The 288,358-nt window shown below is 34.6% G+C and overlaps 1 pseudogene; it reads right to left on the bottom strand.

Moving 5' to 3' along the window:
- Positions 1 to 97,923: 97,923 nt before the first annotated feature.
- Positions 97,924 to 230,521, bottom strand: LOC137760612 (ubiquitin-like modifier-activating enzyme 5 pseudogene; annotated as a pseudogene).
- Between the last annotated feature and the right edge of the window lie 57,837 nt (positions 230,522 to 288,358).

Here is a 288,358-nt window from a genome sequence, read left to right as displayed (position 1 = left end):
GAGAGATATACCATGTTCTTGATTGGAAGAATCAACATTGTGAAAATGACTATACTACTCAAAGCAATCTACAGATTCAATGCAATCCCTATCAAACTACCAATGGCATTTTTCATAGAACTAGAACAAAAAATTGCACAATTTGTATGGAAACACAAAAGACTTCGCATAGCCAAATCAATCTTGAGAAAGAAAAGCAGAGCTGGAGGAATCAGACTCCTGGACTTCAGACTATACTACAAAGCTACAGTAATCAATAAAGTATGGTACTGGCACAAAAACAGAAATATAGATCAATGGAACAGGATAGAAAGCTCAGAGATAAACCCATGCACATACGGTCACCTTATCTTTGATAAGGAGGCAAGAATACGCAATGGAGAAAAGACAGCCTCTTCAATACGTGGTGCTGGGAATACTGGACAGCTACACATAAAAAAATGAAATTAGAACACTCCCTAACACCATACACAGAAATAAACCCAAAATGGAGTAGAGACCTAAATGTAAGACTGGACACTATAAAACTCTTAGAGGAAAACATAGGTATAACACTCTATGACATAAATCACAGCAAGATCCTTCTTGACCCACCTCCTGGAGAAATGGAAATAAAAACAAAAATAAACAAATGGAACCTAATGAAACTTAAAAGCTTTTGCACAGCAAAGGAAATCATAAACAAGACCAAAAGACAACCCTCAGACTGGGAGAAAATATTTGCAAACAAAGCAACTGACAAAGGATTAATCTCCAAAATTATAAGCAGCTCATGCAGTTCAATATCAAAAAAACAACCCAATCCAAATATGGGCAGAAGACCTAAATAGACATTTCTCCAAAGAAGATATACAGATTGCCAACAAACACATGAAAGGATGCTCAACATCACTAATCATTAGAGAAATGCAAATCAAAACTACAATGAGGTATCACCTCACACCAGTCAGAATCATCATCAAAATCTCTACAAACAATAAATGCTGGAGAGGGTGTGGAGAAAAGGGAACCCTTCTGCACTGTTGGTGGGAATGTAAATTGATACAGCCAGTATGGAGAACTGTATGGAGGTTCTTCAAAAAACTAAAAATATAACTGTCATACAACCCAGCAATCCCACTTCTGGGCATATACCCTGAGAAAACCATAATTCAAAGAGTCATGTACCAAAATGTTCATTGCAGCTCTATTTATAATAGCCAGGACATGGAAGCAACCTAAGTGTCCATCGACAGATGAATGGATAAAGAAGACGTGGCACATATATACAATGGAATATTACTCAGCCATAAAAAGGAGCGAAATTGAATTATTTGTAGTGAGGTGGATGGACATAGAGACTGCCATCCATACAGAGTGAAGTTAGTCAGAAAGAGAAAAACAAAAACCATATGCTAATACATATATATGAAATCTAAAAAAAAAAAAAAAAAGGTTCTGAAGAACCTAGGGGCGGGGCAGGAATAAATATGCAGACATAGATAGGACTTGAGGACACGGGGAGGGGGGAAGGGTAAGCTGGGATGAATTGAGAGATTAGCATGGACATATATACACTACCAAATGTAAAATAGATAGCTAGTGGGAAACAGCCGCATAGCACAGGGAGATGAGCTCGGTGCTTTGTGTCCACCTAGAGGGGTGGGATAGGGAGGGTGGGAGGGAGATGCAAGAGGGAGGAGATATGGTGATGTATGCATATGTATAGTTGATGCACTTTGTTATACAGCAGAAACTAACACACTATTGTAAAGCAATTATACTCCATAAAGATGTTAAAAAATTTTTTTTTTTAAATCTTAGAGGAAAACATAGGCAGAACACTCTTTGACATAAATCACAGCAAGATCCTTTTTGATCCACCTCCTAGAGTAATGAAAATAATAACAGAATAAACAAATGGGACCTAATTAAACTTGAAAGCTTTTCCACAGCAAAAGAAACCATAATAAGATGAAAGGCGACCCTCAGAATGGAGAAAATATTTGCAAATGAAGCAACTGGCAAGTGATTAATTTCTAAAATATACAAAGAGCCCATGCAGCTCAATATCAGAAAAGCAAACAAACCGATCAAAAATAGGTGTAAAATCTAAATAGATATTTCTCCAAAGACATACAGATGACCAACAGTCACATGAAAAGATGCTCAACATCCCTAATTATTAGAGAAATGCAATTCAAAACTACAATGAAGTATCACTTCACACCAGTCAGAATGGCCATCATCAAAAAATCTACAAACAATAAATGCTGAAGAGGGTGTGGAGAAAAGGGAACCCTTCTACACTGTTGCTGGGAATGTCAATTGGTGCAGCCATTGTGGAAAAAGTATGGAGGTTTCTCAAAAAACTAAAAATGGAGCTCCTCCTTCACTAATTTCTGTGCCTTCATGGGAAATTATTTATTATCAGTTGATGGAGGAAGAAAATATCTCAGATCTGGTTTGCAGATGGATATGCTGGCACCAGAAAGAAGTAGTCTAAAATTACATTACAACTTATTCAGGGGTGGCCCTGAAAGACAGTGGTAAATAGGATTTGTTCCAGTGAGCACTACTTCAGACAGTGTATCTAGTATATCTGATTGTCTATTTTGCCTGGAAGAAGTGATAGCCAGAGGAACAGATTTTCATGGTTCATGGGCAGTGTCAATTTGATGACTGATTAGGGACTTGAGATAAACAAGATTTGGTGATATGGAAATATTTTTAAAAAGTCATGTAGATTGACTTCTCTAAAAGGGCATTGCTTGTGAGTATAATTTTCCCCTGTTAGTACTCACCAAAAAGTCTATTGAAAATGAGTTTTTCTATAATCAGGTAAACAAAATGACCCATTTTTTGGATGTCTATCACCTTCCTTCCTTATCTGCCTACAAAGTGGTCATGGTGAAAAATTCAAGTTTTTTGAATGCATGGGCTCAATAACAGGGTTCCCCATACCTCAGGTTGACCTCACTACTCATATATAAGTATCAAAGCTGCTAAAATCAAAGGTCTTTGCAGAGCCCCTGATGTGGTCCTTCCATAAAGACATCAGTCAGGCTCTTAGTGAAAAATTATGGAGGAGAGAGGGAATACAGATTTGATTTCCCTCTCTGTAACGCTTCTGCAGTACTGCTATTCATGGTTTTAGGAAGCCATTTACAATCCTGATATCACAAACTACATTGCTGTAACCAAAGAATACATTTCTTAAAAAACAAACAAACAACAGCAAAAACCAAAACCAAAAAAAACCCCAGTGCTCATGGATCATGAACTTCACTCATCCTATCAAATTTACCATCATCAGAGTCAGCTAGCCTGATATAATTGTGGAATCGTTTATTAAAGATTCAGCTATGGGGACTTCCCTGGTGGTGCAGTTGTTAAGAATCTGCCTGCTGATGCAGGGGACACGGGTTTGAGCCCTGGTCTGGGAAGATCCCACATGCCGTGGAGCACCTAAGACCGTGCGCCACAGCTACTGTGCCTGCGCTCTAGAGCCCGCGGCAATCACAACTACTGAGCCCGCGCGCCTAGAGCCCATGCTCCGCAACAAGAGAAGCCACCGCAATGAGAAGCCCGCGAACCGCAATGAAGAGTAGACCCTGCTTGCCGCAACCAGAGAAAAGCCCGCGCGCAGCAACGAAGACGCGATGCAGCCAAAAAATAAATAAATAAATTTATTTAAAAAAAAAAGTTTCAGCTATGGAGCCTGCTGAAAAACATATCCAGTGAAGCTGGGGTACTGTCCTACACAATATAGTATATGCTCTGAAACAATAACAATTATAGTGTTATTTCTCCTAGAGCACAACACACAGGCCTGAATCCTAAAGAATTGAGTGCAGGTGATCCCTCTTACTATATTATTTAACTATTAGCTTGCAAAACCTTTGTTTTCTCTTCCCACAATCTTGGGCTCTTTTTGCCTAGGTTTCTTATATCCTAATGGAGAAAGACTTTCAAAATGGGATACAACGTTGGTCTTCTTGATTTTAGTTGAGATTGCCAACAGGCTCCTCGTGCCCTTGAACTAACAGAACAGCGTGATTGACTCCCAATACCAAGTGGAAATAAGGTTTCTGGTATTCAGTGGAGGCAGGAAAAACTATGAATGGAACCTAAATGCTTTACTGGGCACTCCTTGGTATTTCTATGATAAGTGGTAGATGCCGATAGAAAAATAGTAATTCAATAAATGCAAAATCATAAAGGACTCAAACCCTTCAAAAATGATTTGTCACACCACCAGAGAATCCTAACCAGCTGAGAAATTAGCTGTGAGTGATGGAAGATAATGTAGGTAAAAAAGAAAGGAAGTGATAAATATCAACTACAGCCTTTTGACCACTCACAAAATATGAGCTGCATTATCAGTGTATATTTCTGTTATGCATATGTCAAACAAACATTTTATCTATTTGTTTGTATGTATGCTTAAATATCTCCCTTCCTTTCCCATTTAGAATGAGGATTTTTAATGATGTTTAATTTCACTTTCATAGGTCACCAGAAAATCACTAGAAGCCACATACATAACTGATAAGGAAAATGCATATTGCTTGGAATTCCTGGAATTGAGAAGACTACTATAATTGTTGGGATTTTGTGTCTACCCTTTCTTCAGTGACAGTGAGAGTGCCTCCAATTTTAATAGGTATTACCTTATACTAATCAAAATCATGAAGTTGTATGGTTGAAGAATTAAAATTGATGTGAAGTAGAAAAAGAAGAAACATGTATTTGGTATGGATATATATTTTAAAAAGCAAGATAACAATAAATTCAAAAATCCTGAAAGTACTTTGCTCTAGAGGGTATAAGAGAGGAAAATATCAGTTTATTCAATAATCCTGGTGATGTTTTAATTCTTCTCTTGGATTTTGGAATTATTAGGATTCATTGTATTACCATGCTTTATAATTTTGATATATAATATATATATTCTATTATATGCATCAAAAATTCACTCCTTGGCTATAACCTCTTATCCTTCCTAGCATTTTTTAACTTATTCTTATATGTCCTTGAAATCATAAGAATCATCATTTTCTAGGTCCTTTACTCTCTCTTCATTTGGCTTCCTTCTATCTTCAACTTCTTTATCCAATATATTACATTATTCTTAATTTTACCATATTTTTACCAATATTGTCCATTTTTCTGATTTTAATTTTGCACCAACTGAAGTGATCATTACATGTTGACTCCTCCAAAAAAGAATATAACTCCTCTTCCTGTCTTCCCAATCACAACAAAACATCACCAACAATGTACCCAGTTGCCCACATCATTCTTTTTAATCTTTCAATTTTCCCCATCTTCACATTCATAACACTGGTTTAGCTCTCCAACATATCCTGTCTAGATAACTTAGACATTTTTCTAATTCAACGTGCACTTCAAAGTAAAATTTCATGCTTCAAGGTTAATTCAAAATGATCTTTCAAAAGTGTGCTTGTAAATTTTCTTACATTCTTTAATGGCACCTTATTGTTTTAAGATAAAATAATTATAATGGAATACTATGTAATAATTTTAAATGTCTAAAAAACTATGAAATGATATTGGAAAATACTCAGGCTATATTTGCAATCAAATGCATGTCACAAAGAGCTTATATAGCTTGATTTGAGTTTTGTAAAAATTAATGTTTATGCATATACACATATAAATCAATCTATATCTATCCAGGACTGTTTTTCTTTCTTTCAACATATCTATTACCTCTCTACCCACACATATAAAAGAAAACACTGTGGAGAACAACATCCAAATTTTAAGAGTGTCTCTCCCTGAATTAAGGAGTTATGAGCTAATTTTCTCTCTTGTTTACACGTTCCTAAATTTTCCAAATTATCCACGAGTCATGTCAGTGCTTTCCATTTTTTTACAATACGTTTCTATTGACATAATAAGAAAAATCAGTTTAAGAGATAAATAATATATGATTTCCCCTTATAACCTCCTAGTTGATCATGAATTTTCCTACTTTTCTTCAAAAACAACAGAAAAACAGAGAAATCCTGTTTTTAATCCCTGCTCCTTTGTACGAAGTAAATGTCAGCTAACTTCACTTTGCCAGATGTGAGGCATTTATCCATGAATGTTTGCTCATTTGACAATATTAGCTCTGGCTTAAGTCAAATGTTACTTACAGGGGAAGGGGAAAACATTGATATTTAAAGCATCCTCACCTATATATGCCACACACACACACGCACACACACACACTTTTCTCTGTGTCTGTTCAGATCGTATCCAGTACTTGCTTTCCTGCTTATGCTCCAAATAGGATTTTGAGGGTCTTCCTTACAAATTATTCTATATATATCCTACCACCTAATTAGTGGTGATGGCCACCACAGTATGGTAGTACGACCAAACACCAGATTTCGAGAATAGGGTACAATGATCACTACTGAAGAGATTAGGGCACTAGATTTGAAAGTTTTCCCTCTCACATCTCTGTACTGCTCCCAACCTGTCCCATCCAGCAAATTCTAAAAAGTGTCCCATGGACAAATGGAGCTGTCAGAACTCTTTTGATTGGTATACTTTGAAAATGACGTGGCTCCACTGTTTCCACGTGTTTTAGCCACCCTTATGCTAAATCCTCTCTTTCAGCACATAGTCAGTCCAAGTACATACTATGTGACAGACACTATTACTGGTCCTGGACAAATCATGCTCAGTAGGCAAGAACCCAAGCCCTCAAGGAGCTCTCTCATTCAACTTTTCCTAAAATAACACCACTGGCATATCTAGAGCAGTAGCTTTATATTAATGCCTGTGAATTCGTTATTAAGTCTTGCACTGCATGTGGTTCATGAAGAAAATTTATTTCTCCCTTCTTCCTTGAAGATTTTTAAAGAAAATTTAAGATAGCCAGTCCAAGTTGTTTTTCATGAGAAGAAAGAAAATCTACATTCATGCTGTACCAACTCTTTTCCAAGCTTTAGCATAAATTTCCAAAATAATACTTTAAGATGCATAGTATAAATCATATTTTCACTTGAGAAAGATGTGTGCTTATATAGCTCAAGAATTCCTATCACCATAAGGAAAATTTGGGTATCCATCATCTTAATTTATGCTCCTACATACAGCTTTAAGATACTAGAAAGACTGAGGTTGAAATTAAAACTGAAACAGCGGCTTTGCACAGGCAATAGCAGTCCGTTCACTGGTTGAAAGGGCAATCAAATATGCACTTTTAGGCCATACATACCTGAGTTTGAATATTTTCTTTGTCAGTCACTAGTGCTATAACCTCTGATAAGTTACTATATTTTAATTAAACTGGGATAATAATAATCACCTTACAGGATTTTGAGAAGTATTAAATGAGATCATATATATAAAGTTACTACCATGTAAAGAGGAAAGAACTCAATAAATGGTAGTTTCTCTCTTTGTTTCTATAAATAGTGTTGATGTTTAAAAGGAGTTAAGATCACTTTATGGGCTCAAATCGTACCCCACCACTGTGATAATTTGGTGTCCTAATTTACAAACCCGTTTGCTCTTAGAGATGAAAGGATTGGATGAGTGAAAGGATTGGATGAGTTTTGATATATAAAGAAGAGTGGTGGGGGAGTGTAGTTAATAGCACTTATTATTATTTTATTTAATGAACAAAAGGAGCCCTCTCCACCAGAGGTAACTGTATAACTTCTATGTCTGTGAATTTGGTAAGATATTTGTAAGGAAATGATACATTTTCCAATCCCTTTGCTAAAGTAGATTAAGAAATCAAACATTTGAACATGATCATCTCCCTTTATTCAATCTCAATGCTTATTCTTACTTGGGGAACTAACTCATGGAAGAACAAAACCATCCTGTAATTACACACTAGAAATTAATTTTTCTGGGACAAAAGCAATAGCATAACCAAAATCAGCCAAATCAGCCGTTACTTCTTTTAGTCATCAGCAGAGTATGTCCTCCCCATCCTGGAGTTTTCATAGTTGTGTCCAAGACATTTCAATTTACTTTGCTTCAGTTCATTACTAGCTCAGTTATTTCTCACTCTTCTCTATGTCTCTTCTCCCCACCGTTTTTACTCATAGGGAGAGTTTCTCAAGAATTTCTTGAGCCTTGTTTCTTACCGAAGAGCTATATTTTACTCTGCCCACATCTGAAAAGTTACTTTCTAGCCTCCAATAAGTTATAACCTCTGATAGCCTTCTTTAATAAATCCTTGAACTAAATAAGTTTTTCAGATATCTTATTTTTTAATTGATAAATCCTTAAGAAAATATCTTGATGTTATTATTATTTTAGATACCAATGGTAAAATATTTCTGTAAAATTATTTCCTTTGTAGTCTTACTTTGAAAATAAGAATTTCAAAACAATGTGGAAAGGTAATAAATGTATATGTGTGTTATGTGTATGTTATGTATGTGTATGTGTGTGAATATAATAATATAATATAATGTTATAATATTATATATTATATAATATAATATTGGATCAATAATCCTTAAAAACATTCTTCTTCTTTTCTCTGTCCTTTAAAGTCTGCTTTACTAGTTAAATATATTTTCTAGGTAACAACACACATTTACAGGAATGGATAGGGATGATGGAATTTGCAATGTCTTAAATGTGGATGTTAGTTGTGAACGATATATGCATGCATGTGTGCACACCTACACATACACATTTTTATTGTGCATTCCTTACTTCAACCTAATATTCATCCATGTCAAACTCTTGGCTGTAATAAGGTGAGAGGGATGAGGTTGGTGATTGAAGTCTGGGTGATAGAAGCACAGCGCTCTGAGGATTTCAGGAAGGCTTTTTACTCAATTCTCCTCCTTTAGGAGTTTACATTTTCTGTTTCACCTCTGGGATTCAGTTTAGTGACAAGCACACATTGAAAGTCTGTAGAAATGCCATGGGAACTGCTTAAGAGCATTCAGATGAGGAGATGGCATTTGAGTCCCCAGCATCAGGCCTGCCTCTTTCGTATTAGAAATCTTAATCAGGTGAACTTAGAGGGTAGTTGGAAAAGAGGCCATCTACATATCTGTTTTCACCAGTAAAAGATGCATCCTATTTTTGAATCTAATCTAAAGGTTAGACACCTGAATAATTTTCATTTGCTTGGCATGCCTAAGGTAGTAAAATGGCTGGGTCTTTGAAACAATATGTAGAACTTTTATTTTTCTACAATTGTTCTACTGCATGGACCCATTTCATAAATTATATATTTTTGCTACAGTTATCTACTATATGATTCTGGCCATTTTACTCAACATTAAGTGACCAGCATGTTTCAAATTATATTACAGTATTTTTTGGCATTTTATGAAAGAAAAATTAAGCAGTTGACTATAACCGGTAATCAACAGCCAAGCTGCTTTATAATTAATACTCGGTGCTTGAAATGGGTACAGATTTCATTGTAACTTATATGTAATTTAATTGAAATGTTGCAGTAATCCTTCCACCATTAAATATTTCTAGAATTCCAAATCTACCTGAGATGCATAATCTTACAAGCAATGCAGATATTTTCTCTTTCATTCAGTGGTAAATAATTCATTCAGTAGTGTGAAATTAACAAAGATACGAGAAATGAATATAAAAGCAAATGACTGAATTGGAAAAGTAATAAAAATGTAATCACTGAACCTGTGAAGTAAGGTACTTTGCAATGTTAGCACTTTGAATAGTTGTTAAAATATAAAATAATTCCATTTTGCAAGATATTTTAAAATTCACATAAAACAATTGATTTAAATTTGAAATATTTGCAGTACAAAGAACCTCACCTATAGACAAGATGTTTAAAGTTAAATATAATAGAAATATAAATCTTCTGTAAGTCTTATTAAAGGAGAAATATCTGCAGTATCTGAGTTAGATTTCTTTCAACCAAAAAGTCCCATTCAGAAATGCTAGCATTCTGACATGATGACAAATTACTCGAACAAATGCTAAATAGTTAAATGGACAGGTGATGGATGGCCTCATAAGTCTTGCAGGGCAACCTGTGTAAGATACTAATTGGTTCTGTGGAACTGGTTTTAGTCAATAAATTCAGTTGAGAGATTTTTTGTGTGTTAGACATCCTTAAAGAATGCAGTGCTGTAGGTGACAAAACACTTGCAACATATTAGGCCACCAACAACTTTATTACACCCAGTGTGCATGATACCTCTTTTCTTAAATCTAGCCTACATTCAAATGATAAGTATTTATTATTAATGCCCAATAGTGAGATTCTTTATGGGTTCTCAATTTTACCATTTGACCTTTGAGACTACCTATTTTTCGCGCTCCAAAAGATTCCTCAATTTTTTTCTTCTTCCAGAAAGCAACCCAAATTAGGTTTTTCAAATAAAATTTAAGTGGTAAAGTTTTTTTTTTTAATTTTTCTATGGGATCAGAATACAAAGAATATTTGTTCCTTTCAATATATGTAAAATATTAGCAGATCTAATATTTTTTAGGACAAATTGATTCTCTTTTCCTTTTCTTTTTAAAAATCATAAAATTGTGTAATATTTATCAAATTTATTTTCAAATTTCCAGAATCTTGTCTAGTGGAAGGAAGGAAGAAAGAGAGAAGGAAGGAAGGAAGAAAGAGAGCAGGAAGGAAGGAAGGAAGGAAAGAAGGGAGAGAGAAAAGGATTAATTTCCAATTGACTGTGTCCTTAGGATCTCACTAAGAAACTAACACTATACATTTTGGATTGAGAGAGAAATACTAACAAACCAATCTGTTCATTCTTTGCAACTGCTCCAGACCTTTTTGTATGATAACAGAGAAGGTCAATTACCGATTCCAGTAGTCCACTGGATAATGAAAGTCTTTTTGAACACCAAACTGTGTTTCCATTTTCAAAATATCCCAGACAGTCTCCAATCCCTCCTTCAAGACTGAGCTAGGACTATGAGTTGGAATATTTCCTCTGTCCACAAATACCCCATCCCTAAACAAAGAAGAAATGACATGCTATGTAGACAATAAGCAAACAGGCTCGCAACTGGATTGCCTCAGTTTAGACTTAACTCTAAGATTTACTACTGTGTGACCTTGAGCAAGTTACTGTATCTCTTTGTGCCTCAGTTTCCTCATCTGTAAAACTGGAGTAATATTAGTACTGGATTTATAAGTTCATAACTGCTTTATATGTAAATCACTCACACCAGCATCCAGAACACAGTAAGCACACAAAAATTTCAGCTATTATTATTACTATTACCATTATGTGCATTTTTTTCACAAACTTAGCTTTATAAACTTTCTGTGAAAAGAAGTTTTTAACGTGGAGATTTAGGCTTATTATTATAATCATTATAAAGTAAAAAGTAAAGTAAACAGGGAACAGAATATGTATTAACATATACATAATTTTAATTGCATATCTATGAAAACTCGTCTTTCTGTTTTAAGGATACTTCTTTTAGCATGCCCAAGTATTTTCTCTCCATGCATAAGATACAGTTAAATCTATGCTAGCTAAGAAAAATGAAAGTTTATCTAATTAGCTTAGAAATTTCTGATAGCATGTTGAATTAACCTGGTAACATATTCTCCTGACCTGAAAACCTGATTGCTACTTTTATGTTGTGAATTTTATTAGGAAGTCACAGCTTTTTCTGCTTTTTCTGAACAGCCTAAATCTAACCATAGCCATAATGTAAATAGAAGAAAATTTGCTCATTGAAATAGCCAACCTGAAATAAACAAACAAAACAAATAAAAAAGTATTGCACAAGTTAAAAATAAGTTTAGCTCTCTATAACAACATCAATATCAATAAGAATCAATCCTGACTTACACTGCATTAAACAAATAGGAGTCAATATTTCTCATATATGAAGGAATAACAAAGTATATAGCTTGTGACATTAGTTCAAGAGCTAAAATTTGTAACCATGCATGGTGTCATTTAACTAGACTTATTGTGGTGATTATTTTACAATATATACAAATACTGAATCACTATGTTGTACATCTGAAACTAAAATAATGTTATATGTCAATAAAAAATCTGAAAAAAAAAAAAGAGTTCAAAAATATTGGTCTTAGAATCCCTGTGTTTCTCTTTTCCTTTCTGTCATGATGGCATGAAGGTTGAAGCAACTCTAGGCTTCATGTGTGGGTTTCAAAGAGGAAGACAGACATGAATGGCACAAGCTGCATTTGTTTCTATTTTAGGAAATGGAAAATCCTTCTTAAAAGTGTTCAGTACCTTCTGCTTATATTTCATTGATCAGATCTGTGTCACATGGCCATGCTTCTCTGCAACAGAGCTGGGAAAAATGAGCATGCAACCTTCCAGTCTAGAAATTGGAAGTGGCAAGAAAGAGTAGTTGGTCTATATCTGGTTAGCCAACAAACAGTATCATCACAAAAATATTGTTCACTTAAAAAAGAAAAACTATTGATAATATTTGAAAAAGTTTTTCCCCTCTTGTCAAATTGAGGTTTTTAAAAAATTATTGGGACTTCTCTGGCAGTCCAGTGATTAAGACTTCACCTTCCAATGCAGGGGGTGTGGGTTTGATCCCTGGTCGGGGAGCTAAGATCCCATATGCCTCGTGGCCAAAAAACCAAAACAAAAAACAGAAGCAATATTGTAACAAATTCAATAAAGACTTTAAAAAATGGTCCACATGAGAAAAAAAATCTTAAAAAAAAAGAAAAATTATTGCCATCTTTGGTCTCTAGTGTATATCAAAGTTATATTGTACTTTGGTATATTAAAAACATTTTTAAAAGTTTAGATGAAAGTGAGGGTAGTTTCTTAAGCTAAGAATTAAATGACCTAGTAGAGAATATCAGAAAAATCATTATTCCTATACCAAAGTTAATCAATAAGTCCACTAAATTATATGTAATAGATTGAATCGAGAAATTGCATATCTGACTTACCAGAATGAATGCACTGACAAATTGAATTGTCGTCCTTTGATGTATAAAATTGTGAATTAATCTTTTCATTATTCACAAATTTCTCAAGTCTTATGTTTCTGTTATTCTTAGAAAAATTTCACAACCCTTTCCACCAGAATATATACAACTATGTAAAATTATAGAATTGTATTTAGGGAAGCAAAAGTGCAAAAAAGTAGAATATCAGAAAGAAGGCTAACCATTCAAATTAGAAACATTTTCTCAGTAAATGAAATTAAAATGCATATGAATGCAAAAAACTAGTCTGAATCATCAGTTTCTGACACATCTCATAATAAAATAATTTTAATTTAATTACTTACAGTATCAACTGTATTGATGTTAATGGCAAATTTGATCTATTGTTCCTGAAACCAGCATTGCATATTTTGAGCACTCATTTCATTTTGAGAACTCATTTCATTTTTTATATTTATTTATTCACCAAGAAAATAAACATGTTGTATTTACACCAATTAAAAATCATTCTAGGGGTAGTTATAGCTCATTCAGTAGCTAAAAAGGAAGTTATAATTTGATTTTTGTAAACTGACTATATTCTAATACTCTTCTCTAACTTGGCTCTATTCCCCTCCATATAAAAACAATCAAATAAACTTAAGCCATCTAATAATAAACATAAGGTTATAATAATAAAATTACATGCTATTTTCTAAATATATTCTTATTAAATAATTATTATGGAAAATAGTTTATGTGTTACTGGTAAAAAATCTAATAATTTTTGGTTGACATTGAAACATCATGTGATATTTAGCTATCAAGCCAATAAAATTTGAGAGGTGAAATATACTTTTGAAGAAAGTATCATCTTTGTGTTGCTTTTAAGAAAACTAAAGTCATTACAGTTATTTATTACAATCAGAAATATAAGGGAAAAATGCCTATAAGAAGATCTTGTTAATTTTGTCTAACACTGAATTTTAACTCTATATGCAATTAACAGATAGTGGCTTACAATGTTTTTCATGAAAATTAACAAATTCATGTGAACATCATAATGATTAATTATTATAAAGAAAATTATTTTAAACTTAAGAACACACTGTGCTTCACTGAGGACATCTAAGAAACAAAGAAACATAGATAATATGACAGGATACAAAAAAGGAGGGCAGCAAAATTTAAAAACTGGTAAAAATTAAGCACAAAGGAACTTCACTCCAGTAGGAGCTGGAGATTATATTCTTCAAATATTAAACAAACATCTCCAACTGTGTCTTACAAACTTTATATAATAATATAATTCAGATTCTTGTCTCTGTATTATACCACTGTCAAAATCAATTATTTTCAAACACCTTTGTTGAAATATGCTGTAACTGACATATACAAAATTTCATGTATTTAAAGTGTACATTTTGATGTTTTATGTATGTATACATCCATGAAACCAGCGCCAAAATCAAGGTGGTAACATGTCAACACCCTCCTTGTAATTCTTCTCTCTTGTCCAAACTCTCCTTTTCCAGGCAACCCTTCATCTTCTTTGTCACTATAGATTAGTTTGCATTTTCTAGAGTTTTATATAAATAGAATCATAAATATATACTCATTTTTCTCCCTGATTTATTGCACTCAGTGTAATTATTATGAGATTTATCTTGTGTATATCAGTCGTTCATTCTGGTTTATTGCAAGAAGTACTCCACTGTATGGGTATACAGTGAATTATCATTATTCATGGTAGTTATGTTCTACACAGTCCCAGCAAAGACTGGATTAGCAAATAGTCCATTGCCCTTAGGATAAAATGTAGGGTTAGGTTTCTACCAGCCTCTGATCACATTTTCATCAACCAATCAATACATAATCATGTTTTATGTGTATTCTGTTTAAGGGCACCTTATTTAACATATATTTTGATTCATTAGCATTGAATTTACAGCCAATAGCGCTACAACTCATGCCTAAAAGTAGCTTGTCTGACACACCAATTTTCGCTATGAAGCACAGCAATGAACAGCACTTCAGCACTGACTGGGGGTCATTTGAAACAGTGAAATCACCAACAGAAAGCACAGAAATGCAAAAACACCCAAACAACAAAAAAACAAACAAAGAAAAAACCCCATGGTACTAAATACACAGCGAAAAGATTTGTTTATAGCGCGAGAACTGAAACAAGAGCTTGTTCGTCCTGAGTTGGGAAAGTAGGTGCGTTGAGCGAGTCAAATTTTTCACTGCTCTGTGCTCGCATGTTTCCTCCAGTGCCCATGAAATTGCCAGAAGTACTGATTTGGGGGACACAAGTAAATTTTAGCTGGTAGTAGAGTTCACAAATGCTGAATTTGCAAGTATGGAATCAAAAGTAATGAAGATCGACTCTACCACAATTTGTTTATCCATTCACCCGTTGATAGATGTTTGTGTTGTTTTACAGATTTTTGCTATTACAAATAATGCTACTGTGAATATTCATGTACAGTTGTTGGTATGAACATATGCTGTCTTTCCTCATAGGTGTATGTCCAAGAGTGGAATAGCCAAATCATATAGCACGTGAAGGTTTAACTTTTAAGAAACTGTCAAACTGTTTTCCAAAGTTGTATCATTTTACATTCTCACCAGCAGGGTATAAGAGTTTCAGTTGCTTCAGATCATTGCCATTTGTACAATCAGCGTTTTTCATTTTATCCATCCCTGTAGGTGTGAGGTTGTATATCACTGAAGTTTTAACTTGCATTTTCATAACAATTAATGATGCTGAGCATGTGTTCATGTGCTTTTTGCTATCTTTAATCTTCTTTGTTGAAGTGTCTTTTCAAATTCTCTGCCCATTTTAAATTTTTAAAATTGTTTTCTTACTCAGTTTTGAGAGTTTGCTTATGTATTATGGATACAAAAATATGCTTAGTAAGTATTTCCTCTCAGTCTCTGGCTTGCCTTTTTAATTACTCTATAAAAGCATCATTTTGTATTATCAGAAAATCATTTCATCAATATATCCTATAATGAATTTTTTGGTGCTGTATCTTAGGAATCTTAACATAAGCCAAGGTTACAAAATGTACTCCTATGTTTTAGTTTAGAATTTTTTTTTTTTTTTAGTTATTTCTGAGATATACATTTAAAAGTAATAACTAGAATTATGACTTATAACATTATAACAGAACATATAAGATTTTTAGAAATTTCATGTAATGTCTGAAACATTTATATTAACATATTTCCATACAAATAACCCAAAGAAAGTTTACTATTACTTGTTTTTTTTTTGTTTTTTTTTTATACTGCAGGTTTTTATTAGTCATCAATTTTATACACATCAGTGTATACATGTCAATCCCAATCACCCAATTCAGCACATCACCATCCCCTCCCCTCCCACCGCTTTCCCCTCTTGGTGTCCATATGTTTGTTCTCTACATCTGTGTCTCAACTTCTGCCCTGCAAACCGGTTCATCTGTACCATTTTTCTAGGTTCCACATACATGCGTTAATATACGATATTTGTTTTTCTCCTTCTGACTTACTTAACTCTGTATGACAGTCTCTAGATCTATCCACGTCTCAACAAATGACTCAATTTCCTTCCTTTTTATGGCTGAGTAATATTCCATTGTATATATGTACCACTTCTTTATCCATTCGTCTGTCGATGGGCATTTAGGTTGCTTCCATGACTTGGCTATTGTAAATAGTGCTGCAATGAACATTGGGGTGCATGTGTCTTTTTGAATTATGGTTTTCTCTGGGTATATGCCCAGTACTGGGATTGCTGGATCATATGGTAATTCTATTTTTAGTTTTATAAGGAACCTCCATACTGTTCTCCATACTGGCTGTATCAATTTACATTCCCACCAACAGTGCAAGAGGGTTCCCTTTTCTCTCACCCTATCCAGCATTTGCTGTTTGTAGATTTTCTGATGATGCCCATTCTAACTGGTGTGAGGTGATACCTCATTGTAGTTTTGATTTGCATTTCTCTAATAATTAGTGATGTTGAGCAGCTTTTCATGTGCTTCTTGGCCATCTCTATGTCTTCTTTGGAGAAATGTCTATTGAGGTCTTCTGCCCATTTTTGGATTGGGGTGTTTGTTTCTTTAGTATTGAGCTGCATTAGCTGTTTATATATTTTGGAGATTAATCCTTTGTCCGTTGATTCATTTGCAAATATTTTCTCCCATTCTAAGTGTTGTCTTTTCGTCTTGTTTATGGTTTCCTTTGCAGTGCAAAAGCTTTGAACTTTTATTAGGTCCCATTTGTTTTTGTTTTTATTTCCATTACTCTAGGAGGTGGATCAAAAATGATCTTGCTGTGATTTACGTCAAAGAGTGTTCTTCTTATGTTTTCCTCTAAGAGTTTTATAGTGTCCGGTCTTACATTTAGGTCTCAAATCCATTTTGAGCTTATTTTTGTGTATGGTGTTAGGGAGTGTTCTAATTTCATTCTTTTACATGTAGCTGTCCAGTTTTCCCAGCACCACTTATTGAAGAGACTGTCTTTTCTACATTGTATATCCTTGCCTCCTCTATCATAGTTTAGTTGACCATAGGTGCGTGGGTTTATCTCTGGGTTTTCTATCTTGTTCCATTAATCTATGTTTCTGTTTTTGTGCCAGTACCATATTGTCTTGATTACTGTAGCTTTGTAGTATAGTCTGAAGTCAGGGAGTCTGATTCCTCCAGCTCCGTTTTTTTCCCTCAAGACTGCTTTGGCTCTTTGGGGTCGTTTGTGTCTCCATACAAATTTTAAGATGATTTGTTCTAGTTCCGGAAAAAATGCCATTGGTAATTTAATAGGGGTTGCATTGAATCTGTAGATTGCTTTGGGTAGTATAGTCATTTTCACAATATTGATTCTTCCAATCCAAGAACATGGTATATCTCTCCATCTGTGTGTATCATCCTTAACCAGGGTCTTATAGTTTTCTGCATACAGGTCTTTTGTCTCCCTAGGTAGGTTTATTCCTAGGTATTTTATTCTTTTTGTTGCAAAGGTAAATGGGAGTGTTTCTATTTCAGATTTTTCATCATTAGTGTATAGGAATGCAAGAGATTTCTGTGCATTAATTTTGTATCCTGCAACTTTACCGAAGTCATTGATTAGCTCTAGTAGTTTTCTGGTGGCATTTTTAGGATTCTCTATGTAGAGTATCATGTCATCTGAAAACAGTGACAGGTTTACTTCTTCTTTTCCAATTTGTATTCCTTTTATTTCTTTTTCTTTTCTGACTGCCATGGCTAGGACTTCCAAAACTATGTTGAATAATAGTGGTGAGAGTGGACATCCTTGTCTCGTTCCTGATCTTAGAGGAAATGCTTTCAGTTTTTCACCATTGAGAATGATGTTTGCTGTGGGTTTGTCATATATGGCCTTTATTATGTTGAGGTAGGTTCCCTCTATGCCCACTTTCAGGAGAGTTTTTATCATAAATGGGTGTTGAATTTTGTCAAAAGTTTTTCTGCATCTATTGAGATGATCATATGGTTTTTCTTCTTCCATTTGTTAATATGGTGTATCACATTGATTGATTTGCGTATATTAAAGAATCCTTGCATCCCTTGGATAAATCTCACTTGATCGTGGTATATGATCCTTTTAATGTGTTGTTGGATTCTGTTTGCTAGTATTTTGTTGAGGATTTTTGCATCTATATCATCAGTGACACTGGTCTGTAATTTTCTTTCTTTTTTTTTTTTTTTTGTATCTTTGTCTGGTTTTGGTATCAGGGTGATGGTGGCCTCACAGAATGACTTTGGGAGTGTTCCTTCCTCTGCAATTTTTGGAAGAGCTTGAGAAGCATGGGTGTTAGCTCTTCTTTAAATATTTGATAGAATTCACCAGTGAAGCCATCTGATCCTGGACTTTTGTTTGTTGGAAGATTTTTAATCTCAGTTTCAAATTCATTACTTGTGATTGGTCTGTTCATATTTTCTCTTTCTTCCTGGTTCAGTCTTGGAAGGTTATACATTTCTAAATATTTGTCCATTTCTTCCAGGCTGTCCATTTAATTGGCATAGAGTTGCTTGTAGTAGTCTCTTAGGATGCTTTGTATTTCTGTGGTGTCTATTGTAAGTTCTCCTTTTTCATTTCTAATTTTATTGATTTGAGTCCTCTCCCTCTTTTTCTTGATGAGTCTGGCTAATGGTTTATCAGTTTTGTTTATCTTCTCAAAGAACCAGCTTTTAGGTTTATTGATCTTTGATATTGTTTTCTTTGTTTGTATTTCATTTATTTCTGCTCTGATCTTTATGATTTCTTTCCTTCTGCTAACTTTGGATTTTGTTTATTCTTCTTTCTCTAGTTCCTTTAGGTGTAAGGTTTGATTGTTTACTTGAGATTTTTCTTGTTTCTTGAGGTAGGCTTGTATAGATATAAACTTCCCTCTTAGAACTGCTTTTGCTGCATCCCATAGGTTTTGGATCGTCGTGTTTTCATTGTCATTTGTCTCTAGGTATTTTTTGATTTCCTCTTTAATTTCTTCAGTGATCTCTTGGTTATTTAGTAACGTGTTGTTTAGCCTCCATGTGTTTGTGGGTTTTTTTTACATTTTTTACCCTGTAATTCATTTCTAATCTCATAGCGTTGTGGTCAGAAAAGATGCTTGATATGATTTCAATTTTCTTAAATTTACTGAGGCTTGATTTGTGACCCAAGATGTGATCTATCCTGGAGAATGTTCCGTGCGCACTTGAGAAGAACGTGTAATCTGCTGGTTTTGGATGGAATGTCCTATAAATATCAATTAAGCCTATTTGGTCTATTGTGCCATTTAAAGCTTCTGTTTCCTTACTTATTTTCATTTTGGATATCTGTGCATTGGTGTAAGTGAGGTGTTAAAGTCCCCCACTATTATTTTGTTACTACCGATTTCCTCTTTTATAGCTGTTAGAAGTTGCCTTATGTATTGAGGTGCTCCTATGTTGGGTGCATATATATTTATAATTGTTATAACTTCTTCTTGGATTGATCCCTTGATCGTTATGTAATGTCCTTCCTTGTCTCTTGTAACATTCTTTAGCATGGAATATCTTTTTCAATCCCCTCACTTTCAGTCTGTATGTGTCCCTAGGTCTGAAGTGGGTCTCTTGTAGACAGCATATATATGGGTCTTGTTTTTGTATCCATTCAGCAAGCCTGTGTCTTTTGGTTGGAGCATTTAATCCATTCACGTTTAAGGTAATTATCGATATGCATGTTCCTATTACCATTTTCTTAATTGTTTTGGGTTTGTTTTTGTAGGTCCTTTTCTTCTCTTGTGTTTCCCACTTAGAGAAGTTCCTTTAGCATTTGTTGTAGAGCTGGTTTGGTGGTGCTGAATTCTCTTAGCTTTTGCTTGTCTGTAAAGCTTTTGATTTCTCCATCAAATCTGAAAGAGATCCTTGCTGGGTAGAGTAATCTTGGTTGTAGTTTCTTCCCTTTCATCACTTTAAGTATATCATGCCACTCCCTTCTGGCTTGTAGAGTTTTTGCTGAGAAATCAGCTGTTAACCTTATGCAAGTTCCCTTGTATGTGATTTGTCGTTTTTCCCTTGTTGCTTTCAATAATTTTTCTTTGTCTTTAATTTTTGCCACTTTGATTACTATGTGTCTCGGCGTGTTTCTCCTTGGGTTTACCCCAAATGGGACTCGCTGCGCTTCCTGGACTTGGGTGGCTATTTCCTTTCCCATGTTAGGGAAATTTTCGACTATAATCTCTTCAAGTATTTTCTTGGGTCCTTTCTCTCTCTCTTCTCCTTCTGGGACCCCTAAAATGCAAATGTTGTTGCGTTTAATGTTGTCCCAGAGGTCTCTTAGGCTGTCTTCATTTTTTTCATTCTTTTTTCTTTAGTCTGTTCCGCAGCAGTGAATTCCACCATTCTGTCTTCCAGGTCACTTATCCGTTCTTCTGCCTCAGTTATTCTGCTATTGATTCCTTCTAGTGTAGTTTTCATTTTAGTTATTGTATTGTTCATCTCTGTTTGTTTGTTTTTTAATTCTTCAAGGTCTTTGTTAAACATTTCTTGCATCTTCTCGATCTTTGCTTCCATTCATTTTCTGAGGTCTTGGAGCATCTTCACTATCATTATTCTGAATTCTTTTTCTGGAAGGTTGCCTATCTCCACTTCATTTAGTTGTTTTTCTGGGGTTTTGTCTTGTTCCTTCATCTGGTATATAGTCCTCTGCCTTTTCATCTTGTCTGTCTTTCTGTGAATGTGGTTTTTGTTCCACAGGCTGCAGGATTGTAGTTATTCTTGCTTCTGCTCTGTGCCCTCTGGTGGATGAGGCTATCTAAGAGGCTTGATGGGAGGAACTGGTGGTGAGTAGACCTGACCGTTGCTCTGTTGGGCAGAGCTCAGTAAAACTTTAATCCACTTGACTGTTGATGAGTGAGGTTGGGTTCCCTCCCTGTTGGTTGTTTGGCCTGAGGCAACCCAACATTGGAGGCTACCTGGGCTCTTTGGTGGGGCTAATGACAGACTCTGGGAGGGTACACGCCAAGGAGCACTTCCCAGAACTTCCGCTGCCAGTGTCCTTGTCCCCATGGTGAAACAGAGCCACCCCCCGCCTCTGCAGGAGACCCTCCAACACTAGCAGGTAGGTCTGGTTCTGTCTCCCCCAGTGTCACTGCTCCTTCCCCTGGGTCCCGATGCACACACTACTTTGTGTGTGCCCTCCAAGAATGGAGTCTCCGTTTGCCCCAGTCCTGTTGAAGTCCTGCAATCAATTCCCACTAGGCTTCAAAGTCTGATTCTCTAGGAATTCCTCCTCCTGTTGCGAAACCCCCAGGTTGGGAAGCCTGACGTGGGGCTCAGAACCTTCACTCCAGTGGGTTGACTTCTGTGGTATAAGTGTTCTCCAGTCTGTGAGTCACCCACCCACGAGTTATGGGATTTGATTTTACTGTGATTGCGCCCCTCCTACCATCTCATTGTGGCTTCTCCTTTGTCTTTGGATATGGGGTATCTTTTTTGGTGAGTTCCAGGGTCTTCCTGTCAATGATTGTCCAGCAGCTAGTTGTGATTCTGGTGTTGTCGCAAGAGGGAGTGAGAGCACATCCTTCTACTCCGCCATCTTGGTTCCTCTTCTAGAATTTTTATAGTATTAGGCTTAACATTTACATTTGTGATCAATTTAGGATAAATTGCAAGATACAGATTGAACTCTCCCCGTTTTTTTGTACAGATTTCCAATTGTTCCAGTACCATTTGTTGAGAATAGTTACCTTTTCCTACTGAATTGCCTTTACAGCATTTTCAGAAATAAATTGTTCATATATACAGGCATACCTTGTTTTATTGTGCTTTATTGCTCTTTGCAGATACTGCTTTTTTTTTTTTTTTTTTTTTTTTTTTACAAATTGAAGAATTGTGGGAGTCCTATGTCAAGCAAGTCTATTGGCACTATTTTTCCAGCAGTATTTTCTCACTTCATGTCTCTATGTTACATTTTGGTAATTCTCACAATATTTCAAACTTTTTCATTATTATTATATTTGTTAGAGTGATCTATAATCAGTGATCTTTGATGTTACTATTGTAATTATTTGGGGTGAAACAAACCACTTCCATATAAGATGGCAAACTTAATCAACAAATGTGTGTGTTAAGACTGACCAGCTGTTCCCCTGTCTCTCTTCCTCTCCTCTGGTCTCCCAATTTCCCGAGACCCAACAGTATTGAGACTAGGCCTATTAATAACCCTACAATGGCCTCTAAGTGTTCAAGTAAAAGGAAGGGTGACATCTATCACTTTAAGTCAAAAGCTAGAAATTATTAAGCTTAGTGAGGAAGGCTTGTTGAAAGCCAAGATGGGCTGAAACCTAGGTCTCTTTTACCAAATGGTTAGCCAAGTTGTGAGTGAAAAGGAAAAGTTCTTAAAGGAAATTAAAAGTGCTACTCCAGTGAACACACAAATGATAAGAAGTGGAACAGCTTTACTGCTGATACAGAGAAAGTTTTAGTTGTCTGAATAGAACATCAAATCAGATATGACATTCCCTTAAGCCAAAGCCTAATCCAGAGCAAGGCCTTAACTCTCTTTAATTTGATGAAGGCTGAGGGAGGTAAGGAAGCTGCAGGAGAAAAGTTTGAAGCTAGCAGAGGTTGGTTCATGAGGTTTAAGGAAAGACACCATCTCCAAAACATAAAAGTGCAAGGTGAAGCAGTAAGTGATGATGTAGAAGCTACAGCAAGTTATCCAGAAGATCTAGGTAAGATCATTAATGAAGGTGGCTACACTACACAACAGGTTTTCAATGCAGATGAAACAGCCTTCTTGGGAAGAAGATGCCATCTAGGACTTTCTTAGCTGGAGAGGAGAACTCAATCCCTAGCTTCAAAGCTTCAAAAGACAGGCTGACTCTCTTGTTAGGGGCTAATGCAGCTGGTGACTTTAAGTTGAAGTCAATCCTCATTTACCATTCTGAAAATCCTAGGGCCCTTAAGAATGATGTTAAATTGACTCTTCCTGTGCTCTATAAATGGAATCACAAAGCCTGGATGACAATACATCTATTTACAATATCGTTTACTGAATATTTTAAGCCCACCCACTGTTGAGACCTACTGTTCAAAAAAAAAGTTTCCTTTCAAAATACTACTGCTCATTGACAATGCACCTGGTCACCCAAGAGCTCTGATGGAGATGTACATACAAGGAGATTAATGTTGCTTTCATGCCTGGTAACACAACATCCATTCTACAACCCACGGATCAAGGAGTAATTTTGACTTTCAAGTCTTATTATTTAAGAAATACATTTTGTAAGGCTATAGGTATAGCTGATAGCAATTCCTCTGATGGATCTAGGCAGGGCATATTGAAAATCTTCTGGGAAGGATTCGCTATTCTAGATGTCATTAAGAACATTTATGATTCATGGGAAGACGTCAAAAGATCAACATTAACAGGAGTTTGGAAGAATTTGATTCCAACCCTCACAGATGACTTTGAGGGGTCAAGACTAAAGTGGAAGAAATAAGTGCAGATGTAGTAGAAATAGCAAGAGAACTGGAATCAGAAGTAGAACTTGAAGATGTGACTGAACTGCTGCAATCTCATGATAAAACTTAAATGGATGAGGAGTTGCTTCTCATGGATGAGCAAAGAAAGTGGTTTCTTGAGATGGAAGCTACCCCTGATGAAGATGCTGTGAAGATTGTTGAAATGACAACAAAGGATTTATAATATTACATAAACTTAGTTGATAAAGCAGCAGCAGGTTTGAGAGGATTGTCTCCAATTTTGAATGACAGCCTTGCATGTTACAGAGAAATCATTCATGAAAGGAAGACTCGAATGATGTGGCAAACTTCATTGTTGTCTTATTTTAAGAAATTGCTAAGGTCACCTCAACCTTTGGCAACCACCACACTGATCAGTCACATCAGTAACTGCACGTGTAACTTGCATCAACATCGAGGCAAGACCCTCCACCAGCATAAAGATTATGACTCACTAAAGGCTCAAATGATGATTAGCATTTTTTTTTACCAATAATGTATTTTTAAATTAAGTATATTGATTTTTAGATATAATAGTATTGCACACTTAATAGACTAGTGTAGCATAAACATAACTTTTATATGCACTGGGAAACCAAAAAAAATTGTGTGACTCACTTTATTGCAGTATTCACTTTATTGAAGTGGTCCAGAACCAAACCCACAATATCTCTGAGGTATGCCTGTATACGGATCTATTTCTAGATTCTCTATTCTGTTATTTTATCTATTTGACTACATTTAAGCCAAAAACCACATCTTTTTTATTATTGTTGCTTTATTCTAGCTCTCCAATTATTTTTAAAGTTATTTCAGCTATTCAAGATCCTTAGCATTTTCCTATGAATTTTAAGACAAAAGTGTAGATTTCTATAAAAAAATTCTGCTGTGATTTTTATTAGGATTGTGTTGAATCTATAGATAAATTTTGGGAAAATTTTTTATCATAATACTAGTGCTCTGAACCAGGAACACGGTAAAATCTCACTATTTACTTGAGTCTTCTTTAAATCGTGTCAGCAATGTTTCTAGTTTTAAATGTGTAAGCCTCACATATGTTTTGTTAGATTTATCCCAAAGTAATCATATTTTTATCCTATGGAAAATATTACTTTTAAATTAAATTTCTGACTGCTCATTGCTACAATAAAGATGTCCTACCTTGCAACTTTGCTGAACTCACTTACACTAGTAGCTTTTCTTGAACATAGATAATGATGCCTTAAACAAAATTTTACTATTTCTTTTTACATTTTCATGTCACTTATTTTATGCCTTATTTCACTGGTTAGAAACTTCAGTACAATGTTGAATAGGTCTGCTGAGAACAGACATCCTCATCTCATTGGTAATTTTAGGGGGAAAGCATTTCAATTTTTAACATCAAGCAGGATGTTGGTTTGATGTTATTGGTAGGTGCCCATTATCAGACAGAAGTTCTCTTTTATGCTTAGCTTATCAGGAGTTTCTAATTTATTTTTTAGTTTAAATAGGAATGGATGTTGGATAAGTCCCACTTGGTCATAAAGTTTTATTCTATTTATATATTTTTGGATTGAACTAGCTAGAATTTTCTTTAGAAGCTTTGCATCTATGTTTATGATAGTTATTGTTTATAGTTTTCTTTACTTGTAGTACTTTGTATACTTTGATATCAGAGTGATGATGTCCCATAGGATAGATTGTGAAGTACACTGGCTCTTGAATTTTCTGGAAAAGTTTGTTTCAATTTGGTGTTATTTTCTTTTAATTGTTTGGTAAAATTAATCAGTAAACCATGTGGGCCTTAAATCTTCTCTGTGGGAAGATTTTCAGCTCAATTATTTAATGGATACTGGGCTATTCAGTTTATCTACTTCTTACTGAGTGAGCTTTGGTAGTTAGTATCTTTCAAGCAATTTGCCCATTTTAACTGAATTAATGAATATACTGTTATAAAATTGTTCATAATATTCCCTTATGATCCTTTTAATACCTGTAGAACCTAGTGCGATGACACCACTGTTATTCCTGATTTGGATAATTTTTGTCTTTTGGGGGGATCAGTCTAGGCTAAATTTTTATCAATTTTATCAACTGCGGAGAAACAGCTTCTGTTTCTATGTATTTTCACTATTGTTTTTCTCTTTTCTGTTCATTTGATTTTTGTTCTGTCTGATATGTATCATTTTTTTATCATTTTTATTTATCATTTTTTTTTCTAGTTTTTAAAGGTGGAAGCTAAGGCCATTAATTTGTGACCTTGCTTGCTTTCTAAGACAGGCAATTAGCGCTATAAATTTTTCTCTGAGTGATGTTATGTGTTCATTGTCATTCAGTACAAAATACTTTCCAATTTCCTGTTGATTTCTTCTTTGACTTATAGGTTATTTAGAATTGTGTTTTTGAGTTTCCAAATACCTTTTGGGAATCTCCAGAGATTTATTTATCATTGATATCTAATATAGAGAACATACTTTGTATAGGTTGAATCATTTATAATTTATTGAAACTCAATTTATGGTGCAAATTTTGGTCTCTTCTATACTGTAGCTTTTGATTTGAATATGTATTCTCCCATTGTCGGGCAGGGTGATCTGTGAATGTCAACTAGGTCAAGCTGGCTGATGACATTGTTCAGGTATTCTATCTCTTTAATGATTACCTTTGCATTTTTCTATTAATTATTGAAAAAGAACTATTAAAAGCTCCGGGTATATTTGAAGATTTATTTCTCCTTTTATTTAATCAGTTTTTTCCCCATGTATTCTGAAGCTATTAGATACAACACCAAAAAGCAGGATCCATAAAAGAAAAAAAAATTGATAAATTATACTTCACCAAATTTATGAACTTTTGTCTCCAAAACTGTCTTTTAAGAGAATGAAAAAAATAAGCCACAGACTGGAAGAGAATAATTTCAAATCACATATTTGATAAGGGACTTACATCCAGATTATATAAAGAACTCTCAAAACACATTAATATGAAAACAAATGACCCACTAAAGAGATGGGCAGAAAATCTGAACAGACATTTCATCTAAGAAGACATAGAGATGACAAACAATTACATGAAGAGATTTGAGAATCTCTTATAATTATTCATTGGGAAATGCAAAATAAAACGTAATGAGATACCATTACACACCTATTATAATGGAGATAATTTTAAGAAATTTACCAAACCAAGTGTTGGCAAGTATGTGGAGCAACTGGAGTTCTCAAGCACTGCTAGTGGGGATGTAAAATGCAATTCGAGAACACAGTTTGACAGTTTCTAAAGGAGTTAATCATAAAATCACCAAATGACTCAGCTATTCTCCTGCTAGCCATTTAACCCAAAAGGAATGAAAGCACATATCCATACAGAGACTTATATATGAGTACTTGTTCATAGCATATTTAGTTAGACTAGCCAAAAACTCAAAACAATCCAAATGTCCATCAACAGCTGAATATATAAACAAATATGGCATATCCATTTAATGGAATATTACCAAGCAACAAAATAATAAACTATTAAGAAACAGTATGAATAAATTTCAAAATAATTATGCTGAATGAAAGGAGACATAAGGAGCATACTTTTTTATGACTGTTTATTTAAATTCTAGAAAACAAACTAATCTCTAGTGAGAGAAAACAGATAAGAGTTGCCTGGGATGGAGAGGAGGCGCTTGAGAGAGGGATTACCAAGGAACATGAGAAAACTTTTAGGGGAAATGGATAGGTTCACTATCTTGATTGTGATAACAGCTTCAAGGATGTATATACATATTCAAACATATCAAATTTGTATACTTTAAAATTATGAGTTTATTGTAAGTCAATTATACCATAATAAAACTGTTAAAAGCAAAATTAAACCAAAAAGAATACAGGGCTTAAATTTTCCACTTCCATAAATACTAGCAACCCAAAGAATAAGCTTTTAAGCTTTTAAATATATGTAAATACATAGTGAGACTACCATAGATGCATTATAGACCTGAAGAGTCAGATGCGGTAAACTCAACTTCCAATTTGGTGAAGTCATTACAAATATTATGCACTTTCATTATCAGTCATTCAATTACTGTTTCAGTTTTATTTTGCCAAGTAGTTTAATATTAGAGATATATTTTTCTTAATTATTTGTGCTTCCTCATTTTATGTAGTGATAACATTTTCCCAGTTGTCTGCTATATACATCTATATTTTATTTGACCAGTATTTTACATACTGTATGTGGAGAATGATAGGGGCAATAACATTTTGGCCCCCTCTCTCCACATATTTGCTCCTCAGTGTTTCATCCGTTTCCTCTTCCCCTGCTCTCTCCATACACACACAAACAAAATAAGGGCAGAGAGATTTCTAAACAGATTTGTCAGGACCCAGGATATGACTGTAGTATTTTGATTTACTATTTTGTGTGGCTACGGATTCTTAATGATCAAAGCCCATACTTTGATATGCAGTATATTCATGGCTTCACTGAGTAGACAGTAAACCCTACAGTGACAGGAGTGCAATTACTCATCTTTGTAACTCTTTTGCTTAGTACAGAACCTGGCACATAGTAGGCATTGTTAAATATTCATCAAATTAATGAGTGAAAAGAATTTTAGCATTCAGTATTGGAGAGAATATAACAGAACTGATATTTCCACATTGCTGCTGCCATACACTAGTAGAAGAGCAGTCATAGGGTAAGCATTATGTCAAGGTAAATAAACAATGGTAAGGTGTTCATACTCACCCGCCTTATAAGTGCTGTTTGAGTATTGTGGCAGAAACAAACTCTTTACTGTTTATCTAGCACCTCCACTGAGTACACATAGGAAATTGTACGGACATTGTTACTGATCTGTGCACTGGTTCTACAAGGTAGGTTTTATTTCTAGCTTAGCCTTGAAGAAAATGGATCTTGGAGAGGTAAGAGAGGGCCAAATATGGATATTTTGAGCATGTGCTCTTTCCAGTTATTTTGTATTTAAATTAAAATATAAAATGATAAAGCTAATATCATGTACATGTACTAAGTGACCAGATAATGTGGAGCCTGAGACATTTTTCAGTGCCACATGCTTTGGACAGATTAATTTTTTTAATATAATTACATCCTGGTTGCTGCCCAGTATTTGTGGGAGCAAAACATTGCCCTCTCTGAAATTTTCTTTCTTTACTGGTCCACTCTTTGACATCAGGTGTTTGTTCTCACTTCTTGGAAATTAAATTCCATACCTCAAAGGAAAGTACCGCAGGTACTGTCTCATTCGATCTGAAAAACATCCCCTTGCAGGTACAATACATCCTAAGTATTGTAAGGTGGTTTGAGCGAGTACTCCTAACTCCTTGGCTGATGCATCTTGCCCAAAATCTATTAATCCTAGCTGCTTCACTTCTTGTAGCTCCTCAACTTTGACAACTGCAGGCCAATATCCAGAGCATTTTCTCTTGGGAATTGACTGGTATGATAATATGTTTGAATATTAAAGAACTAATTAATCTTAAATAAATGAACATCATATTCTTCTGAAGTAATCACACTAGACTCAAAGGTAAGAATATCGCCTCTTACTTTAAAAGCATGTATAGAATATACAGTGTTATAAAAATACATTTTCAACTGACCAGTTTTATGCATGTTAAAGACGTATAGGAATGAAATTTTAGATGGTGAATTACATTAATATGACTCAGAATTGCAAATAATAAATGTCAATAAGAGCAATCTATTTTCATTAAAAGTATCTTGAATTTAAAATCTACTAAAATAGAATTATTATTCAGTTAAATATCCATATAATTTGATTTGAAGTCAAAGTACAAGCACACTGTTGACTAATGTGTATGCGTTTTATACAAATAGGAGCTTTATCCTGCAGTTTAGCAGCTAAAGACATACAGTAAATTGAATGGATTTGCAGTTGAGCTTTCAGATATGCTTCTCTTGTTACAATGCTGTCATCAAATGGGGGACATATCACAGGAGTTAAGAGCTAAGCTGTTAAAGAAGATGAGCTGGATTTGTAGCCAAATGAGAGTCCACATTAATGCTATGTACTTTCTTGTGTTTAATAAGACTTTATGGCTCCAAAATATCGGTCCCGGGTCTCTTAGGAACTGATCTATAATGAATATTTTACTTTATTAATACTAAGAATTGTGGCCATACACCAAACCAAACAAACAACTGTTATGTGATTTCCAATACAATGCTCTATATTTATGTGCCATACAAGCCAAAGGTAGACTTATCTACAGTATTGCACTATAAAACTTAACTACTGAATCAAATATAGCTAAGAGACAGAAACTGTTTAACTGAGTAAAATAATCTTATAGAAGCATTTGCTTTAGTTTTTGTTATTTTTACAAACTCTTGTTTGTATTCTGAACATTATTTTAAAACTCACACATCCTAACACATACCACAATCTATTCATGCCCAATCTTGGCAACTAATGAATGTTCCTATTACAGTGAGATATAATGTGTCATTTCCAATTAGCTTTTATAAAATGGGAAGACAAAGTTCCAACAATGCTACTGTTCGTTAAGTCATATCATAAGGTCTTTTTTTCTTTAGAAATTCATAACAGTTTGGCTCTGATACTCCCTTATTTAATAACTGAGGTCAACTAATATAAAACTAAACCCAAATAAGTTAAGGGATCCTGAAAATTGTGATTTTAATATAAAAATGTAACAAAGTTAGGCAACATTCAATGGCTAGCCTGTATCCACCTGGAGCAATGTTTGTGGGTTTTTCTTGAGACTGAGTTTACATTAACCGAACTCTCCAAGTAATGTTAAGCTTTCCTGGGGATTAAAATGAAAATACCTAGAATTTACCATTCTTTTTCCTTCCCACAAATTCCTGTGCCTTGTCAGCTATAATTGCTGTTAATTAAGAAAAATCATGGTATGCTTACATTCATGTCAGTAATTTTCAAAGGAACTTTAAGTTAACAAAAAAAGAATATAAGTAGCTAAAAAAATGATGGTTTTTAAAATGATGAACGTGGAAAAATTAAAAATCTAATACTGCTACTACATTCACAGTAATTTACTTTTTTCTCTTTTTTTTCTGATCACAAATTCTTAAAGAAAAGATAAATTTTGTGTTTCTTTTTCATTTTGCTTATTTTTAGCATTCTACTTTTTATTAAAATCCATCTACAAAATTATAGTTTATATAAAAAAAATTCTCTAAAAGGTAACCAATGGCAAGTTTAATATTTTTAAAGGTTATTAAATTACTTGTACATTACTTTTCTACTATAGAGTGGAAAAGTCATGCCAAAATCCAGTAAATGGTTCATACATTCTTATCTTTGTTTCCTAGCTAACATGTTTAGGGTGTTATAAAAGGAATTACATGAAGTGGAGGAAGTAATAAGAGAATAAATGGTGATGATATGCTTTGGAAGAAAAAGGCAATCTAGAGATAATTCTTTTTGTGCTGATCATATCTAATTCCTGTTCTTAATTCCCCATCAAATTTACTAATCTCTGCCTACATCATGCTACATCAGAAATCTAAAAGAAATAAAATGTTTGTGTCATGGTCATTTTTCTTTAACATTTCACTCTTTATAACTGGGGTGTCTCTTGAGAATGCCAAGCTGAGTTTACTCAGGAACATTTCTTAAGAGATATTACTGACATCAATACAGATTGCAAACACTGTGATGCTAGTCTAAATATCTCAAAGTCAAGATGAGTAGATAAAGTGTACTTCCCCTCTAGACCATGTGATCTTTGAGGACAACTGTATCTCAATCCCCTTGAGCCCTCTAGCTTCTATCAGAGTACCCAGAATGTGCCAGGGGCTAAGGTTTGTTGACTTCAAACTGTGGCTTGAGAAATGAAGTAGTAGAGCAAAGATTGAATGATGAGTAGATCACAGTGTAAAAGCTTAAGGTAGGGCTAATAAAACCAAGAAGGTGGAATGATATGAAGGAACTGGCATTGCAACAAGGTATGAATGCATAAAATTCTTAACTTGGAATTCAGGCAGTAGCATCCCTGCTACTAGGCAATGACGGGATGTTTCAGTTAAGAGCTTCTGATTCTGCTTTTGTCTATGCTGTAATTACTAATAAGAATATGACTTCTCTATATTTTCCTCATCATACAGCCCCAGCGAAATGTCATAGGCATTATAGTTGATCTCATAACCCAGCATATTTTCCTCTCCCTTCCCCCTGCATCTATCTCTCTTAAAGAAGCTACCAGCTTTTTTCCCTCCCCTAGCACCTTTTCCAGATCGGGGTCTGCAGTAGAGTATATGTGTGAGCCCCAGGAAGAAAAGGGGTTAGAGGTCCTGTGAAATGATTTGGATTTCTCCATGACTTGGTTTAAGCAGGACCCAATGTTATCAGGGAAGCAAATGTGATTCTGGCAATAGCAACACTGGAAGATAGACAGATAAAAAGCAGGACAGGCAGCTGCTGAGAGTGGCCAGCAAAAGCAGAGAAAGACCAAGGGGTGGGGGAAGGGAGAAAGAAAAATAAAGAGAAGGAAAATCTGGGAGAGAAACTGAGTAAGAGATGCAGAGAGAGACATATCTGGGGATACTTACAGAGTAATGACTCTCAACTCTGACATTTTTTTAGAGTGAAGAAGCCTGGGAAGACTTTTAAAATTTGCTTTATAGAGATATACTTTACATATAAAAAGTCATCAGTGTTAAGTGTATAATTCTTTTATATTTAACAATATATAGAATCATGTGACCACCACCACTGTCCAGATACAGTAAACCTAAAAGTTTCCCTCTTGCTCCTTTGCACTCAGTCGCCTCCCCTTCATGCCTGGTCCCTATCTTTCTCTGGCTGTTAGAAATCCTTTATTATAAAATATCTTCAGCATCCCAAAATATATAAAGAAAATATAAAAACTTGCCCCTAAAATCATTGGCTGGCTTCATCAGTCTTAGTATTTTGTGATATTTGCTTTCTTTTAAAAAATGAGTAAGTCAGAAAGAGAAAAACAAATACTGTTTGCTAACACACATATATGGAATCTAAAAAAAAATAAAAATGGTCTGAAGAACCTAGGGGCAGGAGAGGAATAAAGATGCAGACTTAGAGAGTGGACTTGAGGATACGGGGAGGGGGAAAGGCAAGCTGGGACGAAGTGAGAGAGTGTCATGGACATATATACACTACCAAATGTAAAATGAATAGCTAGTGGGAAGCAGCCACATAGCACAGGGAGATCAGCTCGGTGCTTTGTGACCACCTAGAGGGGTGGGATAGGGAGGGTGGGAGGTAGACGCAAGAGGGAGGAGATACGGGGATATATGTATATGTATAGCTGATTCACTTTGTTATAAAGCAGAAACTAACACACCATTGTAAAGCAATTATACTCCAATAAAGATGTTAAAAAAAAAAAAAACTGAAATATTACAGATAGAGCTAAACTCCATGTTCACCCCTTGCAAATTCCTCTCTCTCCTTCCTCATTTAGCATTTATCTTTCCTGTGCATGTTTTTATTAATTTACTACATACCTGCGTGTGCACAAGTTATATATGAGGATTTTCCATTTTTAAAGGTGAGTACAGATGACATACAGAACATATTCTATTTTTTTGGCTGAATATATTGTTTTGATATGTATTAATGATACCTCTTACTACAGGTCATTCACTTTATCCACTTTAGATTATTCCCTTTACTCCCCTTTATTTATCTATTCTATATAACGATAATTTAGATTGTTTCTAAGATTCTGCAATTGTAATCTATGAAATAATAAATATTCTTGTATGTATATTCTTGTACACAAATAGAAGTGTTTCTCTAAGATGTGCATCTGGGAATAAATTGCTGATCCATAGAATATATCTCTTAAATTGAAAAATTGCTCTTCAAAGATACTGAGGATATTTATACCTACTCAAAAGTATGTAAGATTACCTGCAGTTCCTTATACTTACAATCTTTATCTTAAAATTTGTTAGTGTTTTGACATTCTAATTGGTATTTAAAAGAACCCACTATACTATATATAAATCATTAGTGTTTCTCCTCTTCGAATGGCCTTAACATATTTTGCTCTTGGACATATTATCTTTTTCTTTTTGTCTTATAGCAGTTTTAAAATATATTCTAGATATTTTGTGTTACTCATATCAGTTGCAACTATTTTCTTTCAGTCTTTGGCATAGCTTTTCACTTTGATTTTTTTTAATTGTAAAAATGTTGAGTTTTAATACATTCACATATAACATTATTTTTCTTTAAATAAAAAGAAACATTTAACTAAATGTTATTTTAGTGTATTGTTTAAAAATCTGTTATTAATGAGCAGTCATGAATATATTATTTTATATTTTCTTTTAAGAATTTTTTATTTTAGTTTGCACATTTGGGTCTTCAACTGTAGTGCACCTAAATAAGTGTACAGGAAAATACAGTAACTTATTTTTATTTTTTTTCCACTCAAATAATTGTCCAAGCACTACTGACTGAATATTGATAGTACACTCTCTCCTCAGTGAATTGTAATGCTGCCTCTGTCATATACTTGGATTTTTTAAAAAAATGTATTTTATTGAAGTATAGTTTACAATGTTGTGTTAATTTCTGCTGTACAGCAAGTGATTCAGCTTTACATATATATATATATACACACACACACATATATATATATATATATACACACACACACACACATACATACATACATACACATTCTTTTTCATAGTCTTTTCCATGATGGTTTATCACAGGATATTGATATAGATTATTATACATATATTAATATATATAAAATATTAACATTAATATACATTGATGTGCTATACATTAGGATCCTGTTGTTTATCCATTCTATATACAATAGTTTGCAAACTTTCTATATGCAGAGATAGGATTTGTGGTTATTGCTTCTCTTTCATTGGTCTGTCAAGATGACACTGTCTTAATTACTATAGGATCAGGATAAGTCCTGATATTTGGTAGAGTAAGTCTACATCTCATCCTTGAGAATTTTTAAAGATATTCTAAGTCTTTTGCTTTTATATATGCATATATGTAAGATTTATTATGAGAAAATTTTTTTTAATGTTGCTAGTTTATATGATATCTATAGTTACAATTTCTAATGCTTTGATGCTGTAGATAAAAGTTATAGAACAAACTTTCTTACTGATTGTTGATTTTATATCAAGAAACCTTGCTAATCTGTTCTATAGGTTCTAATAATTTGCGGTTCTATGGGACTGTCTATATGGGCAATCATTTAATCATTTAAGAAAATAATGACATTTTCTTTTCTCCCTTTCCACACTTTGCATACCCTCTTTCTTTTTTTTTCCCCCTTATTGCGCCATTTAGAACCTGCAGGACAATATTAAATAGAAGTGGTGTTGCTAGCCATCCTGTCTCATTTTTTTATTTTTCATAGGAAATGTTTCTCATACTACTTCTTTGAAAATTAATTTGCTGAGATATGGTCAATCAATTTTAAATTTTACCCAGAGAAATTCCCATCTATTACTATTGTTAGTTTGCTAAGAGGATATTTTAAACCTCTAAGTTATTGTTTAGTTTTGTTGATGTCTCTTCCATTTAAAAGGATGATTATACATTTATTTTTCCTTTTTTTAAATTGGTAAATGTGTGATGCAGCTTGATTACAATTATAAACATACATAATACATGTGTATGTCTCTCAATTTATATATACACAAACATGAATATATATGTTTGTGTACACACATATTTCTGCATTTGGTTTTATAACACTTTGTTTATAATTTTTCCATCCATATTTACAGGTGATATTGGCCATTTGCTTTCCTTTCTTCTTGTATCTATGCATACTTTTGGAATCAAAGTTTTACTATCCATATAAAAGTGAGTTGGGGGACTTTTATTCTCTGAACAAGTTTGTATAAGTCAGGGATTATATGTTTAATTAATAGTGGTGATATTTTACCTGTAATATAGATAAGGGATGAAATAAATATATGGATCCTACAGCATAAATCTAGAAACTCATCAGCCTTCACCTTCTAACCAAGGAGATCTGCTCTTAATGTTACCAGCAGACCAGAGGGATTATCCTGTCAGTTTCCTGGTGAAGCTCCTTTAGCCATTTTCATGGTGAGATTTTACACACTTCTAGCCTCTTCTGACTGCTTTGGAGTTAATTTCTGCACCCAGGTTCAAGTAACTGGTAATAACCCAAAACATTTCTGAGTGCTTACTCAAAGATTACAGATAAGCCAATTTCAGTGGGCTCACTTATTTCATGTACCAGGCATTTATTAAGTACTTTACAAATATTATCTTATTTAAATATTAAAAGGTATTGTGAGGACAAATAAAGAAACTGAGGCACAGAGAGGTGAAGTAAATTTCTGAGATTACATAGCTAATAAGTGACAGAGACAGGATTCAAGCCAGGGCATTATGTATCCTGAACCCCTGCTCTTCCCCAAAGATGATGTCACCACCCACCTCAGTTTTCCAGGTATGGTGTCCCCCAAGCAGACCCTTGCTTTAGTACTTCCCAAAGTCTAATTTTTGATATCTAATAAATGTCAGATGAGATGCCTTTATGTTTTCCAAATACTAAGAATTCTTAATAAAAGAAAGTTAATAATAAATATATTTATGAAAAGCAGGACACTGTAGTTTATGTTTATAGGTGTTTGGATTTCATTTTGAGTTTGGTTAAACTCGAAATGAAAACGTTGCTTTGTGGAAAACTAGTGCACTTAGCTGAATGCACAAAAAAACCTGTATTTAGAACTTTCTGAGATGAGAGAGACTTGTTCACACAAGGAAGTATACTGATGAAATTAAGAAATCAGGTACTTTATATAGAACACATTGCACATGTTTGTTCTTTTGTGAATTCTTATTACTTTAAATGACAAATAGAGTTTTGAGGCCTCCAGAGTTAGTTATTATTAGTTTCATGTCTAAATAAACATTGGGAAGAAGAACCCATGTAGTATACTCCTAATTTAGTGTGGCTTAGTTCAGTGGCATTACCCTTAGAGTCAACTCACTTAAAATCAAATGGTTTAAAGAAGCATTCTGTATAGCAAATCCTTTTGGTGCCCCAGCCAGATCCTCTTAGCATTCCCATCCAGAACAGGCCTTAGTGTCTCCTGTTAACCTCTGGGACTTCAGGATTGAAGACTTTTTCTCAGTTTATACACAGACTAGCCTGGAAATGCTGAGGGGTTAAGACCATGGGAAGTAGTCCACAATGAATGTAAGCTGGAGCTCAAATACCCCCAGTTTCCTGGAACCTTTAGATGGAGGTTGGAGCAACACTGAAGCATTTTCTACTCTGTCTGCCAAAGTTCCCCAAGAAGACTACCCACAGTTTTCCATAGCACTATCCTGTTCAATACCATCCCTTTATTTTTCAGTGGGTAAGGGAGTGTGGTATAACATCTTTATCTTTCCAACTCCCCATTTTGCATTTCTTGGAATCATTTCCCAAAATAAACTATGTCCTCTCATTGCTAGTATATACTCCCATAATTATTACTCTGTAGCTTCTTAAAATACCCCCAAGCTCCAAGGCTGACTACATAAATTCTCAGTATAAACTGAAAATGCAGAGCCACTTGTTCAAAGAGCAAAAAAAAAAAAAAAAAAAAAAAGTGCCCTTAAGTTACTAAAATGCAAACCTTTTCCTTTATTTCTTCTCTCACCTGTCAGGTGTTTTTTATCTGCAATTTAATGTTGCAGAATGTGGACCCTTGTTGGTTCCAGAGAGCCTCACTCTGCAACTCTATGTTTAGCTCACAGCCACTAGCTGCTGAATTCCTCTTCTTACCAGCCACCAATATTCTATACCCCAGCTGGGGTAGAGAGGTCAATCTCCCTTTCTCATGAGCTGGCTGCCCCAACACATAGTAGATGGACAATTCCCACAGAATTGCAACCTCTGCACCAAGACCCACTGGGTGCCTGGATCTGGGGTTGGCTAGAGGCTCACTCCCACCAAGTTACCCACCAAATACACTGTGGTATTGCAAGCCCCAGACAGGGATGGAAACAGCCATATGCAGCTCTGAAATGTTATAGGGCAAGTGCACCCAACCTTGGCTTTCCTCAAACCCATGCCCAGTCCCCTACCAGGGGTGGAAGGCAGCAGCAATGGCTGGATGGGTGCAGGGAGGGGAAGGCCAGACAGGGCCTGGGACACCAGGGGGCAGGAGGTGGCAGCTGTCACTGGGGGGTTAGTGGGCAGGAAGAGGCCAGAAGGGGCCCTGATGGACCCTAGGGGTTGATGGAGTGGGAGGCAAAGAACCTTTTCTGGGAAGGCGGGAGGTGGTAGGAAGTTAGACTGCATTTGAGTTGAGGCTCCAAGTTATTGGCACACGTTCTACTATCCCACTGGACTTCACTCACAAAACACAAATTCAAAAATTAAATTGTTGTGAATTTAAAGATAGTGGCTGAAGATTATTAAATGCCAAGTGCAGACCCTTCTGAGCAGGAGGCCCTGTGCTCACAGCACTGGTCCCACATCCATGAAGCCAGCCCTGCTGAGCACAAATCCTAGACCTCACTCTCCCAGCAAATGATATTCTTATCTTTCTCAATCCTATCACACTGTTCACATCTATCACCTTGCAAATCCCTTATGTTGATGCTTTTGCATTTCCCACTTCCCAGTGGCCTTTAAAGAAAAGACAGACATACTATCTAGTTTAAATTACTTACTTCCAAATCACAGTTATATCACTTTCCCTCTTCTCAAGTGCACAGAACTTCCTTATAACACTGTGTTCCCATTCTACTTCTACTTATCAACCAATTTAAAAAGGATATTCTCCCACTGCCTCAATGGATGTTGGCATATAATTTATAATTACTTTCTCAATACACCTCCTGACATTATCTTCAGTGCCTTTAGTATGTCCAATAACATCACTATAATGCTAAATTTCTTTGTTAATTTCATTTCTGGTGAATACCTTCTTCAGTCCACAGCCAGGTTCCTGAGGCCAACCATTAGAACGATGCTCTCACAATCATTCCTATTCTTTTTAAGATCCTGAGTGGTCACTACCACGTGGGGCACTGCAGACATGGTGGTGGTTCTCTGGGTACTGACTCATCATCCAGGTAGAGCCATCACTGGTTCCACATACAAGATCAGGACAGCAGGGTTATTTCTGAGAGAAGTCAATGGGGCTGAAAAATCTAGGGGGGATTTTAGAAGATGGAATTTCATCTGGATCTTCAAGATAATTCCTCTACTGAGAAGATCAAATTCTAGAGGAATTCATAACTTCATAATTCACAATTTATAACCTTCATTTTTACTACTAAAAAAGGTTACAGACAAACAGGAAATTGTGCTCACTGGACTTATGACAAGTTAAGGCCATCTAACCTCATCTATATTTTCATTAATACTTGGCAATACTTCTGCTCATCTATAAGAGATTCTTTGTGGCACTCCCAGGTTTTTCCAGCTTTTCCCACTATCACTTCAAACCTCTTATCTCTCAGTTTGCCTGGCTAACTGTTTTTGGAATCACTTCAACCAACGGCACCACAGAAACTCCCATAACATTCATTTGCTAGTCATGTCAGCCACCATTCTGGATTGACTGCTTTTTCCACGTCTTCCACTCACTCACTGGAGTGAACCTTTATTCTAAGGGTCAGTAATGTTTATTAAATATACAAGTTTCCTTAATCCAATTATCTCCGTCCTGATTACCAAAAACAAAAAATTGCTTCCAACTTTACTAAGAAAAAGAGCAGGTGACTGAAGGTGCCCTAGCTTGGTCCTGCAATTTCACATCTTTCTATTTCTTTGGCTGCCTCCTCTTCCTCTTTAAGGTTAACTATTCTACAGTGTCCTATTATTTGTGACAGCAAGTAACCCCTGGCCTAGCCCTGTAGGAAAGATTAAATTAAAGATGGCTACCATAGATTATAAACTAAACTATATGCTATTAAGCAGAGAACTGAAGTTCATTCCACCTATTGGAAGAAATATATTTAAAATAATTCTATATTATTAAAAAATATCGAATGATATACCTTTAGTGTACAGATTCTGAGTACATTATTGTGGGCATCTCTTAAGGCACAGTATCTACATCATATTGATTGATTTTTCTTTTATTCTAGTTTTACTTATCAGAAATTCTTTATTATGCCTAGGTATATTCATGACTATAGTTACTGAAATATTATAACTAATAGGATGCTCTTTGTAGGATTCTCTTTATACTTTAAGTGGGATATTATCTAAAATTTTTTTCCTGCTTGCTTTTATTCATATGGCCTACTGTTGGGCAACATAGATAGACAAGGTAAATATAATTATTTTGATTATCAAAAGTGTAGTGCAAATGTATGTTAAATTTTTTTCTCTTTTATCTTCTACATTCCTGAAGTGAAATGCTAGAGGTGATAAAATAAAGTGACAGAGAAAGAAACTTGGTAATAATAGGAACTCAGGAGACAGCAAAGTTCACAGTTTTCCACCTTCAGGTTGTAGCACTTTTAGCTTCAGCTGTTAATTGTTCTTACAGCTTAATTCCTTAGTGTCAGCAAAAAAAAAAAAAAAAAAAAAAGTGATATATTTCCATGGAAAATAATTATCATTATGTTTATAGAGCAAGAAGGATTTTCATTTCAAAAAGGTTTTATCAATTTTTATTAATGAAAATAAATGCCAATACCCCTTTTGCCAACCTAGTAGTCTGAGGAATATTTGGAAGCAACTTAAATATTTTTCCCTAAGAGGTACTAGAGAAATGTAAGTAATGTGCATGTTTCTCTCCCCAAATTATTTCCATGCAAACTGAAAATAAAAATAATTTTTCTAGCATAAAGAACTTTTTCAGTCTTGGAAATGAAGTACAGAAAGCTTAAAAATTTCTTTGAATAGGAAATAAATTTCTTCAAAAAACAGCTTTGTTTGTCAATTATTATATCACCGTTTCATTCTCATCAAAAGAACCAACCATTTTCTAGTTCCATCTCCTTCCTTCACATCTGACTTTCTTCCATCTTCAAAAGAGAGCAATTAGGACCACTGGAGCCCTGCTCTCCTTTCTCTCTACCAGAGAGGTAGAAACAAATTTGGAGTCTTTACAGTCACAGCTTCACAAATGCCAAAGTCAAGGCTCTTCCAGATGGCTGACTGAAGTGGTTTAAGAAGGACTAGGAAGAAAAATTAAGGGCAGTACTGCAAATTATATAATGGAAGTCTAGAATTTTAGCATACATATTTTCATATTTAGCATCTCCTGAAAGGAAATTTTTATAACAGAACTGCTTTATATTTAGATCTGTATTATGTTTGGTTGCCTTGTTTGGTTCCAATCCTCTGAGGGTACTCTATAAATAATAGCGAAACAAAAGCCTCAGCAACTTTTGCAGAAGTAAATGTACTTTGTATACAAAGATGTGGCTGTAATTCGCCCATTCTTACTAGAACTTTCACTGTGCCTATTTTTAATGTATCCTTGCCTTGTGACTCTTACAATAAAAAGTAGAAGGAAGCAGAGATACGCATAACTTCTGTAAACATAAAATCCATGATGCTTGCTCGTTTACCTTTCAATGTTTGCCACACAGTAGGTGTTCAATAAACATTTGTTGAATGAACAGGACCATTGCGCCCTGACCAAGTTAAGACTATGGTCTTCTTATCACAGTATTTTAGGTAACTAGGTTTAAAAACAAACATCCCATATTCCCTATTTGGTTCTTCTTCTTCTTATTATTATTATACTATTATTGATATTCTTATCTGTCCCAAAGTAATATAATACATGTCTCACTTTCAGTGTTATATATCCTTCCAGAGCCATTAATTTACTGACTTATCTCACAAATAATTATTAAGAATCTGCTAAATAAAATGCTTGGGGAACATAGCCCAGCCCTCAAAGAGCTTACAGTCTAGAGGAGAAGATGTGAATTAAACCATCACCTAATTTATTTTAGCCATAATAAATTTTATGAAGGAATAGTTCAGGTACTATGATGCCATTACATGGGAGAAAAATACTTTGGTCTTATTATACTCTTATTGAATACATGCTGCCTTAGTGGGGAACATTTATCTTTTTTTTTTTTTTTTTTTGATTTCTTATATACTGGGGTCCAAATTTCCATTTTAAGTGCTGCTTATGTCTGTTTTTATAAGATTTTGTAAATGGAATGTTTTAAAAACACTTCAGTGATGGTATCCATGCTGAAATAAGGCACATAAAGCACACTTGCTTAATTTTTATATAGTTTAATATTTATCTTTAATGTCTATTTTTCAAAGTTCTAACAAATATAAATAATATAGGCCCTTAGTGTGATAGTGATTTATAATAAGAAATATGTATTTGATCTCCTTCCTCTAGCACAAAGCTTCTAAAACCCTTGGGATTTCCTAAGTGGTGAAAGAGAAAAAAAATATTTTGTTATGTTAATGAGGTGACTCTTGGAATGCCACCAGTAATTAAAATCATCAGTTACGTGTCTTATTTGAAAACTAAAACCTACTCTGATCATAGCAAAATGCTCAGGTTTCTCTATAACACCTGAGTTAGGCTACTTGCAGATAACAAAATCTGGTCTTTCTCTAATTACCAACAAACTATAAAATGGTTCCTCGTGGAAGGGCACGTTCTTGACTTACATGCAACCTGGTGCCTGGCATAGTTTCCCCAAATCTTTCTCTCTATTTGTTACCAAGGTTGTAGCCCCAGAATCGTAACCCTGCCAAGTGGAAACTGTGTTTGCTTCAGTTGCAGAACCAAATCTCAAAAGGAGGAAACTAAAGACAAAACCAAAATCCAGCTGTAACTTGTTTAAGTCACCGTCTTGACCTCTAGTGAACCTGAGGCTCATTAATACAGTGTAATATATTAGCGTGATAAATGACGCACCTACCGGCAGACATGACAGGAAACACCAGACCATAGAAGGAAGAAAAAGAGGTGGCACCCCGGTTCCAGGGAGAAACCCACCTTTTTCCAGAAAACCAATACATATGCCTCCCCCTCATTAATGTTACTTTTAAAAATCTTGCCTTGGTCACTCCCCCCATGAGAAGCAGATTTGCAAACCAAGTCTGTGCTTCTCCACTCTCTGGCCTTTGAAGAAAACTTGTGCTGTTTCAGTCTCATCATCGATTTTGTTATTGGCTGTGCAAACTTGAACGGTAAAAGAACTTCCTGAACCGAGTTAGAGGGGCTTCAGTTCAGCTAGGGCCCCAGGAGGGGGGCCTCAAATCTAATTTGGTAATATACTCATGTGTGAAAAAGTGAGTTTTGGAAAAGCCTTATCCTTGTTGTCTACTAATATCGAATTGCTGCACAATGTCACAACACTTACTATAAACAAAGTTGTATTATTTTCACAGCCTCTCATGTAGCTTTTAAGATATTTGGAAGTGTATGCCTTTAGATGATGGTCAAGTACTTCTTTCACAAAGAACAGCTTTTTCAGAATAGCTAAGGAGCAAAAGTTCCTGCAGAATGTCAATTGACATAGTATCTCTCATCCAGGAGTTTGTCTTTCTCTAAACAATTTTCAGGTCATCGTTCAAGAGCTTAATAACTGGACTTCAGCCTTTTTTCACATTGTTAGAAAACTGCTTCCCCTCGTTTTCAGTTCTACAAATAGCTTACATCATACTCTGCAAGGGCAGTTTAAATGTTTCACACATCTTCATAATAAGACAGCAGTTTCTGATTATTAAAAATTTATACATTTACCATGACTTTTGAAAATTTCATAAACATGCAAAAAATATATAGGTTTTGAAGAAGTCCATCTCCACTCCTTATACTTTTCTCCCCAGAGGAAACCATAGTTAAAATTTGGTGTATATCACTTCAGGATTCCAGTCTTCTATGTGAGCCTATGCCTCTGGACTGTGAACTTCTGAGTGTTTCTCAGTTTGTTTGTTTCTCCCTCCTTTGGTGGGACAGGATGCCTGGAATGGGCTGCAGTTGGGTAGTTCCCTTCTCCCAGGTCAGTTAGGCTGATAATACCCCAGCAGGTTAGGCTCTGGTTAAATGGCTTCCCCTGAGGGCAGACCTTGTTAGGAAAACTGAGCCACCTGGAGTATTTTAAAATGTTTCCTTTCCCCCATCCCCTGCCAGAATCCCAAGGGAGTTTTCTCTCCTATTTACTGTGGGAATCTGGTCAAGCTCTTGGAGGTAAATCTCACAAATGTTCACCTCACACCCAACGTCCCATGACCAGGTCCCCCTGGAGTTTTCAACTCTCAGAGTTATTCACACCGTAGAACCAAAACTAACATGGAGTCACTTATGCTGGGGACAAAATGGATTTGGCCAAGGCAGGTGCATTAAGGAAAATGAAACTTAACCTTACCTAACATAAGTTGTAGGAATTTACATCCCTTTTCAGGAATTAGCAGAGGATGACAGCCAATCCCCAAACACCAAGTCTGTTCATGCCTCTTTTGGACTTCCTTGTTCCCATGACTCTGCTACCCTGATCCAAATAAGGAAAAAGACCACTAGGCAGCCAATGACCTGAAAAATCACTCAAGTAACTCCCATATTTACCCTGGAAAAAAACCAACCCCTTAGTCTGTGGGCAGATCTGAAATTGTTATTCCCGGAGCCTTGAGTTTCTCAGCTTGCAGGTTGAAAGTCATGTTTCTGCTTTGTCTTACTCAGTGTGCAGAGCTTGGTTTTTGACAGCACTGAGCTTCCAGCGTAGGGGAGATGAGACTACCTCTACTCATCTTAGGTTTTCAGCAAGGACTCTTCAACAAAAAGATTAACAAGAGATAAACAGTTTATTAATGCATGTAGCACACATCACATGGGAGAAATCTAAATGAAAAGTAACTCAAAATGATGGCTTCAAATTCCAGCTTATCTAGCATCTTCAACAAAGAATGATAAATTTGTAAAGAAATGGGAGGACAAAGGAAAGCAGTTTCAGGTTTCCAACGGGTGGCAAACTGTGGGAAGGTAAATATATGGGAGGGAACTAATGGTTCTAGAGTATGAATGGAGTAGATTTGTCTGGGTTGACAAGACTCTGTCTCCAGGAAAAGGAGAATTTCTATGCTGCCTTTAGGTAGATAAGGGAGCACTCCTTCTGGGTTTGCTGCTTCTTACTTTCCTTCAGCTCAAAATAATTTCTATGTCAGAGGCGTATTTTGGGATGATGTCTTCAGGTTTCCTTCATCAGCAATTCATCAATTACAGTTCAGGGCTCCCTCCCCCAGCACTGGTTTCTGTGGTGATTTCTGCTCTGGGAAGACACAACTTCCTATATTCACCTGTTTATCTCTCCAACCGTGGGGGCAGTGATTTGCCCAGTCCTGCCCTCTCTTATGGATCCTAAAAGTTGTTGATTTTTCAGTCTGTTCAGCCTTTTACTTATTGTTAGGCTGAACTAAAATAACTTTCTAGGCTCAAGATGGAGCTGCTCCTGCCCAGGGTGTTAGCCAACCAAAACTTAGATACTCTTGTGTCCCTATAAATGCTGCACTTAACCAGAAATGCAGTACAGTAGTCCCCCCTTATCCACAGGGGATACATTCCAAGACCTCCAGTGGATGTCTAAAACTGGGGAGAGTACCAAACCTTACATATACTATGTTTTTTCCTATACATACACAGCTATGATAAAGCTATAAATTTATTTATTAATAATTTAAATTTATTTATTCTTACTCTGCTTAATTTTAGTTTATATATTAGGCACAGTAAGAGAATAACCAAATTGCCAACATCACTACTCTTGTACTTTGGGGCCATTATTAAGTAACATAAGGGTGACTTGACCACAAGCACTGAGATACTAAGACAATCAATCTGATAACCAAGTCAGCTACTAAGTGATTAACAGGCGGGTAACATATACAGCATCGATATGCTGGACAAAGGAATGATTCACATCCCAGGAGGGCTGGAACAGGATGGCTGAGCAGGATGGCCTGAGATTTCATCACACTACTCAGAATGGCATGCAATTTAAAACTTATGAATTATTTCTGGAATTTTCCACTCAATATTTTTGGACCACAGTTGACAGCAGGAAACTAAAACTGTGAAAAGAGAAACTTCAGATAAGGGGGGGACTACTGTATATCCAGTATGCCAGTTCCCCAAAGCCAAGCCAACTCTGGACCTTCTCACCCCAAACAAGGTGGACTATGTGGTCCCAGCAAATCAGATATTTTCTATTTGTCTCGTTCTTGTTCTTTATTTTGTATCCTATAAAACAGGGGTCCCCAACCCCTGGAGAACTGGGCTGCGCAGGAGGAGGTGAGCGGCAGGCAAGTGAGTGAAGCTTCATCTGCCGCGCCCCATCGTTCCCCATCGCTCGCATTACCACCTGAACCATCCCCACCCCACTCCCCACCCCCCGCCCACGGAAAAATTGTCTTCCACGAAACCAGTCCTTGGTGCCAAAAAAGTTGGGGACCCCTGCTGTAATAGCTTCTTGCTCTCTGCCCCATTTTGCAGGAGACTGTCTACTTCATGAAGTGTTAAATAAAGTTTGTGTGTATCACTCAAATTGCCTTTAATCATTTTTAACAGATGAAGTGGGAACTTCCAAGCTCCTTACATGTGTAACCCAACCAATATAAATCCCAGTCTTGTCTATGTGTTCATTAAAATGTATAGGTATAGCTATAGCCACAAGAATACAATATCAATATCAATGTCAATATCAATGACTCTATCGTTTTACTTCACAATATCATCTCCCCACATTATTAAGCATGGGTTGACACCATTCTTTCAGCCATATAATATTCTACAGTGTTGACTTCCATAATGTATTATGTTATTAATGGGTATTTGTGATGTGAGATCATCCCTTTATATTCCTGAGATATCTGACTAGGCTTTAATGATAACAACAGAATTGAAATGTTCTCTGCCATTTGGGGTGCTGGGTAGAAAGGCCTTTGCCTGATGTGCTATGAGAATTGTTCAGTAGAACACATCTTAATGGTTTCACCATAAAGGGCCTTTGCTATAAATAAATTTTGTAGTAAACAGTCTATTTCAGCGTTTAGCAACCAGGCCTTTGTAAGAGATATCTGTCTGTATTATACAACATGAGTGGTAAGAATTTTTATTTACCCCTCTACCCCAAAAATATCACTTTGCCTTACTTCTTTAGAAGAAACCATTTAATTGAAATAGTTTCACAGACTACTAATATGCTATCTGGAATAATTTACATGTGAAATTAACCTCAACTCAGAAGGTTAGAATACACGATCTTAACAGAGAACAAGGAAATAAATAATTGGAGAGAAAGTGACAGATGATTTTTGATGAAGGAAATTGACAAATATTAATACCTTGTTTCAAATAATACCTTGTTTATTTCAGGATAGCTAATTTTGGATGTATTTGTTTTGCTGTATTTTTTCCTATAGTACTTATTATGACTTTCTGATATTAAACTTTTTAAAAAGCACTACTTGACTTTACCTGTATCCGTGTGTAAATAGAAATATCAAATCAAGCATTTTGTTCAGGTTTCATAAATTTTATTGTTGAATTTCAATGCAATCAATTAGACTATGTAATAAATTGAAGCTATTCTGATATAGCATATTGATCTTACTTCAATGTAATATGTGATTTTCAGGACATAATATACCTTAGTCTCATATCACATTATTGTATATTAAATTTTACTATTTAATTGACATTTAATGCCATGGAGCAGAGGTTGGCAAAATCTTTCCTTAAAGGGCTAGATGGTAAAAAAAAATAGTTCTGAAATGGGCCATACTACCTACTGCAGTGAATCAACCCTGCCATTGTAGCATGAAAGCAATGATAGACAATATATAAATTAACAGGCATAGCTGTGTCCCAATAAAGTTTATGCATAAAAACAGATGGTGGGTTGGATTTGGCCTGAAGGGTAAATTTGCTGATCCCTCTAATAGTTGAAAGTGAGACCTGGGGTAACTAAATGGGTATGGGTGGGTGGAACGGTACTCTCATCCAAAAATCAAAGTAGTAGGTACATTTCTGAGCTTAAATATTTTTACATAGGTCTTTCTTTCCTTATTTGAAATTAAATGGACAGTTCTAAAATTGATTTCAGATGATAGCATTGGGCCTCAATAGGAATTATGTCTGTGTGTTAATACTTCATGTTGGCCTGTAATAGAATTGGTAAAAAAAAAATCTTATTATGAACAAAATAGAATAAAGAATAAAAATAATGTAGCAACAAAGAGGTTAAATAATCATTGATTGGTCTCGATTATCGTACTGGTCCTTAAGAGAGGTTAATATTATATGCTGGCCTTCAACCAGTTCTGGGTTCTACACTCCAAGGATGAAACATGGACATCTTATTTCCAATCTTTGATAGATTGCACCACACTCTGGGAGAATATTATATTGCTCTATCTCATTAACATCAGGCTGGGACATGAGACTTGCTTTTAGCTCATGATATGAGAATGAAAGTGCCATATGCCTCTTCTGAGCATAACATTTATCAGTTGATTTTGCCATTGGCTTTTTCCCTCTGTATGAGAATCTTATGTCTCAGGTAGGATCTGCTTCTCTGGCCTAGATCCCAGAATGAAGAAGACATCTGGAGCAAAGTCACAGTTGACCTAGAGCCAGCATGTAATGAGAGCAAGAAATAAACCTTAGTTGTTGTAACTCATTAACATTTGTGGGATGTTTGCTACCATAGCATAACCTACTGAAAGCTGATACAAAAATTGCTTACAGAAGTTGTTTGCTATTCTAATAAAGATAATAAAACTTGTGAGATTGACCTTAGAGCCCAGCAGTAAGAAACAAAAAAATCATTATCAAAGGCTGGAAAAATGGTGACCTATATCATACATTTGGGAAGCATTTGATAAAACCATTCTTCAAACTACTTGTAAGAAAGATAACATATTGCATAAGTCAATGGCTTCAGGTAAATTTTTGTGAAACAGAATGGTACTAATGTGTGTTGGTAACTACTGATTGTACTTGACAAGATACAATGAAAAAAGACCCAGGAAAAGAATTAGCTGGTTTACAACTGGAGAATAGAGAGAATCCATAAATTCTTGGACTTACAGGGTGAGAGAGGCAACTCTTTCTCATAAATAAGTAGTAAAAGATAAAGTTGAGAATTGTTTTAAATGGAAAAAAACAGTTAAAATAGCTTTGAGGTAGTTCTTTGCCTGTGATAATGTCTCTGAATATTTTAAGGTACTGCCTAGTAGACCACTTAAGGTTGACCAAATGGCTCAAGGGAAAAAGAGCAGCAAAGGAGGGGTTCTTCTACTTGTGTTTGATAAACTCATGTATAGGTAAGATGTCTATAGAGAGAAGCATGTCTGAAAAATAATTATGGATGTGGTTTTGCGCAGACTGTTGACTGGAAGCAAAGAGATTAAAACAAAGTTTTGAGAGAGTTGTATTTCAGAAGAGCTATCCACCTGGATCAAGCAGAATTTGATTGCTTGGGGCTTAAAATACATTCTGGGTCTCTAACGTTCTCTGAGCGGAAGCAGAATAAGAAAATAGCTCTGTGCCCAAGGCTGGCATATTCTCTAATACTTTTTTCATACGCAGAGAAGAATGATAATGGAAAAGTAAAGACTATTCTAAGAATAAATGAAGGACCATGCAGAGCAATAAAATGAGGAGCTATCCCAAGGAATGGATCAGCGATCCCAAGACAGAATTCCTTAACACTGGTAAAGGAACATTTCCCACCTTTGGTTCCTTGCAACATTTGCCCATGTAAGTTTTTGGAATCGTTATGGACCAGAGTATATACTATTGTGAGATCCTGGACTTTCAGTCTCTGTCATGATTGGATGGAACTTTGGGGAGAAATGAGTGTATTTTAGCTGAGGAAGGGAGAAAAACATCTGTTTGTGATTAAGAGGATGAATTGCTTGCGACCACGAGCATATAGTTTTGTCCAGTTACTTGCTGTTCCCCCTACAAAGGATTATCTTCTTCCAACCTATTTTCATTGATCTTTGCAATAGCTTTGCTTTGGCCCAGGAAATGTGAGTAGAAGAGACAAATGCCACTTCTGAGCAGGAGGTTTCACAGCTATCACATGGACCCAACGATGCCCTTTTCCGTCTGCCATGAGACTGGCATGATGCTCCTTTGGCCTTTATTCAAGAATTTTTTAAAAAGCCCCATGTTGCAGTCACAGCTGAGTAAGAGCGAGCAACATGCTCTAAGCAACACCTCATTGGGCATTTCTCTTCTACTATGCCTAACATTGTGAAAGATAGAAAAGAAATTTATAAAATCAAACAAACTCTACCAATACTATTTTATTGGAAATTTGAGTTGGTTTGTATTTTCTGCAGGCCTAATACAAATGGTATGACTGTCTTATCCAAGTCATACAAAATGGAATCCTTATATTAAAGGATGTAATAAGAGCTGTTTACTAAGGAATCATTGAATCCTGCCCCATTCAAAAAGTCTTAAGTAAAACATAAATTTTTCGAAAGGCATTTCCTTTCTTAAATTCATTATTTTTGCATGTTGGTTGGTGATTATTAAGAAAATAAAAGTATGTTTGTTTGTTCTTTCCCTTTTCCATTGAGATCCAGACTGCATAAGAAGACAATCACTTTTTTTCTTTATCTAATTGCTTACAGTTGCTCTATGAATCTGAATGATTGAATAATTAAATCTAATTAGAGTTCTGAAGGAAGGTAATGCTGACTAGTTAATTTGTGTGTTCTTTCTATTTAAAGCTTTGCCAGGGTTTCTCTTTAAATACCCACATAAAATGACTCCAAAGCTATATAAACCCTGTTGTTGGTTTTTTATAATAATTGAAGAAACATGTTTTTAGAGAGCATGCAGGAATAAAAATCCCGATGAACTTAATCTGGACAAATACATAAATAGAATTGCTTGCAAAATGTGCCTTTTCTATACAGTTTTAGATTGGAAGTTACATCACAGCTCTTAGGTATTTATAAACTAACAAAAATGATCCCTTTTAATATAAATATGACCTTTTAAGAAGCTGAGATAGAGGCTGTAGGATTAGGTGCTCCCAAAGTCTGCAACAGATCCACAATTAGAAATCTGTTAGACTGTGTTACATTTGTTTATAGCCTAACAAGAGCAGTCAACTTTATTTATGGATTTGTCTCCATCTTCTGTGTTCAAGTATCTACTTTTCATTCTTTTCCTGTTATCATTAGCTCTTTTTCTGAAAGCTAATATTTTCTCAATATAGCATATTTTTAGTAGTTAGGTTTAAAATCTGATAAACTAGAAGTTGAAACAACACTGGGATTCTATCATAGAGGTATTTTTTTAGGGTTTATGCCAAGGAATTCTTATAAACAGATTCTTCTAGAGCTTCTGGTTGCTGAAACTAGTACTATCTCAAATATTTTTTGTGAATTCAAACTTCTTTCAGGGTGAAAAGTAGCTACTGAGGACACATTTGTCTACTTTTATTGTAAATTCTTTATTTACCTACATATCATATGTCATTTGTGTCATTTTATCATTTCTTTCTTGAAAAATTATGTTATGATTATTCTTATTACAAAGTGGCTAGGGTAACCTATGTTTCTTTTTCCTAGTTCACTGCCAGATGATAGGCTAAAAGGATAATTTAAAAAATATTTTTCTGGTGATGAATTCAATTTATTTTGGGAGATCATCAATAATTTAGACTTAAATGTAAACTTCAGGAAACTGTTTCAGATATTTCTTGTAGAGCAGTAAGTAGGTTATAAAACAAATACAAATAAAAAGAAATACTTATTGAAACCACGTACCAAGTAGTCTTATGGTAAAAGTTGCTCAAGTGTTTATGTTTTAGATTACATCATAAAATGATTATCCTGAAACCTTCCAGGTTATCAACAATAAAAAGAGGGCAAATAAGATAAGGACTGAAGGGCAGCATAATTTCTGCCTTACCAAGAAATAGGTTCAGCATATTCAAGGTAAAACATATGGTGGCAAAATTATTTTTTTTCCAGCAATCACAGTGTCTTAAAATTATGACCTTATTTTTAGTGAATGTGTCAAGGTTGGTAAATCTGGGAGCATAAATGTATGTTACAAGATTGGAAAATACTTATCCCCATCTTCCAAAAATATCCACGAAGTTTTCTTTTCAAATTAAGGCAAATCAGGGGAAGGAAAAACAAAACAAAAACAAAGTTTAAAGAGTTATGGTGTTATCGCCTTTAACAGAAAGAAGGCTGCCCTGCATATGTATTCACACAGCTGAGAAACACAACTCATTAAGAGAGTTTATTCCATTTTCAAAGATTCACGCCTCTGAGGGGTTATTCAAAATAACTGTGAAAAACTTATTTTAGCAGTTATGAAAAGAAAATAATGACATCACGCTAAGTTTGCTGCTTCTAAATTTGATATTAAACTGTATTTAAAGTAATTATCATGTTTAAAATAATGCCTGACCTACTGTATATTTTGTTTTCAGTTAAAAAGAGTTGCCATTGAATCTTTAATCAAAATATTAAAAATGCATTTCCAATAATGAAATGTTTGTTCAATATTTGAGTTCTATAATTTCACTTAAATTAAGATATAATTGTAAAGTCATTTATAAAGTGCCATTTATTTTCATATACATAGATGATAGGTAGATAGAAGATAGATACAATTCTTGCATTTTTATACAGATTGTAAGCATATACAAATCAATAGGAACGTTTTCTCCCTGTGTCACCTGATATACTTACCCTATTTACATTTCAGTTATTAAAACTTAAAGAAACTGCCAGTTTACCTCTAACTAACCTATACAAATAGGTTCTGAGATTACAGAAATGAGACCCCCCCAGGCCTCAGGAAGATTTTTCTTTAAGTATGCACACTTATTTTAGAGAAAATAAATCAGTGAAGTACTAAAAACTAACAACATAAAAACTTACAACATTGTGCTTCTTATCTGCATAGAAGCCAAAAGATAAAATCAAACTCAGTTGTTAATGACAGTCTTTGGGGTGGTTGATCAGAATGTGCTGCCTTCCTTGCATAGACACAGTAAAGCATTGCAAAGTAAAGCCCACAGCCGAGTAACTGAATAGAACATATGGTTCAGGAGCTCAATATATACTGAAGCTTTAACTTTAGTACATTGATTTTTAAGCTTCCTCTTCTAAACTTTGGTATAATCGAGGATTCAAATACAGAGTTACTTCTAATTTAGTTCTTTCTGGAGAAGGAATAAAAATTGCTACTCTCACTTAAATTTTTACCAGGTTGTTCAGATCCATTTTTTCTATCCCTCATGCTAAACATTATCCCTTGAGGAGGGGGAAAAGGTCTGTAAAGTATGCAGCATATCTATCCTTGTGTTTCTTGTAATAAAATGATGAGAATAATAACTAGAATGTGGAATCAGAGACCATGACTACTGCCTCTTTATCCTTTACTAGTATAATTGAAGGGTAGAATAAATTGAAGGCTGTAAGTTTTTACTGTGTTTATACAAACCTTGGGACTCAAGCCAACAGTCTAGCATTCAGTGAAATATTAGTACTTAGGGATATGACTAGCTGCTTCAAAAATAAAATAAAATATCTTCAATGTTCAAATAAGTTTAGCAAATGCTGCATATTGATTTCCTTTCCTGGAAAATCACAATGATATTATTAATATTTTAAAGGCTTTGAGAGGTCCTCATGCAAAGAAGTATGAGAGTCACCCAAATCAGCATAACCACAACAACCTTGTAAAAGGAGTACTTGTTAAAAGCTTAAGAAACTGGGATTCTCTATAGCACAATTTGGTTGATGCTACGACAGAACAATACAAACTAGGAACGAAAACTTCTGTCTAGAGACTTTTGGAAAGGATCAATATTAGGCATTGACAGGACCGTAGCCATGTCTTCAGCATCATTTACTTTATGTTCCTGACCTTCTAACACACAGATAAATAGTGAAACCTCTCCCCAAACTACATTCCCAACCTGGCCACCCATCTTATAAATTTATTCTTTGGTCACAGTAGGGGTGGGGGTGACATGGGGAGAGGAGGAATAGACTCTAGGTAATGGAGTCTATCAATAAAACTCATTATTAAGTAAATAATAAACTTTGAAGGCCTCCTTTCCCTTCTCTCTTTCCCTCCCATCCCCCATATGTCTACAATATCTATAAAAAATTATACTATTTGCCAAAATCTATTACAGTGGGATTCAAAAGAAATTTCTCTTTGTGTGGGAGATTATATTCCAGTAAAGGAAACATTAATGAAATAACCACAGAATATGAAACGTAACTGGTGAGCTGGATTGATATTTATAAAGGTAGACATGAGGGCCAGGAGTGGGGAGCAGTAGGGGGTAGAGGGTAGTGATTGAATATCAGTGGTGTTGTTTTTTTTTCCCTGAAGAATGACTTTTAAACTGAGATCAGAAGGAATGTTGCTTTTATTATCTTAGTAACCACTTGAGAATGAAAGACAAAAGTATAGATTAAACTTGCTGAAACTGCTTTTCTTTTATATACCTGAATGAGTTATTTTTAATCAGGTAATCAATAATTTATTAGTGGATCTACTATGAACTCAATACCAGGGGAGATACTGAAAGTGAATAAGACTTGGACTCTATTTCAAAGAGTTTTGCAAATTAATGAAGGTGCTAAAATAGATATACATAAAATGTATGTTAGTGTTTACAGACATGTTTGGGAATGCATGTGAAAGAATTCTTAAATCCTTTGAATTAATACATTACCTCCATATTGGTTTATAATTTCATATGTTCTCCTATTAACTTTAGACATTGAAATTGAATAATGGAATTGTTGAGAAAACACACACACACACACACACACACACACACACACACACACACACGAGCTTCAGAAATCCTTAAGATGCTTTAGTAAATCTTGTAAGAAGCCTGCTTGTTGCTTGCAGTTGTTCAGGTGCCCAACAAATGCTTCCTGATGCAGGATAATGAGCTCATGATACCTTTACAAGGGGTTTAGGGACATAGTTAAATAGTTTTCAAGGCGTGCCCTTAATGAGTATGTGAATACTATCACTCTCAGTCTTTGCAATTCTGATGGAGGGTTCTTCTTTAAAATGTCAGATGTATTAAAATATACTTTCAGCTGTAAATATAGAATTGTATTGTTAATTCACCGTTTCTGAGCTTTCTTCCTGTCATCATAGTCAATGTTGATTTACTTAACTATAAATTGAATGATGTTCAGTTTTAGCTCTTTCTGAAGACATGTATTTTATTTTGTTTTGTTTTTACAAGCTACATTGTTTTTTAGCCTAGTACTGTCAGTTTAGCTATTAATTTTTCAGACAGGAAATTTTCTAGAAGTACGCCTACTCTTACTCATTTGAACAAGTCCTAAACTGTTAGATTGTAAATTGATAGATTGTAAAATAAATTTTGTTTGTTTTAGTTTTAAATAAAGGACTTCACCCAATCGGTTAATGAATATCTTCTTTATAAAGGTGGCTAAATAAATGAAATGATGACTAGTATGTTTAAAAATTATACATGAATTTCTGCAAAAAATTATTTGATGTGTGTGAGCACATTGTAATTCAAAGATATCACTGCTTCCATGAAGCCGATTCTTGACAAGACATCTATTTTTCCAGTTCTTTTTTTTTTTTTTTTTTCCAGTTCTTTTGTCTCTATCTTACTCTAGAAAAACTTACCAAAAGAGCAGAAGTAAGGCAAGTCAAGAAAACTAAAAAACAACATAGAAAATATTGGGACACAATAGACCATCAAGTCATTGATAGATCTGGTGAAATTCAGCTGCAAGAAACTGAAGCCATTCTATCCATCTTAATGAAGAGGTTAAAACACAGGAAATTAGTTTCTTAAAAAATCAATTGAAGGACAGCAAGAGGCATTGTAGGCTGACTTTCCAGAAATTACTCCACAGCTCCACAAGACCCAGTTGGAGAACTGATACTTCTGCCACTGCAGGAAGTGGGGCTTCAGGGGGCTTCTGGTAGAAGCTTTGACTCAAAGAGCTTCCTACTCTCTTCAAATGGAAGCCATCCCACCTCTGCCACATCTTCCTCAATCTTTCACAAAGCTAATGACTGGGTCACAGTTGAAGAAAATTCAGTATTTCAGTGTTTGTGCACATCATAAACTAAAGCTAAAGCCTTGTATTCCTCGTTTCTGCCTTCCAAACCTCATGTGAGTGCATCAAATTGGAGGAATCTAATTTACAGAGAGAACACAACTGCTAGGGAGTCTGAGGAATGTAGTTTACAGGCTCTGACATATAGGAGGGCACAAAGGAGATTATCGCAACTCAACATATCCACTACAAACTCATCTTTTTTCTTGCTCTTTTATAACTGTACATTCCATTCAGAATATTTTAATCCTTTTATCACTGTCTGTGTAAATTAAACTGTTCTGAGCTGGAAATTTGAAGCCCATCATATATGTTAGAAAATCAGCCTGCTTCTAATTAATTAACTGGGTCTTCTTACAATTTTGAAAGACATAGCGTTTAGAAACTGTCTTTGTTTGTTGGGGGCTAGAAATTAGCAGTCAGCTAATAGTGTTATTATCCTTAGGAAAATCTGCAAGTCACTTGAGTCCTTTCTCAGGTTACATAATGGCGATATTTCAAGTTATCTCATATTCAATTCACTTGGTTCATAATATTTCTATTGGAGTCACAGTTTATGCACTGGAAACATTTTCATTTATCAAGGTCCTATTCTCTTGATAATTCCCACCTCTTTTTGTTCTCTCTAAAGCCATGCCAAATAACAAGAGAACAATACAGGACAAATGCAGAAAACAAACATTTATTCAACTAGTATATCACAGTGCTTTCAGACATATAGATGTGTATAATAGTTCACCCTCCTACCACAAAGTTGGAATTTAATGGAAAGTTTTAAACGTCATGATACTGTAATATAAAATATAAAACTGCATGTAAAAATTACAGTTTTTTCCTACACTTTACTTTCTCCACCACACACTCTGTGATGTGTACCTCTTTTGCCTCATTTTTGTTTTAAGATCTTATTCCCGATCTTTAAAATGTTGTAATCTAATATGGCAGTCAGAACAAGTAAATACAGCCATAAACAATAATATAAAATTGCTTAAATTCAGTTCCAAAGCAGTGCTGCAGACAATAAAGATGTTTGCAGATATGTCTTAGAAATTCTCCCTTACTAATATTCAGACACCAAGTGCTGTTGATCTCTCTTTTAAAACATTGTTACGTCTGTATTTTTCTCTTTATGCTTCAATACCAGAGGCTTGATCTAAATGACTCTTTAAGCTCCACTTTTCCCAGCTTTCGATTTCTGTGTATATGTACGTATCTGTTTCTGTTTTTGTCTGCTCATCTTGTCTCTGACTATACCTCTCTCTTTCTGATTCACATTGCAAGTCCTTGTCAAAAATAATCTTGATCAAATATTACTTTCTGACATCTCCATGCTTAATACTTTTTAGTAGTTTGCTCTTCTCCATTGGATCAAGTCATGGACTTATAAAAGGTATATATTAAAATTATTTATCCTGTACTCTCATTTTGCACATGAAGGAATAAGCCTCAGAGAGTGATTTTTCTATCCACTTTGATGTAAAGATTTTGTGCCCTCTATATATCCATGCATTCAGCATTCATTACATATTAATGCAGTGCCCAGATTGATTCAGCCAAGAACCATATATTTTCATCTTGATTTACCCAATGCCTAGTAGTATACCTGACTCCTGCGATGTGTACAAAAAATATTGATTGGACGGATAAATGGATGTACGGTTGGATGAGTGACTGAATGATTGTGAAATATTCTGGGAATCCGAAAATTGCAACAGTCTTCCATTATAATCCAGCATTAGTGACTTTTCCCAATTTCAAAACAGAAGACACTTAGGGATGGAAACTTGCTTGGAAAGGTTAGATTACTGACTTCAAAGCTGCATTTGTAAAGCAAGCTTACCTTTACATATTTCAGGTTGGTTTAAAGACTTTAATGGAATTTAGAAGGTAATGTCCTCCAAGCCAAACTTTAGTGCCACCACTGCCCGCGACGATCCTTGTGTTGCCCTGCAAAGAGACATTCTAGCATATATTACTTGTATTCAATCATAAGTACATATTTATTGAGTGGGTATATTAGTGGATAGAAGATTCCCAACCTTGTGGAGCTTACATTATAATACAGACAATAAACAATAAACATAATAAAGTAAGTATTATTATACAATACACTATGTTGGAAGCTAATACATGCTAGAAGAAGAAAAACAAAAAGCATAGTAAAGTAAGGTTGATTGGGTGTTCTGGGCAAGTGAGGGGGACAGATCATAGAATTAAACTGCATGGTGGGAACCAGCCTCATTGAGAGGTTGAGACATGAGAAGAGGCTTGAAGGAAGAAGATAATGTTTCAGGCAGAGGGGAGGGTTGAGCAAAACTTGAGGCAGGAGTTTGCATAGTGTTTGTGAAAAAAGAAGGATGTCATTGTGGTTGCAGCCAGGGAATACAGTAATTAAGATGATATCTGAGACACAAAGTAGACTCTTGTGTTGAGCCTCGAAGAAAGTTTTAAGGACTTCAGCTCTTACTTTGAATAAAATAAAGTTAGTTCAGGGTTTTTAACAGAGCTCATTTCTGTTCCGTGCTATTTATTATGCTGCTCATTCATTCACATACTCACTCATCTTCCATACACGTGTCATGGATTGAAAGACTGAGAAACAGGGAGACTTAGGGTAATCAATAAGTCTGAATAAAAGAAAAATGTAATAAAGGAATTAAAGTGTTAGAAGGATAAGAATGGGGTTAAAGTGAGTTATTGGAATTTATGATTTCTGAAGTGAAAGGGTTCCAGTGACAATAAGAAATCTTTTTTTCTGTTGCTTCAAAGTTGAAATTACACTGGAGTGCTAACTCTTGCATTGTCCTAATTTAAAGTGAGACTGATCTCATCTCTTCCGTTTTCTTATACTTAAGTAGTTTGTGCATTTAATTTAATTGAATTCAACTAAATACATTCACTGAAGCTGTGTGATATAATGGTTAAGAGCTTCAGTTTCCCAAGTAGGTCTGCTTGGTTTTAAATATTGATTTTATGATTTATTGGTGATGTAATTTTGCTGGGTTACTCAACTACTCTGTGCCTCTGTTTCCTAATCAGCAAAATGTGGATAATTACAGTATGTATCTCATAGGTTTTTGTGAAAATAAAATGAGTAAATACTTGTGAAGTGCTTAAAATGGTGTATTTCATTACTGATATAATGACATCGATGATAGAGATGACCATAATACTCCCCCAATATGTATGGCAAGGGATTCAGAGACTCCTTAAGAAACAGTCCCTATCTTCATGACATTTTAACCTGTTACCTCATTAAAGGTTGTCTTACATATGATCTGATCTTCTATATGTATATTCTGTTTTCTTAATCAGATTACAAGCTCCAACAGGATAGATATGTAATAACTAAAATAAATATTTCTATATTTATTTATAAATATTTATATTATCACTTATATATGTTTATTTCTATTTTATATTTATACTCTGGAAAACTATATTAGGTATACATTGGATTTCTATTAATTCGATCACTTTATTTCTTTGAAGGTTATTGTCATCTATTCATGAGCTGAATCATATTTTCACTTCTGAATATCATTGTATCATCCTGAGAGTAATGCTCTGGATATCAGAAATAGAAACCAAACTGTAGTTTCAAACTTAAGTGTTTGGTTTCTTGGAAACATTGTAATTTTTCTTCCTTATAAACATCTTGCTCTGTCAGGGTCCTTGCCCTTGGAATTAATCATCAGATCTTCTCAAGTAGACATTTTATTGCTCATTGTTTTTAAATACTAAATGGTGAATTTTCTGGGGATTTCTAGAAGCAGTGTTTCTTCATTTTAGCTCTTTGCTCTACAATTACCTAATTTCTTCACAAGCATCTGCCCAGTAGTTTCAACAACCTCCTATTTTTTCAAGGTCTATATTCTTTAGGGATATAACTACACAGCTATATATAGACATGATATGTATCTTGATATTTCTATGTTGATGAATACAATCTCCTTCTACTTACTCTCTATTGACTCTTCAGACTTAGAAAAGTGTGATTTATCCATTGTGGGTCACAGGCAACAACATAATAACCATCAAAATTTTGTCACAATTTGGGCCCTATGGGTAGCAATACGTAATAACTCTTCTGGTCCAATTAGAATATGGAAGTATCACAAACACAGATTGGTAAAAGAAATAATATTGTGCCTAACACAGTACCGTAGTAGTTTGGCAATTGACATTGACGGCTGTGCCAAATGGCAGACTGGCAATGTTAAGAGCCTCTTCACAATCTTAAAGGTCTTAGTTATTTGCCATCTGAGTCATTTCTAGATTTTAGCAGTGAGACACAAGATTTAAATGTCTCTACCTATTCATCAACAGATCAACAACAACCATGTGTTAAAATAGTAAATTTCTTGAAAGAAATTTAGGCTCAATTTAAACAATATTCTTTGGATGCCTCTGAGTAATAGAAACAAATACAGAAAGATAAATATAATGATGCATGTGCCATTTTAAAAACTCACTTAAAATAGTGTCTGGTGTTGTGACTCACATTTTATGAAAAAGATTCTACTATGCTGTTTGGATAGAAGAGAACATTAAGCATTATCTTGCCAAATGTCCCAAGCACCTAGAAGAATGCCTTGAGCAAAGTAGGTGCTCCATGAACATTTGTGAAAAACTGTATGAATTCTAACATTTAATATGTACTTCTTCCCTGCTTCATATGATCAATTTACGTATGATTCATGTTTTTGTCCTGCAAATATTTTGAACCCAGAGCTGATTTACTGCTTATAGTCTACAACAAATTTTTCTTATTTCACAAAATTATTTTATAATTATGCTCTTGTATGCATTTGTTACTGTATTTAACAAATATTTATTGAGCATCTACTATGGGTCAGGTACTGTATATATTTTTAGAAGCCTTTGCCCTCCAGCAGCTTATGATCTAGTGATGCATATAGGCAATAACAACACAGGCTAAAAGTGTTAAGATAGGCTCATTAACTGGTGCAATGACAGTATATGGGAGGGCCAGTTAGTAAAATTTGGGAGGGGAAGCTGGAAAGACTTCTTGAAGGAAATAACAAAAGAGCTAAAATGGGAAAGACTAGGAGGGGTAAAACAGTTATAAGGAGGGATTGAGATGATGGTGCTGATACCAGCTCCTGAGATCCTATTGTGTACATTGCCTCCCAACTCCGGGATCAGTAACATGGAGTTAGTAGCTTGAAAAAAAGCATGGTGGAAAACAGCTTTTTGTTTGTTGTGAGATAAGCAGAAACCCTACCATAAAATACCCAGTAAACCACAACACACGTTATGTACACTACAGAAAATATATTTGAAATATTTTGGGAAAAATTCATAATTTTATGTGCATGAAAAATGTTAACTTGTTCAATAGAAAGTGAATTTCCTGTAACTTTCATGTACATACCATTGCATTTTTCCCCTAGGGGGAAAAGGCAGTGTTGTATCTCTTATCTCTCGTGATAGGTAGCTGCCCTTGGAACTGTGGCTCTATTATTTCTTATGAGAGTTTCACTATTGGCATTTTTTTAACTTTCTGAATATAAAAATCATTGTTATAATTGTCTTTTTGTCTTCATATCCGTGAAGAAGGATGATATCCTTCTGTTACCTGCTCCCAGGAATAATTCAGTGTTTTTACATAAACTCCAATTTTATTTCCCTGTTATTCCTACTTTCCCATACAGATGGTAAACAGTGATGAGATTACTTAATTTTCTCATTGGCATGACAAAGCCTGGAAGCAGAAATTCCTGCATAGAGATAGCTTTGCCTGGAAGAATGTTTTTTCTATAATTTATTATAGTCATTCTCAGGTAATCTGAAGCTGTTTACTACATGAATGAAATATCACAGACAAATGCAGATTGTTATTTTGGGATAATTTCCTTTTATTCTGATTTGACTGGGAGGAGTTCCAGTCCAGAGCCTATACCATTCATGGGACCAACTACCTTTTGAATTCTAATTCAGACACCCCAGTGACTAACCTAAAGCTGACTATTTATTCTATTAATAAAAGAGAACAATATCCTAGTGCTCATAAGAATCTGTTTCCCTGAACTTACCTTTTCCTTACAGATTTCCTGCCCTTTATTCCAACAGTTTGGAAGTAAATTCCTGTCCCTCATTTGTATTTGTTTTGGGAGTTTTTTTTTTTTTTTTTTTGGTCCTTTACTTGTGTTTGTTATTGGAATTTTCCATCATTCTTAACTAATTTATACTTATTTATTTGTATTAATTTGTATTCTTGTTTTTAGAATTTGTTTATAAGTTTCAGTATTTCTTAATTTTAATATTTTTATGACATTTTACATGTTTTTTCAAATTTTTTTTTCTTTTTAGTTTTGTAGAGATTGCATGGCCCCAATTGCAATTCTCCATTTCTCCTATACTGACAAAATTTTCAGCTAGGCATAAACAACAAAGAAGAAGGCTACATTCCAAGCCCCTTTTGTACTTAAGTTTAGACATGTGTCTAAACTTTGGCCAGGAGAATGTAACTTGGATATTATGTGCGTTTACAGGGACTTTCCTGAGACACGCTGCATGCCCATTGCCCATTCTTCTTCATTATATTTGCATCCTATTGTTGAAATACAGATGACTCCTGAGACATTAAGATTTTAAGGAATGGAGGAGTGATGGATTTCATGGAGCAGACCTACTATACAAGCCATAGACTGCATACTTCCAGAATAAGCTTTTAATATGCTTAATCCACTGTTAATTTTTTTCTCTGATATTCAAACCTAGACACAGTTTTAATAATACATGCAGTTAAACGTATTTTTCCTTTATGAGTTTGTTCCTTTGTACTCACCTTAAGAAACACCCTCCACCTTAGTAGCAACAGAACTTTAAAAATACTAAATTATTGCATAGTTAGAGGACAAAGATTCAGCAAATGAAAAAAAGAAAACATGGTAAGAGAAAAGACCATCCATTGTTACAGAAGGGATGAGAGAAAAATGTTGCAAGAAGTGAATAGTTGGTAGTAAAAAATGCTTCAGAACAAATGAATCTGAGAAATACACATTGAATGTGGAATTATGAGGTATTTTGTAATCTTCAAGTGTGCACAATTTTAGGCTGTGTTCTAGCTGTTGCATGTTAGCATTGATACCCTGTTCTAGTCAGTGCATACAGTGTATAATGAATTTTTGCATTTTTATTCACTTTACATTTATAGTACATATAAATTTATTGGCAGATTTTTTTATACCTATAGCTTTCACAGAAATTGCTATATCCCTTTTCCCCATTGTCATGGTTTTCTGTGAGTGGTGTATCTTTTTGATGTTAGGTTTAGCCATGTGGCTTGCCTTGGCTAATGGAATAGGGTTGAAACCTCAAGAGGTATCATGTGTTTCTACTCACATCTATTGCACTCTGCCCTCAGAAATGAAAAGAGCATGACTTGAGCTGTGAACCCAGTGTACAACCTGGAGCAGAGCCACACCAGCCAAGCCACAAATACTAGAAAGAATTGAATGACTCGTTGTCGTAAGGTTCTGAGATTTAGAGGTTGTTTCTTACACACCACTATCACAGCAGTAAAGTAGTATATGTTTGGTAAATACTTATCTAAGTATTGGTGATACAAATAAATTGACATGTGCACAATAAAAATCCTTTTAAAGGAAAGACTATGAGAATGATTATATTATTGCATTGTTATTTTTACTTTCTTAACTTCTGAAGAAATTAGGTAATTGTGTGTATTAGTTTACTAGTGCTGTTATGACACATCCCTGCAAACTTACAAGGCAAATTCCTTGCCTTGTAAACTCCTTCCTCCACCTTCAAAGCCAGAAATGGCAGGTCTAGCTGTTTACACATGGCATCTCTCTGACTTACTCTTCTGCCTCTTCTCCTTCCATTTTTAAGGACCCTTGTGATTACATGGGGCCACCCAGATAATCCAGGATATTCTCATTTTAAGGTCAGTTGGTTAACAATCTTAACTTTATCTGCAACCTTAATTCTTTTTTGCCATATGTAGTGGGGTGAATGGTGGTCCCCAAACTGTCCAGTTGGAACCTGTGAATGTCACTTTATTTGGAAAAAGGGTCTTTGCAGATATAATTAAGGATCTTGAGATGAGATCATTCTGGATTAGAATAGGGCCTAAATCCATGACAAGTATCCTTACAGAGAAGAAAAGAGGAGAAAACACAGAGGAAAAGCCCATGTGAAGAGAGAGACAGAGATTGGAGCTATGTAGGTTCAAGTCAAGGAGCATATGGAGCCATCGGAAACAAAGAGGCAACGAAGGATTCTCCCTTAGAAACTTCGGAGGGAGTATTGTCCTACCAACACCTTGATTTTAAACTTCTGGCCTTCAGAACTATGGGATACGAAATTTCTATTGCTTTAAGTACCAAGTTTTTAGTAATTTGTCTTGTGACAACCCTAGGAAACTAATGCATTATACAAAGTAGCATATTCACAGATTCTAGGAATTAGGATGTGGCATTTCTGAGAGCCATTATTTGCCTACCATGGCACATAACTATACTAAGTATCTGTAACTATACAAAATAATGTTATCATGCAACATTCTTTTATTTTTTGAGGGTCAGTATATATCACAAGTGACTGCTAACAAATCCAGATTGGTTGCTTCAACCCATAAAGAACAACAGTAAAGTAATACCACCTTACTTTATTAACATTAATGATAAATTATATTTGTAATAATATTCAGATACTATCTATTTCATTATTTATTGCTTTGTAACAAACTTCTCCATGGCTTGGCTTAAAACAGTAATTATTTTACTTCCTTATCATTCTGTGGGTCAGGAATTTGGGCAGTGCTTGGTTGGGATAATTCCATTGGCTTCATTCAACTGGTGGCTTGCCTGGGCCGGAAGAGCCAAGAAGACCTTACTCATATTTTTCTCACCTCTCTCTCTCTCTCTGTGTGTGTGTGTGTATATATGTATATATATATATATATACATATATATATATATGTATGTATGTATGTATTTGGCCAACTTTGATTTCTCATAGTACAGTGGTCTCAAAACTGTCAAACTTCACCCATGGTTTCAGGAATGATGAAGGTTCAATGCCCCAGCATCACATTCTCACATTCTCTAGGTCAGTGCCAGTCACAGGGTCAGCCCAATGTGAAGGAAAGGAAGAACTGACACAACACTTTATATGAAGAACAGTTAAGGAATCATGACCTTACTCAATCCACCACACACAGGACCTGCTTTACAGGCATATAAGCTGTTTGGTTGCAGAGGGCTCCGCAGAAGGGGACTGCACTTGGTTTAATGAATCACTATTTACATTTCTAATAATTTTTGGACAATGGGCCTCATATTTTCATTTTGCACAGGGCACCACAGATTATGTAGCCATTTCTGACCACACACATTAACCAGAGAGGTTAAAAAAAAAAGGTGTCAATCTTATTCTTCCAATGATAAAACAGATTCATAAATGTTAAGTAATTTGTGAATTTCCATATACTGTATAGCAAGTGGTAGAATAAGATTTCTTATTCCAGATCCAGTATTCTTTCTAATACTCTATTTTACTTTGATCTTTGGTTATAAAATTGATCTTTCAAGTATAAAATAACATTTTCAAAATTTTATGATGTGTCTGCAACTTGTCAAGCTAGGAACTTTAAAATCTTTTATGTATAATTAATAGCATTATTCTTTATCACCATTATGTTAGAAGGAGAAAAACTCTCTCTTTAGAAGCCATAGCAGTCCGCATTGGCTCACTTTGGTCACATGCCCATCCCTGAGATCCAACTCTGAGTAACACATTCCGATTGACCAGGTTTGAGTCTCCTGCCCAATCCCTAAACTGGAAGTCATACAAAGTACCACTCAAATCTTACGAACTAATATGGAGGACAGCTAGTTCCCTAAAACCTTGGTTGACAGGCAGATACAATATTTCTACTAAGTAGTTAAGAAGGAATGTTAAACCATATTTATCATACTATAAAACCCATGTTCTTTTTAAAACCACAATGTATATTTCTGGGGCTAACTCTATGCTAGTACTACCATCTCATGGTTCAATACATTCTCAGTGATACTACATGGAATGATTTGCCTGTGTTAGAAAAACTCCTTACACATAGTCATTGCTTAAATGTGATATTTCATAGGACATTTATAGAAGCAAGTATTGTTAGTAAATGGGCCATCCTAATACCTTATGAGTTTATATGCGATTTGAGGCTAGTCATTTGTAGACTGCATAGTTTATGATATTTTTATGTGGACAGAGTCTGTGATCATGGCCAAAAGAAAAATGTTATTGCAGAGTGACTGTGAAAAAATTAACTGTCATCCTTACCCCTTTTCTTTATACCAGTTTCTATACCAGCTAATTTTTGTATTAATTCATTGCAATTGTGGTATTCTAAACCGCATATGGAAACTAGCAGTCTTCTTTTCATCATGAAATATTTTGGCTCAAAGCAGTCCTGTGGGTTTTCCTTTCTTTGTTGTATCTTATTTCTTGTAATTTTTTGTGAAATATATAACCTTATATAGTCATTTCCTGGGTAGAAATAGAAAGATACATACTGTGGACATTTTAAATGAAGTATTACTTTTTAGATACAATCCACTTATACTGAGAACAAGTAAAGCAACAAAAATAAAATATGTTGATAAAACCTAGAACAATTTTTTTTAATTGAATTTAAAGCATAACCAGAAAACACATTTTTAGACATATCATAGCTAGAACTAGTCCTGACTTGGTGCTGATGAACTTCTGAGTAGTTACATTTTTTATTCTTTTTATATCAGAAAGACAAGTCTTTGCCATCCTTTCCAAATAGTTCAACAACAGAGTAGAATAACTATCTTGTAGTTTAAATAAATTTTTATACTCCTTTACCTTCTTATAATGGAGTTTACTACTTGTGAATTTAGTATATATATTCTCCTATCTCCGTTTTCGTTTTCATTTGGATGAAGAAATGCACTAAGCTTAACAAAAAAACAAACAAATGAGGGAAAATTCTCCAAGTCATACTTTCACACAGGTTGGACAATGAGATAGAACTGAAATTTCTGGGAAAGTCTTTATAAGGGATTTTCTCATCTGGAAATGGCACCCACGCGTGATTCCTGCAATGTGTACCTAATGGTGAGTGTTCCAGTAGCCATATTGTGTCCCTGAAGTTGGAAACTATGGTAATCAGAGAGAGAGAAAAAAACCAAACCAAACCAAACCAAACAAAAACTTCAAGCCCTTAAAGTGTTTTCAGAACCATCAAACCAGTCCTGGAGTAGCTACCTCTGGAACTCTTTCACATGAGATTATAAACTCTTATTATAAACTGAAAGCTTCACCAATTTACGGCTTTGTTTGAAATGAAATCCCCAGGCTATAAATTTGTTCTCTTTGTATATCTGAGATTCTGGGGTTTTTTTTAAACTTATTTCTTCCTCTTTTGAATATTCAAATCATCTCTCCACACTAACATCAACATAATTAATTACTGTGCTTCAGTTCTATTCAGATTTGCATATTTTTCTTAGAATATAGCTCATGTAAATGGATTGGGGAATATAAATTATTTATCCAAATGGATTCAAACAACACTAGTTAATTGATGTTTTTAGTAATATAGTTTTAGGAGCATACAGATGCTTTAAACATACTTGTGGGTTGATACAGCACTTTAAAAAAAATCCATGTATTTAGGATTCATATATAAAATCTAAGTTATAGTTGTTATTTATAAAGAAAAATGTGATGGACTTAAATCTACATATACGGGTGAAACAATAATGATCAGCCCCTAACAGTTGTGCTCCCTGAAGCATACAGAGTCCCAATTGTGCTTTACCCACAGCTCTTCAAGAGATTTTTGATCCTTAGATAAAGAATTTGTTAATACTATAAAGTTTTAAACTTAAGATCTGTAAAGATTTTTCTTTTTCTGAGTCTGATATGTGATAGTTTTACTTAAGCAAGAAAATTCCTGCAATATCTAGACCAACGACTCACCCCAGGCATTTTTGGGATACTAACATTACAGTGAAAAAATATAAGAGATGTCCGAAAAAATATAGTTAAGGATATAATGCAATGAAAGAAAGAAATGACCTAAAGATTAGGTATTTTATGAATTCACATTGAGAGAGATTTAATTATTTTCCTGTCCTTAAAACTGCTATTATTGCCCCTTCATAATGTTGCCTAACTCAAGGTGTAAATTTAATTTCATGTTTGTCATAAAAGATGTTCTTGATATCTCTTAATAGCAATGAATTTGATTTTTCTTTTCTGTCTATTGCATGTTGGTTTTGCCTTTTTTTCTGGAATCTATCTCATTTTAACTTACATCATTGTTATCTGTGATTTTTCTTTTCTTCCCTATTGGATTTTAAGTTATTAGAACCCATCTATATTTTATTCTTCCTTGTAAACCCCACCATCCAGTTTCTTTCAATTGCAGGTGCTCAATTAATATGCTTGAGCACATCCATGAATGACTAAAAGAAATCTCATACTATAATTGCATCTAGAGAGGAAAGTACTATCACAGCATGTGAGGCTGAGAGAGATTATCAAGTTCACATACCCAAGTACTTAGAGAGTGTTCGTTGCTCAGGTGCTTCCTTAAGACATCTAATAGCTACAATTGTTCTTTGCAGCAGTACCTCCATTGCCTGAGGGATGTGAATAAAGGACAAATATTCCTTTCGCTTGATCATTCTTGGCCTATGATCTTTCATAGGCCTATGAAATTATTTTTTTAAATGAATATTCCTGGGAATATTCACCCCCCATTTCTGATTCAATTACAGATATACCCCACTTTTTGAAAGTCTGCTCTATGCCATTTCACTTTTACAAAAGACTTGTTTTAGTCTTCTTTTAAGTACTTGTTTTCACTAACCCAAAGAAATCTGAAAAGGATTTTCCCTCTTACAAAAAAAGGTGAAAAATGAAAATGGCATTCAGAGATTATTTTGTAGCTGGCGCGAACCCCAAGCAGCAAGAGTGGCACCACCAAGCTCCTTCCCTGGGAACTACACCCAGCAACTCAGCGTTAAGCCTTCATAGCTTAATGAAATAACTGTGAGCATCTGTGCTTTATCTTGATGTGTCCTGAGGTAATTGGTTCTTCTTTTTACAATATTTCCACTTACCATCGATGTCATATTTACACTCTATTTTCCGACGGTGGGGAAAATCTATACTATGGAGAGAAGCCCTGGGATCTGAATTGTTAAAAACAATTTAGGCAGTATTGAGGTAGATGGCTCAGACACTATCTTTTGGGACACATTGTTCTAATTATTTTCTTCCCCATATGGTTGGTTGTTAGCTTCTAAATATATCCCAAATTTCCTTTACATCTGTTAGAGCAAAAAGGAAAAGAAAAAAAGAAAGGATGTATCCTGGCAAAACTACAATTGTAGTGGTGGTAGAATTATTTGACAAGAACTCAAACAGAAATTATAATTTCTTACTATCAACCCAGCTACAAATGAATTCTACCTGTGAGTAAGGTAGCACATCTTATTACTAACATTTTCATAGTTCACAACTTTTTTATGAAGAATGCATGATAGACTTAATTCTGGATATATAGTTGAAACAATAATGGCCAACCACAGGCATTCATATGACTCCAACTCAAAATGCCCAATAATTTCAACATTAGCATAATTTTCTTTACTGAGAATTAGAAAACGCAAACTTGTTTTAGAATGACATTTCTTCATTTTGTGAAATCTAAATCCTCTATAGGAATATTGCAAAGAATAGAATTCCCATTTTTTTGCTTCCTGTTAATAGTTTTATTCATTATAATTTCAATATTTAAAATTAGAAAGTGTTAAAGCAAAAATCAAGTATCTGCTTGGTGGAAATCTTTTCTTTTTTCATTCCAACATGATGCATTTTATTTATTTATTTTTTATATTATATGATTTATATACCTTTTTTTTTCATTTTTTGGGGGGAATCTCTATTTCATTTTAAAGTTCTGATTGCACAGGGTTGCATTTTGCTTTAAAATATTATTTCTCTTTTCTGACATTTAATTATCTTCAGTAAAATTAAAATTTAATTAGTATCTTTTGTTGGCTGTACTAAAATATTAAATTTATTTTTCTATGTGTATCTAATACAGTGTGATTTATCAGAAATTTAGATCACTTTTCTTGTGGAAATATGGTCTATTTAAAAATTTATTCTTATTTAACACTGATATAACATTTGTGGTATAATCTTAGAAATACATTTCATGATAATTTTTATGTCATATATTCATTTAAAAAATGGTTCTGGTAAAGTTGTATTATGGGATAAATTGATTGCTAAGCTGTTAATCCAGTGACTACATCATTTAAGTAGCTATTGTTCTTCCAGCTAATAAATTTTTGTTCAATAAATATTGTTTTTAATCCCTAAATTATTTTCTATATGGGTTTTCCCACTGGTAACTTTCAGTTTTCTCATAATGTTCTGGAGGGGGAAAACTGTAAGAAAGTATGTATGACAGAATTAGTTTTATTTCCAATGAAAATTTGAATTTGTGGTTAATCATCATGGTACCTAAAATTTATTGGCTGCCTAATATATCAGGCTCTAGGCTAAGTGTTTTACATATACTATTTTCTTTAACATTTCAAAAATCTCGTAAACAAGGTAAAATTACTGGTACACTGTAACAAGGTATTCATGAGTAACAAGGTACTCATGTTACTGCTGAAGATAATGGCGTTGATTCAAGTAATATGCCTCGAGACATAGAACTAGGAAGTAGGAGTTAGGATTTAAACCCAGCCAGTCTAAGTCCATGGACTTCACTATATCTGTAATGATAATGGGTATTTGTATAAAATTCATTTTTTATGAAAGGAGGACATTTCCTGTTCTTAATTTTGTATTTTGGAGATATACTGTTATATTTTGGAGGTTATGTCACTTTTTCTAATCAAGAAAAAGAAATACAAGCATTCTGAGAAGAGTAGTTTATGTGGAAAAAATTGCAAGAGTTTCAGGCTTTTGAAATATTGACTCACAGAAAAAAAAAATGTGAAAGCTATTTGTAGAGAAAAACAAAAACTCCAAAATAGTTTGCAATGTAGTTAACAGCTCTTCTGAGAAGAAAAACAGCATGTTTCTCATAGAATTATCATATCTGCAAATGTTACATATCTTCAGATGTCACCATTTCAAAGTCAAGGATGAAATTATCTTTTCAGGAAATCTATAATTTACAGTAAAAAAAAAAAGTTTTATTTTAATTTGAGGATGAGAATCAGACAAGGTGAATAAAGGGTCTTTTTTTTTTTTTATTGTTTCTTTTTAATTCACAGTGCAAGTGCTTCTTTTCTCCCCTCATTTGTGGGATCTTATCTGCATGTCTATTTATAATGGAAATAGGACAAGAGTTGTCAATTTTGCTTCCCTGCTAGTGATCTTGGACAGATAACATCATCAAACACAATATCAAAAGACAACCAAATAGAATGCCATTTAGTTTACTGTATAATATGGTCACAGGTAAACTCAATTGAAAAAATACTCTTAATAATTGCTGCTGGGGTCAATGTATAAGAGATAATTTAAAGCTCATGGATCCAAAATAATTTATGAAGTTCATGCATCCAAGGTAATGTCAAGGAGTGGAAAAATGGTCTGCAAAATATAGGCAAGAACATTTATTAGGCCATATGGATAGAGACAGGAGCTTTTAGTATGGCAAATGAGGATTTAGAAGCTCTGATTTCTGTGGGGTTGGCATCATTCTTTGCATTAGTCACTTGGAATTTGTGATCCTTGATCCTTTGAGCTGTAGTAGTGAAACAGAGAGCCTCTCATTTAAGAAGGATGGCAATAGGCAGATGAGACTAGCTCTGATTTGTGTCTTGGGTGAAACCCCTATTTCTTCTACTTTTTTTAGGGGTGACTAACCTCAGTGTCTGACACCAGGCTGACATTACTTCAAGACTGTGGACCCATCAAATTTTACAATCTTGTAAGTTGGCTTTAGAGAACAATGCTACAGTTGCCAGACTAAAGCTTCCTTCCCAATGCTACCTAAAATCATGTGAGTGGAGAGAAGAGCATTTTTCACTAATGCATATGCCCTTTCCAAATTCCAAATCATGAGAAAAATCAGTTGCACAATTGGGGAAATGTAAAAAAGTTTTTGGGCTGAAAATAAGAAAACACTGATAGGTGGAGTCAAAGGTCAAGGTTGTCATTTTTGGGAACAGGAACAGGAGCTAGTTGAAAAGAAGCTATCAGGATCAATCTGTCACTCTTTCTTGTAGCTGATGCTATGCAATATGTACGTGTTTGTGACTGCATTTTCTGGTAATGATAAGTCATACTTGTAAATAAAATTAATATTAATAGGGAAGATTAATAGGCATGTATGCTTTACATAAATCCTATGAACGTTGTTCCAAGATATAGAAAAGTTTTGAAAGAAAAGTTACTCATTAAATTCACAGTTTTGACATTTGATTCTGTGCCATGCTATAATCCTTGCTAGGAGATTTAATTGCTATTCGAATACCCAATAACACTCATTGGTATTTTCCAGTGTTTGAATTATTCATTATGGGTTACATTTCTTTGTAAAAACCATAGAAGAATTGATAATTCTTCTATATTAAACAATTTTCAGATATATCTAATAATTAATAAAAAGTATGAAGAACGTTGGTTTTGTTTACAGTTTCCTTTGCTGTGCAAAAGCTTTTAAGTTTAATTAGGTCCTATTTGTTTATTTTTGCTGTTTTTTCCATTACTCTAGGCGACAGATCCAAAAAAAATATTGCTGCAATTTATGTCAAAGAGTATTCTGCCTTATGTTTTCCTCTGAGAGTTTTATAGTATATGGTCTTACATTTAGGTCTCTAATCCATTTTGAGTTTATTTTTGTATGTGATGTTAGAGAATGTTCTAATTTCATTCTTTTACATATAGCCATCCAGTTTTCCCAGCACGACTTATTGAAGAGACTGTCTTTTCTCCATTGTATATTCTTGCCTCATTTGTTGTAGATTAATTGGCCACAAGTGCATGGGTTTATTTCTGGGCTTTCTATCCTGTTCCATTGACCTACATGCCTGTTTTTGTGCCAGTACCATACTGTTTTGATTACTGTAGCTTTGTAGTATAGTCTGAAGTCAGGGAGGCTGATTCCTTCAGCTCTGTTCCTCTTCTCCAAGATTGTTTTGGCTATTTGGGGTCTTTTGTGTTTCCATACAAATTTAAAATTTTTTTCTTTCAGTTCTGTAAAAAATGCTGTTGGTAATTTGATAGGTATTGCACTGAATCTGTAGATTGTCTTGGGCAGTATGGTCATTGTAACAATATGGATTCTTCCAATCCAAGAACACAATATATCTTTCCATCTGTTTACGCCATCTTCAATTTCTTTCATCAGCATCTTACAGTTTTCAGAGTACAGGTTTTTGCCGCATTAGGTTGGTTTACCCTTAGGTATTCTTTTCTTTTTGAGGTGATGGTAAATGGGATTGTTTCCTTAATTCCTCTTTCTGATATTTTATTGTTAGTGTATAGAAATGCAACAGATTTCTGTATATTAATATTGTGTCCTATACTTTACTGAATTCATTGATGAGCTCTAGTAGTTTTCTGACGGTATCTTTAGGATTTTCTATGTATAGCGTCATGTCATCTACAAACAGTGACAACCATAAACAAAATGAAAAGACAACCTACAGAACGGGAGAAAATATTTGCAACTTATACGACCAACAAGGGATTAATTTCCAAAATATACAAACAGCTTATACAGCCTCAATATATTTTTTAAAAATAAATAAATCAAAAAATGGGTAGAAAACCTAAATAGATATTTCTCCAAAGAAGACATACAGATGACCAACAGTCACATGAAAAGATGCTCAACATCGCTAATAGTTAGAGAAATGCAAATCAAAACTACAATGAGGTATCACCTTACACCAGTCAGAATGGCCATCATTAAAAAGTACAAATAATAAATGCTAGAGAGGGTGTGGAGAAAAGGGAACCCTCCTACACTGTCAGTGGGAATGTAAATTGGCTCTGCCACTATGGAGAATAGTATGGAGGTTTCTTAAAAAACTAAAAATAGAGTTACTGTATGATCCAGCAATCCCACTCCTGGGTGTATATCCTGTAAAGATGAAAACTCTAATTTGAAAAGATACATGCACCCCAATGTACATTGCAGCACTGTTCACAATAGACAAGACATGGAAGCAACCTAAATGTCCACTGACAGATGAATTGATATTGATAAAGAAGATGTGATATGTGTGTGTGTGTGTATATATATATATATATATATACATATAAAGGAATGAAATGATGTCAGCTGTAAAAAGGAATGAAATAATGCCATTTGCAGCCACATGGATGGACCTAGAGATTATCATACTAAGTACAGTAAGTCAGACAGAGAAAGACAAATATCATATGATATCACTTATATGTGGAACCTAAAAAAATGATACAAATGAACTTATTTACAAAACAGAAATAGACCCATAGACATAGAAAACAAACTTATGGTTACCAAAGGGGAAAGAGAGAGAGAGATAAATTGGAGTTTGGGATTAACAGATATACCCTACTATATATATAACAGATAGACAACAACGAACTACTGTATAGCACAGGGAACTATATTCAATATCTTATAATAATCTATAATGGAAAATAATCTGAAAATGAATACACGTCATATATATATATATATATATATATAAAATAACTGAATCACTTTGCTGTACACCTGAAACATTATAAATCAACTGTACTTCAATTACAAAGAAGTACGAAGAATGATGGGAATATTTTTAAGAAAGATAGGGACTTCTCTGGTGGCACAGTGGTTAAGAATCCGCCTGCCAATGCAGGGGACATGGGTTCGAGCCCTGGTCTGGGAAGATCCCACATGATGCAGCACAACTAACCTGTGTGCCACAACTACTGAACCTACTCTATAGAGCCCACGAGCCACAACTACTCAGCCCACGTGCCACAACTACTGAAACCTGTGTACCTAGAGCCCATGCTCCACAATGAAGAGAAGCCACTGCAATGAGAAGCCCATGCACCGCAACGAAGAGTAGCTCCCACTCGCCGCAACTACAGAAAGCCTGCATGCAACAACGAAGACCAACGCAGCCACAAAAAATAAATTAATTAATTTAAAAAAATATATAAAGGAAATCCCTCAGTTTATTGCCAGATATGTTTTAAATCACTGCAATAGAAAGTATCATTGACTAATGCACTTCATAGGCATCCTGAACATACTGATAACATACGAAGGACAAAACTCTGATAATCTTTTGAGCCAATGCCTACTGCTGCTTAGAAATAACACACAATTTTGCGGTATATCAAAGGACAGTATTTAGAAAAAAAATAAGATACTTTCTATAGTTAACAAATTATCTATCAACTCCACCTCAAAGATAAGTGAGTTCTTGAGAACTCTAAGTAATTCTGATTTCTTGTTTCTAAATCTCAAACACTGATATCTTTTGGAACTTTAGAAACGCTGGCTAAGATCAAGGAGGTTCTGCCCAAGTTAGGTGCATGAAAATCTCTGACTTCTGAATGGAAACAATGCTGACCCAATAGCTTTGGTTCCCTGATGTTATTTTTCCAATTCAGTGAAACGGCTACTTATTGGTTATTTTAAAAATCTCTTCTTCTGTTCTAATATTTGCATTTAAGTTTATATATTTTCCTATAAACTTGTATTTTATAATTCAAACATTTCACTGTTATTCAGTTCAAAATAACAATGCCTAATACCCACTGTGATTTCTTTTTTAATCTATGTATTTCTTAATTGTAAATTACATAAGGAATTTTATAGTTATCTCTTTGTTACTGTTTCCAATTTATTTCCGTTGTGGTTAGAAAGTATACTTTGTATAATCTTAATCCTTTGAAATTATTTGAGGCTTGATTAATGGCCTAAGATATACTTAGTTTTTGAAAATGTTCCAAGTATACTTGTAAAGAATATGCATTCTGACTTCTGGGAAGCAGTTTTCCTATATTTCTCAATTAGACCATTTTTGTTAATCAAGCTTCTCTAAACTTATAAATCCTTAGTGATTTTTGTAATTATTTTTCATAATCATTCATAAGTGTGCTAAATCTCACACCATGAATATAGATTTGTCTGTTTTCTCTTTTATTTGGATCTGTTTTGTTTAATCTATTTTGAGGCTGTTATTGATTGAATATAAATTTATAAAAGTAAAATCTTCCTAATGACTGGATCCTTGTATTACTATGAAGTGTTCTTCTTTATTAGAATACTTTTTGCTTTAAAACCTACTTTTCTAACATAACTACAGTAGTTTTATTTTGATCAGTTATTTAGTGGTGATATGTTTTTTTAATTTTTTTAACTTCTTATTTTTCTATATTCTTATATTTTAAGTGTTTCTAAGTGTCATATAGTTGATTTTTCATGTATTTATATTTAATGTAACTACAGACATTTTGGTTTCAATATACCCTCTAAGCATTTGCTTTGTTTTTTTGGTCGTGCTGCTCAGATTGTAGGATTTTAGTTCCCTGACCAGGGATGGATGGAACCTGGGCCATTGGCAGTGAGAGTGTGGAGTCCTAACCACTGGACCGCCAGGGAATTCCCTAAGCATTTGTTTTCTATGTCTTTGTTCTATTCTATTTTTTTCTCTCATTTCCTTCATATTTCTAGATTGACTGACCATACTTAACCATTTCTTCTCACCCTTCCATTTATATTGTTAATAATACACTCTTTTAATATGCTTTTTTTGTAGTTCTTTTAAAAATAACAACTTTCAACCTTACTTATCAAATATAATGTAAATTAATACTTTCCCCTCTTCCTTGGTAACACAAGGACTAGTTTAACAGTTTAGAACAGTTTAACTCCATTTACATACCTTTTGATTTACCTGTTTTAAGGCTTGCATTTGAATTCTCTGTATGTATTTAATTTTTAGATGTTTACTACTGCTTATAACTAGTTTAGATTTAGTTCTATATTTACTCTTTTTCTGTTTCTGAATATCTTTACTTCCTTTTGAAATTATCATTGTTCCTGAAGAACATCCAGTTTTTAATCTGAAAATTAATCTTATTTGATCTCCACTTTTGTAGAATCTTATTGATTTCTAGGTTGAATATTTTCAATTTTTTCAGCATTTTAAGATATAATTTCATTGTCTTTTGCCTTTTTTCTTTTCTCTTTTTGTTAGAAGCCAGATATCACTCTACTTCTGCTCCTTTTGAGTAGTCTATAATTTTTCTCTGGCAGGTTTTGCAGTTTTCACCTTGACTTTGACTTTAACAGTTTTACAATGATACGCATGTTTGGTTTCTTTTGTATTTATCCTGCTCTAGGTTCATAGGCTTAATATCTTCCAAGGGTTTTGAAAAGCAATCAGTCATTATTGACTCACTTATTGCTTTTGGCCCACGATTTTTCTCTTCCTTCTAGGATTCTAATTACATGTATGTTAGGCTTTCTCAAGGTACCCCTTATATCTCTTTACCTCTCTTTTGTTTTTTCCTTTGTTTGGTCTCTCTCAGCTTCATTCTCAGGATTTTCTTTTGGTCTTCTAATATATATTCTGATGCAACAATTATCTTTTCAGCTGTGTCTAATCCCCTGTTAAAATTATGCACTGACTTCCAGGACACCATCATATCCTGATTATTTTTCTACTTTACTAGATGATTCTCTCCATTCTCCTTTGATGGTTTATTCTCCTTTACCAAATCTTTAGGTGTTGGATTTTCTTTATTCTTGATCTTAGCCTCTCTCTTACTCTTTTAAAATTAATTATAAAAGTCATAAAGTCAAATATTATCTACCTTTTAACTCATTTATATCTTCCACTCCATTTTCTCTTCTGAGTTGAATGTCTATGTATGAAAATGTCTAAATTCTTCAGGCATCTTGTCCCATAAATTTTCTTCTTTTACTTCTGTTTATTCATGATTTCCATTTTTGCCAACTCCTTCCCTTCATGCCCTTCATGAGTTAAAATACTTATATCTTAATAAAAATATATCAGTGAAATTTACACAATTAGTTCAAACAGTGGAAGAAAGACAGTGCTTTCCAACAGAAATGTAATATAAACTATATATATAATTTACATTTTTCTAATAGCTATACTTAAAAAGTTAAAAAATGGGTAAAATTAATTTTATTAATATATTTTATTTAACACAATATATCTAAAGTATTATCACTTTGACAGTATAAACATTTTTATTGTGAGAGGGTTGGGGGAGGGTGAACTGGATGAAGGTAGTCAACAAACTTCCAGTTATAAGATAAAGAAGTACTAGGGATGTAATGTACCCATGATAAATACAATTAACACTGCTCTATGTTAGATATGGAAAGTTGTTAAGAGAGTAAAACCTAAGAGTTCTCATCATGAGGAAAAAAAATTTTTTTCTTTATCTTTTATTTTGTATCTATATGAAATGATAGATGTTCACTAAACTTGTGGTAATCAGTTCATAATGTATATAAGTCAAATTATTATGCTGTACACCTTAAACTTACACAGTTCTGTATATCAATTATATCCCAATAAAACTTAAAGAAAAATATTATTGAGATATTTTACATATATTTTTATTTCTAATTCTTATAATCCAGTGTGTATTTTATAATTACAGCATATCTCAATTAAGATTCTGAATTTTTATTGAAAATACATGACATGTATGCAAGTTTCATAAAATTTGCAGTTAGAAGAGTAGATTCATTCCCACCAACAGTGTAGGAGGGTGGGAATGTAAACTGGTAGAGCCACTATGGAGAACAGTATGGAGGTTCCTTAAAAAACTAAAAATAGAGCTACTCTATGATCCAGAAATCCCAATCCTGGGCATATATCCTGAGAAAAACATGGTTCAAAAGGATACATGCACACCAATGTTCATTTCAGTGCTGTTTACCATAGCCAAGACATGGAAACAATCTAAATGTCCATTGACAGGTGAATGGATAAAGAAGATATGGTACATATATACAATGGAATATTACTCAGCCATTAAAAAGAATGAAATAATGCCATTTGCAGCAACATGGATGGACCTGGAGATTATCATACTAAGTGAAGTAAGTCAGACAGAGACAGACAAATATTATACGATACTGCTTATATGCAGAATCTTAAAAAAAGATACAAAACAGAAACAGACTCACAGACTTAGAGAACGAACTTATGGTTACCAGGGGGGAAGGGCTGGGGGGAGAGATAGACTGGGAGTTTGAGATTGACATGTACACACTACTGTATTTAAAATAGATAACCAACAAGACCCTACTGTATAGCATAGGGAACTCTGTTCAGTATTCTGTAATAACCTAAATGGGAAAAGAATTTGAAAAAGAATAGATACATGTATATGTATAACAGAATCACTTTGCTGTACACCTGAAACTAACACAACATTGTTAATCAACTATATAAAATTTTAAAGAACAAAGTGATTATTGATTAAAAAAAAGTAGATAGCCAAGTTTTTCCAAATGTTTTACTGCAATGTTTTCTAAAAACCAAATCAAGTACCAAAAAAATAGTTTTCCTTAATATCTGCATCCTATATAAAAAACTAGTTCTTTTTTTAGTAGAATTGATTTGGATTTAAATTAAAAGCATACATATTTAAAAACTACCTATGTCCAAGTTGAACAACTACTCTAATTCTTTTGTTACCCTCGTATTATTTTCATAAAATTCAAAACGGTGTTGCCTAAACTGAAAGCCATCCTAACTTTATCAATAGCAAAAAAAACTTAGAATTTTCCTTTTTGCTCTTTTACAAAAGAAAAATCTTTTGCATATTGATTCATGTTAGAAGAAATACATGGAATCATTATTATTGACTGTATTACGTATGGTTTCAATTTCAACAGTGTGTCTTCTATTACACAGCTCAAACTTTCCAGCTAGATCACAATAAGCACCATTCATTGGTGCTTCAAAATGTCAGTGAAAAAATATGAATCACATTGTCATTTTTTGTCTCTGATTATTGAATAACTAGCAAGCATTTTTGTTTTATGAAAACTCTTGAATTTGAATTAACAATATACTAAATCTTTGTAAGACTCTTCACAACTCAACCAATGAACACTGACAACAGACAGGATATCAGTAAATAGATTGTCTATCATTTCTTTCAGTGACTCCAAAAACGTGATTTTTCATGGTATTTGCATATATATACTGAAAAATTTTAACAACTATATCCTGACACCTTTTATATTTTTTATTTCAGAAAACTGAGTACAAATATTTTCAATATGGATCATACAATGCAATAAAGCAAGGTAAACATTAGTCTCTTCTTTTAAAATTCCAATAAATCTGGAACACAATCTTTAATCTAGCAGTAATTTTTCTTTGACAGATGTAAATGTGAATATGAGAAAAAAACATACTCAAATATTAATTGGTCAATGTCTCTTATATTGTAATCTAAACCTAAAATATGCAAACTTTAAAATTTTGAATCAATTCATCATTGATATTTTTAGAAAGATCTTGTATTATGTGAGCAATTGTTTGTCAACTTAATTGAAAGTCTTTCACTTTTTGTAAAATAGCTATATCTTTTTCTTTCACTCATAATTTTTAAACAAAATTTCCATAATTGAAATAATAATTTATTTTTGTCATCTACTCATATAATCATAATACTTTATTATTTTGAATGAGTTTTGAAGGTCGACAATTTAAATGAAAATTAAATTACTGGATCTGCACACAGCAAAGTTGTTGCTAGAGGTATCTGGTGTAACTGTTAAAAGGAAGTCTTATAATTTGGATTATTTCTCTTAGCCTATGCTTTACCATATTTTAAATGTCTATTACCTAAGATTATTTAATTTAGCCCATGATCTGCCCTTCAGCTTAGGAAACAATAATTAGTGTCTTTCTGAAAGAGACTCATATTAAGTGTCCCCAAAAGACTGATATATTAAACCATAAATTTTATGCATTTATGTTTTAGTCTTAGATAAATTTGTCACATGGGTGAAAATACTGATTTCAGTCAGTGTGGAAATATAACTAATAAACAGAGTGAGGATATTATCAGATAAGGTAAATTAGATAAGGCAACCTTATAAATAATTTCTCAGTGGAATGATCTAATCAAATCGAAAAAACTCAAAAGGCCTAAAAAAAGGATATACACAGGAAATTTAACATTTCTCTGCAAGTGCTGAGTCCACAGAATAAATGTGTGAGATCTGAGAAGTATTTGAAAGTATCAGTTGACCCGACTCATTGTCTTGACTTTCACATATTCCTCCTTTACCTATGAAATAGTTTCAGACTGAGAGACCTTTTAATAGTCATCAGGATTTTGGTTTCTGATAGGTGAATGAGGACAAATGATCAGAAATTGTCTCTCAGAACTTCCATAAAAAATTGAAACAAAACAAATGTAAGTACAATAGAATTGGTTCTAAAGTGTCTTGATTTCTCTTTTATTTTCTTTTTAAATACCTAATGAGCATTATTTATGGCAGAGGCATAAGTCTAATGAAAATTAGTCTTCAGGAGGAATTCAAGCATGCCAGATTATCATTCATTGAATTTATAACCTTTTAATAAGAGCTAGTTCTCAAAAGCCAGGGTTGTTTTTACACATTTTTCTTTTCCATTATACCGAGTACATTTAATAAGTGACTATCATATTTTGAAAAACAGTATCTTTTTAAAATAAAAAATAACATTGTAATCTTTTATTAAGAAAAAATATTAGATTCATCATCTCTTGGGTTATTAAGAAATATTAAAATATTTCCATATTCTTCTATTTTTATGAAAAAATATTACATTAGCAAAGTTTAACACCTTGGCTTCTTGGCCTATCAATTTTGAGATTGTTTCCTATACCGTTAGTGTTTTGTTTCCAAGTTATTTTACTGCAGCAGGCAGGACATCTAACTGAAAACACTGCTTCACTGAAACAGCCCGGACTTTAATTCTGTAACAGTCCTGTTACATTACCATCTTTTAGGAAGCCTGTCACTAAGCCATGGCAGTAGGAAAGAGGAGCAGGAAAGGAACATTAATGAAGGCAGTTGCATTCTGGTGATTTCCCAAGAGAAGACAAACACCAATATACTGAAGGACTTTGGCTGCCAGCAGGTAAAATCAGGACACTGCCTTTATTTCCAGCATATTAGGGATGTTTCAATTCTGCCTTCCTCAGCTCGATGGAGAACCTGCTGACAGACTCTGACCTTTCATCAGCAGAAGCAGGGAACCTGAAGGTTATTTTAGGACTACCTAGCAACAAATTCATAAGCCTTACAATTTCTAAGAATTAAGTCTGTGGCCTCCTCATTTAGGGAATGTGGTAATCTGTTTCTGTTATAACTTTAGAAAAAATAATATATGTTACAGTATTTGTTAGTTTTTTTCCCTTTTGTCTATTAAATGGAGATGATTACTCCTACTTCAGAAGTAAGGTTTTCCTATCTTTCTGGTGTTCACTGGCCCATTTTACAGTAGGTAAGAAATATATACATATCATCTATAATCTCAAGATGCAAACTGGATTTTCTTATTTGTGCCACTGGCTACTGAGGCTTATCACACTCCAGCCAGCTTCTTGTCCTATTGTTCACCTGCGAGTGTCCTTCCCTCCATTCAGTGAAGTTGTTCACATCCATCCCATGCTTTTCACACCTTCCGTGACTTCACCCATGCTGCTCCTCTGCCTGCAACATTCTCATCCATCTTTGCCCCTCTGCAAACCACACTTCCACTTGTCCAGGAATCCTTCTTTAAATGCTATAATTAACTGAATTGTCTTTTTGTTTGCAATGCATAGCAAAATGCAGTAGGCACTTATTAATTATTTAAATAAACGTACTAATAGTGATTTGTTATTTAATGTTTCCTAAAGAAGAGAATAATTTTTATAACTTTTCACCTTAAAGTGGGCCTCATTTCATAATTTTAATGCTTAAGTTTTTTCTACGCTAAAAGTTTATTAGAGAAAAGACCTACATATTTTTATTTCCATATAAATAATACGCCCTCTAAGTTTTAGAGAGATTTACCTCCACTCCTTAACTCTTCAATTATATAAAAATATTTAAACAAGGGTAATGTTATATACTATTTATTTATTCATGGATTTTACCACTTTTTCACTGTCTCTCACTGCCTTATGTCCTCTGTTCTGTCTTTTCAAGACCACAACCTGAAACCCCTTGCATCTTTTATCCAATTACCACTATTGGCAAAAGCCCATGAGTTAAATCCAACTCTGCTAACCCATCCAATTGGCCTATAAATCCATCACTTGAGCTATTTGATCAATAATTTTACTTTCTTTTTCTCTATTTCTCTATCACCTCCTGTAATCTTTACTCCTCTCTTTTTTACCCCTCTTGCTGAATGATTTCCCCTGAGCATGGAAATATGCTATCCCTTCTATCAATGTAAGTATTTTTCCATTCTATATCCCCTCCTGCTGTTAATTAATTTCTTTTCTCTCCCTTAGAGCAAGAACCCCTCAGAAGTTGTCTGTGCTCACAAATTCAATTCCTTTTCTTCATACTACCTAGAACCTTCTCTGGTCAATGTTTTCCCCACACCACTGAACTGCTCTAGTCAAGGTCACCTGTGACCTCCATTTTGGCGATTACAGAGGCTAATTCTCAGTACTCAGCTCAGTGTTTATTATAATTAACAATCAGCGGAATTTAACTCAGTTGATTATTACCTCCTCATTAAAAAAATCTTTTCATTTGACTTTTATAACACCACATCTCTAGTTTCCAAGAGGGATGTATTTGCCTAGGTGCAGTGAGAAAGATTATGCATAGTCCACAGAGAAGTTAAAAATAATAACACAACTTACTAAAATGTTCTGTTTTTACTGTTACAATTCACGAGCAATACTCCTTACTGAAAAAAAAAAGCATTTTGTTATGCTTATGTTTAAGAATTACTATAGTTCCTGTAGAATTTTAATAATTTATACTTAATCTTCAAGTTAGCACCTTTTCTGCCTTTGACTCACACGGACTAAGTTACAAGCCTTCCTTCTCAGAATGAGCTTGTGATGATTCAGAATTGTTTGAGCTCTTTTCCAGTGTGGTGTGTAATCTCCAACCCATGTGGATCCTGCCTTTAAACAATATATTCAAATAGGAGTGATGCACCAGTGACTGTAAAGGTGAGGAAAAAGGCCATGAATTACTTCAATTCTATTATTCTATATTACACTGGGATTTTTAATTTGTGTATAGAACTTAAAACAATGAAATAGCTAGGAAACTTCAATGTGTAATGTTTTTGTTTGCTCTATGTGAGCTTTAGGTCATAAGGGAAATAGTCTACTGAATTTGAATAATATCTTTAAAATTGGAATTAACTGGAATTTAGTCTGATTTTAATTGTTTTAAAAATAAAAATGAATTAAGAAAACTTCAGTATTATTATAAATTACTGTGATAGACCAATATGTCTTCCCTTTTTTCAAAAAATGTTATTAAAAATAATGAATTCATTTCATTAGTTGTAGTATAAAATTATTTTTCTGTTCTACTTCTTATTGAAACTGACTACTCAAACAACAAAAATTTATTATCTCTAGAATTTCAAAATCAAATGTCAGCAGGGTTGGCTCCTTCACAGGGCTGTGAGGGAAAGATCTGTTCCAGGCCTCTCTCGTTGGCTTATAGATGGCTGACCTCTCCCTGGAAGACATGTCATGTCATCTGCATACAAAGACAGTTTTATGTCTTCCTTCCTGATTTGCATATGCCCTTTATGTCATTTTCTTGCCTTACTGCATTACCAAAACTCTCAGTATGATGTTGAAAAGGAATGGTGAGAGGGGACGTCCTTGCCTTGTACCTGATCTTAGTGGGAAAGTTTCAGGTTTTTCATCAAGTTTAATGTTAACTGTAGGTATCTTGTAGATGGTCTTTACGAAGTTAAGAAAGTTCTCCTCTATTCCTAGTTTCCTGGGTTTTTATCATGAATGGGTGCTGGATTTTATCAAATGCTTCATATACACTTATTGATACGATCATGAGATTTTTCCCCTTTGAGCCTATTGATGTAATGGATTACATTAATTGACTTCTTGTTTTTAACATTTTTATTGGAGTGTAATTGCTTTACAATGGTGTGTTAGTTTCTGCTTTATAACAAAGTGAATCAGTTATACATATACATATACCCCCATATCTCCTCCCTCTTGTGTCTCCCTCCTCCCACTCTCCCTATCCCACCCTTGTGGTCACAAAGCACCGAGCTGATCTCCCGGTGCTATGTGACTGCTTCCCACTAGCTATCTATTTTACATTTGATAGTGTATATATGTCCATATATACACTACCACTCTCACTTTGTCCAAGCTTACCCGTCCCCATCCCCATGTCCTCAAGTCCATTCTATAGTAGGTCTGCATCTTTATTCCTGTCTTGCCCCTAGGTTCTTCATAACTTTTTTTTTTTTTAGATTCCATATATATGTATTAGCATACAGTATTTGTTTTTCTCTTTCTGACTTACTTCACTCTGTATGACAGACTCTAGGTCCATCCATCTCACTACAAATAACTCAATTTCATTTCTTTTTATGGCTGAGTAATATTCCATTGTATATACGTGCCACATCTTCTTTATCCATTCATCTGTTGATGGACACTTAGGTTGCTTCCATGTCCTGGTTATTGTAAATAGAGCTGCAATGAACATTTCGGTACATGACTCTTTTTGAATTATGGCTTTCTCAGGGTATATGACCAGTAGTGGGATTACTGGGTCATAAGGTAGTTCTATTTTCAGTTTTTTAAGGAAGTTCCATACTGTTCTCCATAGTGGCTGTATCAATTTACATTCCCACCAACAGTATATAAGGTTTCCCTTTTCTCCACACCCTCTCCAGCATTTATTGTTTGTAGATTTTTTGATGATGGCCATTCTGACCGGTGTGAGATGATATCACATTGTAGTTTTGATTTGCATTTCTCTAATGATTAATGATATTGAGCGTTCTTTCATGTGTTTGTGGGCAATCTGTATATCTTCTTTGGAGAAATGTCTATTTAGGTCTTCTGCCCATTTTTGGATTGGGTTGTTCGTTTTTTTGTTATTGAGCTGCATGAGCTGCTTGTAAATCTTGGAGATTAATCCTTTGTCAGTTGCTTCATTTGCAAATATTTTCTCCCATTCTGAGGGTTGTCTTTTGGTCTTGTTTATGGTTTCCTTTGCTGTGCAAAAGCTTTTAAGTTTCATTAGGTCACATTTGTTTATTTTTGTTTTTATTACCATTTCTCTAGGACATGGGTCAAAAAGGATCTTGCTGTGATTTATGTCATAGAGTATTCTGCCTATGTTTTCCTCTAAGAGTTTGATAGTGTCTGGCCTTACACTTAGGTCTTTAATCCATTTTGAGTTTACCTTTGTGTAGGGTGTTAGGGAGTGTTCTAATTTCATTCTTTTACATGTAGCTGTCCAGTTTTCCCAGCACCACTTATTGAAGAGGCTGTCTTTTCTCCATTTTATACTCTTGCCTTCTTTGCCAAAGATAAGGTGACCATAGGTGCATGGATTTATCTCTGGGCTTTCTATCCTGTTCCATTGATCTGTATTTCTGTTTTTGTGCCAGTACCATACTGTCTTGATTACTGTAGCTTTGTAGTATAGTCTGAAGTCTGGGAGCCTGATTCCTCCAGCTCCGTTTTTCTTTCTCAAGATTGCTTTGGCTATTCGGGGTCTTTTATGTTTCCATATAAACTGTGAAATTTTTTGTTCTGGTTCTGTGAAAAATGCCACTGGTAGTTTGATAGGGATTTCATTAAATCTGTAGATTGCTTTGGGTAGTATAGTCATTTTCACAATGTTGATTCTTCCAATCCAAGAACATGGTATATCTTTCCATCTATTTGTATCATCTTTAATTTCTTTCATCAGTGTCTTATAATTTTCTGCATACAGGTCTTTTGTCTCCTTAGGTAGGTTTATTCCTAGGTATTTTATTCTTTCTGTTTGCAATGGTAAATGGGAGAGTTCTCTTAATTTCACTTTCAGATTTTTCATCATTAGTGTATAGGAATGCAAGAGATTTCTGTGCATTAATTTTGAATCCTGCTACTTTGCCAAATTCATTGATTAGCTCTTGTAGTTTTCTGGTAGCATCTTTAGGATTCTCTATGTATAGTATCATGTCATCTGCAAACAGTGACAGCTTTATTTCTTCTTTTCTGATTTGGATTCCTTTTATTTCCTTCTCTTCTCTGATTGCTGTGGCTAAAACTTCCAAAAGTATGTTGAATAATAGTGGCGTGAATGGGCAACCTTGTCTTGTTCCTGATCTTACTGGAAATGGTTTCAGTTTTTCACCATTGAGGATGATGTTGGCTGTGGGTTTGTCATTTATGGCCTTTATTATGTTGAGGAAAGTTCCCTCTACGCCTACTTTCTGGAGAGTTTTTATCATAAATGGGTGTAGAATTTTGTCAAAATCTTTTTCTGCATGTATGGAGATAATCATATGGTTTTTATTCTTCAGTTTCTTAATATGGTATATCACATTGATTGATTTGCGTATACTGAAGAATCCTTGCATTCCTGGGATAAACCCACTTGATCATGGTGTATGATCCTTTAAATGTGCTGTTGGATCCTGTTTGCTAGTATTTTGTTGAGGATTTTTGCATCTATGTTCATCAGTGATATTGGTCTGTAGTTTTGTTTTTTTGTGACACCTTTGTCTAGTTTTGGTATCAGGGTGATGGTGGCCTCGTAGAATGAGTTTGGGAGTGTTCCTCCCTCTGCTATATTTTGGAAGAGTTTGAGAAGGATAGGTGTTAGCTCTTCTCTAAATGTTTGATAGAATTCACCTGTGAAGCCATCTGGTCCTGGGCTTTTGTTTGTTGGAAGGTTTTTAATCACAGTTTCAATTTCAGTGCTTGTGATTGGTCTGTTCATATTTTCTATTTCTTCCTGGTTCAGTCTCGGCAGTTTGTGCATTTCTAAGAATTTGTCCATTTCTTCCAGGTTGTCCATTTTATTGGCATATAGTTGCTTGTAGTAATCTCTCATGATCCTTTGTATTTCTCCAGTGTCAGTTGTTACTTCTCCTGTTTCATTTCTAATTCTATTGATTTGAGTCTTCTCCCTTTTTTTTGATGAGTCTGACTAATGGTTTATCAATTTTGTTTATCTTCTCAAAGAACCAGCTTTTAGTTTTATAAATCTTTGCTATCATTTCCTTCATTTCTTTTTCATTTATTTCTGATCTGACCTTTATGATTTCTTTCCTTCTGCTAACTTTGGGGTTTTTTTATTCCTCTTTGTCTAATTGCTTTAGGTGTAAGGTTAGGTTGTTTACTTGAGATGTTTCTTGTTTCTTAAGGTAGGATTGTATTGCTATAAACTTCCCTCTTTGAACTGCTTTTGCTGCATCCCATAGGTGTTGGGTCGTCGTATTTTGTCATTTGTTTCTAGGTATTTTTTTATTTCTCTTTGATTTCTTCAGTGATCTTTTGGTTATTAAATAGTGTATTGTTTAGCCTCTATGTGTTTGTACTTTTTACAGATATTTTCCTGTAATTGATATCTAGCTCATAGCGTTGTGGTCAGAAAAGATACTTGATACTGTTTCAATTTTCTTAAATTTACCAAGGCTTGATTTGTGACCCAAGATATGATCTATCCTGGAGAATGTTCCATGAGCACTTGAGAAGAAAGTATATTCTGTTGTTTTTGGATGGAATGTCCTATAAATATCAATTAAGTCCATCCTGTGTATCATTTAAAGCTGTGTTTCCTTATTTATTTTCATGTTGGATGATCTGTCCAATGGTGAAAGTGGGGTGTTAAAGTCTCCTACTATTATTGTGTTACTGTCGATTTCTCATTTTATGGCTGTTAGTATTTGCCTTATGTATTGAGGTGCTCCTATGTTGGGTGCATAAAGAGTTACAATTGTTATATCTTCTTCTTGGATTGCTCCCTTGATCATTATGTAGTGTCCTTCTCTGTCTCTTGTAATAGTCTTTGTTTTAAAGTCTATTTTGTCTGATATGAGAATTGCTACTCCAGCATTCTTTTGATTTCCATTTGCATGGAATATCTTTTTCCATCCCCTCACTTTCAGTCTGTATGTGTCTCTATGTCTGAAGTGGGTCTCTTGTAGACACATATATACAGGTCTTGTTTTTGTATCCATTCAGCCAGTCTATGTCTTTTGGTTGGAGCACTTAATCCATTTACATTTAAGGTAATTATCAATATGTATGTTCCTATTACCATTTTCTTAATTGTTTTGGTTTATTATTGTAGGTCTTTTCCTTCTCTTGTGTTTCCTGCCTAGAGAAGTTCCTTTAGCATTTGTTGTAAAGCTGGTTTGGTGGTGCTGAATTCTCTTAGCTTTTGTTGTCTGTAAAGCTTTTAATTTCTCCATCAAATCTGAATGAGATCCTTGCTGGGTAGAGTAATCTTGGTTGTAGGTTTTTCCCTTTCATCACTTTAAATATGTCCTGCCACTCCCTTCTGCCTTGCAGAGTTTCTGCTGAAAGGTCAGCTGTTAACCTTATGGGGAGTCCCTTGTATGTAACTTGTTGTTTTTCCTTGCTGCTTTTAATATTTTTCCTTTGTATCTAATTTTTGATAGTTTGATTAATACGTGTCTTGGTGTGTTTCTCCTTGGTTTTATCCTGTATGGGATTCTCTGTGCTTCCTGGACTTAACTATTTCCTTTCCCATATTAGGGAAGTTTTCAACTATAATCTCTTCAAATATTTTCTCACTCTTTCTTTTTCTCTTCTTCTTCTGGGACCCCTATAATTCGAATGTCGGTACGTTTAATGTTGTCCCAGAGGTCTCTGAGACTGTCCTCAACTTTTTTCATTCTTTTTTCTTTATTCTGCTCTGCAGTAGTTATTTCCACCATTTTATCTTCCAGGTCACTTATCCGTTCTTCTGCCTCTGTTATTCTGCTTGATCCCTTCTAGAGAATGTTTAATTTCATTTATTGTGTTGTTCTTCACTGTTTGTTTGCTCTTTAGTTCTTCTAGGTCCTTGTCCTTGTTTAGTTCTTCTAGGTCCTTCTTGTATTTTCTCCATTCTATTTCCAAGATTTTGGATCATCTTTACTATCATTATTCTGAATTCTTTTTCAGATAGACTGCCTATTTCCTCTTCATTTTTTAGGTCTGGTGGATTTTTGCCTTGCTCCTTCATCTGCTGTGTGTTTCTCTGTCTTCTCATTTTACTTAACTTACTGTGTTTGGGGTCTCCTTTTCGCAGGCTGCAGGTTCGTGGTTTCCGTTGTTTGTGGTTTCTGTCCCCAGTGGCTAAGGTTGGTTCAGTGGGTTGTGTAGGCTTCCTGGTGGAGAGGACTAGTGCCTGTGTTCTGGTGGATGAGGCTGGATCTTGTCTTTCTGGTGGGCAGGTCCACGTCTGCTGGTGTGTTTTGGGGTGTCTGTGACCTTATTATGATTTTAGGTAGCCTCTCTGCTAATGGGTGGGGTTGTGTTCCTGTCTTGCTAGTTGCTTGGCATAGGGTGTCCAGCACTGTAGCTTGCTGGTCGTTGAGTGGAGCTGGGTCTAGTGTTGAGATGGAGATCTCTGGGAGAGCTTTCACCATTTGATATTATGTGGCGCTGGGAGGTCTCTTGGGGACGAATGTCCTGAACTTGGCTGTCCCACCTCAGAGGCACAGCCCTGATGTCTGGCTGGGGCACCAAGAGCCTGTCATCCACACGGCAGCTATGAGGGTCTCCAAAGAATCCACAAGCGCACTTGAACACCAATGGGGATAGTGAGACAACTGAATGAGGAGATACAATGCTGAGCTTGAGACCACCCAGAGGCATAGGCAGAACACTGGGTACCTCTAGGCAGCCATGTGCAGAGCCTTATACCTAACATGTCAGACTATAGTTCACAGTGCAGAACTACCACATTGACACCCCAACTCCATGGACCCTGTGCTGAAGAGCTGCTTGGGGCACCTCAATTCAAGATGGCTGCACCAGGCACCTCCCATTAATTGACTTTTGAATGTTGAACCAACCTTACATACCTGAGATAAGTCCCACTGGGTCATGGTGCATAATTCTTGTCATAATTTTTTGGATTCCATTTATTAATTTCTTAATAAAAAAAGAAAAGATTTTTCTTTCTTTGAGGATTTTTACATTTATGTTTATGAAGGATACTAGTCTGCAGTTTTCTTGTAGTATCTTTGTCTGGTTTGGTTTTAGCATACTGGTAGCCTTATAGAATGAGTTAGAAAGTATTATCTCTGCTTTTATCCTCTGACAGAGATTGTAGAGAATTGATATAACTTCTTTTTTAAATGTTTGGTTAGAATTCAACAGTGAACTTATTTGGCTTTTTATTTTTCTTTTGGAAAGTATTAATTATTAATTTATTAAAATACATATAGGCCTATTCAAATTCTCTAATTCTGGGGTGAGTTTTGGTAGTGTGTGTCTTTCAAGGAACTGGTCCATTTCATTTAGGTTATCAAATTTTGGGGCATGTAGTTGTTCATAGTATTCCTGATTATCTTTTTAATTTCCATGGGATCTGTAATGATGTCCTCTCTTTAATTTCTCATATTAGTAATTTGTGTTCCCTCTCTTTTTTTCTTAGTTAGCCTGCCTAGTGTGTTATTGATTTTATTGAACTTTCCAAAGAATTAGCTTTTGATTTTGTTGATTTTCTCTACTGATTTCCTGTTTTCAAATTTCATTGATTTCTGCTCTAATTCTTATGTATTTATTTATTGCTTACATTGGGTTTAATTTGCTCCTCTTTTTCTAATTTCCTATGGTGGAGACTTAGATTCTTGATTTTAAATCTTCTTTTCTAGCCCAGGTCAGTTAGGCTTTGCTACGGCAGGTTAGGCTCTGATTAAGTAGTTACCTCTGAGGGCAGACCTTGTTAAGAAGGACAAGATGCTCTGGATTATTTCAAAATCGTTCCTTTCCCTCTCTCTGCTGGAAGCCCAAGGAGATTTTCCTTTGATATTTACCATGGGAACCTTGTCAAGCTCCTAGAGATAAATTTTAAAATATTTTATGGGTTCCTCTATGACTCCTGGGACTAATAAGTGATTACACCAAGGTTACAGAATACAAGGTTAGTGTACAAAAGTCAATTGTTTTCCTATATACCAACATTGAACAGGTGGAATTTGAAATTTAAAACACAATATCATTTATATTAGTATCCTCCAAAATGAAATAATTAGGTATAAATCTAACAAACTATGTGCAAGAGCTATGTGAGGAAAACTACAAAATTCTGATGTACAAAATCAAATAAAAAATAATAAAGAGCTATTCCATGTTCATTAATAGGAAGACTCAATATTGTCAAGATGTCAGTTCTTAACTTGATCTACAGTTTCTATGCAATCCCAATCAAAATTCCAACAAGTTATTTTATGGATATGGACAAACCTATGCTAAAGTTTACGTGGAGAGACAAAAGACCCAAGAATAGCCAACATGATATTGAGGAAAAGAACAAAGTTGGGGGACTGATATTGCTTGTCTTAAAGAATTACTATAAAGCTACAATAATCAAGACAGTGTGGTAACACTGAGAAAAGACAAACAGATCAATGGAACAATATAGATAACCCAGAAATAGACTCCCATAAATACAGTCAATTTGATATTTGGCAAAGGACCAAAAGCAATGCAATGGAGCAAAGACAGTCTCTTCAACAAATGATGCTGGAACAATGGTACATCTACTTGCAAAAACATGACTCTAGAAACAGAACTAACACCCTTCACAAAAATTAACTCAAAATGGATCTTAGACATAAAGGTAAAATGCAAAACCATGAAACTTCTAGAAAACAACATATGTGAAAAATCTACATGACCATGGGTATGGTGATAGCTTCTTAGATATAAAACCAAAGGCACAGTCCATGAAAGAAATTGATACGCTGGGCTTCATTAAAGTTAAAAACTTCTGCTATGTCAAAGACCATGTCAAGAGAAGTTGAAGATGAGCCACAAGCTGAGAAAATATTTGCAAAATACACTTCTGATCAAGGACTACTATAGAAAATATACAAAGAACTAAAAAACTCATAATATTGAAACAAACGACTCCATTTAAAAATGGGCCAAAGACCTTTAACAGACACCTCATCAAAAAAGATGTACAGATGGCTATTAAGCATATGAAGAGATGGTCCATCACACCCCTTGGTATTTAGCCAACGGATTTGCAAACTTAGGTCTACACAAAAATCTGAACACAGATATGTATAGCAGCTTTACTCATAATTGCCAAACCTTGGAAGCAACCAAGATGTCCTTTAGTAAGTGAATGGATAAATAAACTGTGGCATATCCAGACAATGGGATATTATTCAGTGCTAACAAGAAATGAGTTATCAAGTCACAAAAAGACATGGAGGAACCTTAAATAAATACTATTAAGTGAAAGAAGCTAATCTGTGAAGGCTACATATGTTGATTCCAGCTATATAACATTCTGGAAAAGGCAAACTACAGAGGCAATAAAAAGGTCATTGGTTACCAGGAGTGGGGGGGCATGGGGGGAAGATGAAGAGGCACAGCACAGATTTTAGGTCAGTGAAAACACTCTGTATGATATTAATGATGGATATATGACATTATATATTTTTCCAAACCCATATAACATACAAAATCAACCCTAACCAACCCCATGGTCAGGTAAACTGTGTACTATGGGTGATATGTCAATGTAGGTTCATCAATTGTAACAACTCTACCATTCTGGTGAGTGATACTGATACTTGGGGAGGCTATGCATGTGTGGGGGTTAAGGAAAATCTCTGTACCATCTTCTCATTTTTGTTGTAAACCAAAAACTCTCTGAAAAATTAAAGTCTTAAAATAAAATTATACACTCTGGTTGTCAAATATGCCAGGTATGCTATTACACAGTAATCTGATTTTACACTTAACTTACTGCTTACACCTCGATCTCATGTTTTTAAATACCTCTATGAACTGTCTTGCAAATGTAAATCTCTAGCCCCAACTTCGCCCCTGAACACTAATTTCATAATTCCAAATGCCTTCTGCTATATCACTTGAATGTCTTATAGATGACACAAAACTAACAGGTCCAAAATGGTACTCCCAATCTTCCCCTATCAGACTTGATTTTCCCTCAGTTTGATCCACATAGTAAATGGCAACTGTATTCTGCCAGTTACTCAGGTCACTTTCTGGAGTCATATTTGGCTCTTCCTTTTTCTATTATACACCATATCTAGACTATTAGAAAATCCCATTATCTCTACCTTCAAATACACCCAGAATTGGACCATTAAATTACTGTTAAGACCATGATGACCATGATCATCTTCTGCTTGAATATTTCATTAGATTCATATAACTTGCTTCCTTTCTTACACTCTTATCTTTTTGGCCTAGTCTCTACAAAGCTGCCAGAGTAATATTGTAAAATATTAGATATACATGAATTTTCTTTCTCAAAACATTCTAATGGTTTCCAATTTTCCTTAGAGTAAAAGCCATTGTCCTTAACTTAAAATGGCCTATAGGTTCCTGGGATGTCTCGTCCTTATTGCTTTCCTGTCACTTCTTAATTACTCTCCCTGTCACTTACTCTGTTTCGTATCTGTCTATCTTTGCTTATCCTGAACATCAGGTTTGCCTTCTCCTTAGGAATTTTGCCCCTGGTATTTAATATCTTATAAAACGTTTTCTCCAGATATCCAAAGTTTCCTCCCTCTCCCATATTTTTAATTAGATTTCCATGACCAATCCGTTTAAAACAGTTATATTTCCTTCCAACCTTGTTGCTACCATGGTACCCTATTTTATTATTTTACTGTATTTTATATAGTACTGATTTACTATGTAGTTATATATTTATTTACCTGTTCTATCTCCACAGCAGCCTTGCTAACCTCCAGTGAATGGAAACTTCAGGAATACTTTGGTTGTCTGTTTTTCATTTTTAAAAAATTCCTTTATCTGCAAGGATTTATCTGGTACATTGTAAGTGCTCAATAAATATCACTGAATTGAGACTTCCCTGGCAGTCAGTGGTTAAGACTCCACACTTCACTGCAGGAGGCGTGGGTTCCCTGGTCAGGGAACTAAGATCCCCATGCCGTGCAGTGTGGCCAAAAGTTTAAAAAAAAAAAAAAAAAAGTTAAAAAAAATCACTGAATTAATTGAAAAAAACTTTGAATTTAGAAACAAATATCAAAATTGTAAATAGATCTCAGTATGTCACACACAAAAAATGACAGGGGTTCTCATTAAGGTAATACCAGCTGCTATAACAGATATACCTGAACTGTCAGTAGCTAAACTTTGCTTAAGTAATATTTGATAAATATGTTAGAAGTCAGTAATTCTTCTCCAAACGATGATTTAAGGATTCTGACTCCTTCTACAGTGTGAATCAACCATTTTCACATGCAGTTTCCAAGATTATCTGGGGAATTGCACTCATTCTGGGAACATTCTGGGTACATTTTAAAGGGCTAAACCTTGAATTGGTTTACAATGCTTTCATCCACATTCCATGGGCTAGCATTCAGTCTGATGGCCACAGTAGAATAGGAAATGGCCAGTTAGAAGAGGAAATGGGTTTGATAAAGAAGTAATGATGGCCAGTTAGAAGAGGAAATGGGTTTGATAAAGAAGTAATATTCTCTGACACAGCAAGTAATTAAAAGGACAAAATAAACATAAAGTATCTGCTTAAATATGAATGTCTAATAATACCCATTATATTTCAACAAATTATGAGGTCATAATTATATAACTGTCTTAGGGGATTTTTTTTCTAATTATCAGTGTTTAAAATATATAATTTTGGCCATTTTGCTTATTCCATGAAAAATTCAAGGAGAACATGTTCAGTAGGAGTCTTGCCCAACCAAATATTTGAATTGTTACATTTGGTGTTGCTTTATGTTTACCTGGCGGGTGGATTCTTGAAACTAATGTGGTATTATGTTCTTACAGATGTTCTTGCCAATCTGAGCATCTGGTTTTGTAAACTCCGCTTCCAACAAAAATTTCTCAGGCTGAGATTTACTATCAAGTGCACAACTGGCGTTCAGAGAACTTCTAATGGAAACGTATATTAAAGTTAAAGAATGAAGCACAATTAAAAGGTTCACTGATTCAACCTGAGGGAAAATGATGTTCTTTGAGTTTTTTAAGTATTATAGTGATTATTTAAATTTAAACACTCTATGTCTGCATTCCACAAATTCTGTTCCATAGAGCAGTAGTTATGTGACATGACAAATGCGGAAAAAGTTCTATACCATTAACAAATATTTTTAGAAATATTTTATTCAATAGTTTCACTCTAGGAACATCAAAATAAGGGTTGATACAGTGAAGTCACTGAGATATTCTTAAATTCTGTCTAGTTGTTTGTAAAAGTATGTTTCTCACTTTGTTTTGACCATGAAATTATTTTCTCACCTCAGTATCTATTGTATTAGTTTCCTAGGGTTGCCGTAGCAAAGTACCATAACTGGATGTCTTAGAGCAATAGAAATTTATTATCTTACAGTTCTGTAGACTACAAATCTGAAATCAAGGTATTGGCAGGGACATGCTTCCTCTGAAACCTATAGAAAAAAGATATTTTCTAGCCTCTTCCAGCTTTTATTAGCCCCAGACATTCCTTAGTTTGTGGCAGCATAATTCTAATCTCTGTCTCCATCTTCACATGTTCAAAATACCCCTTTTGGTCATACTGGATTATGGCCTAGCATAATGCCCTCCTTTCAGCTTGATTACTTTGATAAAGTAATAAAGTTTGGAAACACGGTCACATTCTGAGGTACTGCGGGTTAGGACTTCAGCATATATTTGGGGGGTGGGGTGCATAATCTAACCCATAACATCTATCTACGTATTTTCTAAGGAATGCAATCTGGAATATATTATGCTACATAATTGCATCTCAACTATTGCAATGGGAATGTGTTGTATGACTTTTAAAAAAATTCTGAAGTTATAAAAACATCAGAGCCAAATACAAACAGATCAAGTTAATAATTGTTCCATAACCACAATTTATCTGATCTATCTCCATTTATGTCTACTCAATTACTAATATCATTACTAAAAGTTACTCAAAATTTATTACCTGCTAATACTTGATTAGCAATATCTATGTAAAATATTATAGCAAACCATATCCCTTTGTATACCATATAAGTTTACAATATAAGGTTCACACTCAATTGTTAACACTTGAGAATGTACATACATTTTAATCTTCATCTTGAGTCAAAGCCTCTCATACACTAGAATGTTGACATGTACATTGTGTCACTTATACATTGCCTGGTTGTCCTTTAATACTTTAGTTCATAATATCTTTTCCCATATACCTTTCAATCTATAGCAACATATGCAAATTGAAACCCCACTCACTATTCAATCCTTACAGAAATGTTACTTCTCTCTTCAGCCTTTCTGAAGGGAGGCTTCTAACTAATAAGTAATCATTCCTCCTTCCTGCCCCATCCCCCCCCACCTTTCCCCTACACACATACCTCTTGGCAACCACGGATCTTTTAATTGTCTATTTCTCTATTCTTTCACCAGTACCACATTGTCTTGATTATTGTAATTTTATAGTAAGTCTTGAAGACAGGTAGTATGAGTCCTCCAACTTTGTTCATTTCCTTCAATATTGTGCTGGCTATTCTGAGTCTTTTGCCTCTCCATATAAACTTTAGAGTCAGTTTGTCCATATCTATAAAATAACTTGCTGGGATTTTACTGGGATTTCACTGAATCTATAAATCAAGTTAGGAAGTACTGACATCTTGATAATATTGAGTCTTCCTATCCATGAACATGGACTATCTCTCCATTTATTTAGTTCTTTCTTTATTTCACTCATCAGAGTTTTGTAGTCTCAGGCACAGAATTTTCTTACTACTGTAATTCCTTCAGATAAGTCAGGAACTGGACTTGAAGAATTTTTTGTTCTTTTTCTGAAATCTCAGATGTCAGCTCAATACTTCCTCACTATCTTCATGTGTTATCTCTTCCAATCAACCCCTTGTTTGGGCCATGCCATTATCTTTTTCTTATATTTTTCCCGCTACTTCCTATAATTTTTGTCATCTCACTTAGGGTTTGGCTTCATGAACATGATAGGGGAAAAAATCCTGTGCTGAACTGTATCCAAGGTAGAAATTTATAGCGCCAAAATTTAACAGAAACATTAACACATTTTGTTCCAAGATTCCAGAAACCACTCCCAGATTGGTAGGAAGACTGGTTGCAAAATTTCTCTTTGTTTCAGAGTCTTTAAATCAATATTTGCAACAACTGCAAATGGTGAAGGCAAAACAAGAATATTCTCCAGGAATTATAAGCTGCATATGTTCTGAAAGTGCATTTTCACTGAACTCTATACATCTTTGTTCAAGTTCATTAAAAGCCCTATTTCTTGTTATTTGAACTTTAAAATTATCCTCAAAGCTAAGAATTAGTTCAATAGGTTTTCCCTCTTCTAACTAACTCACCATTACTTACTCTACCCATGACAAACTGAAAATTTTTCAATGTGATGATATTATTGTTGTAAATTTCATAAAGAAAATCAGAATTAATAATTTTCAATCTTTGTTCTGCTTATTTTCATTATATAGCTTTAAGATAATTAGTTAATAATCTTTTTCCTGTCCCTTGTACTAGAGTTCTGGCATCTGATTCCTAACCTTTTCACCTTCTCTATCTTAAACAATTCTACTAACCTAATGAGTATCATTAGTTCCACCAGAACTAAAGTTACGCCTTCCCCCTCACCCACTGTTGCCCTATTTTATTCCTTCGTTGTGAACAATGTTTTAATTTGGGTTCCCCAGAAGCAGAGCCTGAGAGGAGGATTGGTGTGAAAGAGATTAATTTGAAGTGTTCCCAGGGGTAACTGGCAGGAGAGTGGGGAACTGGGACTGAGAAAGGAGGAAGTCCAAGTAAGGGCACCCTACTAATCCATGTTTATGAATATTACTTTTGGCTCAATGATACAGGAGAAATTTGGAGATGGTATATGTTACAGTTCAGACTTTTCTTTATTAGTATACAAGAAACCTGAAATATTTGTATCTCTTCATCTTTCAGTCATTAGTTAAATGCTAGTTCTGGGGAGACATTAATTCCCAGACATTTTCAACTCTTCCTGCATGCAGGCAAATGGGTATGTGAAGCCCAACAACAAAGAGCAGCAAGTACTGCTCTTGGGAGTGAAAACACACTGGGATTCAGGCAAAGACTTCTTTAAGCTACCTCTCTTAGGATTCCATGCTATAACACTCCATTTACCTGTTTGAACACTCATATTATATCATGGTGTATCTCTCTAGCAAAGTCTGCTTACACAAACCACCACCTGTGGCATGCTGCTATACCTTCTATATAAAATGCTCTGTCTTTAGATTTGAATTATCTAGTGTAGTGTGTATTAAAAATCCACTGATGGCAGATCTAATCTAGTCCCCATACTAAACAATTAGCTTTCAAAGTCCAATCACATGGCCAGACATTTGTGCCCAGAATAGTATGTAACATCAAAATATAATAATAATAATAATGTATTAATTTAATAATAATATAGTACTCTATGTTCATGGAGAGCACTAAATACCTGGCTTTCCTAAGGCGGAAAATACTCTAAAATCTAATCTTCTGATTTCTACTTTAGATATGTTTATTTAAAACAAACTTTAATCCTTACTTTTAGGACAAATTTAAATTATATATATTTACATATAAACATATGTAACCCTACATATATTCTTATATTAATACATATATACATATTCTTATAGTATGTTCCCATTTTATGTTATTATTCTGATATTAACACATGTATACATACATTAATTCAAATAGTCATATATATGTGTATATATATATGTATTTCACCTATATATATTCTTCAAGTTAATCACTTAATTAACACCGACCTGAAAAGTGGTAACATTGTGGATCTAACTTGGTACAGATGGAAGACATTTTCACATATTGAGGTATGGGGAAGTCGTTCTGACTTATACATGATTTAACTTAAATTTTAGGCTAACCAAAACAGCTTCTTCGTGGCCTATTAAACATTCATTATACATCGGCTTTAACCATTAAAGAAAACAAAGCATTTATAAATCAGAATGTAGTACTGTGGTTCAGGCATTCAAAATGGAGCTGGGTGGCCATTGTGGATGTGGCTTCAGATACGTTCCTGTATTACTGAGAATTTGAATTTTCTGAACTGTATCAGACTCAAGGACATCACCAGCTGTTCTTAAAACAATATCTACTAATAGCTGCAGGATCCTTACTTCTTGCCAGCTCCAAACCTAACTATTGAAAAACAGTTTATGTAATGTTGTGGTTTTTGCCTTTATAAGCCTCCTTCATTTTGTATTCCAGTGTAAAATGTTTCTTGAATCTGTGTCTCCCAGGCTATAGTCCTCAGTTTGGCTCAGAAAAACTCTTTTCTATTCCTATTACAGATTGATTCATTATTTCCATTGACAGTACTAACTACAAGACACAAATATATGTTAATGTGAAAATAATGTATTTTTATTTTAAAGTTAATGTGTGATGGCGTGATGTCAAAAAAGAAAATTCTTGCTTTAAAACACCATACTGATTATTGGAGATGTAAAAATAAACTAAATTTTTAAAATAGATAATTTCTTCTGCCTTTTTTTTTTTTTTGAATGTCTGTAATTATTTTGTGAATAAGTGTTGTGAGGTACACAATTTTTTGAAAAATCTAATATGAGGCATTTTTTCCTTAAAAACTAGATTTCCTATATAAACAGTACTAAATTAAATTTTGTATAAAAGATGCAACCTTGTGATTTATAATAATAAATATATATTTGGTCTTCATCTCTGTTTCTGGCACAGAGATTCTAAAACACTTATAATTTCCTAAGTGATGACAGCAAAACGTGTCTTTTGTTATTTAATGAGGTTACTTTTGGAAAGCACCTAAGGCTGTTGGCTGGTTGGCTGAAGAGTCAACACGTGATTAGAGGATTGGAACTTTTAGTCTTCAGTCCCACCCTTCTGAGCTCTGGGGACAAGAGTAGAGCTGGAGGTTGGATCAATTACCCATAGCCAATGATTTAATCAATCATTATATAATGAAACCTCCATAAAAACCCAAAAGGATGGGGTCTGAGAGCTTCCAGGTTGGTGAACGAGTGGAGATTTAGGGAGAGTGGCACTCAGAGAGAGCATGGAAGCTCCATGTCCTTTCCCCATACCTTGCCCTGTGCATCTCTTCCATCTGGCTATTCTTGAGTTATGTCCTCTTATAATAAACTAGTGATCTAGTTAGTAAAATGTTTCTCTGAGTTCTGGGAGCCATTCTAGCAAATTAATAGAACCCGAGGAGAGGATTTATAGGAACCTCTGATTTATAGCTAGTTGGGCAGAAACACAGGTAACAGCTGAAATGCTGGGGGTGGGGGGTCAGTCTTGTAAGACTGAATGCTTAACCTGTGGAATCTGATGCTATCTCCAAGTAAATAGTGTCACAACTGAGTTAAATTATAAGACACCCAGCTGGTGTCAGAGCACTGTTTGTTGTATGTGTGGGGACTCCACCCGAACATGTTGAAATCAGGTCCAGGAATCCAAAAATAAAGGGTAAAACAATACTTTCTATACATTTGTAAGACAATTTAATGATAAAACAAACTTGAAAACAAGCAGAAATGGAATGCACACTAATTAAGGAATTGTATTATATTCTGCCTGCTTTCTACCCATCCAGAAAGAAAAAAGAACAAAATTTGCTGTTAACTCTTCAGTTCTAATCATTGTTTTATACACCAGTGTATAGATAGAATATCCTAGAGTATTTCCTCAAATTTTGTAAAACAAAATATTTTAAAACTCTTCAAAAATGAATGGGACTTTAATTTCTTATGAATCAAATAGCTTTACTACTGTACACAGAATTTTTAGGTGCCAGTTGATATGTGAGTCACTCTACATGTATTCTTCAATTTAAAAGACAATTACCTGAAAATGTGGTAACACTGTGGATTTATTTCAGTACTAATTGCAATAATTGAACCAACTATCCCTGCCCCCCAAGGCAGACCAAGCATCCATTCATACTCCAATCATTTGTATACAAAGGTGGAATTAGGTAGTTCATTATTTTGATGGCCATACACCTCATTCTGCCCTGCACAGTTCTCATTTTGCTTGTTAATATCATCTTTTTTTAATCTCAACTGTGGTCCCTTCTGAATGCTAAATCATACAGAAATTGTGGATTTCCCAAAAGCTGGTATGTGTACTTCAGGAAATAATTTTAATTTTTAGTATGAAGGATATAGTAGCTAAAAGAAATTGGAAAGAAATCAATAAATAAATGTGCCAAAGGAAAGATGTTTCTAGAGAAAAATATGCTGAAGATATAGAAAATAATTGATGGGCCAAAATCAACAAACAGCTAAAAACAAATAGAATTCAGGAAAAAAAATTGAAAACAATAAAATTTCTGAGATGGGTAGAAAGAAGTAAAAATAGGTATTTAATAGATAATCATGGGGTCACAAGTCATTAAGTTGAAGATTCTCCTACATGATGATTTCGCTGTTCTATATGCTGTAGGAGATATCAGTTTTATAAAGTAATTAATCTAAAGGTACAGTAAGATACTTAAAAGAAATTAAGTTTTTTATAGCAAACTTGGATAACAGGAAATGGAGTTAAGACAAATAAAAAGAAGGATATTGAGGATCCATTTAAAATTTAATACCATGTATATTTGTAGTTGCAACAATGTGCACAGTTTTGTGATTTCTTGCAGTCATACTTACCAACTGTGTACATATGGGGAAGCTAAATGTTTAGATTGACTCAGGATTGCAGACACAAAAGGACAGAGGGTGGAAGACCTTGAGAAAGCTCACAAGAGAGTAATTAACAAATTATACCATCAATTCATCGTTAGATAAGAAAGACTGTGAAAACAGGAGGGAGAGTACTTATAAACCAGAAGAAAATGGAAGCATAATAAGAGGTGGTTAGGATGAGAGCAGAGAGTGGTTGAAGTTGAAACAAGGGAGGTGGTAGAAAAGGCAAGACAGGAAATTGCTGTCACAGAAGAGGAATTAAGGCTGTGACATCAAGCAATCCCTATATAAGACAATGTCCAGTTGCGGCCTTTGCACTTGTTCTAATAATTGGCAGTTGAAATGTGTAGCCTTTAATAACCCTTATAATTCTGATATTATTTTAGAATTGTATTCTCTGCAGGGGATAAAGCAGTATTTGAGCGACGAAGTTATCTGAAAAATGTTGTTTGTAGACCTGGGAAAACTTACACTGTTTCCAGGCTGACACTTTCTTGTAGACTTCTTTTCTTAAGCTATAAAAGAAAACACCTGTGTTTGTATTGTTCCCTATGATATGAGGGTTGGCCCAGGTACCGTCCAACCCAAGAGTTCCTACGTTTTTTGGTTCGGTTGGAGTCTTCTGTGGTTGAAGTGATGATGTCTAATTGGGCAATTATTTTTTTCTGAAAAGGGGCCACACATCTAAACTAAGAACTAAAACCACCCCGAGGACAAGGCCAGGACAGCCAGACTTTCATCATCACATTAAGTCATTTTCCATCTGCTAGCTTGCTCGTTTACTCTCTCTCTCTGTCTTGCTCTCTGTCCCTCTCCCCCACACCACTTTTATATCCATACATTACCATCTATCCAAGGTCCTACTCATTTCTAAAGATTTCCCAATTTCTCCTTCCTCTTATTGCATTTTTCTTTGATTTTTTTGTGTTATTTTCCACCATTCATTTTGCTTCTTAACTCTGTATTTTCTATAGAGATATTGCTTCTTTTTCTCAGTGTGCTTTATTATTCCTGGAGATAAAGGACTCCTACTTACGGTGTAGCACCTATCAGAGAATATTATTAATAAATACTTTTAGAATTGAATTGACTTATCAAGAGGATTCTTCAGTAAGTTGGGGCATGGGAGATGTACAAGGAAGCAAGGCTGCATCTTTAGAGACTACCTTGGTCACCATCCCTTCATCATCTCCTGTGTTATTCTAGCAGTTTTATAAATTATTTATCTGCATTGATGTTCTGTGAAGACAATAGGGAGGAATTCATTATGCTTTCAAGGCAGCACATAGTACTAAATGTGGTTACAAGTCACCAATTTTTCCATTATTCTTGGGAGCCCTCAATTGCGCACACTATTAGTATTGTTTCTTTTCAGGCAATAGAAAAATGAGTCTTCATAAATGCTAAGCATATCATTCCATAAATGTGCAAATTGTATATGCTGCTTAATGTAGTGTTGCTGATGTGGCCCAATTGGATTTATGACATGCATATCCTTTACTCACTAACGAGGCCGGAGGAATCCATGAGCATGTGTTTCTAATGCCTTTTACTGCCCTTACTGTATTAATAGGGTCATGGCCTTGATGAGGTTTCTTTCTTCAAAACAAAAACCTGGTTTTCCAACATATAAAGGTTAAAAGGAGACATTTTTACATATTTTTACACAAATTTTTACTGAATTTAAAACTTCTGTTTTTTTTATTGGAAAGTTAATAGTAATTTGAAAAAAGAATTGAAATCTGTCAATATGCATTCATGACCAGCTAGTTTATAATTAGTGATAATTCCTATACATCTGAATCTCTTATGCATGTTCACCAAATAACAACTTAATTGTAAAATCCACCAGGAATGCTGTTAATATTAAACAGCCAAGATAACAGTGTTTCAAGAAAGATGTTTTTACTCACATCATAATTATCACCAATTTCACTAAATGTATGGTAATATGCATTTCTAATGACATTCTTATTTTCCTAAGAAATTAAGGGCAAGAGAATATAAAGTCATAGTAAATATTTTTAAACATAATTCCTAAAATCTAAATTCTGTATGAAACTTATGCCAACACTAGATTATCCATGCACCTGATACTCCATAAGCATGTGCTGCCTTGCTGACTGACCACAAGAACTTGGGATAAATCTTAAGAATGTCTGGAAGCAGCTGGCCATAAAACATAGATTAATTATTGAAATGTCTAAAGGATAAACTCATTTTCCAATAAAATGGAGAGGGTTCATATAAAAAGTAAAATAAGTGATAATTTAAAGTCATTTCTTTGCGTTCCAAGAACTATGGAAATTCAATGAAAAAACTGGAGAGGTATTTCAGGTGAAAAAATGAGAATGCTCCTGTGATTTGTAAAAAAGGAATTTCTTCTTTAGAAAACACTCCTTTTTACTTGGGAGAAAAGAGACTTGTCTGCTTTTAGTTATAAAATATGCCCTCTGCCATTCCTTTGAAAAGGCATTGAGTGTCCCCGCTTTTCAACCTCATCCACAGGAACTACTAGAAAGTATTACTGTGATGGAAATAACTGTTTTTTTTCCTCAGAAATAAACTCACTGAATGCATGCCTTGTTTATTACTGAGGGGTGAGCTTCTTTATGGATATAAATTTACTTCATGAGTAGGAAAAAGAGACGTTTTGATGCTCACATAATAATATAGCACAACATTCACAGTACCTAGTGAAATGACTTGAATGATAGAGCTATATGCAATTTTGTTAATTCACAGCAAGCTTAGGCCTAAATCATAATTGATAATAACCATGATGTGGCACTGCAAATATTTATGGATGTTTCCACATTTGTATCAATTTTAAACAAATGTAAGTGTGTAATGAATTATTTCTACTCTGCATTGATCGCTATGGAGAAAATTTAGAAGTTAGATGTTTGATATTAAGGGGAAATTTTGAATGAAACTAAATATCTAAGAGTAAGCTATTCCTTGGGATGTACCAGTTGTCATTTTAACCAAATGTTTGAGTTGATCAACTTGTTTTCAACCAAAATTGCTCCAGCCTAACAATATTCAGACCACTATGACTAGAGTCTTATAAATAACACTGCTTATCTCAATCGTGGTAGAAATAGTGGGTCTTATTCAGTGAGAAGAGAACAGATGAGAAGTCTGCAATTCACCCATAAGCAAGTAACAGGAAGGGTACCTGGTGAGAGTGTGTGAAGTAGTGAAAGTACAAGTGAAAACCAGTAGGCTTGTGATGGATCATGTTTTGCCACTACTACTGATGTGGCCTTAGAAAAATCACACTTTTCTTCTTTGGGTTTCAGTTTTCTCATCTTTTATATCTGTGGATCTCTGACCTTCTTTTGACTTTTATATTGTATAGAAATCAAAATGTGGAATTCATTGACTAGAACATATATGTCTATACTTAATTTCATAACTCTAGACTAGGAAATGTTAATACATAAATCAAAATATTGGCCCTAATGATAGACTTTAGGCCAAGGAAAGAATACAGAAACTACTCTTCTGTATTGTACCTTAATTTCACTTTTAACTGATTTAAACATGTATGACAATTTATGGCTTCTTGGGTAATCTCTCTTCTTCACCTTCTAAATTTTCAGTTGTAGACATGACAAATGTTAAAAGGAGGTATTTTCAAACAGATTTTACTGAAAAAACTTTAATTTTTTAATGTTTAATAGTCAGCCACTCTTACCTATGGTTTACCCACCAGCAAAGATCTAGGAGAAGTCCAGCTACTGAACTGTAGCCATAGTGTTTTCAATAAAGTATATGAGCCAAAAAGCGTAACTGAGATATTATAGGTTGATAAGCAAAAAATAACTCATGGGAAAATAAGTTTTAACTTTTATAGTCCTAAAAGGTCATTGGCAATTTATTTTTGAGTCTCATTCTAGTTAACAGAAGAGCCATGATAGATAAAAATATTTTCAGTTGTAATCTAATTGCCTTGATTCTTTCCCATAACATCTATAACTGTTTTAAGGAATAAAAATTAGCTTAGATAATACTACAGTATATTATTTTATAAAGAATTGACCGTACAAAGATTTCATATGTAATTGAAGATATACTGACACATGTTTAGAGGCAATGACGTATTAAGAAGTATACTTTAGGTCCCATATTTAGTTGTTTTTTCCATCTAAATATATTTATGTTTTCCAGGTCAGTCATAGGAATGTGGTTGAACCTTATAAACATATCTTAATAACTAATATTTAAGGACCTAATAAATATCAGACCCTGAAAATAAGCCCATAACTAGGATAGCCAGAATCATATGTACATGGAGAAATGAGGGTTATTCTTTCACAGTGGTGATCCTATTCAGTACATTTTTGGTTTCTGAGATAAGTATCTCTTTGTTAAATATCCTCCAACCAGATTTTTTCCCCAAAGACTCACTTTCAATACACACAAAACAATAATGTTTTATACCAGTTAATCAGTCCAAGGATATTTTCTGATCTATGGTCATTTCTCTGGGAATTTAGAATTGTGACTAAGGAATTTAATTTTCAATATGTGTTTGCCTTTTAAAGAGAGAAGACGTTGGGCTTCCCTGGTGGCGCAGTGGTTGAGAGTCTGCCTGCCAATGCGGGGGACACGGGTTCGAGCCCTGGTCTGGGAAGATCCCACATGCCGTGGAGCGACTGGGCCCGTGAGCCACAATTGCTGAGCCTGCGCGTCTGGAGCCTGTGCTCCCCAACAAGAGAGGCCGCGATAGTGAGAGGCCCGCGCACCGCGATGAAGAGTGGACTCCACTTGCCACAACTGGAGGAAGCCCTCGCACAGAAACGAAGACCCAACACAACCATAAATTAATTAATTAATTAATTAAAAAAAAAAAAAAAAGAGAGAAGACGTAAGACTGTACTGTCATCATGTGCATTTAGAAACAGAAAAGCCAGTGCACAGAGTCAGAGAAGAATGAAGCAGATGCTGAAAGAGGAGCAGAAATGAAAGATGGCAACAGTTGTCCCTCCTCTGGTTTCATGTATTCTCCCTGCATTCCCATAATAAACTTGAATATCTTTTGCTTAAGCTAGTTTCAATTGGTTTCTCTAACTTGTGAACAATTTTCCTTAATAAATGGAGTTTCTAACTAAAATTAATAATGGTGATTTAGAACTTTATGTCATTGGAATAGAGTTACTTAGAGGATCCAAGCACCAAAGGAAACTGTGTAGTCCAATCTCCTTTATCCCATAGGCCAATCAACTAAGGCAGGTCTTAAAAGAGGTCTAATTGGTTAATCCTATGGAGAACAAAAGCAATAATCAGTTCCACTTATGGTCCCCAAAGAAGAACATTCTTTTGGCCTAGGTATCCTTCCTCAATGGGTATTGTAGGGATGCCTCCTTTTGGACAAAGGTTTGGATAGATATGGTCCATAATTTTAATTTCTTTTTTAGAGAGAAAGCAAAAAGAGTTGATTTATTCTCAAAATATCATTCAAATAAGTAAGATATGCACTACAACCTGCCAAACCAGTTACTGAAAGACCATTTACTATTGTGATTTCTCCCTAATCCTTTTTCCTGAAAATTTTCAGTAGTCCAATGTCACAAAAGTTATACCAGAAGCAATAGTTTATTCATGCACTTATTTATTCTAAAACTAAAAATCTATGCTGTTTAATTTGTTCAATGAGACAATAATTGAGTATACTAAATACTCAATATTAATGCCAGTAGTCAGAGTGTTGTGACATTGATTCACTTGTTTATTTTCAATACACTTTCAGTTCATAAACAGACATCGCTTTCTTTCCTTATGTCTAAAAGTAGAGTTTTGAGAAATTCTCAATTGGATAGCCACTAACAAAACAGAAATACAATACAATTAGCTTCTGTACTGTATGGATTAAACAAAGTAGTTAAAAGAAATCTGTTAATCCAACCTAAAGCTGGAAGAAAAAATAAGCAAAGAAAGAAAACAACTCACAGTATGATATTACTAATAATTACATATATGTGTATACGTGTGCATGCAAATGTGTGTATAAAATCACTACAATAAATGTGAATGTAATAAATCATTAATAACATTATAAAAGCTAATTTTATGTTAAGTACTTTACATAAACTAGTCACTATTCTAAAGGCTTTACATATATTAAATTTTTTACTTCTCCAAGCAAACTCATCATATAAGTACTATAATTATTCTTATTTCACAAAAAGGAAGCCACAGTCTAGATAATTTAATTAAATTTGTCCAAGGTCACAAAACTGAATCCAGAGAACATTTTGTTGATTACCATTCTATTCTGTCTCACAAAAATATAGACAATCATAGGTTAGATAAAAACAATATCCATTGATGGTCACTTAGGTTATTTCTATATCTTGGCTATTGTGAATAATGTTACAATAAACATGGGAGTGTGGTATATTTATACAATGGAATACTATTTGGCCATGAGAAAAAAGGAAATTCTTCCATTTGCAACAACATAGATGGATCTTGAGGACATTATGATATGTGAGATAAATCAGACAGAGAAAGACAAATACTATATGATATCTCTTATATGTGACATCTAAAAAAACCTGACATTGTAAAAGCAGAGAGTAAAATGATGGTTACCAGGAGTTGGGGCATGGGGCTTATGGGAGAGATGTTGTTTAAGGGTACATACTTGCAACCAGTAGATAAATAAGTCCTAGACACTTAATAAACAGTACAGTGATTATAGACAACCAACCTATATTATCAACATTAAACTTTCTAAGAGATTAGGTTTTAATTGTTCTCAAGACAAGAAAAACTGACAATTATATGAAGCAACACAACTGTTAGCTAATGCCACTATGGTAATCATACCGCAATATAAATGTATCAAATCAATGTTGTACGTCTTAAACTTACAGTGTTGTATGCCAAATATAACTCAATTAAAACAAACAAGCGGCAAGGTGCTCTTTAAAAGATACGCACAAAACAAAATTACCTATACTATATCAAAATAAGAGATGGAAGAAAATACGCCTAGTAAATACTAATAGAAATCTGCTTCAGCAGATTTAACAGACTCTAGTAGCTTTCAGTACCAAATGGATCAAAACTCAAATTTAATCCTCGGCATGGCTTAAACTCTTCCTCTAACACCATTTTATTCCACATTTCCCATTGCTTACTAGCCAGGTAGCCTTTCCATTACTGAAATTTTCCTTTAAGCCTACCTTCCCCAGACCTGGAAGAACCTATGGTTACTTCCTGGAACACTATTTGCCAGTAACCAACATGACTTAATCTATCACGCACTCTCAGGACTCTATTCCAAAGCATCGCCTCAAAGCGGCTTGCCATCAAACGCTATCTCTTTACCTAGCTTTATTTTTCCTTATATCAGATGTCACTACCCAATATTACAGAGTAATCAGTTTTAATATTCATTGTTCACCCCAGCAAAAGGTAAATTGATGTAAGTTAATCCTCCTTTTTCAAAATAATATTTGCACAAATATAGAAATAAAAAGTGTTTATAACAGCAAAAAGAACAATACACACTATGATGCTGGTAAAGTTACTACCAGAGATATTTTTAAATAATGCTAATAATTAAAAGGAGAAATTGGCAAATCCACAATCATAGCAGGAGATTTTCACGCATCTGTCTCAGAGACTGATAAAGAAGTTGAAAGTGAGTAAAGTAATAGAACAGTGGTATAAAAAAAAAATCACATAAAATGATTTGTTAGATAAAGCCTTACAATTTTAGTGAGGCAATATGAGTTGAACATAAAAACTTAAAATTTTGATTTTATGTCTGTGTATGAATTCATTGACACGTAGACAGATTGATCCTATTCCTGAAAAATAAATGATGCATATTCTCTTCATGCATGTGTAATAGGTCACAAAGAATTTTCCAACAAAAAAATCCTAAAATGAGTCTTTTTATGCAAATTTCATTCTCAGAGTATAATTTAATAAAGTTATTAACTAACAATAAAATAATATCCCAATCTCTGTCTCAATACACTTAGAAGTTAAGAACACATATTTCATATGCCCTGTAATTCACAAATCTGTACCTCACTATTTTTGTGGTAGGTGTCCTGCACTGATGTTTAATCAAATTTCTACTTTTATTTCTGCCACATGTGGTATGTAGCTTCTTGTACAGTGGAATTGCTTTTAACCAACATTGGTTGTTGTTCCATTTAAATGCTTTTCATACTAATTATGGTATTTATGTTCTGGACACAGTCACAATCACAGATTAAAAGCCCAATGTATGAATAAACGACACAATAATAAAAGATCTAATTTTTTTTGGAGGAAAAAAATTGCAGCATATCATCTTGAAGTAATACAGTTCTTGTGAAATCTCTTAAGTGTGTTTATTTTCACATCCCTCAGGAAACTGCAGAATAGAAAGAAGTGCATAAGGAATAAAAATGACACCTATATTTAATAGGAACCTCTCTACTAGTGCTGCCCTCTTAACACAAGAAGATGGATGTGGCACTGAGGTCTAACTTTATTATTTTCTAATCAATATTTTCAGTTAGTAAAGCGGAATTGAGGAATAAAAAAATAACCCTTAGGTCGCAACTATTTCTCATCTGAGAGTCTCTCTTGCCCTGTTAATTGGACATCAAAATAATATACTCTTTTTTCCTTCTAACTCTCTTATAAAGGCTTAATACCATGTATTATGATCTTTAGATCAATAATTTAAAAATAATCTAAGCAACATAATATTGAATTGAATATTATTCTAAAATCAATACCTGATGTAGTTGAATACTGTAAAACAAGTAGTTTTCTTTTGGGGTGGAGCTTAGCAACAATTGTTTTAGCTTTCAGGAGAGAAGAAAACTAACTAGGGGTGATTCGTGATTGTTTAACCAGTTACTGAAGTCTTTGCGGAAGGTGTTTCCCTACTGTTCTTAAGTCAATGAAAGTTTAGGACTCCCACGGAAACACACACACACACACAGAATTTTCAGACTTTTTCATTCTGTGATGCAATCCAGACCTATCATGGATCCTAGATTAGGGCCCTTGTTAGATGTGGTCTCATGTCAATAACATGTGCCTCTTTTGTCTTAATAATTGCCTCAAAAATAATAAACATTCATTGCTAGTTTTACCACTAATTCCTAACAAGACCATTCAAATGATCATGTCTAACATAAAAAGAGCACTTGTTTGTGAACTTGGGTGGGAGGGTTTCAAATTGTGGAGAGCAAGTTGCATTTCACAATAAGAGAACATAGTGAAAGGAACTACAGAAATGATGGTAATAAAAAAAATTAGATGAATGGGAAAGCTTGAATTTAACAATTGAATGCAGTCACCCTATTGTATCTTTGGTCTACAATGTAAATCAAATGTGTAAAACAAAGGTTTGGCAAAGGTTTACTGATAAAAAATCTTTGATAAAAAAAATCAAAGATATTGAACAGGGAAATCTCAATTTGGGGAAACAATCCCTGGTTTATTGGCAGCTTTTTTTTTCCTTTGGAGATTTAAGAATTAAGAATTTAACCAATTTAGGGTGTGTATGTGTATGTGTGTGTGTGTAGTATTTTCTAGTGTATATAAATGTATTTTTATCCATTTGCTTATTTTTAGGAATGCATTATATTGACTATAAAATGACTCTTCAGAACTCAAAGTAATTGTAAAATATATTTACATACAATGAGTTATTTTAGGATATACACTTCTCTTTTGAAATTAATTGTGTTGAAAAATAATAGGCATGGTTCTAATTTTAAAGTTACTGTGTATTTGGTATACCCTCTATTATCTGAGTTCAATGTTTTAACTGATACAACAAAATTTATTATTACTGTAATAATTACTTCATCACCCTTAATTGAAATTTAAGGATTTACATATTTAGTCTTTGGGTACTGATATCAGGACTTATTTTCTATAGAATTAACTATCACCCAATACTTCCACCTCTCTTTGTTTTTGGTAGTTGGAATATCAATTACTTCTGGACATCCTGATTGCCTCCAGAGTGAGTGTTTTAATTTTTACTTTTTAGGTTTTAAAACAATCTCATTAAGAATTACTTCTGATGGATAAAAATTATGATTTTGAAAAAAAGAGTAAAAATGGAAATTATTAGTGACCTTTCAATTGCTAAAATAATTAAATGCAATAAAAAGTTTATTATTCTATATAATACCCAGATAACACAGGAGGATTTAGTGAAATCCAACCTAACAGCAATAAAGTATGACTGAACAAAGCAAAAGCAAGTCATTATTCTGAAAGTGAAAATGTTTATTCCCTTGATAAAAAAAGATGGCATTTATAATTTTTCAGTTTCAAACGATAATATCAGATTCAGCATACTAATTAAGGAAAATTAAATCAGCTCTGACCTTAATGGCAGTGAATTAAATGGCAGCAAGTGGCATGCTTTTCTTATCATTATTAACTATAATAATACTATTATGAAAGTAGTGTACACCATGGGACAAAGAGTAGAAAGTAAAAATTCATGAACCTCAATCAGTACAACCATTGTCAAAGATTTGTAGTGTATTCTTTCCTAAATTTTCTATGCAGACACAAAGTATGGATAATTGTATTTTATAAATGATTGATATCTTCCTGCTTAATCTGGATATTGTGTAAAAATGTAAAAATATTTTACATATCATTCTGAAATCAGATGTTTTTAACTAACAAAATATCTTGGAAGATTTTTCTACATCTTTACTTATAGCCCACTTTACATTTATTTTTACACCTTCCAAACACTGCATTGTTACTATATAACATATATACTTTTTGCTATTAGAAAAAAAAAATCACAGAGATTATTCATATTTATTTATCTCTACGCATTTGTTTTTGATTAGAAAATGTATAAATTCCTAACTTTTGATCAGAAAAAGTGTAAATTCCTAAATAAAGGAATATATGTGTTCAGGTGTTCATTGCTGCCTACCCTCCTAAACTGTGTCATCCATTAGTACTCTCAGTAATAGTATGAGTATGATTTTTCCCCCATCCATTGGGTAATAGGAAGATTCTTAATATTCCAATCTGACAGATACAAATGGTAATATCATTTATGATTTTTTAAATTGATAAATTATTAATGATATTGACCATTTTTATTTGTCAATGTATTTTTAAATTCATTCATGCCTAAGTCTTGGTAAGCCTATTTTAAATATTTGAACTTTATAGTTGAAGTATGAGAGTAGATAATTTAAGCTTTTTGAATATTTTCTGATTCAAAATAATTTAGCAAATGCAAAAATTGTGAGAGAAAAAAATCACTCTCCATAATTCCAGAAACCAAATATAACCCCCATTAAAATGTGGTATATTTCGCATAAGCCATTTCTTCCCTACACACACCCTGACACTCCCTTTTTGTCCACACATTCCCACACCCACACCCACACATGTACGAGATACAATAGATCATAATGCAGAGACATCCTTACATTATGCTTTTTTAAACTTCTGGTATTATAATTCTTCAAAACTTATTTTTAATAAATACATATTACTTCCTACGGCTGCATGATAGTTTATTTTTTATTGTTGAATATTTAGCTGGTTTCCAATTATTTACTTAGTAAATAACACTGTTGTAAACATATTTGATCATATCAGTAAAAAACACATCGGCCACTGCTTCCAGTTTTGTTTGTTAGTTTGTTTTAGCTGTTAAGATATTAGTCTTATTCTGCAATATTTTGATAAGTTATCTTGCAGGTATCATAGAGTAAGCTTACAGTCCTTTTCAGGTAGGTGTGGGCCTCTCCTGCATAAGTGGGATCTCTAATACAGAAACTGGATATAGGAAGAAAGTCAATCTGTTTTTAGACTGGAGGGAGAACACATTTTTGCGGAACGAATCTTTTTAATCTCTACTTCAAAAAATACAATCGTACTTGAGGGAAAGGAAGACTTTACTTCCTGGAGGTAAGAGAAAAGCAAATTTCCAAATTACTTTCTACACAGATATTGTACAACTTTAATTTTCTATATGTAGTGTATTAGCCCACCTCTTTTCACCTCTTCAACATTGAATAGTATGCATGTGTTTTACTTAATCTGTCAAATTCAGAGTTGAAAATTTTATAATGGTTACACTTACATAGCTTTAATTGCTTAAGATTACGAACAATATTCCCATGTTTATTAATTATTTATAGTTATTTGATGGATTGCCTGTTCTTTCTCTGCTTGTTCTTTTTTATCTTACATACACTCATTTATACAGAGGTTAACTTTTAAAAATTGATTTAAATGCAGCTTACCAAAAATACTTGCTGTTGTATTGAACTCATTTATACTTTACATGTCACTATTTTAATGTTTCAATATAAAATGTGTAGCTTTTAAAACGTTTGGTAATATGTTTCTAATTATAATATAATACATATTTATTGATGAAATTTGAAAACAGAGAAATATAATTTAATGTGTAGAATAAGGTATGGATATCACACAGTAATATCTACTCTAAAAATGTGGTAATTTATTGTACGGCTAGTTCATGTATAAATGTATATGTATATTTATAAAATATACATTTTATTTTACCTTGTATTAAATACATTGTATCTTACACTATATAAAGCTTTATTTCTTGATTTTTTGCTTACAATTACATTATCACTATATACTATACCTCATTTCTCAGTTTTGAAAATGTGATTTCTAAAATTCTATTTATAGATAGATAATGCTTTATTTAATATATTTGCAATTTGGATATTAGGTTTATTTGTCATTTATGCAATCATAAATAAAGACAGTGCTGAAAATTCTTGTTTACAGTTATTTGAGGGCATTTATGCTAAGATTATTTTCATGGGATGAATTCTTAGAAGAGTTAGTAGATCTAAGAATATGAAGATTTCTAAAACTTATTATACATATTGTCATATTTATCTTTAACTTTGTTAAAGTGTTTCTCATTACCCTGTCCAAGAATGTGTGTGTAGGGGATGATTGTATAAGTGTGTAACCAAAAAATAAGAATTTTATTATAATTGCTTTATTGATTTTTAGAAGGTTGATTTTTTTAAAAACATGCATATTCACCATTTGTATTACTTCTTTCTAAAATATCTGTTCATGTATTTGTATATTTAATTAAGGTAATATTTATATTATTGATCTGTAAGAACTATGTATATACTAAGTCTATATTTATACTTATAATATACCAGATAATATACAGTATATAATATCATACTATAACATATATTCATCTTACTTCCAAAATCCTTGCTCATAAGGATTAACACTGATTGGATGGCTTCTTCTGTCTCTGACATAGGTGATCACTTAGTCAACGTTTCTAAATTAATTTCTGGTGTAAAAGATATGTGTGGACAAATTGAATGAGTGACCCTCAGGGAATTATTTATTTTAGAGAAGAAACTGAAAAAGCATTTTTACCCACTTCACATTGAATGGTACCATGAAAATAAGGGAGAATAAGGTTGAAAATACTGTGTTACTTTTTGTGCTTTTTGCAAAGATGAATCATCATTATTCAGCTTCCTAAATAGAAAAATGCAATTTGGACCATTTTCTTATTAATCTCTAGGACTTCACAAACGAAATTGAAAGTAATTGTGTAAACTAAAACTAAATTGAGAAAATAAGTATTACTGATAATAACTTTTAAATGCTTTGTAAATTCCTAAGATTGTTGATTCAAATTAGAATTTACTCTATGTAATTGTTCATAGAATAGAAAAAAGAATCTGTTCTCTTCATTGAATGTGGAAAATATTGGAAAATAAGAGAATACTATGTTGATACAATGGCTCCAATGAATAAAAATGTCTCTAACCTGAGGAAAAGATGAACATTTTTTTTCCCCTGAGGCTAACAGAAAGCTAATTATTTAACATCAATAATATTAAAATTTCATACATTATCTATAACAAATACTATGAACATTGATATTTGGGTTCATTTTCCATTATAGATTTCTATAAATTATTATCTGAGGTTGAGGAGGTAATAAGATAAGGAGATAAATTAAGAGAAATATAAATGGAAAGTCAAAAGTATTAGCCAGGCTCTCAGGTATACAACGTGCCCTTCAGAGCTGGGATCAATGAAATGCACATTCAGAAGGCAATGCCAAGCACCATTTCTAAAATGATACACTATGTATTCTTTGAGAGCATTCTATTATTTCCCTATCAATTAATCAGCTTACTAATCACCTAATGAAGTCAGTGTCAGCTATAATTTTCAGTATTTATGAGATCCTCATCTACGATTAGCACTTTTATGAGCCCATTCCAAGGTGAGTAGAATATATAGATTCTACCCAGTCTACACACCTTCTCTTACTCAGGTGACAGCTATGGCACCCTAGGAAGCTCACTGGTCTTTACTTTTGTTTGGGTTTGTGTTCTGTCTCATCCAATTACCAGAAGGATAAACAATGTTTCAGAGTTTCTGTATCTGTAAACTCATATAACAGTCTGCCCATAGATCTACTGTATAGATAAAATACAATAAAATGCTCATAATCCTTATAAGCATGTATATAATTAATGTAATGTGAAAAATGTACATTGTTTTTATTAAAAATAATAAATACAAACAGAGAGATACATATAGAAATGAGGATAATTAAGCCAGACAGCAAGGAATGTTTACTTTTAGTGAGGAGATATAATTGTGATACCCATTCTTCAAGCTAATTGTGAGGTACAATATAATAAGTAGGATGTTCAAAGAGTAGGTTTATCAAGGCTTTTGGGGAGTTAACAAAGCCAGGATCAGTAAATCCTACCTTTAGAATGGAAAAAAAAGAATTTTTGGAAGGCAAGAGTTTGGGGACAAATGGAATTGCTAAAAAATGACTTCAGTAATCACTGACGATGCTGGTATTTCCTGAAAGGACAGGGGGCAAATTAACATCTCTCCCCTGCAACTGTACATTTGAGGTTATTGGGAATATTTCAAAGAACAAATGATTATGATAAACTGTCAATGATAATAAAAGAAAATTAAAAAGGAAAGAAAATGGGACCAAAAGAGCTACAAGTTAAGATTTGAAATTTGTTAAATGTATAACTCCCATTAAAACTTATCTCATTATTTTCAATAAATCAAGCACAATAAAAAAATTAAATCATTAAATCAGTAAAGCTTCTCAAAATGTTTACAGTGTAACACGTAACATCCAAGAGAAAAAAACAATATAAAGTAAGCTGTAGGAAAAAAAGAGTGAAGTAACTTGTTGGGAATATTAATAGACTTTTTGAGTTTAAAAATTCATCACCTCACATAAAGATGTAAATTTCTACTTTATTTTAGAGAAGTGCAAAAGTTATTTGATTTTTGAAAAATTCAGGAAAAGAGTGGGTATGTTTTGCCACAAAGAGTCTGTTGAAAATAAGAGATTCAAAAAGAAGGCAAAGAAATATAACTTCTAGAATATGTCTTCTGAGATCACTGATAAAATGCGCACTGTCACCTCAGGCCATTTTGAAAGGTTGCATTCATATGATCAAGGGAAGGACTGGGAGAAACAATGCCACATTTTTTTTTTTCTTTCTCACAGTTAAAAGAAAAGGAAATATGTCTGATTGCAACCTTTGTGGTGCCTTTTTTGCGAGCTCTAGAGATTTAAATAAAATAAAATAACACATATGAAACTGGCTCTTTGTTTTAAAGTCAAATAATATTTACTTTGTTGAATTTGTTAATACTTTATTCACCTGAGCCACCACTGGAAATTTACTTCAAAGTTGCTCTATTTTAATCCTACTTGAATGATATATAATAGGAACTACATTTACTGGCCCTCAAATTTATAATCACAAGTACCAAATACAATATTCGAATGTTTAGAATTACTTTGAACTACTTAGAAAAACATTTTCTTATGAAAGAACAATCCTATTACATTCCTGATAAAGAAATACATACACACACACACAAACACACACACATACACACACACACACACAGTCTTACCTGCCAATGCATAAAGTTAAAGGTTTTTGGTGGTTATAATATTTATAATATCTTTCTTGTTATGACATTATTAGAACAAAAACTAGAATGCAGCATGCAATTTAACACAGCAAGTCTAAAATTGCTCGTGAACATAGGCACATTCACACAAACTTAAAAAAAGATACATCAACCAAAATCTAACAATTTTACAGTGAATTATCCCATGAGGTCAATAAATAGCTCTCTTTTTTTCTTTGAGTTTTCATGATAATTATTTGAGGTAAACAAGGCTATTGCCTGTTTCTGATTTAAAGAGTCACAATCCCAAAGCAATGAGGCAAAAAGATGCTAGCTTCTTAATTACAGGTAATGTTCCAAAATACTTCTTATAAACCTTTTTGCATAAAAATCCAAAGTAACAACATGCAAATGAATCTGTTTTCAAATAACTGCTATTTCCATTTTGTGTGCCTGGGTACAGGGTTTGGAGAAGGGGGGCAGTGGCTTTGCTTTACCAGTAGCTTTGTTCATACTACAAAAGATTAAATATTGATATTTCATAATTAGAGATGCTTCTCTTTTTTATGGAAAACCTCATGTTTTTGAAAAACATTTGCAAGATGAATTAGAGTGGCATATATAGATTAGTATCATGTTTTATTCCACTTTATTTTTTTCCTTTTAGTAAGATACAAAGCAGATCAGAGAAGATACCCTCTATTCATTTGTTTTTACCATCCTCTGAGCAGATTTTTTTTTAAAAGAGAGAGATGGGGCAATGTATCTAGGAGGGTGACTAGTGTATCTTCTGAATTGTCATACTGTCTGGAACCTTAGTTTATATAAGATATACAAATATTGTACCTTAAAAATATATAAAATGTAATAATTGTTAGAATAACATTCATTGTGCCAGTTTGGGTCATTTTGCCCACTCTTCTCAGAAGGTTGTGTTGGGGGCTACTAATATTTTTAACAATTAAAAATAAAACATTCTATTTTTAGTTTTTTAAGGAACCTCCATACTGTTCTCCATAGTGGCTGTATCAATTTACATTCCCACCAACAGTGCAAGAGGGTTCCCTTTTCTCCATAACCTCTCCAGCATTTACTGTTTGTAGATTTTTTGAGATGGCCATTCTGACCAGTGTGAGGTGATACCTCATTGTAGTTTTGATTTGCATTTCTCTAATGATTAGTGATATTGAGCATTCTTTCATGTGTTTGTTGGCAATCTGTATATCTTCTTTGGAGAAATGTCTATTTAGGTCCTCTGCTCATTTTTGGATTGGGTTGTGTTTTTGATATTGAGCCACATGAGCTGCTTGTAAATTTTGGAGATTAATCCTTTGTCGGTTGCTTCATTTGCAAATATTTTCTCCCATTCTGAGGGTTGTCTTTTCGTCTACCATACGACCCAGCAATCCCACTACTGGGCATATACCCTAAGAAAACCATAATTCAAAGAGTCATGTGCCACAATGTTCATTGCAGCTCTATTTACAGTAGCCAGGACATGGAAGCAACCTAAGTGTCCATCAACAGATGAATGGATAAAGAAGATGTGGCACATATATACAATGGAATATTACTCAGCCATATAAAGAAACGAAATAGAGTTATTTGTAGTGAGGTGGATGGACCTAGAGTCTGTCATAGAGAGTGAAGTAAGTCAGAAAGAAAAAAACAAATACCGTATGCTAACACATATATATGGAATCTAAAAAAAAAAAAAAAAAAGGTTCTGAAGAACCTAGGGGCAGGACAGGAATAAAGATGCAGACGTAGAGAACAGACTTGAGGATATGTGGAGGGGGAAGGGTAAGCTGGGACAAAGTGAGAGTGGCATGGACTTATATACACTACCAAATGTAAAATAGACAGCTAGCGGGAAGCAGCCATATAGCACAGGGAGATCAGCTCGCTGCTTTGTGACCACCTAGAGGGGTGGGATAGGGAAGGTGGGAGGGAGACGCAAGACAGAGGAGATGTGGGTATCTATGTATTTGTATAGCTGATTCACTTTCTTATAAAGCAGAAACTAACACAGCATTGTAAAGCAATTATACTCCAATAAAGATGTTAATAAATAAATAAATAAATAAATAAAACATTCTTCTCAGCAGAAGTGTCACATATGTCAGTGATCCTTTCACTTGATTTCATCTTTAAGTCAAATTAACACAGGTCTTATTGCAGGAGAAAAAAAAAAAAAAAGTATTTATTTTCCCTGATCAAATTGCTTCATCCCATTGTCCAAACTTTGAGCATGAAAGTCAAAGGTCCAGAAGATCTGGCATATATTCATTTACTTTTCAAAAATATTTAATTTTTCAAAATTAATTAATTATTCAAAAGCATTTGCTGAGTGGCTTCTCTGTGATAGACACTGGGCTAGGAACAGGGAACTGAGAAGTGAACATTCCCAAGCTTACCTAAATAGACTTTTTGGGTTGGCCAAAAAGTGCCTTCGGTTTTTAAGTAAAAATAAAAGATACATTTTTCATTTTCACCCAGAACTTCATTGAACAATGTATTCACCCTTTTGTTCCACTACCTTCTGCCATTTTTCAGGCAACTTCGTAACTCCATCTTCCCAAAACTTTTTATCTTTTTGAGCAAAGAGCTGTTCCAGGTTCCTTTTACACTCTTCCAGGGAACTGAAATTTTTTCCATTAAGAGAATTTTGTAAAGACCTAAATAAATGGAAATCTGAAGGTGAAATGTCTGAATATGATGGATGAATCAGAACTTCCCAGCCACGCTGTAACAGTTTTTTCCTGGTCGACAAAGACACATGTGGTCTTGTGTTATCCTGATGGAAAATTATGCGTTTTCTGTTAACTAATTCTGGACGCTCTTCTTCGAGTGCTGCTTTCAGTTGCTCTAACTGGGAGCAGCACTTTTTGGAATTAATCAATTGGTTTTCCAGAAACAGCTCATAATAGCGGACTCCCTTCCAATCCCACCATATACACAACATCACCTTCTTTGGATGAAGACTGCACTTTGGTGTGGTTAGTGGTGGTTCATTTCACTTGCCCCGCGATCTCTTCCATTCCACATTATTGAACAGTAGTCACTTTTCATTGCCTGTCACAATTTGTTTTAAAAATAGAATGTTTTCATTATGTTTAAGTAGAGAATTGCACACAGAAATATGGTCAAGACGGTTATTTTTGCTTAACTTATGTGGAACCCAAACATCAAAGTGATTCACATAACTAAGCTGGTGCAAATGATTTTCAATGCTTGACTTGGATATTTTGAGTATGTCAGCTATCTCCTGCGTTGTATAACATTGATTGTTCTCAATTAATATCTTGATTTGATCGCTATCAACTTCAACTGGCCTACCCAACCGTGCAGCATCATCCAGAGAGAAATTACCGGCACGAAACTTCGCAATTTTGACACATTCGATCAGTCACAGTATCTTCTCCATACACTGCACAAATCTTTTTTTGCATTTCACTTACGTTTTTACCTTTCTTGAAATAATAAAGCACAATATGCCAAAAATGTTGCTTTTTTCTTCCATCTTCAATATTAAAATGGTTACACAAAAATTCACCAATTTTGATGTCTTTTTTTAAATGCATGCTGATATGACAGGTGTCACATACAATCTAACAAAATTGTTTCAAATGAAGTTAAAGACAACTAAGTGCTACTAGAGCCATCTTATGGAAAAACTGAACAAACCTTTTGGCCAACCCAATAGATTCTCATGCAAATTAGAGAACCATGTGCTATGGTTCTAATAAAAGTTCCTTCAAGTTGCAGTGGAATGCATATGGGAAGAAGCATTATTTCTCTTAGAGGATTTTGGGGGGTGATAGTTAAAGGATTTATAAATGCAGCCTCAAATCTTGCCTAATAGGCAGTTGCTACTTGTCAATCAGTTTGAGTAAAAGTTAAAGCATATTTACTATCCCTTCTCTGCTGGTAAAAATTATATAGAGGCTAGAAGTAGAAACTGAGAATTAAGATGAGAGTACCATAGTGTGAAAACTGGAAAACTTCCAGTAAATTTATTAAATTTACCCTGATTATTAATGAGGAAGTGCTCATCAATGTCAAAAACTACACAGATGTTAGATCAGTTCTTTAAAAGGGGCACTGTAGATAGCTAAAACAAATGAGTAGACTTTACAAGCACACATTCTGTAGAATGGAGGCACCATTGAGAATACGAAGGTTGAGGTGCAGGTTGTGAGAATTCAATTCCAGGCCTGTTCCCTTTCTTACTTCTGTTGGAACCTGTTAGTAATTTATTTTGAGGTAAAAAACTGTAAGTATTGTTTATAGAAATGTGTTGCTACTGTGCCACTGAAACTGAATTAAAACAGTAAAAACCTAAACTATATTATTTTGAAGGAAAATAATATTTTATGAGATATTATCATATAATGGAACTAAAAACACTCTTGAAAATAATCAGAGGTTAAAGATTTTGTATAACAAATACCTATTCCATCTTTAAACTGTTACTGTTGCATTGAGAAAGCTTTCTATTTGAACTGTGGTCAGGCATGAGAGACACTAACTGGAAAGAGCTTACCTAGTTCTTAAGAATTTACGTAGAAAGTTTTATAGATTCGGATAGCAAAATGATATTTTAATGGATATATTTTGTGTGTGTGTGTATACACTGAAGAATGAAGATCAAGTATAGTGTCCTAATATGAATGAAATTAGGAAATTTGAAGGGTAAATAAAAGACTTTTAACAAATTAATATGCATAGATTAGATGATGATAGGAATACAAAATATGCTGTCAACCCGAATTATTTGCAACACATGGGTATTTATAGAGGACGTTTTTCTCTCTGTGTAGTTAGGCAACTCTTGGTGCCCTTTACAAAGGTCAGCAACTCCCAGGAAGATGGATTATATATAGGTAGAACAATCTGGCATCTGTTATGTTAAATGCCTGCTAACACTAATAAGATTATCTCTGCCCTTTTCCTCCATTTCCAAATAGTTTTGGAGATCTCATTTTTAGAAAAGTATTTGGTATAGTTTATATGCAAAGAGTATTCCCCTTTCCTATTATTTGATAATAAGTTAAGCTATTTTACAAGAAATATTAGTTAGAACAAAGCCGTTTGGGAAATGAAGAAAGCACTGGAGTATAAAGGGCGTTTCTCAATTTGTAACTGAGCTCCATTACATTTTATTTGAAAAAGCACTACTACAATACCTATACTAACCTTTTACTATATTTTAAATTACTACAAAGTAATCAGTCCCTTTACAAACAAAATAAAGTACTTTATCAGTAATGTCTGGTTTCCCTAGGTGCTCACCTACTAGGTGAGCCCCGCCATAGACTACTGACCATGCTATTATCTTTCCTGAGTTTTTAAGGTGCTTTGCTTACGGAATACAGAACAATGAACCACTTGCAAAAGTAGCCTTCTCACTGAATGAGAACTAAAGTGATGACTATCTTCTCTTCATGCAAAGGCTTGCATTAAATAAAATCGTCATGAAAAATTTAGTTAGTAGACAAAAAAAACCGGTACAATCTCATTTCACTTGTGTATGCAGACTTAGAGTGGACAGAACATTTATTGTGGGGATACAGATTGATATCTGAAAGAACATGAGTAGGAAGATCTCTTTTACCGAACACACATGATAAATGATGATGTTGTGCATAAAATGCATAAAATGAAATGAGAAATAGCAAAGATCATACTTAATTTATTCCAAGTAGTCTTTTCAAAGAATTTAAAAATATCAAGTGCTAATTTATCCATTAAGAATATTACATCTCCTAATAGCAACCAGTTTTTTGGAAGCAATCCCTTGAAAACAAACAAAAGCTTAATTTTACTATTTATTAATCATTTAAGATAATAGTGAAATTGATAATGGATATATTACCTTAAAGAAGAATTATTCTGAATTCGAATTTCTTGGTTATATATTTTAAAAATTGTCAAAGGCAAATTCTGTTCACATCCCTATGTCTTCCTCTTACAGTTTTATGGTAAAATCATATTTTCAAACTCTAATTTCTAATCATACTTTTGGAGTAAAGATTAACAATGACTTGGTTTTTATGCCTCTGATTTCTCTGTATGGAGAGCAGCACAACACAAATTATTACGGTGTTATAATTTTAAATAGACACACTTTTATCATCAAAGTAATACACACTCAAAGGCAAAATAAATAAGTAAAATGCACTAAAAGTCTCACAACCCAGAGACCGGTATTGTTAACATCTTACTCTATGTAACCTAATCTAGACATTTTTATATACTTAAGGTGAAAATCAAATCATTCAGCAAATTTCTGTAATATCTTTTCTCCTCCTGCATTTTTACAGTATCTTTGATATGTTCTACGTGTCATCATGCATTTAATCAACATTCTTAATGTTGGAAATTATAGTAAATACTAAATCTGGATTTTTATAAACAACTTTGTGAGATGCACTGTTGCAGCTACATCTTTCCTATAACCCTCTAAAAAGCCTTTGGGAGAATGCACAAATGGCCTTCAGAAAATTTGTGCCAAGCAGTTCGTGCAAGTGAATTTTTTAAGCAGTTCAGGTAAGTGCTAGTTTCTTGCATGCATTAATTACCCTATTGAACATGATTTTGTTTTAATTTGCTTTTCTGATTTTAAAAAGTGGATAATTTAAATATACTTATTGGATTTCTAAAAAATAAATTTCTCATTCAAGTTATTTGTCTGTGTTTCTATTGGCATATTCATCATTTTCTAATGAATTTGTAGATGTCTTTTAGGTATTTTTATAGATACTGACTTTTGCAAAATTTCTCATTCTGAGCTATATGAGATACTCAATATTGAATTAATAAAATTTGCATTTTTAAAGAATCAGTCATATAACTGACCAACTTAAATGTTACATGAAAACCATTGCTATGTGTGGGTTAATATTAACCTGAAATAATATAGTGACTTTCTGTAATATATAGCATATTATTTAGACAAATAACAAAGCTGAATAAATTATAGAATGCAGATGCTGAAAACCGGAGTTGCTTGTGCTCTTGTGAAATAAGTTTAACACTGACCATGTTTAAGAAGAAAAATAATAACATGCTAATGAAATAAATTTAAAAGAATAATTAATAAACAGTATACTATTAGAAGTACAAACTGGCAGAATATAAAGCTTGTTGGCCTAGTATTTTGGGTAGAAAATAATCTTTGTGTCATAGTGGACCATAACCTTGAAGTGTTTCAAGGATAAGGAGGTACTGGTGATGAGAAAGCATGATATTTGATAGCATTAATGACTTACGTAATAGGAAATTGATTTCCTAACACCTTTCCCTTGCATAGTGGCTTTTCCCTTAGATTGAAAGAGAATCAATATGTGAATATCTGAGTATATGAAAGGCAGCCAAGCGCAAAGAAAACACTATTCAATTAGCAGTTAGGAGACCTGATTTCTTAACCTAGTTGTGCCACAAATGAGTTGTGTGACCTTGGGCAAGTCATTTGGTCTTTCCAAGGTTTACTTTCTTCATCCAAAAAAGAAAATGGTATCCAAGGCCCAGAACTAAATTCATTAAATTCAATTTTGAAATAAATTTAAATAAAAAGAAAGTATTAAAAATACCTTGAATATCCTTTGATGATGTTGCCTAAACTGTCTTTAGGAAGGCCGTTTTGCTTTTTGTAATAACTATTGTTTCGTGAGAGTTTAATTTGGAATAAATACTATTCGTATTGAATGCTCACAAAACTTTAGAAGGTGAGTATTGCCCTTATTTCATTTTATAAGTGAAGAAACTGATCTAAGAGAGGCTAAACAATTTGCCCTGCTTCACAGTGCTAGTGAGCAGTCAGACTAGTATTCAAAGGCAGGCAGTCTGACTCTGTAATCTAACTTTAAGCATCACCTACACCTTCATCAGCATGTATTTTTGCTCACATAAACTTGGGAAACACTGGCTTCACCAAAGCAAAATCAGTTGAACACAGGACATTTTAGAATATTTAAGATTTGTTTTGAATATCCAAGAGGGAATCACGTGCAGAGCTGCCCACTTTTTTTTTTTTTTTTTTTTTGACTATGGAAGTCCTATGAAAAGGAATACTGAACATGTCAAAGGCACTAATGTTCTGCAAAATTCTTTTGGAAAATGCCGGGTCTTCACAGACATCCAATGGTACTTTCACTCAGGCAGATCTTTATAAAAAACAATTCCTTAAATAATTTGGAGAAGTATTAAAGATGAAAAACCTATCTATGGGATTTACTTTCCCATAAGACTAAATCCCATTTTCCATGTTTTTTTTCCTGTTTAGTACATTTTAATGTAAGAAATTTTACCAGTGCATTACAGATGTGTTTACCCGGGGCTCCCCTGGTGATGCAGTGGTTAAGAATCCGCCTGCCAATGCAGGGGTCATGGGTTCAAGCCCTGGTCTGGGAAGATCTCACATGACGCGGAGCAACTAAGCGCATGTGCCACAACTACTGAGCCTGTGCTCTAGGGCCCGCAAGCCACAACTACTGAAGCCTGTGCACGACAACTACTGAAGCCCACACGCCTAGAGCCCGTGCTCCACAACAAGAGAAGCCACCGCAAGGAGAAGCCCACGCACCACAAGGAAGAGTAGCCCCCACTTGCCGCAACTAAAGAAAGACCGAGCGCAGCGACGAAGACCCAACACAGCCAAAAATAAACATACATATATATTTATTTCTATATATAGAACATTCTCTCTCTCTCTCTCTCTCTATATATATATATCTATATATATATATAGATATATATATATAGAGAGAGAGAGAGAGAACGATGTGTTTACCAAGGGAAACCTGGCTTCAGGATGGTAGTGTTCTGGAAAGATGTTGATACTTTTATACTAAGAGCATTCTTTCCCATCAGTTTTGCTTAGGACATTGTGGAGAACATTTTTTACCATCTCTTAGTAGTTCTGAAACTCAAACACAGTGATTGTTTGAAAAATATTTTCTATAATACATTATAAAGGAATAAAAATAACCCATAATTTATAGCATTACCCTGTGAATGTCTAAGTATTTCAATTATATTCATCAAATAAGCAAACTATGATAAAACAAAAATCACGATTGTTCCAAATTAGATACTTCATCATATTTAATCATCTGAGATTTTCTAAATACCACTTTGAACAAAAATGTTTACAGACAAAATCACAAAATCAAAAAAAAAGAATTTATACTCAGTGAGAGTGTTAATGATATATATATTTAATGGATAGATTAGTATTTGATATATTGCAAATTGATTTTTCTTTTTCTCCTGAGACTCATAAAATATATTCAATCTCATAAAACACCCCAGAATTAGAATACAGGGAGAACAACATAATAGAGTTGATCTTCATTACTCACAGATTCTGTATTTGTAAATTAGCTTACTCACTAAAATGTATTTGCAACCCCAAAAGCAATACTTTGTGGTCATTAGCAGACATGCTCAGAATGGAGAAAATTTTGTCTCATTCAACTCGTTTATTCCCAGTTCAGGTTGAAGGAGATGGTGCTCTGCCTTCTTGTTCCAGCTCTCACACTATAATAGTGTCCTTTCCTTGATCTATTTATTACCATTGTTTTTCATTTTTAATCAACTGTACATTTTAAGATTTTGTTTCCAGATACTCCCCTGACATACTTCTAAAATGTATATAAAGAAGTCTTGCAAATAAAAGCTGAATTACTTTTTTAAGCCACAAAATCACTGCTCTGGGTTCCTAATGGAAAAGAAAGTGGGGTTGAATGTGGTGGGCAGAATGTCCCCATTCTAAAATGACTTGTTTATAGTGAGGACTGAGGAGCCACGGTTCCACTGTGAAATCTCAAAGCAGAGTTGAGAGAGAGAACCCATGACATAAAAATCAGAATTCTTAAAGCAATGTGGGTAGAAAAAAGACCCTCCAATCCCCTAGATTCTTGGACAGGAAACTGCCAGAGTGGGAGAATATGCCAGGATGGGTCTTGAGCATGAATTGCCAAAGTTACTGAGACTTACCAGATATACTTGGAAAATTAAGAAGGAGCTGAGTTTATTCTTTATGCAAATATACAGTAAAGTTTAAATTATTCTCATTCATATGATATAGTCGCTCATTTTAGAAGGTACTACAGTTAAGCAAAGCTTATAAAATCTAGGATAATAGTAGACATATGAGAAGACATGAGATTTTATGTGGTGGATAGGCGTCTCTATATATAATCTAGTATTATACATGTAAACTTTAAGAAAGAGAAGTTATTTGGAAAAGCAGATGTCTGGTTCAAGAGAAAGGGGTATAGATTTTAGGTGATTATAGATATAGCTATAGAGAATTATAGCTACTAGTATACATACATATACACATTAATATATATTATCAATATTAAGTATATATATAGTTAGCATATATTTATACTATATAGTATCTATGTATGTTATCCATACAAACCACAGTATATAGACTTGGTAGTTAGCTACAAATAGGGGTTATTGAGCACAAAGGTACAGATGAGAATCTCCAAGGCAAACTGCATAAGAAATGTGTATTAGCAGCAGTAACTAGAGGAATGTCCACTTCTAGGGAGTTTGTAGAAGAAAATTAACTAAATAGAAGACATGTCATAATGCTGTGAAGAAAGTAAGGTAGAATATAATGATGTGACCATTGGTACTGGATGTCATTACAGATGTGATTTTCATGTCAACGGAGGTAACAGGCTGAAACAAGGTATGTTATATTTAAGGCAATCAGTGTGCATCAGAAAAATAAAGCTGAGGGAACATTATATGGAAAACTCATGATAGGGAGGTGGGTGAAGTGATGACAGAAGCAGCAAAACTACCCTTCCTCAAGTTTCTGCAGCCTACATACTTAAACTTTTAAAAAGAATTTCACAGTGCTTGGTACTTGGAAGTACTCAACAGATTTCATTTAAATAAAATATATTATTTAGACTCCAGTGAAAAAAAATAAACATGTGATCTGTATATAATCAACATTCCTATTAACACAGGAAAAAAACTGAGACAATGACATTAAGTAAACTGTATCAGGATACACAGTACAGACTCAGGGTGTGAATGCAGGCAAGCTCAAATTCTAAGCATGAGCTCTTACTCTGTTTTAATGCCTAACCATTTAAGTTGGGATGCTGATGTGTAAAGCTCCATCTCTAAAGAATGATTTGTTTACTTATTTAAATAGACTATATTTTTTAGACTTGTTTTAGGTTCACAGCAAAATTGAGGGAAAAGTATGGAGATTTCCTATATACACCCTGTCCCTAAACATACATAGTTACCCTGGTTATTAATTTCTCCCACCAGACTGGTACAATTGTTACAACTGATGAACCAACATTAACATATCAATATCATCCAAAGTTCATGGTTTACATTAGGTTTCACTCTTGGTGTTACACCTTCTATGGGTTTGGACAAATGTATGATGGCATGTATCCACCATTATAGTATCATATAGAACAGTTTCACTGCCCTAAAAATTCTCTGTGCTCTGCCTATTCATCCCTCCCTCTCCCTTAACTCCTAGTAATCACTGATTTATTTACTGTGTCCACAATTTTGCCTTTTCCAGACTGTCATATAGGTGGAATCATATACTATACAGACTTTCCAGATTGGCTTATTTCACTTAGTAATATCCACTTAGGGTCCCTCCGTGTCTTTTCATGGCTTGATAGCTCTGAAAAACATTCCATTCCTTGGATGCACCACAGTTTATTTATCTATTCGCCTCCTGAAGAACATCTTGGTTGCTTCCAGGTTTGGGCAATTATGAATAAAGCTGCTATAAATATTTGTGTGCTTTTGTGTAGATATAAATTTGGAACTTTTGGGGGGTAAATACCAAGGAGTGTAATTGCTGGACTGCATAGTAAGAGTACATTTTGTTTTGTAAGAAACTGCCAAATGGTCTGCCAAAGCTGCTGTACCATATTGTAGCCCCACTAGCCCTGTATGAGAGTTCCTGTTGCTGCATAGCCTCACCTGCATTTGGTGTCATCAGTTTCTTGGATTTTGGCCATTCTCTAATAGGTGTGTGGTGGTATCTCACTGTTGTTTTAATTTGTATTTCCCTGATGGCATATAATGTGGAACATCTTTTTCCATATATGTATTCATCATCTGTATATTGTCTTTGGCAAAGTGTTAAGGTCTGTGGCCCATTTTTAAACCAAGTTGATTGTTTTCTTATTGCTGAGTTTTAAGAGTTCTTTGTTATAGGATAGTTATTTTGGATAAATATCCTTTATATGTCTTTTGCAAATATTTTCTCCTAATTTGGTTTTTCTTTTCATTCTTTTGACACTGTCTTTCGTGGAGCAGAAGTTTATAATTTTAATGAAGTCCAGCTTATCAATTCTTTCTTTCATGGATTGTGCCTTTTATCTAAAGTCATCAACAAACTCAAGGTTGTCTAGATTTTCTCCTGTGCTACCTTCCGGGAGTTTTATAGTTTTGGTTTTACCTTTAGGTTAGGTCTGTTACTCACTTTGAATTAATTTTTGTGAAGGATATAAGGTCTGTGTTTAGATTAATTTTTTTGCGTATATATGTCCAGTTGTTTCAGCACCATTTGTTAAAAAGATTATCTTTGTTCCATTGTATTGTCTTTGCTCCTTTGTCAAAGATCAGTTGTCGATATTTAGGTGATTCTGTTTCTGAACTCTCTATTCTTCTTCAGTGATTTGTCTATTTCACCAATATCAAACTGTCTTAATTACCATAGCTTTATAGTATGTCTTGAAGTCAGGTAGTGTCAGTCCTCCAACTTTGTACTCCTTCAATATTAAGCTGGTTATTTTGGCTCTTTTGCCTCTCCATATAAGTTAAGGATCAGCTTGTTTATATCTATAAAATAAGTTGCTGAATTTTGATTGGGATTCCAAGAATCCGTAGATCAAGGTTAGAAAGAAATGATATTGACAGTATTGAGTCTTCTCATCCACAAACTATTATGGAATATCTCTACATTTATTTAGATCTTTGATTTCTTTCATCTGTGTTTTGTAGTTTTTCTCATATAGATCTTGTACATACATTTTTTTTAGATTTATATCTAAGTATTTCATTTTGGGGGTGCTAATGTAAATGGTATTGTGGTTTCAATTTCAAATTCTTTTAGTTCACTGGTAGATAGGAAATCAAAGGACCTTTGTGTATTAAACTTGAAACCTGCAAACTTGCTATAATCACGTATTTGTTCCAGGAGTTTTTTCAGTCGATTCTTTTGAATTTTCTGCCTAGTCCAGCATGTCATCTGTGAACAAAGTGTGTTTTATTCTTTCCTTCCTAATCTATATACTTTTAATTTTCTTTTCTTGTCCTAACTGCATTAGCTAGGACTTCTAGTACAATGTTGAAAAGGAGGGGTAAGAGGGGACATTCTTATCTTAGTGAGAAAACTTTTAGTTTGTCACTACTAATTATGATGTTAGCTGTAAATTTTTTGTCGACATTCTTTATCAAGTTGAAGAAGTTCCCCTCAATTCATAATGTAGTGGGAGTTTTTATCATGAATTGGTCTTGAATTTTGTCAAATGATTTTCTGCATCATGTAATTTTTCTTTTTTAAAGTTTTTGATCTGTTGATGTGATGAATTATATTAATTGATTTTCAAATGTTGAACAAGCCATACTTGGAATAAATCCCACTTTGCCATGGTATATAATTCTTTTTACACATTGTTGGATTTGATTTCTATTTTGTTGAGAATTTTTTCATCTATGTTCATGAAAGATATTGGTCTGTATTTTTCTTTTCTTGTAATGTTTTTATCTGGTTTTGGTATTAGTTACTGGCCTCATAGAATGAGTTAGGAAGTATTCCCTATGCTTCTGTCTTCAGCAAGAGATTGTAGAAAATTGGTACAATCTTCCTTAAATGTTTGGTAGACTTCACCAGTGAACCCATCTAGGCCTGGTGTTTTCTGTTTTGGTAGATTATTAATTATTGATTCAATTTCTTTAATAGATATAGGTCTAATAAAATTGTCTCTTCTTATGTAAATTTTGGCAATTTCTCATCCCTCTTTATCTCTGATAACATTCTTTGGTCTGTAGTGTGCTCTGTCTGAAATTAATATAGCTATTCCTGCTTTCTTTTGGTTAGTTTCAGCATGGTATCTTTCTCTATTAACTTTTAATTTATATGTATCTTTATATTTAAAGTGGGTTTCTTGAGGACAACATATAGTTAGTTCTTGTTTCTTGATCCAGTCTGTCAATCTCTGTCTTTTAATTGGTCCATTTAGACCTTTAACATTCAAAGTGTTTATTGATGTAGCTGGATTAGGACCTGTCATATTGTTTACTATTTTCTATTTGTTACCCTTATTCTTTGTTCCTATTTTTGTCTTCCACTCTTTTTCTGCCTTTTGTGGTTTTAATTGAGCATTTTATATGATTTTATTTTCTCTTCTTTCTTAGCATATTAGTTATACTTCTTTTTAATCTCATTTTAGTAGTGAATAATTTACTCTTATTTGCATTTTTATTACTAGGATAGTATTTGTAAATGTGCAATTTTCTGACTTGTATATGTAAAAATAATACATATCCACAAAAGCAATGCCTTTTTCTTATATTTTTCATTATAAAACTCATTTTGACATGGTTAGCTTTCAAAGTTTGTTTTTAAAGAGTTTATTTTCAATTACATCATAAATGTAAGCATTCATTTTAATGGTATTTGTGTTTTAATTCAAAAATATTGAGTGCCCACTACTATATGTTTCTAGGATAGGAAACCTTGTACTGTTTCACATTTTATGAAACTATACTGCATAAAATAAAAGTAAAATTTTTAGAAGTCAGAAAAATTGGGAGTATTTTGTAAAGTTATATAAGTATCTGGCACATTTCTACTACAATAGTAAACATTTTTCAAATATGATTGAGCACTTTTCAACTTGTGAATGCCTTCTTTACTCATTCAGGTTTCCCATCTCTGATATCTAACATCTCTTGAATATTCAGGCAGTGGGATGAATTTTTATGGTATCAAATTAGCTAAGCTGGAAACACCTTTCCTAGAATTCCCTTCCATTTTATTTCCAATTTTGGTGAGCCACAGAGACTTTTTTTTTTTTTTTTTTTGTATGAGAAAAACAAAGCAGAAAAGAAAAAAGTGGGCATTCCTTTTTACACAGAAGATAGTTGGTGCAGGGCCCAGGGTCCTACAACATACATCACACACATTGTTGCTTTTGTGCTGGCTCACTTTGTTGGTGCAGGGCAGCAGCCAGGACTGAAGGTTTTCCATCCTTGCCAGTCTTCTTTCTTCAGCCTCACTGACACCTTGGTCAGGTGCATATGCAATTCAGGCTCAAATAGCATCAACCTTTCATACAAATCACCTCTATCATCAGTGTTTTGAGTGTGGAGGTGATCAGACACTGACATACTGACATTTCTGTCCACTGTAGTGGATTTCAGCTCGCCCTTGCAGATTCCAGTCTTTCCTTGCTTTCCCCATTTCATATCCATTTTTCCTTCCAGACCACCTTATTTTGTGGCTTTAGATCATCTCCTAGTGGTTATGCTTCTCTGCTCAAACCTGATTGAAACAGGCAGATCCAAATCTGGGCCACATTTTTTGCTTCAGCGGTACCCTAGCCATACCTTCTTATCTCAATGTTTATCACATCATCTTGCACTTCCTTATTTGTCTCTCCCACATCATTGAGGGTAATGTGAGACAAAGATTTCATTTACCTATCGTTTTACTGTAATAGACCAGTTCTGTGCATTATGCATTAAAAATACTTAATGTATGCATGCTTAAATTTATATTTACTTAAACATTTCCAAGAATTTATTTTTTTAAGTAAAGTACTTCAAGGAGGTCTACTGTTGTTACAGTTTTTATCCTCACAGACTCTTGTATGTAATAGTAGTAAGGTGAGCAGGTGTTTAATTAGAAGGAAGCCCTTAGGTCAATTGCTGATGTATTTAATAAAGACTATTTTCACCTCAAACCATCTGTGAATCCTAGCTTTCATAATTCAAGGACTGTAGCTTTGTTCTTGATTACATTTGGGGATTAATGGTGTAATAGGCTATACCATCCTATAAACCTTAATCTATTATAATTCTTGCTTTTATTTTTATGACCAAAGACTCTGTTTTCAAAGCCTGTTCTGTCATAGAGCCACATGCTGCCTCAGCCACTGCTTCTCTGTTATTTTGGGCAAGACACACCACTCAAAGTGTATCGGGGTAATATCTATGTTATAAACAAGGTTATTATAAGGGATAAAAGGAATATATATAAATAAAGCTCATACACAGTCTTTAGCACTTAATATTTGTCCAATGAGTATTAGCTATTATTATCAGATTTATTTTTAAAAAATAGAGAGTAATAGCTCAGCAATTTATAGGTGCCCATGCAACATCACAGTTTAATTCAATGCTGATATATACACTTGGGTATAATAAAAAAAGTTCACTGCTCAGTTGAAGTTATGAATTTTTCATATCTGTTACCAATCCTACTAAATTAAGAAATCACTTCTGACTACAAGTTAAGCAACTTTAAAATTGCTATTCTTCCATTGCTGACAGCGTACCAGCAATATATTAAAATTCTAAGAATAAAATTCTCAACATTTTTATGTATAGCCCATGAGATATTATTTACAATAAGAACTTGAATCACTGTCTCTCAATCCAGTATCCCTTTTTAAAAAAAGTTCTCTGTAAGGTAGGTTGTGGAATTTCTTTTAAATTTAATATTTCTGTATATGGCATTCCGAATAAGTTGTAAGTTAATGAAAGAAATTCCCAAGGAGGAAATATCCATTTTTTAAATAATTAGTCATATATAGTGATATTGTATTGCTATTTATTTTGGCATCCATTGAAATCCGAGTCTAAATAAATATTGATGATGATATCCTGTTCTCAATAATATAGATTCACAATTAGTAAACTCCACAGTATCTACCAGAAGAATCATGCACTTTTGTTAGGACACTAATACTATAGCTAAGACTAAGAGCAAATTGTTTCAGGGACTTTAGCAAATCTCAGGTGCAGGGGTTGCCTTTCACCATTACCATTTGTAAACAATAAACTGTCAAATGTGTGAGGAAAATTATGGTGATAAAAATCATGTGATTTTTAAGAACAAATATAATCCTTTTTAAATGTATTATCAGGTATATGCCTTGTAAATGTGTGTTGAGTATTATTAATAAAATTAATAATAATTTTAAATTAATCTGTATTGTGACACTATGGTGCACTTAGGGTAATGTGATTAAAAGTGACCAACTAATTAACATTATATCATAGCTTCCTGGAAGGGAGAGTTCCCAGGAGAGGGAATTTTAAAGGAAAAAAAAAAAAGCCTTTAAGTAGGAAATTGATATGGTCAGAATATTTGTGTAAAAAAAAATCTATAATCATTTCTCTGCATGCTTAACAGGTGAGGTTTCCAAACTCAGTTCATCCTTATCACTGTTAAACATCACCCTAGAATCCACAGTGCCATTTCCCTCTCATCTGTGAGTTCAACATTTACGTGTATCATCATTATAATTCTAACTAATTAGTTTATTTTAATTATAGTCAATACACTAAGGAGAAGTTTGAGACAGCTGATATGATTTATTACCAATTCTAAACGCATTTGTCTTGCTTTTGGCAGTTGTGCTACCTCTGGAATGCCCCTGACTGCTTGGCAGCAACCTGTCAGGGTCGTTATGATTGCTGTTTGCAGGGACATTAGCTGACAGTTCTTCCTCCACGCCTGATAAATGTACGCCTGCCATGTAATCACACCCACAAGGTCTTGCCTCATCATTCACCTATAGCTTCATCAAATATAAGAATATGTGGCATAAATATATTACAGCCACACATATATATGAATCAAACGTAACATCACATGTATTAGATGACAAGAAGTTTATGCGATATTCCCTTTAGAAATGCCATGCTACACGAGGCTATAAGAGTGCCTGTGTTGGGAGAAAACCCTTCTCTTACTATGTTAAGGATACTTGAGTGGTTCTTAAAAACTGATATAGTGGAAAATAATTTCAGAGGCATGAGAGGATTTTCCCCAAGAGTAATATTTAAAAATCGGTGACTCTGAAATATTCTAGGCTTTGTGATGGTATGGGAATTTCCTGTATTAAGTTATTAACAAAGATCTGCACTGGATGCATTCAAATATATAATTTCTTCTCTGATGCTGTTCTGTTCTAGCATATACTTATATTTTAAAGCTCTGCATTGGGAACTTGACCCTGTTTTTGTTGATAAATCTTTTATTCTTCTCTCATGAATTATTCAAGTACTGTGCCAGGCTAGCTTATTCCCAGTGAATGAAAAGGAGATCCTCAAATCATACACCATCATTGTTCTTAATAAAAACCAAAGTCTTTTTTTAAACAATTTTACATTGGTAAAATTGTATGTGTTTTGGTGACTTAACATTCTTTATTGTTGAAATAAACATCATAATTTGAAAAGTATTTGATTCATTGAATCAATCTTAAATGAATTAACTTTCTCATGCTATTGGTCAACACCAAAAGAATATGGCTCCATTAGAAATGTGTAACTTGTCAAACTGATATGCTGGAGTCAGTACTGCTCTGAGAAGAAGAGAGAGAATTGAAACCACTAAAGACTATGCAATTGCATGATAAGAAAGAGACAGAAAGATACTCACAGGTGATAAGGACTGAAAAATGGCCAGGAAGAAGGCACTGATCTCTGGCCTACTGACTGTATGTGCATTAAAATAAGAGATAAAAGTTGTCAGATAGGATATATTTTAAAAAGAAAAAAAAGTTAAATCAGCTTTAGAGAGATTAAAGGCAACCTTAGTAAGCAACTGACTTTGACTACAGAAAGTATCTGACACTAAGTTAAATAAATGTGAATATTTTACCATGAAACTGGTGGAAGGAAAACAGCCAAAAGTATTTTTTTTAAAGGGGAAATACTTTGTATCTCAATTTCTTCAGCTGTATATTTGGTTTCCTTTTTTATTGATTTTAGACTATCAGAAATGCATAGAAATTTTAAAACACTTCTCATTTTACAGGAAACTGAAGAGTCTATAAGATAATCCCCAAAACCTATTTGTTATAAGGAGTGCCTAGATTAGAAACAAGGTTTTCAGATTCAGTCCATGTTAAACATTCTCTATGGTGTTTTCTTTTTTTAAATGTGACTTTTCCCTTAAATGTGTATTATCTATGTATTGTTTTAATATTTAATATATATGCATTTGGGACTACCATATGTATACAAAGTGTTTCTTTACATTAAAGCCACTGTATATTATAATTTTTAAATGAAATAATTTGGTATATATGAAGAATCAGAAATATGGTTAATTTTTCAGTAAAGTATAAAAATAATTTTCCTAGGAAATATCTACAGTTCTATGTATTTATAGTGCAAATATGCCTTAATATTAAAAATGCTTGAATTCCAACCAGTTATTCATATAGCACAATTTAATATACCAAAACCTATCTTCCTATTAACTCCCTTTAAATAGACACATTCACTATATATGTTTACCAGAATAGATAGAGCGTAAGGCTCTATTTTCTATAACTCATATTATAGGATCATTTATATTACAGGTTGCATTAAATGTTTTCTAATGTACAAACTGTCCCCTCCTCCATATCCTCTCTTGGAGAAACCAAAACCTCCTTAGAGACATGGACCCCCCCCCCCACAACCCAATTCCTCTATCAGATGCAAGGCACTTTCAGAAGAGAAGGAGAAGAAGAAAGAGGAGAAGGAGGAGGGTGAACAGGAGGAGGAAGAAGAGGAGGAGATGATGATAAGGTGATAGTTGATGGTTGCTTGAGACTACACTGCAGATGATGTTATTAACTGGCTTTGAAAAAGAGCGTTGTGTTCATGTGCTAAAGCCATTACCCACTTTTTCCATATTAGCAGAATCTGCATTTTAAGGGGTTGAGTCTATCCCACTCCCATGTGATTTATGATTATATTCTAATTAGTCTAAGTTAATTATGGTAATCTCATTCAGACTCCCATTTTGACTTCCATGGGCTCTAGCACTTTGCCTCTGTGGGCTCGCTGGGAAATGTTTCCTTGCTCATAAAAGAAAGATAATAAGAAGAAATAATCAACTTCCCCCACTAGGCATGTTAGTACCTGCTCCTGGATTGTGGAATACATGCATAATAATGAGGGACTAGCCATGAAAAAAGTCAACAGACTTTGAATGACCCTTTTGGTAGATGGATTGAACATGTATGTTTGATAATACTGTCCAATTCCTGGAGTCAGCTACCCCTGGGACAAACAGCACATGACTTTTGGTTATGCGAAATAATACACACCTCACATTTTAAGACAGAAAAATCAAATTTATTTAATGTTTTATTCTGAAAATGTCTGAACTGATTTGAAGCCTAGGGCATTTGAAATTTATTCTGCAGGCAAGAGAGAGCACTCAAGTTTTGTAAATGGAGAAACAATCTAACAAAGATGACATTTCAGAAAGATAAATCTAGCAGAGTGTATGTGAAAAACAGAGATAGAGATAGAACAGGAGATCTGTCATTTGGGTAAGAGAATATTATCTGAAGCCAATACAGTTTTTTGTTAATAAAGTTTATCATTTAATAAAAAGTTCCAGGCATGTCACATGAGGAAAAAATAGACTAAAAGCACACCCACAGGTGAGCCACCTAATTAAGTTAGGATAGAAGGACTCTAAAAAGTTTAGTATGTTCACAAAATAGAAAAATATATAGATAAAATGGATGAAAGTAACAAAGAATTAAAATTCACAGAAATAAACAATTAATCTAGAACTGAAAAAACTATGAATTTAAGAACAGTTTGGGTAAGTTTTAATACAGATTAGACATAAAAGAATATATAGGATTAGTGAACTAAAATATATTTTAATACAAATGCAGAAATTGAAACATGGAGGAAAAATGAATGGAAAAGAATATAAGAAAAAATTTAGGACAAAATTTAAAAAGCTAACACAAAATAAGAAGCCCAGACAAAGTGGGGAGATATGATGAGCATAAACAATATTAAAAAGATAAGGCTGATCAACAGTCAAGTGGATTAAGGTTTTACTGAGCTCTGACCGCCACAGCAACAGTCAGCTCTACCCACCACCAGAGCCTCCCATCAAGCCTCTTAGATAGCCTCAACCACCAGAGGGCAGACAACAGAAGCAAGAAAAACTACAATCCTGCAGCCTGTGGACCAAAAACCACAGTTACAGAAAGATAGAGAAGATGAAAAGGCAGAGGGCTATGTACCAGATGAAGGAACAAGAAAAAACCCCAGAAAAACAACTAAATGAAGTGGAGATAGGCAACCTTCCAGAAAAAGAATTCAGAATAATGATAGTGAAGATGATCCAGGACCTCGGAATAAGAATGGAGGCAAAGATTGAGAAGATGCAAGAAATGATTAACAAAGACCTAGAAGAATTAAAGAACAAACAAACAGAGATGACCAATACAATAACTGAAATGAAAACTACACTAGAAGGAATCAATAGCAGAATAACTGAGGCAGAAGAACGGATAAGTGACCTGGAAGACAGAATGGTGGAATTCACTGCTGCGGAACAGACTAAAGAAAAAAGAATGAAAAGAAATGAAGACAGCCTAAGAGACCTCTGGGACAACATTAAACGCAACAACATTCACATTATTGGGGTCCCAGAAGGAGAAGAGAGAGAGAGAAAATACTTGAAGAGATTATAGTCGAAAACTTCCCTAACATGGGAAAGGAAATAGCCACCCAAGTCCAGGAAGCGCAGAGAGTCCCATACAGAATAAACCCAAGGAGAAACACGCCGAGACACATAGTAATCAAAGTGGCAAAAATTAAAGACAAAGAAAAATTATTGAAAGCAGCAAGGGAAAAACGACAAATAACATACAAGGGAACTCCCATAAGGTTAACAGCTGATTTCTCAGCAGAAACTCTGCAAGCCAGAAGGGAGTGGCATGATATACTTAAAGTGATGAAAGGGAAGAACCTACAACCAAGATTACTCTACCCGGCAAGGATCTCATTTAGATTTGATGGAGAAATCAAAAGTTTTACAGACAAGCAAAAGCTAAGAGAATTCAGCACCACCAAACCAGCTCTACAACAAATGCTAAAGGAACTTCTCTAAGTGGGAAACACAAGAGAAGAAAAGGACCTACAAAAACAAACCCAAAACAATTAAGAAAATGGTCATAGGAACATACATATCGATAATTACCTTAAACGTGAATGGATTAAATGCCCCAACCAAAAGACATAGACTGGCTGAATGGATACAAAAACAAGACCCATATATATGCTGTCTACAAGAGACCCACTTTAGACCTAGGGACACATACAGACTGAAAGTGAGGGGATGGAAAAAGATATGCCATGCAAATGCAAATCAAAAGAAAGCTGGAGTAGCTATACTCATACCAGATAAAATAGACTTTAAAATAAAGAATGTTACAAGAGACAAGGAAGGACACTACATAATGATCCAGGGATCAATCCAAGAAGAAGATATAACAATTATAAATATATATGCACCCAACATAGGAGCACCTCAATATATAAGGCAACTGCTAACAGCTATAAAAGAGGAAATTGATAGTAATGCAATAATAGTGGGGGACTTTAACACCTCACTTACACCAATGGACAGATCATCCAAAATGAAAATAAATAAGGAAACAGAAGCTTTAAATGACACAATAGACCAGATAGATTTAATTGATATATATAGGACATTCCATCCAAAAACAGCAGATTACACGTTCTTCTCAAGTGCGCACGGAACATTCTCCAGGATAGATCACATCTTGGGTCACAAATCAAGCCTCAGTAAATTTAAGAAAATTGAAATCATATCAAGCATCTTTTCTGACCACAACGCTATGAGATTAGAAATGAATTACAGGGGAAAAAACGTAAAAAAGACAAACACATGGAGGCTAAACAATACATTACTAAATAACCAAGAGATCACTGAAGAAATCAAAGAGGAAATACAAAAATACCTAGAGACAAATGACAATGAAAACACGACGACCCAAAACCTATGGGATGCAGCAAAAGCAGTTCTAAGAGGGAAGTTTATAGCTATACAAGCCTACTTAAAGAAACAAGAAAAATCTCAAGTAAACAATCTAACATTACACCTAAAGAAACTAGAGAAAGAAGAACAAACAAAACCCAAAGTTAGCAGAAGGAAAGAAATCATAAAGATCAGAGCAGAAATAAATGAAATAGAAACAAAGAAAACAATAGCAAAGATCAATAAAACTAAAAGTTGGTTCTTTGAGAAGATAAACAAAATTGATAAGCCATTAGCCACACTCATCAAGAAAAACAGTGAGAGGACTCAAATCAGTAAAATCAGAAATGAAAAAGGAGAAGTTACAACAGACACCGCAGAAATACAAAGCATCCTAAGAGACTACTACAAGCAACTTTATGCCAATAAAATGGACAACCTGGAAGAAATGGACAAATTTTTAGAAAGGTATAACCTTCCAAGACTGAACCAGGAAGAAACAGAAAATATGAACAGACCAATCACAAGTAATGAAATTGAAACTGTGATTAAAAATCTTCCAACAAACAAAAGTCCAGAACCAGATGGCTTCACAGGTGATTTCTATCAAACATTTAGAGAAGAGCTAACACCTATCCTTCTCAAACTCTTCCAAAAAATTGCAGAGGAAGGAACACTCCCAAACTCATTCTATGAGGCCACCATCACCCTGATACCAAAACCAGACAAAGACACTACAAAAAAAGAAAATTACAGACCAATATCACTGATGAATATAGATGCAAAAATCCTCAACAAAATACTAGCAAACAGAATCCAACAACACATTAAAAGGATCATACACCACGATCAAGTGGGATTTATCCCAGGGATGCAAGGATTCTTCAATATACGCAAATCAATCAATGTGATACACCATATTAACAAATTGAAGAATAAAAACCATATGATCATCTCAATAGATGCAGTAAAAGCTTTTGACAAAATTCAACACCCATTTCTGATAAAAACTCTCCAGAAAGTGGGCATAGAGGGAACCTCCCTCAACATAATAAAGGCCATATATGACAAACCCACAGCAAACATCATTCTCAATGGTGAAAAACTGAAAACATTTCCTCTAAGATCAGGAACGAGACAAGGATGTCCACTCTCACCACTATTATTCAACATAGTTCTGGAAGTCCTAGCCACGGCAATCAGAGAAGTAAAAGAAATAAAAGGAATACAAATTGGAAAAGAAGAAGTAAAACTGTCACTGTTTGCGGATGACATGATACTATACATAGAGAATCCTAAAACTGCCACCAGAAAACTGCTAGAGCTAATTAATGAATATGGTAAAGTTGCAGGATACAAAATTAATGCACAGAAATCTCTTGCATTCCTATACACTAATGATGAAAAATCTGAAAGAGAAATTAAGGAAACACTCCCATTTACCATTGCAACAAAAAGAATAAAATACCTAGGAATAAACCTACCTAGGGAGACAAAAGACCTGTATGCAGAAAACTATAAGACACTGATGAAAGAAATTAAAGATGATACCAACAGATGGAGAGATATACCATGTTCTTGGCTTGGAAGAATCAACATTGTGAAAATGAGTATACTACCCAAAGCAATCTACAGATTCAATGCAATCCCTATCAAATTACCAATGGCATTTTTTACGGAGCTAGAACAAATCATCTTAAAATTTGTATGGAGACACTAAAGACCCCGAATAGCCAAAGCAGTCTTGAGGGAAAAAAAGGGAGCTGGAGGAATCAGACTCCCTGACTTCAGACTCTACTACAAAGCTACAGTAATCAAGACAATATGGTACTGGCACAAAAACAGAAACATAGATCAATGGAACAAGATAGAAAGCCCAGAGATTAACCCACGCACCTATGGTCAACTAATCTATGACAAAGGAGGCAAAGATATACAATGGAGAAAAGACAGTCTCTTCAATAAGTGGTGCTGGGAAAACTGGACAGCTACATGTAAAAGAAGGAAATTAGAATACTCCCTAACACCATACACAAAAATAAACTCAAAATGGATTAGAGACCTAAATATAAGACTGGACACTATAAAACTCTTAGAGGAAAGCATAGGAAGAACACTCTTTGACATAAATCACAGCAAGATCTTTTTTGATCCACCTCCTAGAGTAATGGAAATAAAAACAAAAATAAACAAGTGGGACCTAATGAAACTTCAAAGCTTTTGCACAGCAAAGGAAACCATAAACAAGACGAAAAGACAACCCTCAGAATGGGAGAAAATATTTGCAAATGAATCAACGGACAAAGGATTAATCTCCAAAATATATAAACAGCTCATTCAGCTCAATATTAAAGAAACAAACAAACAAAAAAAAAGATAAGGCTAAGTATTTCCTAAAACTGAAGAAACATATCAACTCACAGATTCAAAGGTAAGGTCAGTGAACCCCAAGAGACATATCTGGACAACTACCTAAGCGTATCATTGTGAAACTGCCAAATACCAAAGATGAAAATAAAATTTTAAAGTAACCAAAAAAAAAAAAAAGATACATAAAGGCATAGAAATAAGACTTACAGCTGACTTTACAAGAGAATATGGAAGTCTGAAGACAACTGAATAAATTATGGGCTGAAAGATACTTACTGCTAACTTAAAATACACAGCAAATATAGCCTTCAAAAATAGTTCTAATAAAGATGCTTTCAGAAAAATACAAACTAAATTTATTTCTAGCCTTCTAAATATTTCTGTTCTCACTTTCCCCAATCATCTGATGCAGATGTTTGTGGAATGAAATCACCCAGGCATCAGAACCCTAAACCAGGCTGATGTCAAATCTACAAATTATCTACCATAAGCAGGGCAAAGAGAGATTTAAGGTTCAACTTATCTACTACACTTAGGAATCAGAGGCTCTGTACATTCAGACTCAGGGTTCAGAAGCTCAGGACCCTGGCCACGAACTCACATAGTACTACCTTCTGTGAAGGAGACATGATACCCTCTGAAAACTAACTGTCCTGCTAGTCTTTGAATTTCTTGAGGATTGGGAGCATATCTTATATACTGTTGTGTCCCTTGAACGTATCAAGTACAAGGTATTTTAGGCTGTCTGTAAAGGACTATGGGATGACATAGTAAATGAGGAAGAAGACAAGACATTCTTGATTAATCATAGAGACTAAGATTGCAGTCAAACACTTACTATTCCTAAATGAACTGAGAAGATTTGAATCTCCCACATGATGCAGAAACAGAAAATTCTTGGAAGAAAAGGATGATGGCTGCAGTTTCTTGCAAACAAGTCCACAAGTCATATGCATAGGAGGCCTGTATATATATCATCTACTAACTACAATCTATGCGTTTAATTTGTTTACAAAAATATTCATGCTTGTAGAAAATTCGGGAAGGACAAGAAACAATTATGAAAAAGCAAAACTCCACTAAAAGTCCACCACTCAGAAAAAGAACTCCCACTAACATTTGTTTAAGCATCCTGCTAGATAAGTGTCTTTAAGTACATATGTATTTATTTAGATTTTTGTTTTTGCTGTATGATTTGTATCTCTTTCCCTCTTATGATATGAAAGGGATATGTCTCTTTTTTATCTTATTAGGGGTCACTTTTAAAACTTTAAATAGCTTTTCTATTACTCTGTGTATAATTCCTATGATTATTTTATTGTTAAAGTATTACTATGATACAAGGTTATAATGCCAAGAACTAGCAATGTAATTGTTTCGTGTGTATATGTAATGAAGAATAACTAGTATCACTGGTAGGCTTGTGCTAGTGTTAGGGTGTGGAACACTCATATTTTTTTTTAGATGGATGTTTCCTTAAGCCCTCTCATCTTACATTCTGTGTACTGAGAAATTTGGCCTCACCCAAAGAGAGGCATGACCTTCATCCTTGGCTCCTCGAAGATAATCTCTAGACCCTTGAAATTTCCATAATAATAGGAGTGTCTTTGTTATTCATTTGGGCCTCTATGACCATACCTGATATTTTATGCTAACAGGATGACTCAGGTTGAGGCAAACCATACCCAATGGTCTTAAGGTGGATGCTGAGCATATAAAAAGAACAAGCAACCACATGTGCAACTAATAACCTTAATAAAACCTCTGGACTCAAAGCTCTCTTGAGCTTTTCAAATGGGCAGTATTCTGTGCAGATGGTCAAACATCAACTCTCAGAGAATAAAGCATCCTGAGAATAATAGAAGGTTCCAATTTGGAATGTTCTCAGACTCTGCCCTATGCATCTCTTCCTTTGCTGATTTTCTGTAGCCTTTTCCTATAATCAGCAGCTATAATAGCTTTCAGTTAGCTCTGTCTTTCTAGTGAATTATCAAACCTGAGGATGGCCTTGTGTGGGCCCTTCCCTCTAGCTTTGTATTTGGGCCCTAACTCCTTACAATGGGGGTCCTGGGCAGACTTGGCAGTCTGGGGGACTGCACCCTCAACCTCAGTGTTTGCCTGACTTGTCACATCCATTATTTCTACCCAGGGAGTTGGATTGAATTAAATGATTACTTAGGAATAATAATTTTAGGAAAATGGCAAAACAATAATTTTAAGTTTAAATGTGCCCTTTAAAAATTAAACAAAATATGTGATTTATTTTCTGTAATCTAGCCTTTAATGTGGGCAAATGTAATAGTACTTATTACAGGTAATTACCCTATGAAGTTGGATCAGTAATCTTGGGGTTGAGGATATTTAATGTAGATAATAAAATAAACTTTAATTTAGAAGTTTCTCTTTGTGTTTCCTATCCGTGGTCTCACCCCAAATGTAGTTAAGTTCTTTCTCCCCCCAAATGTAGTAAAGCTCCATATATATTATGGATTTTATAAATATATATATATATATATATATGTTTTATATATATATATATATATATATATATATATATATATATATAAAATATATATATATAAAAGTTCCATGAACCACTTGGACCACAGCTTTGAGGCAGTTGCTGAGAGATGAAAACCCTTGGGATCTGGGTGATATGGTATCTGAAGAAAGTTTTAGAAGTGCAAGTTGGAGGTATGTATCCTGAATATTTACCAACCATTGTTCTCCCATCTGAGACTATTCTTTTGATTGCTCCCTATCAGGAGCCTCTGGAGGGTTTTGTGGTTTGGGTTCATGAAAATGTATGTAAGATAAGAGTAAGCTTTCATGGCTCCTTTGGAATATAAGTGGTAAAAAATAAGGTAGGCATAGAAGATGGAGGTGACATAGTGAGCAAAAGTGACTTGTCAGTTTCTTTGTAGGTCTTTACATGTAATCAAATACATGTAACAAGTTACAATATACTACTGCTGTGAGACAGTTTTTAAAATATTTTACCATTTTTTAGGCATAGTCATGTTCATGCCTTCGAGTCTTTTTATTATATCCCTTAACATATATCGACTTTTTCTCTTTTGCTTACTGTATTGATTTTTAAAGAAAGAAAACAAAAAATAGCAAAAAAATCAAATCAGTAAGATCTTTATAACATTACAAAATTTTAGGAAAAGGAATGCAGAATATCAATGCCTAAAAATGTTTCTAGGAGTTTTATTTTTAAATAACAAACATTCACTAATTATCTATTCCTCATGTTGGAAATACTAGATTTGACTGCATGGTGTTTCTTTGTTCGTAGTCATTTATAGTATGCAAGGCCAGGAATAGAATGGTATTTGCATCAAATGCATTTAAATTAATAAACAAGACAATTTACATATTATTATCTACCATGTAATCACTCTTTTTCCTGTACATTACTCCTATGGGAGAATGTTGCTTTAGCATATTATTTTTTTTTAATATTAATCAATGCCTCACATTAAAATCCTCACATCTCTCATTCCACCAAGTTACTTTTCCTAAAACAATCACTGTTTGTCATATAGTGGGAATATTAGACTAAATGATATTAGAATACTTGGCTCTAGGTGATTAATCTCTCTAAACTATTTTTTTCCACATCTATAAAATATTCATTCAAATACTTATTTGATACACCAACTTACTGTGAAATCAAAGTTGAATAAAATGTGAAAGCTCTTTGTAAACTGCTATAAGTATCTTAAAATAGCATCAATGTTTTCATCAAATTATACTGCATAAAAAAATGGAAACAAAAACATTCCCCTTTGATCATACATGTAGTATCTTAACTCCTAATCCTAATATATAAAGCATTGTAAAATCAGACTTTGTCTTTGCTTAATATACAGCAGAAAATTTCTTTTTTTTTTTAATATCTCCTTCATTCATCAAGTCATTCATCCAACCATCATCTATCCATTTATAAAAAAATAATTTTTAAGATGCATTTATTATCTCAGAGCCTATGATAGATCCAGGAGCTATAACTGTAAACAATATACTGTTTCTGTTTCAAAGATATATTAGTCTTGAGCGGATGTATAAGTTATCTACAGCAACAGCAATGCTGTGTAACAACCAAGCTCAAAGCCCTTGGTGGTATACTACAATAAACATTTATTTTAGTTCATTACTCTGTAGATCAACAGGGTGACTGCTGATCTGAGCCAGGGTTAGCACATCTTAGCTGGTACCTCCCATGTGTTTGTGGTTAACTGGCAAGTGATCTAGGGAACAGCTGCTCTAAAATGACCTTAGGTAGGACAACTTGTCTCTGCATCATGTCATCTCTCATCCTCCAGTAGACTAGCCTGGGCTGGTTTTAATAGTCTAAGCAGACACTCAAGAGAAGGCTATTCTGGGCATGTCCTCATGGTGAAGGCAAAGGAGAGAGACAGAAGGAGGAAATGTGCAGGGCCTTTTGAGAACAAAGGTTAGAAATGACTTACTTTCACAACAGCTTCATTCTATTAATTAAAGAAATTATAAGAACAGTATTCAAAGGATGGGGAAGTAGACTCCCTTCTTGATGGAAAGTGCTGTAAAATCATATTTAAAGCCTGTGGGTGCAGGGAGGGGTGGAGAATTGGAGCCATTTTTGCAATCAATCGCCCACATTAAGAGACACAAACAAATGAACACATAGTGCAAATGCTTCATATTCTCTCCAGCTTTTGTCTCCAACTTTCTCTATCTTTTCTCTTTGTCCAAATTGTTCTCAATGGTATTTTACACCATTAATTATTCACTCCCTTCTATTTTTCTTCTCGCCCTCTCTGTTGGCAGCTCATCAGAAAACTTTAAGTCTCTCCTCTCCTAAAACAATCTAGAAGCAACTTTTCTTCCACCTCAAGCTCTCATTTTATATACATTTCCCTCTACTATCAAACTCTGGCAAACTGTTCTTGAGCACCTATTATATTTCTGATATTCTAAGTACAGTTTTTTAGACTTGCTTTTTCTGCTTCCAAACCACACATTGCTTCCCAACCTATGCAGTTTAACTTCAGTCCCTACCACTCTACTGACAGTATTTGCAGTGATCTCCACACACCAGTCTACGGCTTATGACCTTATTGACTGGCACCTCCACTTTCTTGAAACTGCATCTTTTGGTTCTCTACTGCCTCTTATTCTATGAGTATTAATTTTCGATATATTGCTTGGCTTTCTCTTATTCTCCAAGTGAAAAGAAGTAACAAAATAAAATGCTAGAAGAAACAAGCATGAAAAATATAAGTGATAACGGAAGTTGCTTGCAATTGACTGATTTTAAAATATACATATTGACTTTGTTTTTCCAAGTCTTTGATTACCTAGTACACATCAAATATCTCAAGGTTAGTTTGATAAAAACTAAAATCCATCTTTTAAAGTTATGTGTTAAAGACTATTAAACTAAAAATATTTGGAAAGGATATTTTCCCAAGAAGAATGAAATAGACTTTCTGATGCAGAGATTCAATTTTACCTTGGAGTACACATTTACTTGGCTTAGGAGTTAAGTATCCTGGCATGATATACCTATTTTACTATATTCAGTGTATCTTAATTTTACTCCACCTGTAATAAACACACCTACTATATCCAGCAGGAATCAGCAAATGCAAAGAAAAAAAAAGGGAAGAATTTAAAACCTTGATGTGAATTTTCTGGCATCATTGCATTACTTCCTTATTGTACACAAACTAGATTCTGCTTATTTATTTCATATAAAAATATGTGTACTGCAAAGTGCTATTTTATCTTCTCATTTTAAAAGCAGTAAAATCTCCTACTGGGAAAATAGTTGGTAAGCTGTGCTGGGAACTCCCCAAACAGTACATTTTGGTAACATGTACTTCCACCAAAAATCTTCCATAACAAATGTATTGTTTAAACCTGAGGTGTCTAACTATTCTTCCCTTGAGATTAGCACACAGATTGTGTTTTTCAGTCTCAACAATTTCTTACATCTTTGATTTGTTGTAGTTGTTTTACCTTAGTCTTTTTAGAGATTTTTGAATTGCCAAAAATGACAGGTAAAGATAATTACAAATGTAAAATTCTGTAAAGAAACATATATTAACCAATAATTTTGAGCCAAAGCTTTTCATATTCAGTACAAGTTATTGTTGTATTTAATATTATTAGAAAGACATTTTCATACAATGACAAAAAAATATGAAAAGAATGGCCACAGCTTTGTATTTTAAGACAATCTGCACAGTGGTAAAAAAATAATAATAACTTTATTTACTCCCAGTAATCAAGACACATCATCCTAACAACCAGGTATAAGATTAACAAGGCCTTCAATAAGTGAAGTAGTTTTGATGATTGCAGATGATTACTTTTTTAATTCTAGGATTTCCTAAGGGATAAGCCCGAGGAGCAAAAAAAAGGGCAGTTTTCCTGATACTTTATTATGTTCTGAAGCACATATAAAGATCAAAAACATAAAATCATTCATTTTGAATAAAGGATGAGAGAGTTATACTTGAATCATTGTTGATTTGAATTGCAGAACATTTTATAAAGAATGGATTTTTAAACTCTGTTCCAGGTGTTAAACTATACATAAATGAAACAAAAAAATAAGCAAAAATTCTAATTATTGGCAAAGGGATGCTTACAGTCTAGTTTAAAAATATCAGATTGTTGACTGGAAAAAAAAAAAAAAAAGCACAATGTAAGAGCTGTGAGTTGAATTTATTCAGTGTCTTACTGAGGACTATAGCCAGGGAGACAACCTCTCAGATTGCTCTCCGGAACTATATTGAAGGGGCAGGAGCCAATGTATATGTGATTTTTTTGGTTGGAAAATACATGTAGTCAAGCATATATCTTGGTAAAAGTTTGCTGCTAGTTACATGGATCAGAAATCTCAGTTAATGATTTTTAGTGCTTATCTATGTAAGGGAAGATGCAAGAATCTGGGGTCATTGAAATTCTTCCTTAGATATGCATTTCAACTTTCTAGGGGCCCATATAACCAAAACATAGAATGCTTCATCCCAAATTCCTTTTGAGAGTACTTATAGGTCATTGACTGTAGTGATTAATGACTAAATCCTTATAGAATTTGAATGGCAGGCAACATTCTTAGTTTACAAAAACATTTAGGAATGAGTGGTGGTTTTCATTAAATATTCAAGGGATGAATAAATGAACACAGCCAATATTTAGGAATATTTGAAGATAAATTCTGACACTGGGGAGATAAAACTGTTCATTATTGCACATGGTTTTTTAAAACAGAAAATTAAAACACACACACACACACATTGATGTTGGAGATGAATCCATGTAGACTTGGATGTCTCCAGATTAAAACAAATAATAAAGAGTAATAGTTTATAATAATATTGTTTCATTTGGTCGATTCTCATGGGAACTATATTTTCTAGGACCACTTGCTCATCCTCTCTCTGCCTAGTACAATAAATTTCCTTGCCTCCTGGTTTTTCTGAGTCCCCAGCTAGTAACCAGTTTTCTAGAGCTACAGTTACTCCGGCCTTAGTCCATTTCACTTAGAGCATTAGTCCTCCTGATTCCAATTGTATTTTTTAGCTCACCCTGTTCAGTACTCCTTTATCTAAATAAAACTGTGTCTCCTCCCTGCTTAATCTTGGGCTTGCTTGACCCTCCTCCGCATTTAAACTTAAATTTCTGAGACTGAGTTGCTACTTGCTACTCAAAGTGTGGTCCCAGATTAGCAGAACTAACATTATCTGGGAGCTGGTTAGAAATGAAGAATTTTAGGTCCCATCCAAGGCCTATTAAATCAGAATCTACATGCTGAAGAATCTCGATGTAATTTATCTGGATATTAAAGTTTCAGAAGCACTTAACTGTGAGTTTGTAGGTTTAAAAAAATAAAATTCTAATAATTTTTCTGTTAGGTGAACAAAATCATCCTGTATTATCCTGCATTATTTTTAAACTTTTAATTAAACTGCAATATATCTTTAATATATGAAGCAACTTATGAGTAACAGAGGTCTTGCTAAGAAGAGAGACTCTTAAATGATCTTTGGAAATCAAAGAATGGAAGTAAAGAGTATACGAGTTTCTGTTCTAGGTGCACAGCTGCTTTGAACACTTTATTGGGAACTTGATGTCATAGGTGTATTTTTCCATAATTCATTAACTCATTAATTCATTTAACCAGTGTTTCAATAAATATTTACTGAGAATCTACTGTGTGTTACTCTGTGTCCTTGATAGTTTCAGTCTAATGAAGGTATAAAATAGTGATTCAAATAAATTTTCTTCTGAGCTATTGTCAAAGACAGCTAAATTCTTGAGTGACAGTATGAAAACTAACATAAAGTATAGTCAGCAGGAAATATATACTATTAAAATAATAACGATAGCAAGAACAAAAGAAACAAAACCCTTATTTCACTATTGGTCCTTCCCAGTCCTGATTTTGTGGGTTTTCCTCATGGTTTACTTAAGAGTTAACTAAATGTAGGTGCCTTTAGTTCATAGATTAATATTCCTTAGTAATCTTCCAATTGACAGTGTGTGAAAAAATAATAAATGTAATGGGTTAAGAAACAAAATAAAAATCACTGAGAATTCAATGCCTTCTCAAAAAGCATCTGAAAGCGACTAATTAGTCACTTGATTTTGTTTTGCACACTCATTTGAAAATAGGCTTTCTATAAATGCTAATGATAATGGAATAAGTAAAACCTTATTTTCAGGTAAAGAAGATATATGTATTTGTCCCAATATAATGAAGTCTATTTATTTGTATTACATTGCATATGTGTGTGTGAATGGGTGAGTCAGAGTGAGATAGAGAGTAAGATAGAAAATGTACAAGAGAAGGAGAGCAAGAAAGAGAGAGAGGAGAGTCTTAAGAAGTGGAAATATATATATAGTAAAAAAAATTTTAACCACATATCTGTTACCCACTGTATACTTTCCCAGGCTCTTGGAATTTAAAACATTATCTCATCTTATCCTCACAAGGAACCCATAAAATAAATAATACCATCAACCCTGTATTTCAGATGAGGAAATTGAGGCTCAGAAAGGTAAAATAATTCAGTAAAGGTCTTATAGATAGTAAATATTAATTCAGGATTGAAATTCCAGATTTGTGAGATTCCAAAACTTCCTCCCTGTGGGAAGGATGGGTTGCATTACTCCTTCTAGTATGAGATACAAACTCCTCATTTTTCAGACTGAAGGACACTGAGCTTCACACAGATGGCTCTATGATTAGCAGTAAATTGCCTCTTAATTGGACAGTAAAAAAAATGGTCTCTGAAATTCCATGTAGAAAAATCACTTAATATCAGTCACATTGCTTTCTGGCAAGAGTTAATGAATTAATTATATTTACATAAGCAAAACAATGAAGCAGAAAGTAGCTCTTCAGGCTTAAAAAAAAGAGACAGCTTTTAAAATATATTACACAAGCAGACTCCTCAATGAGTTGATGATCTTGAGTACCCCTAAATCAGCAAGTTAAAGAATTTGCTTTCATGTGCCTATCACACTTAACCTTTGTACCCATTCCTTTCACATATGTAAAGATGAAGAAGAAATCTCAAATTAAAAAGAAACAAAATGCTGAGGACATTACCTGAGCATTAAAAGACAAACGTATGCATGCAGAGTAAGGACACTGACATGGCTTATATTTAGAAAGTTATGTGTAAGATCCCTGCTAGTAGTACCAAAAAAAGAAAAACAAAAGAAAAAAAAGGATTTGAGAACAAGCATTCTGTAATAAAAAATCGGTATAGCTTGTTAATAGCCATTTAAAGGCTCCCCTGGAGTACAAGAATAAATGTGATTGGAATATAGCATAACAAAGTCTAATATTCTTTTGTTATGGTCACTTATTTTGACAAGAGAGACTGTTGGGAGTTGAGAGAGCATGGTGAATTGGATTACTGAGAGAAATTTACCTAAACACAAAGGGATAGTAGAATTGTATCTTTATGAGTTCCCCTTCTGTATGAGGCACACATAATGTATTTACCACAGCTGAGTGAGCTCACTTGCGAGTCATTTATGATGTGTAAACCTCTGTGTCCTTTGTTGGAACATAGGGTGACAGGTTAATTGAATAGTGGCAGGGTAGGCGATCAGGGTCACACAAGATGACGAGTGTATATGGTGGCTAAAGACAGTACTTACTAAAAAGCTTTTATGCACAAGTACAATTTCAAACATTCCTTTTAGAAAACTATTCATTCATCTCTTCTGAGGCATCCAGAAATTTATTAGGTAAAAATTTCAAAAGAAAATTTTAAATAGTGCATCAGTCTTATAGATTGGACAATAAATTAACAACTCTGAAAAATGATATACTTGATTATTCAATATTACTATCTCAAAACCATTATGGCCCTCTGTGGTGTACTAATTCACCTTCTGTGATCAGTTCTATTAAAGCTGAAAGGCATGTGTTCTTTTTCTATGAAGAAAAATCACTTTATTTTCATTTATATATTTGGCCCAGTATATACATAGTCACATAGGTTAAAATATACACATGGGGGTGTATATTTTAGAGTTTTGAGAAAAATAATTAAAATAGAAAAATAGTGTGCAACATTACTAGAATGCACCAATTGTCAATAACTTCCCGTCCAATGCAGTTTTAAAATTATTTTTTCCTGCCACTGCAAAACCACTAATTGATCTCTAAAAACCCACTTTATGGATAACTTTTGTGTTCATATTTATCATCTACCAGTATAAATTTAATTTTTTTTTATTCTGAAATTTTTAATACCTATTTTACCCTTCAGGTATATATTTCTTCCTTTCTATTGAAATCCATTTTACTTTTTGGAATGGCACGGTAAGGACATACAAAGATCTACTCTCCCATAAAAGGAATGAGAACACTGACAAAAATGGTCAGTATCAACTTTTTTGAATCCTAGTAATTCACAAAGGATCGATACATTCTGAGGATTATTTTCTTAAGGAAAATAATGATCTTGGGAAGAACAGGGAGTTTTGTGGCATTTTAATTTGTCCTTTTCCCATCCTTTTCTCTGCAGCTCCAGGGTAGACTTGAAAACCATTAATCATGCAACCAAGTCGGCTTTGAAAATCAGTCTAGGAGTAACTGAAGAATGCCAAATGGGTTTGAAGAGCCTTAGAAAGTTCCTCAGAGAATTGTTATTTGACTTGTATATTAGCTCTCTGGAGAAGACCCACTCCCAGGGCTTGTCTTTATGTGATATGATTCAGAGCCCACTCAGTGAGAAAAGCCCTATCCCCAGGGTTTTGTAAAAAAAATAAATAAATAAAAAAACAGCAACAATGGTTTAACATTGCAGCTGCCTAAGGAGGCAATACCAGTTGGACAAACAAGAAACTTAGCAAAACTTACAAGAAAAATCTGTGAAATTAGTTATCCACAATGGCTTTGAAAAGCTATGACATATTCCTAAGGATCTAGAAGGACATTCTCATGTCCAGGAGTGTGTGCATACACAGGAAAGGACTGAGAAGGCCCCATCTCTGACCAATGGCTGACCTTGAGGTCCTGTGCAATCAGGAAGTTATAGGTAAGGCAAAGTTGCAAATTGCTAAAGTACTGAAGTTGTGTCCCAACACAGAAAACCCTTAGCAAAGGATGGAGCCTTACTAGTTAAAAGGCATTTAAGGAAATCTCTGCTCAATCATTAGCTGACTACTAATCAAACTGAGCATACATTTCACTGGCCACACATGACAAAGAATTAAGTGGGATAACATATTCCAAGTGCTGAAAGAAAAAGAATGCCAAATAAGAATTCTATATGTCACAAAACTATCTTCAAAAATGAAGGGGAAATTAAGACATTTCCAGACAAAGGCTGAGATAAACTGTCACTAGTAGACATGCCCTACAAGAAATACTAAAAGGAGTTTTCAGGTTGAAATGAAATTACACTGCACAGTAACTCAAATCTGCTCACACATACACACACACACACACACACAAACACACACACACATACTCACTCACACAATTAAAAGTATCAGAAAAGGTAACTATGGCGTTATGTATAAAAGACAGTTAATTCATTTTTATTTGTAACCTCTTTGCTTCTCTGATTTAAGAAGCAACTGCAGAGGATATAATGATTAAACCATTTTGATGGGTTTGTAATGTACGAAGATTTAATTTATATGACCATAATAGCACAAGAAGAGTGGAGGGACCAGAGATATATTGCACACAGGTTTTTATACACTACTGAAATTACACTGGTATTAATTCAAATGAGATTGTTTTAGGGTAAGATGTTGTCTTATTCTTATCAGGCTGCCAGCCATAACAAAATACCATAGATTGAGTTGCTTAAACAGTAGAAATTTATTTTTTGCAGTTCTGAAGGCTGAGAAGTCCAAGATTAAGAGGCTGGCAAGATAGGTTTCATTCTAAAGTCTCTTCTCTTGGCTGGTAGATGCCCACCACCTCACTGTGTGCTTACATGACCTCATATTCATGCATGCACAGAAAGAATAAGTTCTGGTCTCTCTTCTTCTTATAAGGTAGGGCCCCCATGACTTCATCTAAATCTAATTACCTCCCAACAACACAACCTCCAAATACCATCATGTTGGGGAATGGGACTTGAACATATGAAACTGTTTGGGGTGGGGAGAATACAGACATTCAGTCCACAACAAAAATTAATGCAATCCCCAGGGCAACTAGTAAAATAAAAAATAATTCAAATAGTAAAAGAAACAAGAAGGAATTTAAAATAGAACACTAGAAAATATTGAATACTAGAATTTAATTCTTTAATGCAAAAGAAAGCAGTACTAGAAGAATGGAATAAGAAAGATATAAGACATATAGAAAAAAATAGAAAATAGCAGACTATAATCTTACACTATCAGTACTTAATATAAGTTAAATAGAGCAAACATTCCAATCAAAATAAAGTTTGGCAGAATTCATTAAAAAATTATCAAACTTTATGATGTTTAACAAAAGTCATACTTTAGATTCAAATACACAAATAGGTTGAAAGTAAAAGAATGGGAAAATATATACCAATACCATGCAAACAGTATGCAAAACAGAGTTGGAGTGGATATAACTATACAAAAAAAAAAAAAAAACAAGACTTTCGGACAAACTGTTACTAGATACAAGGAAAATCATTTCATAATGATAAAACGATAATCCTTCAGAAATACATAACAGTTATAAACATATATATATATATATATATATATATATATATATATATATAAAATAACAAAGTCCCGTATTCAACATAATTCCTATCAATGTCCAAGCTGGCTTTGTTTTTTCCAGAAATTCACAATTTGATCTTAAAGTTCACATGGGAATGTGTGGGACCAGGAATAACAAAAAAGTCATGAAAAAGAACAAATCTGAAAGACTCACTTTCAAAATTTATTAGAAAGCAACAGTAATCAAGACAACATAGTACTGGCATAAGAATAGACATATAGATCAGAATGGAATTGAGAGTCCAGAAATAAACCCTCACTTTTATGATGAATTGATTTTTGGCAAGGGTGCCAGGAAAATTCAATTGAGAAAGAATAGTTATTTTCATCAAACGATGGTGGGACTCAATATCCACTGCAAAAGAATGAAATTTGGACTTCTACCTCACACCCTGCATATAAAAATTGACCCAAATTGGATCAGACCTAAATCTAAAAGCAAAAACTATAAAAATCTTAGATAAAAAATAAGAGTAAATCTTGTGACTTTGGGTTTGGCAATGATTTCTTAGATATGATACTAAAAGCAAAACTGACAAAATAAAAGGTAGACAAATTAGACATCAATTAAAAGCATAAAAATTTAAAACAAAAAAAGACTTGTGCTTCAAGGGACACCATCAAGAAAGTAAAAAGATAACCCATAGCATGCGAGAAAATATTTGCAAATCATATATCTGATAAGAGACTTGCATTCAAAATGTATAAATACAAAATTAAAAGAAAAATAGTGTAGTTTAAAAATGAACAAATGATTTGAATAGACTTTTCTTGAATGATGACATGCAAATGGCCAATAAGCATATGTAAATTTGATCAACATCATTAGTCATTAGGGAAATGTAAAGTAAAACCAGAATGACATACCTCACTAGGATAACTAAAAACAAAAAGAGAACTAACAAATATTGGTGAGGGTTTTTTAGAAATTAAAAATGCTCATAGTAGCATTATTCCTAATAGCCAAAAGTGGAAACAACACAAATGTCAACTGATGAATGGATAAACAAAATGTGGTGTATCAATAGAATGGAATATTACACAGCTATAAAAAGAATAAAGAAATGATACATGCTACAACATGAATAAACCTTGAAAACGTTATACTAATGAAATAAGCCTGTGACAACAGGCCACATATCGTATAATTCCATTTATATTAAGTGTGCAGAATAGGCAAATATATGGAGACAGAAAATAGATTTAGTGGTTACCAGAGGCTGGGGAGAAGAGAGAGTGGAAAGTAACTATTAATGGTTATGGGATTTCTTTTGGACACAAAGAAATATTCTAAAATCAGATAGTGGTGCTGGCTGAGCAACTCTGTGAATATAGCCAAATCCACAGAACTGTATACTTCAAAAGGGTAAATTCTATGGAATGTGATTTATATACATAAAATTTCTTAATCTGTCCCTAAACATCTTCTTTTTTTTGGTAGGGAGTTTTCTCTTTTGATTTTCTTGTCTCAAAGATCCAAAGTGGGGAAGGAGTTGGGTAGAAGTCAGTTCAAACTCTCTTCATTACAGTTATTGTGGATAGAAAGTAGACTTGCAAGAACTTAAAATTTATACATCTCTGTTCTACTTGCTTCATAGGAAACAAAAATAAATGATAAACATTGTAAAGCATGTATATGAATTACTATAATACCAGGCAGATATAGTGAAGTCTATAAAAGCAACACAGTCTCTTCCTATAGGGACTCAAAAGAGTGAGAGATCTAATCAGTTTAGTGCTTTAATTTTTTTTTTTTTACATTTTTTTAAAACGAGATGGCTGTTAGATTCTAAAGACTAAAAAGAATTTGATATGTTAAAGATGCAGAGCACATAATTCCAAACAGAGGGAATACCACGAGTGTGGGGATAATGCTAGGGATGCTGATAGCACCATTAGTACCAATTACTAGCATTTTCTGAGCACTCTATAGCTAGACATCATGCTGATGCTTTAAACATGATATTTTCTCCTCCATATCAATAGAGCTACATGAGGTAAATAACATCTCTTCCATTTTATAGATGAGAAAACTAAAACACAGAAGTTCATAGCTAATAATTTTCTAGACTAGGATTTGAACCTGGGGCAAATCCAAACTTCACGGTCTTCTTCTGTTTTCTAGCTTGGATCTAGACTGTACCTCAGGACATGTGTGGGGAAAAACATTTAAAGAATTTACCTAGTTCAAAAATTTGTGAAAGGAAGCTCAGAGATTTAAGATTGGAGAGTGTGACTGGCATCACATTTTGAGGGCTTGAATAACAATCAGACAAATACTTCCACAGTTAGAGGAAGGGAATAATTCAAAAGTGTTAATTAAAGCTAAACAAGAATTGTAGGGACAGGACTGTATGTTGACCACTGTGCTTAGGATGTTAATTTGACTATTTCTTTTTGGACCTACATTATGACATGTAAGATTTAAAAAAAACCTAAACAATTTCACCTATTAAGTATTGCAGCAAATGTTTAAAGAGTAAATTCTGAAAAATACATGGATTGACTCCTTATTATTTCTGCATAGAACGTTAGGGAGAACTTATTTTAACCATGTGAAATTAGTGAGGGGAAGTGAGCACAAATGTATGCAATAAGAATTGAACCTGGATTCACCAGTGTATTGATTTATGCTATTGGTCTACCTCAGATTCATTGGCAGTGATGGGAATATATATGCAAATATATTTCACAGAAAGAAAGAAAATATTCAATATGTTATCAGTTCAAAATTCTCTTTAAGCAGGAAAATCATGCCAGATTTTTTGAAGGTTTAAATATTCATTAAATAAACTGAATTGAAATAATTCAGTAAATAATGGTCTGGATCTGGGCATTTTACTAGAAACTAGATAAACGAAGGTGAAAAACAGTTCTGGCTTCAACAGCACACAGATAAGGAAGAGGAAGAAAATAGTTAAATCAATAATTAAGATTCTATTTGTTAAATATTGTGATAAATATCTCTTAAAGGTGCTCTAATGAAATGGAATGGATACAGGGAAGGGACATTTACCTTAGTCAGGAAGGAAGTCTTGAATCTTTTCCTCCAAAAGAACAGAAGTCTGAATTCCAGACATGTATAATGGGTCTATATGAAATCCTAGTATAGCACTTTTATGTTTATATGACTTTCCTGACTTTTTCCTATCAATTTCTTACTCTCTCATCTATAGAGAAATCTACTTAATTGAATGAGACTCCATCAAGAAGAGGAGTTACACACCTGATTTCATGACCCTCCAGAAAGGTTTCTATCATATCAATTGATGTAGCACTTTTTATTCCTAAGAATTCTTAATATTTAATGAACTTTCATTTATCTTCATAAATAGTATACATGGACTGTCATCTTATTGATCTGGAGGATATTTATATAATAGTCTTCTTTATCTGGAATATGATCCAACTACAGCTCATTCAACAGGTACTGGAACCCATTTTACAATTTACTAGCACTAAAACTGTTTCATACTGATTTTAGAATAAGGTGATTTTAGAGCTTTTATGGTGTTAGACTTACAGTTTTCATGTAATTAATAGACAGGGGCATTATCAACAGTAAGAAGAGGTTTAAAAAAAAAGTGTACCAAACATGTAGGAATACACAGCCAATAACTGTAGGAGCAAAAGCCTTATACAATCTTTCAAAGATTTCCGGGGATATTACCATATTATATCATTATGCAATTGCTTACTTTAATAAAAATCTTCTGGAAATATTTATGTTTTCATAAATATTAAGTTTAATAATCTGTTTATGAAGAAAAGATGATATAATGTTTATTCCACAAATGTTTGCATTAAAATTGTTCATTAATTCAAAAGCATTGGACTCAATGGGTATGACTCAGTTATCTAGGAAATATACTTGTGTGTTTTCTCTCCAAAGCCAGAAAAATTTTTAACTGCTCTATAGGTGTCATCTAAAATTTTAAAGTATCCAAATTGTTATGGCAGAGGCAGCAATATGGATAGGGGATAAGCTGAAAAATGAATTCAGTATAATTAAGATATTTTGTATGTACTGAATGAACATGTATACTTTTTATTCCTCTTCCTTTTGAAGCAGGTTTGGAACACACTGACAGGATGGCCCCAGGAAAGAGAAAAGACAAATGCCACTTGAGCAAGAATGTGACAAGGGACAATTCCTTGTCCAATGGCAAGGGTGAAAGGAAGAGCTACTGGTTGAGAAACTGAAGCAAAGAGAAGATTGGAAAGTGTTCTGTAACACAGGCACTTTTCCAGAGACAACATGCTAATGGGAAAGAAGTGTTACACTGGGTGATGGAAATTCAAAGTGGAGGGTTTGGTGTCCCACGTTCCATAGGGATCTCCATGGAGGTAAATGAACAGTGCTTCTCAGGGACAAACTATGACCATGTGTAAAGGAAAGTCTCCAACAGAGTAAAAATGGTGGTGTGGTGAGGAGGCAGGGACAGAGGATCTGAGTTTCTACTTTTCAGTTTTCCTTAGTTTGAGTTTGAATACTGTAATAGGGATCCAGAGTTCTCCATCTGTCCCATGGGGAACCCAACATGTAGCTTCTGATGCCAAATGGTAACTTATCCTTGAGTGTTATCTCTGACTGGGTGTGTATGTGTATAGGATCAGGGAGGCTGGGGAATGACGGCACAAAGCAATTCTGTGGCCTATGGCTTCAAGGCAGACAGCTAGAGATCAGTGGGAGGTCATAGGCAGGCTTCAGTGAGATCCCCAGCATCAGAAGAAGCTACGTGGGTTGGAATTGACAGGGGAGGTTCTCCAGGCATTGAAGGACCCAGATAAAATGGTTCACAGCTTGAGAAGCAGACTAGCAAAGTTATCAAAAATATAACAGCATTATCTTCTTTGCATTTCTGAATTTCAGCTTTATTTTTGTAATTTCACACTATATGGAGTCACAGCATATAGAAATATATATAAAAGTTAAGCTTAAGCATTTAAAATACATGATTTATGGCTGATTACTGAGTCCTTGGAACTTTAGTTGACCAGATCTAGAGAGCCCTGCTTATCAGCTCCTTGTTTCCACCCTTAGCCCTGCAGGGCTATATATAACATCACAATTACTTCACTGTCAGCAGACATCTGCTTGTTGACTTAACCATTGAGTGGTTCACTAACTGGAACAGGCCTTTAAGAACTGATGCTGAAAAACTGCTGCTTAAAACATTATTCATTATGTAATTCTGTTCCTTATTTAAAGCACCACATGACAAAACTCTTCTAGAAATTTGTTTAAAAAATAAAAGAAGAACAAATCTCCCTGAAATAGTAGACAATTTTTTGTTATAAACAACAAGGATGTTTTGTACAGCACAAGGAAATATAGCCACTATTTTGTAATAACTTTAAACGGAGTATAATCTATAAAAATAATGAATCACTATGTTGTACACCTGAAACTAATATAACATTGTAAATCAACTATGTTTCAACAAAAATATAACTAAATAAAAATAAAAGGGTTTATTAAGCTTTTTATCATTGGGTATCTAAGATGACTGGCAGTAGATTTAATGCTTAGCACAGATTTCTACAAAACTACTGCCTTACTCTTTATAATTCTTATTATTTTACATTTCTTACCCATTTAGTATATAACAATACCTACACCGATAACTGCTAACCTCCTCCTGCCCCCCGGAAGCAAAGACTGCTGCCATATCCTGCCTGCCAACTGCCGCACACGGTGTGGTGTTGCTCCGGGACTTTGCTTCAGATGTGCAGAGGCTCCCCCTGGAGTGTCTTAAATGCATGCAATGTGCAAGAACACTGGATTGGGATCAGTGAGCTGAAAGATGCAGAGCAGCACACTTGGCTAGATGAACCCCTGTGGATTGTGGATGGGGAAGAATCGTGAGCTCTGTTCGTTCTAGAAGCTTTGGGCCTGACAGGGTCTTGGTGCTCCGGATGGGTGTCAGACCTGAGCCTCTGGGGTGGGAGAACCGAGTTGAGGACACTGGTCCACCAGAGACCTCCTGGCCCCATGTAATATCAATAGGCGAGAGCTCTCCCAGAGATCTCCATCTCAAAGCTAAGACCCAGTTCCACTCAACGACCAGCAAGCTCCAGTGCTGGACACCCCATGCCAAACAACTGCAAGACAGGAACACAACCCCACCCATTAGGAGAGAGGTTGCCTAAAATCATAATAAGGTCAAAAGCACCCCAAAACACACCACTGGACACAGTATTGCCCACCAGAAAGAAAAGATCCAGCCTCATCCACCAGAACACAGGCACCAGTCCCCGACACCATGAAGCCTACACAACACACTGAACCAACCTTACCCTCTGAGAGCAGACACCAAAACAATGGGAACTATGAACTTGCAGCCTGAGAAAAGGAGACCCCAAACACAGTAAGTTAAGAAAAATGAGAAGACAGAGAATCACACAGCAGATGAAGGAGCAAGGTAAAAACCCACACACCAAACTAATGAAGAGGAAATAGGCAGTCTACCCGAAAAACAATTCAGAGTAATGATACCAAAGATGATCCAAAATCTTAGAAATAGAATTGAGAAAATACAAGAAACGTTTAACAAGCACCTAAAAGAAATAAAGAGCAAACAAACAATGATGAACAACAAAACAAACAAAATTAAAAATTCTCTAGAAGGTAGCAACAGCAGAATAACTGAGACAGAAGAACAGATAAGTGACCCGGAAGATAAAATAGTGGAAATAACTACCACAGAGCAGAATAAAGAAAAAACAATGAAAAGAATTGAGGACAGTCTCAGAGACCTCTGGGACAACATTAAACACACCAATATTCAAATTACAGAGGTCCCAGAAGAAGAAGAGAAATAAAAAGGGACTGAGAAAACATTTGAAGAGATTATAGTTGAATACTTCCTTAATATGGGAAAGGAAATAGTCAATCAAGTCCAGGAAGCACAGAGAGTCCCATACAGGATAAATCCAAGGAGAAACACTCCAAGGCACATATTAAGCAATCTATCAAAAATTAAATACAAAGAAAAAATATTGAAAGCAGCAAGGAAAAAGCAACAAATAATATACAAGGGAATCCCCATAAGGTTAACAGCTGATCTTTCAGCAGAAATTCTGCAGAAGGGAGTGGCAGGACATATTTAAAGTGATGAAAGGGAAAAACCTACAACCAAGATTACTCTACCCAGCAAGGATCTCATTCAGATTTGACAAAGAAATTAAAACCTTTACAGACAAGCAAAAGCTAAGAGAATTCAGCACCACCAAACCAGCTCTACAACAAATGCTAAAGGAACTTCTCTAGGCAGGAAACACAAGAGAAGGAAAAGACCTAAAAAAACAAACCCCAAACAATTAAGAAAATGGTAATAGGAACATACATATCGATAAATACCTTAAATGTAAATTGATTAAATGCTCCAACCAAAGGACAGAGGCTGGCTGAATGGATACAAAAACAAGACTTATACATATGCTGTCTACAAGAGACCCACTTCAGACCTAGGGACACATACAGACTGAAAGTGAGGAGATGGAAAAAGATATTCCATGAAATGAAAATCAAAAGAAAGCTGGAGTAGCAATTGCCATATCAGACAAAATAGACTTTAAAATAAAGACTATTACACAGAACAAAGAAGGACACTACATAATGATCAATGGATCAATCCAAGAAGAAGATATAACAATTGTAACTATTTATGCACCCAACAAAGGGGTACCTCAATACATAAGGCAAATGCTAACAGCCATAAAAGGGGAAATCAACAGTAACACAGTCATAGTAGGGGACTTTAACACCCCACTTTCACCAATGGACAGATCAACCAAAATGAAAATAAATAAGGAAACACAAGCTTTAAATGATACATTAGACAAGATAGACTTAATTGATATTTATAGGACATGCCATCCAAAAACAACAGAATACTCTTTCTTCTCAAGGGCTCATGGAACATTCTACAGGATACATCATACCTTGGGTCACAAATCAAGCCTTGGTAAATTTAAGAAAACTGAAATCATATCAAGTATCTTTTCCGACCACAACGCTAGGACACTAGGTATCAATTACAGGAAAAAAACTGTAAAAAATACAAACACACAGAGCATAAGCAATATGCTACTAAAAAACCAAGAGATCACTGAAGAAATCAAAGAGGAAATCAAACAATACCTAGAAACAAATGACAATGAAAACACAACACTCCAACACATATGGGATGCAGCAAGAGCAGTTTAAAGAGGGAAGTTTACAGCAATACAATCTTACCTCAAGAAACAAGAAAAATCTCAAATAAACAACCTAAACTTAAACCGAAAGCAATTAGAGAAAGAAAACAAAAAATCCCCAAAGTTAAAAGAAGGAAAGAAATCATAAAGATCAGATCAAAAATAAATGAAAAAGAAATGAAGGAAACAATAGCAAAGAACAATAAAACTAAAAGCTGGTTCTTTGAGAAGATAAACAAAATTGATAAACCATTAGCCAGACTCATTAAGAAAAAAAGGGAGAAGACTCAAATCAACAGAATTAGAAATGAAAAAGGAGAAGTAACAAGTAACACTGCAGAAATACAAAGGATCATGAGAGATTACTACAAGCAACTATATGCCAATAAAATGGACAACCTGGAAGAAATGGACAAATTCTTGAAAAAGCACAAACATCCGAGACTGAACCAGGAAGAAATAGAGCATGTAAACAGACCAATCACAAGCACTGAAATTGAAACTGTGATTAAAAATCTTCCAACAAACAAAAGCCCAGGACCAGATGGCATCACAGGCGAATTCTTTCAAACATTTAGAGAAGAGCTAACACCTATCCTTCTCAAATTCTTCCAAAATACAGCAGAGGAAAGAACACTCCCATACTCATTCTACCAGGCTACCATCACCCTGATACCAAAACCAGACAAAGATGTCACAAAAAAGAGAAAACTACAGGCCAATATCACTGATGAACATCGATGCAAAAATCCTCAACAATATACTAGCAAACAGAATCCAGTAGCACATTAAAAGGATCATACACCATGTTCAAGTGGGGTTATCCCAGGAATGCAAGGATTCTTCAGTATACACAAATCAATCAATGTGAAACACCATATTAAAAAATTGAAGGAGAAAAACCATATGATTATCCAAATAGATGCAGAAAAAGCTTTGGACAAAATTCAACACCCATTTATGATAAAAACTCTCCAGAAAGTAGGCATAGAGGTAACTTACCTCAACAAAATAAAGGCCATATAGGACAAACACACAGCCAACATCGTTCTCAATGGTGAAAAATTGAAACTATTTCCTCTAAGATCAGGAACAAGACAAGGTTGTCTACTCTCACCACTATTACTCAACATAGTTTTGGAAGTTTTAGCCACAGCTATCAGAAACGGAAAAGAAATAAAAGGAATCCAAATCGGAAAGAAGTAAAGCTGTCACTGTTTGCAGATGACATGATACTACGCATAGAGAATCCTAAAGATGCTACTGGAAAACTACTAGAGCTAATCAATGAATTTTGTAAAGTAGCAGGATACAAAATTAATGCACAGAAATCCCTTGCATTCCTATACACTAATGATGAAAAATATGAAAGTTAAATTAAGAAAACACTCCCATTTACCATTGCAACAAAAAGAATAAAATACCTAGGAATAAACCTATCTAAGGTGACAAAAGACCTGCATGCAGAAAACTATAATACGCTGAAGAAAGAAATTAAAGATGATACAAACAGATGGAGAGATATACCATATTCTTGGATTGGAAGAATCAACATTGTGAAAATGACTATCCTACCTAAAGCAATCTACAGATTCAGTGCAGTCACTATCAAACTACCAATGGCATTTTTCACAGAACTAGAACAAAGAATTTCACAATTTTTATGGAAACACAAAACACCCCGAATAGCCAAAGCAATCCTGAGAAAGAAAAATGGAGCTGGAGGAATCAGGCTTCCTGACTTCAGACTATGCTAGAAAGCTACAGTAATCAATACAGTATGGTACTGGCACAAAAACAGAAATATAGATCAGTGGAAGAGGATAGAAAGCTCAGATATAAACCCATGGACATATGGTCACCTTATCTTTGATAAAGGAGGCAAAAATATACAATGGAGAAAAGACAGCCTCTTCAATAAATGGTGCTGGAAAAACTGGACAGCTACATGTAAAAGAATGAAATTAGAACACTCCCTAACACCATACACAAAAATAAACTCAAAATGGATTAACAACCTAAATGTAAGGCCAGACACTATAAAACTCAGAGGAAAACATAGGCAGAACACTCTATGACATAAATCACAGCAAGATCCTTTTTGACCCACCTCCTAGAAAAATGGAAATAAAAACAAAAATAAACAAATGGGACCTAATGAAACTTCAAAACTTTTGCACAGCAAAGGAAACCATAAACAAGACGAAAAGACAGCCCTCAGAATGGGAGAAACTATTTGCAAATGAAGCAACTGACAAAGGATTAATCTCCAAATTATACAAGCAGCTCATGCAGCTCAATATCAAAAAAAATAAACAACCCAATCCAAAAATGGGCAGAAGATCTAAACAGACATTTCTCCAAAGAAGATATACAGATTGCCAACAAACACATGAAAGGATGCTCAATATCACTAATCATTAGAGAAATGCAAATCAAAACTACAATGAGGTATCACCTCACACTGGTCAGAATGGCCATCTCAAAAAATCTACAAACAATAAATGCTGGAGAGGGTGTGGAGAAAAGGGAACCCTCTTGCACTGTTGGTGGGAATGTAAATTGATACAGTCACTATGGAGAACAGTATGGAGGTTCCTTAAAAAACTAAAAATAGAACTACCATATGACCCAGCAATCTCACTCCTGGGCAAATACCCTGAAAAAACCAGAATTCAAAAAGAGTCATGTACCACAATGTTCACTGCAGCACTATTTACAATAGCCAGGACACAGAAGCCACCTAAGTGTCCATCGACAGATGAATGGATAAAGAAGATGTGGCACATATACACAATGGAATATGACTCAGCCATAAATAGAAACGAAATTGAGTTATTTGTAGTGAGGTGGATGGACCCAGAGTCTGTCATACAGAGTGAAGTAAGTCAGAAAGAGAAAAATAAATACCATATGTTAACACATATATATGGAATTTTAAAATAATAATAATCATAATAATAATGTTTCTGAAGAACCTAGGGGCAGGACAGGAATAAAGACGCAGATGTAGAGAATGGACCTGAGGACATGGGGAGGGGGAAGGGTAAGCTGAGACGAAGTGAGAGAGTGGCATGGACATATATACACTACCAAATGTAAAATCTACAGCTAGTGGGAAGCAGCCGCATAGAACAGGGAGATCAGCTAGGTGTTTTATGATCACCTAGAGGGTGGGATAGGGAGGGTGGGAGGGTGATGCAAGGGGGAGGGGATATGGGGATATATGTATATGTATAGCTGATTCACTTTGTTATACAGCAGCAACTAACACAACAATGTAAATCAATAATACTCCAATAAAGATGTTAAAAAAAATAATAATACCTATACCTAAGTCTTGACACCTAAACCTATACCTACACTCACTTCTATTTTCACATCTGCATACTCTCCTATATCTATATCTATACCTATATATCATCTATATATCTATCCCTATATCTGTTCCTATTCCTATTACTTTTACTATTTCCATATCTATACCTATGCTTATAACTTTTGAGACTGAAATGGCCTTAATGGTTTGGGTACATTTTTACTTCAACCTAAGAAGTAATGTGGTAGTAATAATTGGCATATATAAGAAAAACATAATCTTTTACCCTCAGACTGGCCTGAAGATTTGCAATAGGGAATGAATTTTGTATTTCTTGTGTTAATTTTTAGTAAGTAAAATTAATCTTATCCAATTTACTTTTTGCACAGTTATTTTTTATCCGACTTGCATACAAAACCAGCAGTAATATTGGAGGTTCTGGTGAGCTGTTGACAATGTCATGAAGAATTAAAGGATCCTTAGAGATCCAGCAAATGGAGCATATATTGAAGATATTGAAGGCTGGGAACAAACTTGTAGTAGGCAATAGGCAGTTTCCTAACATGGGAATTTTTCTCTTCTCTCTGATGTATGTGCTTAATTTCTACCATAGTGATACATATGTACCTGTGGGCAGTGTTAATTTCTTTTAATTTTATTTTTCTTCCTTCTATCTTTTCCTTAGATTTCTTACCTCCCTGTAGCATGACTGAAAAGGGAAACGTGCATTATCAGAGGAGTTTAGTGAACTAAGGAATGACGAGCATGTACACCATTTTTAATCAGGTCCCTGGTGAGTAATTTGAAAATAATAAACTTTGCATAAACACTGGTGATTATAATTACAACTAAAGCCAGGAGAGGACATACTAATACTTTGTACCTCCAAAATCACTATGAGAATTCTCATTGCCAAGCTAGCGTTCAATGACATTTATTGTTTCCAACCTTTTAAATTTTAGCTATTTTGTCCAGTGTATAGTGATATTTCATAATGGTTTTAATTTGCTTTCTCCAGATGACAAATGATGTTGAATACTTTTTTTTTTATGTGCTAATGGTCGTTTTTATATTTGTTTTGTTGAAACTTCCCCCCTCTTTCTTATTGAGTTGCTTTTTTTTTCTTTTTAGTACTAAGTCCCAATTTATTCCTCCCCTTTTCTTCAGGTACCATTGAAATTTTCAGATGAAATCATGTTGTTCCATTTTAGCCATCCAGACATTGAATTGATTCTACCTCCCTGAAAACATGCAAGTGATTCTGAGACTCCGGGTCAGTATGGGAACGCAAACTTCCAGCATTATAAATATTTTGCAGCATTATAAGGATTCACCTCTCAGCTCCTTTCCCTCTCTCTCTCTCTCTTTCCTTGTTTAAATTAAGATCTTCATCACCTCTGAGCCATGCCCTTGCTGTGGCCTTCTAAGTGGTCCTGCTACCTTGTTTCTTGCTCCTTCAGTCCATCTTTCTCAACCACACTGGAGTAATTTAGTATAACATAAATCTCAACTAGCAATTTCCTTCTTTTAATCCAGGTCCAGCTCCTTAACAGCAGTATCATCTCAGTGGTACTGAACCAGTCTTATCTCAAACATCTCTTTACTCTTCTCATTTCTAGTCTATGGGATATCACGCCTGTGAATGCTAGGAGCTGACTGCCAAAGGGATATATTCACATGGCTGTCTCCTAGATGCTCAGTGAGAGAACCGTGGCCTAGTGGTAACCGCAGCTTACCATCTCTGATCACTTAATTCCCCCCATGTACTCCTCGGTCCCCAACAAACTCCCAGTCATCACTGATCTACCTTTAATATTTGAGTTCAGAATTCAGAAAACTTCACTACTTCTTTAACTTTATAGTATGTAATTACCAAAAAGAATTTATTGAGTGTCTCTTTTGTGTGAGGCATAAGGGTTAGGAAATAAAATTTAGGGAGGATTAAGGTTATAGCAACTCAGTGAAGGGTATCATCTATAATGCAGATACAAGAATATGTACAGTATGTTTAAGGAAAATATTGAATAGGATTTGGAGCATGCCCAGATTTTTCCCACTCTGAAACTGGACCATTTGACTCTCCTGTATCCATGCTCTGGCTCTGATTTTTAGCTCTATCCAAATTCCCTTCTCTTTTAGAGCAACTTCTACCAAAACAATCAAATCTCCTTATGACACTTTCCCTGAATTCTTCCCATGCTAAAAGTTACATAATGTCCCTCCTAGACACTATCAGAGTTTATTTTTATATTTCCCTTTTGTCATTGTTTCCTTTCTACCATGATTTATATACTATTCTGTGCTTTCATAGACTCTCCCACTTGATCTGGACTCCACATACTTTTATAGCACAGGAACTCAATAAATGTTACAATTTGGTTGAACATGAGCTATCTGGACTCTGGTATGAAATGAGGAATAAAATTCATCTTTTCATAATAGAAGTATTATATACAGTATGGCTCCTTAGGATGATTAATAGGTTAATCATTTTGATAGAAAACTCATTTGTAATACTGTGGTATATAGATACCTAAGCAGAGAAATATTCCATTCATTCATATATATTTTCATTCAATAAATATTCATAAAGAGACTACTACATATCTGCCACTTTTAGGTCCTGGGCTAAGGTGGTACTAAGGATTGCATTGTGTCCTCTCACAACTTACATGTTGAAAACTTAACCCCCAATGTGACTATATTTGGAGTAAGGAAATAATTAAGGTTAAATGGAATCATAAGGGTAGGACCCTAATCCAATAAGATTAATGTCCTTATAAGAGGAGACACCAGAGACTCTGTCTCTTTACCTTGTGGGGACACAGGGAGAAGGCAGCTATCTGCAAGCCAGGAAGAGAGCTCTCACCAGGAACTGAATCAACCGGCACCCGGGGCTTGGATTTTCCAGCCTCCAGAACTATGAGAAGATAAACTACTGTTGTTTAAGCCACACAGTCTCTGGTATTTTATTACAGCAGCCTGAGCAGACTAACACAAGCGGTAAGCAAAACAAAGCCTTATCCACATTCTAGTGGGAGAAACTAGTGTGAATGTTATTAAAATAAACTATGCATGCATACTAAATCCCCAACTGAAGTCCTTATTAAAAGCAAATAAAAGAGTGAGTCAACTGGAAGAAATATTAAGTTTATAGACTTCTTAGAAAAGAAATATAAGTCAAAGTAGTTAACTACCTTCTACAAGGAAAGGGTAGAAAGAAGAGAAAAATATCAGAGCACTTTTTGAAAGAGGTATGAAAGAAAAGAAGACTGTAATGATTGAAGAGGTCTAGGTACCATTGCCTGCTGTGAGAAAATGAAATTGGGAGACAGAACTAAATCAATTTTTGGTTGAGTGTTAAGTCAGAGACAAACACAAAGGGACCATAAGAGGCCTGTGGTTAAGCCACATGAGTGGCCTGCCTTGCAGTCCTGAGCTCCCTAGGAAGAGCTTCCCCAAAGGGTAAAGGGAAGGAAGAAAGCTGGGAAGTCTGCCCTAGGATCAATGAAATGGTCTAGGTAAGGCAATCAATCTGTTCAATCCCTGTTTCTGGAAGAACAGTTGCTTTATTGCAAGGCAAGTTAAAGGCCTAAATTCTCATCATTTAAGAATAGTAGAAGAGATAGTAGAGAAACGGATTTTCAGACAGTAGCACACGTGTGGGTGTTGATAGGATTTTAGAAGTATCTCTCAGAGACTAGCAGCAACTTTGTGCAATCTGAAAAGCTAGGCCTACTATTATCCTGGACCCTCCTCCTATATTCAGGATATGTCCAAAGAGAGGTTAATTTTATAATTATTTCAAAATAAAGAATTGTTAGAGTCTATGTAGTAGATGCTGTTTGGATGTTTGGTGGAATGGAGAGTTCAGAGGGTAGGTGGTTAAACAAAGAACACATGAGAAATTTAACCTTAACTCTAGTAATTGCTAACCTAAGGATCCGTGCAAACATGTTGTTATCATAATAGTAGGAATAGCTAACATTTGTTGCATTTTTACTGTGTGTCAGATCTTGAGTTCTACATAAATGACCTCAACTGATTCATTCCTTTGGAGTTTTCATGTGACATTTGGCTTTTCAGCCTTTGTTGAAAAATAACCTGGAATGTTTAATAAATAAATTGTGAATGACTCTATTTCAACCAGTAGAAAATTCACTCATGGCAAGACTCAGACTTTGTTATTGGCTCTCTATTCTTCAACAGGCCTACCATTTACTTAAATAAAAGCAAAATTAGCACAACCATCATATTTTTAATTGGTATAGATCTGGGTGGAAGAAGTAATGCAGTAATCAAAGATTGGTCTTTAAGATGATCTACCTAGCTCATAATGATGAGTTTAAATCAATACGTACAAAATTAAATACATTTTTATTATAATTTGTTTCATCATTCTTCTTACTTGGAGGGTAAATGCGTATTTCATGAATTTTGTCACTTTCCACACACAAAAATATGTTAATTTAGCAGTTTTAACTGAGGCGCCAAGAGACCATAGGTATAATATTTATGAAACTCTAAACTGGAGTGTCAGACTAAGATGAATATTTCCAAGAAAAAAAATCTGGTTACATAATTCTTAATCCATTACCTAGATGCAGGCTCTTAAAGAATCATGTCATTGGTGATTAAGAGAGATTTGAAAGATATATTTTGGAGATAGCTATTGGTGAACTGTGAGTCAAGTAATTCCCAAGTGTAAAGGATAATGGATGCCTGACTCTTATCTCAAGATTAGTGAGATCGGCTTCAACAGAATTGTGTGGAGAGCTTGATATGTGTTTCCTGAAGTTGGGGTGATAAAGTGGACACTTTGACTCCTGCAGTTAAAAGGGGAGAGGTGGGATGGCTAGCTCTTCCAAATGTGGGAGCAAATAAGAGATCATTGAATTGGGATCAGCTTATATTTCCTGGTTTGGACAAAAGATGTATTTCCTAGAGACCAGGTATAGGTCACATGAGTAAGAGAGGTGGCTTTAGGTTTTCTTGGATCATGGGCTGGAAACCTCAACAAAGAGAAGCCACAGATATCAGTAGATTCTTTGGGGCTGCTAAATAAGTAAGCAGCAAGACAGAGGAGAGTGCAAGATCTGCATCGAGGGAAAGAAATCTGACAGATGACCAGGGACTTGGTCTCTGAAAAGACCATATGTGATAAGTTGTTGCAATAATGGCTGACAATTTCTCACAAGTCCCTGTAACCACGCCCTTGGGTTGTCCCTTCTCACGCCAACTCTATGCTTGGTCACATGATTTTTTTTTTTTGCCAATAGAATAAAAGCAAAAATGGCAGAAATTTGAAAAGTGCTTGTGCATCAGGGATAGTCTTCCTTTTTCCTGTTCTTTGCACCTTGTCATGTGAAGAGGGCATATTATCCTCTTTAAAGATGAGACATTAAACACAGCTAAGCCTGCTGTCCCAGGCGATAGTAAACCTACCTCCAAACATATAAGTAAGGCCTTCTGAATCCATCCAGTCCCAGTTTAGCCATGCTCTGACATATGAGCCAACCCAACCAAGAGAAGAAAGGCCTGGTCCAGTCAGCAGAAGTACACAGCTGACCTGTGGCCTAATGAAAAATAATAAAGAGCTGTGTTTTAAGACACCAAGTGTTGGGACAATTTACTCACAGAAAAAGTTAACTGATATACCAAAAAAGTCCCCTCTGAAGTAAAGGAAGCTTTAAATATTAGCCAGGTCTAAAAAGCTTAGTGTTATAGCTCATGGCAGTAGCAGTCAGGTAAGAATTTTGCTGTGCCTCCTTATCTCTCTTGACTCTCTTCACTTTCAATTGCAGAGAGTTCAGAAACACTAAAGGTGAGCTGAGTGAGAGGTAGAGAGAGAAGGAGACATCCCCCTCCACCAACTGCAAGCCTGTCTGATGGAGGGAAAAAGATTTAGCTTTAAAAAAATCAAATGGTTAGAATTTTGAGTATTATATAAGAGTGAACAAAATAACCTGCTGCTATGTTTGGCAGCTCATAGTGATCATGGGATGATGACGATGATACTAGGTATTATTTGAAAAGGTATGGAATGCCCTGAATTTTCATCCAGTAGCAAAAAAAAGAACTTCTTCAATACATTTCAAGGAATGTAACGTTGCTGTAAGATTCTACCCAGTGAAAGCTCTTTCCTGACATCCTGACATCCTGATTATTTACACATCAATTAGAAATCCAGCAACTGCTTAGTAGTTTTATTACATATATATATCAATATGTAATAAAATATATATACATATGTATATACATATATTATATATATACACAAACACGCATATATATAGTTGAGGTTTAGTTCTAAAACTCTAAATGCCAATATTAAGGATTCTTGGGAAATGTACAGGCTTTTAAATTTTATTTATTTATTTATTTTTGGCTGCATTGGGTCTTTGTTGCTGAGCGCAGGTCTAGTTGTGGCAAGCTGGGGCTACTCTTCTTTGCGGGCTCCTCATTGTGGTGGCTTCTCTTGTTGAGGAGCATGGGCTCTAGGTGTGTGGGCTTCAGTAGTGTGGCACGTGGGCTCAGCAGTTGTCACTCGTGGGCTCTAGAGCACAGGGTCAGTAGTTGTGGCTCATGGGCTCTACAGCACAGGCTCAGTAGTTGTGGTGCACGGGTTTAGTTGCTCCGTGGCATGTGGGATCTTCCCGGCCCAGGGCTCAAACCCGTGTCCCCTGCACTGGCAGGCGGATTCTTAACCACCGCGCCACCAGGGAAGTCCCGAAATGTATGGTTTTGAAGATAGTTTATGAGCTATAGGTTCTTTAGTGTTCTGTTTTGAAATGTACCATACCTGCCATGGAATCAGTGGATCTCAGGAAGCTTTCTTCCTTTGAAGATTCACTATCATCTTTGTCTTATCTGACAACACAGTGACAAATCAACTATGCTTAATGGCACTATGCTTCATGGATTGTGGAAATAGGTGAAATTTAGGAACACTAATCCCTTTCCAAATTCACATGGCATAATTATAAAATGGATGGAGTCTTATCATATTTTCTATGTGAAATTTAGACACAATTAGCAAAGTAAAGAATAAGGTATTTCATATTTTATATGCTACACTATGAATTCTACATCAGGATATACTTCATTTTTGCCGTTATTCCCTACCAAAGGAAAAAAATGAGCACAAATTTTTTTTCACCTGTGTTTATTAACAATTGAAAAAATAATAATCACAGAGCTGAGCTTCATTTCCTGTGTATGTAGCACACCTAGTATGGTATTCTGGTTTAGGTGGAAGTTTTCTTTATTTGAAGGAACTACAAGGCTCATCTTTTCCTTACATTTTGCAACCTGTTGGAATTATCTGAAATCTAAAAATATGTAGCTCTCTAAAAAATAAAATCACTTTGTCTTCACCTGTGATGAGGTTAGATGTTGCCATTTTTACTGTTAAAAGCAAAACCATAAGTCAGATGTGCTTTGAATGAATTCTTGATTCACAATGGAAGTTGCTCACAGCTAAAATGAAATATATGCTGCATTCGCTACTGTTTGTTCTTTCACGTTTCTAAATACAAAGACAAAAAGGACAGAAAACACTTTGTATTTGATATAACCTTGAGAATCAATACTAACAGTTAAATGTCAAATTGTTGAGTCACTTGCTCTTATTATCTTCCAACTATTCCACATTCTTTTAATTAATTCAATGTTGTAAAGATAACTGCCTTGGGTTACATATAACACAGAACATAGCACAACACAATGCAATTTCATACATGATCCTCTGTAATTGCTTATAACACACGGCTGTGCATGAGAGATAGAAACAATAATGGAATAACTGAAAAATATTTAGGCCAAACCTTATTACTGAAATGATACTGTGAAAGATCCTGAGATATTTTTTGATCTACTTTGTCCAGATGTAAGCAATGAGAATGACTGAATTTTTCAGATCTTCCTGGTTTTACATTGGACATAGTAGGGAATAACTGACAAAGGGGTTCACCTTCCCAATAGTTAAAATGAACGGTGGGAATTTTAAGAAGTCAAACAACTGATTCAAAGTAAAAGCTGGTACATAAGGAGTAACAGATCATTAAAATGCCTGTAGACCTATCATTGTATGATAAAAGCAAAGTATCAAACTTGACCCTGCTATCAGTATAAGGCACAACAAAACCTTAGGCATGAAAAGGATGTCAATCCTTCTAAATGCAAACAAGTACACAGGTAGCTTAACATAATTTAGCTAGAACCCAATTTTAATGGAAAAGGGTGGTAAAATATTCATTTAGGTTGAATGTGAAATTTTAAGTTATTTACTTATCAATTATGTGTTCTCCAAAAACACAATTCCAGAAAAAGCAAGTAATGCTTTATTAATTTTTCACTATTATTGTTCTCATTGCATTGTTCAACTTCTGAGGATTCTCTATTCTGCAGATATCATTTGAAACATTTTAGTAATAATCTAATTAACTCTTCTATATTGACAAATTATGAGAGTTTGGTCAGAGAAATTAAAAGACTCATACAAAACTGATTCTATGATGAGTTCATAACAGTGTTACTACAGAACCAAGGATTTTGTCCTTATCCTAGGACTTTCAAATGTTTCCTAATGGTAAAAAGGTTGGAGGCCATGCATCCAAGGAGTATAGGGGTATGATTTGAATAAGATTATCATTAATATGAACTGTCTTTTAAATTACTATTTATTTTTTTATTTTTTTTTAAATTTATTTATTTATTGCTGTGTTAGGTCTTCATTTCTGTGCGAGAGCTTTCTCTAGTTGTGGCAAGCGGGGGCCACTCTTCATCGCGGTGCACGGGCCTCTCACTATCGCGGCCTCTCTTGTTGTGGAGCACAGGCTCCAGACGCGCAGGCTCAGTAATTGCAGCTCACGGGCCCAGCTGCTCCGCGGCATGTGGGATCTTCCCAGACCAGGGCTCGAACTCGTGTCCCCTGCATTGGCAGGCAGACTCTCAACCACTGCGCCACCAGGGAAGCCCCAAATTACTATTTATAATAATACAAATTTTTAAAGTTTTATATTGTAATCTGTACTGTGCTTTAAATAAAATTTGTATTATATATTCCCCTGAAAAAACTCACACACACACAATATTTCTTATGTTTCACTGATTAGGTGGGTGTTGAAAGCAAGCTATCAAGATAAGAACACTGCATTAAACTGACAAGAGTTGATATCGAATTTCTTTTTTATTTTTTCCAACTTTACTGAGATATAATTGATATGTAATATTGTGTAAGCTTAAGGTGTACAATGTGATGATTTGATGCACATATATACTAAGTGATTACCACAATATGTTAAATAACACATTTATCAATTCACATAGTTGCCTTCTTTCTGTGTGTGGTGAGAACACTTAAGATCTACTCTGTTAGTAACTTTCAAGTATAAAATATAACACAGTTAACTATAGTCACCATGCAGTACATTAAATCCCCAGAATTTATGCATCTTATAACTGAAAGTTTGTATGCTTTGACCTTCTCTCATTTGCACTTGGCAACCATAATTCTACACTATGATTCTATGAATTTGTTTTAGATTCCACATATGAGATCTTACACTATTTGTCATTCTTTGTCTGACTTACTTCACTTAGCATGATGCCTCAAGTTTCATCCATGTCAAGAAAAATGGCAAGATTTCTTTTTTTTATGACTGAATAATACTTTATTGTGTGTGTGTGTGTGTGTGTGTATTTCTTCAGCCATTCATTCAGCCATGGACACTTAAGTTGTTTCCATATTTTGGTTATTATAAATAATGCTGCAATACACATTGAAGTACAGGTATCTCTTTGATATCCTACTTTTATTTCTTATGGATGTATACCCAGAAGTGGGAATCCTGGGTTATATGGTAGTTCTATCTTTAATTTTTGAGGAACTTCCATTCTCTTATCCATAGTGGCTGTACCAATTTACATTCCCAACAACAGTGCACAAGGGTTCCTTTTCTCCACATCCTCACCAAACTTAACTCTTGTCTTTTTGATACTAGCCATTCTAACAGATGTGAAGTGATATCTGTAAGTCATTTGTATATCGTCTTTGGAAAAATGTCTGTTAAGGTCATTTATTCATTTTTTTATTTTTTTTGCTATTGAGTTATATAAGTTCCTTATACCATTTGTATGTGAGTTCCTTATACCATTTGTATATTAAACTCTTCTCAGATGTGTGGTTTGCAGATATCTTCTCCAATTACATAGATTGTCTTTTCATTTTGTTGAACATTCTTTTGCTGTGCAGAAACTTTTTGGTTTGATGCAATCCCATTTGTTCATTTTTGCTTTTGCTGCTTATGCTTTTGGTGCCATCTACAAAAAATAATTTCCATGACCAATATCAAGGAGTTTACCCTCTATGTTTTCTTTTAGGAGTTTTATGGTTTCAGGTCTTACATTTAAGTCTTTAAACAATTTCAAGTTAATTTTTGTGAGTGGTGTAGGATAGGGGTCCAATTTCATTCCCTTGCATGTGAATATCCAGTTGTCTCAACATGATATTTTGAAGAGACTGTCTTTTCTCTGCTGAGTGTTCTTGGCTCCCATGTCAAATATTTGTTGACTGTATATGCATGAGTTTACTGCTGGGATCTCAATTCTGTTCCATTAGTCTACGTGTCTTTTTAAATGCCAGTAACATAGTGTTTTGATTACAATAGCTTTGTAGTATAGTTTAAAATTAGGAAGTGTGATACACCAGCTCTGTTCTTTCTCAAGATTGCTTTGGCTATTCAGACAGAGTCTTTTATGGTTCCATACAAACTGTAGGATTGTTTTTTCCATTTCTATAAAAAATGCCACTGAAATTTTGATAGAGATTGCATTGAATCCATAGATGTGATGCTTTTGAGCAATACTGACATTTTAACAAGATTAATTCTTCTGATCAATGAACATTAGATAGTGTTCCACTTATATGGGTCTTCAATTTCTTTCATCAATATCTTGCAGTTTTCAGGATATAGATCTTTCATCACCTCAAATCGCTTAAATTTATTCCTAAGTATTTTACTGTTTTGATACTATTTTAAATGAGATTTAAATGACATTGCTTCCTTTATTTCTTTTTCTTACAGTTTGTTGTTAATGTATAGACACACAACTGATTTTTGTTGTGATTTTCTTGACTTTGCATCCTGAAACTTTATTGAATTTATTAGTTCTAGGAGTTTTTTTGGTATTCAGGGTTTTCTACATATAAGATCATGTTATTAGCAAACAGAGACAATTTTACTTCTTCTTTTCTAATCTGGATGACTTTTCTTTTTCTTGCCTTATTGCTCTTGATAAGATTTCAGTACTATGTTGAATAGGATTGATGAGAGTGAGTACCCTTGTTTTGTTACTGATCTTAGAGGAAAAGCTTTCAAACTTTCACTACTGAGTATGATGTTAGCCATGTGATGTTACACATCATTGACTGTGATGCTGAATTGTCACAAACGACTTTATTATGCTGAGGTGTGTTTTTCTATACCCAATTTGTTGAGAGCTTTCATCATGAAAGGATGTTGAATTTTATCAAATTCTTTTCCTGGGGACTTTCCTGGTGGTCCAGAGGTTAAGACTTCATGCTTCCACTCCAGGGGGTGTGGGCTCGATCCCTGGTCAGGGAACTAAGATCCCGCATGCTGCACCGTGTAGCAAAAAAAAAATTCTTTTTGTGCGTTAATTGAGATGATCATGTTTTGTATCTTTCATTCTATAATGGGATGCATCACATTTATTGATTTGTATATGTTAAAGCATGCTTGCATCCCAGAGATGAATCCCACTGGATCATAGTATATAACGTGCCCTTGAATTTCGTTGCTAACATTTCACTAAGAATTTTGAATTCATCCATATTCATCAGGGATACTGGCCTTTAGTTTTCTTTTCTCGTCACATCTTTTTCCTGCATACCATAAGTTTTAGTTTGCTGCATTTCTATTTTTATCTCAAGATTTTTTTTTAAATTTACCTTTGATTTCCTTTTTGTTCCAGTGGTTTTTAAACAGCATACTGTTTAATTTCCACTTTTTCTGTGTGTGAATTGCCCAGCTTTTCTTCTGTTACAGCTCTAGTTCCATATCATTGTGGTCAGAAAAGATACTTAATATCATTTCCATTCTATTGCATTTGCTGAAATCTATTTTGTGGCCTTACAAATGATCCTAGAAAATGTTCCATACGTGCTTAAGAAACGTGTATTCTACTGCTGTTGGATGGAATGTCTTATATATGTCTATTAAGTTCATTTGTTCTATACTGTTGTTCAAATCTACTGACTCTAGTGATTTTCTGTCTGTATGATCTATCCATTGTTGAAACTGGAGGCCTCAACTATTATTGTATTGTTATGTATGTCTCCTTTTAGTTCTATTATATTTGCTTTATATATTTAGGTGTTTTGATGTTGGGTTCATATTTATAATTGTTATATCTTCTTGATGAATTGACTCCTTTTATCATTATATAATAACAGTCTCTGTCTCTTGTGACCATTTTAAAAAATCTATTTTTATAGCATAAGTATAGCTTTCTCTGCTTTTGGTTACCGTTTGTTTGAAGTACCTTTTTCCATCCTTTTACTCTCAGCCTATATACATTCTTTTTTTTTTTTTTTTATAGAACAGATTTTTTTTTTTAACACTATTTTTATTTATTTATTTTATTCATTTATGGCTGTGTTGGGTCTTCGTTTCTGTGCGAGGGCTTTCTCTAGTTGTGGCAAGTGGGGGCCACTCTTCATCGCGGTGCGCAGGCCTCTCACTATCGTGGCCTCTCTTGTTGCGGAGCACAGGCTCCAGACGCGCAGGCTCAGTAATTGTGGCTCATGGGCCTAGCCGCTCCGCGGCATGTGGGATCTTCCCAGACCAGGGCTCGAACCCGTGTCCCCTGCACTGGCAGGCAGACTCTCAACCACTGCGCCACCAGGGAAGCCCCTATATACATTCTTAAAGCTAAAGTGAGTCTCTTGTAGGCAGCATACCATTGAATTTTGATTTTTTAAAATCCATTCAGGTTTTTAATGTTGTTTATTAGATAATTTAATCTTTACTTTTAAAGTAATAATGATAAAGAAGGACTTACTATTGCCAATTTGCTCATTGTTTTCTATTTCAAATAATCTGCCATTGAATAAATTTATTCTTCTGCTTAGCTGAGCCTGTTGTTAAAGTTCTTTATTAAATTCTTCAATTTAGTCATTGTATTCTTCAGCTCTAGGAATTCTGTTTGGATTTTTGGATGAGTTCTACTTTTTTGTTGAACTTATTTTCTTTTTGCGTATCTTCCCAATTTTGTTTAGTTGTCTCTCTGTGTGTTCTTATAGTTCACTGAACTTTAAAAGTATTATTCTGAAATCTTTGTCAGGCAGTTCATAAATGTCCATTTCTTTAGGATCAGTTATTGGGGCTTTGTTAGTTTCTTTGGTGGTTTCATGTTTACTTGATTTTTGGTGATCCTTGTATCCCTGTGTTGGTATCTGTACATTTAAGTAAGTGGTCTCTTCCTCCAGACTTTACAACCCTGAATTTCAAGTTTAGATTTAGAATAATCTATCTCCTCTTGTTCACATCATTTCTAAATTGAAACATAAATACACATAAAATATAGAGCAACAATTTTCCACTGCTTTATATATCAGTATAAATGTTAAGTGAAAATGCCCTGATTGCTGCCACCACACATGTCACAGTTAAGTTATACAGTTTTGGAAATTCAATAAATATATTTGATGACAAAATAAATGATTTGCATCCTATGGATGCTCAAAATGGTCACCAGTAAACTTGTCAATGCCTTTTATTGCTTCAGTAAAATATATGAAAACAGACTTTTAAAAGAGAGAATTGTGCTCTTTTCACTTTATTATAATTTAAACTGTGGATAAACTCAGTTTCAAAAAACTCATTGACCTGGCAATAGATTCTTTTTATTATTTATTTCCAAGGCATATTCTTTCATATCCAATACCACCACCTATTTTCAAAGCCTTATTTTTCTTGTATCATTGACTCTTGCAATTGTCACTTTACCCATCTTTCACCATCACTGCCAACTCTTCTTATGTACTATTATGTGAATATTCTCAACATGTCATTCCTACATCTGCAAAGTGAAATCCAAACTCTTGAGTGACATTCAGCAGCTGCTCCAATGTAATTTGTTGTCCCAATCTTTCCTCATAGTATCCCTACCAATATATACTCCAATGCTCCAATCACCAACTTCCTGAAGAAAAAAATGAGTTTTCTGCCATTTTAGGCTCTCCTACAGCAATTCTCATTTCATTCACCCTCCAAACGTTATAAAGATCTAGCTGTCTGCCATGTCTCAACTGAATTCCCACTTATTCAACAAAGCTTTCCCTAGTTATTCAGTGTATACAATTCCTTCCCTCTGAAGAGCTCTTATATATTCAGCATCTATTCAATGCCAGGCTCAGTCTTAGTCATTGTGGCCCCTTCTTTCATGGAGATTTTTGGCTCAGTGAGGGAAGAGGCACAAGGAAAGATATAATAAGAATATAATACAGTAGGCTACGGTAGCAGTCCAGGTTGGTGTGATAGTATAAACAGGGGCTGTTGACCTAGTTATGTAAGAGAAAGGACATCCTGGAGACCTGTTCTGAGTCTTGAAAGACTGGGAGTTGGTGAAGTGAGGATGAGAAAGGTATTCAAGCTGAGGAAGCCTGTTTCCCAGTCTTGGAAACAGGTCCATGTACTATGTGTATTGTTTATTAGGCACTAAGTATATATACTTTTCATTCATTCAAGAAATAGGTGCTGAGTACATATAAATAGGAAACTTTTAGCTGCAAAGAACAAAAAATTCTCTTGATGGATTTCAAGATTGTTTATAGCAAATAAGATTTTTAAAAGTAATATAGCTTTAAAATGGACTAACTTGGTGACTTTAACAATGTTAACCAGTACCAGGATTCATTCCATCTTTCTGTCCTGCCATCTCTGCTTTACTCCCCTCATGAACTCAAGAAGGAAGCAGAAGAGGTACTGTTTCTTTTCATGTATCAAATTTTAAGAGCAAGGGATTTTTTCCTTTAAGTCCTCAAATAGATTTTCAAGTCTCAGTGGGGAGAATGTGTCACATGTCAAACCCTAGCCAGTCATCTGAAAGGGGAATCGGATCATAATGATTGACTTAGATCAACTAAGAATTATCCTAGGAGCTGAAGTGAAGAATGCAATTACTTCAGTCATGTGTGGGTGCAGTGCACACCTGAACCAAACTGGACTCTGCTAGTAAGGAAATGGGGGAAATGGGTGCCACCTTTGGTATCTGCAACAACCACCTATTTGCCAGGCACTGTGCTAGATGCTAGGAAGGTAATGTTGAACAAAATACATTATTTCTGGCCTTAAGGGGCTTAGAAAATGTTGAGTAAGTATTTTAAAAGCACACAAAGTAATGACAAACAACAATAAATTTTTATTTTTTTAAGAAAAATGTACAGGGAGATATAAGAGTAATTAATGGTAGACTTTATTTAATATGGTGTGCCAAGTAAGGTTTCTATGAGAAAATGCAGTTAAGCTATAATTTGAAGTCTAAGTCAGAGAAAGGAAGTAAAAGGAAGACAATTTAAGGGAAAGTATATTCCTGGCAAAGGAAACAGCATGTGCATAGGCTATGAGGCTAGTTTAGTACAGCACCTTTGAGGAATGGAAAGAATTTCAGTGTGAATTCAAAAGATGTGATTGAAAGAGCTCATCAATAAGATTTCCTGCTTTTCTTCTAAAAGCCTTTCATTTGTGGTCTCACCCTCATTTTACCTGTGCTATATCCAAGCATCAAGGTAATAAGGAAATGGAAGTGTAAATTGAAGAAACTCTGCTGACAGCATATCAGATTCTTAACCATAATAGTTATTATACCTTGTGCTATGTGTCAGCCTTTCACTGATCATTAATTACTCACCTATAGATCAGTCTTTGCAGTGACGCTTCTTGGAACATAAAATACCATAACACATCTGTTATTCTCAAGAATGTAGAGCAGGGCTTCAAAGCCCAGAATTTAAATAGGTCACACCTCTCTAAATGTTGTTTGGTATGATCACATCTGTTATTCTCAAGAATGTAGAGTAGGGCTTCAAAGTCCAGAATTTAAATAGGTCACACCTCTCTAAATGTTGTTTGGTATGATCAAGCAGTAGGAGCATTTCCTGATTTCCTGGTGCCAATGTTATTGGGGGGAGGGGGTTGGACAGTAGGATTGTTGTTTTCCACTGTAGATGTTGACCAGATGTCAGCAAAAACAGGAGTATTACTGTGCTTTCAGTTAAAAAGAAAGATAAAATGATGTTAAAACAATGACAAAACATTTAGAACATATTACATAGGTTACAGTTTAAGAAAAAAAAGTTTGCAAAGAGAAGAAGATGTTTAATTTTAAAAGAAGGTAAAACTGACTGTCTATAAAAATAACACAAACAAAAACCATCTTACTTTTAAACTTAATGGGTCTGAGGTTGCATTGATATAGTCTGATCCCTGATCTTTAAATCGAATATTCCTGGCAGAAACAAATTGTGTAAAGATTATTTATAAAATAACAATTTTCTCAAATTATTTTATCTTCTATTTGTTTAAATTTTCTCAGTTCATGCTGAGAAAGAATTGAGTTCAAATGATGATACAAACTTTGTGCATCAGGGTACAAAATTTCAAGTAATTTAAAACGAAATGGAAAGAAAAGAATGAGATCCTACTTAGCATTATTAGAAGCTTACAGTAAAAGACCCAACAAAGGAAGAAGAAAAGTAGAGAGATAAAGAAAGGATTAAACAAAAAATCCACGGATGAAGCCACATAGTGTCACGTTTACTCCTGAAATGAGAGCTGACACATCAATATCAGCTGGAAAAGGTGAAGGTAATTTCAGTGTCTCTAAATATACAGAGGTACCGCTTGAACAAAATCAGGAGATCTATATCAATAGTGTAGTTGCAACACTTTGTATGCATTGTGAGAGTTTAAAAAAAGTAAGTTGGTCTAAACAAGGCCTGCCAGCTATTCACAGTCTCTGTTACATGAGTGTTTCTTTGAAGAATAAAAGAGGCACTTGGAAGTGTTGGTCTCAGAAGACAGTTTATATGGGGATTATCATTTAAACATTTTATCCTCTGCTGTCAAAAACAACAGTGATGCATAGTAGCTGGCTGAAGGGAAAAAAGAATGAGGATGAAGCTTTACTATCATTCAGAGGATACAGTCAAAATTTAGTGAGCTCTGCTGTCTAGCCTTTGATTTTTATCTCTAACTTCTCCTCTTTGTTTCATTAATAGTTTCTAAATAGATTATGAAAAACCAATCCTGATTTTGTTTTTCCTCTTACTATTTCATAAAAGGCAGCAACGCTTTTTAAATTAGCTCTGTGGTTATCCTGATTACTTTCAGCTTTCAGCATGTTGAATGAGCACTTCACACAACTCAAATTCCTAAGGTGCAGGGCTACAAGATCTACTGCATTTACACTAATATGTGTATCAGTCAGGGTACAAAGAAAAGCAAAATCAAGATGAGTAATATAGAGTAAGTGATTTATTACAAGGGTTAGAGTTTAAGCAACTATGGGACTTTGTGGATCAGTTTCTGTGGGTTAATGTCTCTACATATAGTGTTGAACGTGAGTCACTATAACTTAGCCAGAAAATAACAAAAAAGACAAGCTAGATATGGAAAAGAATAAGGGCAAAATGGAACCAAAAGGATGAAATACAACTCACACCTGTCTTGCACTACCTCCAACTTTGACACACTGATCATCAGGCAAATGCAAATCAAAACCACAATGAGATATCACCTCACACTTGCCAGAATGATTATTATCAAAAAGACAACAAATAAGTGTTGGTGAAGATGTAGAGAAAAGGAAACCCTCATGTACTGTTGCTGGGAATGTAATCTGGTGCAGCCACTACGAAAAACAGTATGGATATTCTTTGAAAACTTGAAAATAGAACTACCAGATGATCCAGCAATTCCACTCCTTGGTATTTACCCAAAGAAAACAAAAACACTAATTCAAAAGATATAGGCATCCATATGTTCATTGCAGCATTATTTACAATAGCCAAGATATGGAAGCAACCCAAGTGTCCATCCACAGATGAATAGATAAAGAAGGTGTGGTGTATATATATAAAATGGAATATTACTTAGTCATAAAAAAGAATATATTTTGCCATTTGCAACAACATGGACGAACCTATAGGGTATTATGCTAAGTGAAATAAGTCAGACAGAGAAAGACATATAATACATGATTTCACTTATATGTGGAATCTATAAAACAAAACAAATGAACAAACAACTAAAACAGAAACAGTTATAAGTACAGAGAACAAAAAGGTGGTCGCTAGAGGGGAGAAGGATGGGGACAGGAAAGAAATAGGTGAAGGAGACTAAGAGGTACAAACTTTCAAATGCAAAATAAATGAGTCACAGGTATGAAATGTACAGTGTGGTGAATATAGTCAATAACTATGTACTATCTTTGTATGGTGACATACTGCAACTAGACTTATCAGGGCAATCATTTTGAAATGTATAGATATACCAAATCACTATGTTGTATAACAGGAACTAGCATAGTGTTATAGGTCAATTATACTTCAAAAACAAACAAACATATAGAAAAATATTAAATTTGTGGTTACAAGAGGGAGAGGAGGAATTGGATGAAGGCAGTTAAAAGTTACAAACTTCCAATTACAAGATAAATAAATACTAAGGATATAATGTACAACATGATGAATATAATTACCATTGCTGTATGTTATATATAAAAGCTGTTAAGAGAGTAAATCCTGAGAGTTCTCATCACAAAAATTTGTCATGCTGTACACCTTAAACTTATACAGTGCTGTATGTCAATTATATCTCAATAAAACTGGAAGGAAAATAAATAAATAAATGCTACTCCCCTTCACCAGAGAGCTACACATGTATTTGGCCTAGGATTCAGAGAAGCTGAAAGAAGAGATTTGGCAGGAGCTGAAGGTCTAGGTGTTGCCTTACACCAACAAGATGAGCTATCAAATCAGTGTCAACGTGCCAGAGTTATTGTGGCACCCTACAAAGGTATTCAGAGTGTAAAAGAACACAGCTGCTATTTCTCTTTGCTTTCCCCAAAGCATCTGAATTCTTCTTATGACAGTGCTAACACAGAACCACACAGTGAGGAAATCTGGGGAAATGCAGTACTAGCTTAGCAAAATCGATAAAAGCACTAAAGTCCACTTCCTGGCAAATATGCATCCTTAAACTTCCAAATAAAGAGAACAAATCATGATTTTGCCTAACATGCTTAAAGTATTCTTTGTGCAACAGAAAATATGCTAAGCACAGCCCCAAAGGAGGCAGTTTCTTTCCAAAAGAAAGTTCTTCTAGATGAATGATACCCTTAGGTATCTTATAACTTAAACACTGAGATTACAAGATAAACTACTATTAATTCAGTTTATGTTAGATGGTAGGGGAATGATAGAGGGGGAGAAATAACTGATTCATTTATGCACAGATATAATATCACAATAAGGAAGAAATACTCACAATTATTGCAGTGCCTGATTCTGAAACTGGTCATGGCCAAAGTTCTTCCACAAGCCATTCCATAGTTCCTTGGTTAGTCATGGTTTATTGCATGGTGGGTTGTCCAACACCTTCATTCCTAAAGAATCTGAGTCATTAGAAGTTCTGTAAGATTAGATTATGGTAGTTTTCTATTGATTTTAATCAGAAAACATGGGAACTCTAAGAGGTACCCCAGGGGATTTCCTGAATTATAGACATGTCCTTTCTCACTCTTCCTGTATAGTAACAACTGAATACCCTTTGACAGTTAGGACAAATTACCCAGCCCTAACCTTTGCCTGACGATTCACGAACATTAAGACACAAAGCAGCAATTTAAAGTCTCAGCTCTAAGTTTAATGAAACTATTGGTTTATCCCCTGGTGGAACTATTTTCCCTTTGGTACTAGAACATCTAGACCAGCAGAGTTCAAAACTGTAGGTATGGGAAGCAAACATTTTCACAGAAGGTAAGAGTAAGAAAGAACACTTATTTCCTGGACCTGTGAATCTTGGCTATGGTTCAAAAAAATCACCATAAGTTTATCACTGGTTTAAGCCATATGTTCTATCCTGGGCAACATAACCACAGTGTAGCATCATAACTTAGACTTCACTAGGCCAGTTCACTGTATGTCAGGCAAACTGTTTCAAGATGATGGGTAAAATGGTAGGAGAAGTAGATTCCATGAACATGATCATATTACTGCCCTTCACTTGCTGTAAAATGCTATTTGATAATGAGTTAGGCATCCTGTAAGTCCACGGATTTTGGCAAAAGCGTTACAGGCAAAGAAGGCAAATTCAGATCCTGAGTAAGTATTTGTTCCCATGAAAAAAATAATAGTGTCACTCCTTCCAAGATAGAAATAGTCCAATGTAATCAATACCAATCTCCTTAAAACCTTTGGATAACTTCCTCTACAATATACCCAAAAAGTTCTGGCATTTCAATTTTCTCCGGTGTAGGCCACATTTGGGTCCACATATCAGTCAACATGAAACTGTTAGAGCCATTCCTTTCTATTTGAGCTAATTGGTTCAGTTGAGAATCTCACATCTATAAATTCAGCCTGACCAAACATTATATTCTTCCCAACTGAACCCAACACCCTTAGGACACATTTCCACATATTTTTCCCCATAAATTTTTTTTTGTCATAAATTCGGAAAATAATGCAATTATATTGGTGTGGATTATAGTATCAATTGTTCATACTTTGTAATTAATTCTCTGGGACCAAATGGGACTTAAGTCTAGTTACATATCTAGAAGCTATGATCTTCCTGAGGCGGATAAACAATCCCTTAAAAACATACATTACAAGATCTTCAGGCAAAAGAAGACTAACTTCTGAGATAGAAGGAAGGGCTATTCTTACTATGAAATGAGGCTCAGTAGAATTTAAGAGATTAAGGTCCCCAGCTTCATGAAAATCTGACTGTATGTTCCCATTCCAATTTTCAGAAACTAAGTCCTTCCCAATCAATGCCCTACATCTAATACAAGGGATCCTATGGGCAGGAGAATTCAATTTGCATTGCAAGCCAGCTATATGCAGGAATAGACCTTGGCTTAGTTTTCAGAAATCACAACCATATAGCTACAAGAAATAAGGGTTTCTTACGGGGCAGTCATAGCGGTTTTCTAATCCCTTGAACTTGAGTTGTGTATTTATAGCCCTAAGCTCATGATTTTATTTCTACAAGTTCTCCACTGTATTTATAAGCAAACAACCAACTCAATTTTACTGCTTATTTTCATTAAAATGTTTCATGGCAGCAACTACTTGTCATGCAGTCTTTCTCCTTTCTCTTTCTAGGTGCTTGAATACAAGGTAGGTGTCTACAGGTGGTAATTCTAGGTAACCATGTCACCACTTCATGCCAAGACTACTACAGCCTACCTTAAAAATGGAAACAATGGAAGATGGAAACTGAAGCAGTTTGGAAAAATCATGTTTTACTGTTTTTATTCCTACTGTTAAGTGGACAACAGATGTAGGGGCCTTTCTAAAGAGCAGAATAGAATTCCTTATTTGAGATTATTCATCCAGTGGAAAATTGATTTATTTTTTATGAAAATAGAACATTCAGATAGACTACTGATTAATTGAACTCGTTTCATCAGCTACAGAGATCAAACTCTCAGCACTTATTTTTATGCCAAAATAAAATTATTTCTTTCAAGTGTTAATTTTTGTGTCAGCCTAGTCTAAATTAAGAAAAAAAAGCTGCTATTTGGTCCAGTTAAACCTAACCAGGAAGAAGCTGATTAGGAATGTTATAGGGCACCTGCTGTTAAGTAAAACTGTGGGTTCCTATTGCCTTGAGTTATAAAGTCAGTAAACACTTGTTTTTTTTTTCAAATATAGCATTTAGAGAGACCACAGATTTTAAAACCTGGGAATGGTCATAATTTAAAAGGAAAAGAAAAAAAAAAAAAACAGTAACAAGATTGACACCAGTCAGGAATGTCTTCAAAACAGAATGATCTTTTGGCAGCATTGTCAGTTTTATTATTCTGAAATAAATGGGGGTCTACTGCTGAGATGGCAGAGAAATACTTCATTACCCCCCTGAGTTCTGGATGAGTGACTTAGGTACGTGTGCATAAATTGATGGGTGGAGTACACTGGATATTGCTCTGTTTACTGTTAAATTTCTAGCAGCATAGTGAAATGCCAGCTATGCAATCTTTGATGCAGCCAGCAGAATAAGTGAGGATAGTTTGGGACACAGAGAAATTCTACTGCCTGTGGTTATTCTCCACTGGTTCAGAACAGAGGAAATCAGTTAGAAGTCACAGAGGGAAACTGAAGTACTAAATTTTATTTGGTTTCAAAGTTGGGAAAATAATTAAAGTGTTAGTCACACTGAGAGGAAGAGCATATAGAATTCAGAGTGGTTACACCAAAAAAGACTTGGGAGATTACTGAGGCCGACGGTCACTAAGCACCCTTACGTGGATATTTTGTTCAACTTAGTAGAGGTACATAATTTCAAAACTTCTAAGCTTGCAAATAAATTTAATTTTTATCCATATGTAGTCAAATTAAACTGGAAAAATTTTTTAATATGATACAGCCCAAAGAATGTATACATCAGAAATAACTGAATAAACGGTGGGTTCATGGGAGAAACAATTTCATTTTTTTTTTTTGACAGGTAGACAGGCAGTCTAGATGTTAAGGTCACTGACTCTAGAGTCAGACTAATTTGAGTTTGAATCCTGGCTATATACCTCCTACTACCTACATGACCTGGGCAATTACCTTAACTCCTCTACTTCCCATTGGAAATACTGGTGGTTAATGGTTATACTGTCCATTAAAAGTTATTGTAAAGGTTAAATAAGTAAATGCATATAAAGAATTTGACTCTGTTCACATTAAATACACTCCTACCCTCTCCTCTGTTTGGACCCAAACCTCAGTATTTAGATATATGGTTGATCCTCCTGCCTTCCATTTGCTACTAAATGAGATGATTTCTTGGTTGAGTATTTTAGTAAATTATAGATTGATGTCATACTGCATCCTAGTAACATTCAGGAATTAATAATTAATAATTATCAGAGGCACAGTCATCCAATAAGCAGCAAGTCTGCAGAATCAAACTTTTCAAGAAGTCATCACCCCTTACTGGTATTGAAGTTCCCTCTACCATTATCTCAGAAATCTTCAATATCCTGTCTCCAGAGGACACTCAATATCTATTCAGTCAGGGAATTTCTGACACTTCAACAAAATCTCTTCAATTTTGGTCTTTCCTTTATGAGAAGTGATTGTTTCAAAGTATCTGCGTTGGGGTGTAAAAAATTTTTTTAATTAATTTTTGGAATAAATTCTTGCCTTGCCCACAGTGAATAAGTCTCAGAGAAAGTACTTGTGTAAGAAATATTGCTGAGACTCCCTGGGCATCTGAATATTTACTGGATTAAGTATCTAGGCTTCAAACATTTCAGATATAGATACATAATAGTATATGAATAACATTATTCAACCTGGGACTTTAACATAGCAGAAGGTTTTACTGACAAATACTGAGTCCATATTCAGTAATAAAACAATATGTTGGGTACTATGCATACATATAGTCTACAGAGCTGTACTGCCCAATATGGCAGCCACTAGTCCAATGAGGCGATTGAGTACTTTTGAAATGTGGCTCGTCCAATTGAGATGTGCTCTAAGTATAAAATACACTTCAGGTTTTGAAGACTCACTCTAAAAAAAAAAAAAAAAATGTAAAAAAATCCCAATAATTTCTACCATTTATTACATGTTGAAATAATATTTTTATCATTTTGAGTTAAAATATGTTGTTAAAATTAACTTTTCCTTTTTCCTTTTTCTATGATACAGCTACTATTAAATTTAATATTACATATGTGGTTATCATTATATTTCCATTGAACAGTGCTGTTCTAGAGAATAAAATGTGGATTCTGATAGCAATTATAATTTCTCATTCACTTAGGGATTTAAAACAACACTTAAGCGTTATAGCTAAGAAAGATAGTTGAATATAGCTAGGAAAGATAGTTGAATCATGCAAGAAAGATGTATGATTCCTCCAATTCTGTCTTTCTAACCTGAAAAATCTTTCCTTCAATCTCTCCTACATTTACATTATCTTTAAAGGCCACCTTTTTTTTTTTTTCCTGAAAAATTGGTAAGGAAAAAATTTTTTTAACAATTTTAACCTTTACTGACAGGATAGGCTATTTTCTACTTGAAGTAGGGGCTGAAAACTCAATTCTCCCATTCAGGAGTACTATGACATTTCTGTGAAACAACAGTTAAGTTCTTCTTCTCCTTAGTAGATGAAACTTAGGAAGTCTTCTATTTACTCTTCCTGCCATCATTGTTACAACCACCACTGGTACTACCATTATTCACAATAACATTTGTCATGTATTAGATACATAAGAACTTACTGTGCTAAGTACCTGAGATCTGTTTGTTATCTTACAATAATATTATAAGGTATTAAGTCTATTTCACAGGAAAATAAAAACAAATAAATAATTTGCTCAAGGTCACAAAACTAGTAAGTAATAGAGGCAAGATCTGCCATAAAGCCTGTGCCTTTAACAACTATGATTTACTGTCCAATATTACTGTAGCAATGAAAGTGCTATCCGAGATACCACTCTAACTTTTGAGACGGAATAATCAAATTATCAATTGTACTTACGTTTCTGTTATGAATGCCTGATTGCACATCATAAAAAACAATGTTCTATTATATTTCTATTGCTCTATGAAAAATCATTCTAATTGTTTAGAATATATTTATGTAACTCTTCTACTTAATTCACTTATTCACCCAGCCAGTGTATTTTGAAGGCAGCACTATAGCATTTCGGATACACGATTCATTTCCCAGAGAAGGATGCTTGCTGTTACAGTCCCTCCTCACTAAATTCTAACAGTGCTTCTCCATTCATTGTAATGACTAAAAACTCTCCCATGCATTTCCACACACCCTGGTAGAGGGTGAGGTAGAGGGCAGAGTGTGTCTATGGTTGATTACCATTGAACATCCGATTCAAATATTCACATTTAACTAAACCCTTGTGTTCACATCCTTGCTGTTATAGCTTAACATTCCCCTATGAATAGCACTCTACACCTCTCTCCCAACCTCCCTCCCTCCCACAGATATAACCTCAGGTAGCTTTCTCCATTTCCATTTTACAAAGTAGTCTCAATTAGATCCTCCTGGAAATCTCCACTTGTATATTTTTAGATGTTTTTTTGCCTTACTTTTGGTTTTGAAACTATTAAAAACTTACAGAAGCTTTGTAAGAACAGAACATTTCTATTAAATACTTTTCCTTAACCATTTGTGGGCAATTTGCCACATTTAAGGTGACTGTCTTATAAAACCACAGCACAACTATCAAAATCTGTTAATTATCATTACACAAAAGACAGATTATTTTCTAAAGATGACTACAACCAGTATCTCTTCCATCTCACATGCTCTTCTTACAAAGTGAGTTTCACATTCCTCAGGGAATGTATGGTTTTGGCCTGGGGAGGAAGAAGTGGGAAAGTCTTTATTTCCTCTCCTTGAATTTGGGTAGGCTCTGTGACTTCTGAGGCTAATTCATAAGTGGTGATAAATCTGTCTGATTCTCCCAGCACAACCGCTATTGGGACTGATCCACCATGCTGTCAGGAAGTGTAAGCATGGGCATGGAGAGTCCACAGTGAGTTCCAGGTTCTGAGCCAACAGTCAGAATCAACCACTGGACATGTGAATAAATAAGCCTTCAGATGATTCCTGCTACCAACCAGCAAGTATTTTTATTTTTTTAACAACTTTATTGAAGTATAATTGCTTTACAACGTTGCGTTAGTTTCTGCTGTATAACAAAGTGAATCAGCTATATGTATACATATATCCCCATATCCCATCCCTCTTGTGTCTCCCTCCCACCCTCCCTATCCCACCCCTATAGGTGGTCACAAAGCACCAAGCTGATCTTCCCGTGTGATGCAGCTGCTTCCCACCAGCTATCTATTTTACATTTGGTAGTGTATATATGTCCATGCCACTCTCTCACTTCGTCCCAGCTTACCCTTCCCCACCCCCCCACCGTTTTCTCAATTCCATTCTCTACGTCTGCATCTTTATTCCTGTCCTGCCCCTAGGTTCATCAGAACCCTTTTTTTTTTTTTTTTTTTGGATTCCATACATATGTGTTAGCATACGGTATTTGTTTTTCTCTTTCTGACTTACTTCACTGTAGTCAGCAAGTATTTTCAGCTGAAACCCCTGATATCACAGAGCAAAAAGAAATCATCTCCAATGAATTCTTCCCAAATTCCTAACCCTCAGAATCCATGAGAGTGATAAAATCAGTATTGTTTTATGCCACTAAGTTAAGAATGATTTCATGTGCAAAAATAGATAACTAGAATAATACATTACAATTATCTAATCCTCAAACCCGCCTCAAGTTTTGCCAAATATCCTCTTAAAACAATCCTTTCTAATAAAGGATTCAGTTCAGAAATAGTGTTATATTCATTTATTAACCTCCTCACTATGAAACAGTTCCTCAGTCTTGTTTTTCATGATCTTAATATTTTTGAGGATTACAGCCCATTATTTTACAGAATGCCCTTAGACTTAGGTTTGTCTGAGATGTCCTTTTGATTATATTCAGATTATGCATCTTTGGCAGGAATACTATAGGAATAATGTGTTTTTCTCCATCATTCCTATCAGCTAGCACACAAATTCAATTTGCTTTATTCGTGGTAATATTCACTTTGATACTCAGTTAAGGTTGTGTCTGTCAGGCTTCTGCACTCTTTTTTTCTTTTGTAATTAGTGAGTATTTTGTTGGGAGATACTCCAATACTATAAAATGTTATCGTCATCAAACACTTACTTATTTAGTTTTTACATATATATGGACTCATGGATTTTTACTTTATGCTATGATATAATTGATGTGATATGATAATATGATAATACTATATATATTATTATATATAATATATATATTATTATATATTATATTTAAATATACGTATATTTTTCCGTTTTCACTTTTTATGAGTGGATATGTGTATGATTCTTTGTGTGATTTTGTCTATATTGCTTTGCTTTTACCATTTATCCTAGGGTTCTGTCTGTCCATATTTTTATTCTATTTATTTAATACTTTATAATTTTTTTAATTTTTAATAATTTTTTAAATATTTTACTTTCAGAACTTTTTTTAAATTTTACTTTATTTTATTTTATTTTTTCTTTCTCTCTTTCTTTTCTCCCTTTTCTTCTGAGTCTTGTGGCTGACAGGGTCTTGGTGCTCCAGCCGGGTGTCAGGCCTGTGCCTCTGAGGTGGGAGAGCAGAGTTCAGGACACTGGTCCACCAGAGACCTCCTGGCTCCACATAATATCAAATGGTGAAAGCTCTCCCAGAGATCTCCATCTCAACACTAAGAGCCACCTCCACTCAACGACTAGCAATCTACAATGCTAGACACCCTATGACAAACAACTAGCAAGACAGGAACACAACCCAACCCATTAGCAGAGAGGCTGCTTAAAATCATAATAAGGTCACAGGCACCCCAAAACACACCACCAGAAGCAGTCCTGCCCACTGGAAACACAAGATCCAGCCTCATCCACCAGAACACAGGCACCAGTCCCCTACACCAGGAAACCTACAAAACCCACAGAACCAACCTTAGCCACTGGGGGAAGACACCAAAAACAACAGGAACTACGAACCTGCAGCCTGCGAAAAGGAGACCCCAAACACAGTAAGTTAAGCAAAATGAGAAGACAGAGAAACACACAGCAGATGAAAGAGCAACATAAAAAAACACCAGACCAAACAAATGAAGAGGAAATAGACAGTCTACCTGAAAAAGAATTCAGAGTAATGATAACAAAGATGATCCAAAATCTTGGAAATAGAATGGAGAAAATACAAGAAACGTTTAACAAGGACCTAGAAGAACGAAAGAGCAAACAAGCAATGATGAACAACACAATAAATGAAACTAAAAATTCTCTAGAAGGAATCAATAGCAGAATAACTGAGGCAGTAGAACAGATTAGTGACCTGGAAGATAAAATAGTGTAAATAACTACCGCAGAGCAGAATAAAGGAAAAAGAATGAAACGACTGGAGGACAGTCTCAGAGACATCTGTGAAAACATTAAACACACCAACATTCGAATTATAGGGGTCCCAGAAAAAGAAGAGAAAAAGGAAGGGACTGAGAAAATATTTGAAGATATTATAGTTGAAAACTTCCCTAATATGGGAAAGGAAATAGTCAATCAAGTCCAGGAAGTGCAAAGAGTCCCATACAGGATAAATCCAAGGAGAAACACTCCAAGGCACATATTAATCAAAGTATCAAAAATTAAATACAAAAAAAAATATTAAAAGCAGCAAAGGAAAATCAACAATTAACATGCAAGGGAATCCCTATAAGGTTAACAGCTGATCTTTAAGCAGAAACCCTACAAGCCAGAACAGAGGGGCAGGACATATTTAAAGTGATGAAAGGGAAAAACCTACAACCAAGATTACTCTACCCAGCAAGGATCTCATTCAGATTTGACAGAGAAATTAAACCTTTACAGACAAGCAAAAGCTAAGAGAATTCAGCAACACCAAACCAGCTCTACAACAAATGCTAAAGGAACTTCTCTAGGCAGGAAACACAAGAGAAGGAAAAGACCTAGGAAAACAAACACAAAACAATTAAGAAAATGGTAATAGGAACATACATAGCGATAACTACCTTAAATGTAAGTGGATTAAATACTCCAACCAGAAGACATAGACTGGCTGAATGGATACAAAAAGAAGACCCCTATATATGCTGTCTACAAGAGACCAACTTCAGACCTAGGGACACATACAGACTGAAAGTAAGGGGATGGAAAAAGATATTCCATGCATATGGAAGTCAAAAGAAAGCTGGAGTCACAATTCTCCTATCAGACAAAATAGATTTTAAAATAAGGACTATTACAAGAGACAAAGAAGGACACTACAAAATGATCAAGGGATCAATCCAAGAGGAAGATATAACAATTGTAAATATTTATGCACCCAACATAGGGCACATCAATACATAAGGCAAATGCTGACAGCCATAAAGGGGGAAATCAACAGTAATACAATCATAGTAGGGGACTTTAAGACCCCACTGTCACCAATGGACAGATCATCCAAAATGAAAATAAATATGAAACACAAGCATTAAATGATACATTAAACAAGATGGACTTAATTGATATTTATAGGACATTCCATTCCAAAACAGCAGATTACACTTTCTTCTCAAGTGCTCATGGAACATTTTCCAGGACAGATCATGTCTTGGGTCACAAATCAAGCTTTGGTAAATTTAAGAAAATTGATATCGTATCAAGTACCTTTTCCAAGCACAACACTATGAGACTAGATACCAATTATAGGAAAAAATCTGGAAACAATACAAACACATGGAGGCTAAAAAATACACTACTAAATAACCAAGAGATTACTGAAGAAATCAAAGAGGAAATCAAAATATACCTAGAAACAAATGACAATGAAAACATGACGAGCCAAAACCTATGGGAGGCAACAAATGCAGTTCTAAGAGGGAATTTTATAGCAATACAATCCTACCTCAAGAAACAAGAAACATGTCAAATAAACAACCTAACCTTACACCTAAAGCAATTAGAGAAAGAGGAACAAAAAAATCCCAAAGTTAGCATAAGGAAAGAAATCATAAAGATCAGATCAGATCAGAAATAAATGAAAGGGCTTCCCTGGTGGCGCAGTGGTTGAGAATCTGCCTGCCAATGCAGGGGACACGGGTTCGAGCCCTGGTCTGGGAAGATCCCACATGCCACGGAGCAACTGGGCCCGTGAGCCACAATTACTGAGCCTCTGTGTCTGAAGCCTGTGCTCCGCAAGAAGAGAGGCCGCGATAGTGAGAGGCCTGCGCACCGCGATGAAGAGTGGCCCCCGCTTGCCACAACTGAAGAAAGCCCTCGCACAGAAATGAAGACCCAACACAGCCATAAATTTAAAAAAAAAAAAAAAAAAAGAAAGAAATGAAAAAGAAATGAATGAAACAATAGCAAAGTACAATAAAATTAAAACCTGGTTCATTGAGAAGATAAACAAAATTGAAAAAGCATTAGCCAGACTCATGGAGAAAACTCAAATCAACAGAATTAGAAATAAATAAGAAGAAGTAACAACTGACACTGCAGAAATACAAAGGATCAGGAGAGATTACTACAAGCAATTATATGCCAATAAAATGGACAACCTGGAAGAAATGGACAAATTCTTAGAAAATCACAACCTTCCGAGACTGAACCAGGAAGAAATAGAAAATATAAACCGACCAATCACAAGCACTTAAATTGAGACTGTGATTAAAAATCTTCCAACAAACAAAAGCCCAGGACCAAATGGCTTCACAGGCAAATTCTATCAAACATTTAGAGAAGAGCTAACACCTATCATTCCCAAACTCTTCCAAAATATAGCAGAGGGAGGAACACTCCCATACTCATTCTACAAGGGCACCATCATCCTGATAACAAAACCAGACAAAGATGTCACAAACAAAAAAAAAACTACAGGCCAATATCACTGATGAACATATTTGCAAAATTCCTCAACAAAATACTAGCAAACAGACTCCAACAGCACATTAAAAGGATCATACACCATGATCAAATGGGGTTTATTCCAGGAATCCAAGGATTCTTCAGTATATGCAAATCAGTCAATGTGATACACCATGTTAACAAATTGAAGGAGAAAAACCATATGATCATCTCAATAGATGCAGAAAAAGCTTTCAACAAAATTCAACACCCATTTATGTTAAAAACCCTCAGAAAGTAGGCATAGAAGGAACTTACCTCAACATAATAAAGGCCATATATGACAAACATACAGCCAACATCTTTCTCAATGGTGAATAACTGAAACCATTTCCTCTAAGATCAGGAACAAGACAAGCTTGTCCACTCTCACCACTATTATTCAACATTGTTTTGGAAGTTTTCGCCACAGCAATCAGAGAAGAAAAAGAAATAAAAGGAATCAAAATCAGAAAAGAAGAAGTAAAGTTGTCACTGTTTGCAGATTACATGATACTCTACATAAAGAATCCTAAAGATGCTACCACAAAACTACTAGAGCTAATCAATGAATTTGGTAAAGTAGCAGGATACAAAATTAATGCACAGAAATTTCTTGCATTCCTATACACTAATGATGAAAAATCTGAAAGAGAAATTAAGGAAATACTCCCATTGACCAGTGCAACAAAAATAATAAAATACCTAGGAATAAACCTACTTAAGGAGACAAAAGACCTGTATGCAGAAAACTATAAGACACTGATGAAAGAAATTAAAGATGATACAAACAGATGGAGAGATATACCACATTCTTGGACTGGAAGAATCAACATTGTGAAAATGACTATACTACCCAAAGCAACCTACAGATGCAATGCAATCACTATCTAACTACCAATGGCAGTTTTTACAGAACTAGAACAAAAAATTGCACAATTTGTATGGGAACACAAAAGACCCAAATAGCCAAAGCAATCTTGAGAAAGAAAAACGGAGCTGGAGGAATCAGGCTGGTACAAAAACAGAAATATAGATCAATGGAACAGGATGGAAAGCCCAGAGATAAACCCATGCACATATGGTCACCTTATCTTTGACAAAGTAGGCAAGAATATACAATGGAGAAAACACAGCCTCTTCAATAAGTGGTGCTGGGAAAACTGGACAGCTACATGTAAAGAATGAAATTTGAACACTCCCCAACACCATACACAAAAATAAACTCAAAATGGATTAAAGAGTTAAATGTAAGGCCAGGCACTATAAAACTCTTAGAGGAAATACAGGCAGAACACTCTATGACATAAATCACAGCAAGATCCTTTTTGACCCACCTCCTAGAGAAATGGAAATAAAAACAAAAACAAAAAAAACCCAAATGATATCTAATGAAACTTTAAAGCTTTTGCACAGCAAAGGAAGCCATAAGCAAGACCAATAGACAACCCTCCGAATGGGAGAAAATATTTGGAAATGAAGCAACTGACAAAGGGTTAATCTCTAAATTTTACAAGCCGCTCATGCAACTCAATATCAAAAAAACAAACAACCCAATCCAAAAATGGGCAGAAGACCTAAATAGACATTTCTCCAAAGAAGATATACAGATTGCCAACAAACACATGAAAGGATGCTCAACATCACTAATTATTAGAGAAATGTGAATGAAAACTACAATGAGGTAACACCTCATACTGGTCAGAATGGCCATCATCAAAACATCTACAAACAATAAATGCTGGAGAGGGTGTGGAGAAAAGGGAACCCTCTTGCACTGTTGGTGGGAATGTAAATTGATACAGCCACTATGGAGAACAGTACGGAGGTTCCTTAAAAAACTAAAAATAGAACTACCATACGACCCAGCAATCCCACTACTGGGCATATACCCTGAGAAAACCATAATTCAAAAAGAGTCATGTACCACAGTGTTCATTGCAGCTCTATTTACAGTAGCCAGGACATGGAAGCAACCTAAGTGTCCACTGACAGATGAATGGATAAAGAAGATGTGGCACATATACACAATGGAATATGACTCAGCCATAAAAAGAAACGAAACTGAGTTATTTGTAGTGAGGTGGATGGACCTAGAGTCTGTCATACAGAGTGAAGTATGTCAGAAAGAGAAAAACAAATACCATATGCTAACACATATATATATGGAATCTAAAAAAACACTGGTTCTGAAGAACCTAGGGGCAGGACAGGAATAACGATGCAGACGTAGAGAATGGACTTGACGAAATAGGGAGTCAGAAGAGTAAGCTGGGATGAAGTGAGAGAGTGGAATGGACATATATACGCTACCAAATGTAAAATAGATAACTAGTGGGAAGCAGCTGCATAGCACAGGGAGAATCAGCTGGGTGCTTTGTGACCACCTAGAGGGGTGGGTTAGGCAGGGTGGGAGGGAGATGCAAGAGGCAGAAGATATGGTGATATATGTATATGTATAGCTGATTCACTTTGTTATAAAGCAGAAACTAACACACCATTTTAATGCAATTATACTTCAATAAAGATGTTAAAAATAAATAAATAATAAAGTGGATGGATCTTAAAAAAAATAAAATAAAATAAAAACCAGAGCTTTTAATTCCTTCAAATTATGACTATGAATTTAAAAAGAGAGAAAGCAAAAACGGCATGATTTACTTATCCTAAAAACAGAGGCTATGCTATAATAATATATTCTTATCTTCTGCTAACATGAAACATCCTCAGAACATATCATTTAAGGAAAATTTACTTATATTTCTACACTGGCAGAGTGTGTAACATATTGTGTTTTTTAAAAAAAGAATCAGCAAAATTATCATGCTGGCTCTCTATGTTTATGGAACAATGTGGAGAATTGTAATTAACAGTTCCCCTTTTTCCACATTTTTTTTTAAATATCACATTTCTTAAACCACTTATGGATTACTCATTACTTCAATTTTGTCTTTTGAGTGTTGGCTATATTTAGACTGATTATGTTAGTGCATCCAAGGATAGTAGGAAGCCATAATGTCTCCTACATCATGTTGTCATAAATTTATTCAAGGCTTCAGATAAATTTTTTTAAATGGTTGTTTCATTTCATTATACTGAGTCCTAGGACAAACATCATCGGATAAATATACTGTAAATATTTACATTTCTTCACAATAATGGCAATCACAAGGCTAAATCCCTACGCATTGCTCTAAATATTTACCCTCGTGTGCTAGTAAATGCACTCAAGGACAAAAGCAATCATTTCAGTGTTCACAATAGTAAGAGCTGCTTAATTTAGAAAAATAATTATTTCCTACATACAACAGGAAAATGCAGGAAAAAAACTGAGTGTCCCATCAAGTTTTTTCCCGTACATATATGTAAGTATATATAATTAATTATATATACTTATATGTTAATAATATATTTAATAATATATTTCATATATTATATACAATATATCACAAGTGCTTGAGGACCTCAAGTACAGTTCTAACTCCTGCTACTTGTAAAGGACATGGTGAAATGGGAAGTCAGGATAAAGTACAGTCCTTAAAATTCAGAGTAGAGAAACTTAAGCCACCCTCAGAAAGTATCTCTCACTCCATGAAACGTCTTGGCAACAGAGAGAAAGCTGTTTTCCTTCTTCTGTTAATCAGACAGCTGATTAACACTGAAATTTAAAAACCTGTCTGTGATTATAATACTTTACAATTACAGCTTCTTTATTGTTGTTGTTATTCCCAGTATACTTGACCTGTTCTTTTAATAAGAAGGTTCTCCAACCTTAAGCCACTCTTCTGTTTTTTCACCCCAGTCTGCTTAGTCCAATTAATTTTCACTTCATTTCCCAGAGTAATATTTATGGACTACCACTTCATATACGTGTTCATCTCAATCTTCCTGAATTATTATAAATCAGTACAAGATCAAACATAAACAGAAGTATCTGAAGGAAAAAAAAAAACATAGTATCTGAAGACCCTGTAATTTAAAATATAAACGTACAACAAATAAAAGCAGACACAGCTCTGATACAAAAATATATCCAAATCATAGGGAAGACTGTGTAAACCAAATGTCACGGACACATGTATTTCAGCAAATGACAGAAAACAAGTTAAGAGAAAAGGGGAAGATTTGAATTAGACTATAATGATGGTATGTATCTTAGTCACATCTGGCTTACAGTTTCATCAGATGTTTATAAAGAAGGGTCTGAGTATTTTAAACACATTATCTCCTAACATTAAAACTAAATAGTGTTTGTAGTTGCTGTTATGTGCGTGTGTATGAATGTGTCTGTGTGTATATATTTCTGAATATATTTAGCACAGTATATAAATATGCAGTATAAGCAAACACTTGAATGAATAAATACACATGATACAGATATCCTTGAAATTTCCTAAATTATTTTCTAGTATCGACAAGAAGAGTTTTTGAATCTGATGGACTCTGGGGCTACTGTTACACAAGGTTTTGAGGCCAGGGCTGGCAGGCCAAATAAGTAGCACTTCTTAAAGGCTATCACTGTCCAAGAGCACTCTTGTTATCCACCCATTAGTTTGATATCATGCTTTATATTACATATCATTTAATGATATAGCTTGAATTTATTATGTTACAGAGTCATTTGGCAAAACATTTGTTCTCCAATTTCTTGTGTAGCTGCATAATCCAAAAGTTGAACATGACACTTTTTTCTTAGCTGGCCTGAAAATCAGTTATAAGTTGACCAAAATGCTTTATCTCACTTACGAACATTAAAGTTATCTGTTTTATGTGCTTTTATTTGCACTGGTCCTTTAAGGGCTGAGACTATTTTTTTAATCTTTTTATGCCCAGCACTGGGCATAATACAAGAAACATATTAGGTCCCCAAGAAATGCTTGCTGAACTGAATTGAGAACCAAGTTGTTGTTGGTTCACTTTTCTCCATACATCATTTTAAAATCAATACTACATTGATCTGAAACTGAATAAAATAAAATAATACACAGTACAGATATTACCATAGTAAATAATTAATTTTTCATTGATTTTTTTTCTACCATATTAAAATAAAGACACAAATTTCTATTATCTATTCTCTGGCAAGTCCTATTTTGCTTGCTGACCTACAGTGTGGACAAAATTTTGAATCTGTGCCCAAAGAGCTCACAAGTCTTGTGAGGGCAATTCTAGCACAATGTTTTACATTCTGAGATGGAAGTAAGTACATAAGCACATAGGAAGTACTCAAATTCATTTCTGGAAAGGGGAATAAAGGTCAGTTTTCAAAAGAAAACAATATCCAATAACATGTCTTACTATGTCCATCGTCAGGGCCTAAAAAATGGTCAATAATTAAGAAATATTTAATGACTTGTTGAATCTAAAATGATATTTTGACAATATAATATATTATAATTTCACTGTTATTTCCCTTGATGTCCTTCTTGACTGAAAAAAATCCCCAAAAAACCAAAAATCATCTTCTCCTATACTTGAATAAACCAAGGATTGTTCAAACTTAAAACAGCATCTGTCCTTGAACTATTAATGTCTTTTTTTTAAATGTGTAAAATAATTTGTGAAGTAGGATGGAATTTGAGATTTTTAAAAAAGGAGATCTTAAATGATTAGAATGAAATTCATCTGAAAGTGCCATCATATAAAAATTGCCTTTCAATAAAGGTTAACAAAAATATAAGTATGATGCTATTTTGTTAATCTCATAATTTAGGAAATCAATTTAAGTAAAATTGAGAAATAACCCTGCCCTCTAGTGGTACTTAATAAAGGTTAAAAATATACTGAAAACACCACTGTGTTGCTACAGCAAATCTCACATTTACACAAATTTGAGTAGAAACATTAAAACCTTATAGTTTACATTAACGAATTCACATGTTTAATGGTTTTGGATATTGTTGGGACATTTCAGTCCCTTTGGAATTTAGTGAAACAAATTTCACTACATGAAAAGTGTCACCATGTCTCTCCTTGTGAATGGTATTACCAAGACTGAATTAAATTCTTTGACGGAATCCTCTTCCCATTTGAATTTTGATTAAAAATCCACTATCTAAGAACAAATTTACAAAGTCTCAGAGTTTCCTCATTCAACCCCTTTCCAAATTACCTTACCATCCAGTTCTCTGCACTGCCCCAGGAAGCCTTCTTCACGTTGTATGTCTCTGCTTGAAGATTGGGAAAACCATGTCTCTCTTTACTGGCACAGTACTCTGAAGATCTGTATAAAGAATGCAACTTATTGGGACTTCCCTGGTAGCACAGTGGTTAAGAATCTGCCTGCCACTGCAGGGGACACAGGTTCGATCCCTGGTCCGGGAAGATCCCACATGCCTGTGCGCCACAACTACTGAGCCTGTGCTCTAGAGCCCATGAGCCACAACTACTGAGCCCACGTGCCACAACTACTGAAGCCCGTGCGCCTAGAGCCTGTGCTCCACAACAAGAGAAGCCACTGCAATGAGAAGCCCACACACTGCAACAAAGAGTAGCTCCCACTCTCCGCAACTAGAGAAAGCCCATGCACAGCAACGAAGACCCAAGCCAGTCAAAAATAAATAAATGTAAAAAGAATGCAACTTATCAACTTAATTTAATATATTCTTTTTCATCCTTGCAATCTCTATATGCTTGATTGTATGTTAGATGCCATCTAAAATGGGCTTCTGCTACGAGAAAGGCAACATTTTTTCAGGCAAACATAGCATAATTGTACAAACAGAAATTACATTATAAAAGAAAAGAAACATATACTAAAATATAAAGACAGAATCCCTGAAATCTCGACTATTTGCATTTTTTAAATCAGCACCTATTTTACCTTTGACTGTCATAAAAACATCAGAGCTAGTCCCTAGTTGTAGAATCCCATTAAGAACTATTAGTTATTTTAGAAATCACTAAATCAATCACTCCATTTACAATGAAATAAATGTTCAAAGAGATCTACTGAGTTAGCCAAGGTTGTACAGTTGATTCGTTGGCTGGTTCTCTGAAAGCAATACACACACACACACACACACACACACACACACACATATATAGCTTTTTATCTTTTGGTTCAATGCTACTTTCAACTTACCACCATACCTACAAGTATGCTTTTCTATGGTTCAGAACGTGTCATATCCACATCCTAATCCCAAAAATCTCTGAATATGTTACCTTACAGAGCAAAAGATAAGGAAGATGGAAGGATTATCTTGGAGTAGTTCCAATGCAATTATTACAGAAAGGCAGGAGGATCAGAACCAGAGAAGAAGTGATGACAAAGGTAGGAGCAAGCGAGCGAGAGAGAGAGAGAGACAGAGACAGAGAGATGAAAACACTGTGCCTTGAAGATAGGGTCATGAGCCAAGGAATGCATTAAGTCTCTAGCAACTGGAAAAAAAAAATTCTCACCTCAAGCCTCCAGAAGGAACATGGTCCTACCAAACCACTTTAGACATCTGACCTCAAGAACTTTAAGATAATAGATTTGTGTTGTTTTAAACCACTAAATTTGCTGTAATTTGTTACAGCAATAATAGAAAACTAATACAACCCTAGCTAGATTATAAATTCCATGAAGTCTGGAATTATTTCCTCTCTTTTACTTATTCCATTGATTGTCAAAGTATGGAACCTGAACTCACAGTCTCAGCAACATCTGGGGATTTACTAAAATGATAATTAACCCATTCCAACCCAGAAAAACCTAATCATAGATACTTTGAGAGGGGCTCAGAAATCTGTGAGTTGAGAAGCCTGATAAGTGATGAATGCTAAGTTTGTGAACCCCTGACTTATATAAAGTATTTCCTTTACCTAGCAGAGGGAAGCACAGGGTAGGGAGATAAATATATTTTATTTTGATAAACAGAATTATTGAATTTTACATCTAACAATCAATACCTTGACTGTCACTCCACAATATGATTAATAGATTAATACAATTTAAGTGTTCCAAAGACTTCTAAATGAAGAAATAGGAAACATAAAAATTCCCCTCCCCACCATGCACTTTCCCATTCAGAAGAGGAAATGAGGCAAAGAAAGAAGTTAAATCTAGAGGAGCTGGTGGGAAAGTCTAAATGCTTCCTGATCTACCAAAATCAGACTGGGAGGTAGGTGAGAGCAGACAAATTTTTTCATTAATAATATATGTATTTAATGTGCCAAATTAATAAATTAATGTTCTAAAGAATAATAATAAAAACTGTTAATTCTATTTTTGGTTCTTTTTTAATTACATAGGTATATGTGAAAATATTCCCTGGAAAACATTCAACCATATGGAAATAAACAGAAAAAACTAAAAATAACTCTCCCTACTCATCACTTTCCCAGAATCCCCACTCTAACTGTAACCATCCTTAACAGTTTTACAGTCGTAAGTGTATGCTTAGGATCATGAATTTACATCAAAGCTCACTCATAACACTCTCCCACTAACCCTCCCACCTAAATGAACACACTCATATATGAAGGTTTATTATCTCTATAAATGTAATATACATATCATGTATGAAGAAAATAATTTTATAAGGAAACAGAATGTGTGTGTTTATATATATAACATATATAATATATACACATATATAATACACACATATACAACATATATATATTCCTTTGTCTTGGAGTTCTTTCTATTTTGTAATATTTAGGTACGTCTTATTTGTTTAATTGACTACATATTATTCTAAGTATTGGGCATCCTAAAATATGTTTTATTAGTCCCCTAATGATTGATGCACATTTACATTTTCCAAGTTCTCACAGCTTTTGTAAACACACACATATGTACAGATACAGAAATGCATTATATCCTTGTGCATTTACATATCCCTATAGAACAGACTCATGTATAAAGTGTTTGGGGGGGGTCAAAATGTACTCATGTTTAATATTTGTCTGAATACCACTAAACTGACTTCCAAAAAGACTTTATAAGTTTACACTGACACAAAAGAAATATGAAAATGAAATGGCTTATGTTTAAATTTAGGCTTAGACAGTGATTTTTTTTTTTTTTTTTTTTTTTTTTTTTTGGCTGAGAGGCATGTGGGATCTTAGTTCCCTGACCAGGGGTCAAACCCACACCCCTTGCATTGGGAGCTCAGGAGTCCTAATCACTGGACCGCCAGGGAAGTCCCTAGATAGTGAATCTCAAGAAGACTGAAACGTATAGATTTTTTTTTCTATTTTTAAATCGTGCTTCAATGATTACTTCTATAGTGTAGATTTTTAAAAGCTTGCATAATTTATAGAATTTTTTTTTGTAGACTTTAGAGAAGGAATGACATCTATTAGGATAATATCTTTATCCCTGAGATCCCCCAATGGTCCTAAATGTGTCTGATATGTATCACTGTACCAACAGAGTGTAACATGTCAGTGAATTGCTGTGAATATTATTATGTCTGGTCACTGCGTATTTTCTACAGGAATTCAAAATGGGTGTATCTACACAATCACATAAACAATATAATTCCTCTATACACCCTTGACCAATGCATAATAAAGTACAAAATAATGTACCTTCAAAACCCAGAGGACATAAAAGAAATGGAATGTTGCGTTACATGAACTGCTAAGTGCTTAATCTTGATTAACATTACAACTTAATTTTCACATGAATGTTACAAATTGGACTTTATTATTCATTCATAAGTTGATTACTTTATTTAACAGTATTTAACTGAACATCTTCTATCTGCAATGTACCATTCTAGGCACTGACTATATAGCAATAAACAAAATGAAAATCCCTGCTAATGTAGGGGATTAATGTAGCTTTTATCATTACTATTATTACTATAATACAAATTAAAAACAAACAAAACAACTGAACTTAGAAAGTATTTTGCCTAAATTCACAAAGCAGATGTGAGAGCTGAGATTTCAATGCAAGATGCTTGACCCTAGAGTCAGTGTTTTACCCACTGCAGCACACCGCTTCTCACAGTAGGCCCAGAATTTGTTAGGTCCCAGTTCAAAATTAATGGCCTATGGAACTTTTTAGTTTTAATAATATATTTATTAGAGAACATTATAAAAAGTGAAGGATATTGGGGGATATCATGAATTAAGGCACTATTCTCAAAAACTGTACAGATTTTTCCTCATTACTTTCTATGCCTCATTGTTTACCTGAATTACCTTAGGGTCTAAATGGATGGTGAACAAGAACATTAGAGTATTTTAAATATTTAGACAATAAAGATTTTTCTGAACATAATTTTTTGTTATTCTTTGAATTATTTTGGAGAAATCATGCTAACTCCTCAGTTATATTAACTAATTAATTAATTTATATTAATATCTGCAGAAGGGAAGAAACTTGACTTACAAGTTGCATGCATATTCAATACGTGATTTTAAGACAAAATCCATTCACAGAAATATATTACCAAATTCTAAACTTTATTTGAATTAAAAGAGGAAAAAGGTACCTTTTAAGATGGAAGGAAATGTGTAACTATTTTTATTTAATTATTTAACTTTTTCCTGTTATAGACCACATTTTCCATGACAGCAGGAGCCTTATTATTCTTCTTGTTTACTGATGTGTCATCAATGCTTAGCATATGTGTTTAATAAATGTCTTAAATAAATGGAGGGTTATATGCTCCAATAGTAACCGAGTATAGTAGTCTCACCATTTTCTTACCAGTATTATTAGTAATGCCAGTTAATTTAGCAGATGGGAGATTAACCTAATCAGTTTTAATTGGATTACTGATGAGGTTGAACATGTTTCCTTATATTTCTATGTAAATATATTCCTCACGTCAAATTGCTCATATGTTTTGACTTTATATCTATTAAGGCTTTATTTTATTTCTATTTTTTAAATTAGATTGATTCCTGTCTGTATCAAACAAATTAGCCACTTGATGTTTTGAGCAGTATGCAGTCCCTTTAGAAAGTACAGTATCTCTCTCATTGGAGGTGTTTTTAGTAATCACAAAGTTTACTTTTTACCTGGGACAGACGTCTAACAAGTCTGAGTTTATGAAGAGGAATACATGAAGGTTAGGTAGATATCCAAGCCTCTTTTCTCCCATGCATTCCAAAAAGTGGACAAATAATTTACTCTTTTATATTTTGTGAATTAGTCTAAGGTCCAATGAAAATATATAAAGCTGCATCGTAAAACCTATTCTGCAAATGTGAAAGTTTCTACTAGGATATTTTGATCTGTAAGAAAATTGAAAACACTATTTTTCAGTCAGATAAAAGCACCTTGAGAAAGATTAAATAAAAGTGAGGGGGAAATGCATTTTAATTACTTGGATTCTGCTAAATAAAGAGAAAAAGAGAGTTTCACTTGGGAAAGTCAGCCAATATTTTATAAAATATAGAAAAGTAATTCAATTCACACTGCCATAGATATGATTTAAAACTGCTGAGAGCCTAAATATGAAACCAAAGTAGAAGCTGTTTGGAAGATGGGCTAATTCAGGAAGGTCTCTTGGCACAATTAGGAGCCATTATTTCGTATTCCTTCAGATTTGATTCCATTAGTAAAGTGAAATTCACATTGTGTTAACACATTCGAAAAGGCAGGAACTGCTGAGGAGAGAGAAGTAAATATACACCATCTGGGCATAGTCATATTTTCTAAATAATTTTAGCCATCGTAGTAGTCACTAAGAAATTCTAATTGTATTTATCTTAACTGCATCTTCAAAAACTCTCTGGGAAGAATTTAGTCTAAATGGATCCAATTTTATGAATCCCTCTATTTTTTTCTTGGAAAAAAGTATACATTTGAATGAATATTTCCAAATAGGAGAGGGAGGACAAAACCCACAAAAGTTAGTAACTTCCATATTTCAGTATTTTGCATATGTATGTTTAAAATCTAGTGAGAATCTGGTAAGCAGTGTGATATATTGATGTACTGATAAGTAAGTGATGTTTAGGGTATTAAAATTCCTCCTAAATGGCAATCTGGCCTCACTTTGTAGAAGGGAAAGCAAGGAAAAGAAGAAGAGAGCATTGTACTGGTAGTCTGGGAGGGAGAGAGGAAGGGGCAAATAAGAAATAATCTGGATATTTAAGACTGACACACGTATAATACAATACGTGTGCTCTGGACTAGTCAGTGCACTGCAGTTCAATCACTAAGCTCTGTTTTGGCTGACTTGTTGAGTGGCCAGTGACAGTCCTCATTTCTCATTGTGTTCAATTCATTTATTCAAGAATTATTACATCAGTCAATAATTGTGGGGCTTTATTTTGTCATGTAGTAGGGGAAGAGAAGACTAAATGCATATTTATATTCAGATGTTTTAGCTCTTTGACCCAAAGCAATTTACCTAATCCTTCAAATCTCTTTACTCATGTGTGAAATAAGGAAAATTATATCTTCCTTACAGGACTGTTCAAATAATTTAATGAAATAATTCATGTTAAACATTTAGCACAGTACCAGGCATATGGCAATAAAAAAATAAATAATAGATTTTAGATGATGATGATGATGAGGCTATGTGCTTAGGAACTGAAAATAAATAACTTACTGAACGCTCTTGCAGTCTGTAATTTGACTATCCATTCTCTTAACAGTGTCTATTTAAAACAGGAGGTTTAAATTGTTGCTTAAATCTAATTTATCAGTTTACTTTTCATGGATCATGCTTTTGATGTTATACATTAAATATTCTTTGCCTAAGCCAAAATCACAAATATTTTCTCCAATGTTTTTCTACAAGTTGTGAAATTTTAGGTATTACATCTAGATCTATTATCCATTCTCAGTTATTTATTTTACATAGTGCAAAGTTTTTATTGAAGTTTATTTTTAAACATATGAATATCCAATTATTCCATCCATGTGTTGAAAATACTTTTTACCACTTGATTGCCTTTGCTGAAAATTAGTCATCCATATGTGATTAGGGCTATTTATGTACTCTCTATTATGTCCCATTATTCAATTTGTGTATCTTATGCCAGTAACACTGTCTTGGTTAAGGTAGTTTAAAACAAATCTTGAAATAAGGTAGTGTTCATTCTCTATCTCAGTAGTTTTGGTTATTCTAGGTTATTGTCATTTACATATATATTTGAGAATCAGTTTGTCAATTTCCAAAAATTTCCAAAACTAGACTCTTTTTTTAGAGCAGTTTCAGGTTCACAGTACAATTCCCTATATATTCTCTGCCTCTGCACATGCATAGACTCTTCCATTCCAATATGTCCCGCCAGAGAAATAAACAGTTAAAACTGATCAACTTTAGTTGATACATCATTATCACCCAAAGTCCATGCATAGTTTACATCAGCATTCATTCTTGGTGTTACACATTCTATGGCTTTTGACAAATGCATAATGACAAGTATACACCATTGTAGTATCACACAGAATGGTTTTGTTGCCCTAAAATCCTCAGTGCTTCACCTATCTACCCTTCCTTCCCCATAACCTTAACCCCTGGCATGGCAACCACTGACCATTTTATGGTCTCCATATTTTTGCCTGTTCTAGAATATTATATAGTTGGAATTACACAATATATAGTCTTTTAGATTAGCTTCTTTCATTAACTAATATGCTTTTAAGTTTCCTCTATTTATTTTTATGGTTCATTAGTTCATTTCTTTTTAGTGCTGGATAATACTCCATTTTCTTGATGTACCACAGTTTATTTAACCATTCACCTATGGAAAGACACCATGGTTGCTTCCAAGTTTGGGCAATTATAAATAAAGTTACTATAAATATCTGTTGTAGGTTTTTGTGTGCATGTAACTTTTCAACTCATTTGAGTAAACTCATTGGGGTAAGAGTATATTTAGTTTTATAAGAGAAAACCAAAATGTCTTCCCAAGTGGCTGTTAAGTTTGCATTCCCACCAGCAACAAATGAGAATTCCTGTTGCTGCACAATCTCGCTAGAATCTGGTATTGTCAGTGTTCTGCATTCTGGCCTTTCTAATAGGTGTGAAGTAGTATCTTGTAATTTGCGTTTCCATGATAGATGATGTGGATCAACTTTTTATATGCTTATTTGCCATCTGTATATCTTCTTTGGCAAGGTGTCAGTAAGGTCTTTAGCCCAATTATTTATCAGGTTGTTTTCTCATTGCTGAGTTTTAAGAGTTCTTTGTATATTTTGGTTAACAGTCCTTTATCAGATATATCTTTTGCAAATATTTTCTTCTAGTCTGTGGCTTGTCTTCTAAATCCCTGTTAAGTGTCTTTCATATAGCAGAAGTTTTTAATTTTAATGAAGTCCAGCTTCTCATTTTTTTTCTTTCATGCCTTTGGTGTTTTCTCTAAAAAGTCATCACCAAACCCAAGGTCATCTAGGTTTTCTCCTATGATATATTCTAGGAGTTTTATAGTTTTTCATTTTTACATTTAAGTCTAAGATCTATCTTGAGTACATTTTTAAGTATATAAGGTCTGTGTCTAGATTAATAATTTTTTTGCATTTGAATGTCCAGTTGCTTGAGGACCATTTATTGAAAAGATTACCTTTGCTACACTGTATTGCCTTTGTTCCTCTGTCAAAGATCAGTTGACAATATGTAAATGGGTCTATTTCTGAGCTGTCTTATTATGTTCCACTGAACAATTTCTTTATTCATTCACCAATACTATACTGTCTTGATTACTGTAGCTTTATAGTAAGTCTTGAAGTCCCTGCAGGGACTTGTATTGAGACTGAATTGTATCTATTGATTAATTTGGAAAGAACTGACATCTTGACAATATTGAGTCTTTAGAAATATGAATTCATTATAGTCCTATTTATTTAGATCTTTTAAAAAATTTCACTAAGTGATATTTTATAGTTTTCAGTGTATAGGTCGTGCACAACTTACTGTGGATATACAAATATGAAACACTTTGCAGTAAGTCTAATGAAAAATATGTAAGACCTATACACTGAAAACTGCAAAACATTGCTGAGAAAATTTTAAAAAGACATAAGTAAATGGTGACATTTTTACATGTCCTGGTTCAGAAGACTCAATAAGTGTATTTTTATACCATTCTAAATTATTTTTATTTTAGTGTCTAAACATTCACTGCTAGTATATAGAGACATACAATACATTTTTATATATTTCTCTTATATCCTTATTATTTCTAGGAGCTTTTTGTAGTTTCTATCAGACTCTGTACTTAGAAAATAATGAAAAAATTCTGAAACAAAACAGCTCTATCAATGGATTTATTGATTAACGTAAGATCATATCCTTTTGAAATTAGTAAAAACTTGTCATGATTAGCAAAAGCATTGGGATCACTAGTTTTGACTGAAACAAGATGACTTTACTATTTGAAAAATGATATGCTAATACTTCTAGAGATTCTAGTTAAATGCATCTTACTAAAAATACTCAAACAAGAAAAATATTTTAGAAAATAGATGAGCATGGAAACCTCTCAATAAGACTCTTTTTATAATGGCAATACTCCAATCATTGTAATACTGGCCTTGAAGAGATGATTTCTCTAGGGAGAAATGGCATGTGTGTTTGCGTTCAGCTTTCTGTTCCACACATTGGGAATTCCAATTATTCTTCCACAGTACAATTTTGCCTGTCTTCTCTATTAAACTTTTTGTGAGTTGATGTGACCTCGTTATCCTTTCTTGTCTTTGATTTCTAGTTATTAACTCAAGGCTTTTCCTCTATCAGTAAATAAAAAGTCACTGGTCTCTATTGCCTTCCTTTCAGTTTCTTTTTAATTTTTTGTTCTATATTGATGTTATTTTTGTTTCCTCAGTTTTGCAGTTTCCATGTTAATCTCATTCTGTTGTTTGAATGTATGATGTCTCAACTATCCCTTCCTTATAAAATTCACTATCTCATTAAGTTATTCTATAGTATGAAGTCAGCATTGGGGACTTTCTTTCTATTTCTTGGGTTATGTATTATTCAATGCTAGATATTTTCATCTAACTCTTAGACTTCCCTTTCCTTTTAATATATTTGTTGTTGCCTTATACTTTTGCTTCTTTCAGGCCATATGGTTTTCTTTTATTCCTGGAAAGTTCAATTCAGCTAATCTACTGACTTTGATCTAGGGATGGCTTTTTCTTCTTGCACTTTCCATATTATTTGAGATGTTTATCTTCACTTCTCACTCACAAGTTGAGAATCTACTTGGTACCCTAAACCAAAACTATCTATAGAGAGGGAAAGAACTCAGCTAGAGCTGGCTGTGGACAATCTAAACTATGTCGTCTCTTCTGGGAATTTGTTAAATATCCTTTCCTGCGTTTATTCTACCTAGAAGGAGACTGTTTTATTCCCTTAGAGAAATCTCAAGATGAGGATTACTCTTCCAATTCAGGATGAAACCATTTCTATTCATTCACCTTCATCATTTTGCTTGTAAAATTACAGAAGCAGTTTTTGCTGTGCCATCATACTTATTCAACCAATCTATCAATTTCTATTAGAATGTGGGGAAATGTAGTAACAATTTTCAAGATCCTCTTGATGTGTCAATTCCACTTTTGGTAAATGGGAGCTTTATAAAGTGCCACTACTTTGTGTTAGAATCTTTCTTCTCTTTTCCTTGGACTTTTGCTTCTTAAAAGTTTATGGCATACGGTTGAGGTATTTTTCTTGTTTAACAATCACTAGAGACTTTACTTTTATTTATTTATTTTTGATATCTGAATTATTTAAGTATATGTGGTGTATGGAAAATCTACAATTTGACTTCCCACTATCATCTTTACTTAGAAATCTGCGTGGCTAATTTTTAATGAATATGAAGACAGATGAGAAATGAGATTAAATTTGCATGAAGCTTGGTCATCATTTTCTTATTGAAAGACAAAATTTGTGCCAATTTCATAGCAATATTTTCTACAGTTCTTGTGTTCTACAAATAAACTATTATTTTTAGAATTTAAGATGTGCTATATTTTAAAAATTATGATTTAGTAAATTAAAAATTCAGCTCAGAGAGGTCCTTCTTGAAATATTCATTTGGTCATGCACATTGACTGATTAATACACTATGCTTCATGCTTAAAACAGACAAGGAAAAGCAGGAAAAAGAGACAAAAATAATGCACAATTCTTACAAAGCAAAATTTGTAAAAGATCTAATCAGGATACAGCCTACTGATTCATTCCCAGGAGTCACTGTCTCTCTGTTCTTTTAGTGATGGAACGTCAATCCATTTCTCCAACGTGTTTTAGCTGCTAGATAGTTACTCAACTAAAGCTATATTTTCCAGCATCTTATTGTAGCTATTGATAGATGTAGCTATGTGACTAAGTCTAGGTCAATGGGATGCGTGTGCAACTTCCAGATGGTACTATTTAAAAATGAAAGTTTCTTTCTCCCCACCTATTTCTCCCTTCTCACTGGAAAGGCAGCAACAAAAGCACTACCATGAACCTGGACATGAAAGCATTATATCGAGGATGATAGAGCTGCCTCAACAGCCATGGAAAGTTCATCTCTGGACACTTCCATGTGAAAGAAACTTCTGTCTTCTTAAGCACAAAGTATTCTTGTTACAGAGTGATTTTATTAAACACAGGAGTGTTCTTGTCACAGAAGTCTAGTCTATATCCTAACTAGAACACAATGTGTGTTAACATTTATTCATTAACAAGTAAGGGAAATCCACAAAAGACTATACCATGATAGCAAGAAAGAATCAGAAAAATACACAATTAGAAAATTATCTAGGTTTCCATAGAAGAGAAAAGAAAAAAAAAAAAAATGGAAAGAGCTCCCATCTCGCTCTTCCTTGCTCCCTTCTCTCTTTCTCCCCCTTGAGTAGGGGCTAAATTTTACAGGACCATAAGAGTCTTGGTAAAAATATGGTGTAAGTGAAATAGGAAACCACTGAAAAATTCAAAGTAGGGTCTTGAACAACTGTGGTAGCAGTGGAAAATAAGAGAAGTAGACTCATTTGATATGTAGGTTGGAGGTTAAATCTATAAGGTTAAAGTGAAAGTGAATTCTTAAGAGACTCCTAATTGTTTGACTTGAGAAATTGGACATATTGGGGCATAAGCACCATAAAGGCAGGGTCATTCTTTTGTTTAAAGCTATTACCTAGTGCCTGAATCAATGTCTTTTATATAGCAGGCACTGAATTAATATCTATTCAATGAGTGAAATAAGTGGTACCATTTACTGAGATAATAACAACTACAGGTTGAGGGTTTCATGTGGAATATTTGGACACATTAATTTGGAAATGCTTCTGAATCTTCAAAATGGAGATGTGGATTCATCAGAGTTGAGAAATAGATGTGGAATGAAGCAATCTGGATAAAAGATAAAGATTTATAACCTTTTACATACAGATGAAACATAAAGCCATGAGTAAAGATGAGAAGGCTCTACACTCTACTTGAATGAAAAAAAAAGAGGGCTTATGACATGGCCTGAGGAATCCCATGGCCTAGAATGAGGGTAGATAAGAAAAGTCCAAAGGACACCTGAACTAACACAACATTGTAAATCAACTATACTCCAATAAAAATTAAAAAAAAAAAAAAAAAAAGAAGCTACTGCCTACACATGTCCTCAGTATGCTAGAGCCATCTACTTGCGAAGAAAAGGCCATGTGGGCCATTAAGAGAACTTTCGAGTGTCAGGATAGAAAAATGACAAAAAGAAGGAAAGTAAGGGCTTTCTTTTCCAAGTTGTGAGTAGATAACTGTGTTTCCTGAGCAACATAATATGATGTCTGAACACATATGAGTAGGATTTAGGGTTTTAATCAATACAATTTACAGCAAAATTATCTAGCATATTTAATAATGCAACTAATCCTTATTGTGCTTCATGGTAATTAGGCACAATGTTAAGCAGCTTGCATAAATGAATGTGATTAGTATGATGTTTATATAGCTAAGCTCAAATTTTTTATTGTCAACTGAAGAATAGGGAGGCAAAAAATGTGGAAAGAAGGATGCTTTTTTGAGGCCTCTTCAAAACTCTTTGGTAAGTAACCTGGTAATATCCTTCTTTTCAAAATAAAGCTCCTCAATCAAAATCCTTGCTAATTGCCTTACATGAAAAGCCAGTAAAAACTGGACTCTGAGTTTCATTTCCTGTCTTGACTTAAACTCTGTCATCTCATTGACAATTAAAGATGCTTCAAAGATGAGAAGGAAGTCGTTTGGTAGAATTTACAAAAACTGGCATCTAATAAGAGGCAGGTCAGATCAAGGAAGTCCAGGAAAATGCCAAAGGAAAAATTGGAAAGACATCAAAATAAATGTAAATTTTAGATTAAAAGCAAGATTATGAAAGAAAGCCAGGAATGATTTGATTTTTGTCTTTCATAGTGTGATCAAATCCACTTCTGATTTTTTAGGCAAATCAGAGAAGATAACATAAATTAAATTATATATTTAATTTAAATTAAATTATAAATTAAATTATATGTTAAAGATAACATATTAGATAACATAAATTCCTACAGTCATTTGCAGTCATAAAAGTAGTGTCAGGTCAGTAGTTAATAATGCCAGTACAAATGAATAATTAAATTTTATAAACTTTATTTAATGATAAAGCTCAACTCAGTCTTTGGCAGGGTACCCTCCTTTAGAAGAAAAAGGAGCTAGGATAGGCTTTTTTCTTTCTCAAGCTTGCTCTTCTATACTCTCTCATTCATATTGCTAACTCTGGTTTGTACTCCTTCATGATTCAGAGAGAAAAAAAAGGAGGATATTTATTGGGGGCCATAGAAGTTCTTACTTGACTAAAATAGTCATGGTGTAATAGTTATTCTGTTCTCTGGGCTTGGCATTGTATTTAGGGTAGAATTTATCTTTGTTTTACCCTCTTTTTTTTCTCTTCCCATATTCAGAAATGTTACCAACTCCTTTAATTCAACTGTCATTTCAATTTAGATCACTCTTTTTAGGGAGTCATTTCATAATGACAGGAAAGGGTCATTTAATCAGAGGACATTATAATGCTAAACAGTTGTATGCCTGAAAAAGAACTTCAAAGTACATAAAACAAAACTTAATGGCACTTAACTCATCAAATAAAGTTGGAGATTTCAATATTCCCCTCAATAATTGATAGTACACTAGGCAGAAAATCAGTAGGTATAAAAGACAAAAAAAAGCAAAAAACAAGAAAAACTGTTAGTCAATATGACCTGAATAACATTTATAGAACAACAGAAACACCTGAAACTAATATAATATTATAAATCAACTATATAAAAAAAGAAAAAAAAAAACTTCAATGAACAATCCAAAAGGGAAATTTAAAAACAGTTCCATTTACAATAGCATCACAAAGAATTATATACTAAAGATTAAACTTTTGCACAGATTCAAAACACTTGTACAAATAAGAACTACAAAAAAATTAATGAAAGTATTAAAGAAGACACAAATAAATGGAAAGACATCTCATGTTCATGGATTGGAAGACTAAATATTGTTAAGATGTCAATACTACACAAAGTGATCTACAGATTTAATGCAATCCTTATCAAAATCCCAACAGCATTTTTTGAAGGAACAGAAAAAATCCAATCTAAAATTCATATGAAGTCTCAAGGGACCCTGAATTGCCAAAACAATCTTGAAAAAGAAAACATAAAGTTGGAGGACTCATACTTCCTGATTTCAAAATTACAAATCTATAATAATTAAAATTGTGTGGTACTATCAATAAAGGCAGACATATAGACCAATGGAATATAAATAAATTTTCACATATATGGTCAAATGTTTTTGATAAAGGTGCCAAAAACATATAATGGGGAAAGGACAGGCTTTTCAACAAATGGTGTTGGAAAAACTGTATATCTACATGCAAAAAAATGAAGTTGGACCCTTCTCTTACACCTTACAAAAATTAATCCAAAATGGATCAAAGACCCAAATGTTAGAGCTAAACTTATAAAACTTAGAAGAAAACATAGGGAAAAAGTTTCATGACACTGAATGTGGTAATGATTATACAAATATGATACCAAAGTATAGGCAATGACACTAAAAATAGTTAAATTTGACCACACCAAAATTAACAGCTTTTGTGTATCAAAGGACAGAACCAATAAAGTGAAAAGACTGTAAACGAATGGGGGGAAAAAAAAGATTTTTAACATTTACATCTGATAAAGGATTAATATCCAGAATATGTAAAGAATTCCTAATCGTAAGAAATACAAATCAAAACCAAAATGAGATCACTTGCTATCAAAAAAAAAAAAACGGAAAGTAACAAATATTGGTGAAAATGTGGATACAGTGGAACGCTCATACTATTGGTGTGAATGTAAACTGGTACAGTCACTATGGAAAAGAGTATGGCAGTTCCTCAAATAATTAGAGGATTTCCATATGATCCAGCAGTTCCAATTCTGGGTGTATATAACAAAAGAAAAAAACCAAGATCAGTGTCTTCAAGAGATATTTGTACACCCACCTTCAAAGCAGCATTCATAATAGCCTAAAGGTAGAAGGGACCCACATGTCCATTTATGGATAAATGGATAAACAAAATGTGGTATATACCTAAAATGGAACGTTATTCAGTCTCAAAAAGGAAGCAGACTATGGACATTATACTAAGGAAAATAAGCCAGTCACAAAAGGACAAATACTGTATGGTTCCACTTATATGAGGTACACAGAGTAATCAAATTCATAGAGACAAAAGTAGAACGTTGGTTACCAAGTTTTGGTAGGGGATGGTGTATTGTTGCTTAATGAATATACAGTTTCAGTTCTGTAAGATGAAAAAGTTCTGGAGATTGCACAACAGCATGAATATACTTAATACTATTGAACAGTAAAATTAAAAATGGATAAGATGGAGGACTTCTCTGGTGGCACAGTGGTTAAGAATCTGCCTGCCAATGCAGGGGACATGGGTTCGAGCCCTGGTCCGGGAAGATCCCATGTGCCGCGGAGCAACTAACCCTGTGCACCACAACTACTGAGCCTGCGCTCTAGAGCCCATGAGCCACAACTACTGAAGCCCGCATGCCTAGAGCCTGTGCTTCACAACGAGAAAAGCCACTGCAATGAGAAGCCTGCACACTGCAACAAACAGTAGCCCCCACTTGCTGCAACTAGAGAAAGCCTGAGTGCAGCAATGAAGACCCAACGTAGCCAAAGAATAAATAAATAAATAATAAATAAATTTTTAAAAAATGGATAAGATGGTAAATTTTGTTATGTGAAAAATATATGTAAAAATTAATAGATAGATACCAACATATAAAATAAAGCAAAAGTCAATAAATTTTTAAAAAATGAAAAATCATAAAAGGTACATTCTCCAACCAAACTGTAATTAAATTTGAAATAAATAATTGAAAGATTTCTGAAATATCTCCCACGTACTTGCAAATGAAATAATATACTTCTAAATAACCATGGGTCAAACAAAAACTTAGAATAAAAAAATACAAAGTAATTTTAATTGAATGAAAATAAAAAAGAACTTATCAAATTTGAGGGGTGCAGCTAAAGCATGTTTAAAACAAAATACATAGCATCAAACACACATATTAGAAAAGACAAAAGTACACAAATCCATAAAAAGAAGTAAGCTACCTTTACTCACAGATGACAAGATCATGACAATATCATCTATGTCAAAAATCTTTTGGCATCTACAAAAAGCTATTAGAATTAATAAGTCAGACGAGCACAGCAGAACATAAGATCATTATATAAATTATATAATATTTTCATAACCTACCTATATCTTATCAATAATCAATAAGAAATTGAAAATTTTAAAGAAATACTCAACATTAGCATCAAATATATAGGATATTTAAGGGAAAACCTAACAAAAATGTGCAGCTCTATATACTGAAAGCTACAAAATATACGGAAAATATTTTTTACAGATCTACATAAATAAATATACCATGTTTATGGATAACAAAACTCAATATTGTTAAAGGATCAATTATCCCCAAACCCAATGCAATTCAGATCAAAGTCTCAGCAGGCTTCTTTGTAGAGATTAACAAGTTACTTCTAAAATTTATACAGAAACTGAAAGGACCTAGAATAGCAAATTTTTTTTAGAAAGAAGAATAAAGTTGGAGAACTTACACTACCTACATTATAGCTATAGAAATTATGAAAATGTGGATTAGGTATCAAATAGATAAATAGAATAATAGGAAGTAAATAAATAGATCTACACATATGTACTTATTTAATTTTTAACAAAGACACAAAGGAAGATCAGTAAAAAAAAATTGTCTTTTCAATAAATAGTGCCTGCATTTTTGGAAATTCACATGAAAAAAGAAATGAACTTGTATCTACACTTCACATTTATAAAAATTAAATCAAATGGCTCATACACTTAAATGTAAAACCCAAAACTATAAAACTTCTAGAAGAAAATATAGAAAAAAGAGTTTGTGAACTTTGGTTAGGCAAAGATTTCTTAGATACAACACCAAAAGCATAATTTATAAGAGACAAAATCAATACACTGAAGTTTATCTGAATTAAGAACTTCTACTCTTTAAATGATAATGTTGAGAATGAAAAAACAAGGCACAAACTGGGAGAAAATATATTCAAATCACATATCTTATAAAGGTCATATATTCAAAATACATACAGAACTCAAAAAGTCAATAAAAAGGAAGCATACAAGCCAATTACAAGTGGGCAAAATAACTTAAATAAACATTTAATCAAATTAACATATGGATGGCAAATAAGAACACTAAAAGATGTTCCACGTTATTAGCTGTAAAGCTGCAATGAGATATCCCTACAAACCTATTAGTTCTAAGACTAAAAAGACTGAACATACCAAGTGTTACCAAGAATGTGGAGCAAATTGAAGTCTCACATCCTTCTGTTGCAGTGGTAAATAATTTGACAGTTTCTTAACAGTTAAATACACACCAACTCTACCATTCAGTCATTCCACTCCTTGATGGAATGAAATGCTCAGCAATTTGCTGTATGCAATAAAATGGATGAATTTCAAAGTAATTATGCTGAGCTGAAGATGCCAGATAGAGTACATACTGTAAGAACCCATTTATATAAAACTGTAGAAAATGCAATCTAATCCATAGCAACTGAAAGTAGATTAATGGTTGCTGGTGATCAGAATGGGTGGTAAATAACAGTAGGAAGGAATCTGAGAAAATTTGGGGTTGATGGAAAAGTCCATTATCTAGATTGTAAACATATGTCAATACCTATCAGACTATATACTTAAACATTTATTTTATGCATTTATAAATCAATATTTTCAATAAATAAGAAATACTTTTTTTCAGATAGTCAAACACTAATAGAACTTACCAGCAAATATGCACTACAAAACAAATTTTAAAGAAAGGATTTTTGCAGAAGAAAAATAATAACAGAAATTTAGATTTAAAGTCAGTGAATAACACTGGAAATAATAAATATGTGATAAATATATTTTTGTCATTTTTAAAATCTCTTTCAAAATGTAATTAACTGGATAGAGTGTCTTTTGGAGGTATATGACATATGTAGAAATAAAACATATAATAAAAATAGCACAAAGGATGGGAGGGGAAAATGGAAATACAGTGTTGTAAAGTCCTTACACTATAATTGAAGTGGTATAGTATTACTTGAAAGTAAATTGTGGTAAGTCCATGACGTACATTACAGACCCTGATGCAACCACCAAAAACAAAGTACAAAAGAAGTTGTAGCTAATAAGCAACATCTGAGATAAACAGAATCATAAAAATAATTAGTCCAAATTAAGGTAGGAAAAAAGCAGAAAAGCACTAAAAAGTGGATAGGAAAATAATATTTAGTGAGATATAGAATTAAACCCAACCAAATCAATCAGATTAAGTTGTATAAACACTTCAATTCAAAAGCAGAGATTGAAAATTTTTATTTAAAAATGAAGATCCAACTATATGCTGCCTACAATAAATCCATATTAAATATAAGCTTGCAGTTAGGCTAAATATTAAAAGACGAAAAAAGGTATAACATGAAAACATTTATTTAAAAAAAAAGGACAAAGGATCTATATCACTATTGGGCAAAGCAGATTTTAGAACAAGGACTATTGTCAAGATTTGAGATTTGTGTTTGTAGTTCCTGGAGTTTCCAGTAATTAAAATGAGTGGCATTATAGAGAGTTTTAAGGGAGTTATAGTTCCAGAGATACTTTAACCTGGAAACATGGGCCTAGTATAGCTCACCCCTAACGAAATCCCCAGTTCTTAAACACACAAGAATAAGAAGAGTTCTGCTAAATGGTTATAGGCCCCGCTTCCCTTCTCTTAGATATGGTCATAGATAAATTGAGCAAAATAAATCCTTTCAGAGAACAGAAATAGAGATAAACATATATAGAACCAAGAATTCATGCCATGGTCAAGACAGCTAATAGCTGATATCCCATTCCAGATAAACATGACATATGCTGTTGAACACTGGATTTTGCATGCTGTATGTCTTCTACTCACCTTCAAATGGTATTTGATACTCTAATTACCCCACCTGTCTGTTCTGTTGCTGTTTCCCCATGATCATATATTGGAGGTATTATGAGTAGTTAAGTTTATTATTTAGCCAAAGGTTTCTGGACCATGATAAACAACATCCATAACTGATTTGAGGAAGCCATATTGATTGAGCATTCTAGATTCAGAGAACATTTGCCCCATGACATCAATTTGGGATTTAGCAGATGATGAGATATAGGGTTGTCTACCTTGGGCATTGGTGAGGGCATTTTTTACTATGTGTGGAAGTATCATAACAATAATGATATTAATAACAATTATCATTTACTGAATAACTACTATTTGCCAGGCATGATACCTGCCTTTCAAGTTAGATCATTTCATTTTGTCCTTCAGGCAATTCTATGAGGTAGATATCATTATTATTCCCATTCTTGCAGATGCTTAAACAAAGCCTCAGATCAATTTTTTAGAACTAGCTCAAAGTCTTACAGCTAGAAAAATTAGGTGCTTGAATATGAAGCCAAGCACCTCAATTCTTAGATATCATACAATATATAAATTAGGCATGAATGCTCTTTGATTATGTATGCTTGCAAAGAAAGGTGTGTGCCTGTGTATGTGCTTATGTGTGTGTCTGTGTGTGTGACAGCCATCTTCCTACCTTGTAGCAAGATGCTATCTAATCAATCCAGAGACAGAGACTGACAACCAAATTTGAGCCTTTAGGTTCACCTATGCCTAAATCCTGATAAACTCTTCACTTTTTAATAATATTAATCAGTTAATTTCATTTAAGTTACCTTTGGCAAAGTACTTAACGTGTAAGGTCTTCAGTTCTTTCCTACTGACAATGAAGACATTACACAGCATCTTTTATTAATAAAAGGAAATAATATTTAGTATAATAATATTTAGATTCATTCAGTATATATATGTTGAGGATCCCTCTCTACTAAGCTAAGGTACTGAAGATTTAATTAAGATGAAATAGATTTTAGCCCCACTCTCAAGCCTCACATAGAGTAAGGCTTTAATATAGAATCAATAAATGGTTATTAAATAAATGAATTACAAATTCTAGATCAAAAATGTTGAACTACTGTTAGACACATGATTTTAAGATTTGAGTGTGAGCAATAAACAATAGAGATAAAATAGACACTTGAAGACATAAATGCCAAAATATTTATTATTTTCTATCCTCATCTGTAGTCCAAAAACTGATACAAAAAAAACTATTTTATTTGAAATTTGACTTTTTAAATTTAGGCCAACAGTCAAAAAATGAGCAAAGAAGCTTTTAAAGCCAAATGTGGCCTAGATTTTTTTCTATTTAACAAATATCTTTCTTTCTCTTTTCTTTGTTTTTTTTTTTTTTTTTTGACCTGACTTAAAACTCACAGCTTCCACATCCAGAATAGATAAAATAGTACAAAATAGGCATTTACTTATGGAATAGTCACGTTTAACCTCAACTGCAGGTTTTGTTTCTAAGTTATGCCCTTTCTTCCCTGTGCCCAATCAAAATGAACATTTCTGAAATTCTGTTCACTGAGAGCTTATATTTTGTAGTATTTTAAAATAAGTATCAGTTGACCTGATTTTTCAAGATATATGAAATTCTGGCAGGTTATGCTATGCATGCTTTTGTAAAGTCATGGTATTTAAACTAAATAAAACTCATTTGTTTGCATCTTATTTCATCACCTGAGATGACCTAGAATGACTAAGCAGTCACAGACAAATATTGGGGTTATTCCCTATTTCTTGATTGTGCCTTATTAAGCACCTATTAGATGTGTAATATGATTCACATTTATAAGCAGAATATAGATCCCAATTTCTATGAGCTTGAATTTTAAGTGAAGATAAGACACATAGCGTTTGCTACAAAAACAGTGGTAGATCCAGAGAGATCTTTGAAATGGAATGATATTAGGACTGGCGAATATGAGGAGAATGCAATTGAGACCAGAAGTTCTGATTGTAGAGTAAAATGTACTACAGAAACTTATTTGGCTATAGGGTTTAGACGAACAAAAGAATGCTTACTCTGTGTTTTAGTGTGTCCATGTACCTTCATCATCATCATCATAACAATCATCGTCTTCATAACTAACATTTGTTGAGCACTTGGAATATTCCAGGCACTGCTCCAAGAACTTTTCACATATTAATTCATTAATCCTTACCAAACCCCTGCAGGGTAAGTATAAACATCATATCCATTTTAGAGATGAAGAAGCTGAAACAGAGTGAGAATAAAAGAAGTTCTCCAAAGTCACACATGTAATAAGTCATGGAGCTGGACTTATATACATTATGACATCCAGGTGGACCACTGGTGTGTGTGTGTGTATAAATATGTAAGATATAAATATGTAGTTTAAATATTTTTAAAATATTACAATCTGTATTTCTCTGTGACTTAGCCATGCTGAGCTGCTTACCATGGCTCAATGACAGAATGCACTTTTGAATTCTGTACTTGACCACTTACTAGTTGAGACAAGTTAATTCAACTTTCTGCTCTTCAGAAAGTAGGCAGATAATAAAATACCTACCTCATAGGGTTTTGAGAAATAAATGACTTTGTGTAAATGAAGCTCTTAGGATAATGTATGGCACATAGCAAGTGCTCAGAAAAGATTGGCTATTATTCTAGACATGCCATTTCCTTTGCTGGTGTCTTAATAGATACTTCTTTCTTTTTCAACACCCAGCTCAAATAACAGTTTGGAAAGCTCTTTAAGAATTCATTGGAAATACAATTCTTTGTCCAACTTTATAAATCTTATAATCATAATTCACTTATAGAAGCAACTGGATTGGTAAGTTAACCTAATGAAGTGTCAATTGACTTTTTCTTCAGTATGAGATGTAGTCTCAGAAATATATTGGTCATAGAAATGTAACATTCATTATGTCATGTAAAGAACTTGATGAACCCATGCACCACAGAATTCTCTGCCTTTTTGGTATACCTAATATTGTCTTTAAAACTTTGTCAACTATTCACGGAACCTCCTTATTGATACACTTAACCTCACTCCTTCTCTACTTTTTCAAGGTTTTTTTTTTTTTTTTTTTTTTTTAATTCAGGGGAGAAGGGACACTGGGTAAACCGTAGGGCACTATTTGCATTGATACGTTCTTTTATGTAGATCTAATATAATGCTGAGAGGTCTATGGAGCGCACCATATTCCCTTAAACATACATAAAGAATATCCCATGAATGAAATCTAACCAGGAATATGAATGGTCTTATATGGGAAATAATTCTACAATTGAGTTACATTTGGGAATATTTAGAAATTATTTACTGGGCATCTAGTATATGCAAAGAATAAAGCAAACAGTCATAAATTAGTTTATAATCTAGTGTGGAGATTCAAATAATATACAGAAAATAAGCAATACATATTGAGTGGGGAAATGGTGACTTCAAGTTAACAGGGACTTAACTAAAAATATATGTTTAAAGTCCCATTTCAGAGAAATGAGATTCAGATGTCTCCACTGGGTCTCAGGGTGTAAGAAAAGTCACATGAGAGGTACTTGTTTTAAACCTCATGTCAGATTTGTGGTTATTGTAAACTCAAGCTGAGCAGATTGTGAACAAGAAAATCTGACATAAGACTATTATTGAATTCCACCCTAGCATAGGAAATTGCTTCATGTTTTAGTAAAAGAAAGAAAGAACGTAGACAATGTAATATAAGATACTTTGAATTTGTATTTGTTAGGTATTTCTATTTTTTAATGTCAGGATGACAAAATTAACTCTCACATAGAGGGAATCTCTACTTTCAGTTTTCTTCTGCCTGTGCATCTATGTGAAGTCAGAAAACAAGGAATCAGCATATAAGAAATACAGGATGAAGATGGTCAAAAGGTACAAGTTTCCAGTTATAAGATAAATAAGTACTAGGATGTAGTATACAACATGACAAATATAATTAACAGTTGTTATATATGAAAAGTTGTTAAGAAAGTAAATCCTAAGAGTTCTCATCACAGGAAAAATATTCTATTAATTTCTTTAATTTTGTATTATATGAGATGATGGAGGTTCACTAAACTTATTGTGATTAATCATTTCATGATGTATGTAAGTCAAGTCATTATGCAGGATACCTTAAACTTATACAGTCCTGCATATCAATTATATCTCAATAAAACTGGAAGAAAACTATCACAACATTGTTAATTGGCTATACCCAAATATAATATAAAACATTTTTTTTAAAAAAAAGAAAATTCTAAAAATAGGGAAATAATATAAAGGAAAATAATTTAATCACTGATAATTTCACCCATAATTAACATTTTGGTGTATTTCCTTTAAGTTACTCCATGTATTTTTTTCCATTTTATCTACTTGTATATGTTTTAGTATTTAGCTTTTTTAATGTCAAACATTTTATAGGGTTATTAAACATGTGTATGTTAATTTACTGTATTAAAATAAATCTTTACTTAAATAAATAAGAAACAAATAAAAAAGGAAATACAGGCATACCTCAGAGGGAGATACAGTGAGTTCAGTTCCACACCACCCCAATAAAGTGAATATTGCAGCAAAGAGACTCACAAATTTTTTGGTCTCCCAGTGCATATTAAAGTTTTGTTTACACTATGCTAGACTCTATTAAGTATGCAGTAGCATTATGTGTTAAAAAATGTATTACTTTAGTTGAAAATACCTTATTGCTATAAAATGATAACCATCATCTGAGCCTTCAGCTAATCATAATCTTTTTGTTGGTGGAGGGTCTTGCCCTGATGTTGATGGCTCTGACTGATCAGGGTGGTGGTAACTAAAGGTTGTGGTGGCCGTGGCAATTTCTTAAAATAAGACAGTAATGAAGTTTGCTGCATCGATTGACTCTTCTTTTCATGAACAATTTCTCTGTAGCATACAGTGCTGTTTGATAGCATTTTACCCATAGTAGGACATCTTTCAAAGTTGGAGTCAACCCCCTCAAAGCCTGTCCGTGCTTTATCAATTATTCTAAATCCTTTGTTGTCATTTCAACAATCTTCACAGCATCTTCACCAGGAGTTAGATTCGATCTCAAGAAACCACTTTTTTTGCTCATCCATAAGAAGCAACTCCTCATCCATTCAAGTTTTATCATGAGATTGCGGCAATTCAGTCACATCTTCAGGCTCCACTTCTAAATCCGGTTTTCTTGCTATTTCTACCACATCTGCAGCTACTTTCTCCACTGAAGTCTTGAACCCCTCAAAGTCATCCATTAGGGTTGGAATCAACTTCTTCCAAACTCCTGTTTATGTTGATATTCTGACCTCTTCTCATGAGTCATAAATGTCCTTAATGTCACCTAGAATGGCAAATCCTTTCCCGAAGGTTTTCAATCTACTTTGCCCAGATCCATCAGAGGAATCACTATCTATGGCAGCTATAGCCTTATGAAATGTATTTCTTTAATAGTAAGACTTAAAAGTCCAAATTACTCTTAGATCTCTGGGCTGCAGGATGGATGTTGTGTTAGCAGGCATAAAAACAACATTAATCTCATTGTACATCTCCATCAGAGCTCTTGAGTGACCAAGTGCACCGTCAATGAGCAGTAATATTTTGAAAAGAATCTCTATTTCTGAGCAGTAGGTCTCAACAATGGGCTAAAAATAGTCAGTAAACCATGCTGTACACACATGTGTTGCCATTCAGGCTTTGTTGTTCTAATTATAGAGCAAGTGCAGAGTCAATTTAGTGTAATGCTTCAGATTTTCAAAATGGTAAATGAGCACTAACTTCAACTTAAAGTCACCAGCTGCATTAGCCCCTAACAAGAAAGTCAGCCTGTTCTTTGAAGCCTTGAAGGCAGACGTTGACTTCTCCTCTCTAGCTGTCAAAGTCCTAGATGGCACCTTCTTCTAATAGAAGGCTCTTTCGTCTACATTGAAAATCTGTTGTTTAGTGTAGCCACCTGAATTAATTATCTCAGCTAGATCTTCTGGATAATTTGCTGCAGCTTCTACATCAGCACTTGTTGCTTCACCTTGCACTTTTGTGTTTTGGAGATGGCGTCTTTCCTTAAATTTCATGAACCCATATCTGCTAGCTTCAAACTTTTCTCCTACAGCTTCCTCACCTCTCTCAGCCTTCATCAAATTGAAGAGAGTTAGGGCCTTGTTATGGATTAGGCTATAGCTGAAGGGAATGTTGTGGATGGTCTGATCTTCTATCCAAATAACTAAAGCTTCCTCCATATCAGCAAGAAGGCCGTTTCGCTTTCTTATCATTTGCGTTCACTGGAGTAGCACTTTTAACTTCATGAACTTTTCCTCTGCATTCACAATTTGGCTACCTCTGGCAAAAGAGGCCTAGCTTTCAGTCTGTCTCAGGTTTCGACATGCTTTCCTCACTAAGCTTAATCATTTCTAGCTTCTGATTTAAAGTGAGAGACATGCTACTCTTCCTTTCACTTGAACCCTTAGAGGCCATTGTAGGCTTATTAATTGGCCTTATTTCAATACTGTTTTGTGTCAGGGAATATGAAAGGCAAAGAGAGGGAGAGAGATGGGGGAACAGCCAGTCAGTGGAGCAGTCAAAACACACAAAACATGTATTAAGTTTGCAGTCTTTAATGAGAGCCGTCCAATTACAATAGTAACATCAAAGATCATTAGTCACAGATCACCATGACAAATATAATAAAGTTTGAAATAGTGCAAGAATTACCAAAATGTGAGACAGAGAGATGAGGTGAATAAATGATGTTGGAAAAATGATACAAATAGACTTGTTCTATGTAAAGTTGCCACAAAATTTCAATTTAAAAATGCAATATCTGCAAAGCACGATAAAGTGAAGGGCAATAAAATGAAGTACGCCTATAGAGGCAGAGGTCTTTGTTTCCCCAAATACACACACACACACACACACACACATACACACACTCACAGAGTTCTACTTAACCTAGAGGTATATATACATCTAATTAGAAACCTAGAATTAAATCTTTGTTTTCCCTACCAGTTGAAGATATTTACATGGTCATAACCTGTTCTGAAGGGAAGTGAGTCCTTCAGCTCTCCCTATTTCATGAATTGAGTTGGGGTAGAAAGGAACCTAACACTCTGTAAGAAAATATTTTCTCATGTATTTTTCCTCTCATTCCCAGCATGAAGAAAATAGAAAACATTCTGAACTTCTCTGAAGTAGCTGCATACAAATTCCACTTCTTTCTCTCTCCATTTTACTAACAAAGCAAACACACTTTTCTATAACATTGTCATGATTTATTTCATTTCCAAAAACCCAGACTTTTTGGACTAATGTCAACGTTAGTAGAAATCTAGGCTCTACCTATAATTTAAACAAATACATACACACACAAATGTCCTCAGCTTCATACTATCCTGACATTTGTGTGTGTTTTTATGTATATATTCTTGTTTTGTTTTTTGGTCAAGGTTCTGTATAACTAAGCACCTGCCTAATTCCAAATTCAGCTTGTACCATTCTTCCTTCACTAACTATGCTTCAGTTATATCCTTCAATGTTCTTTCTACATGAGCGCTTGATATATGCTGCTCTCTTTTTCTGGTATACTCCACATTTTGTTGTCAAAAAAGTCCGTACTCAGATTTCCAGCATAAATGAAATGTCTCTGAATAAATCTTTAACATGCAAGTTTTCTGTAACATGGCTCTTAGCACCTATCACAAGTAAATATATATTTGCGTGATTATTATTATTATTGTTTGCCTGTTTCCACAACTGGACTGTAAGTTGTGTCTTTTTATTTGAGAATGATGCTCCTAGAATCCAGGTTCCATGTCTATTGTATTAAGAATGATTTTCCTAGAATCTAGCATAATGCCTAATTCTCAATAAGCAATTTTTGAATGGATGAATTAACTGACACATCTTAATTCTGTTTCTGAACTAGCCAAAATATATTAGTATACTTTAAATTGAAAATTAGGAGAGGGCCTCCAAATAAAATTTAAAAGAATGATTTTATGAAGCTAAAAGTATTTACTGGATGAACATTCTAACAAGTCTAGCTTCAATCAGAGAGAGCCTAACATCTATATTTGACAGGCTACTGTCCTGAAAGCATATGACCTTGATCAGACCAATAAAAACCAAGATAAATATAGTCTTTGCCCACAAAGCAAGGCATATTTTATTCTGGAAATTAAGTTTTTCACATATTTGTAAAGAATTATTTCCTGGAGAAATTAAGTATAAAAAAATAAGGTTATCCCAAATATATCAACTGGCATTTTATATGTGTCACTGATGTGTTCAGCTGTATAACAATAATCCATAAGGATTATGCATGCCTATTTTTAATCAAAGAATCAAAATAAATCCTAACAATGTCATTATATTCAGTGGAATACATTTCAGAAAAAAATTGCTCAAATAGCACAATACATTAATTTTCTATCCAGGTAGCTAAGAGATTTAGAAATCAAAGGTTATATTTCATCTTTGCGTTAAAAGCCAAATCATTTCAAGGCTAACCCGACCACTTCTGTTTCTCTAAAGAGGAACCTTGACTCCTGAGACAGTCCTGCTGACTGTTTCTCAGGCCAAAGTTTTTACTTTGTTTTTGTTGTTGTTAAAATTTAAGCAAGTTTCCCATGTGCAGTATTTGGTCTTCAGAGTTTTAAATTATCTTCAGGTACCAAAGCTCTTTTTTCCTCACCTGAATGATTACCAATTCTAAATACCCACAGGTAGTGTGCCTTTATCATTTCTGCTTTGAATTTTATCCTTTTTACAGCCTGAAAGGATGATTTTGTGTGTTTATTTACTTACTTACTTACTTACTTATAAAACCTAACAGAAATCTTGGTACTGAAGACAAGTAATCTCCTGCCTTGCAGGAATTTTCTCTTCAGTAATCGCTATCATTAGAGCCCTTCACCAAACATTCTATACAGAAAAATCTCTTGACCCTTTCACATTTCTTCATTTATTTGGCAAAATGTGATCTGTTCATGTAAAGGTGGAACACCATCAGGTTAGCTAAGAGTTTTACTCTAGGGCCCTAAAAATTTATTTAAAATAGTGTTTTTGTAATTTCTTGAATTCATATCAAATAAACTCATGATTCATACTGTTGCTATTTAAAACCATGTAGGAGTTTATACAAAGTATTTTTGAAAGGAAGTTAAAATATCTTCAGCTTAAGAGAACTTGTTGTCCATTTCCTCTATCAGCACTGCTGTAGTAATGATGGCCCAGATGGGAATGAACATCATTAGCCTAAACTTGTCCAGCACTATGCACAGTGGCCTAACAAGAAAGGATGTTTCCTCAAGCAAAAATGGCAGAAAAGGCAATCTGACTTTTTGCTCTTTCAAAATGTTCCAAAATGATCCAGCATCCTATCCTTCTTCTCACTTTGCAATTTCAACTTCCTTGCTATTTTATTCCTCAAGCAGAGTAAAGGGTGAAAGTGAAATAGGCTACCTTTCTCATCAGACTCAGGCTTCTTTTCCTTTTTTATTTTACTTTCTTTTTAAATAGGTTGCAACAAAGGCCATATCACCATGAGTAAGAATGATATTTTAATTTGGTCAAACTCCTGTAATTTCCTATTAGTCTATAAGAGGATTTTTTATCTATTAGAAGTTATACCTGAGAAGTAGGAAATTTTTATAGTAATATGCCTGTGACTTTAGAACAATTTTCTTGGCATTTAAATTTACTTTCTGACTTAAAAACTTTTATTAAAGATTAAAGTATTTACCTCATCAGTGTACTTCTAGATCTATAGTTAATCTTATCCTAGGTCTATGACAACTCTAAGTTTATACTCTGTAATTTACTAAATACTTTGGATTAAAAAAAAAAAAGCCTCTCCAACCATGATATGGGAAGCCTAGAGTACAGATGCCAGGCACAGTTACTGTACAAGAAGGTTATTGCTCAGAATCTAACCATTCTGTCACAAATAATGTAGGGATCCTGGTTATCCCAGTCTACAAGTTCTGGAGTCAACTAAAGCTTTCCTTTGTAGTAATACCACAAGAAACATTTGACCTCTCACCCATAATAAGCCACTAGACCATATTTGAGAACACAACATAAGGAAACCTATTACCCTAATCCATTTTCTCTTCAACAATATGGTAAGTACTGCAATCATTTGTTATTATATAAGGCCTTAATTTTCATGCTCTACTTGGGCCTTTGAAAGGTTGATTCCATTGGGAATGGAGAATTCATCAAACTAACATACTTCCCTGTGTCACTCACCAGAGGCTTGACCATGTTCACTTATAAATACTCCCCAGTCTCAATAGTATAAAACAACAAAAGTGTATTTCTTCTTTTTACTTTGTATCCACTGAAAGTCAGTAATGGGTGGAGGATGGGCAGTCTCCTAATCATCCATCCAAAAACAAAATTGATAGAGAAGCCTCCATCAAGTGTTGTTGGATGCCATTCCAGAGGAAATGTTATTCCAGAGGTCTTTAGTTTAAATAAATTCCTGCCATGAGAATGTCATGCATCACTTATGCTTATATATAAACCATAGGCCAGAACTACTCAAATGTTCCCATTCAACCACAAGCAGACCCCAAAATGAAATCCCAAAAGGGAAAGGGAAAAGAAATAATTGGTAAACAGTATAAATAAATATTATAGTTCTCCTTTCTGGCTGTCAAAAGATCCACTCACCCTCCTTCCCACACTCAAAATGTGTTACTCTTCCCTCACCTTTCAAGGGAAACAAAAGTACCAAAGTACCATCCTGTTCCTGCATCAAGCCAGGGTCAAGGAAGTCGGGGAGATAGATGTTACCCCCTAAACGAATGCTGGGTATCATATCCTGAAGTTGAGCCAACGATTAGATTTTAAGTCACAAACTGTCCTAATCCCCATTTACGGATTTTTTATGGTGCTTTCCACTAGCTTAGGCAACTTCCTACTAGATTAGCTTCTACTCAGTTTTACGTGGTAACAATTTCACAGAGTATTTTTATTTTTTTTGGAGGCATACCTCTGTATAACTTGAAAAAAAATATATGGCACATTGGGTCTACCAGTTTTTAAAAGGAAAGCCATAATTCCTTCCTCTGAAAGAATTTCCTGGGCATCACCTCAAAAAATTAAGAGGTTTTAGTAGTGGGTATATGAGTGTGAATGTGACTAGTGATTTCAATTATGCAAAAGGATAGGTTCCAAGCAGACTTTGTTGATCAGAACCTTCGCTGTTTTACATTTTATGCATTGGAGATGAGAGCAGTTGCCTCTTTTAACTCACTTAAGTCGCCAAATCTCTGAACCCTCTATTTCTTTTCATTTTTCTTTGTTACAACAGCCAATTATTTCGTATTTGTCTCTTCCTTTAGTACTTTGTAAATGTAGACAATAGTAACGACCAAAGGCTGCTAGCACTCTATTTTCTAACCTCTTCTTTTGGAATATAACTCTTTAAGCATATTATTTCTTTTTAACATCACTGCAGGCAACAAATTTGCCAAATATTTTGCCACTGCATTAGAAATTCCTTTCTCCAATCCTCTAATTATAGCTTTTGCCCTGCTTACCACATGGTTTATAATTGATTTTATTATGGTAGTATTTCCCTATCTAGGTACCAAATTCTATATCATAAGGATCGGCTGAATCATGCTATAGTAACAAAAAAATTCAAAATCTTTATCACTTACATAACAGAAACTTATTTCTTGGTCACACTTTACTCATCAAAGATGGAGAGAGAATTCTCTCAGGATGATGGAGTAGGCACAGTCTTAAACACTGCTAGTTGCCATAGCAGAGGAAAGAAGGATGTTTTGGAAAGAATCAAAAAATAATAATTAAATGCTCAGTCTGGAAGTAACATCCTCATTAGCCATAATCAATCACATAGTTACTATATAAGAAAGTCAGGTAGAGAGGAGCTTCAAGATGGTGGAAGAGTAAAATGTAGAGATCACCTTCCTCCCCACAAATACATCAGAAATACATCTACATGTGGAACAACCCATACAGAACACCTACTGAAGGCTGGCAGAAGATCTCAGAGCTCCCAAGAAACTCCCCACGTACCTGGGTAGGCCAAAAGAAAAAAGAAATTACATAGACAAAAGAATAGGGACGGGACCTGCAGTGGGAGGGAGCTATGAAGGAGGAAAGGTTTCCACACACTAGGAAGGCCCTTCGCAGGTGCAGACTGCAGGTGGCAGAAAGGGGAAGCTTCGGAGCCACGGAGGAGAGCGCAGCAACAGGGGTGCTGAGGGCAAGGCGGAGAGGTTCCCGCACAGAGGATCGGTGCCGACCAGCACTCACCAGCCCGAGAGGCTTGTCTGCTCACCCGCCGGGGCGGGCAGGGGCTGGGAGCTGAGGCTCAAGCTTCTGTCGGATCCCAGGGAGAGGACTGGGGTTGGCGGCGTGAACACAGCCTGAAGGGGCTAGTGCGCCACAGCTAGCCGGGAGGCAGTCCGGAAAAAGGTCTGGAGCTGCCGAAGAGGCAAGAGACATTTTTGTGCTTCTTTGTTTCATGGTGGGCGAGGAGAGGGGATTAAGAGCTCCGCTTAAAGGAGCTCCAGAGACGGGCGTGAGCCGTGGCTATCAGCGCGGACCCCAGAGACGCGCGTGAGAAGCTAAGGCTGCTGCTGCAGCCACCAAGAAGCCTGTGTGCGAGCACAGGTCACTCTCCACACCGCCCCTCCCGGGAGCCTGTGCAGCCCGCCACTGCCAGTGTCCCGTGATCCAGGAACAACTTCCCCGGGAGAACACACAGCGTGCCTCAGGCTGTCGAAACATCACGCCAGCCTCTGCCGCCGGCCATAGGCTCACCCTACATTCCGTATCCTACCTCCCCCTGGCCTGAGTGAGCCAGAGCCCCCAAATCAGATGCTCCTTTAACCCCGTCCTGTCTTAGCAGGAACAGACGCCCTCAGGCGACCTACATGCAGAGTAGGGGGTCAAATCCAAAGCTGAACCCCAGTAGCTGTGCAAACAAAGAAGAGAAAGGGAAATCTCTCCCAGCAGCCTCAGGAGCAGTGGATTAAATCTCCACAATCAACGTGATGTACCCTACATCTGTGGAATACCTGAATACACAAGGGATCATCCCAAATTGAGGAGGTGGACTTGGGGAGCAACAATATATATATTTTTTTCCCTTTTTCTCTTTTTGTGAGTGCGTATGTGTATGCTTCTGTGTGTGATTTTGTCTGTATAGGTTTGCTTTTACCATTTGTCCGAAGGTCTGTCTGGTATTTTTTGTTGTTGTTGTTGTTGTTTTTAGTATAGTATTAAGCACTTGTTATCATAGATGGATTTGTTTTTTGGTTTGGTTGCTCTCTTCTTTTTTTTCTTTTGATTACTTTGTAAATTTTTTAATAATTAATTTTTTGTTTTAATAACTATTTTATTTCACTTTATTTTATTTGTTTCTTTCTTTATTTCTCCCTTTTATTCTGAGCCGTGTGGATAAAAGGCTCTTGGTGCTCTGGCCGGGTGTCAGGGCTGTGCCTCTGAGGTGGGAGAGCCGAGTTCAGGACACTGGTCTACCAGAGACACCCCAACTCCACATAATATCAAATGGCGAAATTCTCCCAGAGATCTCCATCTCAACACCAAGACCCAGCTCCACTCAATGACCAGCAAGCTACAGTGCTGGACACCCTATGCCAAACAACTAGCAAGACAGGAACACAACCCCACCCATTAGCAGAGAGGCTGTCTAAAATCATAATAAGGCCACAGACACCCCAAAACACACCACCAGACGGGGACCTGCCCACCAGAAAGACAAGATCCAGCCTCCTCCACCAAAACACAGGAACTAGTCCCCTCCAACAGGAGGCCTACACAACCCACTGAACCAACCTTACCCACTGGGGGCAAACTCCAAAAACAATGGGAACTACGAACCTGCAGCCTGCAAAAAGGAGACCCCAAACACAGTAAGTTAAGCAAAATAAGAAGACAGAGAAACATACAGCAGATGAAGGAGCAAGGTAGAAACCCACCAGACCTAAAAAATGAAGAGGAAATAGGCAGTCTACCTGAAAAAGAATTCAGAATAATGATAGTAAAGATGATCCAAAATCCTGGAAATAGAATGGAAAAAATACAAGAAACGTTTAACAACGACCTAGAAGAACTAAAGAGCAAACAAGCAATGATGAACAATACAATAAATGAAATTAAAAATTCTCGAGAAGGAATCAATAGCAGAATAACTGAGAAAGAAGAACGGATAAGGGACCCGGAAGATAAAATAGTGGAAATAACCACTGCAGAGCAGAATAAAGAAAAAAGAATGAAAAGAATTGAGGACAGCCTCAGAGACCTCTGCGACAACATTACACTCATAATTTGAATTGTAACTCAATTCGAATTACAGGGGTCCCAGAAGAAAAAGAGAAAAAGAAAGGGACTGAGAAAATATTTGAAAAGATTATATTTGAAAACTTCCTTAATATGGGAAAGGAAATAGTTAATCAAGTACAGGAAGCACATTGAGTCCCATACAGGATAAATCCAAGGAGAAACACGCCAAAACAAATATTAATCAAAGTATCAAAAATTAAATACAAAGAAAAAATATTAAAAGCAGCAAGGGAAAAACGACAAAAAACATACAAGTGAATCCGCATACGGTTAACAGCTGACCTTTCAGCAGAAACTCTGCAAGAGAGAAGGCAGTGGCAGGACATATTTAAAGAGATGAAAGGGAAAAACCTACAACCAAGATTACATTACCCAGCAAGGATCTCATTCAGATTTGACGGAGAAATTAAAACCTTTACAGACAAGCAAAAGCTAAGAGATTTCAGCACCACCAAACAAGCTCGACAACAAATGCTAAAGGAACTTCTCTAGGCAGGAAACACAGAAGAAGGAAAAGACCTACAATAACAAACACAAAACAATTTAGAAAATGGTAATAGGAACATACATATCAATAATTACCTTAAATGTAAAATGGATTAAATGCTCCAACTGAAAGACACAGATTGGCTGAACGGATATAAAAACAACAGCTGTATATATGCTGTCTACAAAAGACCCACTTCAGACCTAGGGACACATACAGACTGAAAGTGAGAGGATCAGAAAGATATTTCATGCAAATGGAAATCAAAAGAAAGCTGGAGTAGCAATTCTCCTATCAGACAAAATAGACTTTAAAACAAAGACTATTACAAGAGACAAAGAAGGACAGTACATAATGATCAAGGGATCGATCCAAGAAGAATATAACAATTGTAAATGTTTATGCAACCAACATAGGGGCACCTCAATGCATAAGGCAAATACTAGCAGCCATAAAAGGGGAAATCGACAGTAACACAATCATAGTAGGGGATTTAACACCCCACTTTCACCAACGGACAGAACATCCAAAATGAAAATAAATAAGGAAACACAAGCTTTAAATGATACATTAAACAAGAGGGACTTAATTGATATTTATAGGACATTCCATCCAAAAACCACAGAATACAATTTCTTCTCAAGTGCTTATGGAACATTCTTTAGGTTAGATCATATCTTGGGTCACAAATCAAGCCTTAGTAAATTTAAGAAAATTGAAATCGTTATCAAGCATCTTTTCCAACCACAATGCTATGAAACTAGGTATCAATAACAGGAAAAGATCTGTAAAACATACAAACACATGGAGGCTAAATAATACACAACTTAATAACTAAGAGATCACTGAAGAAATCAAAGAGGAAATCAAAAAATACCTAGGAACAAATGACAATGAAAACACGACAACCCAAAACCTATGGGATGCAGCAAAAGCAGTTTAAAGAGGGAAGTTTATAGCAATACAATCCTATCTCAAGAAACAAGAAACATCTCAAATAAACAACCTAACCTTACACCTAAAGCAATTAGAGAAAGAAGAACAAAAAACCCCCAAAGTTAGCAGAAGGAAAGAAATCATAAAGATCAGATCAGAAATAAATGAAAAAGAAATGAAGGAAAAAACAGCAAAGATCAATAAAACTAAAAGCTGGTTCTTTCAGAAGATAAACAAAATTGATAAACCATTAGCCAGACTCATCTGGAAAAAAAGGGAGAAGACTCAAATCAGAAGAATTAGAAATAAATAAGGGGAACTAACAACTGACACTGCAGAAATACAAAGGATCATGAGAGATTACTACAAGTAACTATATGCCAAAAAAATGGACAACCCGGAAGAAATGGACAAATTCTTAGAAAAGCACAACCTTCCGAGACTGAACCAGGCAGAAATAGAAAATATACACAGACCAATCACAAGCACTGATATTGAAACTGTGGTTTAAAATCTTCCAACAAACACAAGCCCAGGACCACATGGCTTCACAGGCGAATTCTATCAAACATTTAGAGAAGAGCTAACACCTATCCTTCTCAAACTCTTCCAAAATATAGCAGAGGGAGGAACACTCCCAAACTCATTCTACGAGGCCACCATCACCCTGATACCAAAACCAGACAAAGATGTCACAGAGAAAGAAAACTACAGGCTAGAATCACTGATGAACACTGATGCAAAAATTCTCAACAAAATACTAGCAAACAGAATCCAACAGCACATTAAAAGGATCATACACCATGATCAAATGGGGTTTATCCCAGGAATCCAAGGATTCTTCAGTATATGCACATCAATCAATGTGACACACCATATTAACAAATTGGAGAATAAAAACCATATGATCATCTCAATAGATACAGAAAAAGCTTTCGACAAAATTCAACACCTATTTAAGATAAAAACCTTCCAGAAAGTAGGCATAGAGGGAACTTACCTCAACATAATAAAGGCCATATATGACAAACCCACAGCCAACATCGTCCTCAATGGTGAAAAACTGAAACCATTTCCACTAAGATCAGGAACAAGACAAAGTTGCCCACTCTCACCACTATTATTCAACATTGTTTTGGAAGTTTTAGCCACAGCCATCAGAGAAGAAAAAGAAATAAAAGGAATCCAAATCAGAAAAGAAAAAGTAAAGCTGTCACTGTTTGCAAATGACATGATACTCTACATAGAGAATCCTAAAGATGCTACCAGAAAACTACTAGAGCTAATCAATGAATTTGGTAAAGTAGCAGGATACAAAATTAATGCACAGTAATCTCTTCCATTCCTATACACTAATGATGAAAAATCTGAAAGTGAAATTAAGAAAACACTCCCATTTACCACTGCAACAAAAAAAATAAAATACCTAGGAATTTACCTACCTAAGGACACAAAAGACCTGTATGCAGAAAACTATAAGACACTGATGAAAGAAATTAAAGATGATACCAATAGACGGAGAGATATACCATGTTCTTGGATTGGAAAAATCAACATTGTGAAAATGACTATACTATCCAAAGCAATCTACAGATTCACTGCAATCCCTATCAAACTACCAACGGCAGTTTTCACAGAACAAGAACAAAAAAGTTCACAATTTGTATGGAAACGCAAAAGACCCCGAATCGCCAAAGCAATCTTGAGAAAGAAAAATGGAGCTGGAGAAATCAGGCTCCCTGACTTCAGACTATACTACAAAGCTACAGTAATCAAGACAGTATGGCACTGGCACAAAAACAGAAATATAGATCGATGGAACAGGATAGAAAGCCCAGAGATAAACCCATGCACATATGGTCACCTTATTTTTGATAAAGGAGGGAAGAATATACAATGGAGAAAAGACAGTCTCTTCAATAAGTGGTGCTAGGAAAACTGGACAGCTACATGTAAAAGCATGAAATTAGAACACTCCCTAACACCATACACAAAAATGAACTCAAAATGGATTAACAACCTAAATGTAAGGCCAGACACTATAAAACTCTTAGAGGAAAACATAGGCAGAACACTCTATGACATACATCACAGAAAGATCCTTTTTGACCCACCTCCTAGAGAAATGGAAATAAAAACAAATGGGACCTAATGAAACTTAAAAGCTTTTGCACAGCAAAGGAAAACATAAACAAGACCAAAAGACAACCCTCAGAATGGGAGAATATATTTGCAAACGAAGCAACTGACAAAGTATTAATCTCCAAAATTTACAAGCAGCTCATGCAGCTCAATATCAAAAAACAAACCCAATCCAAAAATGGGCAGAAGACCTAAACAGACATTTCTCCAAAGAAGATATACAGATTGCCAACAAACACATGAAAGAATGCTCAACATCATTAATCATTAGAGAAATGCAAATCAAAACTACAATGAGATATCATCTCACACCAGTCAGAATGGCCATCATCAAAAAATCTACAAACAATAAATGCTGGAGAGTGTGTGGAGAAAAGGGGACCCTCTTGCACTGTTGGTGGGAATGTAAATTGATACAGCCACTATGGAGAACAGTATGGAGGTTCCTTAAAAAACTAAAAATAGAACTACCATATGACCCAGCAATGCCACTACTCGGCATATACTCTGAGAAAACCATAATTCAAAAAGAGTTATGTACCACAATGTTCATTGCAGCTCTATTTACAATAGCCAGGACATGGAAGCAACCTAAGTGCCCATCGACAGATGAATGGATAAAGAAGATGTGGCATATATATACAATGGAATATTACTCAGCCATAAAACGAAATGAAATTGAGTTATTTGTAGTGAGGTGGATGGACCTACAGTCTGTCATACAGAGTGAAGCAAAACCGTATGCTAACACATATGTATGGAATAAAAAAAAAAAAAAAGGTCATGAAGAACCTAGTGGCAAGACGGGAATAAAGACACAGACCTACTAGAGAATGGACTTGAGGATATGGGGAGGGGGAGGGGTAAGATGTGACAGGGTGAGAGAGTGGCATGGACATATATACACTACCAAATGTAAAATAGATAGCTAGTGGGAAGCAGCCGCATAGCACAGGGAGATCAGCTCGGTGCTTTGTGACCACCTAGAGGGGTGGGATAGGGAGGGTGGGAGGGAGACGCAAGAGGGAGGAGATATGGGGAAATATGTATACGTATAGCAGATGCACTTTTTTTTAAAGCAGAAACTAACACACCACTGTAAAGCAATTACACTCCAATAAAGATGTTAAAAAAAAAAGAAAGAAAGTCAAAAAAATGCACATCTAACATGTGACTAGAAGGGAGAAGAACTGGAAATATGTAGCCAATGACCACAAACACCGGTAGAATGTACTCCTCAAAATGATCTAAAATGGATCTGGTGGAAAACTATAGTGTAAGTGCAAAATATATAATTTAAGGGAATAAATTTTAAATTAAAACCAAACACACAATGAATCAGCAACATTAGGCTACTAACTCTTACTGAAACTAAAATAGATTTTTAATTACTGACTTTTGGCTTTAATTGGAATTTCTCAATTGAATGATGACAAATTACATACTTCCTGCTTTTAATGAAATTGTATTCAATTGTAAAACCCTTTCTTCCAAAAAGCAATGATTATAGCGTAATAAGTTAGTTTCCATATTTAGAAAAAAGTAACTACGCATTGCATATGTATCACATATGCCATTTTATTCATGACTCTTAATATATAGTTTTTAAACATATAATAGAGATTATTAAATGTTTCTGAGTTATATTTTAAGTTACTTTATTATTTCTAATAAAACAATTATTTTAAGTAAAATTCAAATTTGGTGATTAGTTCAATAGATATTAAGAAAAAGGTAAAAAAAAAAAAAAAAGAAAAAGGTAAACTCTTAAGTATAGCAAAAAGATTATATTAGTACTCATGCCATACATAAATCATTAAGGTCTGATCAACTTTTGTAACAAGAATACTTTGAAGTGTTTGTTGTTTCTGTAAATGAACAACATTAACTAACATTAACACCTAATCTTGTATTTACACATCATAGATGTGCATTTAATATCAGCATTCATCTTAATATAAAGTGAGTATTATTATTTGGGGGGAGCAGAATTGTGATTTGAACAAATGTATATATGAATTTTGTCAGTAATTTAATGTGGCCAAATCAGTTTATTGTGGTCATCCCGTGTTGAGGTTCCTCAGCTCTCTGCTTCCTCTCTTCCAGCTCTACACATTCTACCCGGGAAATCCCATTCACCTGTGAGGACCCTAATTCCTTATTTTCAGTCAAGTCTTCCTTTAGTTTCTTTAAGTGCATATATCATATATCAATGATTTATCTCCTGATGTACAGTGAATACTTTGAGAAGAAAACTATCACTCCAGCTTAATAGACTTTTAGACATCTGCCACAAGTTGTAGAAGTCTTACTTTGGAGGACCAAAGTTTTTTTAAAAAAATGGTATTATTTAGATTATAACCTACCTTAATATAAAGTCTTTTCTAATTTTTTGATAATTTTCTGCTATTCTGCTCCCTGGGTTTTGTAATTGCTTAAAAATAGTCATGCAGTTCAAAGAAAATTATTAAGCTAGTCATGAAAATGACTTCTTGATTCATGGGTTCAATGGATTCTTGAATGTCAAATAACACATCATTATGCATTAAAGTTCCTGAGTGCATGCTTATTCTTATTGCTCTATTCAGAAATTTCAAGATTGGAATAAACTCTTATTAAATATTTGTCTTTTCTAGGCCCTTTTGTGACATCAACATCTTCATGCACAAATGATATTTAATGAATTGATGTTAAATAAAAATTGCCTACATATTTTCAAAAATTGTGTGGTAAGGATCATCATCTGGAAAACATAAGAGTCTTCTTCAGTCATTGTTCAGTATTTAATTGATAATAATCTCTGCCTCCATATCAATCTACAGCTTAATCCATAGCTAATAAAGAAGGAAAAATGCCTCTTTTCAGTCATTGTCTGTTTACTGATGACTTGTTTTTCAGGTACACAATTAGTAAAATCCTTGTCCTTAGATAATTTTGCTCAGTGATTATGAATATGTACAAAAGATTCTAGAATGTAGAGTTTTATTAGCAATTTACCTTTTTTTCTCTTTGACCAAACATGAACCCCTTTGTTAAAGAAATGAAAATTAAACTTGTTTAACTACAAGTGACACCAAGGATGTGAGTAAGCAAGCAACTTTATTATCTTTTATTTACCTTCCTAGTGCCTCCCACAGACTGACAGACACATAGTCACATAAGCTACCTCCTTTCTGCTCATGCCCTGCATCTGTTTCAGTGTCAGGTGAGTTACTTCACTTTATACACAAATAGCACCAGGGGCTTATTTCCCATTTGTTTATATGCTATGACTTTAGATAAAAGGTCTCTATGAGACTCTGGAATGAGTGTCTGCTTCTAACCAAATTATGTACCTGAACATTTTGTACCCTGAGTTTCTCTAGAAAGCAACTGCACAGTGAATTCTCAATAAAACTATTGACATAACACCACGTACCTATACTTCTTCTTTTCATATTTTTATATAAATGCTCCAAATTTATATTGATTATATTTTATTTTACAAACATAACCAAATTTATTTATTTTGTCATTCATTTACTGAATATCTACTGAGCTCCTTTCATGGACTCAGACACCATGCTAAGTACAGTGTATAGAAGTGTGACTAAATCTGTCATGGTTTCTATCTTGGTAAAATCTTAAATGTGAAGGAAAGGACAGAACTACATACGATAACAAGTAACTCAATCTGTATTACCATCTGACCTTCAATTACATTTAGAGACAACAACAGTGATGGCAACATTGGTTGTTTGAATTATTTATAAACAATAGATCTTAGCCTTAACATTAGGTTCCTTATAAATCACTATTTACCACTGTGTTTCATTTTATACATATTATTCATAATTTTGTTTTAATTAATTCAACACATATACAATACTACAAAAACTAACAAAACTATCTGAATTTCTATCTGTTTTTAAACACACCATGAGAAGTTACAAATATTACTGATATAATTTTGAAGGGTTTGCTTCTCATTTTGAGGGACTTAAAGGGTTTATGTATGTCTTTTTCTTGTAAGCATAGTAGGGTTGCACACTATTTTCACATTTTCAGTAGATGATTTCAGAAATTGACATGTTTCAAATGTTTCTATAATTATATATCTGGGGGCTTATATTAATTTTCCAAAGTAATTGATCTTAATTTCACTTTTTTAGTGAATAAACACAAATTAAACTGGACAAGATCGCAATCTGAAGATCAATAAGTCTTAGTTCCACACTACTGAGAGCTAAAAAGACAAAGAATTTTGATAGTGTCTAAACATTAGTCTGAGAGGAATGACAACCTATATAGACCAGTTGAAAAATACTTTTTTGATGGCAAGTGAATGTAAATAATGTTGAGAGGTGATAGGAAGGCTGTGGCCTTTCAAGGGCAATTGAGTTGATGTCAATGTGGGAGAAACTTAGGGACCCAAGAATATAGACAGCAGCAGAGCAGAGCAGCTGAGGTATGACAAAATAACCATGCAGCACAGATTGAGACAGGGAGACGTTACAAATAAAGCAAGCAAACGGTAGTTTAAAATAGGCTCCACAATTTATGTTACATAATCCAAAATGTCCTATTGAAATATTATTGGATGAAACAGCCTACAGAAACTGGACATTATTTCAATCAATCTGTCTATCTATCCATCTCTCTATGTCTACACAGAGGTATACCCCCACAGACAACACAATAGTGTAGGAAGAACATAAGGGAAATCGATTTCTTCCCCTTAATAGAAGGTAAGTTTGGTAAGGACAGAGCTATTGCATATCCCATTTATTTCTAGCTCCCCATTAGCCTGAACAGTGCCTATCTCACAATAAGCTACTAAACTGTTTTTTAATGAATGATCAAACCACTCTTGTTTCAAAAGACTGGAGAACCTAATGAGTATTTGTAGTTTTGACTGTGAGGCTCAAGGGTAGATGCTCAGAGTTAGAAACATGGAAACATTGATTTGTGACTCAATTGCTTATCGTGTGGGCAACTCTAGTAGAAGCAAGGATTTCTTTCATATACACCCTATATAGCAGATTGTAAAATGTAACATACAGATACAATCTATACAAAGCTTGAAATAATATCAAATCTGTTAATTCATAATTGTTTAAATCCAAATTTTAAAATATTTTTCTCAAGCAAAATCATGTAATTAGGAGATTACAAAATATAATCAGTAAATGTCTGAGAGAAGAAAAGCCTATGCAAAAATTCATTAAGGCAGGACTGAAAGAGACGGTAATGACAGAAAAAGGATCAAGCTTCTTACTTTTATCAGAACTTCTTCAGTGGTAGGGAATGAGGTTATGCCTTGGAGAACTATAATTTACTAATTTCTGCTGAACTTAAATGTTCTTCCTCTACATTTCCACAATAAAACAAACACACTTAGATCCCATGAATCTTGTAATACTCTAAATTCATTCTATTAGTAACCAGGTAAATATGTGATATTTAAGAATATTTTTAGAACTTTATATAATAATAGAGATATCAAGAAAATTATCTAGTTTTCCATTTCAAATACCACAGCCTTATTTCCATCTAATTTGTTTTAACAATTGTCTGGATGTCTACCAGTTGGTGAACATGAGAAGCTCTGGCCTTGGCCTGTTACATACAGACAGATGACTTACAGATGCACAGAACAAGAAAGAGTGACCTATTATTCTACTGTGTTTATCTCCTATCCATACACAAATTAGTCATGGCACCTTTGGATGAATTGCTCAGACACAGCTTCTGAGAAAATGGAGATGTGGCTAACATAGCAAAGCAGGATCCATGTTGTTCAGCAGACGTGAGAATCTATTCTTCAATGTGGTATAGCTGTAATGTGATGAGGATGGCAACTTGGCATGCTTTTTGTAGGAGGTGGTTTACAGAAAGTAACCATAACTTCAATTATATGTTTTAACTCCATAGGCCATTACAATTCCACTTCCATAGACACATATGACACATTTATGTATACATAGATACAAACACAAACTTACACTCTAGTCTCCAACTACCCTTATATCCGGAATGTAAGAATAGCTTTCCTTTCTCTGTGCAGCATTCCCTCAGCCTGGAATTCTACTCACCATAACTATTACCACATTGTTTGTATCCTTTTGATACCAATTATCTGATCATTCCTTTGATTGTGGATCATCACGTGAAAATCTGTCCCACTATATTTTAGGCTCATTAATGGAGTATCCCATTCATTTTCTATAATTTTGAAACATTCAGATATACCTGGCACATGTGTTCTCAAAGTTTATGAATGACAGAATGTGCTTTTTAAGTTTTTTAATGAGAAATTTTAGTATTGAAGTATATGTCACATAAAAGTGCTATTTAGAAAAAAGAGAAGTGTTTTGTTTACATACGTATTTGGAGATATGGCAATCTATTCACATACTAAGATTTTCAACATCAACTACTTTTTCCACTTTATATAATTCATATAATTTCAACTTTACACGCTTCAAGGTATCATTTTATAAAATTGGATAATTATTTCCCTGTATCTATGTATTTTGTATATTAAATAGATACAATATAATTATTTTATAGACCTGTTATACAGGAGTTTCATTTAATGAAGTCATACATTTCATATTGATACAATATGCTATCGTTTTTTCATTGTTTTATTAAGGAAAGTTTTTTCCCATACAATGTTTCAAAAACAATAGACTGCAGTTTTTTAATAAATATATAAACATTTAACCCTAATTACAAACGTTAAATATTGGGCAGCCTTCTAGTCAGTGGCTATGGCCAGGAAATATTAGTTAACAGCCAAAGATTTCCATGTTTTCATGAGAATGTTGTATTCTTTTCAGTCATAATTTTTTTAAAGAGCTCACAGTAGCATATTTATTTTAACCAATTTCCCTTTAGTTTTGTTTCCAGAAATAGTTAAATCAGTGACAGCTTTGTCATTTACATTTCTGCTCTTGGTTTGATCACTTGGCAATTTGTATGGATTACCTAGCCTTTCCCCAAAGAACAGTGAGGCTTGAATATAAATTAAGTCCTAGAGCATTCTCTTTCAAGTGCAGGATCACTGGGTTAATCTCTGCATGAAACAGTCTGGTTGCAGAATGGAAGATCTGCCATGTGGACTAAGGCTGGCAAAGTCAATATATTTTAGGGGATTTATCATGACACTCTTTTCAAAAGTTTCTTCATAAGAACCCTGTGTGGCCTACACTAATCTAATGACTTTGATTTTCTTTGATATTTAATTGAAACACAGCTTCATCTTGTATCTTTATGTTTTCTGGAAACAAAGAACTAAAGAAACTGATCACTTTGGACCACTGCTTTTGGCAATAGACAGATCAGACTCGAAGTATGCACACTATTTCATTTAAGTGTTTGTTTTATTTTAGGTAATAACTGCAAGATGACAACAGGTGTCATAAAAAAGACTACAGCAGATTAAAGGTTAAAGGAATGCTTAGACATTTTCAAAATAATACCCCTATCAAAAATATCTGATGAATGATGCAGGATATATCAATTATTCCTTTTAAAATCTCTCTATCCTTAGATATGAATATTTAAAGAAGCATGAGGATTATGTATAACATATTTAAAACAATAGGATGTAGTCTGAGGAATACAGTAGTATATTTAGAAATCCCTCTTTGAACTAGATGCTCACTGGTAACATTGCTTCCAATATTAAAACAACATTACTATTGTTTTTTCTCTATTCATACTGGTAATATTGTTTACAAAAAGGATCAGTGGTTGTACAATTTAGTATTTCTAGAAATTTTTTAATGTTAGTAGGTAAAGGGAGTATCTAATGACAACTAAAAAAGTAATTTATAATACAATAGTAAAGCAGCCTTGGCCTAAACACCCGTGATATTATTTCTTTGCCTATTACCAACACAGTCCAAAGAATATCTCTCATTGGCATCCCACTCAGAGGAGATTCTCTAATAATTAAAGAATTAAAAATATAGTATCAGAAAGTTTTTCAGCAATGGTTAAAAAGCTAATTCACACCACAAGGGGAGATTATAAGAGGAGATTACTTTTTTTCAGGTTTAACAACTATTCAGTATGGTTTTCACAAATAGAAGTTTAAAATAAATCTTTATTATGGTTTTATAATGTTCTAGCAATATTAGAATACTAGCATATGAAATAGCATAAAATGCATGGAGAATACAAATTTAAATAACATTTATACAGTGAATACGATAATTTAAACCTTGCAACTGGAGTATTTACCCATTTTAATAAATGAATCTAATTATAATCTTGTTGCCTAAAGAAGGACTATCATATCAGATTATTGTTATATAAAATAGCTGTTTTGCCAGATGCGCAAATCAGAACTGCGAAAAACTCTGCTTCCAAAGGCTGAACATTGATCAGTGGGATACCTCAGATGAGAGGTAACTAGTAAGAAAATCCCACCTCTTTTATCTCTTGGGTGGAATGCACCAAGATAAACTTCCACCTGCAAAGTTTCTACAAAATCCCACCATGCTGAGCAAACACCCAATGTCCAAACTGCCCTCTCTTTTTGTCACTTCTTGCGAAAGAAAAATGAAAAAGCAATGATTCACAGTTTTTCTTGCCTCACTTCCATTTCTCTTCATCTTTCCTTCCCTGGGCCATACCTCCCAGAACAAGTATCAACTTATATCCTTGTGTCAAACTATGGTACCTAGATGATAACACCTGAAATCTGGCAAACTTAGAGAACTCTCTTATTCTATATATAGATCTGTTATTTCTTTTATATATAAAATTTATAGCATTGTTATGAGTTGAACTGTGTCCCCCCCCCCAAATTTAAATGTTAAACCCCACTACCTCAGAATGTGACCTTACTTGGAAACAGGGTCTTTACAGATGTAATTAGTTAAGATGAGGTCATTAGGTCCTAATCCAAAATGGCTGGTGTCCTTGTAAAAAGAGGAAATTTGGAGACAGACACCCAGTTGAACACTATGTGCAGGTAAAGGGCGAAAGGGTGATACTTCTACAAGCCAAGAAATGCCAAAGATTTCCACCAAAATCTTGTGCAGAGAAATGGAATAGATTTTTCCTCATTGCCCTCAGGAGGAATTAACCTTGCCAACACCTTGATCTAAGACTTCTAGCCTCCAGAATGGTCAAACAATAACCTTTTATTGTTTATGCCACCTAGTTTGTGGTGCCACTTTGATATGGCAGCCCTGGGAAACTAATGTAATAATTTATATTTCTCTTTAATTAAAGTGCTAAACAGGACATCCAATATTATAAAGAATAGCACACAGGCAGTGGGAATCCATGTTTTATCCCTGGTCTTAACTAAAATGCATCTATGTTATCCCCAATAATTGAGTTTTGTTGTACAGTAGGAAAATCTGTTCTCCACCTTATAGTTTTAGAATTTTTAATCTTAATTTCATTTTGAAAATTTTCAGATGATATTTCTCTACAAATATTGAGATTATGATGTGATTTTTTTCCTCCTTCAGAGAACTGATATGCTTACATTAGTGAGACTACATAAACATAATTATATATAGCCACATTTATATGAATAATTTATACAACCATTTTTTCAGTTCCTGGGATAAATCCTACTTGATCATGACGTAAAATTTTTTAATTTATATTTGGATTTTTTTCATTTATATTAATAAAGGAAATCAGTTTTTTTCCCCTCGTACTATATTTGTCTGGTTATAGTGTCAAGGTTATACTTACTGTATAAAATGAATAGTTGGGTTTTGCGATTTTTGTACTTTCTGGAACAAATTTACTTGACATTTCATAGAGCTCAGGTTTACAATCATCTTGGCCTAGGTTGATTTGTATTTATTGACCCATTATAGGCTTTTAAATATTTCTATTTCCTTTATGAGAGTTTGGTACTTTATATTTTCTAGGAATGTTTTCATTTTATCTGTCTTCAAATTTATTGGTGCATGTTGTTTATGGAAATTATTTCATAATTTGATTACATTTTATTGTGATTAATCTGTTTTTAATCTCAATTATATCAGTTAACTTTTATTGTATAAATATTCCTCCCCCAAGCTTAGTGACAAAACCAGCACCATTTATTTCTCTCAAAAATTTGTTAATCAGCTGTGGGTTCTTTTTTCTGGGTTAGCTAATATACAGTGTAGTACTATGTTATCAGTATAACCCTATGGGAAATATAATACTTTACATTTTGTATAGTAAAATATTAAATGCTAAATACAGATTATTGTAATTTCAGTTTACAATATAGTTTATTAAAATATTAACATTAAATAATTAAAATGATTTCATAAAAAGTGATCTACATTGATCTACATGCATTTTAAAATGAACAATGACTTTGCAGGTTCATCAAATCCTATACAGATATCCTGTATCATTGGCAACTACAGACCTGAAGAATCTACTTCCTGTATTTCATTTTTTGATATACTAATCAATGTCTATTTCAAAGTTGACTTTTTCACTCTGTGATTTTATATGTGATTTGGCATTAAACACTCTGTGTCTTATTCATGTTACGTGTTGGGTACGAGAGTGCCTCTGAAGTTAAGACCAACGAACCATGAGTGACCATACTTGCACAGTATCTCTTAGTACATGCTACAGTCCTTCATTTATACAACATTATAATATTTATCAGGGGACTTCCCTGGCAGTACAGTGGTTAAGACCCTGCGCTTCCAATGCAGGGGGTGAGGATTCGATCCCTGGTCGGGGAATTAAGATCCCACATGCCACATAACGTGGCCAAAACATTAAAAAAATAATAATAGTAATATTTATCAGTAATAATCTTTACTTTAACTGGTACAAGTCTTTTTTGTTTCTTTGTTTGTTTGTTTTCCCTTTACGGCCATAAAGCTTAAATCCAGGTCTGTTCCCTTGTGTGGACCAAATATTATTGAGATGTAGGGGCTGAAATCATATCACATAGAAGGCTATATATAGAGAACAAATCTATTGCCATAGAGAAACATTTCATTTTGATTAAAATACTACTGCAATAAAACATGAACACATTTGTGTTTTCATTGCAGAGAAAATCAAGAAATTAAAACTGTATCATACTTAAAGCCAAGATCCATTTACCTTTCGCATTTTAAAAATGTTCGCTAACACATTTACTAATTGTTTCAACATATCTTTTTACGCTATTTAATTTTCCCCAAATCTATCAATCTTTATAATGTGATATGACATTGTTGTCACAATTTTGAAATTCTGGCATCAGAGCAGATGGCATCAGTTTAGTTTGTCACCAGCTTCTAATATTTAATTCAGTGAAAAGTCAAGGAGTAAGGATGCAATAAGATGAATTTTATCTTTTGCTAAAAAAAGCTAAGCATAATTCACATCAACTTTTATAAAGGATTAAAATTGTGGTCAGGAGAAAACCTAACAATTTTTTTTTAATTATGAAGATTTCACATTGATTATGTCGTAAATTTTATGGCTAAAATCAAAACCTGTTTAATTCCAATTACAGGTTATCACTTGGAAAACATGTGCTAATCTGTTATAAAATGTTGCAGAAATAAGATGTTCTTGCTAAATATCCTCCCTAAAACTGACCAGTTTTTATCAATAAATGACACTGATATAAAATGAAATAATAAAAACTATGTGGTTCTTAATCAAAGAGTTTATTTAACAATTGTCTTACTTAAGGAATATTGATCTTTAAAAGTTTTTGAAAAAAACAAATACAGTACACCAAAACATCTTAAAACTATCTTGAGGAAAGGAAAATAGTTAAAAGCAAAATGAATAACTCAAAGAGAAACAAAAAGAATGGATAGGTTGTTCACATAGTAAGTTCTCCTCTTGACAGTAATATGCCTAGATTATTGATTTAAAACAGTAATATGAAGAAAAGATAAAGGCACAATATACCAATTTGCAGATTATTCATCAGTATAATGTTATTCCTCTTAACAAACTTAAATACTCTGTAATAGTTATTGTGATAGGAAGAATATAAAGTCAAATAAATAATGTTCTTGCTCTCAAAGTATTTACAAGGTAGTAGGAGAAACACTTAATGGAAAGATTTAAAATGATAAGAGCCTTGACAGTGGTATGCATGGGGGTATTTGGGAAGTTCAGCAAAGGAGAGTCTGTTATCACTCAGGAGGGATCAACAAGTATGTGGGGGTGCTTTTGAAGGGATAGTAGGTATTATTCAGATACGAAAATTTTAAATGTATTCCAGGTAGAGGGAAGAGGTGGTAGAGTCATTATGCATTTGGGAAACTGCAGGCGTCATTACATTCTGGAGTGAGGAGTACATAAGGTATATAAGGCAAGAGGGAGACAATGGAGAGTAGGCGGGAATCAGATTATGAAACGCCTCACATATTAAGTTAATGTATTTGTACCTACAAACATAAATTTATAGAGAAAAGTTTAAATCAAAAAGTGACAATTTTTTAATCTTAGAAATATAACTGGCAATAATGGGAAAGAATGACTAGAAGGAGATCAAAGTAGAATAGGGTACTCATTGGGAGGTTGTTGTAATGAAGACAAGATGGAAAATGAGCTTGGATTAAGCCCTAATGGAGGAACAGAGGGACAGTTTTAGCCAAGAGCATCTCAGGACTGATTTATAAATTTCATGTGAGAGGTAAAAGAGATAATCTCCCAAGTTTCTAGCTTTACATAGCTACAATGGGCACTGTTCAATAAAGATGGAAGAGAAGCAAAAGTTATAGGGGAAGTGGATGGTGAGGATGAAGAAGACTTTAATTTTGATGCACTGAATTTGGCATGCTTTTGGAACATCTTCAAATGGTGATAGCTGGTAAGTTGTTGGATCTTTATTTTCCAATCATTTTCATACACATACATGCACACATACACACACAAGTGCATTAACAACTCACTACTTCTGTAATCTTTCTAAAGGTTATATTTCTTAAACTGCACTCTGAGCAGGTAAGGGCTTAAGTGGGAGGTCAGAAGGAAAAAGATATCTATTATAGTATAAAACTTTACATGGAAAGTTATCATTATCATTGTGAAAGATGTCAAAGTTCATGCTGGCCAATACTCTCAATGCAACTGCTTCGAAAGACAAATAAATACGCTTTAAAACTTATTTTAAGAAACTGAAGAACTGTGGAGTAGATGAGGACCAGATGAACTTAAAATGGGGAGTCATTTGCCTTTTCTGAGCATAGGCTGAGGATCTAGTTTGGGCCATGCAGAGAGACTTTACTGTCGGGGGAAAAAAAAAAAAATGAGGTTTTGGCAGTTGGGTAGGGTTGGTATGATGGATTGCAAGCAAGCAGAGACCCAAATTCAGAGCTGGTTCTAACCATGACTTCTGGGGGCAACTAGGGAGACTGGTGGGCTGAGGTGGCAAAGTGGAGTGAAATCTCCCACCGTCTAACAGCACTTAGCAGACAAAGTTCTAGTAGAAGGAAGGAACCTACCAAGAAAAATAAAATAAAATTTCCCTTTATGACTCTTGAAGACGCATGGGCCTGAAGGATAAAAAGCTAAGCATAAAATCTTCAAGGGCAGAACTGAAACTACTGTAGTCTCTTAGGTCTAAGGTGACAGAGACCCACTAGGGGTCTTAAAAATACCAGGAGCGATAATCCGAACAAGATGAGCTGGGTCTTACTAAATTAGCAACCCAGCTCTGATTGAATCAAAGTGAGCAGACCCTCAGTCTCAAAGGAAAACTCTCCCTAGTAGAGGATATCATTTGCAGTTTCTACAGTTCTTTGTCTAGTCATATAATAATAATTTTTTTAAAAATCACGATGTATGTGAAGAGTTAAAGAATCTGACCAAAAATCAAAAGAGAGGTAAAAAGAAAAGCAAATGCAGGGAAAACCTGGACAATATATTTTTTTTTTAACTTGTGATTAATACTTTAAAAAATATACAGGAAAAAACTGGAAGAAAAAAAAACCCTGATGAACACCGAGAATTTCAACACAGCATTAAAATAGATTTAAAAATCCAAATGGATATTTTAGAACTATAAAATACAATTAAATACTTAGTTTAACAGCAGAATACAGAATTAGTAAACATAAGGTAATCAATACAAAAAAATATAAACAGAAGCACTGAGAAGAAAAAAATGGAATAAAAAAAAGAATGGAGCAAAAAAAAACCCCTTAATCTATGAATATACAAGTCAGAATAATTGGTTAGCTCTGAAGACGTACTAACTGGGAGACAACAAGAAGAATCTTGTGTGGTGTGGAAACTGTTCTGTATCTACATCTTGGTGGTTATTGCAAATGTATAACCATATATAAAAATTGAGTTGTACATTTAATATTTCTGCATTTTATTATGTTATGTATATGTTTAGTTTGTGGCAATTCATCAAGTTGTACACTTACATGTTCACTTGTCTATATGTATATTACAATTCCATAAAATGCTAAAACATATTTTAAGGAAAATTTATTTCTAATACGGGTATAGTAAACAGGATTGATTCAATCAACAGATTTCTTAAGTATCTCTTGTTGTGGTGCTGGGGTCAACTTACTAATAGGTTGAGAATCCAATGGGGGAAAGATGTGTGACAGAATCAAATACAATGATATAATAATTTCTTAGACTGTTATTGGTGCAAGCATGTAGAGGCAAAAAGAAAATTATTGATCAGAGGAAGATGAGCTTTCTTTACCTGCCTGGTTTCAGTTTTCAGTTTTGAGAATTATTCTTGACTAGAAATGACCCGGAGTTAGCCATTTCCTAAAGCTTTATGGATATGTGTTAATAAGTTATCATATGTAGTACATATTTATATGATACTTTCTTTAAATATTTAACATAGATTAATAATTGCTGTTTATAACAGAACACTTTGAATTATTTACTTAAAATATACAGAAAGTCTGGGTCTATAAAATCTTCCACTGTCACCGTGGGTCTTTCACCAAACCCTCTGCAGCCTGCAGCACTGCAGGGAATGTGATGACAGGTTCAGTCTGTCAGCACTAACTGATACTCATGTCATTTTAGTGATATTTCCCCCACCTCCTCTTTTTGCGGGAAGAAGACTACATCTAAGAATGACAAAATGAAGGGTTTGAAATGTGATAGGCCACTTTATAATGTGGCTTCATGACTGACTGTGACTAGTCACAGTATGTGACTAGTCACAGTATGTCACTTTCTGACATACTTTAAATATACAATTGTTGGAAATGCTAATGATTCAATTCAGTTGAGAGTATTTTCTTCTTTTCAAAGAAGTACTACACTTGATTCAGACATACAAAAAAACTACATTATGAAGCGTTATCTAGTAGAATAATCAGATTTCCTTTAAGTGGCTTCTTTGTTATTACTTATGAAGAAGAGAGGTAGAACACTTAATTAACTCTGAGTATATCAGAGAATATGAACAATAAGTCAATTTTAATCATGCAAAAGTAGAATAGACTAGTGACTGGTCTTTTTTACATGCCACTAATTCTGAAGTCCTTTAATGAACTATTTGTGTATTTAAATACAGAATAGATGACTGGCCATATATTGGTGATTTGGGTTTGAAAAACATACATTTATAAATGTATACACACACTGTCCACTAATCACCCTACATTAGGTTCTAATATTTGCATTGTAGTATTTGGCATGACAACACAGATTTATTTTGCACCCAATAATCTGTATCCCCTTAATTCCTGTCTATTAAACATTCTGCCTTTCTTCTATAAGACAAAAGTTCTAAGTCATCTTCTCACACTGGAGATCTACATAAAACTTTATGTATAATAAGGGAACATAAGGCACGGAAACACAGGACAAAGATTTAGTCAGGGGTACTTTAGACATCTGTGCTGTTTTGTGATCCATTATGGGTGTTACATAAAAGGGTTGGCTCTTCAACTTTTCAAAATATGTCAGAATGCCTTAGAACCGAATACAAGGAGTATCTTTGAGTCCCCTGTTCTTCCCATCTTCTGAGAATAGAGGTTATAGACAGTCCTTTATACATTAATGGCCATGTTTTGAATCTTGTGACTCTGCTGTCATGGTCACAGAACACTAGACCAAGCACTCTCCTAGAAAATTTAAGGCATTCCATGATGCTTTGGTGTCTTGCCTAGAGAAATCAGTCCCTTACGGTTATTATATATTGGGTGGTGTATCAGGATTTGTTCCACTGAAAGTAAAAAAAAATGGCTTAAAGAGGATTGAACCCCAAGGAAATGGATTATTCATTTAATCAGATGTCTGGATATGGGTGATTCCGGGACTAGTCAAGAATAATATTGAGTCAAGTAATCCACTCAAGAATAGCACTGAGCACACAACTATATCTAGCATTACTCCCACACCTTCCTCGGCATATTGTCTTTAAATCTCAGGCTTGAAACCTCATAGTTTAAGATGGCTGTCATAGTTTCAGGCATTATGTGGTTCCAAGACAGTATGCAGGGCAAAATGGAAGGGAATAGGAGCAAAAGTGTTTTTTTCCTCATGACATTCTCATTTTTTTTATCAGGAAATGAAACCTTTCTTAGAAGGTCTCTTATAGGCAATCCCTGATTTCTCACTCACAATTGATTTCACTGGGAATTAGACATGCAGGACTGAACTAAAGCAATCATGAGTAATAACAAGAGGCTTCCAAACGAAATAAAGCTACTGTCCGCAAGAAATGTGGGTGATGGCTATCAAGTAGACAATCAAAGATGTCATCATCTCTCACAGATGATCATTATACAATCAAATCTATATTGGAGAGTTTAAATGCAAAGCTAAATAGATAATACAGTAGAAGGAGGAAAGTAGTTAAGAAGTCCTAAAAGTAGAAATAATAGCAGACAAGGAAGAAAGAGTCATGAGTGTGGCAAGTTACTAGACCAAAAAGCAAGAGATGTCTTATTCAAAGGCATCAACAAAATTACTGGCTTACTATATCTACTGTCTGGGTCATTAGAGTTGCTTATGGGTCACTGGAGCTACTTTTATGTTCCGAACGGTGATAAATGATTTTCCAGTGCTCTTTGACATCTTGCCCTTTTGATATAGTGTTGGTTTTCTCTCTCCTTGACTTCACCTGTATTCTCTTAAAATAAATACCACCACCTGAGTGACATGAGAATACCTGTGCCTCTTGAAAACTAAAAGTATTCATATAGAGGGGATGATTTAGACTAAAATTCTTATACACAAATCATTCAGTCAGTGAATTTACTGACTGACCCCTCATTGTGTGCCTGATATTATATTTGGCTCTTTTGATAAAGGGTAAACAAGACAAAGTCTTTGCCCTCATAGGACTTCATTCTATTCTAGGAGAGACAACTTCAAGAATACGTATAAATTAGTAAAATACTTTTCTATAGGTATGATGTTGAAGATGACAATAATGATGAATGTTATCATGTTCTGAGAAAGATCCTAAGCAATTTTTATTATTGCATTTTTTTTATTGCATTTAATTACCATTTTAATGTAGGCACCCTGTGTTCCATTTTACAGATGAGAAAATGAGGCAAAGATGAAATCTTTAAAAAACTAAAAAAGGATAAGGGAAATTTCACTGAATGGTGAAATAACCATCAGTATATAACTGTGTATAAGAGAAAAAAATGGACAAAAGGATATGAGATAACCTGGAGAAAGACTTATTAGACAGAGAGAAGAGCAGGACTAAAGGCTATACACTGGCAATAAGTATGACATTTTGAAGATTAGTTAGGAACCAAACTAGATAAAGTCCAGTGAGCAAGAATAAGAATGTAAGACAATAGGTCTCATGGTTATTCAGTGAGATTATGTAAAGCTTCCTAGGCCATAAGAACAGGTTTAATTTTATTCTGAGAGCAGTGGGTAGTCATAAATTGGTTTAAAACGGGATAATGTGATTAAACTTTTTAAAGATCGTTCTGGCTCCTGGATGCAAGACAGAGCCTAAAGGAACCAAATTGGAAGTAAAAAACCAGTTAGTTCTTACGGTAGTGCTGGCAACAGATGATGGTGTAAACTCAGGTGGTAACAGAAAAAGCGAGGGGATGTAATCAAATTCAGCACATATTTGAAGATAGCCTCACAAGTACTTGTTGATAGACTGAACATGGGGTAGAAAAAGAAATGAAGCAAGGATAATTCTTAGCTTTGGGCATAAAAAAAACCCAAAAACTGGTGAATGGCAGTCCCTTCTACTGATACTGAGGAGAATCATACTTACTTTTTTTCTTTAGTGGGAAGAGATAGTGCATAGAATGACCACAATTGAGAATTCCTTTTGAGATGTCTATTAAGTATCTAAGCAAAAATGTCAAATGGACAAAAACTCCAAACAAAACATTTTCTTTCTAGAGTCAATAAGATGATTACTAGACCTGATTTCTCACTATAGATAATATTACCCATTTTTATTTATTCATTCACTCATTCAAGAAAAAATGTACAAATTGTTTTAGGCCCTGGGTAATGGCTTCAGATATTCTTAGCCCTCTCTTCTCAACGAAGCTTCATTTCATCAACCATCTATAGTACATATTCATTAAAATAATTCACCAGTAATGTACTAAGCGAGAACTCTTTGTCCTAATTTAGATCCTCTCTCCTGTTTTTCCAATGGCCATATTGAACTTTATCCAAGCCCTGTGATGCTAAAAAACAGCATACGCTGTTTATGTCTTTAGCAAGACATTCTCCCACGATCTTGTGTTCCAGGAAATGGCTTACTGCACAGAACCACCCTTCCCCATGTGATGTAGATGAGACTCATGGATGCCTCCCCTTGTTTATCTATGACGAGGCCAGACACAGACCCTCCAAATCTCCATTTATTGCCTCATAAATAATTAGCTGAACTGCTTGGTCCCCACTGATCCATTAGAATAAAATGCTTATTAACCAAACTTCAGTTAAGATTCTCTCCTCCCCAGGTTCCTGAATTTTGACCCATCCTCAGTCTGAGCCAGCATACAGACCCTTCGTAAGGGCCTCTTCCAAGAACAGATTCACTTCAGACTAAAACATTCCTTGATCTATTATCCAATCATGTCACCCTTTCACCCCACTCTCAGTTCCTTCTAGCCTTGTTCACTCTCCTCTATACAATAAAGCCCCTTTTTACCTAACTCTTCAGACCCTCACAGAGCTTATGTCCAGTGTTTCCCTAATGCAGTAGTCCTCTTCCCTCTATTTCAACAGTCCCATCCTCCTCATTGCAACAATTATTTCAAGCAACATCTCTCCTTACGAACTCTGGATTTGTTTATTAGACACTTGACACCCTGACTTCAATCTAAAAGATTTACAGCCATCTTTGACTCATTATTTTTTCAACTATAATTTCTACATACTAACAAACTTCTATCTCATTTTCTTCTCTAAAATGTACTTCCTTTCACATTTTCTTTCTCCACAAGGCTTGGATATTACTATCACAACACGAAGAACCACAAAACAGGGAATCAGTCACTCTGAGTGTAACCATTTCACCCACTGCTCAACATTACCAGATGATTTTTCCTTAAGACGTCCACTTCTTGTGCTCTTCATGGCTAAATATAAAATATTCAACAAGAACAACAGAAACATCAAATTTTCTACCATATCTAGCAAGAAGTCCAGGGAAGAGAAAAGAGGTGGGAGAAACTACTCTAGATCAGGATTTGGGTAATAGGATATAAGTTAAAGCACCACTGAAGTGAACGACTGACAAATCTATAATGAGTAACAAGGAAAACTGGATGCAAAAACAAAAACAGAAATAAAAACAAAACAGGAGGATTTGAGAGTATGAAATTCCAGTTAAAGAAGGAACATTAAGAAAATTATTTTGTCTGTAAAAAATACAAATACATGGAGGCAAAACAACACACTTCTAAATAACCAAGAGATCACTGAAGAAATCAAAGAGGAAATCAAAAAATACCTAGAAACAAATGACAATGAAAACACAACAACCCAAAACCTATGGGATGCAGCAAAAGCAGTTCTAAGAGGGAAGTTTATAGCAATACAATCCGACCTCAAGAAACAAGAAAAATCTCAAATAAACAACCTAACCTTACACCTAAAGCAATTAGAGAAAGAAGGACAAAAAAGCCCCAAAGTTAGCAGAAGGAAAGAAATCATAAAGATCAGATCAGAAGTAAACGAAAAAGAAATGAAGGAAACAATATCAAAGATCAATAAACCTAAAAGCTGGTTCTTTGAGAAGATAAACAAAATTGATAAACCATTAGCCAGACTCACCAAGAAAAAAAGGGAGAAGACTCAAATCAATAGAATTAGAAATGAAAAAGGAGCTTTTCCGGGTGGCGGGGACGGAGGTGAGCCTGGCGGGTCCCTGTGGTCTCGGGGCCAGAGGCTGGATCCCCGCCGGCCCCAGCGCCCACCACTGGCCGAGCCCCGTGCCTCTGTCCTCGGTCCCGGTGGCTGGAGGTGCACCCGGGTCCATGGGACAGGCAGGCGCAGAGATCGCTTGTGTTGGGGGAAGGGGTGCAGTGAAGTTCCGGCACCTCCGCGGAGCATCGAGGGTCCAGGACAGGGGGCGCCACAGCTTGCTATGCTCTCCGCACTTTCCGGGCTCTGAAGCCTCAAGAATACGGCTAGGCAGCAGTAGTTTAATAGGGAGTTTGCCTGCTGGGAACTAGGGGCCTGCCAGGGTCTCAGTTCTTTGCTGGCCCTGGAACGTGAGGTTGCCAGGCGTGTGATGGCAGCAGGTAGGAGTGAGCCACTGGTGCAGTGATGAGCAGGAAAGGAAGGACAGTGGCTGTTGGCCTGTGAACCTAGGCAAGAATGACCAAACAACACAATCCAGACACAGGTCCGTGGGCCCAGCTCGGTCCTGTACGGCTGGTCAGTGGAACAGACCTGCATGTGTGGCTCTTGTCACTCTAGGACTGGCTTCAGGACAGATCCTGCTGATGAGCCCAGGGCACCATCCTCAGTTCTCCAGGAAAATGAGCCGGAGTGGAGCCAGGGGGGTGTGCCCAACTCACAGCACAGTGGCCACGCACGGCCAGTCTGCTGGCAAGGGCAGTGGAGAGCCAGGGGAAGTCATGGCCTTGGGAATGTACTCTGATGAAAAAGAACCCGCAGGCTCATAAAATAATTTTTGTATGGAAAGTTGGTGTGTTGAAAAGCAGTTCTGTGTGCTTTTCCCCCCTTGGTGTGGATCAGCACTGCTGAGGCAGCAGGCATGATACAGAAGTGTGAGCAGAGACCATTTGGAATCCCCAAACTCCAGGGAAACTAATGGTGACAGCAAGCCTAGTGAAGAGGACAGGAGTTGGGGGCCAGTGGCGGTGGTGGCAGGAAGGCGCCTGGAGGCAGCAGCATCCCATCTGCGGTGATGGCAGCCCAGCAGGCATCCCTCGTCTCAGGGCCCTAATCCTGGCTCCAGCCAGGTGGTCAGGGGAGCTGCAAAGTCTTCTGGGCGAGCAGAGCCCACCATCCTGAGCTGTTCTTTGCTGTATTTGCATTATCTCTCCCCATCCAAGGGGAGAAACCTAGACGAGGTTTAAGAATTGGTGCTTTAAGAATGTGGATCTCATAGTTGAAAGCTTGGAACATGTGTTTTCAGCACAAGGTGTTAAAGTGAATGGAAGGATTTAACGCCTTTTCAAGGAGGGTGTCTCCATGTGGGCAGAACTAGTGAATAAACGGGTCTTGAATAAAAAAAAAAAAGAAATGAAAAAGGAGAAGTAACAACTGACACTGCAGAAATACAAAGGATCATGAGAGATTACTACAAGCAACTCTATGCCAATAAAATGGACAACCTGGAAGAAATGGAAAAATTCTTAGAAAAGCACAACCTTCTGAGACTGAACCAGGAAGAAATAGAAAATATAAACAGACCAATCACAAGCACTGAAATTGAAACTGTGATTAAAAATCTTCCAACAAACAAAAGCCCAGGACCAGACGGCTTCACAGGTGAATTCTATCAAACATTTAGAGAAGAGCTAACACCTATCCTTCTCAAACTCTTCCAAAATATAGCAGAGGGAGGAACACTCCCAAACTCATTCTACAAGGCCACCATCACCCTGATACCAAAACCAGACAAAGATGTCACAAAGAAAGAAAACTACAGGCCAGTATCACTGATGAACATAGATGTAAAAATCCTCAACAAAATACTAGCAAACAGAATCCAACAGCACATTAAAAGGGTCATACACCATGATCAAGTGTGGTTTATCCCAGGAATGCAAGGATTCTTCAATATATGCAAATCAATCACTGTGATACACTATATTAACAAATTGAAGAATAAAAACCATATGATCATTTCTATAGATGCAGAAAAAGCTTTCGACAAAATTCAACACCCATTTACGATAAAAACCCTCCAGAAGGTAGGCACAGAGGGAACTTACCTCAACATAATAAAGGCCATATATGACAAACCCACAGCCAACATCGTTCTCAATGGTGAAAAACTGAAACCATTTCCTCTAAGATCAGGAACAAGACAAGGTTGCCCACTCTCACCACTATTATTCAACATAGTTTTGGAAGTTTTACCACAGCAATCAGAGAAGAAAAAGAAATAAAAGGAATCCAAATCGGGAAAGAAGTAGAGCTGTCACTGTTTGCAGATGTCAGGATACTACACATAGAGAGTCCCAAAGATGCTACCAGAATACTACTAGAGCTAATCAATGAATTTGGTAAAGTAGCAGGATACAAAATTAATGCACAGAAATCTCTTGCATTCCTATACACTAATGATGAAAAATCTGAAAGAGAAATTAAGGAAACACTCCAATTTACCACTGCAACAAAGAGAATAAAATACCTAGGAATAAACTTACCTAAGGAGATAAAAGACCTATATGCAGAAAACTATAAGACACTGATGAAAGAAATTAAAGATGACACAAATAGATGGAGAGATATACCATGTTCTTGGATTGGAAGAATCAACATTGTGAAAATGACTATAGTACCGAAAGCAATTTACAGATTCAGTGCAATCCCTATCGAACTACCAACGGCATTTATCACAGAACTAGAACAAAAAATTTCACAATTCGTATGGAAACACAAAAGACCCTGAATAGCCAAAGCAATCTTAAGAAAGAAAAATGGAGGTGGAGGAGTCAGGCTCCCAGATTTCACACTATACTACCAAGCTACAGTAATCAAGACAGTATGGTACTGGCACAAAAACAGAAATATAGATCAATGGAACAGGATAGAAAGCCCAGAGATAAACCCATGCACATATGGTCACCTTATTTTTGATAAAGGAGGCAAGAATATATAATGGAGAAAAGACAGTCTCTTAAATAAGTGGTAATGGGAAAACTGGACAGCTACATGTAAAAGAATGAAATTAGAACACTCCCTAACACCACACACAAAAATAAACTCAAAACGGATTAAAGACCTAAATGGAAGGCCAGACACTATAAAACTCTTAGAGGAAAACAGGCAGAACACTCTATGACATAAATCACAGCAAGATCCTTTTTGACCCACCTCCTAGAGAAATGGAAATAAAAACAAAAATAAACAAATGGGACCCACCCAATGAAACTTAAAAGCTTTTGCACAGCAAAGGAAAACATAAACAAGATGAAAAGACAACCTCAGAATGGGAGAAAATATTTGCAAACAAAGCAACTGACAAAGGATTAATCTCCAAATATTACAAGCAGCTCATGCAGCTCAATATCAAAAAAAACAAACAACCCAATCCAAACATGGTCAGAAGACATTTCTACAAAGAAGATATACAGATTGCCAACAAACACACGAAAGGATGCTCAACATCACTAATCACTAGAGAAATGCAAATTAAAACTACAATGAGATTATCACACCTCACACCAGTCAGAATGGCCATCATCAAAAAATCTACAAAACAATAAATGCTGGAGAGGGTGTGGAGAAAAGAGAACCCTCTTGCACTGTTGGTGGGAATGTAAATTGATACAGCCACTATGGAGAACAATATGGAGGTTCCTTCAAAAACTAAAAATAGGGGGCTTCCCTGGTGGCGCAGTGGTTGAGAGTCTGCCTGCCAATGCAGGGGACACAGGTTCGAGCCCTGGTCTGGGAGGATCCCACATGCTGCGGAGCAACTAAGCCCGTGAGCCACAGCTACTGAGCCTGCGCGTCTGGAGCCCTTGCTCCGCAACAAGAGAGGCCGCGATAGTGAGAGGCCCGCGCACCGCGATGAAGAGTGGTCCCCGCTCTCCGCAACTGGAGAAAGCCCTCGCACAGAAACAAAGACCCAACACAGCCAAAAATAAATTAAAAAAAAAAAAAAAACCAACTAAAAATAGAACTACCATACGACCCAGCAATCCCACTACTGGGCATATACCCTGAGAAAACCATAATTCAAAAAGTCATATACCACAATGTTCACTGCAGTTCTATTTACAATAGCCAGGACATGGAAGCAACCTAAGTGTCCATAGACAGATGAATGGAAAAAGAAGATATGGCACATATATACAATGGAATATTACTCAGCCATAAAAAGAAACGAAATTGAGTTATCTGTAGTGAGGTGGATGGACCTAGAGTCTGTCATAAAGAGTGAAGTAAGTCAGAAAGAGAAACACAGATACCATATGCTAACACATATATATGGAATGTAAAAAAAGTGGTTCTGAAGAACCTAGGGGCAGGACAGGAATAAAGATGCAGATGTAGAAAATGGACTTGAGGACACGGGGAGTGGGAAGGGTAAGCTGGGACGAAGTAAGAGAGTGGCATGGACATATATACACTACCAAATGTGAAATAGATAGCTAGTGGGAAGCAGCCACATAGCACAGGGAGGTCAGCTCGGTGCTTTGTGATCATCTGGAGGGGTGGGACAGGGAGGGTGGGAGGGAGACGCAAGAGGGAGGAGATATGGGGAAATATGTATACGTATAGCTGATTCACTTTGTTATAAAGCAGAAACTAACACACCATTGTAAAGCAATTATACTCAAATAAAGATGTTAAAAGCTGTGCTGCAGCTTTTGCAGATGAGAATCCAGATTAGTTGGCTCTTATAGCCAACGGGGCTTCCATTCATGAAACCCACAGGACTATAGCAAACGAAGAAGTAGTACTTAATGGGTGCAAGAACATCCCTCACCCCCGTGGCTATACACTCAGGCTCAGAATAGGAGCAAGCAAAAAGGCCCATCTCCCAGTTCCTCCTGGAAGGCATTTAAACATACTTTCCCAGCTGCTGCCTGTGGGTCTGGCTTCCAATCAGTCTGCATCTAGGCACTGAATGTGATTCTCCCCTTCGGGACAATGACAGGTCCTGGCATACACAAGACACTGGGGGCCACTAAGAACAAAGAATGTATCTGAGACCATTACAAAGGGTTGAAAATCAACCAGGTAGGTACTTGGGCTGAGCTGACTGACAAGGTTCCTCCCCTACATGAGACACCATCACTCCCACCCCGTAAAGACTGACATTGTTTTATCTAATGCCCAGTAACCAACAGAGAGCCAAGGAAAATGAAGACACAAAGGAATGTTCTCCAAAAAAAGAAACAGATCTTAATAAAACAGGGATAAGTCACTTATCTGATAGAGGGTTCAAAATATCAGTCATAAATGTGCTCCCTGAGTTAAGGAGAGCAAATCATGAATAAAGTAAGAATTTCAGTGAAAACATAGAAAATATTTTTAAAATATCAAACAGAAATCACAGAGCTAAACAGAACAAAAATTGAACTGAAAAAAATCAATAGTGGGCTCAACATCATACTAGATAAACCAGAAGAAAGTCAAGAGCAAGTCCATACCTATCTATAATTATTTTAAATGTCAATTCCCTAATCAAAAAATATAGTAGCTGAGTGGATAAAAACAAACAAACAAACAATATCCAACTATATGCTGCCTACAAGAGACACACTTCAACTTTAGGGACACATATAGACTAAAAGTGAAGGGATGGAAAATATATTCCATGCAAATGGAAACCAAAAGAAAGCAGGGGTAGCAATACTTATATCAGACAAAACAGACTTTAAACCAGATTACAACAAGAGACAAAGAAGGTCATTATATAATGATACAGGGATAAATTCATCAAGAGAATATAACATTAATAACTATTTATTCCCCTAATATAGAAGCATCTAAATATATAAAGCAAATATTAACATATCTGAAGGGAAAAATAGACAATAATCTAATAATAGTAAAAAACCTCAACAATGGATAGATCATCCAGCCAAAAAAATCAATAAGGAAACAATGGACTTAAATGACACATTAGACAAGATAGTCTTGACAGTTACAGAACACTGTATCCAACAGTAGCAGAATACACATTCTTCTCAAGAGCACATGTAACATTCTTCAGGATAGATCATAAGCTAGGACACAAAATGAGTGTTAATAAACTAGAATTTAATATGCTTAGAATCTTAACAAATTAGATCAATGGAAGTAAAAGCTGTCTAACAGATAAACAAAATGGACAAAACTTTAGCTAGACTTACCAAGAAAAAAGAGAGAGGACTCAAATAAATATATTATAAATGAAAGAGGAGACATTACAACTGATACCACACAAATACAAAGAAAGGATAATAGGCAGCTACTATGAACAATTATAAGGAAACATAGTGGACAACCTAAAAGAAATGGATAAATTCCTAGAAACATAAAACCTCCAAAGACTGAATCAGGAAGAAACAGAAAATCTGAACAGACCAATTATTAATAAGGAAATTAAATCAGAAAAAAAAAAGAAAAACTCCCAACAACAACAACAAAAATTACAGGACCAGATGGCTTCACTGGTGAATTATACCAAACATTTAAAGAAGAACTAATGTCAACCTTCTCAAATTCCTGCAACAGATAGGAGAGTAAGGAATACATCCATGCTCACTTTACAGGCCATCATTACCCTTTACCAAAACCAGACAAAGGCACTGCAAAAAAAAGAAAATCACAGGACAATATCCCTGATGAACATAGATGCAAAAATCTTCAACAAAATATTAGCAAAACAAATTCAACAGGATATTAAAGGAATCGTACAACATAGTAAAGTGGGATTTATTACAGGGATGAAAGGATGCTTCAATGGCCACAAATCAATCAATGTGATATGCCACATTAACACATTATTGACAGGAGACATATTAATACGTTTTGAGAGAGTGATACAATTAACATCACCGTGCAAAGTAGTTAGAACTTAAAATTGATCAAGGGTTCATTATACAACTTATGATTGTCATTATCATTCACACTTCGCGCTGTTAGGTTTTTGTTCCAACCTTGTGTATATTATAAATGCAAGTTTATTACCATAAATTTTCAAAAATGATACATTGTGGAATTTTGAGTGAAGAAGAATTTTTCAGTGAATTTTATGCAGATACTTTCTCTGATTGTCCGAGTGACATATATACTGGTGTCTCAGAAGATGATAGTTCTTCAGAATATAGTTCTGATTCAGACAATATGAATATTAGACCAACGAAAAGACCAAAAACCTTGGTGATTGATTCTGATATGGAGAGTGAAAATGAAGCTCACGGTGCTGGAGAATGCTCCTTTGCTTCTACAGAAGAGTGGATTGAAGACAACATTTCATGAAAATTAGAAGACTTTACAGGTGTGTCAGGTGTAACTATTGAACGTAATAACCCTCAAAATGTTAGTGAAATAACAGAATTAATTTTTGGTAACGACATTTTCAAGTTGGTTGCTTCTCAAACAAATATGTATCATCAACAGAATGAAAAATCAAATAAAAAGTATAAGGCTTTAAAATGGACTGATGTAACCAATAGTGACATGAAGAAGTTTCTTGGGTTAATAATTTTGATGTGCCAAATAAGAAAGTCACACTGGAAAGAATATTGGTCAACTGATCCCTTACACGAAACATCTATCTTTCCAAAGATTGCAACGAGAAGAAGGTTCAAACAAATAATGACATTTCTTCACTTTAACGATAACTAGGAAGCTTCACTTCCTGTTGACAGAATTTCAAAAGCTAAACCTCTTTTGGATTATTTTCTACCAATAAATCAATCTATATACCCAAACAAGAGCTAACACTTGATGAGGCAATGATAAAGTGGAGAGGATGACTCAGATTCAAAACCTATAATCCCGGAAAACTTACAAAATATGGAATTTTGGTCAGGATGGTTAGCAAAAGTGAAACTGGATATATATGCCACCTTGAGATTTACACAGGTGAAGGAAAGAAACTGCAAGAAACAATATGATCGGTCCTATAACCTCATCTTGGTTCATGGCATCATATTTACCAAGACAATTGTTACAACAGCGTGCCCACATCTGAAATATTGTTGAAAAATAAAAGCAGGGTATGTGGGACTATAAGAGAGAATCATGGTCTACCAAACCAATTAAAGGAGAAATCTAAAAATCTACAGAGGGGAGAAAGGACATTCTTACAGAAGGGAGAAGTGATTCTTCTTATATGGAAAGACAAGAGGTTAGTCCACATGGTGACAACTATTCATGATGCCTCCACAGCAGCTACAAGAAAGGAAGACAGGAGGACTGGCCATCAGATAACTAAGCCCACTTGTATATTAGAGTATAATAAATATATGAAAGGAGTTGATCGATCCAATCAATATCTGGAAAAGTCGAAAATAGCATAAGAAAGTGGGTTTCTATTTGAGTAATTGTAGTTTATTCAATGTGTTTAAAATTCATTGTAGCCTTAATGCACAGAATAAAATGACTTACAAGCAATTTTTGTTAGCAGTAGCTAGAGAATGGGTAACTCACCATTCTGGTGAATGTAGTCCCGCACTTGGTCCTTCTTGTGGCATTTCTAAAAGAGCCCCCCACAAAGATCCACCTTGTCGACTATCAGGTAAAATAAAAGAACATATTCTAGAGGAAATAATACCCATAGGACTAAAAAAATGCCTCCAGAAAGTGTAGAGTATGCTCTTCCAGGGGAAAGCACAGTGAAACACGGTATATTTGTAATACATGTTCTGTTCCCCTGCACAGAGGTGCCTGCTATACTGCCCATCACACTCTAATGAAATATTAGAATGTTTTAGTAAGACATGTACAAAGTTTCAAATAAATACATTAAGTGCAAAAAAAGTTGTTGATATTTACTCAAACTTGGGTGTCTCAATATTCACTTACATAACAAATTGCCAGCCTCAGGCATTAGTTTCTGCAAAAATCCCCCGGTCAATAATATGTTAACAAAGTGAAGGATAAAAATCAGATGATCATTTCAATAGGTGCAGAAAAAGCATTTCAAAAAACTCAACATCCTTCCATGATAAAACTCTCAACAATCTGGCTATGGAGAAAATACCTCAACATAATAAAGTCTGTATACAAAAAAAACCACAGCTAACATCATATTCAATAGTGAAATGCTAAACCCTTTTTCTCTAATATCAGGAATAAGACAATGACGTCCACTCTTGCCATTTTTATTCAGCATGGTACTGAAAACTCTAGCCAGAGCAATCAGGAAAGAAAAATAAATAAAAGGCATTCAAATTAGAAAGGAAAAAGTAAAATTGTCTCTATTTGCAGATGACATGATATTATATATAGAAAATCATGATTCAATTTTAAAAAACTGTTTGAATTAATAAACAAATTCAATAAAATTTCAGGATACAAACTGATTATACAAAAATCAGTTGCATTTCTACACACTAACAATAAACTCTCAGAAAGAGAAATTAAGAAAACAATCACATTTACAACAGAATCAAAAATAATAAAATATTCAATAATAAATTTAACCAAGAAAGTGAAAGATCTACACACTGAAAACTATTAAGACATTGATGAAAGAAACTGAAGAAAACACAATGGAAACATATCCCATGTTGTTAATATATTAGAAGAATGAATATTGTTAAAATGTTTATACTACCCAAAGTGATCTGCAGATTCAATGCAATCCCTACAAAAATTCCAGTGACATTTGAAAAAAATCGTAAGTTTTATATGGAACCACAAAAGACCCCAAACAGCCAAAGCAATCTTGCGACAGAACACAGCTGGAGGCATCACACTTCCTGATTTCAAACTGTATTACAAAGCTATAGTAATCAAAACAGTATAGTATTAGCATAAAAATAGACACATGGATTAATGGAACAGAACAGACAGCCCAGAAATAAATCCATGTATATATGGTCTATTAATTTTTGTGAAAAAAGTTAAGCACACACAATGGGGAAACAATAGTCTCTTCAATAAATGGTGTTGAGAAAACTAGATTGCCATATCCAAAAAAATGAAACTGGACGCCTAATCTTATATCATATACAAAATTCAATTCAAAATGGATTAAAGGCTTGAAACCATAAACCTTGTAGAAGAAAACCTAGGAAGTAAGCTCCTCAACATTGTTTCTGGCAAGGAGTTTTTGGATTTGACACCAAAAGTAAAGGCAACAAAAGCAAGGATAAACAAGTGGCACTACATGAAACAAAAAAGTTTCTGCACAGCAAAGGGAACCATCAACCAAATGAAAAGGCAACCTATGAAATGAGAGAAAATATTGCAAACAACGTATCTGATAAGGGGTTAATATCCAAAATATATAGGGAACTGATACAATTCAATAGGAAAAAAACAGAAATAACCCAATTAAAAAATAGGCAAACTATCTGAATGGATAATTTTCCAGAGATGACATACCAATGGCCAACAAGTACATAAAAAGGTACTCAACATCACTAATTATCAGGGAAATACAAATCAGAACCCCAATGAGATATCACCTAACACCTGTTAGGTTGGCATTATTAAAAAAAAAAAAAGAGAGGTAACAAATGCTGATGAGAATGTGACCAAAGGGAACCCTTGTATACTGTTGGTAGGAATGTAAACTGGTGTAGCCTCTATAGAAACAGTATAGAGGTTATCCAAGAAATTTAAAATATAACTACCATATGATATCCAGCAATCCCACTTCTAGATATACATCCAAAGGAAATTATACCATTATGTCAAAGAGATATCTGTATTCCCATGTTAACTGCAGCATTATTTACAGTAGCCAAGGTATGGAAACAACCTAAGTAATCGTCAACAGATGAATGGATCAAGGAAATGTGATATCTATCCATCTATCTATCCATCCATCCATCTATCTTTCTAATATATATCTCAAAAGGAATCGTATTCAGCCTTAAAAAAGAAGGAAATTCTGTTCTTTGCAACAGATGGATGAACCACCTCACGGACATTATACGAAATTAAATAAGCCAGACAGAAAAAGACAAATACTGTACGATATCATTTATAGGTGGACATACAAAAAAAAAAAAAAATTGAACTCACAGAAACAGAGAGCAGAAAAGTGGTTGCCAGGGGCTTGGGGATGGGGGAAACAGGAAAAGGTTGGTAAAAAGGTACAAATTTTCAGTTATAAGATTAATAAGAATCTGAGAATCTAATGTATAGCATGGTGACTAAAACTGATTATACTGTATTGTATAATTGAAAGTTACCAAGAGTAAAACTTAAATGTAGATACTCTCACCAAAAAAAAGTGATCAATGTGTTAATTAACTCAAGGGGGGTAATCCTTCCACAATGTATAAGTATATCAAATCATCACATTGTACACTTTAATATCTTACAATTTTGTCAATTAAACCTCAATAAAGCTGAAAAATAAGGGTAATTATTTTGATAATCCAGACATTATATAAGGCATCTACTAAGTTCCTGCAATTGATTAGGCGGGAGAACACAGATATGAAAAATAGTGAGGCAGTAGAATTGGGAGAACTTTTTCACAAGTTCACACTTGTTCAAGCACAGAGAGATAGAAAAGAGAGATCTGAAATGATTAGATTTCAAGCTTTTGTAATTAAGTCCAAACACACAAGGTGGTGCAATACATTAAATTGATACTTAGAAAAAGAAACAAACTTTGGAGAACTGGTAATGTGTTCAGTTTTAAACATTCTGAACTAGTGAGAAAACTAGTCTAAAAGGAAAGTTTCATTATGGTTAAGAAGTTCAGAGGAGCAGTTAAGGCAGGAGATTTAGGTATATTATTTATCACCATACATAGAATTATAATACAGAAATTAGTTTAAAATTCTGAGAGTGGATAAGAAAGATAAGATGTAAGATTAGATTGAAAAGTTTTGTGTGTTATCTCACAGGAACCGATAATTAATTGTTCAAGTCAGTTACATTAACTCCAATCAGCAAATAGATTATGCAATCATTCTGTGCCAGGTACCATTCTAAGTTTTGAGGATACAATGGTAAAAAATATCGACTCACTGCCTTTCCTCTAAGAGCCTACAGAATTCTTTGAGAACAGATCTTTATATCCATGATTAATAGTTTCCTATTATCTAGAACATATAATGTCAACTCCTACTTTTGGCATTTAATTATCTAAATGACTTGAATGAACCATTATTTACCGCTAATAGGCACATATACTTTTTGTTTACTCAGTGTAGTTTGACCCTTCTTCTGGAAACAGCAGGTTTTACTTAAAATTATTCTCTCCCCAACCCTCAATCTATGTGTTTACTTGGAGAGAGGGTGGAGTATTTGACCCCACCTGTAGTTCAGAGTGGGCACGCGACTGAAAGCCAGCCCATCTGAGCCTTTTATATCAAAGACCACAGTTCAGAAGGGGACAACTGGCCCTAACCACACCATCCAGACCTGAAGAGACTTCTGGAGAAGGATGGTAATGTTGGAGGAGGTCATGGTGTAATGGGGAAGAACAAATCTGATTCCATAATGGATCTGTTTCTTTTACTTTAACCTTTGTATTCTATTGCTTTTGCTACAAGTTAAGAATGTTGCTTATAGCCTGAAATATACAGGACAGCCCATTCTCAAGGCTCTGCCCTTTAAAGATGTAACACTTTTCCATTCATAAAGAGATAAAATGTTGCAGAACAGAGAATACCATTTGTCTTATTGGAGGTTTATAGGAACACTGTGACCAGACCTACTTAGACAGCTGCAGGATCAATGGATTCTGGCACCAAGAAGTTTGTAGCAACAACCGTACACACACACCCCTTTTAGTATAAGAGAAGCTTGAATTCTAACTCCGAGAAGATGGTTCTTTGGGATACTAGTCCACCATCTATCTACTTGATCTGCTGGCTTTCTGAATAAAGTCACTATTCTTTGCCCCAACAATGCATCTCTCTATTTACTGGCCTGTTGTGCAGCGAGCAGTTCAAGCTTGGACTCGGTAATACTGGAGACGATATTACCACAGACTGACCCATGAAATGGACCTGGGCATTTGGGGGCTCCTCACCCCCTTCCCTGTCCTTGGAACTTATGTGCTGTCCACCATTCCCACAGCTAGAGCCATTTTCAAGAATGCAGCCTTGAGAGAGTAAGGTCGTATTGAGACCATATGGACAGTGTACATGACTAAACTCAGTTAAGCCTCTATATAAACGTTAAGATTCTGGTGGGCAGGTGTGGAGATCCACTTGTCTTGCAGCTGCCCAACACAAGCCTCATGTTAAGCTCCCTTGCTTATTAAATCTTCCACCTACCAATCTGGAATGGCCTGCCTTTTTCTTCAGTCTCTCCTTCCCCTGTGTGTATGGGGTCCAGTTTGTGAAACAAAAGGCAATCCTTAGAAAAGATCATGTCCCTTTTATAACTGATGCTGCTAAGGGATTAGAATGTAGGCCGAAGCTGCTAGGAGCTAAATATACAGTATAAAGAAAAGAACCTGCCTGAAAATGGAGCACAGTGGACATTAACAGCAAGACACAGAGAGACTACTGTGGCTCCATAATATTTTTTGACTGAATCTAGCTCTACCCGAAACCAGTTTTGCTTTTTAGTGTTTCTAAGTGGGTTGGAATAGGGGTTTTATTGTTGTAAGCAAAATCTTCTACCCTCTTTGGTAGCACAGGTTTATAAATACGGGTTATGGAATCAGATGGTGTAGGATCTAACTTCTCTTATTTTTAAATGAATGCAGTTAAGTAAGTTGTTTAACCTCTCTATGCCTAAGTTTTCTCATCTGTAAAATGGGGATAATAATAGTATTCAACATCCTAAGATTGGTAGGGACTAAAGGGGATAATGTGCCCTTTTATCAATAGCTGGCACAAAGGCAGAACACAGTATGACAATGACTGTTATCACTGCCATTCACATGTTTTAACCTTTAGTGCAAATGGAACAACTGAGTTTCTGAGAGTCACTTTGTACATGCCTGCCTCAATGCCTTTACTGTGCTTAACCGAACAGCATTACTTCACGTAACAAATACTTACTATGCTCTTAGGTGTCAAATGTATTGCATATTACCAATCATAAAGGGATGAAAATGTGATTCTTGCTTTTGACATGATCAAACCAAGCTGAAACGCAGTATGAAATGCAATTTATAGCATTCATGTAAGTGTGTGTGTATGCCTGTGTGTGTGAGAACATACATATGCCAAGGCAACAGAGGAATGAAATAACAGAATATGGAAGTAAAGCAGAGGCAAAAAGTGGACGAGGCAGCTGCAGGGAGAGGGCTGTAACTGGATGGAGAGTGAAGCTGAAGGAGCCAGGTTTGTTCAATTTGCTCTGAAATAAATTATGCCAGAAACCAAGTGTTAAAAATATATCTCCAACTATCATGCAGAAAAAAACCTGTTTCCACATTACAGAAAGGGGAAAGATAACTGTGAGGAATGTGTGATAAGGTAGAAATGCTGAATCTCCCCACTGCTGTTCTGTAGAGCTCCTCTAACCCCCATCACCATAGGATTATAAACAATAAGCTCCATAGTATAAAATAGTATATCTTCACCTTCTGCGCACCCTTGTAGTTTTTTAGATTGCTCTATTAGTCAGAAGTCCCAAGGCCACATATGCAGTGGAAGAGTGGGAAGAATATAGACACATTTTGTTGACAGAAGCTGTGTTTCTAGCCCCAACCTCCAGACCATTTTTCTAGACCTGCAGTTGACAGTTTCTATTCCTGAAATAGTCTCCCTCAGATATTTGAGATGCATGCTCCCTCTCTTTTAAAATATTTTCACCTCAGAGATAATTTTCATCATCATCTTATCAAAAGTGGTATAACCTACCAACATCTGACCCTTTATTCCATTTTATTTTCTTCTAGAACTCTTATCATAAGCTTTTCATGTATTTGTTTTCTGTCTTTCCTAATAGCTAAGATATACGGGAACAGAGACTTTGTTTTTTTCACAATTTTAACACCGGGGTTCAAACACCATTCTTGCTCCAGATACTGTGGCATATGTGGGAAACACAATAGACGCTAATAAAATATTTACTAAATGGATGAGTAGAAAGGAAATTAAGTAAAATTAATTTTGAAATCATTTTACCTTAAGACAATTATGGATTCACAGGAAGTTGTAATAATTAAAATTATGTTTAGCAAAAACACTATTAATTAATTAATTTTCCCACCATGGAAGATGTCAGTTTTTGTAATCAGCTATTACCTGCCCCCTTCAAAACTACTCTGAAAGCAACACAGCTCTGCCAGTCAGTCAAGCTGAATATATTGTTCTATTTTTTTCTTATGTTACATTCTACATGTTTGTACAATTCGTAAAACATACTAATTTTTTTTAATTACAGGAAATAGAAATCACACATCAGCTCACACACACAAAAAAAGAGAAGTTTCTCCTATTCTTGCATTTTTACACGGCCATGTTTTATAAAGACAGAAAGAAAATCATGACTATTATAAACTCTTCGGGTCATACCACTTTCAGATATCTTTTGCAGTATATGACTATTATAGATATTTTATTATAACAAAAAACAGAAAAGGAAATAGAAATTATAAAAATAGAAAAATCTAAAAATATGAATCGTACAGATGAGATTGTTTAAGGTAAAACTTTACTACCCAATGATTAAAATTGATTTCTTTCTAGGATGATTCCTTTATTTATTCATCAACTATTCATTCGACACATATACTGCTCACTTAAAATGTGCCAGGAACTATTATAGGGGTTGTATGACTCAGAGAACAAAAGAAAAATCTTGCTTTCATGAATCCTAAATTATACTAGGAGAATACAGACACATACACAGGATATACATGTGTGCATATACATTCACAGACAAATCGATAAAATATGTAATCTAGTGATAAGTCTAGGTAGGAACAGAAAGCAGGGAAGAAGCAGAGAATGACAGGATAGTGGGGAATGGCCAGTTGTAATTATAAATAGTTAAATAGTATGGTTAGACTATTGATAACTGTTTATCATCTCCACTTGATGTATAATATATGCAAAATTTCCATTTGAATTAATGGAATTCAGGCATGGGCTCTGTGAAGAGGTAATTTTCAAGAGCTAGATTTATCAGAGTATGTGTATAGCTCATTTTTTCTATATGTCTATTGACTTTATTGCTTAATTGGTTTATAAGCGTGCTGAAAATTGACCTGAACACAAAATTCTTAACATTTCAATGTAAAACAGAATTATCTTCAGACATAGTATCTGTAAGGCTAACTGTCTGGCTTTTACATATATGATTTACATCTGTTCTTGTGATTTTTTTTTTTTTTTCTAATCATCCACTTAGTGCTTAGTCCTCAAATATTTATTCTCTTTAATGCTGTTCAATTTCAACGTCTCTTTTCTAATGCCTGCCCATTTTGGATGGCCATCTATATATAAGGCACCTTACTAGATACTACGGGAGACTTAAAAAATGACAGAAAATACCTGCCCTGATGGAATTTGTAATCAGTTATTTTAATGCATATCTGGGTATACTAACTGTTATATTCAAGGTATGGGTTTAGAATTTTTTCTAGAACAGATAATAACTGAACTGGACCTGAAGAAAGAGTAAGAGTTCAATAATCACAGATAGGATGTGCCCATCATTCCCCACCTTAAGGACAGCCTATCCCTTCCATGTTGTGTTTCAAATAGTTTTTATTTTTTTTGAAAGTCAAAAGCACCTTGTATTTGTAATTCTGAAAACAACTTTGAATAAAGCATTATTTTTATTTCTTTAATACACACCTTTGTAGTGTTTATTATACACTAGGTACCTGTCTACAAGTTTCACGTATATCCACTCATTAAATACTTGTAACAATTTTCTGAGTTCGGTAGGTACTATCTTGATCCCATTTTATAGGTGAGTTTACTCTACACGTGCCCCCCCACCCCCGAAACACACACAGCACATTCTCCACACAGCTGTGAGCAACTGGGAGCCTCCACGGCTTTAAACACTCCAAAAGCTTACCAAACCAACTAAAAGAAAATCCAAATTCCTTACTGTGGTCTATAAAATATTACAAAAGCTGGTCCCTGCCTATTTCTCTGTTCTACTACTCTCTGTAATCCCCGTGGTCTGGCCTCATTGGCTGCCTTTCTCTACCTGCACACACCAATCTCATTTTCCCCTTAGGGTTTTTGTACTCTTTCCTCTGCCTGCAATGTTGTACTCACAGTGTTGTCCCGGCTGCTGCCCTGGTGGCCCTGAACTGGAGGTCCTTCGGTAATGCAGTCCAAGGGCATCCGGACCTGTCTGCGGAGGTGACCCTTCCCTGGCACTACTGCCAGCACAAAACACAACGTTTCATCTACTGCTCTGACACTGGCTGGGCCCTGGGGGCCGAGGAGTCTGACTCTTAAGGTCGGGCCTTCCCCTTCCCGGTGCAACACTGAGGGAGGACTTCGTGACCTGGGATAAAGGGGCCGAGATGGCGCAGCTGAGGTACCACGAGCCCTGAAAGCTCTCACAGACTGGACAGAGGAAGCAGGGCTACGGACCCAAAGTCAACTTTTGGTAACAGAAGCCAAGGACCGCTGGCCTCAGAAGCTTCCCCAGCTTCAGCCGGTAGGTGGTGTTGAGAACGGGTCTCTACCGGTCCCGGAGGACTTCCGGTGTGGGGAGTAGTGGACCCTGGACCACTGCCGCGAGGGGGGCTCCGCCCCCGACCCTGCCTGGACGATGCCTGGCTCGGGGGAAGCAGCAGGTGAGCCTCAACCTACCGTCCGCACCGTGCAGTCCACGTCGCGTTGGCAAAGTCAGCCGGCTGCTCCGTCTAAACCCCGTCTGGCTTCCCCGCGGCCTTGGTGGAAGATGTGACGGCCCCAGCAGGTCTGTCCTAGGCCAAGAGATGGAGACGGCCTTCCCCTCACCCCGCCGCTCTCTGCTGGGCTCCGCAGAGCCGCGTGGACCCGGGGCAGCACGCCCTCCCCCGCGGTCACATGGGGCCGCCGCGCGTGCGCCACCTTCAGGGAGCCGTGGGCGAGTCAGTCCTGCCGGGCGGCCGCTAGGACCGGGCGGGAACCAGGAACGCCCGCAAATCTCTCTCCTTCCTTAAAAGGAAGCCCAGGTGAGCTGCCTGCCTCTCTGGGGACAGGAGCTGGCGCTGGGCCTGGCAAGAGTTGACCATTAGCCAGCACTGAAGCGGGTTAAGTCCAGCCTAAGAGTCTCTTTTCCCAGCTTACCTTAGGTTTTCAGAGACCGCTCCGTATCCACACGCCCGACCGCCTGATTGGTTGGTTGGTAGAGGTTGGTTGTGTAGGAATGTGAGTCAGATCAAGTCCTCGTTGACCTGCGCTAAGGCCACTCGTTTGGGATGTTTAATCGAGTCTCTCTCCCCCACTCTAGCGTTGTAAGCTTATTGAGGGCAGAGACTTTATTTTATTCCACAAGGTCCCTTGTGGCTTTGAGAGCACCTGGCAAAGAGTAGGCTCTTGGTAAGTAATGGCTGAATAACTGAGTGAATATTATATAAAGTAACTTCAGATCTACTTTTTAAACTTAAGGTCTCTCAGCAACTTTTCGCAGTACAGAAACAGAATTTTTAAGTGTTTACTTGGTTTTGAGCCCTTGTTACGAGTTAACCTGTTCGCTGTTTAATAGTATAGAGATAATAAATGTGTATCTAATAGTTACTGAATGGTTGTCGCTTCCATGCACAGTGCTATGGTCAATCTCAACCATTTATTTCTTAGAACAATAATATTAATTGAACATAGATGAAGAAACTCTGTCTGAGAGAAGTAAACTGTTGTTCAAGAGACCACAAGCGAATAAGCAGAGTTGATGGTATTGCAATACTTTAACATACTCAGTCTAACTCTTGAGCTAATGGTCTAAATGACCCCACTAGACTTTCACTTCAGTGTAAATATTCACTATCAAGGTTTCCCATAATAATGTAATAGGGAAGAATCTTTGTATTCTATTATCAGTTAATCACTAAAGGGATCTTGCCTATAAGCTTAAATTATACATAATGGCTCATCTCTGAGAACCCTGCCTCTCAGGTAAGGAGCGTTAAACTAAAATACCTTTGTTAAGCTCATAAGAAACATCCTGACCAGGCTCACCTGTGAATGGCTGCAAGAAGGAAGAAATTAACAAATCCCATCCAGAGTTTGACTTGAACCAGGACTTACCCCCTCCCCTTTTAGTGTAAAAGAAGCCTGAATTCTAACTCAGGGAAGCTGGTTCTTTGGGACACTAGTCCACCATCTCCTTGGTCTGCTGACTTTCCAAATAAAGTCTCTGTTCCTTGCCCCAACAACTCATCTCTCGATTTATTGGCCTGTTGTGTGGCAAGCAGTATGAACTTGGACTTAGTAACAATAACTTGCTTTTATGATTGGCAGTAGTGTCCTAAGGAAAGGCTCTCAAATGTCAAACGTCTCTGTGAATGGACCCGATGCATATCACTTGCTGTGGCAGTTACCAGCTGGGATCTCTCTGGTATAACACCCTTATTTCCTAGAGGGGGCCTTCAAGGCCATGTGTTCCAGATGGAGTAACTTCAAGAAGGAAGAAAGCTGCAAACCCACATCTGACTTTACCCTAGCAAGAAATAAACCTACGTTTTGTTATGTGACTATGATCTCTTGATTAATTTGTTACCACAAAGCCACAGCATAGTCTGTTTTATTCTAATAACACTGGTAAATTATAGTTTGGAAAATATGCAATTATCTTCTAAAACCTGTTATGTCTAACTAATAGAGATATATAACAGCACAGACAAATTGTAGTTTTTGAAAATATGTAATTATTTTCTAAAATCTATGAAATGCCTGTCCAGTAGAGCCACACAGTAGCAGACATATTAGTGAATAGTACTATACATATATATATATATATATATATATATATATATATATATATATATAGCCATACCTTTCACTCACAGCCTCTTGACCAAAATTAGTGACATGGCTCCAAACTACCTGCAAGTACAAACACATCAAGTGTGTGATGGTGAGCTCTAATTGTCTCTTGCAGTTCTAACAGCCGTAGTGCTGTATTCTCAGAGGAAATACTGTGAAACAAAATTGACTCTAATTGTATTTCACTAGGCATAAAGCCTTCGAGTAAAATTCTGAAATATTTTTAAATCATTTACTAGAAGAATATTTCAGGTAAAAATCCACCTCAGTGCTTTTCTGGCTAAAGAAAACCCTTTGCTCAACAAGCATTTTATCTATTGGGGATAATAATGTAAAGATCTGGTTAGTGAATGAAATCCAGACACTTCAGTAACCACATTTCTAGTTAGAAGTAATTGGAAGGTTGCAATAAAACAGTGCTCATAATTATGCAAGTCATTATACGTCAACTTGGCTTGGAATTTGCACATCTAAAATAATAATTCCATGAATTTAATTATTACTACATGAAAGAGTACAAAATTATTGTGCCTTACTAAAATGATTTTTATACCAGTATAAAACTGTTTATCTCAAGTTTGGTATTTTTGTGGTTATTTAATATATATTGAGTAGCTACAATAAACAGGTTTTAAAAATATAATATTATAAATTTCTTTGATAGTATCAGCAGATGCCATTTTTAAAAATTAACAATTTGTTCAGTGGAGTAAAGACAATTTAGGATGCCACATAAAACGAGAATGGATTATTGTCTTCATCAGTTAGGGCTGCTATTACAAAAATACCATAGGCTAGGTGGCTTAAACAACATTTATTTCTCACAGTTCTGAAGGCTGAGATGTCCAAGATCAAGGTGCCAGCAGATTTAGTATCTGGCGAGAGCTCTCTTCCTGGTCCATAGATGGTTGTCTTCTCACTGTGTCCTCATATGGAGGGAGAGAGCTCTGGGCTCTTAATCCCCTTAAAAGGGCACCAATCCCACCATGGGGGCTCTACCCCCATGATCTCATCCTAATTTACCTCACAAAGGCCCCCCTCACTTCCAAATAGGCTTCACATCACATTAGGGATTAGGCTCCAACAGATGAATTTCACAGGGGACACAAGCATTCAGTCCCCAGCAGTGATACAACAATATGGGATTTTACTTTGCTTTCTCTTTATAAGAAGAAAATTAAAGTGAGTTTATAATTTTATTCCTTTTAAAAACACACAGAAAGCAACAAAAATTAATTCATTGTCATAGCCAAGAGTTGCCAAAGGCAACATGGTAATTGAAGTTTATATGGTATTCTAGATCAGGAAAAGTACATTAGGTAAAATCTAAGACTTTCTGAATAAATTATGGACTTTACTTAAAAATAATATATCAGTGTTGGTACATTAATTGTGACAAATGTACCATAGAGTAATACAATAATAGAGGAAACTGGCTGTGTATTGTATGGGCACTCTCTGTATTACCATAAAATTTTTTTTCTGTAAGGCAAGCTATTTTAAAATAAAAGTTTATTTGAAAAAGCAAGTCATAACATAATCCTGAACACAATATTTTTTTCAAAATAGCATAATTATTTCTATCTGAAGGCAAAATTTGTCTTTTTCTACCTGAGTATCATGATGTTTTTGATAGTAATATTTTATATTTTGTAATTCAAAAGCCATAAGGTAAAACAAAATTAGAAATCTCATAGAGTATAATGAAAACAACAATTATGAATATAACTTTCCCTGTATCCTTCAAAGTGATGTACTTGAAAAAGTAATGTGCTGTAACTTGCAACATATGTACAGTAATTGACCAGGGATATTAGACTGATATTTGCCGCCCCCCACAAAAAAAAAAAAAAACCTCAAAATGTTTTCACATTGATTGATGATATAAAATAAATGACAAATAGTTATCAAAGGAATGATTTGATTGAAATGTGTTGTTGGGAAAATATAGTTAAAAACTAAATCTCCTCCCACCCTTGATAACTTCCACAAAAGTAGAAGAGAAAGAGACAGTTTTATTATTGAGAAGCCTTAAACCAGAAGGTGATGCCCATCACAGGCAATCTGCTAAGGAGATTGCAAAGACAGAAAGACATCTCACCCTTTAAATAGTCAAGTATATACCCATCACCTACATGTTTTCAAGATAAACAATAACTAGTCCTCAGGTAAGAGGATTTGCCAGCATCACCCATCACACATAGTTCATCCTAAATTCACCTAGTAATTGGGTGACAAGCTGTGTTAGCTAATTGGCTTTATCCAAAGGAAAAATAAACTTATATCCGTATGACAGGAAATAGTTTAGTTTCCAACCCTCTGACAAAAATAAAGAGATTGGGGGAGCATCTTCCTTGGTTACCTTTCAAAGACATATTTCTCAGATTCTTGACAAAGACATTCCTGGGTTATTATGCTGGCAAAGGCTTGTCCAGCTTTTACAGGGATTTACATACATTCCAAAGAGGTTAAAAAAAAAAATCCTAAATCATAAGTTTTCTAAAGTAAATCCTCTAAGAAAAGGGAGAAAGGGAAGTGTCTATCCTTATTTTCAACAGGGAGAATTAAGCCTCTTATTTTTAATTTATATTTGCCCTTACAGTGTCCACATGCACTTGAATCATTTGGACTATCTGAGAAATACCAGTGGAAACTCAGAAGCAGACACAGGAGACGAATGCATCTAAATTGGCTTTGGAGAAGAAATAGGAGAGTTAGAGCCAAATTATTTAGATGTTTAAGTTACAGTGATACGGCTATTGTAACAATATGTTGAAAACCAAAATAATTAGCTCTCTTAAGTATGATATTCTTGAAAATATGTAATTATTATAGCAATAATTATTGCCCTAGGGGTCTAATTATAAGCAAGTTAGCCTAAGTGAGATTTCAATACCAGACCTCTCTGTTCTCTATATTTGATCCTGCTTTTCCCAAGAAAACTTCTCAAGTAACTGAAAACTCCGTTCCTGAAACCATGCTGACTTTATGCTCCATGAACTCAGTCTTTTTCCTTTCTTGTTGGCATAACTTTATAAATAATAATATGGAAATTCAGTGGTCTCTTTGGGACTTAAGATCTCCCCAGACTGTCTCCCCTAAGAACTTTCCTTCCCATCTTCTGTTCCTCCTTCCTTTTATCACCGTCAGTCTTCCCTTCAGCTCCCTGAGTCTTCCCTTCAGCTTCCCTTCAGCTCCCTGAGTTCTCCGTTATATCCCCCTTCAAACCCCTAGCTCCTCCATCTCTTTGTCAGACTTCTCCCTTCCCACTCCAGCCCCTCAGTTACCTGCCCCCATCATATCTCTGAAGAAACTCAGGAACCCCCAAAAGCAACTGTTTGAGGCTGAATGAAACAAAAGGAAAAAAAGACTACTTAGAAACACACTGGATATTTTATCCATTCATATGAGCTTTGGGAACATCCAGACAGCAGGTTGATATTCCCTTAGTCTCTTACCTAAAACATAGTCCACAGCCTCCAAAAGATTACATATTAGGGCAAAAGAAAATCTTAAAAGTCACCTTCATAAATATTGGTAAAAAGCTGTAGCATTCACATTGAACAGGTAATTTTAACTTGTTCCATCTGCTATAAACACAATTTAGATACAAACATAAAGTAGAGCAAAGATGAGAGTATATTACTCTGTTTGACACATTGTTAAAGTTTTATAATAAAAGCAGTAGGATCTATGTGCCCATCTGTAGGTGTGTTTAGCATGTATAATATGTATGTTATACTATATCTGATATTTTTCTACCTCTGGATGGTATTACCAAATTAATTTATAAAATCCTTTAAAGGAGTTCTATTTAAATTGACTTAGAGATACATGAGCACTGATATTAATTAAATATTGCAAAACTCCCAAAAATATAGAAACTAACCCAAATACTTTTCAAGTTCACATGGTTTGGGTAAATCTTTGACAAATAAGATTAGTTTGATATTGTTAGTCTAATAAAAACAACTATGTCTTCTAAGCTATCAGCACTTAAATATAATATAAACATGTGTTTTGTAATGAAGTTTTTAGGTTTTTTGCTTTTGTCATACTTGTCTAACATGCATGTTCTATAAATATTATTAACAAGGAAATAACTTGAGATGATGGCTAGCTTTGTTTAATGATATAATGTATGTGTGTGAAACCAGTTTCCATGTCTTTTTTGGTAACTTGAGACATTAAATCTATGCTAAATTAAATTAAGCTGAAATATTCACTAAACATTTAGATAATTTCTAAGTAAGAAAACTACTGAAACACCTATTAGCATCTGTTTAACTTTACATACTTTGGGGTTTTTATTTTTATGTGATATAGAGAAGCTAAATATATTTGGTTCAGTTCATAAATATATTCCTTTTGCCACTTTGAAAAGATGTACCATGAGGAAGCATAAACCTATAAAAATTGTGAGATACTATATTTGTAAAATTTGCTAGTCTGCTACAAAATCCTAATATGTGACAGACATTTCACAATTATCTAGTTCCTATAGTTTTCTGTAAAAAAAAAAAGGTACTCATGTTTTGTTCCAGAATGAGAAAGAGGAAAACAAAAAATAAAAACACCTAAATGAGTATAAAAACAGGTTGCAGAAGTTTTTTCTGTGGGAAAGGAATCCTAGAAAAGGAATCATCTCACACAATCAGAGCTGGCTAATTGGATGGGTTTATATATAAGTTTTGTTGTTGTTGTTGTTTTTATGAGCTCAGTGGTGTACTGATGCAAAACTAGAGTTTGGTTTTCTCAGTGTTAAAACAGCAAAGCTTTCTTGGATTATTTGCCTGTTATTAATAAAAGATGATAAAAGATTTTTCTTTACCTTTTAAGTAATCTGCCTAAGAATCCAAGATTTCATATTTTATTAGAATAATTCCTATGATTTATGTTAAACTTTATCATGTTCTCAATTGTTTAAGAGAAACTAAATATTTTTTCATAGTGATCAAGTGTTCAAACATTTTGACATTTTTGGCAACTTTCCAAAATCAAATTCTAAATTAACCCTTTTTGTTCTCAGACTGACTTTGAGATCTCCCAGAGGGCTTCTGGAAAGTCTCAGAGGA

The sequence above is a fragment of the Eschrichtius robustus genome, chromosome 3 (genome assembly GCF_028021215.1).
Source record: "Eschrichtius robustus isolate mEscRob2 chromosome 3, mEscRob2.pri, whole genome shotgun sequence".
NCBI classification, from domain to species: domain Eukaryota; kingdom Metazoa; phylum Chordata; class Mammalia; order Artiodactyla; family Eschrichtiidae; genus Eschrichtius; species Eschrichtius robustus.
The sequence above is the reverse complement of the archived record's forward strand: the minus strand, read 5'-3'. Positions and strand labels throughout refer to the sequence as shown.